This window comes from Argopecten irradians, chromosome 9 (genome assembly GCF_041381155.1).
Source record: "Argopecten irradians isolate NY chromosome 9, Ai_NY, whole genome shotgun sequence".
NCBI classification, from domain to species: domain Eukaryota; kingdom Metazoa; phylum Mollusca; class Bivalvia; order Pectinida; family Pectinidae; genus Argopecten; species Argopecten irradians.
The window spans coordinates 2,804,287-3,062,830 of NC_091142.1; the positions used below are offsets into that span (position 1 = coordinate 2,804,287).

Here is a 258,544-nt window from a genome sequence, read left to right on the forward strand (position 1 = left end):
GGAATTGCGATACCAATACTGGTAAAACCAAGTTTTTACCGTAAAAACGAAATCCAATCCCTATTTGTATCTAATTAATTTCCTATACGACTGTAGCCAAGGTTGACATTGAACCAACTTTGAAGTTAACATTGTATATTTTTGTAGGTAGTCAGATGATCATAACCGGCTACACAGGAAAAAGTGCATACGTTTTACGTACGTTATAAAACGTATGTAAAACGCATGTTAAGGACCACGCATGTAAAACATACGTACGAAACATATGTAATACATGTGTTAAACATGCGTAATACGCATGGTAAACAGACGTAAAACGTAAACGCATGTAAAACGGACGTTTCAAAACATATGTCATACATATGTTTGATCCTATTACAAAATCCACCTTTTTTGTTTTTATGTACATTTAAATTGTCTTTGAAGTTGCACCATATATTTGTCATTTTCAAAAGTAAAGTTTAATTCCATTTTATTTGTATTTTCGGTTCCTGTCCAATGACTGATATTTTTCATACATAGTATGTTGTATTTACAAAGGAGTGACTACATTGATAAATTTCATAATCTTAGGATGATTTTATTTTCCTACATCAATTTGTCCTTAACGTCACCTTATCACCTAGATTTTAAAGGCTAAAATCTTTACTGAAGTCGTGCCCACGTAATGTTCAATTGTTTTTAAATTCTGGCTCAGAGAGTCCAGAAATCAAGTAAGAAACTTCAGATGTTTACTCATGTAAAAGTACCAGTTTTCGTCACACGTGCGAGGAATTTCCCACGCGTGTACGAACACACCGTCACTGTGTAAGGTCAACCCAGGTTCGGGGGCCCGAGGTTCTGTCCGGACTTAATTTGTTAGCTTTACCAAAAAGGATACCATTGAATGACAGAAAGACTAAAGGCAATTCAAATGTGTATGACACCTATATTTATTAGACATAAATGTAACTGTGGTTATGCAGATATATAATAATGATACAATACCTACCTACACCGCTTAGCCCCTATTCTCCAAACGACACACCTATAACAGCCCCATCTACCTATAAATAGATGTGATTAATGACCTTCTCAGTTTCATCCCCCTACACACGGCTACTACACATACGAGTTATCAATGAACCCCTAACCACCAGTACATGGGGGATACACTACACTGGGAGAAAGGGAGGGGGTCATAAATACTCACCTAACTAAAATAGACAGGTCCACACGGGAGACCTAAGGGACACAGCCAAATGGAGGCTTTTGGGAGGGGAGGTGAAGTCACAGCTAAATGGAAGCCTTAGACTCGACTAGAACTGGCTGCAGCAGGCCTTTTTATACCCCTACCTAGGGAAGCCCAACTCCTACGCAAAAAGGTACATACAATTATCCAATCACCAAGGGTTTTACTCCCTAACTTTGGTTAACCCTAAATTGAGATGCCCGTATGAGGGACAGCTTCCTGTACATGTATCTATATAATGTAAATACATGTATATATCTCTAATTCTAAAATATGGATATATTCTAATATCTAAAATCTAATTCTGTTACACTCCTCCCCCGTTAAACAAATGTTACAACAAGAAACATTTGCCAATGTTCCTATATTCCATAACAAAAAGTATTCTAATTAGACATATTCATAACAACACAAAGACAAAATTTGCCAACATATAAATTGGAGGGACTATTGTGTATAGGACTAGCTAATATCAATAATCTGACAAAGACTAGAATATAAAATCTCATAATATCAAAACAAGGAATTCTTATGAAGGAAAAGGAAAAACGTTTTTCGCACACTTTAACACTTATAGCCCAAAAGATGACTGTTCATTGCCCTCGGCTTAGTGACTTTCCAGTTAGAACAATGAACTCACGTTGTAATGCGCGTCCAGTAGTTTCCTCCTTAATTGCGCGAATGTTGCTATATATAGTATAATGAACATCTTATAAAAGTATAACGATAATGACTAAAACTAATGGTCTTACAACTTGTAACACAAACCTTGTTAACTAACAATAACAATACACAATGATTTGGAATGAAAACTATAAAACAGATATTTCCGTTCACTAATTATATAATTATATGTCAGCGAACTCGCTAAAGTCAACATCTGTTGGAACGTATGGGCGCGACTTCGAAGATTCTGGATGCCATTAATGACTCCATTGCCATTGTGATCAACGATGACCTCCTGGTCTCGGGCAACTATGGTGTTACACGCCAAGCTTCTGGTCGTGGCCGACTGAGAAGGCCCTCGTCTTCTCTCCTCAGCAGCCTTTTCCCGTTGTTCTGCCGCCTCAGTTGTTACAGCCTTTACCGGAATGGTAAAGTGTTCTGGTGGCACAAACCTATGGTTTGTAATGTTGACGCCTGCTCCTATAGCTGTTGTGGAGTCTTGATGTTTTCTTACCAGGTGGCGTTTTATCTGGTTCCTGGTAGGGTGCTGGAACGTACAGCAAGGACATTGAAACTGGATTATTTCGCTTTGGTGGATCCTCCCCCAGTGGCGTCTTAGGCCACTATAGTGCTTGAATTTTTCCACGCCTCCACACTTGGTTACTGGACAGCTCATTCCAGGTGTCCAGTATTTGATTTCATCATCCACACAGGCAACATCTTCATCATTAACTGTCAACTCCATATTTCTGCAGACAAATATATATAATCATGTAGACATCTGTCAGTACGTACTTTGATTTATGGAGAGTACATCACCAGAGATTTATTAGTGCGCCCCGCCCTGGATTTCCTAGTTGTTTCCAGTTTTGGTGTCAATATCCTCTCTCCTATCTCTGATGTTTCCATTTCTCCCTCTGATTCTGACTCATCCTCACTCAAACTTTCGGACAGCTCATCCATAGTCCACCCTTCGGGAACAGACCGTCCTCTAGTATTGTTTGAAGTGATCGACATGGACAACCTAGTATGTTTTACGAGATGCGAGGAACCGTCTGTTAGTAGTATTTGGTAGTTTGAGGTTCGAGTGAGATTTCTATGTAGAACTTTGTATGGACCCGCCCCATTCATGATCCAAGTTTGTTGGCCATTGCTGTGGATACGCAACCCGTCCAGGGACGAAGTCAATTTTACAGAAAAACTAAAGGTGTTCTTTACATAGACTTGTCGTAGAATATGTTTCCTAGTGCCGACTTGCGCGCCTCTCTTTAAAATCTGTTAGAACAAATTCCAAATGCCCCCTCTCATACGCACTGTAGGACCCCAAGCTAACGTACTCTACTGAGGGCATTCTATCTTCACGTGAGGGACATGAGCGGTAAGCCCCCAACCATCAAGTTCTAAAGGGCAACATGTTTCCTGCCCCAGCATCACAAGGTTTGGGCTAACAGGCTGTACTGCTATGTCTTGTTGCTCGGTACGCCGAATCAGTACAAAAAGGAATGTAGGATGAGGCAACATTACAGATATTGTAATCATGTTTGCATACATTTAAGTGTATTTCTCGGGACCATCCAACCACCAGTTCTACTCCCTAACCTTCGGGAAACATACAGCAGTAAACCTGGTCATACCCAATGTGCTCAGGTCTGACTTACCCATTTTCTCTACAACTAATACCCTTTTCTGGAAATATAATTGTGACCGCCTATCAGATAGCCCACCATGACAGCATACCTATTGAAATGGGAGAGAATCCCCACCCCCCGTTCACCATCAATCAAGTGTACTGGGGGGGTGGGGGGGGGGGCTTAATGTACAGAAAAGGAAGTAACCCAATCCATGGTATAAATACTGGTGAGGGATTATAAACCTTGTGGTCACAATGAGCCCCCGGAGTCCAGGGGGGGGGGGGGGGGGGGATGGGAGGGCCATCTGGGGTGTGGTGTAGGGGTCCGAGATATTTACCCTCTGTGGCCTCTCGACCACTCACCTTGGGGATTTTGGGTGACTAGTGTAAGGAGTTTTCGGGGGGACTTGAGGGGTCCAGGGGGTGGACAACTCTGGGGGGGGGGGGGGGGGGGGTAACAAATTAAGGGATCGCCCGTGGAATGAAGGTACATGAATGGAGGGCCAGGGGGGGGGGTGGGTAAAACCCCTACCTGAACCATATACTCCATACTATTGATACCCTCAAATGGGGGGGGGGTCCAGGACACATTATATCTTTGGGGTGCCACTAGGGGGGGGGGGGGGGGGGGGGGGGGGGGGGGGGGCGGGGGGGCATCAATGGTTGAAAAGGGGGGACCATAAGACCATATCTACCTATTGGAGGTTAAATGTTGGAAGTTACAGGGGGGGGGGGGGTGGGGTGAAATCAAGACCCCCCTAAGGGGGGGGGGGGTGATCCCATGTTTTTTACACGGGGGGGGGGGGGGTGGGGGGGGGGGGGGGGGGGGGGGGGGTGGGGTGGGGGGGGGGGGGAGGGGGGTGGAGGGGGGGGGGGGGGGGGGGGGCTGGGGGGGTGGAATTGGGGGGGGGGGGGGCAACGGGGGGGGGGGGGGGGGGGTGTGGGGGGTATGGATATTTCGGGGTGGGGGGGGGGGGGGGGGGTGGGGGGGGGGGTGGGGGACAGTGTAACATTGGGGGGGGGGGGGGGGGGGAACATTAGGGGGGGGGGGGGGGGGGGTGGGGGGGGGGGGGGGGGGGGGGGGGGGGGGGTGGGGGGGGATTCTACAGACTAATGTCATCAAAACACTTGGGTGAAGGGGGGGGGGGTAGACCCTCTGGGGGGGGGGGGGGTGCCATGGGGGGGGGGGATAGGCGGGGTGGAGCTGTGTCGTCCTAACCCCCAACCCCTGTTGTTTGTCGGGGGGGGGGGGGTAGTGGAAGGAGTATCGGGGGGGGGCTGCCCATCTGGGATTAAGGCCCGGGGGGGGGGGGGGTGAGCTTGGTGGGGAACACACACTATGTGGGGACCAAGGGTTGCATCATTTAATTGGTCAAAATTATGGGGGGGGGGACCTGAAGGTGGGGGGGTCCCATGGGGGATTGTATGGGGGCTCCCAGGGGGGGGGGATGTAATGGGGGGGGGGGGGGGGGGGGGGGGGTTCCAAGGGAATATGTATTGATGTTAAGTAATTTATCACTCTTAAACTGTTGAGGGGGGTCCTCCACTAATGGGGGGGGGGGGGGGGATGGTTGGGGGCACACACCATATGGGGTTCTCCCGAGACCAGTTGGGGGGGGGGTGGGGTCGGGGTAGGGCGGGTCTACAGGGGGGGTATAACGCCAAGATAGTCCTTGGCCCAAAATGGAGGGGGGGGTGGGGACCTTTCACCGCCTAACTACTAACCTTACATAGGGGTAGGTGAAATTGATTAGGGGTGGGGGGGGGGGGGGGGTAGTCTTCAAGGGGGGTGGGGGGAAACCAGGGTAGATGTAACAAAGGGGGTTGTGTCATGGACCCCAGGATCAATAGATTGGGGGGGGGATGGGGGGCCCTTCGCACTGTAGGGACCTCACCTTGGGGAATGGGAGGGGGGTGGGGGGGTGGGGGGGGGGGGGGGGGGGTGGGGGGAGGGGTATATTTTGTAAGGGGGGGATGACCTCCATGGGGGTGGGACGGAATTCGGATATAGTTGGTGGCTTGTTGGTCACCCCAATCCACACGGAGTGGGTTCCGATGGTGGGGGGGGGGGGGGGAGGGGGTGGGTGTAAACATGGGCAACTATTACACTTAGGGGGGGGAATGTCGATTGGGGGTGGGACTCAGGTGACTAGGCGGAAGTTTTACTAAGGTCTGTTTGGAGGTGGGCGTAAGGGGGAGGGGGGGGGTGAAGGGGGGGGAGTGGGGGGGGGGGTGGGTGGTGTAGACCCAACACAACCTTACCCCCCACCACCTCCTTTCCTCAACTGGGGGGGGGGGGGGGTATGGGGGGTGGGGGGGGGGTGGGGGGGCCCACCATCCACGGGGGGGGGGGGGGGGGGGGGGGGTGGGGACATGAGGGTCGGGGGGGGGGGTTGGGAGGGGGGGGTGGGGGTGGGGATAGGGGGGGGGGGGGGGGGGGGTGGGGGGGGGTGGTGGGAGGGGGTGGGGGTGGGTGGGGGGGGGGGGGGGGGGGGGGGGGGTGTCCCAACACCAGGGGGTTGGGGGGGTGGGGGGGGGGGGGGGTGGGGTGGGGCGGGGGGGGGGGGGGGGGGGGGGGTCCTGGAGGGTAAGGGGGGGGGGGGGGGGGGGGGGGGGGGGGGGGGGAGTGGGGGGGGGGGGGGGTGGGGGGGCGTGAATTGGGGGTGGGGGGGTTTAGTGTGGGGGGTGGGGGGGGGGGGTGGGGGGTGGGGGGGAGGAAGGGGTGGACGATTCACTGGGGGGGGGGGTCCAGGGGGGGGGGGGGTCGGGGGGGGTGAACAGGGGGGGGGGGGGGGGACCCGAGCCCTCAATCCGCCCGCCCATGGGGGGGGGGGGGGGTGGGGGGGGTATTGGGGGGTGGGGGGGGGGGGGGGGGGGGGGGGGGGGGTGGGGGGGGGGGGGGGGGGGGGGGGGGGTGGGGGGGGGGGGGGGGGGGGGGTGGGGGGACCTGGGGTGGGGGGGTTGGGGGGGGGGGGGGGGATGGTGGGGGGGGGGGGGGGGGGTGTGGGAGTGGGGGGGGCTGGGGGAATAACCCGAGGTGAAGGGGGGGGGGAGTATGGGGGGGGGGAGGGGGGTCCCCAGGGGGGGGGGGGGAGGATTGGGGGGGGGGGGGGGGGGGGGGGTGGGTGGGGTGGGGGGGGTAGGGGGGGGGGGGGGGGAGGGGGAGGGGGGTGGGGGGTGGGGGGGCCGGTACAAGGGGGTGGGGGGTGTGGGTGGGGGCTGGGGGGGGTGTGGGGGGGGGGGTGGGGGGGGAGTTTGGGGGGGGGACGTGGGGGGGGGCCCCCCTGGGGGGGGGGGGGGGGGGGGGGGGTGTGGGGGGGGGGGGTTGTGGGGTTGGGGGGGGGGGTGGGGGGGGGGGGGGGTGGATCATATGGGGGGTACGACCCAACTGATGGTCACTGGGGGGGTGAACGGGGGGTCCATACACACAGGGGGGGGGGGGGTGACTGCCAGGGGGGGGGGGGGGGGGGGGGGGGGGGGGGGGTGGGGGGGGGGGGGGGGGGTCAGGGGGGGGGTTATGGGGGGGGGTGAGGATCCACATTGGGGGGGGGGGGGGGGGGGGGGCGAGGGGTGGGGAACTCGGGGGGGGGGGGGGGTGGGGGGGGGGGCGGGGGGGGTGGGGGGGGGCCCCCCCACCATGGGGGGGGGGGGGGGGGGTCCCACACCCCTGGGGGGGGGGGGGTAACCCACCCCTAACTCACCCGAGGGGGGGGGGGGGGGAGGGGTGGAGTGTCAAATGCCCTGGGGGGGGGGGGGGGGGGGTGGGGGGGGGGTGTGGTGGTGGGGGGTGGAAGGGGGTGGGGGGGGGGGGGGGGGGGTGGGGGGGGGGGGGGGGGGGGGGGGGGGGGGTGGGGGGGGGGGGGGGGGGTGGGGGGTGATGAGGGGTTGTTCTATATGGGATGAATGGGGGGTGGGGGGGGGGGGGGGAGGGGGGGGGGGGGGAGGGGGGGCAAGGGTAGGGGGGGGGGGGTGGGGGGGGGGTGTATGAGGGGGGGTGGGGGGGAGGATGTGAGGGGGGGGAAGGGGGGGGGGGGTGGGGGGGGGGGGCAGGGGTGGGGGGGTGGGGGGGCGTATCCTCCCGCCCTTTTGTGGCCCCAGGGGTGGGGGGGGGGGTGTTGCTGGGGTGGGTGGTAGGTGGGTGGGGTCCAACCCAGGGTGCACTCCCTACCCGTGGGGGTGGGGGGGGGGTAGGGGCAGGTTGTGTAAAGGAAACGCCCCCCCCCCACCCTGGGGGTGTTGGGGGGTATGGAGTGGTACAGGGGGGGTGTGAGGAGAAATCGGGGGTGGGGTGGGGGGGGGGGTCCGATCATGGCGGGGGGGGGGGGGGGGGGGGGGTGGGAGGGGGTAGGTGGGGGGGGTATCTGAGGGTCCGGGGGAATGAGTGAGGGGTAATGGGGCGGGGGGGGGTATAGGCGGGGGGGGGGGCCCTGGTTCGGTTTAGGATGGGGGGGGTATGGGGGGGAGGGGGGGGGGGGGGGTCACCTTGGGGAGGGGGGTGTAAATGGGACCAGGTCTGGGGTAGGGGGGGGGGGGGGGGGTGGTGTGGGAAGGGGTAGGGGGGGGGGGTGGGGAGGTTTCTCGGGGGGGGAGGGGTGTACCTTGGGGGGGTCCCCAGGTGGGGTGGCCATGGGTTCAGGAGGGGATGGTGGGGACCCCCACCTCCCCCCCCAACTCTCCCCCCCTAGGCGGGGGTGACTATACCACCCCCCAGACGGCAAAAGACATGAAGTGGAATCCAGGAGTGAGTGCCCCCCTGGGGGACTACTGAGGAAGATCTTATGGGCGGCTGTAGGTGGACGAGGAGTCAGTACCCAGGAGTTGACGCACGGGGATTTAGTGATTTAGTTTAGAGATACCAGTACCCATATGCCCTTTACCCCGTCTTAATTCAACATCACCACATCCTCACGACCTCATTATGGGGGGTCCAACACGGGGTCCCCCGGCCTTGTGCGGCACCAATAACCCCCACTGTCCAAACCCACACTCGACACTCCCCACCACCCCGCCCCCCTCGACCACACACAACCCATTTTCTGCGCACCACAAACAACCCCCCCCTTAAATACCCAAAGTGTCACTCCGCACATATACCAACCAACCGCATCTCTAAACACACTCGTCCCCGCCCCCCAACCCTGTGTCCTTCCAAAACAATTCCGTCCCTCAACCTAATGGAAACACTCCAACCATAAACAAACATACCCCCCGACCTAACCAACGCCGCATGCCCACCCCACCCCCACGCCCAACAATAAAACGCCCAGACAACCTGCAACAACGACCTAAAAGTCGCCTGGAATACAAGTAAACAAAGCAGCCCAAATCCTAACACTACCTCACCACTACCAGAAACCTACTGCTCCTTTGTTACACAATCTGACTGAATCCACGCCGCAAGGTTTGGCCACATGTGTATAAAACAACCACAGCAATATGACACGCCACCCAATCACAAACGCACAGTGGTTAATAAAATACAACATTGTCCAAGTAACATTGGTATTCTCGAGAAAACTGACCGGACCATCAAACTCCGAGCCTAAAAACCGTCCAGAATTACAAAAAATTTCCGGTAAGTCCGAATTGTCGTGCAGGGGGGGAGGGGGGGGGGGGCACGTCCTAGTCAAAGTTTTTTGAAAATGTCAAGTACAGATGATAGCTGGGGGTGGGCCTCCTGATCAGTGATAAGGTTGTGTGTGTCAGTAGACACCAGTGATAAGGTTGTGTGTGTCAGTAGACACCAGTGATAAGGTTGTGTGTCAGTAGATCAGTGATAAGGTTGTGTGTCAGTAGACACCAGTGATAAGGTTTGTGTGTCAGTAGACACCAGTGATAAGGTTGTGTGTCAGTAGACACCAGTGATAAGGTTGTGTGTCAGTAGACACCAGTGATAAGGTTGTGTGTCAGTAGACACCAGTGATAAGGTTGTGTGTCAGTAGACATCAGTGATAAGGTTGTGTGGGAGTAGACACACCAGTGTAGGACACCAGTGATAAGGTTGTGTGTCAGTAGACACCAGTGATAAGGTTGTGTGTCAGTAGACACCAGTGATAAGGTTGTGTGTCAGTAGACACCAGTGATAAGGTTGTGTGTCAGTAGACACCAGTGTGATAAGTTTACTCAGTGACATCAGTGATTGTGTGTCAGTAGACACCAGTGATAAGGTTGTGTGTCAGTAGACACCAGTGATAAGGTTGTGTGTCAGTAGACACCAGTGATAAGGTTGTGTCAGTAGACACCAGTGATAAGGTTGTGTGTCAGTAGACACCAGTGATAAGGTTGTGTGTCAGTAGACACCAGTGATAAGGTTGTGTGTCAGTAGACACCAGTGATAAGGTTGTGTGTCAGTAGACACCAGTGATAAGGTTGTGTGTCAGTAGACACCAGTGATAAGGTTGTGTGTCAGTAGACACCAGTGATAAGGTTGTGTGTCAGTAGACACCAGTGATAAGGTTGTGTATCAGTAGACATCAGTGATAAGGTTGTGTGTCAGTAGACACACCAGTGATAAGGTTGTGTGATCAGTAGACACCAGTGATAAGGTTGTACATCAGTGATCACACCAGTGATAAGGTTGTGTGTCAGTAGACACCAGTGATAAGGTTGTGTCAGTAGACACCAGTGATAAGGTTGTGTGTCAGTAGACACCAGTGATAAGGTTGTGTGTCAGTAGACACCAGTGATAAGGTTTGTGTCAGTAGACACCAGTGATAAGGTTTGTGTCAGTAGACACCAGTGATAAGGTTGTGTGTCAGTAGACACCAGTGATAAGGTTGTGTCAGTAGACACCAGTGATAAGGTTGTGTGTCAGTAGACACCAGTGATAAGGTTGTGTGTCAGTAGACAACCAGTGATAAGGTGTGTCAGGTGATGTGATGTCACCAGTGATAAGGTTGTGTGTCAGTAGACAACAGTGATAAGGTTGTGTGTCAGTAGACACCAGTGATAAGGTTGTGTCAGTAGACACCAGTGATAAGGTTGTGTATCAGTAGACACATCAGTGATAAGGTTTATCAGTAGACACCAGTGATAAGGTTGTGTGTCAGTAGACCAGTGATAAGTTCAAACCCCTGAAGAAGGTTGTGTGTCAGTAGACAGCCAGTGAAAAAAGGTTTGTAGTGATAACCAGTGATAATGTATGTCAGTAGTGAACCAGTGATAATACATGGAGTTGGATTCAGTGATTTTATGATATAGTATATAGTTGTGAAATCGGGTGAGACACAGTCCAGTGAAGGTACTTTATAAGGTTGTGTGTCAGTAGAGACCAGTGATAAGGTTCAATGTCAGTAGAATGATCAGTGATAAGGTTTTGTTTGGTAACACCAGTGATAAAGATGCTCTGGGAGTGGGACAACCAGCATAAATGATAGTCATCAGTTGAACAATCAGTGGACACCAGTTTATCTATATAGTATATCAGTGATAACAGTTTAAAGTAATACCAGTATTTAATACTTTGTGATGCATCAGTGTTGTGTTCTTAGTGAACAGTGACAAGTTTACTCTGGGAGTCAGGGATCAGTGATAATAAGGTATAGTTGTTCTATCAGTGAAGTCAGTAGACATCAGTGATAAGGTTGTGTGTAAGTAAGTTTAAAGTGATAGAGTGTGGATCAGTGAGAAAGTTTACTGTGGGATCAGTGATGATATAATATGTGATCAGTGACACCAGTCAGTAGACACCAGTGATAAAGGTTACTGTGTCAGTAGACACCAGTGATAAGGATCATTGTATAGTTTACTCCTGGGAGTGGGATAGTGATAAAGTTTACTCTGCCCACCAGTGATATTTTATGATCAGTATAGACACCTGGGAGTGGGATCAGTGATAAGTGATTACTTGGGAGTGTGATCAGTGAACCAGTGATATGGGAGTGTTTATCAGTAGACAAGTTTACTCAGTGATAAGGTTGTGTGGGATCAGTAGACAGTTTACTCTGGGATCTGTGACCAAGGATAAGGTGTGTATATATCTGGGACACCAGTGATAATGTTACTATGTCAGTAGATCAGTACAAGGTTTACTCTGGGAGTGTGATCAAATAAGGTTTACTCAGTAGACACCAGTAAATAAGGTTATGTATAATTATATATAGACACCAGTGATTGATAAAGTTTACTCTATGGGAGTAGGATCAGTATACTATTTACCAAGTGATATGGTTGTCTATAGTAGACACCAGTGATAAGGTATTGTGGGAGTGTATCATAGTTATAAACCAGTGATAAGTGTATATTTATAAACTAGGATTAGTATATCATATGATAAAAGGATTATTGTGTGTCAGTAGGACCAAGGATTAGTGATAAGGTACGTTGTATTATGTATCAGGATATGTATATCCATGTGATAAGGTATGTTATATATAGTGGGACCAGTGATAAGGTTATATCTATATAAACCAAGGATTATGTATATCTATATAAACTATGGATTATTTATATATATATAAACCAAGGATTATGTATATCTATATAAACCATGGATTATGTATATCTATATAAACTATGGATTATTTTATATATATATAAACCAAGGATTATATATATCTATATAAACTATGGATTATTTATATATATATACAAACCAAGGATTATGTATATCTATATAAACTATGGATTATTTATATATATATATAAACCAAGGATTATGTATATCTATATAAACCAAGGATTATGTATATCTATATAAACTATGGATTATTTATATATATGTAAACCAAGGATTATGTATATCTATATATAACCAAGGAATTGTATGTATATCTATATAAACTATGGATTATTTATATATATATAAACCAAGGATTATATATATCTATATAAACTATGGATTATTTATATATATACAAACCAAGGATTATGTATATCTATATAAACCAAGGGTTATGTACATCTATATAAACCAAGGATTATGTATATCTATATAAACTATGGATTATTTTATATATATATAAACCAAGGATAATGTATATCTATATAAACCAAGGATTATGTATATCTATATAAACTATGGATTATTTATATATATATATAAACCAAGGATTATATTTATATATATATAAACAAAGGATTTTGTAAAACCAAAGATTATGTTTATCTATATATACCAAAGATTGTGTATATCTACTTAAACCAAGGATTATGTATACATACATATATAAACCAAGGATTATGTACAGTATAACTTGTCAAAACGAACCCTGTATAAACCGGAAACTTGCAATTGTCTATACCGATTAATTTGTTTGGTCCCGGCAAATATCTTAATAAACTATAGTACCCAAAACCTGCATAATCCGGAACCTGTATACTCTGAAAACCAGAACTGCCTAGGAAATGTTATATATAATTACTATACCTTTCTTTGTAAAATTAACTTGGGCAAACTGGCAACAATGTTTTCACAACATGGGACTGATCATAAGGCTCCTAAGGGGATTTACCTGTACCAGTATACTAAGGGCTAGATAGTGACAACTTGTCAATTTTCATTTGACGGTTTTGTTACATGTACATTGTATTTATGAATACTTTTCACAGACAATTCTAACAATAAAACATACACATAACTTCTGAGAGTTCAGTTGTATGTAGCGCACCGAGAGAAATGGATTGTGTCATGTAATTGTACCTCAGAAACCAAGAATACATAGGATGGAATTCTGTGTTCTACCATGTACATATGTGAGAATAAATGTTTGTGCTGTAATAAAAAAAAATCTTCTGATGATTTCCATGTGAACATATTGTGATAAGGTTCTATCCTCTATAAACCGGACACCTGTATAAACCGAACAAATCGACTGGTCCTGTTCACATCTGGTTTAGACAAGTTATACTGTATATATATATGTATATATATACAAACCAAGGATTATGTATATATTTACAAACATCAATGTGTTGACTCTATTTAAACATTATACAACGTTGTACAAGTCTATATTTAATTTATTTGAATTGTAATCTGAATGGCTTTTTGGCAGGTAACCAAGCGTGTCCAAATTAAGGCGAAGCCGAGTAATAATAAAAAGGTAAAGTGGTTGATATATAGGTGTTTTGTTCTATGTGTGGACTTTTTCCCCTCTAGCCTAAAACTGTATACAACCTCCAATCTTCCTTTTTTATTCTCTTGTTGTCTTGCACACAATCTTGTTTATTTTTGGGTATCATTTAGTTTTTCCTGATGTGGGACTATTTTCGCTTGAGTGCATTTATGCAAGTCATTTTATTTGGGGGTAATTATATATAGCAGCATAGGAACTTGGATGTCAAATCTACAGAGCTGTATAGGAACTTGGGTATCCATTCTACAGAGCAGCATAGGAACTTGGATGTCCATCCAACAGAGCAGTATAGGAACTTGGATGTCCATCCTACAGGGCAGTATAGGAACTTGGATGTCCATCCTACAGAGCCGTATAGGAACTTGGATGTCCATCCTATTTAGCAGTATAGGAACATGGGTGTCCATCCTACAGAGCAGTATAGGAAATTGGATGTCCATCCTACAGAGCAGTAAAGGAACTTGGATGTCCATCCTACAGAGCAGTATAGGAACTTTGGTATCCATTCTACAGAGCAGTATAGGAACTTTGATGTCCATCCTACAGAGCGGTATAGGTACTTGGATGTCCATCCTATTTAGCAGTATAGGAACTTGGATGTCCATCCTACAGAGCAGTATAGGAACATGGGTGTCCATCCTACAGAGCTGTATAGGAACTTGGATGTCCATCCTACAGAGCAGTATAGGAACTTGGGTATCCATTCTACAGAGCTGTATAGGAACTTGGGTATCCATTCTACAGAGCTGTATAGGAACTTGGGTATCCATTCTACAGAGCAGTATAGGAACTTGGGTATCCATTCTACAGAGCAGTATAGGAACTTGGATTTCCATTCTAGAGAGCCGTATAGGAACTTGGATGTCCATTCTACAGAGCCGTACAGGAACTTGGGTATCCATCCTACAAAGCAGTATAGGAACTTGGATGTCCATCCTACAGAGCAGTATAGGAACTTGGATGTTCATCCTACAGAGCAGTATAGGAACTTGGATGTCCATTCTACAGAGCAGTATAGGAACTTGGGTATCCATCCTACAGAGCAGTATAGGAACTTGGATGTCCATCCTACAGAGCTGTATAGGAACTTGGATGTTCATCCTACAGAGCAGTATAGGAACTTGGATTTCCATTCTACAGAGCAGTACAGGAACTTGGATGTCCATCCTACAGAGCAGTATAGGAACTTGGGTATCCATCCTACAGAGCAGTATAGGAACTTGGATGTCCATCCTACAGAGCAGTATAGGAACTTGGATGTCCATCCTACAGAGCAGTATAGGAACTTGGATGTTCATCCTATAGAGCAGTATAGGAACTTGGATGTCCATCCTACAGAGCAGTATAGGAACTTGGATGTTCATCCTAGAGAGCAGTATAGGAACTTGGATGCCCATCCTACAGAGCAGTATAGGAACTTGGATGTCCATCCTACAGGACAGTATAGGAACTTGGATGTCCATCCTACAGGACAGTATAGGAACTTGGATGTCCATCCTACAGGACAGTATAGGAACTTGGATGTCCATCCTACAGGACAGTATAGGAACTTGGATGTCCATCCTACAGAGCAGTATAGGAACTTGGATGTCCATCCTACAGAGCAGTATAGGAACTTGGATGTTCATCCTACAGAGCAGTATAGGAACTTGGATGTCCATCCTACAGAGCAGTATAGGAACTTGGATGTCCATCCTACAGAGCAGTATAGGAACTTGGATGTCCATCCTACAGAGCAGTATAGGAACTTGGATGTCCATCCTACAGAGCAGTATAGGAACTTGGATGTCCATCCTACAGAGCAGTATAGGAACTTGGATGTCCATCCTACAGAGCAGTATAGGAACTTGGATGTCCATCCTACAGAGCCGTATAGGAACTTGGATGTCCATCCTACAGAGCAGTATAGGAACTTGGATGTCCATCCTACAGAGCAGTATAGATGAATGTTTGGATGTATATCCTATAGTAACATTATGATTATCAATTTTATCAGTGGCCTTGTATTATTATGCTTTCAGTGAACCCAACCAAGAACATGTTGTGAACCCTTTGTATGCAATGATTGCTAATTCTGTTGTACATGTCTGCCTGCACTTTGTATGCAATGATTGTTAAGTCTGCCATACATGTCTGCCTGCACTTTGTATGCAATGATTGTTAAGTCTGCCATACATGTCTGCCTGCACTTTGTATGCAATGATTGTTAAGTCTGTTGTACATGTCTGCCTGCACTTTGTATGCAATGATTGTTAAGTCTGCCATACATGTCTGCCTGCACTTTGTATGCAGTGATTGTTAAGTCTGCCATACATGTCTGCCTGCACTTTGTATGCAGTGATTGTTAAGTCTGTTGTACATGTCTGCCTGCACTTTGTATGCAATGATTGTTAAGTCTGCCATACATGTCTGCCTGCACTTTGTATGCAATGATTGTTAAGTCTACCATACATGTCTGCCTGCACTTTGTATGCAATGATTGTTAAGTCTACCATACATGTTGGCCTGCACTTTGTTTGCAATGATTATTAAGTCTGTCGTACATGTCTGCCTGCACTTTGTATGCAATGATTGTTAAGTCTGTTGTACATGTCTGCCTGCACTTTGTATGCAATGATTGTTAAGTCTGGTGTACATGTCTGCCTGCAATTTGTATGCAATGATTGTTAAGTCTGTTGTACATGTCTGCCTGCACTTTGTATGCAATGATTGTTAAGTCTACCATACATGTTGGCCTGCACTTTGTTTGCAATGATTGTTAAGTCTGCCATACATGTCTGCCTGCACTTTGTATGCAATGATTGTTAAGTCTGCCATACATGTCTGCCTGCACTTTGTATGCAATGATTGTTAAGTCTGCCATACATGTCTGCCTGCACTTTGTATGCAATGATTGTTAAGTCTGCCATACATGTCTGCCTGCACTTTGTTTGCAATAATTGTTAAGTCTACCATATATGTGTGCCTGCACTTTGTATGTAATGATTGTTAAGTCTGCCATACATGTCTGCCTGCACTTTGTTTGCAATGATTGTTAAGTCTACCATATATGTCTGCTAGCACTTTGTATGCAAAGATTGTTAAGTCTGTTGTACATGTCTGCCTGCATGTTGTATGCAATAATTGTTAATTCTGTCGTACATGTGTGCCTGCACTTTGTATGCAATGATTGTTAAGTCTGCCATACATGTGTGCCTGCACTTTGTATGTAATGATTGTTAAGTCTGCCATACATGTGTGCCTGCACTTTGTATGCAATGATTGTTAAGTCTGCCATACATGTCTGCCTGCACTTTGTATGCAATGATTGTTAAGTCTGCCATACATGTCTGCCTGCACTTTGTATGCAATGATTGTTAAGTCTGTTGTACATGTCTGCCTGCACTTTGTATGCAATGATTGTTAAGTCTGCCATACATGTCTGCCTGCACTTTGTATGCAATGATTGTTAAGTCTGTTGTACATGTCTGCCTGCACTTTGTATATAATGATTGTTAAGTCTGTCATACATGTCTGCCTACACTTTGTTTTTTAATCTCTGTTTGCTTTTTCTCAAAAAGTGCTTAAAAGATCTTTCACTAATTTCATATGTATGTTTCCCTATGACCCTAGTTGTGAATATGGGATTTTGGGACTGTTTAGTGAACAAGATGGCTAAAAGGCAGCTATCTTGGATTTTGATATTTGATAACTTTGAAATGCATAGTAAGGATCCCTCTTTTCATAGTCAGACATACCTATACATTGTTTCAAGCTACAGACTAGTATATTTATTTAGCCATTTAGATTCAGAGATACATGTACCTTACTAAAGATTCATGATCGTAACATGTGTCCAGTCATGCTTATATGTCAGTATATTGCTCCTAAAACAAACCTTGAAAGTTCAAGGAATTTGAAATAGAAATTTCAAGTAATGTTTTGATTCTGTATTGATTTTATGCATTGAACATTGACTGAAAGATTTAATCATAACCCTATCCTGTCACGATATCTACTGCACATTAGGATCTGGTAGTCGGTGATCATGACCCAGGGCGAGCTAAATAGCCATGCCATGTACCTGCTTGTAGTGCTTGTTAATTTATGAAAAAAACGTGCACTCTATAAAAAAGTCATTCTTTGATGGGCACACATCTGGTATTTCTTGTATAAGTGATATGGTTACTTGGTTTAAATTTAAAATACATGTTACCCATTAGGATTTCTCCTAGAAGGATAAAGTACAATGGATGTAATCCTGTAGGAGTTATGCCCCTTTGAAGGATTAATTTGATTATTTCTTTGGCTTGCTGCTTCATGATTACATGTACATATATGGATATGAGATATTCTACAGAAATGTCTCACTTTTTGTTTTAAAAATGAATAAGAAAATATGTCACATATTTTAGGTTTTATTTACTGGCAGTGAAGCTTTTCAAATACCATATTTATGATAGTTTATATAAAGAAAACACATTTTTGAGCATTATTTGGTCATTTGTTATAGGAAATGAGTCAAATATTGTCATAATTATCTGTATGAGATGGACATTGAATCATATAAACAAATTTTCCATGACTGACCCTCAGGGACTAGAAGGGCAGGGCCAAGTGGGTTCAAATTGGCTAAAACTTCAATAATCTTCTTTTGATATATTCCGGAAATGGTAGAATCAAAAATACTCTTCATAGACGGAAAAGTCTTAGGTCCTTTACAAAAGTGTGAATTAAATGACACTGGGGTCTCACCTTCCCTCCTGGGGAGGAGGTTAAGTTTACTATAGTTATATTGGGAAAATACATTTTTGAGAATTATTCGATAATTTGTTATAGGAAATAAGTCAAATGTTGTCAGAATTATCAGTATGAGATGGCTGTTGAATTAAACCCTTGACAAAATTTCCCTGACTGACACCAAGGGGTCTGAGGAGGGAGACCCAAAGGGACCAAAAAGGTTTTACATATGTCTCTGTGTTGAGAACACTAAGAATTATTACATAAGGAGGATATCAGAGGCAAACACAGGGTGAACAAAGTCTATTTACATAGATAAATGATCTAAAATTTTAACTTTGTTTTAACTTCAAAAATCTTCTTCTAAAATTCCAGAAACGGTATAAACAAATACTCTTCACAAATAAGAAGGTCTTATAATCCTTTACAAAAATGTCAATTATATAACCCCGGGGTTCAGTGTTGGCCCCTGGGGAGGGGATTGATCTATAATTATAGTTTATGTAGTGAAAACATTTTTTAGGTGAAATGTGTATTCCTGATATAGAGGAAAGCTAATTTTTTGTTTTGTTTAACATTGGAACTGAACTTCGTGTGGATGTATATAAGCAGTACCTTACATAACAATATTAAATGTCCATGATGGTCCTGACTGCCATTATGCCATGGTAAATCAATTACCCTGCTTCAGCCCTCAGGTGATTGTCAAGGCCTCTGGGGCCTCTTGTTTCATACTAAATTTTCAAAATTATTATTAAAGTCATTTCATCTCATTGTTTTTTGTGTGCAGACTAACTTTAATACTTAAAAGAACAATTTGAATAAAAAACCCCAGATAAAACATTTACTTAATAAGATATATTTCTTCTACAACCTGAGCCACAAAATGACACATTACTATATAATGTCTCATATAATTTAATTAAGACAGCTGAGCAATAATTCAAAGTTGACATTATGTATTCTGGTTTAAATATCAGCAGATTGGGCTTTACTAGAACAAGCTATCAATAATCAATAATCAATCCTTTAATTGATTAATCGTTTATATATCTTTTGATTTAGTCTTTGATGAGGAAGCAATTATGATTCAGAATTTATAATTGCGACTAAATGATGTATGCTAACAAGATGGGATTTGCATTGTAAAATATTTAGGGTGTGACCCTTTCTGCATGCGTTTATGGGCTGAGTTACTGAGATGGACAGATGAATTTACCTTTAAAATTTACTGCCGATTCACATGTAATTTGATTGTAAAGTTTAAAACCCAATTAGAAGGCCCACAGTGCTTACAGAACATGATGATAATGTACACCGCTGTTTGGAGATTAAACTCAAAACACAATACAATCCTACAAACATTGTATTTAAAACGCTGACTGAGTAGTCGACATACTGAACTGAACGTAAATCTCTGAGAACACTAAGAGTATTAAGTAGGATATAAGAGGCACACACAGGGTTAACATAGATGAATGATCTAAAATTCATTGTTTCCTTAACACAAGGTTCATCTAGCAAATATTTTCAAATAGAATATGGGTTACTTTTTAGCTTGTGAATTGAAAATACAGTTTATTTGAAAGCACCATGAAATGTTTTAATTAAATATTCCTTTTCATTAAAGAAACATTGTGCATTTTTGTTTTCTTTGGCTCTGCTAGTTCTTCATTATTATGTCCGATGACCAAACCTATCCTTACCCTCATGTATCAAGGTCAAACCTATCCTAACCCTCATATATCTAGGTCAAACCTATCCTATGTAACCCTCATATATCTAGGTCAAACCTATCCTAACCCTCATGTTTCAAGGTCAAACCTATCCTAACCCTCATATATCTATAGGTCAAACCTATCCTATGTAACCCTCATATATCTAGGTCAAACCTATCCTAACCGTCATGTATCAAGGTCAAACCTATCCTAACCCTCATATATCTAGGTCAAACCTATCCGGACCCTCATATATCTAGGTCAAACCTATCCTATGTAATTCTCATATATCTAGGTCAAACCTATCCTATGTAACCCTCATATATCTAGGTCAAACCTATCCTAACCCTTATGTATCAAGGTCAAACCTATCCTAACCCTCATATATCTAGGTCAAACCTTTCCAGACCCTCATATATCTAGGTCAAACCTATCCGAACCCTCATATATCTAGGTCAAACCTATCCGAACCCTCATATGTCTAGGTCAAACCTATCCTAACCCTCATGCATCTAGGTCAAACCTATCCGAACCCTCATATATCTAGGTCAAACCTATCCTTACCCTCATGTATCAAGGTCAAACCTATCCTAACCCTCATGTATCAAGGTCAAACCTATCCTAACCCTCATGTATCACGGTCAAACCTATCCTTATTCTCATGTATTAAGGTCAAACCTATCCTAATCCTCATATATCAAGGTCAAACCTATCCATACCCTCATATATCAAGGTCAAATCTATCCTAACTCTCATATATCTAGGTCAAACCTATCCTATGTGACCCTCATATATCTAGGTCAAACCTATCCTAACCCTCATATATCTAGGTCAAACCTATCCTAACCCTCATATATCAAGGTCAAACCTATCCTTACCCTCATGTATCAAGTCAAACCTATCCTAACCCTCATATATCTAAGTCAAACCTATCCTATGTAACCCTCATATATCAAGGTCAAACCTATCCTTACCCTCATGTATCAAGGTCAAACCTATCCTAACCCTCATGTATCAACGTCAAACCTATCCTTACCCTCATGTATCAAGGGTCAAACCTATCCTATGTAACCCTCATATATCTAGGTCAAACCTATCCTAACCGTCATGTATCAAGGTCAAACCTATCCTAACCCTCATGTATCAAGGTCAAACCTATCCTAACCCTCATGTATCAAGGTCAAACCTATCCTAACCCTCATATATCAAGGTCAAACCTATCCTAACCCTCATATATCTAGGTCAAACCTATTCTAACCCTCATGTATCAAGGTCAAACCTATCCTAACCCTCATATATCAAGGTCAAACCTATCCTAACCCTCATATATCTAGGTCAAACCTATTCTAACCCTCATGTATCAAGGTCAAACCTATCCTAACCCTCATATATCAAGGTCAAACCTATCCTAACCCTCATGTATCAAGGTCAAACCTATCCTAACCCTCATATATCTAGGTCAAACGTATCCTAACCCTCATATATCTAGGTCAAACCTATCCTAACCCTCATGTATCAAGGTCAAACCTATCCTAACCCTCATGTATCAAGGTTAAACCTATCCTTACCCCCATGTGTCAATGTCAAACCTATCCGAACCCCCATGTGTCAAGGTCAAACCTATTTTAACTCTCATATACATGTATCAAGGTCAAACCTATCCTAATCTTCATGTGTCTTTACAATTAAATCTACAGTATTTCTGCATCATCTAGATCAGATTGATGCACACAGTGGTGTTATCAAGGTCCAATGGTGTACGTTTCTCTGTGGGTGATATTTAAACCTAATGTACTCATTGATAGAGGTTTGTCGTCTGCTTGAGTAAGCCATGTGTATTGCTGTTTGTTACTACATTTCTAATGACATTTTTTGGTATGTGATGATTTTGTCTATAAAAACTGTAGGAATAACAATCACTGTCATGTAACTGGTACTGGTCAACACACCTTAGATATATATATATATATATATATATATCTACCTGTGATATACAGTCAAACCTGTCTATAAAGACCATTTAAGTATCTGTACCTGTGATATACAGTCAAATCTGTCTATAAAGACCACCAAAGTATCTGTATCTGTGATAAACAGTCAAACCTGTCTATAAAGACCAGCCAAGTATCTGAACCTCTGATATACAGTCAAACCTGTCTATAAAGACCACCCAAGTATTTGTACCTGTGATAAACAGTCAAACCTGTCTATAAAGACCACCCAAGTATCTGTACCTGTGATAAACAGTCAAACCTGTCTATTAAGACCACTCAAGTATCTGTACCTGTGATATAATCAAACCTGTCTATAAAGACCACCCAACTATCTATACCTGTGGTATACAGTCAAACCTGTCTATAAAGACCACCCAAGTATCTGTACCTGTGGTATACAGTCAAACCTGTCTATAAAGACTACCCAAGTATCTGTACCTCTGATATACAGTCAAACCTGTCTATAAAGACCACCCAACTATCTATACCTGTGGTATACAGTCAAACCTGTCTATAAAGACCACCCAAGTATCTGTACCTCTGATATACAGTCAAACCTGTCTATAAAGACCACCCAAGTATCTGTACCTGTGGTAGACAGTCAAACCTGTCTATAAAGGCCACCCAAATATCTGTACCTGTGATATATAGTCAAACCTGTTTATAAAGTCCACCCAGGTATCTGTACCTGTGATATATAGTCAAACCTGTCTATAAAGTCCACCCAGGTATCTGTACCTGTGATATACAGTCAAACCTGTCTATAAAGACCACCCAGGTATCTATACCTGTGATATACAGTCAAACCTGTCTATAAAGACCACTCAGGTATCTATACCTATGATATACAGTCAAACCTGTCTATAAAGTCCACCCAGGTATCTGTACCTGTGATATACAGTCAAACCTGTCTATAAAGACCACCCAGGTATTTGTACCTGTGATATATAGTCAAACCTGTCTATAAAGTCCATCCAGGTATCTTTACCTGTGATATACAGTCAAACCTGTCTATAAAGACCACTCAGGTATCTATACCTGTGATATACAGTCAATCCTGTCTATAAAGACCACCCAGGTATCTGTACCTTTGATATACAGTCTAACCTGTCTATAAAGTCCACCCAGGTATCTGTACCTGTGATATATAGTCCAACCTGTCTATAAAGTCCACCCAGGTATCTGTACCTGTGATATACAGTCAAACCTGTCTATAAAGACCACCCAGGTATCTGTACCTGTGGTATACAGTCAAACCTGTCTATAAAGTCCACCCAAGTATCTGTACCTGTGGTATACAGTCAAACCTGTCTATAAAGTCCACCCAGGTATCTGTACCTGTGATATACAGTCAAACCTGTCTATAAAGACAACCCAAGTATCTGTACCTATGGTATACAGTCAAACCTGTCTATTAAGACCACCCAATTATCTGTACCTATGATATACAGTCAAACCTGTCTATTAAGACCACTCAAGTATCTATACCTGTGGTATACAGTCAAACCTGTCTATAAAGACCACCAAGATATCTGTACATGTGGTATACAGTCAAACCTGTCTATAAAGACCACCCAAGTATCTGTACCTGTGGTATATAGTCAAACCTGTCTATAAAGACCACTTAAGTATCTGTACATGTGGTATACAGTCAAACCTGTCTATAAAGACCACCAAGATATCTGTACATGTGGTATACAGTCAAACCAGTCTATAAAGACCACCCAAGTATCTGTACCTGTGGTATATAGTCAAACCTGTCTATAAAGACCACTTAAGTATCTGTACATGTGGTATACAGTCAAACCTATCTATATAGGCCAACATTGGATAAAAAACAAAATTATGATCCTGATTATTTAGTGGTCTATTAAATTATCTATTTAAATATTTTGACGTCATTATACCTGATGTACAATTCTTTTGGTCTATAGAATATAACCTAAAAGATCTAACCAATAGAAATGAGAATAAAATATGAAATTAGATATTGATGTCATAATACAATTATTTCAGTATATCTTTATGCCTAAATAAGCCTCCAACTTCTAATCAATCAAATTCAGGGTATTATATATAGAAGATCGTAGTACATGAGTGGTTGTATGAAATTTATCAAACGAGTTAAATAATTTAATACAAAGGCTCGTGGCATATCAAATTATTTGATGAGATTGATGAATTTCATATCACATGATCACAAGTGTAAGATTCTATTTATCACATAACTTTTATTTATAGAAATATAAGTGAAACTTTTAATTACATCTCTATGTATTTCTAACAGTAGAAATCCAGCTCGGATGTGATGTTTCCATCTACTGAGACAATCATGCGACGTCATTTTTAGATTATGACGTCAAAACTACGTGTGACTTCATATATGTGTTATTACACATGTGTCTTACGGTATTTATGACATGAAATTAGATTACACACATCATATTATATACAGTACACACATCATATTATATACAGTACACACATCATATTATATACATTACACACATCATATTATATGGAGTACACACATCATATTATATACAGTACACACATCATATTATATACAGTACACACATCATATTATATACAGTACACACATCATATTATATACAGCACACATCATATTATATACAGTACACACATCATATTATATATAGTACACACATCATATTATATACAGAAAACACATCATATTATATACAGTACACACATCATATTATATACAGTACACACATCATATTATATACAGTACACACATCATATTATATACAGTACACATCATATTATTATACAGTACACACATCATATTATATACAGTACACACATCATATTATATACAGCACACACATCATATTATATACAGTACACACATCATATTATATACAGTACACATCATATTATATACAGTACACACATCATATTATATACAGTACACACACATACAGTATTATATATACAGTACACACATCATATTATATACATACAGTACACACATCATATTATATACAGCACACACATCATATTATAGACAGTACACATCATATTATAACAGTACATAACATCATATTATAGACAGTACACACATCATATTATATACAGTACACACATCATATTATATACAGTACACACATCATATTATATACAGTACACACATCATATTATATACAGTACACACATCATATTATATATACACACATCATATTATATACAGTACACATCATATTATATACAGTACACACATCATATTATATACAGTACACACATCATATTATATACAGTACACACATCATATTATATACAGTACACACATCATATTATATACAGTACACATCATATTATATACAGTACACACATCATATTATATACAGTACACACATCATATTATATACAGTACACACATCATATTATATACAGTACACACATCATATTATATACAGTACACACATCATATTATATACAGTACACACATCATATTATATACAGTACACACATCATATTATATACAGTACACACACAGTACACACATCATATTATATACAGTACACACATCATATTATAGACAGTACACACATCATATTATATACAGTACACACACATCATATATATACAGTACACACATCATATTATATACAGTACACATCATATATATACAGTACACATCATATTATATACAGTACACATCATATTATATACAGTACACATCATATTATATACAGTACACACATCATATTATATACAGTAACACACATCATATTATATACAGTACACACATCATATTATATACAGTACACACATCATATTATATACAGTACACATCATATTATATACAGTACACACATCATATTATATACAGTACACACACATCATATTATATACAGTACACACATCATATTATATACAGACAGACAACATCATATTATATACAGTACACACATCATATTATATACAGTACACACATCATATATATACAGTACACACATCATATTATATACAGTACACACATCATATTATATACAGTACACACATCATATTATAATATCTACAGTACACACATCATATTATATACAGTACACACATCATATTATATACAGTACACACATCATATTATATACAGTACACACATCATATTATATACAGTACACACATCATATTATATACAGTACACACATCATATTATATACAGTACACACATCATATTATATACAGTACACACATCATATTATATAGAGTACACACATCATATTATATACAGTACACACATCATATTATATACAGTACACACATCATATTATATACAGTACACACATCATATTATATACAGTACACACATCATATTATATACAGTACACACATCATATTGTATACTCACTGTACCCAACCAGATGTGGGTAACTGTAGTTACGCTCTACAAAAATGGTGACGGTGATTAAGGTAAGATTTCACATGCCTCAGTTTACATGTATGTGGAGCAATGCTGACCATGCTGTCAATTACATGAGTTTATAAGGTAAAATAACTTAATTTTGAAGTGTAGGGCTCAACTGTAAATCTCTATAAAAGAAGAAAGTAGCCATGCAAATATGACCATTTGGAAGGTAACTGAATACATGTTATGATCTCGTCATGTATTCAGTTACCTTCCAAATGGTCATATTTGCATGGCTACTTTCAACTACAAAAAACAATTAAAATTCAGGACTTTAGATATCAGACTCCAGTTTCGGCCATTACTTAAGAGTGAAAGACACTTAAAAAAAAAAAAAAAATCCTGTCCTACCCACCCTGTTTTTTTTTGCCAATGTAACCCTAACCCTAAGCAGACATCTTATTTTTTGGCTAAATAGCGTGCTGTTATACAAATTGTAGGTCTACATAATACTTTAGAATCAATAGCAGAACAAATAGCAACTTTTTAAGTACTGAATGCCTGTGTATTGCCCACTTGCTATAGACTTTTTTTAAATCTGAAGTTCAGTATTTTAATGATATTCCAAGAAAGGATAAAGCTCAGTAAATCCTACTCGAGATGACAATGAGTGATGTTTTTTACTGTCCAACAAAAGACTATTAATCTCTGACATAATTAACATTGATATTTTGGTATGGTTGGGTGACCATACATTGTAGTTAACATTCCATTGATATTTTGGTACGGTTGGGTGACCTACATGATGGTACAGTGATAGTATCCACGTGTGGTATTATATCGATCTTGTGTTTATATAAAACCCTTCTCTTCAAAATGATGACAATAGTATCTATTATTGTGTATTGTGTGTACCCCATAGGGGCCTCACTATTAGGTGTGCAGTCAAGCATGACATGAATGCACCTACATGAAGGTGGTAGTGAGGTCTATATGTATACAAGGGACAGATCAAGCTTGCATAGTGTTATCAACTGACTCTTTACCTGTATATATGCACAGGTGTGATGATGAGACACTGTAGGACAGTTTGTATTGTTATCCATGACAATACCTGTGATTGGAGGATATAGATAACTTGACCAGGTAGGATTATGACACATCCACTGACCCGACAAAACTTTTACACTTACACATAGCCTCAAGGGAGACCACTCCACAGTTTCCAGAGTTTGATTTTACTTGGCTGTCCACTACAGCTGATATGAATGATTAGTTCATCAGTGATGGTCAGTTCATCATGGGCATTTAAATGTCCAGTTGTCTGGGTCAACATACATACTGGAAGATGTACATGTAACTGACCAATGACTTAACATAGTCATTAATCACTTACCTGCCAACTTTTTACCTGCCAGCGGAAGTCCGTGAGAAGGTGATGATATACCTGATGTGTGTTGTTATCCTAAGTGAGGAGATATACGATGGATATATACAGGAGGATTTTAAAATGTTGTGATAAGTCAGTGATACTCGGGCTACTCATGTAATACTGGATTAATTTCCCTGTGTCCGGATTACTTGACCGGTAGGTTTGTTGTTGTGTTTACACATCTCACATGTGACACCATGCAGGAATGTATGTTGGAACGACAGAGCTCCGCCCGACAGAGATATGAGGAGGAGGAACGGCCAAGCTCCGTCCGACAGAGATATGAAGAGGAGAGAGTTCCTGTATATGTGCCTTATAATCCAGGCACAGTCACACAAACACAGGTAGGCCCACATAGTACTATCAAAGTCAGGTAAACTATACACAAACATCAGTATAGGCCCACATAGTACTATCAATGTTAGGTAAACTATACACAAACATCAGTATAGGCCCACATAGTACTATCAAAGTTAGGTAAACTATACACAAACATCAGTAGGCCCACATAGTACTATCAAAGTTAGGTAAACTATACACAAACATTAGTATAGGCCAACATAGTACTATCAATGTTAGGTAAACTATACACAAACATCAGTATAGGCCCACATAGTACTATCAAAGTTAGGTAAACTATACACAAACATCAGTATAGGCCCACATAGTACTATCAAAGTTAGGTAAACTATACACAAACATCAGTATAGGCCCACATAGTACTATCAAAGTTAGGTAAACTATACACAAACATCAGTATAGACCCACATAGTACTATCAAAGTTAGGTAAACTATACACAAACATCAGTATAGGCCCACATAGTACTATCAAAGTTATGTAAACTATACATAAACATCAGTAGGCCCACATAGTACTATCAAAGTCAGGTAAACTATACACAAACATCAGTAGGCTTACATAGTACTATCAAAGTCAGGTAAACAATACACAAACATCAGTAGGCCCACATAGTACTATCAAAGTTAGGTAAACTATACACAAACATCAGTATAGGCCCACATAGTACTATCAAAGTTAGGTAAACTATACACAAACATCAGTAGGGCTACATAGTACTATCAAAATTAGGTAAACTATACACAAACATCAGTGATAGGCCCACATAGTACTATCAAAGTTAGGTAAACTATACACAAACATCAGTATAGGCCCACATAGTACTATCAAAGTTAGGTAAACTATACACAAACATCAGTAGGCCCACATAGTACTATCAAAGTTAGGTAAACTATACACAAACATCAGTATAGGCCCACATAGTACTATCAAAGTTAGGTAAACTATACACAAACATCAGTATAGGTCCACATAGTACTATCAAAGTTAGGTAAACTATACACAAACATCAGTATAGGCCCACATAGTACTATCAAAGTTAGGTAAACTATACACAAACATCAGTATAGACCCACATAGTACTATCAAAGTTAGGTAAACTATACACAAACATCAGTATAGGCCCACATAGTACTATCAAAGTTAGGTAAACTATACACAAACATCAGTAGGCCCACATAGTACTATCAAAGTTAGGTAAACTATACACAAACATCAGTAGGCCCACATAGTACTATCAAAGTTAGGTAAACTATACACAAACATCAGTATAGGCCCACATAGTACTATCAAAGTTAGGTAAACTATACACAAACATCAGTATAGGCCCACATAGTACTATCAAAGTTAGGTAAACTATACACAAACATCAGTATAGACCCACATAGTACTATCAAAGTTAGGTAAACTATACACAAACATCAGTATAGACCCACATAGTACTATCAAAGTTAGGTAAACTATACACAAACATCAGTATAGGCCCACATAGTACTATCAAAGTTAGGTAAACTATACACAAACATCAGTAGGCCCACATAGTACTATCAAAGTCAAGTAAACTATACACAAACATCAGTAGGCCCACATAGTACTATCAAAGTTAGGTAAACTATACACAAACATCAGTAGGCCCACATAGTACTATCAAAGTTAGGTAAACTATACACAAACATCAGTATAGACCCACATAGTACTATCAAAGTTAGGTAAACTATACACAAACATCAGTATAGGCCCACATAGTACTATCAAAGTTAGGTAAACTATACACAAACATCAGTATAGACCTACATAGTACTATCAAAGTTAGGTAAACTATACACAAACATCAGTATAGGCCCACATAGTACTATCAAAGTTAGGTAAACTATACACAAACATCAGTATAGGCCCACATAGTACTATCAAAGTTAGGTAAACTATACACAAACATCAGTATAGGTCCACATAGTACTATCAAAGTTAGGTAAACTATACACAAACATCAGTATAGGCCCACATAGTACTATCAAAGTTATGTAAACTATACACAAACATCAGTATAGACCCCACATAGTACTATCAAAGTTAGGTAAACTATACACAAACATCAGTATAGGCCCCTATAGTACTATCAAAGTTAGGTAAACTATACACAAACATCAGTAGGCCCACATAGTACTATCAAAGTTAGGTAAACTATACACAAACATCAGTATAGGCCCACATAGTACTATCAAAGTTAGGTAAACTATACACAAACATCAGTATAGGCCCACATAGTACTATCAAAGTTAGGTAAACTATACACAAACATCAGTATAGGCCCACATAGTACTATCAAAGTTAGGTAAACTATACACAAACATCAGTATAGACCCACATAGTACTATCAAAGTTAGGTAAACTATACACAAACATCAGTAGGCCCACATAGTACTATCAAAGTTAGGTAAACTATACACAAACATCAGTATAGGCCCATATATAGTACTATCAAAGTTAGGTAAACTATACACAAACATCAGTAGGCCCACATAGTACTATCAAAGTTAGGTAAACTATACACAAACATCAGTATAGGCCCACATAGTACTATCAAAGTTAGGTAAACTATACACAAACATCAGTATAGACCCACATAGTACTATCAAAGTTAGGTAAACTATACACAAACATCAGTATAGACCTACATAGTACTATCAAAGTTAGGTAAACTATACACAAACATTAGTATAGGCCCATATAGTACTATCAAAGTTAGGTAAACTATACACAAACATCAGTATAGGCCCACATAGTACTATCAAAGTTAGGTAAACTATACACAAACATCAGTAGGCCCACATAGTACTATCAAAGTTAGGTAAACTATACACAAACATCAGTATAGGCCCATATAGTACTATCAAAGTTAGGTAAACTATACACAAACATCAGTATAGGCCCATATAGTACTATCAAAGTTAGGTAAACTATACACAAACATCAGTATAGACCCACATAGTACTATCAAAGTTAGGTAAACTATACACAAACATCAGTATAGGCCCACATAGTACTATCAAAGTTAGGTAAACTATACACAAACATCAGTAGGCCTACATAGTACTATCAAAGTTAGGTAAACTATACACAAACATCAGTATAGGCCTACATAGTACTATCAAAGTTAGGTAAACTATACACAAACATCTGTATAAACCCACATAGTACTATCAAAATTAGGTAAACTATACACAAACATCAGTAGGCCCACATAGTACTATCAAAGTTAGGTAAACTATACACAAACATCAGTATAGGCCCACATAGTATTATCAAAGTTATGTAAACTATACACAAACATCAGTAGGGCTACATAGTACTATCAAAGTTAGGTAAACTATACACAAACATCAGTATAGGCCTATATACATAGTACTATCAAAGTTAGGTAAACTATACACAAACATCAGTATAGACCTACATAGTACTATCAAAGTTAGGTAAACTATACACAAACATCAGTATAGGCCCACATAGTACTATCAAAGTTAGGTAAACTATACACAAACATCAGTATAGGCCCATATAGTACTATCAAAGTTAGGTAAACTATACACAAACATCAGTATAGGTCCACATAGTACTATCAAAGTTAGGTAAACTATACACAAACATCAGTAGGCCCACATAGTACTATCAAAGTTAGGTAAAACTATACACAAACATCAGTATAGGTCCACATAGTACTATCAAAGTTAGGTAAACTATACACAAACATCAGTATAGGCCCATATAGTACTATCAAAGTTAGGTAAACTATACACAAACATCAGTATAGGTCCACATAGTACTATCAAAGTTAGGTAAACTATACACAAACATCAGTAGGCCCACATAGTACTATCAAAGTTAGGTAAACTATACACAAACATCAGTACAGGTCCACATAGTACTATCAAAGTTAGGTAAACTATACACAAACATCAGTATAGGTCCACATAGTACTATCAAAGTTAGGTAAACTATACACAAACATCAGTATAGGCCCACATAGTACTATCAAGTTAGGTAAACTATACACAAAATCAGTATAGGCCACATAGTACTATCAAGTTAGGTAAACTATACACAAACATTAGTAGGCCTACATAGTACTATCAAAGTTAGGTAAACTATACACAAACATCAGTAGGCCCACATAGTACTATCAAAGTTAGGTAAACTATACACAAACATCAGTATAGACCCACATTGTACTATCAAAGTTAGTTAAACTATACACAAACATCAGTATAGGCCTACATAGTACTATCAAAGTTAGGTAAACTATACACAAACATCAGTATAGGCCCACATAGTACTATCAAAGTTAGGTAAACTATACACAAACATCAGTATAGACCCACATAGTACTATCAAAGTTAGGTAAACTATACACAAACATCAGTATAGGCCCACATAGTACTATCAAAGTTAGGTAAACTATACACAAACATCAGTAGCCCACATAGTACTATCAAAGTTAGGTAAACTATACACAAACATCAGTATAGACCCACATAGTACTATCAAAGTTAGGTAAACTATACACAAACATCAGTATAGGCCCATATAGTACTATCAAAGTTAGGTAAACTATACACAAACATCAGTATAGGCCCACATAGTACTATCAAAGTTAGGTAAACTATACACAAACATCAGTATAGGCCCACATAGTACTATCAAAGTTAGGTAAACTATACACAAACATCAGTATAGACCCACATAGTACTATCAAAGTTAGGTAAACTATACACAAACATCAGTATAGGCCCATATAGTACTATCAAAGTTAGGTAAACTATACACAAACATCAGTATAGGTCCACATAGTACTATCAAAGTTAGGTAAACTATACACAAACATCAGTATAGGCCCACATAGTACTATCAAAGTTAGGTAAACTATACACAAACATCAGTATAGACCTACATAGTACTATCAAAGTTAGGTAAACTATACACAAACATCAGTATAGGCCCGTATAGTACTATCAAAGTTAGGTAAACTATACACAAACATTAGTATAGGCCCATATAGTACTATCAAAGTTAGGTAAACTATACACAAACATCAGTATAGACCCACATAGTACTATCAAAGTTAGGTAAACTATACACAAACATCAGTATAGACCCACATAGTACTATCAAAGTTAGGTAAACTATACACAAACATCAGTATAGGCCCACACAGTACTATCAAAGTTAGGTAAACTATACACAAACATCAGTATAGACCCACATAGTACTATCAAAGTTAGGTAAACTATACACAAACATCAGTATAGGCCTACATAGTACTATCAAAGTTAGGTAAACTATACACAAACATCAGTAGGCCCACATAGTACTATCAAAGTTAGGTAAACTATACACAAACATCAGTAGGCCCACATAGTACTATCAAAGTTAGGTAAACTATACACCAAACATCAGTATAGACCCACATAGTACTATCAAAGTTAGGTAAACTATACACAAACATCAGTATAGACCCACATAGTACTATCAAAGTTAGGTAAACTATACACAAACATCAGTATAGACCCACATAGTACTATCAAAGTTAGGTAAACTATACACAAACATCAGTATAGACCTAAATAGTACTATCAAAGTTAGGTAAACTATACACAAACATCAGTATAGGCCCACATAGTACTATCAAAGTATATATATTTGGACTGAAAGGAAGAAGGAAAATTGATTGATTGCATGAAGATGGCCGCCATCTTGAAAACACATTTTGAACTTCTTCTCAAGTTCTACCAGTGTGATTTGGCTGAGACCATATTGTATCACTATGTATATCGCAGAAATGGATTTGATTTAGTTAAATTAAGTCCTATTATGTTTTAGTAATATCTTTGATAGTAAGAAAATTACCAAATTTCGCCAAATGATAGAGTTGATATTCTTATGGCGATATTTCTTAATGTCGTAGTTAAGTTAATATAAATTCATAAGGATCATCAATGTTTAGTTTGTAGAGCATTCATTAAGACATGACGAGACTTTATAACAATGCAATCAAATTCAATGCTGGAACATTACATTTTTCTATAACATCATTTATTCAAGGATTCAAATTTGTCGCTAGCAGCTTTCTTGTTCATCAGAAATTCAGACTCACTAACCATTCGACTGTTTTTTTTTCGCCTATACTTTACGGTTTTGCGGTAGGATATTAATCTCAGAGTCGGTATGCATCAGTATACCAACTAGGGCACCTCTTGGGAGCTTGGTATTCACAACCTGAAAGTGCCCTGGTTGGTATACCAATGTATACCGACTCTGAGGTTACTCCCATTACATACTAAGTACCGGTATCCTGAACCCCTATCCAGCTAGTGTATATTTGTGACTCTAGGGAAAAAAAGGCCCATCCAACATGGTATTGTTTAGGTAGGAAGATGATATATTGAGGAAGATAATAGAAAGCTAAAAATAGACTGTACAATGTGTACATCAGGAATTTGTCTGTGTTAAGACCATCTCTCATCAACCTACCTGTATACAGGTATAATACCTGTAATAAAATACCTGTAATTAGTGTGCAGATGTGACAAGGTTATTCCATCTATAACCATCAACCTACCTGTATACAGGTATAATACCTGTAATAAAATACCTGTAATTAGTGTGCAGATGTGACAAGGCTTATTCCATCTATAACCATCAACCTACCTGTATACAGGTATAATACCTGTAATAAAATACCTGTAATTAGTGTGCAGATTTGACAAGGCTTATTCTATCTATAACCATCAACCTACCTGTATACAGGTATAATACCTGTAATAAAATACCTGTAATTAGTGTGCAGATGTGACAAGGCTTATTCCATCTATAACCATCAACCTACCTGTATACAGGTATAATACCTGTAATAAAATACCTGTAATTAGTGTGCAGATTTGACAAGGCTTATTCTATCTATAACCATCAACCTACCTGCATACCCCCTCCCCCATATGGCCCTAATATCTAAATTCCAAGTAGACCACTTCTACCACTAGCCCTGACATTCTACCACTAGTCTTCCACCTCTTGGTCACAGTGGCTGAGTGGTTAAGGTGTCTGACATTCTACCACTAGACCTCCACCTCTTGGTCACAGTGGCTGAGTGGTTAAGGTGTCTGACATTCTACCACTAGACCTCCACCTCTTGGTCACAGTGGCTGAGTGGTTAAGGTGTCTGACATTCTACCACTAGTCTTCCACCTCTTGGTCACAGTGGCTGAGTGGTTAAGGTGTCTGACATTCTACCACTAGTCTTCCACCTCTTGGTCACAGTGGCTGAGTGGTTAAGGTGTCTGACATTCTACCACTAGACCTCCACCTCTTGGTCACAGTGGCTGAGTGGTTAAGGTGTCTGACATTCTACCACTAGCCCTCCACCTCTTGGTCACAGTGGCTGAGTGGTTAAGGTGTCTGACATTCTACCACTAGTCTTCCACCTCTTGGTCACAGTGGCTGAGTGGTTAAGGTGTCTGACATTCTACCACTAGACCTCCACCTCTTGGTCACAGTGGCTGAGTGGTTAAGGTGTCTGACATTCTACCACTAGTCTTCCACCTCTTGGTCACAGTGGCTGAGTGGTTAAGGTGTCTGACATTCTACCACTAGTCTTCCACCTCTTGGTCACAGTGGCTGAGTGGTTAAGGTGTCTGACATTCTACCACTAGACCTCCACCTCTTGGTTACAGTGGCTGAGTGGTTAAGGTGTCTGACATTCTACCACTAGTCTTCCACCTCTTGGTCACAGTGGCTGAGTGGTTAAGGTGTCTGACATTCTACCACTAGACCTCCACCTCTTGGTCACAGTGGCTGAGTGGTTAAGGTGTCTGACATTCTACCACTAGTCTTCCACCTCTTGGTCACAGTGGCTGAGTGGTTAAGGTGTCTGACATTCTACCACTAGTCTTCCACCTCTTAGTCACAGTGGCTGAGTGGTTAAGGTGTCTGACATTCTACCACTAGACCTCCACCTCTTGGTCACAGTGGCTGAGTGGTTAAGGTGTCTGACATTCTACCACTAGACCTCCACCTCTTGGTCACAGTGGCTGAGTGGTTAAGGTGTCTGACATTCTACCACTAGACCTCCACCTCTTGGTCACAGTGGCTGAGTGGTTAAGGTGTCTGACATTCTACCACTAGCCCTCCACCTCTTGGTTACAGTGGCTGAGTGGTTAAGGTGTAGCATTCTACCACTAGACCTCCACCTCTTGGTCACAGTGGCTGAGTGGTTAAGGTGTCTGACATTCTACCACTAGACCTCCACCTCTTGGTCACAGTGGCTGAGTGGTTAAGGTGTCTGACATTCTACCACTAGCCCTCCACCTCTTGGTTACAGTGGTTGAGTTGGAAGTTATAGAGAGTATGCTGGCCTTTGCAAAGGACTAAGTGTGGACCAGCACCAATATAGACTGTAAACTTGTGTAATAAATACTAAAAGAGGAAAGCTCCTGTGTTTGGTTACCAACAATGAACACTTCACCAAGTGTTCATGAACCAAAAAGGGAAGTTTCAGAAGGGTGTGACTTATGTGCTATAACGTTAATTACCTAAACTAAATAGTCGCCATCCTGATGGACCTCCCAACTATATAAATGGGAAAAATACACGTAGCTCTAGCTACCACTTGGTGCATGATACATTTATTCCATTATGATCGGATTGAAAATTAGGAAAAAACCTGACATTCATATTGATTTAATTAAATAAGTTTGAGTGCCAACTAGTGACAAATGAAATTGATCTACCCATAGTATTTACAAAACTTGTCATTGTGTGCCGGCTGTTCTAATAGGATTACAGTAGCATTCCTATGTGTGTATTGATTCCCAGGTACACTGGCCAATAGGTTTATATATATACTACAGTGGTTTTTAAAATTCTGAATAGGTATATATATATATATATATATTGGAAATATTATATCATATTTTTAATACATTCAATCCGTTTGTGTACAACAAAAGAGAGTATTATTTAGGAGTACCCAGTACACCATGGAACACTAATTACTATCCACGATATACCACTGTTATGTGAACCTCGCTAGATTTTTAGATTGAGCGGTAAATTAATGGAGAAACACCATTTATAGAGAGCAGGATATGATGTCATATATGTATAACGGTGGATCTTTTGTGAAGTTGTATTTTGTATCATTTAAATATGGAGAATATTGGGAAATATAAAACATTTGAAAGAGAATGACTTTTGGTTTGGTGCGTCGGTTGTTTACTGTCAGGACTTCCACATCTCTCATCATAATACATCTACATGTCACTACGATCATGGAGTAATTTTGTGGCCATCAATGAGTTAGAAGTATTTTTCTAATTTTACATTTAGGGAAATACCCGATAGTGTAACAGGTTTCAGTATTGATCCCAATATATGGCTGTGTTATCGACTGAAATTTTATAAGCTGGTTGAACTGTCACATATGTGTGTTTACAAAAGTGTAAGTGAAGAATGGGACCGGACAAGGGAGAGCAAACAGGCAAGGTATTGATATACACCTGTATCTCGTTAAAGCTACATCTGTATACCTGTCGGAAGTTCTAATTGCTCAGACGACGTCAGCCAATGTTTACAGAATTCTATCTTGGGTCCGTTAAACATGAAGTTATCTGTACATAGAAGGAAGACCTACAGTTCTAAATGGACAACATAGAAATTTGGTAACATTTGGAAACAGTGAAAATGGCCACAAAATCAGCACGGAACAGATCATTATGAATTGTAATGTAACATGACAGGTCATATACCAGGATTCACAGTGATTTGATGATAAAAGATGGTATTCAGCGGCAGCCAACATGTGTGAGGATTTCCGATTTGTGTACCTGCCCACAAACTGAAGTAGCTTCAAGTTTTACAATGGGTATATATACTTGATTGGAATCTGCATGTCATGGCTATTATTTAACTATTGTGTTCACTGAGTCAGCAGAGAGACTCTTGAGCCATCTATTACCTATCCTAATACATATTCTTACATCTTGTAACTTGTCAATTCTGTTGAAGTGCGAACATTAAAATAGAGTTCTGGATTTATAAAAAATCATCGAGAACTGAAAATGACATCTTAAGCTTGGAGAAATGTTAGAAATCATATGATTGTGTTATCAAAGCAATAAATACAAATTGTAACTTCTATGTGTTGATGAGGATTATTTCATTAGATACTTCAGTAATGGATGGTGGACCTTCAGTGGAATGTTAATGAGTGGTCAATCATGGATAACAACTTTTCATTGTAATTGGCTGAAATAACTGTATTTCTGGATATATACAAGTTCATAATGTTGGATTAAAACGTCAAGGCCTACGGAGACATTTTACTAATTTCCCCAAAGGAATAGCACTAAACTTTGTAACAAAATTACAAATTTATGTTGGTTTTTCAAAACCTGGAAGGATGCATGAAGCTTATTGAACTTCAAATTGATATTAAATATAGTTGATGACTATATAAACGTTATCTCAAAAGTACAAGGTGAAGTGAAATTTACATCAATCTGTCATCTAGATAGTGGACTATTGATGTGTTACACCAAGTGTGGACAAGAGAACAGAATTATTGACAGTCATTTTTAGGACCAAGACAGTTTATAAGTAAGATGATCATTTGACAAAATCCATTCCATTTGAAGCATTATGATGCTTATTGACAGTGCATGGTTCTACTAGATTGGAACCAACCACAAATAATTAGGATGTGTTTTACTCCACTGATTGGTTTTAAAAATGCCTGCAAGTGTTGGACCACTAATGAGGAGCTCAGGCGTGGCCCCCAAACCCCTACAGCGATACTCGTACCATCCGGCCAATCACAATAGTAAACCTTACATCAGTGTTTGTTACGCTGAAGTGATTCGGGAACATGTAAGTGTGTTTCACTCAGGTGTGATAAGGGAACAGGTAAGTGTGTGTCACTCAGGTGTGATTAGGGAACATGTAAGTGTGTGTCACCCAGGTGTGATTAGTGATCATGTAAGTGTGTGTCACTCAGGTGTGATTAGGGAACAGGTAAGTATGTGTCACTCAGGTGTGATTGGGGAACATGTAAGTGTGTGTCACTCAGGTATGATATGGGAACATGTAATTATGTGTCACACAGGTGTGATAAGGAAACATGTAAGTGTATGTCACTCAGGTGTGATATGGGAACATGTAATTATGTGTCACACAGGTGTGATAAAGGAAACATGTAAGTGTATGTCACTCAGGTGTGATATGGGAACATGTAAGTATTTGTCACACAGGTGTAATAAGGGAACATATGAGTGTATGTCACTCATGTGTGATTAGGGACATATGAATGTATGTCACTCAGGTGTGATTAGGGAACATGTAAGTGTGTGTCACTCAGGTGTGATTAAGGAACATGTAAGTGTGTGTCACTCAGGTGTGATTTGGGAACATATGAGTGTGTGTCACTCAGGTGTGATTAGGGAACATGTAAGAGTGTGTCACTCAGGTGTGATTAGGGAACATATAAGTGTGTGTCACTCAGGTGTGATAAGGGAACATGTAAGTGTTTGTCACTCAGGTGTGATAAGGGAACATGTATGTGTGTGTCACTTAGGGTTTTTATTAAGGAACATATAAGTGTGTGTCACTCAGGTGTGATTCGGGAATATGTAAGTGTGTGTCACTCAGGTGTGATTAGGGAAAATGTGAGTGTGTGTCACTCAGGTGTGATTAGGGAACATGTAAGAGTGTGTCACTCAGGTGTGATTAGGGAACATGTAAGAGTGTGTCACTCAGGTGTGATTAGGGAACATATAAGTGTGTGTCACTCAGGTGTGATAAGGGAACATGTAAGTGTTTGTCACTCAGGTGTGATTAAGGAACATGTAAGTGTGTGTCACTCAGGTGTGATTAAGGAACATGTAAGTGTGTGTCACTCAGGTGTGATTAAGGAACATGTAAGTGTGTGTCACTCAGGTGTGATTTGGGAACATATGAGTGTGTGTCACTCAGGTGTGATTAGGGAACATGTAAGAGTGTGTCACTCAGGTGTGATTAGGGAACATATAAGTGTGTGTCACTCAGGTGTGATTAAGGAACATGTAAGTGTGTGTCACTCAGGTGTGATTTGGGAACATATGAGTGTGTGTCACTCAGGTGTGATTAGGGAACATGTAAGAGTGTGTCACTCAGGTGTGATTAGGGAACATATAAGTGTGTGTCACTCAGGTGTGATAAGGGAACATGTAAGTGTGTGTCACTCAGGTGTGATTGGGAAACATGTATGTGTGTGTCACTTAGGGTTTTTATTAAGGAACATATAAGTGTGTGTCACTCAGGTGTGATTCGGGAATATGTAAGTGTGTGTCACTCAGGTGTGATTAGGGAAAATGTGAGTGTGAGTCACAAAATCTTACAGGGTCAGCTGCATATTCTATGATATTCAGAATATCTAATTTTTTCTGCACTCATGATAATTTCAGAGGTCAAAGGTCAAAGGTCAAAGGGTGAAAATTCACATTTTCATTGTTTAAGTCCTAATTAATTAAATATTAGAATAGAGATAACATTTTTTGCAGATTTTGCCTGTAAATATTGGGTTTGTGAAGTTCAGTTCAGAAAACTGCTGAAAAAGTTCAAAAAGTAGATCACAGTGACCTAGTTAACCATTTATTTTATTTTAGCATTACCAACTTTAATATTTTTGCTGAAAACTAAGATTATTCACCGATTTGATAGCTTGAAATTGATGTTTAGTACTGCATACGGATCTTGACATGACCTGCTTAAGATGATTACATCCTAGGGTCACATTGGCTAGGTCACTTGCATAAATTAGGTCAAATACAATGAATGGTATCATCTGTCCACAAAGCATATGCTGTTACCCAATGTTTTTTAAAGCAGGATTTACAATTATTTAGACTTGTTTTATGAGCTTAATTTCAAACAACACCTTCACTGAGGTAGGATGTTAGAATTATCCCTGCTATCCCACTGCATGATCATGAAAGGCGACTCAATTTGGAATCTTAATATCACGATTAATGAGATGAAAATATTTGAATTTTTCAACCATTTCAAAGTTTTAGAGTAATGAGGAGAGATCTGAAGCTAATGAGCTACAATATTACAATTAAAGGTATGATGTTGTGGATGTACTTGGACTGTCTTAAGTGACTCCCTGTCCTTTTTGTAATGGTCCCTTGGAAAGTCATACAATTACAATCCTCACTACCGTTATAATTCAGAAATATGTTTATTTTGATGTCAGGGAAATTTTCACATTTTGTATCAAAATAGACTGGTTTGACAATTTCCTCAGTGGTCATATCAGCATATCGAACCCTATCACTTCGTCATAGAAAAGTCGTTTTATGGGGACGTGGATGTGGCACGGTAGTAGAAGGCGCAGGTATGTTTGGCTAGGCGATTGGGTGCCGTAGATTGTGAGTTTGAGGCCCTGATAGGGCACGAGTCAATAAATTGTCATGCTTTGTTAAATTGTGTTTCTTTGATATGTCCTAATTACTAAACACCATGTATCATATGCACTATGTGTTGTTGATCCAAAGGTTTAATTTGACAATTTCCACAGTGATCATGTCAGCATATCGAACCGTCTATCACTTCGTCATTGAAACGTCCTTTTTCAATGAGGTGGATGTGGCGCAGTCATCCTTTGTTAAATTGTTGATTCTTTGATATACCAGCTTATATAATTATATTATATAAAATATCTGGGTCAATACCAGCTTATAGGTATAACATATTATAATATCTGGGTCAATACCAGCTTATAGGTATATTATATATAATATCTGGGTCAATACCAGTCTATCGGTATATTATATATAATATCTGGGTCAATTCCAGCCTATAGGTATATTATATATAATATCTGGGTCAATACCAGCTTATATAATTATAATATATAAAATATCTGGGTCAATACCAGCTTATATAATTATATTATATAAAATATCTGGGTCAATACCAGTCTATCGGTATATTATATATAATATCTGGGTCAATACCAGCTTATAGGTATATTATATATAATATCTGGGTCAATACCAGCTTATATAATTATAATATATAAAATATCTGGGTCAATACCAGTCTATCGGTATATTATATAAAATATCTGGGTCATAACCAGTCTATCGGTATATTATATATAATATCTGGGTCAATACCAGCTTATAGGTATATTATATATAATATCTGGGTCAATACCAGTCTATAGATATATTATATATAATATCTGGGTCAATACCAGCTTATAGGTATATTATATATAATATCTGGGTCAATACCAGTCTATAGGTATATTATATATAATATCTGGGTCAATACCAGTCTATAAGTATATTATATATAATATCTGGGTCAATACCAGCTTATAGGTATATTATATATAATATCTGGGTCAATACCAGTCTATCGGTATATTATATATAATATCTGGGTCAATACCAGCTTATAGGTATATTATATATAATATCTGGGTCAATACCAGTCTATAGGTATATTATATATAATATCTGGGTCAATACCAGCTTATAGGTATATTATATATAATATCTGGGTCAATACCAGTCTATCGGTATATTATATATAATATCTGGGTCAATACCAGTGATTTGGTATATTATATATAATATCTGGGTCAATACCAGTGATTTGGTATATTATATATAATATCTGGGTCAATACCAGCTTATAGGTATATTATATATAATATCTGGGTCAATACCAGTCTATCGGTATATTATATATAATATCTGGGTCAATACCAGTCTATCGGTATATTATATATAATATCTGGGTCAATACCAGTCTATCGGTATATTATATATAATATCTGGGTCAAAACTAGTCTATCGGTATACTATATATAATATCTGGGTCAATACTAGCCTATAGGAGGTATACATATTAAAGTTATATGTGCCGTATTTTTCATACTCACGAATCAAGATGAGCTTTTAATATGTTATTAATCACCAAAAATTACCAACTTTTTGAAAATTACAGTACTTTCAATGCATAGGTTTTAATTCTACATGTACAAATAAGAGCTGAAAATGATTTTTGGCAGTACTGCCAAAAATCATTTATTTACATCAATAGTGAAGTGAAATGAGTACATACGGTGAGACCATGAAGCCAAATTGTGGTCTACAATTTCATTACACATTTTTACAATGTTTTTAGTAATTGTAAAGTGATTTCTGCAGGTATGTTTCCATGTAAACATATTTAGGCATAAAAACAACAATTTTACAGTACAAAATTTCTGTGTTATAACTAACGTTTATGAGTCATCTGAAGCCATTTGAATGATTTTTACAGATTTATTCATCAAACCTTATGGTTTTGAATAGATTAACGATGAAAAAATAGAATGTCAAAATTTTCGCCAAGTTACGTTACATACAACTTTAACATTAATAGCAGTTAATTACGATGTTAATTTGTGATGTTTCAAATTTTAAGATGTTGATGTTTTGATGATTTTGCAGAATCGTCGTTTATCTGAGGATAAAGACAAACAGTTGCAGCGGAAAGTTTCTGAGCTCCAGACCCAAACACAGCGACTGGAACGCAAGATAGCTCTGCTCAAAACGGAAAATGATCTTTTGGTGAGTTTCGGGGTGTATAAAGTTAAGGATGGTTATGCTGGAATGCTGGAATTGGGTTGTCCGTCAGTCTGTCTGTAGACACAACTTTGTCCGCCAAACTCCTCCTAAACTACTATACAGAGTTTGATAATAGGACTACTGTCAACCAACTTTTATTCAAGTGTGATTTACTTTGCTGATTTCACGATCGACTTAAATTCGCGAAAGTTAATCTCTGCGAATTATGATCGATATGACTTAGTATGATAGTGTATCATACTATATGTAGTGTGTTCCACAAAAAGTTAATCTTTGTGAATTTATTTTGAAACGGAATTCGTGAAATTTAATAGCCCCGAAGAAAAGTTGCTTTACAGTATGTATGGTTTGCGCGCTTTTTGGCCTCCAAATCCATCAAATTTTCAAACGTCTTATTTAGTGGTAATTACATTGTTGAATATCAAATATTGAGAACATCTTTGATAGAATAGATATGATTGTTATGTATCATTGTAGCTGTAGTTACTATGCTTACCATAAAAAATATGCAAAAATTATGAAAATGTGGAAATTTAGTCAATTTTGATCACTTTTTAGGTCATTTGACCTCTTGTCATCATGCATCATCCGTCATCATGTGCCGTGCTTAAACTTTTAGTTCTAGAGACCAGATATAGGCCTTTGACATCCTGGGATGAAGGGCTACCAAGTTTGTTCAAATGAATGACCTTGATCTTTATTTAAGGTAACAGGGTTGAATAGGCTAAAATCTTTACACAACTTCTTGTAAATAACTATGAGATCTGATATTTGAATTGTAGCATAGTGGGGATCAAGTACACCATGTTTATTAAAATGAATGACCTTGACCTTCATTCAAGGTCAAATTCATCAAATATGTCAGAGCCTGAACTTCTTCTATTAAAAGAGTTCTTTTGTATTGACTTTAATTTTCTACTATATTCTTTGAGGTGTTGTATTTTGTCAAGTCAGATGACCATTAAGGCCCATGGGCCTCTTGTTCAGCACAATATTCAAATATGAAAAGATATTGAACTAGTATTAAACACTATTGTTTGCTTTATCTACAGAAAAAGAAACAAGATGATCAGCGACCTCTGGAAGAAAAGATTAAAGCGTTGAAGAAGAGAAATGCAGAACTTGCTGCCATTGCCCGGCGATTAGAGGAGAAAGCTAAACATCTACAGCAAGAAAACATGAAGGTATTAGGCTGATGGCGTTAAAAATCTAAAAATAGTCAATACTTGGATCAGTGTTTTAAGTAGGTTACCTGTCCTTTACACAGATCAGAGTATTTGCTAGGGGAGTTGTCTCCTCTTAGTTTAGGTTAGAGTGTTACTATAAATAAGTATTGGTGAGCCAGTGTTATAAGTATAGAGGAGTTCTCTCCCTTTAGTTTAGGTTAAAGTGTTACTATAAATAAGTATTGGTGAACCAGTGTTTTATATATATATATTTACACTTGCTAGGCTTGTTCACTATACGCAAGTACTAGCCGATTTTGTTTACCATAACTGCATGGTAACATTGAACTTTGAACTTGCGTATGAAAATGTTCTATGCAACGTAAAGGGGCTACTTTTTTTTTAAAGAAACACATGGCTTTGTTTACATTTTGACGCAACATTACGTGTATATTGTTGTTTTTCATAGAAATTTGGAAAAATATGAACAATACATATATGTTTTATATTTATACATGATACAAACATTTTTTAAATTAACAATTGTATAAAGAAACGGGAAAAATATCCCGACACCGGGTCGACGTGCAGTGCTTTCACTTTTGTTACAAATGATGGATGTCAAATGTAAACATTACCTCTGTGTCTGTGTTCGTCCTACGATCAAGTCTTTGGGGTGGACGGGCGTGGGACCCTCTGACAGAGGTCAGTTATAAACATATCCTCTTGTCTCTGTTCTTTGAGAATTTAATCGTGTGTATTATAAAACATGCACCGCTAGTAATCCACGTGTTGACAGTTACGCGTCAACACAGCTACATTGTATCCATCGAACACAAGTGAAGTTATTAAATCTATCGATGGCGATGGATCTAAGCGTAGATTATAATATAATCACATGGCTCCCAAGGATGTAATATCGTCAAGTCAGACGACAATCTCAAACACATTGAGCTACTTGAAAACCGTTTTTTGTCAACTTCTGCAAACTCCAGTGTGTAAGTGTGCGTCAGCTTCGCCTCGCTTCACAACGGTCACCGAGTTCACACATGTGGCCGAGTACAAATACTTTATGTTATTACGCTATATATTAACTTTTAGCAAAATTGAATATATATTTAAAAATCTGATCTGATTAAATAAAATTATCTCATAAATTTACTTTGTTTGTCATGTTTATTTAACACTAAAATATTGAACTTTTTTGTCGTCGCGGATGAATAATTCTATCTTACGTGAAGCGTCATAATTCGCTGTTCATTTGAGTAAGCTCCTCCCACTTTTGACCGACTTTTATTGAATAATTACGTCACTTTCAAATGACAATTTTATTGCGTAAAGTATAAATAAAAAGTCGTGTGAGTGTAAATATAGGGATTGGATTGCGCTTTTATGTTAACCATGCTTGTATGGAGCAATTCCTCTAAGAATATATTCAATATGGGGCGCTAACGCGCCCCATAGAATATATTCCTAGAGGAATTGCTCCATACAAGCATGGTTAACATAAAAGCGCAATCCAATCCCTATATAGAGGAATTGTCTCCCCTTAGTTTAGGTTAGAGAGTTACTAAATAAATAATGTATTAGGTGAGCAATGTTATAAGTATAGAGGAGTTTCTCCCCTTAGTTTAGGTTAGATTGTTACTATAAATAAGTATTGGTGAGCCAGTGTTATAAGTATAGAGGAGTTGTCTCCCCCTAGTTTAGGTTAGATTGTTACTATAAATAAGTATTGGTGAGCCAGTGTTATAAGTATAGAGGAGTTGTCTCCCCTTAGTTTAGGTTAGATGTTACTATAAATAAGTATTGGTGAGCCAGTGTTATAAGTATAGAGGAGTTGTCTCCCCTTAGTTTAGGTTAAAAGTTACTATAAATAAGTATTGGTGAGCCAGTGTTATAAGTATAGAGGAGTTGTCTCCCCTTAGTTTAGGTTAGAATGTTACTATAAATAAGTATTGGTGAGCCAGTGTTATAAGTATAGAGGAGTTGTCTCCCCTTAGTTTAGGTTAGAGTGTTACTATAAATAAGTATTGGTGAGCCAGTGTTATAAGTATAGAGGAGTTGTCTCCCCTTAGTTTAGGTTAGAGTGTTACTATAAATAAGTATTGGTGAGCCAGTGTTATAAGTATAGAGGAGTTGTCTCCCCTTAGTTTAGGTTAGAGTGTTACTATAAATAAGTATTGGTGAGCCAGTGTTATAAGTATAGAGGAGTTGTCTCCCCTTAGTTTAGGTTAGATTGTTACTATAAATAAGTATTGGTGAGCCAGTGTTATAAGTATAGAGGAGTTGTCTCCCCTTAGTTTAGGTTAGAGTGTTACTATAAATAAGTATTGGTGAGCCAGTGTTATAAGTATAGAGGAGTTGTCTCCCCTTAGTTTAGGTTAGATTGTTACTATAAATAAGTATTGGTGAGCCAGTGTTATAAGTATAGAGGAGTTGTCTCCCCTTAGTTTAGGTTAGAGTGTTACTATAAATAAGTATTGGTGAGCCAGTGTTATAAGTATAGAGGAGTTGTCTCCCCTTAGTTTAGGTTAAGAGTTACTATAAATAAGTATTGGTGAGCCAGTGTTATAAGTATAGAGGAGTTGTCTCCCCTTAGTTTAGGTTAGATTGTTACTATAAATAAGTATTGGTGAGCCAGTGTTATAAGTATAGAGGATTGTCTCCCCTTAGTTTAGGTTAGTGTTACTATAAATAAGTATTGGTGAGCCAGTGTTATTATATATATAGAGGATTGTCTCCCTTAGTTTAGGTTAAGTGTTACTATAAATAAGTATTGGTGAGCCAGTGTTATAAGTATAGAGGAGTTTGTCTCCCCTTAGTTTAGGTTAAAGTGTTACTATAAATAAGTATTGGTGAGCCAGTGTTATAAGTATAGAGGAGTTGTCTCCCCTTAGTTTAGGTTAGATTGTTACTATAAATAAGTATTGGTGAGCCAGTGTTATATATATATATAGATAGAGAGGAGTTGTCTTCCCTTGGTTTAGGTTAGATTGTTACTATAAATAAGTATTGGTGAGCCAGTGTTATAAGTATAGAGGAGTTGTCTCCCCTTAGTTTAGGTTAAAGTGTTACTATAAATAAGTATTGGTGAGCCAGTGTTATAAGTATAGAGGAGTTGTCTCCCCTTAGTTTAGGTTAAATTGTTACTATAAATAAGTATTGGTGAGCCAGTGTTATAAGTATAGAGGAGTTGTCTCCCCTTAGTTTAGGTTAGATTGTTACTATAAATAAGTATTGGTGAGCCAGTGTTATAAGTATAGAGGAGTTGTCTCCCCTTAGTTTAGGTTAGATTGTTACTATAAATAAGTATTGGTGAGCCAGTGTTATAAGTATAGAGGAGTTGTCTCCCCTTAGTTTAGGTTAAAGTGTTACTATAAATAGGTATTGGTGAGCCAGTGTTATAAGTATAGAGGAGTTGTCTCCCCTTAGTTTAGGTTAAAGTGTTACTATAAATAAGTACAGTGTATTGGTGAGCCAGTGTTATATAGTATAGAGGAGTTGTCTTCCCTTGGTTTAGGTTAGAGTGTTACTATAAATAAGTATTGGTGAGCCAGTGTATATATATATATAGAGGAGTTGTCTTCCCTTGGTTTAGGTTAAAGTGTTACTATAAATAAGTATTGGTTAGTTATAAGTATAGAGGAGTTGTCTTCCCTTGGTTTAGGTTAAAGTGTTACTATAAATAAGTATTGGTGAGCCAGTGTTATAAGTATAGAGGAGTTGTCTCCCCTTAGTTTAGGTTAGAGTGTTACTATAAATAAGTATTGGTGAGCCAGTGTTATAAGTATAGAGGAATTGTCTCCCCTTAGTTTAGGTTAAAGTGTTACTATAAATAAGTATTGGTGAGCCAGTGTTATAAGTATAGAGGAATTGTCTCCCCTTAGTTTAGGTTAAAGTGTTACTATAAATAAGTATTGGTGAGCCAGTGTTATAAGTATAGAGGATTGTCTCCCCTTAGTTTAGGTTAAAGTGTTACTATAAATAAGTATTGGTGAGCCAGTGTTATAAGTATATAGAGGAATTGTCTCCCCTTAGTTTAGGTTAAAGTGTTACTATAAATAAGTATTGGTGAGCCAGTGTTATAAGTATAGAGGAGTTGTCTCCCCTTAGTTTAGGTTAAAGTGTTACTATAAATAAGTATTGGTGAGCCAGTGTTATAAGTATAGAGGAATTGTCTCCCCTTAGTTTAGGTTAAAGTGTTACTATAAATAAGTATTGGTGAGCCAGTGTTATAAGTATAGAGGAGTTGTTTCCCTTGGTTTAGGTTAAAGTGTTACTATAAATAAGTATTGGTGAGCCAGTGTGTTATAAGTATAGAGGAGTTGTCTCCCCTTAGTTTAGGTTAGAGTGTTACTATAAATAAGTATTGGTGAGCCAGTGTTATAAGTATAGAGGAGTTGTCTCCCCTTAGTTTAGGTTAAAGTGTTACTATAAATAAGTATTGGTGAGCCAGTGTTATAAGTATAGAGGAATTGTCTCCCCTTAGTTTAGGTTAGAGAGTTACTATAAATAAGTATTGGTGAGCCAGTGTTATAAGTATAGAGGAATTGTCTCCCCTTAGTTTAGGTTAAAGTGTTACTATAAATAAGTATTGGTGAGCCAGTGTTATAAGTATAGAGGAGTTGTCTCCCCTTAGTTTAGGTTAGAGAGTTACTATAAATAAGTATTGGTGAGCCAGTGTTATAATATATATATAGAGGAGTTGTCTCCCCTTAGTTTAGGTTAAAGTGTTACTATAAATAAGTATTGGTGAGCCAGTGTTATAAGTATAGAGGAATTGTCTCCCCTTAGTTTAGGTTAAAGTGTTACTATAAATAAGTATTGGTGAGCCAGTGTTATAAGTATAGAGGAGTTGTCTCCCCTTAGTTTAGGTTAAAGTGTTACTATAAATAAGTATTGGTGAGCCAGTGTTATAAGTATAGAGGAATTGTCTCCCCTTAGTTTAGGTTAGAGTGTTACTATAAATAAGTATTGGTGAGCCAGTGTTATAAGTATAGAGGAATTGTCTCCCCTTAGTTTAGGTTAAAGTGTTACTATAAATAAGTATTGGTGAGCCAGTGTTATAAGTATAGAGGAGTTGTCTCCCCTTAGTTTAGGTTAGAGTGTTACTATAAATAAGTATTGGTGAGCCAGTGTTATAAGTATAGAGGATTGTCTCCCCTTAGTTTAGGTTAAAGTGTTACTATAAATAAGTATTGGTGAGCCAGTGTTATAAGTATAGAGGAATTGTCTCCCCTTAGTTTAGGTTAAAGTGTTACTATAAATAAGTATTGGTGAGCCAGTGTTATAAGTATAGAGGAATTGTCTCCCCTTAGTTTAGGTTAAAGTGTTACTATAAATAAGTATTGGTGAGCCAGTGTTATAAGTATAGAGGAATTGTCTCCTTTTAGTTTAGACTAGAGAGTTACTATAAATAAGTATTGGTGAGCCAGTGTTATAAGTATAGAGGAATTGTCTCCCCTTAGTTTAGGTTAAAGTGTTACTATAAATAAGTATTGGTGAGCCAGTGTTATAAGTATAGAGGAATTGTCTCCCCTTAGTTTAGGTTAAAGTGTTACTATAAATAAGTATTGGTGAGCCAGTGTTATAAGTATAGAGGAGTTGTCTTCCCTTGGTTTAGGTTAGAGTGTTACTATAAATAAGTATTGGTGAGCCAGTGTTATAAGTATAGAGGAGTTGTCTCCCCTTGGTTTAGGTTAGAGAGTTACTATAAATAAGTATTGGTGAGCCAGTGTTATAAGTATAGAGGAGTTGTCTCCCCTTAGTTTAGGTTAAAGTGTTACTATAAATAAGTATTGGTGAGCCAGTGTTATAAGTATAGAGGAATTGTCTCCCCTTAGTTTAGGTTAAAGTGTTACTATAAATAAGTATTGGTGAGCCAGTGTTATAAGTATAGAGGAATTGTCTCCCCTTAGTTTAGGTTAAAGTGTTACTATAAATAAGTATTGGTGAGCCAGTGTTATAAGTATAGAGGGATTGTCTCCCCTTAGTTTAGGTTAAAGTGTTACTATAAATAAGTATTGGTGAGCCAGTGTTATAAGTATAGAGGAATTGTCTCCCCTTAGTTTAGGTTAGAGAGTTACTATAAATAAGTATTGGTGAGCCAGTGTTATAAGTATAGAGGAGTTGTCTCCCCTTAGTTTAGGTTAGAGTGTTACTATAAATAAGTATTGGTGAGCCAGTGTTATAAGTATAGAGGAATTGTCTCCCCTTAGTTTAGGTTAACAGTGTTACTATAAATAAGTATTGGTGAGGTGGTGTTATATAAGTATAGAGGAGTTGTCTCCCTTTAGTTGAGTTGGTTGAGGTTAGAGTGTTACTATAAATAAGTATTGGTGAGCCAGTGTTATAAGTATAGAGGAATTGTCTCCCCTTAGTTTAGGTTGAAGTGTTTACTATAAATAAGTATTGGTGAGCCAGTATTATAAGTATAGAGCTGGCAATGAAGGGCTTCCAATATCTTTTGATATTTATGGTGAGGTGTTTGCATTATCTGAGCCGGTTTGATGATATTTGATGTCATAGAATCTTTATGATATTCTTTGTTTTGATGCAAGATAGGTTCAGAAGTTCTATTGTTTTTATGTCATAATTTCAGCAGATTTTTATCTTAAAATCAGTTTGACAACCGTTTTTCATAAAATAAACCGAGTTTTCATTAGATTTTCATGAAATAACTTCATCATCATTTATGACTTGAAGCAATTCTAGTTGACTGCAAAGTGTCAGATTAAAGAAAAGATGACTTTAAAGCAAAATAAAAATTATTTCACCTTATGCTTTGTGTTTTAGAAAGTGCGGAATGAGATCGGTGAGCATGACTCGGAGTATCTTAAGAAGATGTTTGCCAGACAGCGAGCTAAGGACTTAGCGGAGCATGCCAAGGCTATGTTGTCTAAGGACCGCGAGATAGAGAACCTACGCAAGAAATGTCAAGAACTGGCAGACACTCTGAGTAACACGGACATCCTTGGCCCCGAAGTATGAAAAGTTTTACCTTGGAAAAATGATTACAATGTTTTTTTTATAAATACCTAACTATTTGAATAATTTTGAATGAGACTATGTTGTGTTACCTTTTAGCATGACCACCAAATGATCTAATGGTACCAAATCACAAGTTATCATATTGTTTGTAGTCAAACTTGATAATACATAGTTATACAAATTACAGTACTTTGTATGGCAAAAAACTCCAAATAACAAAATAACTCATTCACTTGTGGCTTGAATTGTATAGTATTAAAAGAACTATTATCATTACTGACCATGATGAACTCACTCAATTGTAAAACAGCTTTTGCCAAATACCCTGAAAAACCCTATTTATTGTTTTTTTTGCGTATTGTCAGTGAAAGAATTCAGGTGTAGCAAACACTCATATTCTCAATTTAATGTGTACCAGTCCTTGTGTACATGTGTTTTAGAATTCCCAAATGTATGAAGAAAAAGAAGAACTTGTCAGCATTATCAAACAAGCAGCCAAAGAGCGATTACAGATGGAAAAGCAGCTAGCCAAATGTAAACCTACAACAGTAAGTGTGTATCTACATTATAACCAGCTAGCCAAATGTAAACCTACAACAGTAAGTGTGTATCTACATTATAACCAGCTAGCCAAATGTAAACCTACAACAGTAAGTGTGTATCTACATTATAACCAGCTAGCCAAATGTAAACCTACAACAGTAAGTGTGTATCTACATTATAACCAGCTAGCCAAATGTAAACCTCAAACAGTAAGTGTGTATCTACATTATAACCAGCTAGCCAATGTAAACCTACAACAGTAAGTGTGTATCTACATTATAACCAGCTAGCCAAATGTAAACCTCCAACAGTAAGTGTGAATCTACATTATAACCAACTAGTGAAATGTAAACCTACAACAGTAAGTGTGTATCTACATTATAACCAGCTAGTGAAATGTAAACCTACAACAGTAAGTGTGTATCTACATTATAACCAGCTAGTGAAATGTAAACCTACAACAGTAAGTGTGTGTCTACATTATAACCAGCTAGTGAAATGTAAACCTACAACAGTAAGTGTGTATCTACATTATAACCAGCTAGTCAAATGTAAACCTACAACAGTAAGTGTGTATCTACATTATAACCAGCTAGTGAAATGTAAACCTACAACAGTAAGTGTGTATCTACATTATAACCAGCTAGCCAAATGTAAACCTACAACAGTAAGTGTGTATCTACATTATAACCAGCTAGCCAAATGTAAACCTACAACAGTAAGTGTGTATCTACATTATAACCAGCAAGCCAAATATAAACCTACAACAGTAAGTGTGTATCTACATTATAACCAGCTAGCCAAATGTAAACCTTCAACAGTAAGTGTGTATCTACATTATAACCAGCTAGCCAAATGTAAACCTACAACAGTAAGTGTGTATCTACATTATAACCAGCTAGCCAAATGTAAACCTCCAACAGTAAGTGTGTATCTACATTATAACCAGCTAGTGAAATGTAAACCTACAACAGTAAGTGTGTATCTACATTATAACCAGCTAGGGAAATGTAAACCTACAACAGTAAGTGTGTGTATCTACATTATAACCAGCTAGCCAAATGTAAACCTACAACAGTAAGTGTGTATCTACATTATAACCAGCTAGTGAAATGTAAACCTACAACAGTAAGTGTGTATCTACATTATAACCAGCTAGCCAAATGTAAACCTACAACAGTAAGTGTGTATCTACATTATAACCAGTTAGCCAAATGTAAACCTCAAACAGTAAGTGTGTATCTACATTATAACCAACTAGCCAAATGTAAACCTCCAACAGTAAGTGTGTATCTACATTGTAACCAGCTAGCCAAATGTAAACCTCAAACAGTAAGTGTGTATCTACATTATAACTAGCTAGCCAAATGTAAACCTACAACAGTAAGTGTGTATCTACATTATAACCAGCTAGTGAAATGTAAACCTACAACAGTAAGTGTGTATCTACATTATAACCAGTTAGCCAAATGTAAACCTACAACAGTAAGTGTGTATCTACATTATAACCAGCTTACCTGTTATTCAGATGTATGATCTTACCTGTAATTCAGATATACAGTCAAACCTCGATGTATCCAAGTTCAAGGGACCGTCAGAAAAACTTTGAAACATCGAGACTTCGAATTATTCGTGGTTGAAATTAGACCGATGTCTTTTTTTTTACCATGACCAACTGTGGTAGTTGTGTACATGCCGTCTCCGTTCCGTAAACTTTATAATCATTGTATTTACCACAAGCAAAACAAAATAAAAACGAAGTATGCAATTAATCACATGTATTGCTATCGTTAGCAATACATACGTATATTATAAACAAGACTTACGTGTACTAGGCCTAACCCATGTACAAGTGTTCGTTTGGTGACTATTTAAGCGATGGTTGATATTACGGAATGAATATAAAAACGAAAACACGTTGTAAAAACGAAACTAAAAAGGAGGAACCGAAAGCGCTACACCACCTACAAAATAGTTCAATTTAGAATGATCGATTTGCTCCAGTATTTATGCCAAAGTTGTGCAATGTATCAGTTTTGGGTATGAGTTACTAATAATGTGGCTCGCTGTTTACCGTACGTTCCGTAGATTCTACAAACAGCTACCAATGGCGGCGGCAAACATCAAAAACGACTAACTGTATCTTTGCCGTACTAATGATTTAATAACGCAGCTTGTAAAAACAAAGCACTGGGTATCAGTCTGATTAGTGATATTAATTATCTTGATGATATCAAGCTAGCAACACAAGCTGTCATAATCCCTATTATCCGGCGAAGGGACGTCGCGAGACAGCTAGGTGTGACAGCATGCCGCGGGGTATCGGCGAACACCTGATCTGTACAGGTAAATTTTTATTCGAATCATCGAGTGTCAGTTACCTATGATTCTATAATAAATGGTCCATGAAAAAAGTTCGATACATCGAGAACTTCGATTCATAAAACTTCGATTCATACATGGGTTAGTTAGTAATGTTATATAGTGAAGTAATTCGGGACCAGACAAAAAGTTCGATACAGCGAGAAATTCGATTCATCGAAGTTCGAATCATCGAGGTTGACTGAATCATCGAGGTTTCAGATGTATTATCTTACCTGTAATTCAGATGTATTATCTTACCTGTAATTCAGATGTATGATCTTACCTGTTATTCAGATGTATGATCTTACCTGTAATTCAGATATATTATCTTACCTGTAATTCAGATGTATGATCTTACCTGTGATTCAGATGTATGATCTTACCTGTAATTCAGATGTATGATCTTACCTGTAATTCAGATGTATGATCTTACCTGTTATTCAGATGTATGATCTTACCTGTAATTCAGATGTATGATCTTACCTGTAATTCAGATGTATGATCTTACCTGTAATTCAGATGTATGATCTTACCTGTAATTCAGATGTATGATCTTACCTGTAATTCAGATGTATGATCTTACCTGTAATTCAGATGTATGATCTTACCTGTTATTCAGATGTATGATCTTACCTGTAATTCAGATGTATTATCTTACCTGTAATTCAGATGTATGATCTTACCTGTAATTCAGATGTATGATCTTACCTGTAATTCAGATGTATGATCTTACCTGTAATTCAGATATATGATCTTACCTGTAATTCAGATGTATGATCAGCGAACACTGAAAATTGTATGACCATTAACTGGGATTATAAAGCATTACTCTATCTACATGTGTAATGAGAAAACAATTAACAATTTAATGGAACATTTGAAATCAGATTCGTCTCTATGACTTTAATCAAATTTAAAGAAGAAGAATAACAGGTGTAGGTATTTTGTGTGTGTTGTAGTGACAGCTGTCTCTACCACAGTATTCACCATTTAGTTGTTAACCTTTATACACACACCTGTTCTAAAGTTATGTAACATCCTAGTGTTAATTTGTTGTACTGCTGTCATGGCGATAATTGTGTCCTGTTGCTATACTGGTATCTGTCAAAGTGTCGTTACATTATCACAATGAGATTCACACCAAGTTCTCATCGAAGATAGCTTTATTAATATTTAGTCCTATGTTTCTTTGGAAATGTTAGATTATCAATATTAGTCCTTTGAATTCATATTAGTCTTGTTTTTGTGGAAATGTTAGAATTATCAATATTAGTCCTTTGTTTTTGTGGAAATGTTAGAATTATCAATATTAGTCCTTTGTTTTTGTGGAAATGTTAGAATTATCAATATTAGTCCTTTGTTTTTGTGGAAAATGTTAGAATTATCAATATTAGTCCTTTGTTTTTGTGGAAATGTTAGAATTATCAATATTAGTCCTTTGTTTCTGTGGAAATGTTAGATTATCAATATTAGTCCTTTTTTTTCTGTTTAAATTATTAGATATTAGTCCTTTTGTTTCAATTATCAATATTAGTCCTTTGTTTCTGTGGAAATGTTAGAATTATCAATATTAGTCCTTTGTTTCTGTGGAAATGTTAGAATTATCAATATTAGTCCTTTGTTTCTGTGGAAATGTTAGAATTATCAATATTAGTCCTTTGTTTTTGTGGAAATGTTAGAATTATCAATATTAGTCCTTTGTTTTTGTGGAAATGTTAGAATTATCAATATTAGTCCTTTGTTTTTGTGGAAATGTTAGAATTATCAATATTAGTCCTTTGTTTCTGTGGAAATGTTAGAATTATCAATATTAGTCCTTTGTTTCTGTGGAAATGTTAGAATTATCAATATTAGTCCTTTGTTTTGTGGAAATGTTAGAATTATCAATATTAGTCCTTTGTTTTTGTGGAAATGTTAGAATTATCAATATTAGTCCTTTGTTTCTGTGGAAATGTTAGAATTATCAATATTAGTCCTTTGTTTTCTGTGGAAATGTTAGAATTATCAATATTAGTCCTTTGTTTCTGTGGAAATGTTAGAATTATCAATATTAGTCCTTTGTTTTTGTGGAAATGTTAGAATTATCAATATTAGTCCTTTGTTTTCTGTGGAAATGTTAGAATTATCAATATTAGTCCTTTTTTTTGTGGAAATGTTAGAATTATCAATATTAGTCCTTTGTTTCTGTAGAAATGTTAGAATTATCAATATTAGTCCTTTGTTTCTGTGGAAATGTTAGAATTATCAATATTAGTCCTTTGTTTTTGTGGAAATGTTAGAATTATCAATATTAGTCCTTTGTTTCTGTGGAAATGTTTAGAATTATCAATATTAGTCCTTTGTTTTCTGTGGAAATGTTAGAATTATCAATATTAGTCCTTTGTTTCTGTGGAAATGTTAGAATTATCAATATTAGTCCTTTGTTTTCTGTGGAAATGTTAGAATTATCAATATTAGTCCTTTGTTTTTGTGGAAATGTTAGAATTATCAATATTAGTCCTTTGTTTCTGTGGAAATGTTAGAATTATCAATATTAGTCCTTTGTTTCTGTGGAAATGTTAGAATTATCAATATTAGTCCTTTGTTTCTGTGGAAATGTTAGAATTATCAATATTAGTCCTTTGTTTCTGTGGAAATGTTAGAATTATCAATATTAGTCTTTTGTTTTTGTGGAAATGTTAGAATTATCAATATTAGTCCTTTGTTTCTGTGGAAATGTTTAGAATTATCAATATTAATCCTTTGTTTTTGTGTGGAAATGTTAGAATTATCAATATTAGTCCTTTGTTTCTGTGGAAATGTTAGAATTATCAATATTAGTCCTTTGTTTCTGTGGAAATGTTAGAATTATCAATATTAGTCCTTTGTTTCTGTGGAAATGTTAGAATTATCAATATTAGTCCTTTGTTTCTGTGGAAATGTTAGAATTATCAATATTAGTCCTTTGTTTTTGTGGAAATGTTAGAATTATCAATATTAGTCCTTTGTTTCTGTGGAAATGTTAGAATTATCAATATTAATCCTTTGTTTCTGTGGAAATGTTAGAATTATCAATATTAGTCCTTTGTTTCTGTGGAAATGTTAGAATTATCAATATTAGTCCTTTGTTTTTGTGGAAATGTTAGAATTATCAATATTAGTCCTTTGTTTCTGTGGAAATGTTAGAATTATCAATATTAGTCCTTTGTTTTTGTGGAAATGTTAGAATTATCAATATTAGTCCTTTGTTTTTGTGGAAATGTTAGAATTATCAATATTAGTCCTTTGTTTCTGTGGAAATGTTAGAATTATCAATATTAATCCTTTGTTTCTGTGGAAATGTTAGAATTATCAAGATTAATCCTTTGTTTCTGTGGAAATGTTAGAATTATCAATATTAATCCTTTGTTTCTGTGGAAATGTTAGAATTATCAATATTAATCCTTTGTTTTTGTGGAAATGTTAGAATTATCAATATTAATCCTTTGTTTCTGTGGAAATGTTAGAATTATCAATATTATCCTTTGTTTTTGTGGAAATGTTAGAATTATCAATATTAATCCTTTGTTTCTGTGGAAATGTTAGAATTATCAATATTAATCCTTTGTTTTGTGGAAATAGAATTTAAGAATTTGTTAAATTAATTCAATATTAATCCTTTGTTTTTGTGGAAATGTTAGAATTATCAATATTAATCCTTTGTTTCTGTGGAAATGTTAGAATTATCAATATTAGTCCTTTGTTTCTGTGGAAATGTTAGAATTATCAATATTAGTCCTTTGTTTCTGTGGAAATGTTAGAATTATCAATATTAGTCCTTTGTTTCTGTGGAAATGTTAGAATTATCAATATTAATCCTTTGTTTCTGTGGAAATGTTAGAATTATCAATATTAATCCTTTGTTTCTGTGGAAATGTTAGAATTATCAATATTAGTCCTTTGTTTTTGTGGAAATGTTAGAATTATCAATATTAGTCCTTTGTTTCTGTGGAAATGTTAGAATTATCAATATTAGTCCTTTGTTTTGTGTGGAAATGTTAGCATTATCAATATTAGTCCTTTGTTTTCTGTGGAAATGTTAGAATTATCAATATTAGTCCTTTGTTTCTGTGGAAATGTTAGAATTATCAATATTAGTCCTTTGTTGTTGTGGAAATGTTAGAATTATCAATATTAGTCCTTTGTTTCTGTGGAAATGTTAGAATTATCAATATTAGTCCTTTGTTTCTGTGGAAATGTTAGAATTATCAATATTAGTCCTTTGTTTCTGTGGAAATGTTAGAATTATCAATATTAGTCCTTTGTTTCTGTGGAAATGTTAGAATTATCAATATTAGTCCTTTGTTTTTGTGGAAATGTTAGAATTATCAATATTAATCCTTTGTTTCTGTGGAAATGTTAGAATTATCAATATTAGTCCTTTGTTTCTGTGGAAATGTTAGAATTATCAATATTAGTCCTTTGTTTTTGTGGAAATGTTAGAATTATCAATATTAGTCCTTTGTTTCTGTGGAAATGTTAGAATTATCAATATTAGTCCTTTGTTTCTGTGGAAATGTTAGAATTATCAATATTAGTCCTTTGTTTCTGTGGAAATGTTAGAATTATCAATATTAGTCCTTTGTTTTTGTGGAAATGTTAGAATTATCAATATTAATCCTTTGTTTCTGTGGAAATGTTAGAATTATCAATATTAGTCCTTTGTTTCTGTGGAAATGTTAGAATTATCAATATTAGTCCTTTGTTTCTGTGGAAATGTTAGAATTATCAATATTAGTCCTTTGTTTCTGTGGAAATGTTAGAATTATCAATATTAGTCCTTTGTTTCTGTGGAAATGTTAGAATTATCAATATTAGTCCTTTGTTTTTGTGGAAATGTTAGAATTATCAATATTAAGTCCTTTGTTTTTGTGGAAAATGTTAGAATTATCAATATTAGTCCTTTGTTTCTGTGGAAATGTTAGAATTATCAATATTTAAGTCCTTTGTTTTCTGTGGAAATGTTAGAATTATCAATATTAGTCCTTTGTTTCTGTGGAAATGTTAGAATTATCAATATTAGTCCTTTGTTTTTGTGGAAATGTTAGAATTATCAATATTAGTCCTTTGTTTTTGTGGAAATGTTAGAATTATCAATATTAATCCCTTTGTTTTCTGTGGAAATGTTAGATTTATCAATATTAGTCCCTTTGTTTCTGTGGAAATGTTAGAATTATCAATATTAGTCCTCTGTTTCTGTGGAAATGTTAGAATTATCAATATTAGTCCTTTGTTTTCTGTGGAAATGTTAGAATTATCAATATTAGTCCTTTGTTTTGTGGAAATGTTAGAATTATCAATATTAGTCCTTTGTTTTTGTGGAAATGTTAGAATTATCAATATTAGTCCTTTGTTTCTGTGGAAATGTTAGAATTATCAATATTAGTCCTTTGTTTTCTGTGGAAATGTTAGAATTATCAATATTAGTCCTTTGTTTTTGTGGAAATGTTAGAATTATCAATATATTAGTCCTTTGTTTTTGTGGAAATGTTAGAATTATCAATATTAGTCTTTGTTTCTGTGGAAATGTTAGAATTATCAATATTAGTCCTTTGTTTCTGTGGAAATGTTAGAATTATCAATATTAGTCCTTTGTTTCTGTGGAAATGTTAGAATTATCAATATTAGTCCTTTGTTTCTGTGGAAATGTTAGAATTATCAATATTAGTCCTTTGTTTCTGTGGAAATGTTAGAATTATCAATATTAGTCCTTTGTTTCTGTGGAAATGTTAGAATTATCAATATTAGTCCTTTGTTTCTGTGGAAATGTTAGAATTATCAATATTAGTCCTTTGTTTCTGTGGAAATGTTAGAATTATCAATATTAGTCCTTTGTTTCTGTGGAAATGTTAGAATTATCAATATTAGTCCTTTGTTTCTGTGGAAATGTTAGAATTATCAATATTAGTCCTTTGTTTCTGTGGAAATGTTAGAATTATCAATATTAGTCCTTTGTTTTTGTGGAAATGTTAGAATTATCAATATTAGTCCTTTGTTTCTGTGGAAATGTTAGAATTATCAATATTAGTCCTTTGTTTTTGTGGAAATGTTAGAATTATCAATATTAGTCCTTTGTTTCTGTGGAAATGTTAGAATTATCAATATTAGTCCTTTGTTTTTGTGGAAATGTTAGAATTATCAATATTAGTCCTTTGTTTTTGTGGAAATGTTAGAATTATCAATATTAGTCCTTTGTTTTTGTGGAAATGTTAGAATTATCAATATTAGTCCTTTGTTTCTGTGGAAATGTTAGAATTATCAATATTAGTCCTTTGTTTCTGTGGAAATGTTAGAATTATCAATATTAGTCTTTTGTTTTTGTGGAAATGTTAGAATTATCAATATTAGTCCTTTGTTTCTGTGGAAATGTTAGAATTATCAATATTAGTCCTTTGTTTCTGTGGAAATGTTAGAATTATCAATATTAGTCCTTTGTTTTTGTGGAAATGTTAGAATTATCAATATTAGTCCTTTGTTTCTGTGGAAATGTTAGAATTATCAATATTAGTCCTTTGTTTCTGTGGAAATGTTAGAATTATCAATATGTTAGTCCTTTGTTTCTGTGGAAATGTTAGAATTATCAATATTAGTCCTTTGTTTCTGTGGAAATGTTAGAATTATCAATATTAGTCCTTTGTTTCTGTGGAAATGTTAGAATTATCAATATTAGTCCCTTGGAAATGTTAGATTTATCAATATTAGTTTCTGTGGAAATGTTAGAATTATCAATATTGTCCTTTGTTTCTGTGGAAATGTTAGAATTATCAATATTAGTCCTTTGTTTCTGTGGAAATGTTAGAATTATCAATATTAGTCCTTTGTTTCTGTGGAAATGTTAGAAAATCAATATTAGTCCTTTGTTTTCTGTGGAAATGTTAGAATTATCAATATTAGTCCTTTGTTTCTGTGGAAATGTTAGAATTATCAATATTAGTCCTTTGTCCTTTGTTTCTGTGGAAATGTTAGAATTATCAATATTAGTCCTTTGTTTCTGTGGTTAAAATCTTAGTGTTGTCGGTCGGTAGATAACTGTAAGAACCTCTATCTTAGTGTTGTGGTTGGTAGATACAGTAAGAACCTCTATTTAGTGTTGTGTGTGTGTTAGTAGGCATATATTCTTAGTGTTGTGGTTGGGTAGATACGTAACGTACCTCTTATCTTAGTGTTGTGGTTGGTATTAGTGTTGTACAGGTAGAACCTCTATCTTAGTGTTGTGTTGGGTTAGATACAGTAAGAACCTCTATCTTAGTGTTGTGGTCGCGTTGATCTGTTTAAGAAACCTGTATACTTAGTGTTGTGGTCGGTAGATACAGTAAGGAACATCTATCTAGGATTTTAGTGTTTGTGGTCGGTATAGATCGGGTATGAACCTCTATCTTAGTGTTGTGGTCGGTAGATACAGTAAGAACCTCTATCTTAGTGTTGTGTGGTCGGTAGATACAGTAAGAACCTCATATCTTAGTGCTTGTGGTCGGTAGATACAGTAAGAATCTCTATTCTTTGTGTTGTGGTTCGGTAGATACAGTAAGAATCCTCTATCTTAGGTGTTGTGGTCGGTAGATACGGTAAGAAACTCTATCTTAGTGTTAGTGGTGGTAGATACAGTAAGAACTCTATCTTAGTGTTTGTGGTCGGTAGATACGCGTAAGAACCCTCTATCTTTGTGTTGTGGTTGGTAGATACAGTAAAGAACTCTATCTTAGTGTTGTGGTCGGTAGATACAGTAAGAAACCTCTATCTTAGTGTTGTGGTTGGTAGATACAGTAAGAATACTCTATCTTAGTGTTGTGGTCGGGTAGATAGATACGAGTAAGAACCTCTATTCTTAGTGTTGTGGTCGGTAGATACTGTAAGAACCTCTATCTTAGTGTTGTGGTCGGTAGATAGATACTGTAAGAAACCTCTATCTTAGTGTTGTGGTCGGTAAGATTACAGTAAGGAACCTCTATCCTTAAGTGTTGTGGTTGGTAGATACAGTAAGAACCTCTATCTTAGTGTTGTGGTCGGTAGTTACAGTAAGAACCTCTATCTTAGTGTTGTGGTATGGTAGATACAGTAAGAACCTCTATCTTAGTGTTGTGGTTGGTAGATGACAGTAAGAATGAATCCCCTCTATCTTAGTGTTGTGGTCGGTAGATACAGTAAGAACCTCTTATCTTAGTGTTTGTGGTCGGTAGATACAGTAAGAACCTCTATCTTAGTGTTGTGGTCAGGTAGATACAGTATGAAACTCTATCTTAGTGTTGTGGTAGGTAGATATACAGTTAAGAACCTCTATCTTAGTGTTGTGGTCAGGTAGATACAGTAAGAACCTTATCTTAGTGTTTTGGTGGTAGACGGTAGATCGGTAAGAACCTCTATCTTAGTGTTGTGGTTGGTTAGATACAGTAAGAACCTCTATCTTAGTGTTGTGGTCGGTAGATACAGTAAGAACCTCTATCTTAGTGTTGTGGTCGGTAGATACGGTAAGAACCTTTATCTTAGTGTTGTGGTCGGTAGATACAGTAAGAACCTCTATCTTAGTGTTGTGGTCGGTAGATACAGTAAGAACCTCTATCTTAGTGTTGTGGTCGGTAGATACAGTAAGAACCTCTATCTTAGTGTTGTGGTCGGTAGATACAGTAAGAACCTCTATCTTAGTGTTGTGGTTGGTAGATACAGTAAGAACCTCTATCTTAGTGTTGGTGGTTTCGGTAGCTACAGTAAGAACTCTCTATCTTAGTGTTGTCGGTAGTTGGTAGAACCTTAACTTACGGTAGTAAGAAACCTCTATCTTAGTGGTTGTGGTCGGTAGATACAGTAAGAACCTCTATCTTAGTGTTGTGGTTCGGTAGATACAGTAAGAATCTTCTATCTTAGGGTTGTTGTCGGTAGGTTCAGTATGAACCGTCTATTCTTAGTGTTGTGGTTGGTTGATACTGTAAGAACCTCTACCTTAGTGTTGTGGTTGGTAGATACAGTAAGAACCTCTATCTTAGTGTTGTGGTGTAGATACAGTAAGAACCTCTATCTTAGTGTTGTGGTCGGTAGATACAGTAAGAACCTCTATCTTAGTGTTGTGGTCGGTAGAATCTCTATCTTAGTGTTGTGGTTGGTAGATACAGTAAGAACCTCTATCTTAGTGTTGTGGTCGGTAGATACAGTAAGAACCTCTATCTTAGTGTTGTGGTCGGTAGATACAGTAAGAACCTCTATCTTAGTGTTGTGGTCGGTAGATACAGTAAGAACCTCTATCTTAGTGTTGTGGTCGGTAGATACAGTAAGAACCTCTATCTTAGTGTTGTGGTCGGTAGATACAGTAAGAACCTCTATCTTAGTGTTGTGGTCGGTAGATACAGTAAGAACCTCTATCTTAGTGTTGTGGTCGGTAGATACAGTAAGAACCTCTATCTTAGTGTTGTGGTTGGTAGATACAGTAAGAACCTCTATCTTAGTGTTGTGGTTGGTAGATACAGTAAGAACCTCTATCTTAGTGTTGTGGTTGGTAGATACAGTAAGAACCTCTATCTTAGTGTTGTGGTTGGTAGATACAGTAAGAACCTCTATCTTAGTGTTGTGGTCGGTAGATACAGTAAGAACCTCTATCTTAGTGTTGTGGTTGGTAGATACAGTAAGAACCTCTATCTTAGTGTTGTGGTTGGTAGATACAGTAAGAACCTCTATCTTAGTGTTGTGGTTGGTAGATACAGTAAGAACCTCTATCTTAGTGTTGTGGTTGGTAGAAACCTCTATCTTAGTGTTGTGGTAAGAACCTCTATCTTAGTGTTGTGGTTGGTAGATACAGTAAGACCTCTATCTTATGTGTTGTGGTTGGTAGATACAGTAAGAACCTCTATCTTAGTGTTGTGGTTGGTAGAACCTCTATCTTAGTGTTGTGGTTGGTAGATACAGTAAGAACCTCTATCTTAGTGTTGTGGTTGGTAGATACAGTAAGAACCTCTACCTTAGTGTTGTGGTCGGTAGATACGTAAGAACCTCTTATCTTGTGTTGTGGTACGGTAGATACAGTAAGAACCTCTATCTTAGTGTTGTGGTCGGTAGATACAGTAAGAACCTCTATCTTAGTGTTGTGGTCGGTAGATACAGTAAGAACCTCTATCTTATTTTGTGTTGTGGTTCGGTAGATACAGTAAGAACCTCTATCTTAGTGTTGTGGTCGGTAGATACAGTAAGAACCTCTATCTTAGTGTTGTGGTCGGTAGAACCTCTATCTTAGTGTTGTGGTTGGTAGATACAGTAAGAACCTCTATCTTAGTGTTGTGGTTGGTAGATACAGTAAGAACCTCTATCTTAGTGTTGTGGTTGGTAGATACAGTAAGAACCTCTATCTTAGTGTTGTGGTTGGTAGATACAGTAAGAACCTCTATCTTAGTGTTGTGGTTGGTAGATACAGTAAGAACCTCTATCTTAGTGTTGTGGTCGGTAGATACAGTAAGAACCTCTATCTTAGTGTTGTGGTCGGTAGAACCTCTATCTTAGTGTTGTGGTTGGGTAGATACAGTAAGAACCTCTATCTTAGTGTTGTGGTTGTAGATACAGTAAGAACCTCTATCTTGTGTGTGGTTGGTAGATACAGTAAGAACCTCTATCTTAGTGTTGTGGTCGGTAGATACAGTAAGAACCTCTATCTTAGTGTTGTGGTCGGTAGATACAGTAAGAACCTCTATCTTAGTGTTGTGGTTGGTAGATACAGTAAGAACCTCTATCTTAGTGTTGTGGTTGGTAGATACAGTAAGAACCTCTATCTTAGTGTTGTGGTTGGTAGATACAGTAAGAACCTCTATCTTAGTGTTGTGGTTGGTAGATACAGTAAGAACCTCTATCTTAGTGTTGTGGTTGGTAGGTAGAACCTCTATCTTAGTGTTGTGGTTGGTAGATACAGTAAGAACCTCTATCTTAGTGTTGTGGTTGGTAGATACAGTAAGAACCTCTATCTTAGTGTTGTGGTTGGTAGATACAGTAAGAACCTCTATCTTAGTGTTGTGGTTGGTAGATACAGTAAGAACCTCTATCTTAGTGTTGTGGTTGGTAGATACAGTAAGAACCTCTATCTTAGTGTTGTGGTTGGTAGAACCTCTATCTTAGTGTTGTGGTTGGTAGATACAGTAAGAACCTCTATCTTAGTGTTGTGGTTGGTAGATACAGTAAGAACCTCTATCTTAGTGTTGTGGTCGGTAGATACAGTAAGAACCTCTATCTTAGTGTTGTGGTTGGTAGAACCTCTATCTTAGTGTTGTGGTTGGTAGATACAGTAAGAACCTCTATCTTAGTGTTGTGGTCGGTAGAACCTCTATCTTAGTGTTGTGGTCGGTAGATACAGTAAGAACCTCTATCTTAGTGTTGTGGTCGGTAGATACAGTAAGAACCTCTATCTTAGTGTTGTGGTTGGTAGATACAGTAAGAACCTCTATCTTAGTGTTGTGGTCGGTAGATACAGTAAGAACCTCTATCTTAGTGTTGTGGTCGGTAGATACAGTAAGAACCTCTATCTTAGTGTTGTGGTCGGTAGATACAGTAAGAACCTCTATCTTAGTGTTGTGGTTGGTAGATACAGTAAGAACCTCTATCTTAGTGTTGTGGTCGGTAGATACAGTAAGAACCTCTATCTTAGTGTTGTGGTCGGTAGATACAGTAAGAACCTCTATCTTAGTGTTGTGGTTGGTAGATACAGTAAGAACCTCTATCTTAGTGTTGTGGTTGGTAGATACGGTAAGAACCTCTATCTTAGTGTTGTGGTCGGTAGATACAGTAAGAACCTCTATCTTAGTGTTGTGGTTGGTAGATTACAGTAAGAACCTCTATCTTAGTGTTGTCGGTGGTAAGAACCTCTATTGTGTTGTGGTGGATACAGTAAGAACCTCTATCTTAGTGTTGTGGTTGGTAGATAGTGTTGTGGTTGGTAGTAAGTAAGAACCTCTATCTTAGTGTTGTGGTTGGTAGATAGTAAGAACCTCTATCTTAGTGTTGTGGTTGGTAGATACAGTAAGAACCTCTATCTTAGTGTTGTGGTTGGTAGATACAGTAAGAACCTCTATCTTAGTGTTGTGGTTGGTAGATACAGTAAGAACCTCTATCTTAGTGTTGTGGTTGGTACAGTAAGAACCTCTATCTTAGTGTTGTGGTTGGTAGATACAGTAAGAACCTCTATCTTAGTGTTGTGGTCGGTAGATACAGTAAGAACCTCTATCTTAGTGTTGTGGTCGGTAGATACAGTAAGAACCTCTATCTTAGTGTTGTGTGGTGGTAGATACAGTAAGAACCTCTATCTTAGTGTGTGGTCGGTAGATACCTCTAAGACTCTAGTGTTGTGGTTGGTAGATACAGTAAGAACCTCTATCTTAGTGTTGTGGTCGGTAGATACAGTAAGAACCTCTATCTTGTGTTGTGGTCGGTAGATACAGTAAAGAACCTCTATCTTAGTGTTGTGGTCGGTAGATACAGTAAGAATCTTAGTGTTGTGGTTGGTAGATACAGTAAGAACCTCTATCTTAGTGTTGTGGTCGGTAGATACAGTAAGAACCTCTATCTTAGTGTTGTGGTTGGTAGATACAGTAAGAACCTCTATCTTAGTGTTGTGGTCGGTAGATACAGTAAGAACCTCTATCTTAGTGTTGTGGTTGGTAGATACAGTAAGAACCTCTATCTTAGTGTTGTGGTTGGTAGATACAGTAAGAACCTCTATCTTAGTGTTGTGGTTGGTAGATACAGTAAGAACCTCTATCTTAGTGTTGTGGTTGGTAGATACAGTAAGAACCTCTATCTTAGTGTTGTGGTCGGTAGATACAGTAAGAACCTCTATCTTAGTGTTGTGGTTGGTAGATACAGTAAGAACCTCTATCTTAGTGTTGTGGTTCGGTAGATACAGTAAGAACCTCTATCTTAGTGTTGTGGTTGGTAGAACCTCTATCTTAGTGTTGTGGTTGGTAGATACAGTAAGAACCTCTATCTTAGTGTTGTGGTTGGTAGATACAGTAAGAACCTCTATCTTAGTGTTGTGGTTGGTAGATACAGTAAGAACCTCTATCTTAGTGTTGTGTGTTGTGGTCGGTAGATACAGTAAGAACCTCTATCTTAGTGTTGTGGTGGTAGATACAGTAAGAACCTCTATCTTAGTGTTGTGGTCGGTAGATACAGTAAGAACCTCTATCTTAGTGTTGTGGTTGGTAGATACAGTAAGAACCTCTATCTTAGTGTTGTGGTGGTAGATACAGTAAGAACCTCTATCTTAGTGTTGTGGTTGGGTAGATACAGTAAGAACCTCTATCTTAGTGTTGTGGTTGGTAGATACAGTAAGAACCTCTATCTTAGTGTTGTGGTTGGTAGATACAGTAAGAACCTCTATCTTAGTGTTGTGGTCGGTAGATACAGTAAGAACCTCTATCTTAGTGTTGTGGTCGGTAGATACAGTAAGAACCTCTATCTTAGTGTTGTGGTTGGTAGAGATACAGTAAGAACCTCTATCTTAGTGTTGTGGTTGGTAGATACAGTAAGAACCTCTATCTTAGTGTTGTGGTTGGTAGATAGTAAGAACCTCTATCTTAGTGTTGTGGTCGGTAGATACAGTAAGAACCTCTATCTTAGTGTTGTGGTCGGTAGATACAGTAAGAACCTCTATCTTAGTGTTGTGGTTGGTAGATACAGTAAGAACCTCTATTTAGTGTTGTGGTTGTAGAACCTCTATCTTAGTGTTGTGGTTGGTAGATACAGTAAGAACCTCTATCTTAGTGTTGTGGTTGGTAGATACAGTAAGAACCTCTATCTTAGTGTTGTGGTTGGTAGAATACGTAAGAACCTCTATCTTAGTGTTGTGGTGGTAGATACAGTAAGAACCTCTATCTTAGTGTTGTGGTGGTAGATACAGTAAGAACCTCTATCTTAGTGTTTGTGGTCGGTAGATACAGTAAGAACCTCTATCTTAGTGTTGTGGTTTGATACAGTAAAACCTCTATCTTAGTGTTGTGGTTGGTAGATACAGTAAGAACCTCTATCTTAGTGTTGTGGTTGGTAGATACAGTAAGAACCTCTATCTTAGTGTTGTGGTCGGTTGATACAGTAAGAACCTCTATCTTAGTGTTGTGGTTGGTAGATACAGTAGAACCTCTATCTTAGTGTTGTGGTTGGTAGATACAGTAAGAACCTCTATCTTAGTGTTGTGGTTGGTAGATCAGTAAGAACCTCTATCTTAGTGTTGTGGTTGGTAGAACAGTAAGAACCTCTATCTTAGTGTTGTGGTTGGTAGTAGAACCTCTATCTTAGTGTTGTGGTTGGTAGATACAGTAAGAACCTCTATCTTAGTGTTGTGGTTGGTAGATACAGTAAACCTCTATCTTAGTGTTGTGGTTGGTAGATACAGTAAGAGCCTCTATCTTAGTGTTGTGGTTGGTAGATACAGTAAGAACCTCTACTCTTAGTGTTGTGGTTGGTAGAGAACCTCTACTTAGTGTTGTGGTTGGTAGATACACCTCTATCTTAGTGTTGTGGTTGGTAGATACAGTAAGAACCTCTATCTTAGAACCTCTATCTTAGTGTTGTGGTTGGTAGATACAGTAAGAACCTCTATCTTAGTGTTGTGGTTGGTAGATACAGTAAGAACCTCTATCTTAGTGTTGTGGTCGGTAGGTACAGTAAGAACCTCTATCTTAGTGTTGTGGTCGGTAGATATGGTAAGAACCTCTATCATAGTGTTGTGGTCGGTAGATACAGTAAGAACCTCTATCTTAGTGTTGTGGTCGAAGGTAGAATCTCTATCTTAGTGTTGTGGTTGGTAGATACAGTAAGAACCTCTATCTTAGTGTTGTGGTTGGTAGAGAAACCTCTATCTTAGTGTTGTGGTTGGTAGATACAGTAAGAACCTCTACCTTAGTGTTGTGGTTGGTAGATACAGTAAGAACCTCTATCTTAGTGTTGTGGTCGGTGGTACAGTAAGAACCTCTATCTTAGTGTTGTGGTCGGTAGATATGGTAAGAACCTCTATCACATAGTGTTGTGGTCGGTAGATACAGTAAGAACCTCTATCTTAGTGTTTTGTGGTCGGTAGAATCTCTATCTTAGTGTTGTGGTTGGTAGATACAGTAAGAACCTCTACCTTAGTGTTGTGGTTGGTAGATACAGTAAGAACCTCTCTCTCAATGCATACATCTCATTGGATGTGATATCTGTCATCACATTGGATGTGATATCTATCATCTCATTGGATGAGATATCATGTCATCTTATTGGAAAGTGATATCTGTCATCTTATTGGATGTGATATCTGTCATCTCATTGGATGTGATATCTATCATCTCATTGGATGTGATATCTGTCATCACATTGGATGTGATATCTATCATCTCATTGGATGAGATATCTGTCATCTCATTGGATGTGATATCTGTCATCTCATTGGATGTGATATCTGTCATCACATTGGATGTGATATCTATCATCTCATTGGATGAGATATCTGTCATCTCATTGGATGTGATATCTATCATCTCATTGGATGAGATATCTATCATCTTATTGGATGTGATATCTATCATCTCATTGGATGTGATATCTGTCATTTCATTGGATGTGATATCTATCATCTCATTGGATGAGATATCTGTCATCTCATTGGATGTGATATCTGTCATCTCATTGGATGAGATATCTGTCATCTCATTGGATGTGATATCTGTCATCTCATTGGATGTGATATCTGTCATCTTATTGGATGTGATATCTATCATCTCATTGGATGAGATATCTGTCATCTCATTGGATGTGATATCTATCATCTCATTGGATGTGATATCTGTCATCTCATTGGATGTGATATCTATCATCTCATTGGATGAGATATCTGTCATCTCATTGGATGTGATATCTATCATCTCATTGGATGTGATATCTGTCATTTCATTGGATGTGATATCTATCATCTCATTGGATGTGATATCTGTCATCTCATTGGATGTGATATCTGTCATCTCATTGGATGTGATATCTGTCATCTCATTGGATGTGATATCTATCATCTCATTGGATGTGATATCTATCATCTCATTGGATGTGATATCTATCATCTCATTGGATGAGATATCTGTCATTTCATTGGATGTGATATCTATCATCTTATTGGATGTGATATCTATCATCTCATTGGATGAGATATCTGTCATCTCATTGGATGAGATATCTGTCATCTCATTGGATGTGATATCTATCATCTTATTGGATGTGATATCTATCATCTCATTGGATGAGATATCTATCATTTCATTGGATGTGATATCTATCATCTCTGGATGATATCTGTCATCTCATTGGATGTGATATCTATCATCTCATTGGATGTGATATCTGTCATCTCATTGGATGTGATATCTGTCATCTCATTGGATGTGATATCTATCATCTCATTGGATGTGATATCTGTCATCTCATTGGATGTGATATCTATCATCTCATTGGATGTGATATCTGTCATCTCATTGGATGTGATATCTGTCATCTCATTGGATGTGATATCTGTCATCTCATTGGATGTGATATCTGTCATCTCATTGGATGTGATATCTATCATCTCATTGGATGTGATATCTGTCATTTCATTGGATGTGATATCTATCATCTCATTGGATGTGATATCTATCATCTCATTGGATGTGATATCTGTCATCTCATTGGATTTGATATCTATCATCTCATTGGATGTGATATCTGTCATCTCATTGGATGTGATATCTGTCATCTCATTGGATGTGATATCTGTCATCTCATTGGATGTGATATCTGTCATCTCATTGGATGTGATATCTGTCATCTCATTGGATGTGATATCTGTCATTTCATTGGATGTGATATCTGTCATCTCATTGGATGATATGATATCTGTCATCTCATTGGATGTGATATCTGTCATCTCATTGGATATGATATCTGTCATCTCATTGGATATGATATCTGTGATCTCATTGGATGTGATATCAGTGTCACCCAATCTCTGTGTTATTTCAGGTTTGGAAGACTATTGATCTGATGCTAAATAAGAAGTTTGAAATAAAATCGGTTTGATTATCGATCAGTAATTTGTTTCCCCGCTTGAATAGTCTCGTTTGTTGAGGGGTCTCTTTAAATGGCTGCTCACATGTACACTGGATTAGCTGTTGTGTTTCTGTGAGGCCTTGCTAACATTAGGTTTGGTTATTGATTATAGCTTACATACAGATTTATATTCCCATTGTTAATGGATGGTAGGGTCATCACTGCATCTAATGGTAGGGTCATCACTGCATCAAATGGTAGGGTCATCACTGCATCTAATGGTAGGGTTATCAATCATCTAATTGGTATCTAATGGTAGGGTCATCACTTCATCTAATGGTAGGGTCATCACTGCATCTAATGGTAGGGTTATAGGGTCTCATTCATCTAATGGTAGGGTCATCACATCTAATGGTAGGTCATCATTTAATGGTAGGGTCATCACTTCATCTAATGGTGGGGTCATTACTTCATCTAATGGTAGGGTCATCACTTCATCTAATGGTAGGGTCATCACTTCATCTAATGGTAGGGTCATCACTTCATCTAATGGTAGGGTCATCACTTCATCTAATGGTAGGGTCATCACTTCATCTAATGGTAGGGTCATCACTTCATCTAATGGTAGGGTCATCACTTCATCTAATGGTAGGGTCATCACTTCATCTAATGGTAGGGTCATCACTTCATCTAATGGTAGGGTCATTACTTCATCTAATGGTGGGGTCATTACTTCATCTAATGGTGGGGTCATTACTGCATCTAATGGTAGGGTCATCACTTCATCTAATGGTAGGGTCATCACTTCATCTAATGGTAGGGTCATCACTGCATCTAATGGTAGGGTCATCACTTCATCTAATGGTAGGGTCATCACTTCATCTAATGGTAGGGTCATCACTTCATCTAATGGTAGGGTCATCACTTCATCTAATGGTAGGGTCATCACTTCATCTAATGGTAGGGTCATCACTTCATCTAATGGTAGGGTCATCACTTCATCTAATGGTAGGGTCATCACTTCATCTAATGGTAGGGTCATCACTTCATCTAATGGTAGGGTCATCACTTCATCTAATGGTAGGGTCATCACTTCATCTAATGGTAGGGTCATCACTGCATCTAATGGTAGGGTCATCACTTCATCTAATGGTAGGGTCATCACTTCATCTAATGGTAGGGTCATCACTTCATCTAATGGTAGGGTCATCACTGCATCTAATGGTAGGGTCATCACTCCATCTAATGGTAGGGTCATCACTTCATCTAATGGTAGGGTCATCACTCATGTAATGGTAGGGTCATCACTCCATCTAATGGTAGGGTCATCACTTCATCTAATGGTAGGGTCATCACTTCATCTAATGGTAGGGTCATCACTCCATCTAATGGTAGGGTCATCACTCCATCTAATGGTAGGGTTATCACTCATCTAATGGTAGGGTCATCACTGCATCTAATGGTAGGGTCATCACTGCATCTAATGGTAGGGTCATCACTGCATCTAATGGTAGGGTCATCACTGCATCTAATGGTAGGGTCATCACTGCATCTAATGGTAGGGTCATCACTCCATCTAATGGTAGGGTCATCACTCCATCTAATGGTAGGGTCATCACTCCATCTAATGGTAGTTGCTTGATAATGGTCTGCTTGTAAGATAAATTTCAGGGAATGTCTAACTACATGGAATTCTATTTTGAAACTTCAAAGACAAGTTTTAAAGAGATAATCTGATTCATAGTAGCACCAAACCTGTCAGCCCGACTGAAAAAATGTCATGATATCCCAGACGTGACTGGATTTCTGACGACAAATTATACCGAAATTGATGTTGTAGAATAATTTACATATTGATATCTGTTTTTTAGCTGATGGAATTTTCAGGATTCTTGTTTTAAAATGCCTACTGAAATACCACCCTGACAAACCTGAAATATTCCAGCTAAATTAGCATTGTTGTTGAATTCCAGTGGAGTCTTAAAGGTCTCCAAATCTAAAATCAGTGAGGACAAAAATAAAATAATCAATTTAAATAACCTGAAGCTGAATCTTTGTTTGGATTGTGTTTGAAAGGTGAGGTTGTCTAGATGGAACTTGTGAATGGTGACCATGGCAGCTGTGTTTAAAATATGTCATGGAAAATAAAAAGGGATTTTCCAGTCAAATTAGACAATATATTGATTAACCTTGTGGGAGCATTTCTCATTCCTTTCATTGAATGTCTGGAGAGATCACTAACATTAGTTTATTTTCTGAACGTTAACCAGTTTGGGAAGGTGCAGTTTTACGTTTCGTATGCTACGACTTGCACTGTGGCTATACACTGCTGATGTTGACATTATAACGTATTGATTTTCCTTATTTACAGGGTGCTGAGGCAAAGAAGCTAAAGGAACTGCAGGTAACAAACGAAGCTTTGGAGAAAGAGATAACTCGACTGGAAAAGGCCAAATCCGAGACGGAACGTTTAGTAAGAATGTCATGGCTACGTCTGTTTTGTTAGCAGTCTGTAAGGTGTTGACCAAGAGAATGTTATTTATAGACCTCAAGGTCATAATCTCTCACTATATGTCCATTTATTTTGTACTTAGATTTTCACACAATTACTTTACATGACAGTGCTTAACACATTCGTTTTGTGTAAACTCTTGCATTAGTCATGACATTCTAAGCATTTGATTAACTTTGGAATCTTCCAGAACAATACAATGCAAATCGGGTTTATATATATAGTCAAAAAAGAAATACCTAGATAGAGGACACTAGATGAAGGACACTTATTTACCTGACACTAGATGAAGGACACTTATTTACCTGACACTAGATGAAGGACACTTATTTACCTGACACTAGATGAAGGACACTTATTTACCTGACACTAGATAAAGGACACTTATTTACCTGACACTAGATAAAGGACACTTATTTACCTGAGACTAGATAAAAGACACTTATTTACCTGACACTAGATAAAGGACACTTATTTACCTGACACTAGATAAAAGACACTAATTTACCTGAGACTAGATAAAGGACACTTATTTACCTGAGACTAGATAAAGGACACTTATTTACCTCACCTAGATAAAGGACACTTAGTATGTACTTGACACTAGATAAAGGACACTTATTTACCTGTAACTGATAAAGGACACTTATTTACCTGTAACTGATAAAGGAAACTTATTTACCTGTAACTGATAAAGGACACTTATTTACCTGTAACTGATAAAGGACACTTATTTACCTGTAACTGATAAAGGCCACTTATTTACCTGTAACTGATAAAGGACACTTATTTACCTGTAACTGATAAAGGACACTTATTTACCTGAGACTAGATAAAGGACACTTATTTACCTGTAACTGATAAAGGACACTTATTTAGCTGACACTAGATAAAGGACACTTATTTACCTGACACTAGATGAAGGACACTTATTTACCTGTAACTGATAAAGGACACTTATTTACCTGAGACTAGATAAAGGACACTTATTTACCTGACACTAGATAAAGGACACTTATTTACCTGACACTAGATAAAGGACACTTATTTACCTGTAACTGATAAAGGACACTTATTTACCTGTAACTGATAAAGGACACTTATTTACCTGTAACTGATAAAGGACACTTATTTACCTGTAACTGATAAAGGACACTTATTTACCTGAGACTAGATAAAGGACACTTATTTACCTGAGACTAGATAAAGAACACTCATTTATCTGAGACTAGATAAAGGACACTTATTTACCTGACACTAGATAAAGGACACTTATTTACCTGACACTAGATAAAGGACACTTATTTACCTGAGACTAGATAAAGGACACTTATTTACCTGAGACTAGATAAAGGACACTCATTTACCTGAGACTAGATAAAGGACACTTATTTACCTGAGACTAAATAAAGGACACTTATTTACCTGAGACTAGATAAAGGACACTTATTTACCTGAGACTAGATAAAGGACACTTATTTACCTGTAACTGATCAAGGACACTTATTTACCTGTAACTGATAAAGGACACTTATTTACCTGTAACTGATAAAGGACACTTATTTACCTGAGACTAGATAAAGGACACTTATTTACCTGAGACTAGATAAAGAACACTCATTTACCTGAGACTAGATAAAGGACACTTATTTACCTGTAACTGATAAAGGACACTTATTTACCTGAGACTAGATAAAGGACACTTATTTACCTGAGACTAGATAAAGAACACTCATTTATCTGAGACTAGATAAAGGACACTTATTTATCTGACACTAGATAAAGGACACTTATTTACCTGACACTAGATAAAGGACACTTATTTACCTGAGACTAGATAAAGGACACTTATTTACCTGACACTAGATAAAGGACACTTATTTACCTGACACTAGATAAAGGACACTTATTTACCTGAGACTAAATAAAGGACACTTATTTACCTGAGACTAGATAAAGGACACTTATTTACCTGAGACTAGATAAAGGACACTTATTTACCTGTAACTGATAAAGGACACTTATTTACCTGTAACTGATAAAGGACACTTATTTACCTGAGACTAGATAAAGGACACTTATTTACCTGAGACTAGATAAAGAACACTCATTTACCTGAGACTAGATAAAGGACACTTATTTACCTGACACTAGATAAAGGACACTTATTTACCTGACACTAGATAAAGGACACTTATTTACCTGAGACTAGATAAAGGACACTTATTTACCTGAGACTAGATAAAGGACACTTATTTACCTGACACTAGATAAAGGACACTTATTTACCTGAGACTAGATAAAGGACACTCATTTACCTGAGACTAGATAAAGGACACTTATTTACCTGACACTAGATAAAGGACACTTATTTACCTGACACTAGATAAAGGACACTTATTTACCTGAGACTAGATAAAGGACACTTATTTACCTGACACTAGATAAAGGACACTTATTTACCTGACACTAGATAAAGGACACTTATTTACCTGTAACTGATAAAGGACACTTATTTACCTGTAACTGATAAAGGACACTTATTTACCTGAGACTAGATAAAGGACACTTATTTACCTGAGACTAGATAAAGAACACTCATTTACCTGAGACTAGATAAAGGACACTTATTTACCTGACACTAGATAAAGGACACTTATTTACCTGAGACTAGATAAAGGACACTTATTTACCTGAGACTAGATAAAGGACACTTATTTACCTGAGACTAGATAAAGAACACTCATTTATCTGAGACAAGATAAAGGACACTTATTTACCTGACACTAGATAAAGGACACTTATTTACCTGACACTAGATAAAGGACACTTATTTACCTGAGACTAGATAAAGGACACTTATTTACCTGAGACTAGATAAAGGACACTTATTTACCTGACACTAGATAAAGGACACTTATTTACCTGACACTAGATAAAGGACACTTATTTACCTGACACTAGATAAAGGACACTTATTTACCTGACACTAGATAAAGGACACTTATTTACCTGACACTAGATAAAGGACACTTATTTACCTGTAACTGATAAAGGACACTTATTTACCTGTAACTGATAAAGGACACTTATTTACCTGAGACTAGATAAAGGACACTTATTTACCTGAGACTAGATAAAGAACACTCATTTACCTGAGACTAGATAAAGGACACTTATTTACCTGACACTAGATAAAGGACACTTATTTACCTGAGACTAGATGAAGGACACTTATTTACCTGAGACTAGATAAAGGACACTTATTTACCTGAGACTAGATAAAGGACACTTATTTACCTGAGACTAGATAAAGGACACTTATTTACCTGACACTAGATAAAGGACACTTATTTACCTGACACTAGATAAAGGACACTTATTTACCTGACACTAGATAAAGGACACTTATTTACCTGACACTAGATAAAGGACACTTATTTACCTGTAACTGATAAAGGACACTTATTTACGTGAGACTAGATAAAGAACACTCATTTACCTGACACTAGATAAAGAACACTTATTTACCTGAGACTAGATAAAGGACACTTATTTACCTGAGACTAGATAAAGGACACTTATTTACCTGAGACTAGATAAAGGACACTTATTTACCTGACACTAGATAAAGGACACTTATTTACCTGAGACTAGATAAAGGACACTTATTTACCTGACACTAGATAAAGGACACTTATTTACCTGACACTAGATAAAGGACACTTATTTACCTGACACTAGATAAAGGACACTTATTTACCTGACACTAGATAAAGGACACTTATTTACTTACACTAGATAAAAGACACTTATTTACCTGACACTAGATAAAGGACACTTATTTACCTGACACTAGATAAAGGACACTTATTTACTTACATGCTACTAGTAAGTATATGTGAGTACAAGATGTGGCTATAAACTAACTTGACAATAGTAATTGTTGAATTTACTATTCTTTACTTTATATATGACATACAAATTATACCTTAATGTATCATTAAATGTAATGTAGATTAGCATAAGTTTGTTCATTTTCCATTTAATAACAATAATGAACACATCTAATATCAGACTTTGACACTTGTAACATTTTCAAGATGTTTTTCTTTTTACAGGAAGTAGAGCTAGCTCAAAAGACAATAGAGTGTGAGACATTAGCAGAGGAAGTAAGACAGGAGAAGCTTAAATCTCATCGATTGGTGAGTGTTGTCCAGAAAATTGTTATAACTAATATGGGGGCGTATGAATATTTCATAAACTTTTATTGTGATTAGTTTCAAGGATAGCCACTATGGAAATTAAGCTGTAGGGAGAAAGCTTGGTTTCCATCCAAGTATATACAACTGGCATTGATCTGGTCCATGTACACTAATTGTGTTTGTTATACTTCTAAAACATGGATGTACAGAACATATTCAAAATCCTTTTTATCTCAGATATTTGTTTCAGATCAAAATAAATTAGCTCACCACATCATCATCAGATAATTGCTGGGCTATTTTAGTCCACCACCACCATCAGATAATGGCCAGGCTATTTAAGTCCACCACCACCATCATTATCAGATAATTGCCAGGCTATTTTAGTCCACCACCACCACCATCAAATAATGGGCAGGCTATTTTAGTCCACCACCACCACCATCAGATAATGGCCAGGCTATTTTAGTCCACCACCACCACCACCATCATCATCAGATAATGGCCAGGCTATTTTAGTCCACCACCACCACCATCAGATAATGGCCAGGCTATTTTAGTCCACCACCACCACCACCCACCATCATCATCAGATAATGGCCAGGCTATTTTAGTCCACCACCACCATCAGATAATGGCCAGGCTATTTAAGTCCACCACCACCATCATTATCAGATAATTGCCAGGCTATTTTAGTCCACCACCACATCATCATCAGATAATTGCCAGACTATTTTAGCCCACCACCACCACCACCATCACATAATGGCCAGGCTATTTTAGTCCACCACCACCATCAGATAATGGCCAGGCTATTTTAGTCCACCATCACCACCACCACCATCAGATAATGGCCAGGCTATTTTAGTCCACCACCACCACCATCAAATAATGGGCAGGCTATTTTAGTCCACCACCACCACCATCAGGTAATGGCCAGGCTATTTTAGTCCACCACCACCACCACCATCATCATCAGATAATGGCCAGGCTATTTTAGTCCACCACCACCACCATCAGATAATGGCCAGGCTATTTTAGTCCACCACCACCACCACCATCATCATCAGATAATGGCCAGGCTATTTTAGTCCACCATCACCACCACCACCATCAGATAATGGCCAGGCTATTTTAGTCCACCACCACCACCATCAAATGATGGGCAGGCTATTTTAGTCCACCACCACCACCATCAGATAATGGCCAGGCTATTTTAGTACACCACCACCACCACCACCACCACCATCATTATCAGATAATGGCCAGGCTATTTTAGTCCACCACCACCACCATCAGATAATGGGCAGGCTATTTTAGTCCACCACCACCACCATCAAATAATGGCCAGGCTATTTTAGTCCACCACCACCACCACCACCACCATCAAATAATGGCCAGGCTATTTTAGTCCACCACCACCACCATCAGATAATGGCCAGGCTATTTTAGTCCACCACCACCACCATCAAATAATGGCCAGGCTATTTTAGTCCACCACCACCACCATCAGATAATGGCCAAGCTATTTTAGCCCACCACCACCATCATCATCATCAGATAATGGCCAGGCTATTTTAGCCCACCACCACCACCATCAGATAATGGCCAGGCTATTTTAGTCCACCACCACCACCATCAGATAATGGCCAGGCTATTTTAGTCCACCATCACCACCATCAGATAATGGCCAGGCTATTTTACCCACCACCACCATCATCATCATCAGATAATGGCCAGGCTATTTTAGCCCACCACCACCACCATCAGATAATGGCCAGGCTATTTTAGTCCACCACCACCACCATCAGATAATGGCCAGGCTATTTTAGTCCACCATCACCACCATCACCACCATCAGATAATGGCCAGGCTATTTTAGTCCACCACCACCACCATCAAATAATGGCTGGGCTATTTTAGTCCACCACCACCACCATCAGATAATGGGCAGGCTATTTTAGCCCACCACCACCATCATCATCATCAGATAATGGCCTGGCTATTATAGTCCACCATCACCATCATCATCAGATAATGGCCAGGCTATTTTAGCTCACCACCACCACCACCACCACCACCACCACCACCACCACCACCACCACCACCACCACCACCACCACACCACCACCACCACCACCACCACCACCACCACCACCACCACCACCACCACCATCAGATAATGGCCAGGCTATTTTAGCTCACCACCACCACCACCACCACCACCACCACCATCAGATAATGGCCTGGCTATTTAAGTCCACCACCACCATCATCATGAGATAATGGCCAGGCTATTTTAGCCCACCACCACCACCACCACCACCACCACCATCATATAATGGCCAGGCTATTTTAGTCCACCACCACCATCATCATCAGATAATGGCCAGGCTATTTTAGCCCACCAAAACCATCATCAGATAATGGCCAGGCTATTAACCCACCACCACCACCATCATCATCAGATAATGGCCAGGCTATTTTAGCCCACCACCACCATCATCATGAGATAATGGCCATGCTATTTTAGCCCACCAAAACCATCATCAGATAATGGCCAGGCTATTTTAGCCCACCACCACCACCATCATCAGATAATGGCCAGGCTATTTTAGCCCACCACCACCATCATCATGAGATAATGGCCATGCCATTTAAGCCCTCCACCATCATCATCAGATAATGGCCAGGCTATTTTAGCCCACCACCAACACCATCATCAGATAATGGCCTGGCTATTTTAGTCCACCACCACCACCATCATCAGACAATGGCCAGGCTATTTAAGCCCACCACCACCATCATCATCAGATAATGGCCAGGCTATTTTAGCCCAACAACATCATCATCAGATAATGGCCAGGCTATTTAAGCCCACCACCATCATCATCATCAGATAATGGCCAAGCTATTTTAGCCCAACAACATCATCATCAGATAATGGCCAGGCTATTTTAGCCCAACAACATCATCATCAGATAATGGCTGGGCTATTTTAGTCCACCACCAACATCATCATCAGATAATGGCCAGGCTATTTAAGCCCACCACCATCATCATCATCAGATAATGGCCAAGCTATTTTAGCCCAACAACATCATCATCAGATAATGGCCAGGCTATTTTAGCCCAACAACATCATCATCAGATAATGGCTGGGCTATTTTAGTCCACCACCACCATCATCATCAGAAAATGGCCACACTATTTTAGTCCACCACCACCATCATCATCAGATAATGGCCGGGCTATTTTAGTCCACCACCACCATCATCATCAGATAATGGCCGGGCTATTTTGGTCTACCAACATCACATCATCAGATAATTAATGGCCAGGTTATTTTAGCCCACCACCAACACCATCATCAGATAATGGCCTGGCTATTTTTGTCCACAACCTCATTGATATCACTTATATGGGGGCGTATGAATATTTCATAAACTTTTATTGTGATTAGTTTCAAGGATACACTGCCACCACCACCATCATTAGATAATGGCCTGGCTATTTTAGTCCACTGCCACCACGACCATCATGAGATAATGGCCAGGCTATTTTAGTCTACCAACACCACATCATCAGATAATGGCCGGGCTATTTTAGTCTACCAACACCACATCATCAGATAATTAATGGCCAGGTTATTTTAGCCCACCACCAACACCATCATCAGATAATGGCCAAGCTATTTTAGCCCAACAACATCATCATCAGATAATGGCTGGGCTATTTTAGTCTACCAACATCATCATCATCAGATAATGGCCAGGCTATTTTAGTCCACCACCACCATCATCATCAGATAATGGCCGGGCTATTTTGGTCTATCAACACCACATCATCAGATAATTAATGGCCAGGTTATCTTAGCCCACCACCAACACCATCATCAGATAATGGCCTGGCTATTTTAGCCCACCACCAACACCATCATCAGATAATGGCCTGGCTATTTTTGTCCACAACCTCATTGTTATCACTTATATGGGGGCGTATGAATATTTAATAAACTTTTATTGTGATTAGTTTCAAGGATACACTGCCACCACCAACATCATTAGATAATGGCCAGGCTATTTTAGTCTACCAACACCATATCATCAGATAATTAATGGCCAGGTTTTTTTAGCCCACCACCAACATCATCATCAGATAATGGCCTGGCTATTTTAGTCCACTGCCTCCACCACCACCACCACCATCATCAGATAATGGCCTGACTATTTTAGTCCACTGCCACCACCACCATCATCAGATAATGGCCTGACTATTTTAGTCCACTGCCACCACCACCATCATCAGATAATGGCCAGGCTATTTTAGTCTACCAACACCACATCATCAGATAATTAATGGCCAGGTTATTTTAGCCCACCACCATCATCATCATCAGATAATGGCCAAGCTATTTTAGCCCAACAACATCATCATCAGATAATGGCCAGGCTATTTTAGCCCACCCACACCATCATCATCAGAAAATGGCCAGGCTATTTTAGTCCACCACCACCATCATCATCAGATAATGGCCGGGCTATTTTGGTCTACCAACACCACATCATCAGATAATTAATGGCCAGGTTATTTTAGCCCACCACAAACACCATCATCAGATAATGGCCTGGCTATTTTAGTCCACAGCCTCATTGATATCACTTATATGGGGGCTTATAAATATTTCATAAACTTTTATTGTGATTAGTTTCAAGGATAGCCACTATGGAAATTAAGCTGTAGGGAGAAAGCTTGGTTTTCATCCAAGTATATACAACTGGCATTGATCTGGTCCATGTACACTAATTGTGTTTGTTATACTTCTAAAACATGGATGTACAGAACATATTCAAAATCCTTTTTATCTCAGATATTTGTTTCAGATCAAAATAAATTAGCTCACCACATCATCATCAAATAATGGCTGGGCTATTTTAGTCCACCACCACCATCAGATAATGGCCAGGCTATTTTAGTCCACCACCACCATCATTATCAGATAATTGCCAGGCTATTTTAGTCCACCACCACCATCATTATCAGATAATGGCCAGACTATTTTAGCCCACCACCACCACCATCACATAATGGCCAGGCTATTTTAGTCCACCATCACCATCATCAGATAATGGCCAGGCTATTTTAGTCCACCACCACCATAATCAGATAATGGCCAGGCTATTTTAGTCCGCCACCACCACCATCAGATAATGGCCAGGCTATTTTAGTCCACCACCACCACCATCAGATAATAGCTGGGCTATTTTAGTCCACCACCACCATCATCAGATAATGGCCAGGCTATTTTAGTCCACCAACACCATCATCAGATAATGGCCAGGCTATTTTAGCCCACCACCACCATCATCATCAGATAATGGCCAGGCTATTTTAGTCCATTACCACCACCATCAGATAATGGCCAGGCTATTTTAGTCCACCACCACCACCATCACCATCATCATCAGATAATGGCTGGGCTATTTTCGTCCACCACCACCATCACCACCACCATCAGATATTGGCTGAGCTATTTTAGTCCACCACCACCACCATCAGATAATGGCCAGGCTATTTTAGTCCACCAACACCACCATCAGATAATGGCCAGGCTATTTTAGTCCACCAACACCATCATCATATAATGGCCAGGCTATTTTAGTCCACCACCACCACCACCATCAGATAATAGCCAGGCTATTTTAGTCCACCACCACCACCATCAGATAATAGCCAGGCTATTTTAGTCCACCACCACCACCATCAGATAATGGCTGGGCTATTTTAGTCCACCACCACCACCATCACCACCATCAGATAATGCCCAGGCTATTAACCCACCACCACCACCAACATCATCATCAGATAATGGCCAGGCTATTTTAGTCCACCAGCAACATCATCATTAGATAATGGCCAGGCTATTTTAATCCACCACCAACATCATCATCAGATAATGGCCAGGCTATTTTAGTCCACCACCACCATCATCATCAGATACATGCGATCAGGGGTACACTGGTCAGCTGTGTGGTAGGGAGGAGGGGTACACTGGTCAGCTGTGTGGTAGGGAGGAGGGGTACACTGGTCAGCTGTGTGGTAGGGAGGAGGGGTACACTGGTCAGCTGTGTGGTAGGGAGGAGGGGTACACTGGTCAGCTGTGTGGTAGGGAGGAAGGGTACACTGGTCAGTTGTGTGTTAGAGATGGAGGGGTACACTGGTCAGTTGTGTGGTAGGGAGGAAGGGTACACTGGTCAGCTGTGTGGTAGGGAGGAGGGGTACACTGGTCAGCTGTGTGGTAGGGAGGAGGGGTACACTGGTCAGCTGTGTGGTAGAGATGGAGGGGTACACTGGTCAGTTGTGTGGTAGGGAGGAAGGGTACACTGGTCAGTTGTGTGGTAGGGAGGAGGGGTACACTGGTCAGTTGTGTGGTAGGGAGGAGGGGTACACTGGTCAGCTGTGTGGTAGGGAGGAAGGGTACACTGGTCAGTTGTGTGTTAGAGATGGAGGGGTACACTGGTCAGTTGTGTGGTAGGGAGGAAGGGTACACTGGTCAGTTGTGTGGTAGGGAGGAGGGGTACACTGGTCAGTATGTGTGGTGGTGAGGAAAGGGTACACTGGTCAGTTGTGTGTTAGAGATGGAGGGGTACACTGGTCAGTTGTGTGTGGTAGGGAGGAAGGGTACACTGGTCAGTTTGTGTGTTAGGATGGAGGGGTACACTGGTCAGCTGTGTGGTAGGGAGGAGGGGTACACTGATCAGCTGTATGGTAGGGAGGAGGGGTACACTGGTCAGTGTGTGGAGAGGAGGTACACTGGTCAGTTGTGTGTTAGGAGGAGGGTACACTGGTCAGTTGTGTGTGGTAGGGAGGAAGGGTACACTGGTCAGTTGTGTGTTAGAGATGGAGGGGTACACTGGTCAGTGTGTGTGGTAGGTAGTGGAGGAGGGGTACACTGGTCAGCTGTGTGGTAGGGAGGGAGGGGTGGTACAGGGGTACACAGTTGTGTGGTAGGGAGGAGGGGTACACTGGTCAGCTGTGTGGTAGGGAGGAGGGGTACACTGGTCAGTGTTGTGTGTTAGAGATGGAGGGGTACACTGGTCAGCTGTGTGTTAGATACACTGGTCAGTTTGTGTGTTAGATACACTGGTCAGTTGTGTGTTAGATACACTGGTCAGCTGTGTGTTAGATACACTGGTCAGCTGTGTGGTAGTTACACTGGTCAGCTGTGTGGTAGATATACTGGTCAGCTGTGTGTTAGATACACTGGTCAGCTGTGTGTTAGATACACCGGTCAGCTGTGTGTTAGATACACTGGTCAGTTGTGTGTTAGATACACTGGTCAGCTGTGTGATAGGGAGGAGGGGTACACTGGTCAGTTGTGTGTTAAAGATGGAGGGGTATACTGGTCAGTTGTGTGTTAGAGATGGAGGGGTACACTTGTCAGTTGTGTGTTAGATACACTGGCCAGCTGTGTGTTAGATACACTGGTCAGCTGTGTGTTAGATACACTGGTCAGCTGTGTGATAGGGAGGAGAGATACACTGGTCAGTTGTGTGTTAGATACACTGGTCAGCTGTGTGGTAGGAAGGAGGGGTATAGTGGTCAGTTGTGTGTTAGAGATGGAGGGGTACACTGGTCAGCTGTGTGGTAGTGAGAAAGGGAACACTGGTCCATAATCTTTTGGTGTAGATATGAAACTATAATTATATGGGATATTAATTGTCTCAGATGAGTTTTCCTAATTTGTTTAAACTGGTACTGAAATACTTATATTGATATGTTTCAGGAAACTTCAGTAGAAGAGACAGCGAGTAAGAATATCCAGCTAACCAGCCAAGTATCTGACTTACAGAAACGGCTTCAGCAACTTGAAAAGGTAGGCACTTATAGCGTGGAATAATGATATATATACATGGAACTATGATCAGGTGTGCAGCGAAGGATTGGTCATAATCCTAAAGAATAGTTTTGGTAGTTATAAAAATATATATAGAATGAATTTTATAAAAAGCATACACAATTTGTGGATATAGTTTTGGAGATAAATTAATAAGCTATGTATATAAATGTCATTTCTAATTTGATGATTTTAGTCCCTCAATGTTCAGTCACAACACTTTATTTTTATAAAGGTAAATGTTTTAAGGTTTTGTTACAGATATGGTAGCCAATGTTTCATTGGCAGGTTTTGATTCAGATATGGTAGCCAATGTTTCATTGGTGGGTTTTGATACAGATATGGTAGCCAATGTTTCATTGGCGGGTTTTAATAGAGATATGGGAGCCAATGTTTCATTGACGGGTTTTGATACAGATTTAGTAGCCAATGTTTCATAGGCGGGTTTTAATACAGATATTACATTGATATTGGGTAGCCAATGTTTCATTGGCGGGTTTTGATACAGATATGGTAGCCAATGTTTCATTGGCGGGTTTTAATACAGAAATTGGTAGTCAATGTTTCATCGGTGGGTTTTGATACAAATATGGTAGCCAATGTTTCATTGGCGGGTTTTAATACAGATATTGGTAGTCAATGTTTCATCGGTGGGTTTTGATACAAATATGGTAGCCAATGTTTCATTGGTGGGTTTTGATACAGATATGGTAGCCAATGTTTCATTGGCGGGTTTTAATACAGATATGTTAGCCAATGTTTCATTGGCGGGTTTTGATACAAATATGTTATCCAATGTTTCATTGGCAGGTTATAATACAGATATGTTATCCAATGTTTCATTGGCAGGTTTTAATACAAATATGTTATCCAATGTTTCATTGGCAGGTTTTGATACAGATATGTTAGCCAATGTTTCATTGGCAGGTTTTAATACAGATATGTTAGCCAATGTTTCATTGGTGGGTTTTGATACAGATATGGTAGCCAATGTTTCATTGGTGGGTTTTGATACAGATATGTTAGCCAATGTTTCATTGGTGGGTTTTGATACAGATATGGTTGCCAATGTTTCATTGGCGGGTTTTGATACAAATATGGTAGCTAATGTATCATTGGCAGGTTTTGACACAGATTTATAGATATTTATAGTGATGCAAAGGTCTTTATTAAGAAGGCAGGAGTTGTCTTTCTTTGTTCAAACTGTTGGAAATGGAACTCTTTCATATAAATTCATTCAAAGGGAGACAATTTGGTTGTTCTTAAAGATACATCCATGGCCTGTCCAAGTTTGTTATAAATGCCAACCACCTACTCTATAATAATAAAGTGATCTAGGCTAAGAACTATAGCCATGGGCTACATTTTAGGGTTGAAAGTTTAGTAGTAGCATGGCATATCAAAAAGGTAGTCTGAGTGCAGAACTTTCATTTTTTGTCAAAAGCACCCAATGCATTTGATGAAAATGCCAGTGACATGTACCCTGCTTTATATAGTCAAAAAAATAATATGATAATGTATTTTGTTTTGTTTGTGCTAATAACAATCTGGATTTCTAGGTACAATTTATTAGTGATAACTTAATTAAAAAACTAAAGAGTTTACATAGATAAACAATCACTTTACTTATAGTCAGGTAATAAACAAAGTAAAGAGTTTACATAGATAAACAATCACTTTACTTATAGTCAGGTAATAAACAAAGTAAAGAGTTTACATAGATAAACAATCACTTTACTTATAGTCAGGTAATAAACAAAGTAAAGAGTTTACATAGATAAACAATCACTTTACTTATAGTCAGGTAATTAACAAAGTAAAGAGTTTACATAGATAAACAATCACTTTACTTATAGTGGTAATAAACAAAGTAAAGAGTTTACATAGATAAACAATCACTTTACTTATAGTCAGGTAATAAACAAAGTAAAGAGTTTACATAGATAAACAATCACTTTACTTATAGTCAGGTAATAAACAAAGTAAAGAGTTTACATAGATAAACAATCACTTTACTTATAGTCAGGTAATAAACAAAGTAAAGAGTTTACATAGATAAACAATCACTTTACTTATAGTGGTAATAAACAAAGTAAAGAGTTTACATAGATAAACAATCACTTTACTTATAGTCAGGTAATAAACAAAGTAAAGAGTTTACATAGATAAACAATCACTATACTTATAGTCAGGTAATAAACAAAGTAAAGAGTTTACATAGATAAACAATCACTTTACTTATAGTCAGGTAATAAACAAAGTAAAGAGTTTACATAGATAAACAATCACTTTACTTATAGTCAGGTAATAAACAAAGTAAAGAGTTTACATAGATAAACAATCACTTTACTTATAGTCAGGTAATAAACAAAGTAAAGAGTTTACATAGATAAACAATCACTTTACTTATAGTGGTAATAAACAAAGTAAAGAGTTTACATAGATAAACAATCACTGTACTTATAGTCAGGTAATAAACAAAATAAAGAGTTTACATAGATAAACAATCACTTTACTTATAGTGGTAATAAACAAAATAAAGAGTTTACATAGATAAACAATCACTTTACTTATAGTGGTAATAAACAAAATAAAGAGTTTACATAGATAAACAATCACTTTACTTATAGTCAGGTAATAAACAAAGTAAAGAGTTTACATAGATAAACAATCACTTTACTTATAGTCAGGTAATAAACAAAGTAAAGAGTTTACATAGATAAACAATCACTTTACTTATAGTGGTAATAAACAAAATAAAGAGTTTACATAGATAAACAATCACTTTACTTATAGTCAGGTAATAAACAAAATAAAGAGTTTACATAGATAAACAATCACTTTACTTATAGTCAGTGGTAATAAACAAAGTAAAGAGTTTACATAGATAAACAATCACTTTACTTATAGTCAGGTAATAAACAAAGTAAAGAGTTTACATAGATAAACAATCACTTTACTTATAGTCAGGTAATAAACAAAGTAAAGAGTTTACATAGATAAACAATCACTTTACTTATAGTGGTAATAAACAAAGTAAAGAGTTTACATAGATAAACAATCACTTTACTTATAGTGGTAATAAACAAAGTAAAGAGTTTACATAGATAAACAATCACTTTACTTATAGTCAGGTAATAAACAAAGTAAAGAGTTTACATAGATAAACAATCACTTTACTTATAGTCAGGTAATAAACAAAGTAAAGAGTTTACATAGATAAACAATCACTTTACTTATAGTCAGGTAATAAAGAAAATAAAGAGTTTACATAGATAAACAATCACTTTACTTATAGTCAGGTAATAAACAAAGTAAAGAGTTTACATAGATAAACAATCACTTTACTTATAGTCAGGTAATAAACAAAGTAAAGAGTTTACATAGATAAACAATCACTTTACTTATAGTCAGGTAATAAACAAAGTAAAGAGTTTACATAGATAAACAATCACTTTACTTATAGTGGTAATAAACAAAGTAAAGAGTTTACATAGATAAACAATCACTTTACTTATAGTCAGGTAATAAACAAAGTAAAGAGTTTACATAGATAAACAATCACTTTACTTATAGTGGTAATAAACAAAGTAAAGAGTTTACATAGATAAACAATCACTTTACTTATAGTCAGGTAATAAACAAAAATAAAGAGTTTACATAGATAAACAATCACTTTACTTATAGTCAGGTAATAAACAAAGTAAAGAGTTTACATAGATAAACAATCACTTTACTTATAGTCAGGTAATAAACAAAGTAAAGAGTTTACATAGATAAACAATCACTTTACTTATAGTGGTAATAAACAAAGTAAAGAGTTTACATAGATAAACAATCACTTTACTTATAGTCAGGTAATAAACAAAGTAAAGAGTTTACATAGATAAACAATCACTTTACTTATAGTGGTAATAAACAAAGTAAAGAGTTTACATAGATAAACAATCACTTTACTTATAGTCAGGTAATAAACAAAGTAAAGAGTTTACATAGATAAACAATCACTTTACTTATAGTCAGGTAATAAACAAAGTAAAGAGTTTACATAGATAAACAATCACTTTACTTAAAGTCAGGTAAAAAACAAAGTAAAGAGTTTACATAGATAAACAATCACTATACTTATAGTGGTAATAAACAAAGTAAAGAGTTTACATAGATAAACAATCACTTTACTTATAATGGTAATAAACAAAGTAAAGAGTTTACATAGATAAACAATCACTTTACTTATAGTCAGGTAATAAACAAAAATAAGAGTTTACATAGATAAACAATCACTTTACTTATAGTCAGGTAATAAAGAAAATAAAGAGTTTACATAGATAAACAATCACTTTACTTATAGTCAGGTAATAAACAAAGTAAAGAGTTTACATAGATAAACAATCACTTTACTTATAGTCAGGTAATAAACAAAGTAAAGAGTTTACATAGATAAACAATCACTTTACTTATAGTCAGGTAATAAACAAAGTAAAGAGTTTACATAGATAAACAATCACTTTACTTATAGTCAGGTAATAAACAAAGTAAAGAGTTTACATAGATAAACAATCACTTTACTTATAGTCAGGTAATAAACAAAGTAAAGAGTTTACATAGATAAACAATCACTTTACTTATAGTCAGGTAATAAACAAAGTAAAGAGTTTACATAGATAAACAATCACTTTACTTATAGTCAGGTAATAAACAAAATAAAGAGTTTACATAGATAAACAATCACTTTACTTATAGTAGGTAATAAACAAAGTAAAGAGTTTACATAGATAAACAATCACTTTACTTATAGTGGTAATAAACAAAGTAAAGAGTTTACATAGATAAACAATCACTTTACTTATAGTCAGGTAATAAACAAAGTAAAGAGTTTACATAGATAAACAATCACTTTACTTATAGTCAGGTAATAAACAAAGTAAAGAGTTTACATAGATAAACAATCACTTTACTTATAGTCAGGTAATAAACAAAGTAAAGAGTTTACATAGATAAACAATCACTTTACTTATAATCAGGTAATAAACAAAGTAAAGAGTTTACATAGATAAACAATCACTTTACTTATAATGGTAATAAACAAAGTAAAGAGTTTACATAGATAAACAATCACTTTACTTATAGTGGTAATAAACAAAGTAAAGAGTTTACATAGATAAACAATCACTTAACTTATAGTCAGGTAATAAACAAAGTAAAGAGTTTACATAGATAAACATCACTTTACTTAAAGTGGTAATAAACAAAATAAAGAGTTTACATAGATAAACAATCACTATACTTGTAGTCAGGTAATAAACAAAGTAAAGAGTTTACATAGATAAACAATCACTTTACTTATAGTCAGGTAAAAAACAAAGTAAAGAGTTTACATAGATAAACAATCACTATACTTATAGTCAGGTAATAAACAAAGTAAAGAGTTTACATAGATAAACAATCACTTTACTTATAGTCAGGTAATAAACAAAGTAAAGAGTTTACATAGATAAACAATCACTTTACTTATAGTGGTAATAAACAAAGTAAAGAGTTTACATAGATAAACAATCACTTTACTTATAGTGGTAATAAACAAAGTAAAGAGTTTACATAGATAAACAATCACTATACTTATAGTCAGGTAATTAACAAAGTAAAGAGTTTACATAGATAAACAATCACTTTACTTATAGTCAGGTAATAAACAAAGTAAAGAGTTTACATAGATAAACAATCACTATACTTGTAGTCAGGTAATAAACAAAGTAAAGAGTTTACATAGATAAACAATCACTCACTATACTTATAGTCAGGTAATAAAAAAATAAAGAGTTTACATAGATAAACAATCACTTTACTTATAGTGGTAATAAACAAAGTAAAGAGTTTACATAGATAAACAATCACTATACTTATAGTCAGGTAAAAAACAAAGTAAAGAGTTTACATAGATAAACAATCACTTTACTTATAGTCAGGTAAAACAATAAGATTTACATAATAACATACTTAAGTATAAACAAATAAAGTTTACATAGATAAACAATCAGTATACTTATAGTCAGGTAATAAACAAAATAAAGAGAATTTACATAGATAAACAATCACTTTACTTATAGTCAGGTAATAAACAAAATAAAGAGTTTACATAGATAAACAATCACTTTACTTATAGTCAGGTAATAAACAAAATAAAGAGTTTACATAGATAAACAATCACTTTACTTATAGTCAGGTAATAAACAAAATAAAGAGTTTACATAGATAAACAATCACTATACTTATAGTCAGGTAATAAACAAAGTAAAGAGTTTACATAGATAAACAATCACTATACTTATAGTGGTAATAAACAAAGTAAAGAGTTTACATAGATAAACAATCACTTTACTTATAGTGGTAATAAACAAAATAAAGAGTTTACATAGATAAACAATCACTTTACTTATAGTCAGGTAATAAACAAAAATAAAGAGTTTACATAGATAAACAATCACTTTACTTATAGTCAGGTAATAAACAAAATAAAGAGTTTACATAGATAAACAATCACTTTACTTATAGTCAGGTAATAAACAAAGTAAAGAGTTTACATAGATAAACAATCACTTTACTTATAGTCAGGTAATAAACAAAGTAAAGAGTTTACATAGATAAACAATCACTTTACTTATAGTCAGGTAATAAACAAAGTAAAGAGTTTACATAGATAAACAATCACTTTACTTATAGTCAGGTAATAAACAAAGTAAAGAGTTTACATAGATAAACAATCACTATACTTATAGTCAGGTAATAAACAAAGTAAAGAGTTTACATAGATAAACAATCACTTTACTTATAGTGGTAATAAACAAAGTAAAGAGTTTACATAGATAAACAATCACTTTACTTATAGTCAGGTAATAAACAAAGTAAAGAGTTTACATAGATAAACAATCACTTTACTTATAGTCAGGTAATAAACAAAGTAAAGAGTTTACATAGATAAACAATCACTTTACTTATAGTCAGGTAATAAACAAAGTAAAGAGTTTACATAGATAAACAATCACTTTACTTATAGTCAGGTAATAAACAAAGTAAAGAGTTTACATAGATAAACAATCACTTTACTTATAGTCAGGTAATAAACAAAGTAAAGAGTTTACATAGATAAACAATCACTATACTTATAGTGGTAATAAACAAAATAAAGAGTTTACATAGATAAACAATCACTTTACTTATAGTCAGGTAATAAACAAAGTAAAGAGTTTACATAGATAAACAATCACTTTACTTATAATGGTAATAAACAAAATAAAGAGTTTACATAGATAAACAATCACTTTACTTATAGTCAGGTAATAAACAAAATAAAGAGTTTACATAGATAAACAATCACTTTACTTATAGTCAGGTAATAAACAAAGTAAAGAGTTTACATAGATAAACAATCACTATACTTATAGTGGTAATAAACAAAGTAAAGAGTTTACATAGATAAACAATCACTATACTTATAGTCAGGTAATAAACAAAGTAAAGAGTTTACATAGATAAACAATCACTTTACTTATAGTCAGGTAATAAACAAATTAAAGAGTTTACAAAGATAAACAATCACTTTACTTATAGTCAGGTAAAAAACAAAGTAAAGAGTTTACATAGATAAACAATCACTATACTTATAGTGGTAATAAACAAAGTAAAGAGTTTACATAGATAAACAATCACTATACTTATAGTCAGGTAATTAACAAAGTAAAGAGTTTACATAGATAAACAATCACTTTACTTATAGTCAGGTAATAAACAAAGTAAAGAGTTTACATAGATAAACAATCACTATACTTATAGTCAGGTAATAAACAAAGTAAAGAGTTTACATAGATAAACAATCACTATACTTATAGTCAGGTAATAAAGAAAATAAAGAGTTTACATAGATAAACAATCACTTTACTTATAGTGGTAATAAACAAAGTAAAGAGTTTACATAGATAAACAATCACTATACTTATAGTCAGGTAAAAAACAAAGTAAAGAGTTTACATAGATAAACAATCACTTTACTTACAATGGTTATAAACAAAGTAAAGAGTTTACATAGATAAACAATCAGTATACTTATAGTCAGGTAATAAACAAAATAAAGAATTTACATAGATAAACAATCACTTTACTTATAATCAGGTAATAAACAAAATAAAGAGTTTACATAGATAAACAATCACTTTACTTATAGTCAGGTAATAAACAAAATAAAGAGTTTACATAGATAAACAATCACTTTACTTATAGTCAGGTAATAAACAAAGTAAAGAGTTTACATAGATAAACAATCACTATACTTATAGTCAGGTAATAAACAAAGTAAAGAGTTTACATAGATAAACAATCACTTTACTTATAGTGGTAATAAACAAAGTAAAGAGTTTACATAGATAAACAATCACTTTACTTATAGTGGTAATAAACAAAGTAAAGAGTTTACATAGATAAACAATCACTTTACTTATAGTCAGGTAATAAACAAAGTAAAGAGTTTACATAGATAAACAATCACTATACTTATAGTCAGGTAATAAACAAAGTAAAGAGTTTACATAGATAAACAATCACTTTACTTATAGTCAGGTAATAAACAAAGTAAAGAGTTTACATAGATAAACAATCACTTTACTTATAGTGGTAATAAACAAAGTAAAGAGTTTACATAGATAAACAATCACTTTACTTATAGTCAGGTAATAAACAAAGTAAAGAGTTTACATAGATAAACAATCACTTTACTTATAGTGGTAATAAACAAAATAAAGAGTTTACATAGATAAACAATCACTATACTTATAGTCAGGCAATAAACAAAGTAAAGAGTTTACATAGATAAACAATCACTATACTTATAGTGGTAATAAACAAAGTAAAGAGTTTACATAGATAAACAATCACTTTACTTATAGTCAGGTAATAAACAAAGTAAAGAGTTTACATAGATAAACAATCACTTTACTTATAGTCAGGCAATAAACAAAGTAAAGAGTTTACATAGATAAACAATCACTATACTTATAGTCAGGTAATAAACAAAGTAAAGAGTTTACATAGATAAACAATCACTTTACTTATAGTCAGGTAATAAACAAAGTAAAGAGTTTACATAGATAAACAATCACTATACTTATAGTGGTAATAAACAAAGTAAAGAGTTTACATAGATAAACAATCACTTTACTTATAGTCAGGTAATAAACAAAGTAAAGAGTTTACATAGATAAACAATCACTATACTTATAGTGGTAATAAACAAAGTAAAGAGTTTACATAGATAAACAATCACTATACTTATAGTCAGGTAATAAACAAAGTAAAGAGTTTACATAGATAAACAATCACTTTACTTATAGTCAGGTAATAAACAAAGTAAAGAGTTTACATAGATAAACAATCACTATACTTATAGTCAGGTAATAAACAAAGTAAAGAGTTTACATAGATAAACAATCACTATACTTATAGTCAGGTAATAAACAAAGTAAAGAGTTTACATAGATAAACAATCACTTTACTTATAGTCAGGTAATAAACAAATTAAAGAGTTTACAAAGATAAACAATCACTTTACTTATAGTCAGGTAATAAACAAAGTAAAGAGTTTACATAGATAAACAATCACTTTACTTATAGTGGTAATAAACAAAGTAAAGAGTTTACATAGATAAACAATCACTTTACTTATAGTCAGGTAATAAACAAAGTAAAGAGTTTACATAGATAAACAAACAATCACTTTACTTATAGTGGTAATAAACAAAGTAAAGAGTTTACATAGATAAACAATCACTTTACTTATAGTGGTAATAAACAAAATAAAGAGTTTACATAGATAAACAATCACTTTACTTATAGTGGTAATAAACAAAATAAAGAGTTTACATAGATAAACAATCACTTTAGGTATAATGGTAATGAAAAAACTAGAGTATACATAGATAAACATACTAATTGACAGTGACAAGAGAGAGTTTTTATCAATGTGTGCAGCAAATTCTAAAATTAATCTGAATGCCTCAGTGCATGGATGTTTACAAATACAAGTCCATGTAACTTGAGTTTCATTGTTGTTTATATACACAGCAGAAAGTGAGCACTAAAAGTAATGTTTAATTAAGCCAGTCATTGTTTATTGGATGTCGAGACACCATCAATAAATGTAGAGGCCTTTCCTTTGGATCAATCAGTGCCATTGAGATTTAAATCTCATTACGTAAATGGGTTTTATTTTTAGCCATTTCATTGATTTTTTCAAAATAAAGATGATTTCAAGTTTCAAGTTTCTTTATTAGTTCTCTTTGACAAATACATTGTATAGAGAAACATAATATATAAATATCAATTTCAAAAATTTGACAAGTAGAAAATATGTACATATAAGGAAGGACAAATCATAAATTCTTTTTGAAAATAACCTTGATAAATTTACATAAATTTCTTAATGTTTTAATATTAACAGAATTCATAAGTAGTGAGAATTTTAGAATATTTGGTTGCGTATAGTAGTACTTGTTCATATATAACCTTCTTTCCAGCGTAAAAAATGGACATTTTAGTAAATAATGAAATTCATCACCAATATCGTTTGAATCACAAAAAGGACAAATTCTGTTTTGATATTCTATATTATTCCACCTACCAGTTTCAACAATAAATTTATGGTTTCTTGTTCTTAATTTACACATTAATAATCTTTCGTTATCATTCAATAATTCAAGATATTTTTCAAAATTACACTCTTTTTTTATATATTCTATAGCATACTGACATTGAAGAATGAAAAATGTCATGATTCCATTTCTGTAAAAATTGGTCGTATAATATTTGTTTCACTTGCACTTTTATCCATTGTGGATTCAAGTTATTTTGCTGCAAGTTCTATATATATATATATAAGACCACACTCATTTAAAATGTTTTGTATAAAAATTAAGTATGGAACTGCTCTGTTTTCATTTGTAAATACATGGTAAAGCATATGATTCAATATAACATTCATTTTACTTTCTTTAGATATCATCATAGTCAACCAGTAGTTAATCATCTTTATTTTTATATCAATTATAAGTGGTCTTGTACCCAATTCTCCATAAACCATGTAGTTTGGTGTACTTTTCTTCAAACCAAGAAGTAGTTTACAACATTTTAAATAAAATTGTTCAATAGATTGCATATTTGAAAAACCCCATATCTCACAACCATATAACAGAATTGGTTTCACTATTTTTTCAAATAAATCAAAATTACACTTAGTCGATAGATTTAACTTTCTACCTTTTTTCAAAACATCATACATAGCAATTGATGCTTTTTTAATATTCTGATTGATAGCGTCTTTAAACGAGGCTGTTCTTGAAAAAACAGTACCTAAATACGTGAAATTATTCACACATTCAATAATATCATTTTCGAATTTAAAGACATGTCTATTTACAAATCTTCCTTTAGAAAACACCATACACTTTGTTTTGTCACTATTTACTCTTAATTTCCATCGATTACAAAATTCACTAAATATATCAAGCTGGTTTTGTAAATCAGTTTGGCTATCAGAGAACAAAATTGTGTCATCTGCGTATAACAAAATAAAAAGCTCTATATATATACGAAGTTCCGTTTCAAACTTATTGCTGAGACATTCAATTCCTTTAATATTGTTTAAGGATAAAAAATTTTCTACGTCATTGAGATATAGACTAAAGAGAAAAGGCGATAGATTTTCACCTTGTCTCAAACCAATATCACAAGGAAAAAAATTTGAATTTTGACCATTTATGTTAATTTTAGACTTAATTCCTTGATACATATTATATATAATATTGTACATTTTACCATTTACATTATTAATTAATAACTTATTCCACAAACCTGTTCTCCAAACTTTATCAAAGGCTTTCTCGAAGTCAATAAATACACAGTAGAGTTTTTAGCTCACCTGGCCCGAAGGGCCGGTGAGCTTATGTCATGGCGCGGCGTCCGTTGTCCGTCCGTCCGTCCGTCCGTCGTCCGTCCGTCCGTCCGTCCGTCCGTCCGTCGTCCGTCCGTCCGTCCGTCCGTCCGTCCGTCAACATTTCCTTTAAATCGCTACTAGTCATAGAGTTCTGCATGGATTGTAACCAAATTTGGCCACAAACATCCTTGGGGGAGGGGGAACAGAACTTGTATAAATTTTGGCTCTGTCCCCCCGGGGGCAGGAGGGGCGGGGCCCAATAGGGGAAATAGAGGTAAATCCTATAAATCGCTACTTGTCCTAGAGTTCTGCATGGATTGTAACCAAATTTGACCACAAACATCCTTGGGGGAGGGGAAACAGAACTTGTATAAATTTTGGCTCTGACCCCCCGGGGGCAGGAGGGGCGGGGCCCAATAGGGGTAATAAAGGTAAATCCTTTAAATCGCTTCTCGTCATAGAGCTCTGAATGGAATGTAACCAAATTTGGCCACAAACATTCTTTGGGGAAGGGGAACAGAACTTGTTTAAATTTTGGCTCTGGTCCTCCGGGGGCAGGAGGAGCGGGGCCCAATAGGGGAAATAGAGGTAAATCCTTTAAATCGCTACTAGTCATAGAGTTCTGAATGGAATGTAACCAAATTTGGCCACAAACATCCTTGGGGTAAGGGGAACAGAACTTGTATAAATTTTGGCTCTGGTCCCCTGGGGCCAGGAGGGGCGGGGCCCAATAGGGGAAATAGAGGTAAATCCTTTAAATCACTACTAGTCATAGAGTTCTGCATGGATTGTAACCAAATTTGGCCACAAACATCCTTGGGGGAAGGGGAACAGAACTTGTATAAATTTTGACTCTGGCCCCCCGAGGGCAGGACGGATGGGGCCCAATAGGGGAAATAGAGGTAAATCCTATAAATCACTTCTTGTCCTAGAGTTTTGCTTGGATTGTGACCAAATTTGGCCATAAACATCCTTGGGGGAAGGGGAACAGAACTTGTATAAATTTTGGCTCTGACCCCCTGGGGGCGGGAGGGGTGGGGCCCAATAGGGGATTTAGAGGTTAATATTAAAATTCCTTCAGAGAGGAAACAATGAACCTGTATTCAGAACATTACTTGGCATTACAAACCAGGTGAGCGATACAGGCCCTCTGGGCCTCTTGTTTCTTTAACATGTTTGTAAGGGAGATTAATGAGTAAAAAACAAAAATGTTATCTAGTGTTGAATAGTTATTTCGGAACCCAGCTTGGTTTTCAGATATGATATTGTATTTTTCGGAGTACCTTTGGAGTCTTTCATTTAATATACAAAGACAACTAACTATCGTAATGGGTCTATAGGTTTTTGGATTATCAACTGGACCTTTATTTTTATAAATTGGTATTATAGTACCCTCTAACCACTTTTTCGGCATCTTTCCGCTATTAGAAATGAAATTAAACAGTTTAATTGACACTCCACTTGTGTATGATGAGTACATAGATAATGTATGATGAGTACATAGATAATGTATGATGAGTACATAGATAATGTATGATGAGTACATAGATAATGTATGATGAGTACATAGATAATGTATGATGAGTACATAGATAATGTATGATGAGTACATAGATAATGTATGATGAGTACATAGATAATGTATGATGAGTACATAGATAATGTATGATGAGTACATAGATAATGTATGATGAGTACATAGATAATGTATGATGAGTACATAGATAATGTATGATGAGTACATAGATAATGTATGATGAGTACATAGATAATGTATGATGAGTACATAGATAATGTATGATGAGTACATAGATAATGTATGATGAGTACATAGATAATGTATGATGAGTACATAGATAATGTATGATGAGTACATAGATAATGTATGATGAGTACATAGATAATGTATGATGAGTACATAGATAATGTATGATGAGTACATAGATAATGTATGATGAGTACATAGATAATGTATGATGAGTACATAGATAATGTATGATGAGTACATAGATAATGTATGACGAGTACATAGATAATGTATGATGAGTACATAGATAATGTATGATGAGTACATAGATAATGTATGATGAGTATGACATAGATAATGTATGATGAGTACATAGATAATGTATGATGAGTACATAGATAATGTATGATGAGTACATAGATAATGTATGACGAGTACATAGATAATGTATGATGAGTACATAGATAATGTGTACATAGATAATGTATGATGAGTACATAGATAATGTATGATGAGTACATAGATAATGTATGATGAGTACATAGATAATGTATGATGAGTACATAGATAATGTATGACGAGTACATAGATAATGTATGATGAGTACATAGATAATGTATGACGAGTACATAGATAATGTATGATGAGTACATAGATGATGTATGATGAGTACATAGATAATGTATGATGAGTACATAGATAATGTATACTAGAAACCAAGTACTATTTATCTTTATTATTTTATCAAAGTTTAAAATTGTTTTTAATTGTGTTATTGGGTAACAAACAATGCTCCAATGGAATTGTCAATGTTTACTTTGTCACATGTATGACTGGAATTGTCAATGTTCACTGTGTCACATGTATGACTGGAATTGTCAATGTTTACTTTGTCACATGTATGGCTGGAATTGTCAATGTTCACTGTGTCACATGTATGACTGGAATTGTCATGTTCACTTTATGTTTACTTTGTCACATGTATGGCTGGAATTGTCAATGTTCACTGTGTCAGTGTGGGGATGAAGCCATATAGTATCTGTCTTTGATGTTTGAACATTGCCAATGATTTCATGCTTGGTAGATTTTTATTGACAGGTGGTTGATGAGATATACGTGTCACCAGAGAAAGTATTCTCTGCTGTATATAGCCATTACAAACACTGATTTATCAACGTAGGATTGTGAGGTTGTATCAATGTAGGATTGTGAGGTTGTATCAACGTAGGATTGTGAGGTTGTATCAACGTAGGATTGTGAGGTTGTATCAACGTAGGATTGTGAGGTTGTATCAACGTAGGATTGTGAGGTTGTATTGGGGGTGCTTATGGTCACAAATGTTGATAACTGTCATCATGCATGCAAGTGATATCTCTGTTTTGTTTGCAGTGAATGTTTGGGTTTGGGACAAGGGGATTGGGTCCTCGGGGAACAAAGGGAGCATGTCCTAGGGGTGGGGTAGGGACAAAGGGATCACTGGTCCTGGGGGTGGGGTAGGATCAAAGGGATCACTGGTCCTGGGGGTGGGGTAGGGACAAAGTGATCAGGTCCTGGGGGGGGGGGTAGGGACAAAGGGATCAGGTCCTGGGGGAAGGGACAAAAGGACATTCAACATTTTAAATTCATAGCTACAAATACTGTTGCGAATAACATAGAACAAATGGAGTTTTTCATTCTTGTAGCTGGCAAGTACACACAAAAATTCGCATTACGTCATTACATCATGATGTCGGTCAGAACGACGTCACAAAACATTTTCTATACCGACGGGAGTTATATTGATCTCTTCTATTGCCTTTTTGTATGGAAAAACTATAAAGTGTCAGTCCCGAGCAAATGGAAATGTTGTGATATAATGTCTCTATCTGGGTTAGAAACGCCGTATCAACAAAGTCATAATAAATTTATATTCTATTATTATTTTCATAATCTATTGACTCACCAGCTTCATGCATTTCAAAAACGTCATACTGTCATTATGGAATTGTCAATAAAACCAGTTGCTATGATACTGTAGTTACCATGGAAACATAACCCTCTTGTTAATCAAATTGCATCAGGACTGTTTAAGGTCTTAAAGGCCCACTTCCTTTCCAAAACGGCTTTTAATTAGGAAACTAGGAATGTAAAACTAGATTGGTAATTTTGTAAAGTCATAAAAGTTATAAGTTTACCGTTAATACAACACTTATCCTCACTTTCTGAACAAGTGAACAAGGTTAAATTAAATGCTAATTTTCATAACGCGGGTCGTCTTATGTTCCTCACCGTCGTCCTTATAACCCCGCGTTATTTGATCGGCACTGCGCAAGATGGCAAAACAACAAAATGAATCTTTACTGTCAACATAGATTACGAAGGGATTCTTACATTTAATTGGTGTTGTAACCTCATCTTAGGCCAACAATAGACATTTTCTTATGTTGATATTGTTGTAAAAAAGTTTATTTTTCTTGTTTTGGAAAGGTAGTGGGCTGCGAATCAAATATTTTTGATAACTGTTTAGATTTCATTAAAGTACTGCCTGATACAGAAAGAGTTAGGACAGAGTTCAAATGTCTAAGGTCACTAGGTTGAGGACTGATATAGAAACTTAGGACAGAGTTCAAATGTCTAAGGTCACTAGGTTGAGGACTGATATAGAAACTTAGGACAGAGTTCAAATGTCTAAGGTCACTAGGTTGAGGACTGATGTAGAAACTTACATTTTGTAGGACAGAGTTCAAATGTCTAAGGTCACTAGGTTGAGGACTGATATAGAAACTTAGGACAGAGTTCAAATGTCTAAGGTCACTAGGTTGAGGACTGATATAGAAACTTAGGACAGAGTTCAAATGTCTAAGGTCACTAGGTTGAGGACTGATGTAGAAACTTACATTTTGTAGGACAGAGTTCAAATGTCTAAGGTCACTAGGTTGAGGACTGATATAGAAACTTAGGACAGAGTTCAAATGTCTAAGGTCACTAGGTTGAGGATTGATATAGAAACTTAGGACAGAGTTCAAATGTCTAAGGTCACTAGGTTGAGGATTGATATAGAAACTTAGGACAGAGTTCAAATGTCTAAGGTCACTAGGTTGAGGACTGATATAGAAACTTAGGACAGAGTTCAAATGTCTAAGGAGCACATTAGGACACTAGTCATACTAGGTTGTTGATTGATATAGAAACTAACATTTTTTAGGACAGAGTTCAAATGTCTAAGGTCACTAGGTTGAGGACTGATATAGAAACTTAGGACAGAGTTCAAATGTCTAAGGTCACTAGGTTGAGGATTGATATAGAAACTTAGGACAGAGTTCAAATGTCTAAGGTCACTAGGTTGAGGATTGATATAGAAACTTAGGACAGAGTTCAAATATAGAAACTTAGGACAGAGTTCAAATGTCTAAGGTCACTAGGTTGAGGATTGATATAGAAACTTAGGACAGAGTTCAAATGTCTAAGGTCACTAGGTTGTTGATTGATATAGAAACATTTTTAGGACAGAGTTCAAATGTCTAAGGTCACTAGGTTGAGGATTGATATAGAAACTTAGGACAGAGTTCAAATGTCTAAGGTCACTAGGTTGAGGATTGATATAGGAACTTAGGACAGAGTTCAAATGTCTAAGGTCACTAGGTTGTTGATTGATATAGAAACTAACAGTACTCATTATATATAAATTGCTGATGACTTTACAATGAACTCAGAAAGAAAATATCAAATGTCATTAACTGCAGAAAATAGATGTAAATACTCTTAACTTATCTCAACATTTTCCCTTCAATTTTTGGTCTGTATTTTGTTATATCTTTTTTAATTAGATGGTGTTTAGTTGCCCACAAATTAACATCAGACATCACCATATAAGTTAAGGCTGCTGTTCTTATCTAACATATAACCACAATATTTACATAACACATCTGGGAACACAGATAGAATCATTGGTTTGACCTACTATTTCCTGGAAATTCATGGGAATTCATGGTCCCAGAAATGATATTACTTCTAGAGGCACTGTGTTTATCTGGTGGCCTAGAGAAGCACTGTGTTTATCTGGAGGCCTAGAGAGGGACTGTGTTTATCTGGAGGCCTAGAGAGGCACTGGGTTTATCTGGTGGCCTAGAGAGGCACTGTGTTTATCTGGAGGCCTAGAGAGGCACTGTGTTTATCTGGAGGCCTAGAGAGGCAATGTGTTTATCTGGAGGCCTAGAGAGGCAATGTGTTTATCTGGAGGCCTAGAGAGGCACTGTGTTTATCTGGAGGCCTAGAGAGGCACTCGGTTTATCTGGTGGCCTAGAGAGGCAATGCGTTTATCTGGAGGCCTAGAGAGGCAATGTGTTTATCTGGAGGCCTAGAGAGGCAATGTGTTTATCTGGAAGCCTAGAGAGGCACTGTGTTTATCTGGAGACCTAGAGAGGCAATGTGTTTATCTGGAGGCCTAGAGAGGCACTGTGTTTATCTGGAGACCTAGAGTGTCCAGGTAAATAAAAACATTAATAGCTGAACTGCCTGGATATAAGGTGAATATTATGATTAACATTTATAGTTTGATTTATTTGTATACAGCTTGTCAGTGATAAAGAAAATAAGACCTTGTCTATATGGAAAGTAAGGAAATCCGCAGAAAACTTGCGTTCATAGGTAGGAGTTCCAAGTTTAACTGAGAAACAGTGTAGAACTAATAAAGTAAACATGATCTCTGGACTGACTACCTTTGTCCCTGAGCGAGGATCAATACTGGGATCATAGACCAATATATACATGTGCTGTCGATGTTCATCGCCTCTCCATTCCACTACTGTCACACCGCTCGCCTACAATTAACCATGATTGTATAATGCTCAACAGCTTGCTTGTGTATCTGAGATTGATCAGTTTCTCCTCTAGTATGTGTTATGAGAAATGGGGCCGAGGACATTCTCCACATGGAATAGGATACAAACTTTGATGTCAAACATTCTTCCAAACCTTCAATCAAAGACAATGAGTGATGGACATTCACTAAAGGATGATTGATGTGACAGCGTGTCATCCGTACGGTGGCTATAATGTCAATTAGCATGATTAACGTGTAATATTATAGAAAATAATGAGAACTCGGTCTTTATCTATATAATTGTTAAAAGATGAGGATTTCCGTGCTAATTTTTTTGTTATTATAAGACAAAGTCCTACTCATTAAACAATAAGGAATTTAATGTAGTGTTATTGTGAGACAAGGTCTTAAACGATGAGGATTTTAATGCAGTGTTATCATAAGACAAAATCCTAAGCGATAAGGATTTTAATGCAGTGTTATCATAAGACAAAATCCTAAGCGATGAGGATTTTAATGCAGTGTTATTGTGAGACAAGGTCTTAAACGATGAGGATTTTAATGCAGTGTTATCATAAGACAAAATCCTAAGCGATGAGGATTTTAATGCAGTGTTATCATAAGACAAAATCCTAAGCGATGAGGATTTTAATGCAGTGTTATCATAAGACAAAATCCTAAGCGATGAGGATTTTAATGCAGTGTTATCATAAGACAAAATCCTAAGCGATGAGGATTTTAATGCAGTGTTATCATAAGACAAAATCCTAAGCGATGAGGATTATAATGCAGTGTTATCATAAGACAAAATCCTAAGCGATGAGGATTTTAATGCAGTGTTATCATAAGACAAAATCTTAAGCGATGAGGATTTTAATGCAGTGTTATCATAAGACAAGGTCCTAAGCGATGAGGATTTTAATGTAGTGTTATCATAAGACAAAATCCTAAGCGATGAGGATTTTAATGCAGTGTTATCATAAGACAAAATCTTAAGCGATGAGGATTTTAATGCAGTGTTATCATAAGACAAGGTCCTAAGCGATGAGGATTTTAATGTAGTGTTATCATAAGACAAAATCCTAAGCGATGAGGATTTTAATGCAGTGTTATCATAAGACAAAATCTTAAGCGATGAGGATTTTAATGCAGTGTTATCATAAGACAAAATCTTAAGCGATGAGGATTTTAATGCAGTGTTATTATAAGACAAGGTCCTAAGCGATGAGGATTTTAATGTTAATAGGGTAACAGTGTTGTCAGGAATCTTGGAATTTCAATACCTGTGATTCTGTTGTTGTTATTCAGTGGATTATGCTGGGATAGTTATCATCAAATCAAGTGATCAGGGCTTGATTACTTGCAGTGTACAATTTTCTGTATATAAATATGTGAGTGGGAACTATAGACTTTTTAATGAAAACAGTATAGAATGATGGTCTTAGAAAGATGTGGTCTCGTGGATATGTTTTCTTTGTATCACAGGAGTGTTTTAATAATATTGAGTCCCGAGTTAAAAATGAGAATTCTACCAGTGTGGATGGGAGGGTAAGATGAATTCTACCATTGTGGATGTGTTTTCGATGGATGCTGGTCGCCATTTATTTTTTCTTCACCTTCATGTCGAAATGTTAAAGATAATCAACATCGTATGGTGCCGCTTCCAGGATTTCAAGATTAAGGTAAATTGAGAATTTGATAACTGATTTTTAATTACTAGATGATCCTGTTGTGGTTTGTGTGTATGTTATCAGATTACTGGTATTTTGTTAGTTGTGTCCATTTATCGCTTAAACGTATGTGAGAGTTATTTCCCCTTTCCAAGAGTAATGTCAATACTTCCTGACTCTAGGGTGAGTTACTTCCCTTTATCACTGGCTTAGCCAGTTCTTTCCATTATGTTTTCATCTTCAGATGTCAAGGCAAGATAATCCATTACAATCCTTACTGGCTTTGACAGAATTGGCCGCTTTTACGGTGCTTTATTACTGCTGCCAGATGATGGCAAACATTTTAACTACAGTTCCCTTACTGTTAGATGACATAAATTCTGACCAATCAGAGCGCTTGTTTATTTCTTGAAGGTTGCTAATTTTAGCGCTACTTTCACTTTAAGACAGCCATACTATTGATTTGTAACGGATGCTGTGATTGTGCTTTCAATTCTCACTGCAGCCAATCAGTGCGCGTGTTTCCTAGGCACTGGAAAAGCGGGTCAAGAGGCTAAATTAAGGGATCATCGACGTATGTCGGTATTGCTTGGTAGGCGAAGGTTTTGTGTTTCAGGGTGTTAAGTTTGATTAGTTTAACATTTTTTAAACAGCCAGGGTCAAGGACGTGCTAGGTTTGGTAGTGGAGGAAAGCCGGAGTACCTGGAGAAAAACCACAGACTCAAGGCCAGTACCTGGCATTAACTGACCCACATGGGATTCAAAGTCGCGACCCAGAGGTGGATGACTTGTGGTAATATGTCGAGATATCTTAACCACTTGGCCACCGCTGCCCCATTGTGTAAAGAGTTTAGTTTCAATTAAAGAAGATGACATTTTAGTTATGCCCCTTGATCCTAGGTTTTCTCAACGGAAGCCTACTTTGGTATTAATAAAGATGCTCCACCGCCGACAGAGCATAAATGATATACATCATTTGAACAATAATTGGTGTATAATCGTGTATATATATGTCTAATTAACACAAAAAATAATATAAAATAATTTGTTTTGCCTTTGGTGCATGTGCAATCAATAATTCATTCCATATAGAATATAGTGCCACAGATTTTTTCGGGATGCAATTAATTATTTTTCATATTTTTAACTTGAAGTAAAATTAGAAGCTCAATCTTTTCAATGGTGGTAATGGTTTAAAGTAAATAACTTTTGTAACTGGCGAAAAATACTACATCGGCTACTCCGGGCCTGCTTTTGATAGTGAAAGAATACCATTTGTCAGCGGTGGAGCATCTTTAATGATATTCATCAAGTTCAAACACAGTATAGTTTAGTCAGCATTTATTGACTCTGTTCATTACTGTGAAAGCTTGGAATCATGTGTTTGTCCTCCTTACCTTTGTACATTCATTTAAATAAGACAATGTTAACAGCTCTGGAAATGTCAGACCAGTTACTCAGGTTATGGAGCTATCCCCATAAGACCATCTGGACCCCTGACCTTTGGAAAGTGTCGGGTGCACTTTCATTGGCTCATCATTTATGTTAAATACTACCGGTATAAGTGTACAGCCTTATTTTATCTTACAGGGGGTGGGGGGGTATAAGTGTACAGCCTTATTTTATCTTACACGGGGTGGGGGGGGGGGGTATAAGTGTACAGCCTTATTTTATCTTACACGGGGTGGGGGGGGGGTATAAGTGTACAGCCTTATTTTATCTTACACGGGGTGGGGGGGGGGGGGGTATAAGTGTACAGCCTTATTTTATCTTACACGGGGTGGGGGGGGGGGGGTATAAGTGTACAGCCTTATTTTATCTTACACGGGGGGGGGGGGGGTATAAGTGTACAGCCTTATTTTATCTTACACGGGGTGGGGGGGGGTATAAGTGTACAGCCTTATTTTATCTTACACTGTATTAACAACAGCATGTTTTTGTCTGGAAATTTTGGCAGTTTAAGGTGGTAATGGTATAAGGTTTTTGTGTATTTAGTTGTACAGATATATGACCTCAGGAAACACTCTGTCACAAAGATGACATGAAAATTAAAAGAGGTCATTGATAGTGATGTATTTCACGTTTTGTTGATTTGAGGAAAACCTGTCTATTTTAATACCCTAAACCTTCCCCTCCCTTTGTTTATTTCAATCCTCTAAACCTTCCCCTCCCCTTGTCTATTTCAATCCTCTAAATCTGCCACTCCCCTTGTCTATTTCCCTTCCTCTAAATCTGCCACTCCCCTTGTTTATTTCAATCCTCTAAATCTGCCACTCCCCTTGTCTATTTCAATCCTCTAAATCTGCCACTCCCCTTGTTTATTTCAATCCTCTAAATCTGCCACTCCCCTTGTCTATTTCAATCCTCTAAATCTGCCACTCCCCTTGTCTATTTCAATCCTCTAAATCTGCCACTCCCCTTGTCTATTTCAATCCTCTAAATCTGCCACTCCCCTTGTCTATTTCAATCCTCTAAATCTGCCACTCCCCTTGTCTATTTCAATCCTCTAAATCTGCCACTCCCCTTGTCTATTTCATCCTCTAAATCTCCACTCCCCTTGTCTATTTCAATCCTCTAAATCTGCCACTCCCCTTGTTATTTCAATCCTCTAAATCTGCCACTCCCCTTGTCTATTTCAATCCTCTAAATCTGCCACTCCCTTTTATTTCAATCCTCTAAATCTGCCACTCCCCTTGTCTATTTCAATCCTCTAAATCTGCCACTCCCCTTGTCTATTTCAATCCTCTAAATCTGCCACTCCCCTTGTCTATTTCAATCCTCTAAATCTGCCACTCCCCTTGTCTATTTCAATCCTCTAAAATCCCCTTGTCTATTTCAATCCCTAAATCTGCCACTCCCCTTGTCTATTTCAATCCTCTAAATCTGCCACTCCCTTGTTATTTCAATCCTCTAAATCTGCCACTCCCCTTGTCTTTATTTCAATCCTCTAAATCTGCCACTCCCCTTGTCTATTTCAATCCTCTAAATCTGCCACTCCCCTTGTTATTTCAATCCTCTAAATCTGCCATCCCCTTGTCTATTTCAATCCTCTAAATCTGCCACTCCCCTTGTCTATTTCAATCCTCTAAATCTGCCACTCCCCTTGTCTATTTCAATCCTCTAAATCTGCCACTCCCCTTGTCTATTTCAATCCTCTAAATCTGCCACTCCCCTTGTCTATTTCAATCCTCTAAATCTGCCACTCCCTTGTCTATTTCAATCCTCTAAATCTGCCACTCCCCTTGTCTATTTCAATCCTCTAAATCTGCCACTCCCCTTGTCTATTTCAATCCTCTAAATCTGCCACTCCCCTTGTCTATTTCAATCCTCTAAATCTGCCACTCCCCTTGTCTATTTCAATCCTCTAAATCTGCCACTCCCCTTGTCTATTTCAATCCTCTAAATCTGCCACTCCCCTTGTCTATTTCAATCCTCTAAATCTGCCACTCCCCTTGTTTTCTATTTCAATCCTCTAAATCTGCCACTCCCCTTGTCTATTTCAATCCTCTAAATCTGCCACTCCCCTTGTCTATTTCAATCCTCTAAATCTGCCACTCCCCTTGTCTATTTCAATCCTCTAAATCTGCCACTCCCCTTGTCTATTTCAATCCTCTAAATCTGCCACTCCCCTTGTTATTTCAATCTCTAATCTGCCACTCCCTTGTTATTTCAATCCTCTAAATCTGCCACTCCCCTTGTCTATTTCAATCCTCTAAATCTGCCACTCCCCTTGTCTATTTCAATCCTCTAAATCTGCCACTCCCCTTGTCTATTTCAATCCTCTAAATCTGCCACTCCCCTTGTCTATTTCAATCCTCTAAATCTGCCACTCCCCTTGTTTATTTCAATCCTCTAAATCTGCCACTCCCCTTGTCTATTTCAATCCTCTAAAATCCTGTTTTTCCTCTAAATCTGCCTCCCCTTGTCTATTTCAATCCTCTAAATCTGCCACTCCCCTTGTCTATTTCAATCCTCTAAATCTGCCACTCCCCTTGTCTATTTCAATCCTCTAAATCTGCCACTCCCCTTGTCTATTTCAATCCTCTAAATCTGCCACTCCCCTTGTCTATTTCAATCCTCTAAATCTGCCACTCCCCTTGTCTATTTCAATCCTCTAAATCTGCCACCTCCCCTTGTCTATTTCAATCCTCTAAATCTGCCACTCCCCTTGTCTATTTCAATCCTCTAAATCTGCCACTCCCCTTGTCTATTTCAATCCTCTAAATCTGCCACTCCCCTTGTCTATTTCAATCCTCTAAATCTGCCACTCCCCTTGTCTATTTCAATCCTCTAAATCTCTAAATCTGCCACTCCCCTTGTCTATTTCAATCCTCTAAATCTGCCACTCCCCTTGTTTATTTCAATCCTCTAAATCTGCCACTCCCCTTGTCTATTTCAATCCTCTAAATCTGCCACTCCCCTTGTCTATTTCAATCCTCTAAATCTGCCACTCCCCTTGTCTATTTCAATCCTCTAAATCTGCCACTCCCCTTGTCTATTTCAATCCTCTAAATCTGCCACTCCCCTTGTCTATTTCCCTTCCTCTAAATCTGCCACTCCCCTTGTCTATTTCAATCCTCTAAATCTGCCACTCCCCTTGTCTATTTCAATCCTCTAAATCTGCCACTCCCCTTGTTTATTTCAATCCTCTAAAATCTGTTATTTCAATCCCACTCCACCCCTTGTCTATTTCAATCCTCTAAATCTGCCACTCCCCTTGTCTATTTCAATCCTCTAAATCTGCCACTCCCCTTGTTTATTTCAATCCTCTAAATCTGCCACTCCCCTTGTCTATTTCAATCCTCTAAATCTGCCACTCCCCTTGTCTATTTCAATCCTCTAAATCTGCCACTCCCCTTGTCTATTTCAATCCTCTAAATCTGCCACTCCCCTTGTCTATTTCAATCCTCTAAATCTGCCACTCCCCTTGTCTATTTCAATCCTCTAAATCTGCCACTCCCCTTGTCTATTTCAATCCTCTAAATCTGCCACTCCCTTGTCTATTTCAATCCTCTAAATCTGCCACTCCCCTTGTCTATTTCAATCCTCTAAATCTGCCACTCCCCTTGTCTATTTCAATCCTCTAAATCTGCCACTCCCCTTGTCTATTTCCCTTTCTCTATCCCCTGGATTACTCACATCCAAATGTCACCCAAACAGAGGAAGGGACACTTCCACTCTGTCATCCGAACACTTGTGACAATAATCAGGAGATGTAATGACGGCAGTAAATTCCTATAAATCTCTAGTTGACAGATTTCATCATACCTAGAAAAGACAGATCTTGTGTGTGCTATTTCATTATAGGAGATAATAGTTTATAGAAAATCGCCTCAATGAACATACACTTGCCTTTTCTACTGTAAAACAGATTTGTCATTAAATGTCACCAGCAATTGTCATATTTCACACCAAGAATTACACTGACAGCCTGTGTAAAGATATTCAACAGCAAGTTAGCCCAGATTATTGATAAAATGTTTGAGATTTGAAGATCTGCCAAAATCTTGAAACAAGTTCTTGTAAAGTCCATAAAACTTTGATATGTAATATTAGGCCTGTAGCTTGCTAATATGAAATGCTACTGAGTTTTTTATATGAATTATTATCCCTGCTTTCACCGAAACTGGGGATATTAATTTGGGTCTCTCTGTCTGTCTATCTGTCTGTCCGTCTGTCCTTCCGTCCGTCTGTTAACAATTCTTGTTACCGCTATTTCTCAGAAAGCACTGAAGGGATTTTTTTCAAATTACATATGTAGGTTCCCCTAGGGCTCCAGTTGTGCATATTGCATTTTGGGACCAATCGGGTCAACATGGCTGACTGGACATCATCTTGGATTTTGATAGTTAAAATTTGAAAAGCAGAGAAAAGATCCTTCTGTCATTTGTCAGACATAGATCATTCTTTGGTGGGCGCCAAGATCCCTCTGGGATCTCCTGTTTAAATGTTTGAATGGGGCTTTCAAATGCAATTGGAAATTTCTATCAACTCGTATTTTAATTGATAGAAGAATTTTTCTGCTATGAACATAATCATTACCTAATTACTGACTTCACATGGCCTAAAATTATCTATGCAAATTTCAGATAATGTAATTTTTACAACACATTTTCTCTGGCAAGTCGTATGTAATGTTGCTGTACCATGAAAGATCGATATGGGGGCGTTTTCTCACAATATATAGCTTCAAATCTATTAAAATCACAATGAAGGTGCATATTTTAACTTTCAGTAGCATTTCTGCCGGGAGATGGGATCCTGTTTTATGGATTGAGTACTCGAGATCAGACTCTAATCGTAAAGAACATAAATCTATAATTTGAAATAGGTAAAGTACTGGACATTTCTTAGTAATATAACAATGCTAAATATTGACAATGAATAATAGAACACATTAAATTAATTGGCATGTTTTATTTTGCCTACCATATCATCCGAGTTGTGGCTTCTTTTCATACAAATGGCGCTCGCGACCCAACATAATTTCAGTCTTGGATAGGCATAAATGGTTTTAAAACCTCCATCCTTAAGTCAGCATCAAAATCTGTATCTCAAATTGTTATGACCGCTAGATTATAAACCATGCAGTCCTGTATAACAATTTATAGCTTGGCCTTTGCTACTGGCTGCCATTTGCTTACTAAAAGGAGTTAATTACCAAAAGAACTATGGTCAAAGGGACGCTAATCAAAAAGTCGATCTCAGCTACTGGTTCTTTGAGAGGGTTGAAATGACCGGTCGTTAGCCATATTAGACAGGTCGTTATTATACACAGTGTCATTATATAGTAAAAATGCAAGGGGAGTTGAAAAATCGGTTGTTACCCTTGTGTAAATATTCAAGAACAATTCTAGAACTCTTCTAGAATTGTTTTGGGGCAGGTGTTCTAGAACTGTCCATCACAGCTTCTGGAACAGCTTAAGTTCAAGAGCCAATCCAGAAATGTTAAGTGAGATTTTGAACAGTTCTAGAACCATTCTGGAACTGATACTTAGAACTATTCTATAACAGTTGTAGAATAGATATTCCAGACTAGTTCTAGAACTATTCCATAATTCAAGTGGTAAATTTCTATGGAGTTTTCTATCAAACGAATGGAAATTCTAATGGAATACTGCTATTATGATATATTCAGTATATGATGAAACAAATTCTTATTGCAATAGGTATTCTCCATATATCATATATATAACAGTAACAGAAAAGTTTAATCAAAATTTTACTTTGTTCATTATGTGTTCATACTGCCATAGAAGTGCTAATAAATCTGTTATACATTCCCAGTTAATTAGTATTTGTCCATAATAAACCTACAGTTGAACAGTATGATAGTTATATGAACAATATAATTTAATTCCTTAGTGAAAAAGCAGTGGAATTCCAGTGAAATAAGAAAAAAAAAATCCACTGGAATTCCACCTGAATTTTTTAAGTCCAACGGCAGTCCACTGGTATTCCAGTATACAAAATTGTTTCCATTGGAATTCCAGTGGATTTCAATGAAACTTCACAACACACAATATTTCTTATTAAGTATTTGAATTTAACATCAAAACGATAAAAATTGATGAGAAAACCTTTGATATAAATGTATTTGCTTAAGTTTTAAATTATCCAAGGTTTTACATGCTTTATAGCCCACAGATCATTTCCCATATCTTCCTGCTTCTAAGTTTAAGTCACATGACCCCATGAGTCACATGACTTATATATGTCTCCCACCAAAAACAGTCACCATCCAAAATGGCTGCTGTGTCTGCTGGAGTGTGGAAGGGGAAACTTTTTTTTTTATCTTAAATGGAAGTTTTGCCAAATTAGTGAAAGGACTATCTCTTTCTTGAATTTCTTTAGGCACAGATGAACACTTTCAGTAAGTTTTGATTTGTCTGCAATTCTTTTTCAACATGAAATTGTTGCACACTAATGTTGTGTTTGTCAATTAATTGTTATTGAATTATATTGTCTATATAAACTATCATATTTTACAACTATAGGTTTATTTTCGACTAATACTTCTTGGAATGTATTATAAAATTAATTGCTGCATACCCCTGAAAACAGATTTTCTTAGCACTCTGTATCTGTGGCAATTTTTAGAACATAAGGAACACAGTTAACTATTGCCATAAGAATTTGTTTCATCAAAATTTCATATATTGAATTGGGTAAGGATTTCAGGATTCCAATAAAATTTCCATTGGGTTGGTAGACAATTTCATAAAATATTACCACTTGAATTCTATTAGAAATATCATTGGAAACACCAGTTGAAATATCAATGGAATCCAGTGAAATTCCCATGAAATTTTCTGTAGGGTAACACTGGAATACCACTGGATTCCACAAGATTTTACCACTGGTATTCCACTGAAATACCATTGGAATGCCACTGAAATACCACTGGAATACCACTGGAATACCACTGGAATGCCACTGGAATACCACTGGAATGCCACTGGAATACCACTGGAATACCACTGGAATGCCACTGGTTTTTTCACTAGGGTATATATATAACAATTGACAAAAGCACAAACCAATATCTAAGCATAGGAACACTATTGCAACATCAGTGTGTAACAATTTCATGTTGATAAAGAGTTGCAGATAAATAAAAACTTGCTGAAAGTGTTCATTTGTGCTTAAAGAAATTCAGGAGTGAGATAATCCATTAAAAATTTTGCCGAAACTTCCATTTTAAGACAAATTATGTTTCCCCTTCCACTCTGCTGGAAATATATAAAAACCGTGTGACTCATGCAGCATAACATTAGTTCTGAAACTGTTCTACAAATATGTACCTAAAACAATTCAAGAACTTTTGAAGAACATATCAAGTTATGAAACTGACACAGAACATATAGAGAACAAATGATGTTTTGAAATAGTTCTAGAACTGTTCCACAAACTGTTCTAGAACATTTGTAGAACTAGAGTTCTGGAATTTCCAATTGGAACAGTTACAGAACAGTTCTAGAACTATTTTAGACTCCAGAACGAAGTTTCAAAGGCATGTAGACAGGCGGTTGTTATAGACAGGCAGTTGTTATATTCAGGCAGTTGTTATAGACAGGCGGTTGTTATAGACAGGCAGTTGTTATAGACAGGCAGTTGTTATAGACAGGCAGTTGTTATAGACAGGCAGTTGTTATAGACAGGCAGTTGTTATAGACAGGCAGTTGTTATAGACAGGCAGTTGTTATAGACAGGCAGTTGTTATAGACAGGCAGTTGTTATAGACAGGCGGTTGTTATAGACAGGCAGTTGTTATAGACAGGCAGTTGTTATAGACAGGCAGTTGTTATAGACAGGCGGTTGTTATAGACAGGCAGTTGTTATAGACAGGCAGTTGTTATAGACAGGCAGTTGTTATAGACAGGCAGTTGTTATAGACAGGTTTGGTTGTTATTGCTATGTTATAGACAGGCAGTTGTTATAGACATGCGGTTGTTATATTCAGGCAGTCGTTAGAGCAGGTTTGACTGTATACCAGTATATGATCATACAACATGATACTAAACTACAGTGTATGGTCATACAATATGACACTAAACTACAGTGTATGGTGATACAACATGACACTAAACTACAGTGTATGGTCATACAACATGACACTAAACTACAGTGTATGGTCATACAACATGACACTAAACTACAGTGTATGGTCATACAACATGACACTAAACTACAGTGTATGGTGATACAACATGACACTAAACTACAGTGTATGATCATACAACATGACACTAAACTACAGTGTATGATCATACAACATGACACTAAACTACAGTGTATGATCATACAACATGACACTAAACTACAGTGTATGGTCATACAACATGACACTAAACTACAGTGTATGGTCATACAACATGACACTAAACTACAGTGTATGGTCATACAACATGACACTAAACTACAGTGTATGGTCATACAACATGACACTAAACTACAGTGTATGATCATACAACATGACACTAAACTACAGTGTATGGTCATACAACATGACACTAAACTACAGTGTATGGTCATACAACATGACACTAAACTACAGTGTATGGTCATACAACATGACACTAAACTACAGTGTATGATCATACAACATGACACTAAACTACAGTGTATGATCATACAACATGACACATAAACTACAGTGTATGATCATACAACATGACACTAAACTACAGTGTATGGTCATACAACATGACACTAAACTACAGTGTATGATCATACAACATGACACTAAACTACAGTGTATGATCATACAACATGACACTAAACTACAGTGTATGATCATACAACATGACACTAAACTACAGTGTATGATCATACAACATGACACTAAACTACAGTGTATGGTCATACAACATGACACTAAACTACAGTGTATGATCATACAACATGACACTAAACTACAGTGTATGATCATACAACATGACACTAAACTACAGTGTATGATCATACAACATGACACTAAACTACAGTGTATGGTCATACAACATGACACTAAACTACAGTGTATGGTCATACAACATGACACTAAACTACAGTGTATGATCATACAACATGACACTAAACTACAGTGTATGGTCATACAACATGACACTAAACTACAGTGTATGATCATACAACATGACACTAAACTACAGTGTACATCATAAACATACAGTAACTAGTGATCATACAACATGACACTAAACTACAGTGTATGGTCATACAACATGACACTAAACTACAGTGTATGATCATACAACATGACACTAAACTACAGTGTATGGTCATACAACATGACACTAAACTACAGTGTATGGTCATACAACATGACACTAAACTACAGTGTATGATCATACAACATGACACTAAACTACAGTGTATGATCATACAACATGACACTAAACTACAGTGTATGGTCATACAACATGACACTAAACTACAGTGTATGGTCATACAACATGACACTAAACTACAGTGTATGGTCATACAACATGACACTAAACTACAGTGTCATACAACATGAAAATCAGTGATATCATACAACATGACACTAAACTACAGTGTATGATCATACAACATGACACTAAACTACAGTGTATGATCATACAACATGACACTAAACTACAGTGTATGTATACAACATGACACTAAACTACAGTGTATGATCATACAACATGACACTAAACTACAGTGTATGGTCATACAACATGACACTAAACTACAGTGTATGGTCATACAACATGACACTAAACTACAGTGTATGGTCATACAACATGACACTAAACTACAGTGTATGGTCATACAACATGACACTAAACTACAGTGTATGATCATACAACATGACACTAAACTACAGTGTATGTCATACAACATGACACTAAACTACAGTGTATGGTCATACAACATGACACTAAACTACAGTGTATGGTCATACAACATGACACTAAACTACAGTGTATGGTCATACAACATGACACTAAACTACAGTGTATGGTCATACAACATGACACTAAACTACAGTGTATGGTCATACAACATGACACTAAACTACAGTGTATGGTCATACAACATGACACTAAACTACAGTGTATGGTCATACAACATGACACTAAACTACAGTGTATGTATACAACATGATACTAAACTACATACAACTGACACTAAACTACAGTGTATGGTCATACAACATGACACTAAACTACAGTGTATGGTCATACAACATGACACTAAACTACAGTGTATGATCATACAACATGACACTAAACTACAGTGTATGATCATACAACATGACACTAAACTACAGTGTATGGTCATACAACATGACACTAAACTACAGTGTATGGTCATACAACATGACACTAAACTACAGTGTATGGTCATACAACAATGACACTAAACTACAGTGTATGATCATACAACATGACACTAAACTACAGTGTATGGTCATACAACATGACACTAAACTACAGTGTATGGTCATACAACATGACACTAAACTACAGTGTATGGTCATACAACATGACACTAAACTACAGTGTATGGTCATACAACATGACACTAAACTACAGTGTATGTCATACAACATGACACTAAACTACAGTGTATGATCATACAACATGACACTAAACTACAGTGTATGGGATACAACATACTAAACATGACACTAAACTACAGTGTATGTCATACAACATGACACTAAACTACAGTGTATGGTCATACAACATGACACTAAACTACAGTGTATGGTCATACAACATGACACTAAACTACAGTGTATGATCATACAACATGACACTAAACTACAGTGTATGGTCATACAACATGACACTAAACTACAGTGTATGGTCATACAACATGACACTAAACTACAGTGTATGATCATACAACATGACACTAAACTACAGTGTATGATCATACAACATGACACTAAACTACAGTGTATGGTCATACAACATGACACTAAACTACAGTGTATGGTCATACAACATGACACTAAACTACAGTGTATGGTCATACAACATGACACTAAACTACAGTGTATGTCATACAACATGACACTAAACTACAGTGTATGTCATACAACATGACACTAAACTACAGTGTATGGTCATACAACATGACACTAAACTACAGTGTATGGTCATACAACATGACACTAAACTACAGTGTATGGTCATACAACATGACACTAAACTACAGTGTATGATCATACAACATGACACTAACTACTAAACATACAGTGTATGATCATACAACATGACACTAAAAACTACAGTGTATGGTCATACAACATGACACTAAACTACAGTGTATGGTCATACAACATGACACTAAACTACAGTGTATGGTCATACAACATGACACTAAACTACAGTGTATGGTCATACAACATGACACTAAACTACAGTGTATGGTCATACAACATGACACTAAACTACAGTGTATGGTCATACAACATGACACTAAACTACAGTGTATGGTCATACAACATGACACTAAACTACAGTGTATGGTCATACAACATGACACTAAACTACAGTGTATGGTCATACAACATGACACTAAACTACAGTGTATGGTCATACAACATGACACTAAACTACAGTGTATGGTCATACAACATGACACTAAACTACAGTGTATGGTCATACAACATGACACTAAACTACAGTGTATGATCATACAACATGACACTAAACTACAGTGTATGGTCATACAACATGACACTAAACTACAGTGTATGATCATACAACATGACACTAAACTACAGTGTATGATCATACAACATGACACTAAACTACAGTGTATGGTCATACAACATGACACTAAACTACAGTGTATGATCATACAACATGACACTAAACTACAGTGTATGATCATACAACATGACACTAAACTACAGTGTATGATCATACAACATGACACTAAACTACAGTGTATGGTCATACAACATGACACTAAACTACAGTGTATGGTCATACAACATGACACTAAACTACAGTGTATGGTCATACAACATGACACTAAACTACAGTGTATGGTCATACAACATGACACTAAACTACAGTGTATGGATCATACAACATGACACTAAACTACAGTGTATGGTCATACAACATGACACTAAACTACAGTGTATGATCATACAACATGACACTAAACTACAGTGTATGATCATACAACATGACACTAAACTACAGTGTATGATCATACAACATGACACTAAACTACAGTGTATGATCATACAACATGACACTAAACTACAGTGTATGATCATACAACATGACACTAAACTACAGTGTATGATCATACAACATGACACTAAACTACAGTGTATGGTCATACAACATGACACTAAACTACAGTGTATGGTCATACAACATGACACTAAACTACAGTGTATGATCATACAACATGACACTAAACTACAGTGTATGGTCATACAACATGACACTAAACTACAGTGTATGATCATACAACATGACACTAAACTACAGTGTATGGTCATACAACATGACACTAAACTACAGTGTATGGTCATACAACATGACACTAAACTACAGTGTATGATCATACAACATGACACTAAACTACAGTGTATGGTCATACAACATGACACTAAACTACAGTGTATGGTCATACAACATGACACTAAACTACAGTGTATGATCATACAACATGACACTAAACTACAGTGTATGATCATACAACATGACACTAAACTACAGTGTATGGTCATACAACATGACACTAAACTACAGTGTATGGTCATACAACATGACACTAAACTACAGTGTATGTCATACAACATGACACTAAACTACAGTTATGTCTACACATACACAACTACAGTGTATGATCATACAACATGACACTAAACTACAGTGTATGGTCATACAACATGACACTAAACTACAGTGTATGGTCATACAACATGACACTAAACTACAGTGTATGGTCATACAACATGACACTAAACTACAGTGTATGGTCATACAACATGACACTAAACTACAGTGTATGGTCATACAACATGACACTAAACTACAGTGTATGGTCATACAACATGACACTAAACTACAGTGTATGATCATACAACATGACACTAAACTACAGTGTATGATCATACAACATGACACTAAACTACAGTGTATGGTCATACAACATGACACTAAACTACAGTGTATGATCATACAACATGACACTAAACTACAGTGTATGGTGATACAACATGACACTAAACTACAGTGTATGATCATACAACATGACACTAAACTACAGTGTATGGTCATACAACATGACACTAAACTACAGTGTATGGTCATACAACATGACACTAAACTACAGTGTATGGTCATACAACATGACACTAAACTACAGTGTATGGTCATACAACATGACACTAAACTACAGTGTATGGTCATACAACATGACACTAAACTACAGTGTATGGTCATACAACATGACACTAAACTACAGTGTATGGTCATACAACATGACACTAAACTACAGTGTATGGTCATACAACATGACACTAAACTACAGTGTATGGTCATACAACATGACACTAAACTACAGTGTATGATCATACAACATGACACTAAACTACAGTGTATGATCATACAACATGACACTAAACTACAGTGTATGGTCATACAACATGACACTAAACTACAGTGTATGGTCATACAACATGACACTAAACTACAGTGTATGGTCATACAACATGACACTAAACTACAGTGTATGATCATACAACATGACACTAAACTACAGTGTATGATCATACAACATGACACTAAACTACAGTGTATGATCATACAACATGACACTAAACTACAGTGTATGATCATACAACATGACACTAAACTACAGTGTATGGTCATACAACATGACACTAAACTACAGTGTATGGTCATACAACATGACACTAAACTACAGTGTATGGTCATACAACATGACACTAAACTACAGTGTATGGTGATACAACATGACACTAAACTACAGTGTATGGTCATACAACATGACACTAAACTACAGTGTATGGTCATACAACATGACACTAAACTACAGTGTATGTCATACAACATGACACTAAACTACAGTGTATGTCATACAACATGACACTAAACTACAGTGTATGATCATACAACATGACACTAAACTACAGTGTATGGTCATACAACATGACACTAAACTACAGTGTATGATCATACAACATGACACTAAACTACAGTGTATGATCATACAACATGACACTAAACTACAGTGTATGATCATACAACATGACACTAAACTACAGTGTATGATCATACAACATGACACTAAACTACAGTGTATGATCATACAACATGACACTAAACTACAGTGTATGATCATACAACATGACACTAAACTACAGTGTATGATCATACAACATGACACTAAACTACAGTGTATGGTCATACAACATGACACTAAACTACAGTGTATGGTCATACAACATGACACTAAACTACAGTGTATGGTCATACAACATGACACTAAACTACAGTGTATGGTCATACAACATGACACTAAACTACTATATTGTATGGTCATACAACATGACACTAAACTACAGTGTATGGTCATACAACATGACACTAAACTACAGTGTATGGTCATACAACATGACACTAAACTACAGTGTATGGTGATACAACATGACACTAAACTACAGTGTATGGTCATACAACATGACACTAAACTACAGTGTATGGTCATACAACATGACACTAAACTACAGTGTATGATCATACAACATGACACTAAACTACAGTGTATGATCATACAACATGACACTAAACTACAGTGTATGGTCATACAACATGACACTAAACTACAGTGTATGGTCATACAACATGACACTAAACTACAGTGTATGATCATACAACATGACACTAAACTACAGTGTATGATCATACAACATGACACTAAACTACAGTGTATGGTCATACAACATGACACTAAACTACAGTGTATGGTCATACAACATGACACTAAACTACAGTGTATGGTCATACAACATGACACTAAACTACAGTGTATGATCATACAACATGACACTAAACTACAGTGTATGGTCATACAACATGACACTAAACTACAGTGTATGGTCATACAACATGACACTAAACTACAGTGTATGGTCATACAACATGACACTAAACTACAGTGTATGGTCATACAACATGACACTAAACTACAGTGTATGGTCATACAACATGACACTAAACTACAGTGTATGGTCATACAACATGACACTAAACTACAGTGTATGATCATACAACATGACACTAAACTACAGTGTATGATCATACAACATGACACTAAACTACAGTGTATGGTCATACAACATGACACTAAACTACAGTGTATGATCATACAACATGACACTAAACTACAGTGTATGGTCATACAACATGACACTAAACTACAGTGTATGATCATACAACATGACACTAAACTACAGTGTATGGTCATACAACATGACACTAAACTACAGTGTATGGTCATCATACAACATGACACTAAACTACAGTGTATGATCATACAACATGACACTAAACTACAGTGTATGATCATACAACATGACACTAAACTACAGTGTATGGTCATACAACATGACACTAAACTACAGTGTATGGTCATACAACATGACACTAAACTACAGTGTATGGTCATACAACATGACACTAAACTACAGTGTATGATCATACAACATGACACTAAACTACAGTGTATGATCATACAACATGACACTAAACTACAGTGTATGGTCATACAACATGACACTAAACTACAGACCTGTATGGTATACAACATGACACTAAACTACAGTGTATGATCATACAACATGACACTAAACTACAGTGTATGGTCATACAACATGACACTAAACTACAGTGTATGTCATACAACATGACACTAAACTACAGTGTATGGTCATACAACATGACACTAAACTACAGTGTATGGTCATACAACATGACACTAAACTACAGTGTATGGTCATACAACATGACACTAAACTACAGTGTATGGTCATACAACATGACACTAAACTACAGTGTATGGTCATACAACATGACACTAAACTACAGTGTATGGTGATACAACATGACACTAAACTACAGTGTATGGTCATACAACATGACACTAAACTACAGTGTATGGTCATACAACATGACACTAAACTACAGTGTATGGTCATACAACATGACACTAAACTACAGTGTATGGTCATACAACATGACACTAAACTACAGTGTATGGTGATACAACATGACACTAAACTACAGTATATGATCATACAACATGACACTAAACTACAGTGTATGGTCATACAACATGACACTAAACTACAGTGTATGGTCATACAACATGACACTAAACTACAGTGTATGGTCATACAACATGACACTAAACTACAGTGTATGGTCATACAACATGACACTAAACTACAGTGTATGGTCATACAACATGACACTAAACTACAGTGTATGGTCATACAACATGACACTAAACTACAGTGTATGGTCATACAACATGACACTAAACTACAGTGTATGGTCATACAACATGACACTAAACTACAGTGTATGGTCATACAACATGACACTAAACTACAGTGTATGGTCATACAACATGACACTAAACTACAGTGTATGGTCATACAACATGACACTAAACTACAGTGTATGGTCATACAACATGACACTAAACTACAGTTATGGACATAAACTGGTCATACAACATGACACTAAACTACAGTGTATGGATCATACAACATGACACTAAACTACAGTGTATGGTCATACAACATGACACTAAACTACAGTGTATGGTCATACAACATGACACTAAACTACAGTGTATGGTCATACAACATGACACTAAACTACAGTGTATGTCATACAACATACACTAAACTACAGTATGATCATACAACATGACACTAAACTACAGTGTATGGTCATACAACATGACACTAAACTACAGTGTATGGTCATACAACATGACACTAAACTACAGTGTATGGTCATACAACATGACACTAAACTACAGTGTATGGTCATACAACATGACACTAAACTACAGTGTATGGTCATACAACATGACACTAAACTACAGTGTATGGTCATACAACATGACACTAAACTACAGTGTATGATCATACAACATGACACTAAACTACAGTGCATGGTCATACAACATGACACTAAACTACAGTGCATGATCATACAACATGACACTAAACTACAGTGTATGATCATACAACATGACACTAAACTACAGTGCATGGTCATACAACATGACACTAAACTACAGTGCATGATCATACAACATGACACTAAACTACAGTGTATGATCATACAACATGACACTAAACTACAGTGTATGGTCATACAACATGACACTAAACTACAGTGCATGATCATACAACATGACACTAAACTACAGTGTATGATCATACAACATGACACTAAACTACAGTGTATGATCATACAACATGACACTAAACTACAGTGTATGATCATACAACATGACACTAAACTACAGTGCATGGTCATACAACATGACACTAAACTACAGTGCATGATCATACAACATGACACTAAACTACAGTGTATGATCATACAACATGACACTAAACTACAGTGTATGATCATACAACATGACACTAAACTACAGTGTATGATCATACAACATGACACTAAACTACAGTGTATGATCATACAACATGACACTAAACTACAGTGTATGATCATACAACATGACACTAAACTACAGTGTATGATCATACAACTATACATTTAACTACACTCTATCTTGTCTTGTAGCAATCGATCATGAAATGCCACTGTATAGGCATATTTGTGAACAATAAAATGATAGACATATATTTATCTTGACAAAAAGTATCAATATTTGATAGTGATACAGTCAATTGAACCCTAGAGGGATATATTGTTTCATCGGAACCAATCAAAAATTAGCAATCTACAAATTCCACTATTGATGCCTGTATTAATTAAGAAGATCAGGGAAATGAAGGGATGTTAGCAGCTCTGTAATATTGTGGACAGTAATGAATGGATGTTAGCAACTATGTTGTATTGTGGACAGTAATGAAGGGATGTTGTATTGTGGACAGTAATGAAGGGATGTTGTATTGTGGACAGTAATGAATGGATGTTAGCAACTATGTTGTATTGTGGACAGTAATGAAGGGATGTTGTATTGTGGACAGTAATGAAGGGATGTTGTATTGTGGACAGTAATGAAGGGATGTTGTATTGTGGACAGTAATGAAGGGATGTTGTATTGTGGACAGTAATAACAGGATGTTGTATTGTGGACAGTAATGAAGGGATGTTGTATTGTGGACAGTAATGAAGGGATGTTGTATTGTGGACAGTAATGAAGGGATGTTGTATTGTGGACAGTAATGAAGGGATGTTGTATTGTGGACAGTAATGAAGGGATGTTGTATTGTGGACAGTAATGAAGGGATGTTGTAATGTAGACAGTAATGAAGGGATGCTGTATTGTGGACAGTAATGAAGGGATGTTGTATTGTGGACAGTAATGAAGGGATGTTGTATTGTGGACAGTAATGAAGGGATGTTGTATTGTGGACAGTAATGAAGGGATGTTGTATTGTGGACAGTAATGAAGGGATGTTGTATTGTGGACAGTAATGAAAGGATGTTGTATTGTGGACAGTAATGAATGGATGTTAGCAACTATGTTGTATTGTGGACAATAATGAAGGGATGTTGTATTGTGGACAGTAATGAATGCATGTTAGCAACTATGTTGTATTGTGGACAATAATGAAGGGATGTTGTATTCTGGACAGTAATGAAGGGATGTTGTATTGTGGACAGTAATGAAGGGATGTAGTATTGTGGACAGTAATGAAGGGATGTAGTATTGTGGACAGTAATGAAGGGATGTTGTATTGTGGACAATAATGAAGGGATGTTGTATTGTGGACAGTAATGAATGGATGTTAGCAACTATGTTGTATTGTGGACAATAATGAAGGGATGTTATATTCTGGACAGTAATGAAGGGATGTTGTATTGTGGACAGTAATGAAGGGATGTAGTATTGTGGACAGTAATGAAGGGATGTTGTATTCTGGACAGTAATGAAGGGATGCTGTATTGTGGACAGTAATGAAGGGATGTTGTATTGTGGACAGTAATGAAGGGATGTTGTATTGTGGACAGTAATGAAGGGATGTTGTATTGTGGACAGTAATGAAGGGATGCTGTATTGTGGACAGTAATGAAGGGATGTTAGCAACTCTGTTGTATTGTGGACAGTAATGAAGGGATGTTGTATTGTGGACAGTAATGAAGAGATGTTAGCAACTCTGTTGTATTGTGGACAGTAATGAAGGGATGTTGTATTGTGGACAGTAATGAAGGGATGCTGTATTGTGGACAGTAATGAAGGGATGTTGTATTGTGGACAGTAATAACAGGATGTTGTATTGTGGACAGTAATGAAGGGATGTTGTATTGTGGACAGTAATAACAGGATGTTGTATTGTGGACAGTAATGAAGGGATGTTGTATTGTGGACAGTAATAACAGGATGTTGTATTGTGGACAGTAATGAAGGGATGTTGTATTGTGGACAGTAATGAAGGGATGTTGTATTGTGGACAGTAATGAAGGGATGTTGTATTGTGGACAGTAATGAAGGGATGTTGTATTGTGGACAGTAATGAAGGGATGTTGTATTGTGGACAGTAATGAAGGGATGTTGTATTGTGGACAGTAATGAAGGGATGTTGTATTGTGGACAGTAATGAAGGGATGTTGTATTGTGGACAGTAATGAAGGAATGTTGTATTGTGGACAGTAATAACATGATGTTGTATTGTGGACAGTAATGAAGGGATGTTGTATTGTGGACAGTAATGAAGGGATGTTGTATTGTGGACAGTAATGAAGGGATGTTGTATTGTGGACAGTAATGAAGGGATGTTGTATTGTGGACAGTAATGAAGGGATGTTGTATTGTGGACAGTAATGAAGGGATGTTGTATTGTGGACAGTAATAACATGATGTTGTATTGTGGACAGTAATGAAGGGATGTTGTATTGTGGACAGTAATGAAGGGATGTTGTATTGTGGACAGTAATGAAGGGATGTTGTATTGTGGACAGTAATGAAGGGATGTTGTATTGTGGACAGTAATGAAGGGATGTTGTATTGTGGACAGTAATAACATGATGTTGTATTGTGGACAGTAATGAAGGGATGTTGTATTGTGGACAGTAATGAAGGGATGTTGTATTGTGGACAGTAATGAAGGGATGTTGTATTGTGGACAGTAATAACATGATGTTGTATTGTGGACAGTAATGAAGGGATGTTGTATTGTGGACAGTAATGAAGGGATGTTGTATTGTGGACACTAATAACAGGATGTTGTATTGTGGACAGTAATGAAGGGATGTTGTATTGTGGACAGTAATAACAGGATGTTGTATTGTGGACAGTAATGAAGGGATGTTGTATTGTGGACAGTAATGAAGGGATGTTATATTGTGGACAGTAATGAAGGGATGCTGTATTGTGGACAGTAATGAAGGGATGTTGTATTGGGGACAGTAATGAAGGGATGTTGTATTGTGGACAGTAATGAAGGGATGTTGTATTGTAGACAGTAATAACAGGATGTTGTATTGTGGACACTAATAACAGGATGTTGTATTGTGGACAGTAATAACAGGATGTTGTATTGTGGACAGTAATAACAGGATGTTGTATTGTGGACAGTAATAACAGGATGTTGTATTGTGGACAGTAATGAAGGGATGTTGTATTGTGGACAGTAATGAAGGGATGTTGTATTGTGGACAGTAATGAAGGGATGTTGTATTGTGGACAGTAATGAAGGGATGCTGTATTGTGGACAGTAATGAAGGGATGTTGTATTGTGGACAGTAATAACAGGATGTTGTATTGTGGACAGTAATGAAGGGATGTTGTATTGTGGACAGTAATGAAGGGATGTTGTATTGTGGACAGTAATGAAGGGATGTTGTATTGCGGACAGTAATGAAGGGATGTTGTATTGTGGACAGTAATGAAGGGATGTTGTATTGTGGACAGTAATGAAGGGATGTTGTATTGTGGACAGTAATGAAGGGATGTTGTATTGTGGACAGTAATGAAGGGATGTTGTATTGTGGACAGTAATGAAGGAATGTTGTATTGTAGACAGTAATGAAGGGATGTTGTATTGTGGACAGTAATGAAGGGATGTTGTATTGTGGACAGTAATGAAGGGATGTTGTATTGTGGACAGTAATGAAGGGATGTTGTATTGTGGACAGTAATGAAGGGATGTTGTATTGTGGACAGTAATGAAGGGATGTTGTATTGTGGACAGTAATGAAGGGATGTTGTATTGTGGACAGTAATAACAGGATGTTGTATTGTGGACAGCATTGTCTTATGACAAACATAGTGAAGACAGAAAGAAGACAGGAACACTTCCACTATATCCCCCAAACAGAGGAAAGGGACACTTCCACTATGTCCCCCAAACAGAGGACAGGGACACTTCCATTATGTCCCCCAGACAGAGGACAGGGACACTTCCACTATGTCCCACAGACAGAGGACAGGGTCACTTCCACTATGTCCCCAAACAGATGGCAAGGGCACTTCCATTATGTCCACCCTTAAACAGAGGACAGGGACACGTCCACTATGTCCCTCAGACAGAGGACAGGGACAAGTCCACTATGTCCCCCAGACAGAGGACAGGGTCACTTCCACTATGTCCCCAAACAGATGGCAAGGGCACTTCCACTGTGTCCCTCACACAGAGGACAGGGACACTTCCACTATGTCCCTCAGACAGAGGACAGGAACACTTCCACTATGTCCCTCAGACAGAGAACAGGGTCACGTCAACTATGTCCCCCATAAACAGAGGACAGGGACACTTTCACTATGTCCCCAAACAGAGGACAAGGGCTCTTCCATTATGTCCCCCATAAACAGAGGACAGGAACACTTCCACTATGTCCCCCAGACAGAGGACAGGGACAAGTCCACTATGTCCCCCAGACAGAGGACAAGGGCACTTCCACTATGTCCCCCAGACTGAGGACAGGGTCACTTCCATTATGTCCCCCATAAACAGAGGACAGGGACACTTCCACTATGTCCCCTAGACAGAGGACAGGGACAAGTCTACTATGTCCCCCAGACAGAGGACAAGGGCACTTCCACTATGCCCCCCAGACTGAGGACAGGGTCACTTCCACTATGTCCCCAAACAGAGGACAAGGGCACTTCCATTATGTCCCCCATAAACAGAGGACAGGGACACTTCCACTATGTCCCCCAGACAGAGGACAGGGACAAGTCCACTATGTCTCCCAGACAGAGGACAAGGTCACTTCAACTATGTCCCCCAGACTGAGGACAGGTTCACTTCCACTATGTCCCCAAATAGAGGACAAGGGCACTTCCACTATGTCCCCCATAAACAGAGGACAGGGACACTTCCACTATGTCCCCCAGAGGACAGGGACAAGTCCACTATGTCCCCCAAACAGAGGACAGAGACACTTCCACTATGTCCCCCAAACAGAGGACAGGGACACTTCCACTATGTCCCCCAAACAGAGTGCCTTGAGTACTTTCACTGTCTTCCATATTTGAATTTTCAAATTTTGATTTTTTTCCCCTGTTATTTTAGGGACTTTAAAGAAACATCTGTTTTATTGACTATTTTTACTTCTTTAAATGAAAACATATCTTAATCCATAGCATTTAGAATTTATACTACAGATATTTATGGAGGACACAATTAATCAATAGGTTTTCAGACACTGACTATAATTGACCACAGTTGACTGATGACCAGAGATTCGTCCGGAATTTGTCCGGATGTTGTAATTATGATGGACTTGTGGGAAACTGGAAAATCAATGAATATTGTTCTCTGAAATTAGAATATTCAATGTTAGCACTTCCTCTATGGTAAGAATGCTATTGGAACATGAAAAATTGGTTACATGCCACGCTTTAGTTAAGTTGTTATAACTATAATAAGTATGAATGTCATATAATAACCTTTAATTATTACATGTGATGTATATTATTACACGTGATGTATATTATTACATGTGATGTATATTATTACACGTGATGTATAATATTACACGTGATGTATATTATTACACGTGATGTATATTATTACATGTGATGTATATTATTACACGTGATGTATATTATTACACGTGATGTATATTATTACATGTGATGTATATTATTACATGTGATGTATATTATTACACGTGATGTATATTATTACATGAGATGTATATTATTACATGTGATGTATATTATTACATGTGATGTATATTACTACATGTGATGTATATTATTACATGTGATGTATATTATTACATGTGATGTATATTATTACAAGTGATGTATATTATTACATGTGATGTATATTATTACATGTGATGTATATTATTACACGTGATGTATATTATTACACGTGATGTATATTATTACATGTGATGTATATTATTGCACGTGATGTATATTATTACATGTGATGTATATTATTACATGAGATGTTTATTATTACACGTGATGTATATTATTACAAGTGATGTATATTATTACATGTGATTATATTATTACATGAGATGTATATTATTACACGTGATGTATATTATTACACGTGATGTATATTATTACACGTGATGTATATTATTACATGTGATGTATATTATTACATGTGATGTATATTATTACATGTGATGTATATTATTATATGTGATGTATATTATTACATGTGATGTATATTATTACATGTGATGTATATTATTATATGTGATGTATATTATTACACGTGATGTATATTATTACATGTGATGTATATTATTACATGTGAGGTATATTATTACACGTGATGTATATTATTACATGTGATGTAAATTTTTATATGCAATGTATATTATTACATGTGATGTATATTATTACATGTGATGTATATTATTACATGTGATGTATATTATTATATGTGATGTATATTATTACATGTGATGTATATTATTACATGTGATGTATATTATTACATGTGATGTATATTATTATATGTGATGTATATTATTACACGTGATGTATATTATTACATGTGATGTATATTATTACATGTGATGTATATTATTACACGTGATGTATATTATTACATGTGATGTATATTATTACACGTGATGTATATTATTACACGTGATGTATATTATTACACGTGATGTATATTATTATATGTGATGTATATTATTACATGTGATGTAAATTTTTATATGCAATGTATATTATTACATGTGATGTATATTATTACATGTGATGTATATTATTACATGTGATGTATATTATTACATGTGATGTATATTATTACATGTGATGTATATTATTACATGTGATGTATATTATTACATGTGATGTATATTATTACATGTAATGTATATTATTACACGTGATGTATATCATTACATGTGATCATATTATAACATGTGATGTATATTATTACATGTAATGTATATTATTACACGTGATGTATATTATTACATGTGATGTAAATTATTACATACAATGTATATTATTACATGTGATTATATTATTACATGAGATGTATATTATTACATACATGAGATGTATATTATTATATGTGATGTATATTATTACACGTGATGTATATTATTATATGTGATGTATATTATTACACGTGATGTATATTATTACATGTGATGTATATTATTATATGTGATGTATATTATTACATGTGATGTATATTATTACATGTGATGTATATTACTACATGTGATGTATATTATTACATGTGATGTATATTATTACACGTGATGTATATTATTACATGAGATGTTTATTATTACACGTGATGTATATTATTACATGTGATGTATATTATTACATGTGATGTATATTATTACATGTGATGTATATTATAACATGTGATGTATATTATAACACGTGATGTATATTACTACACGTGATGTATATTATTACACGTGATGTATATTATTACATGTGATGTATATTATTACATGTAATGTAAATTTTTATATGCAATGTATATTATTACATGTGATTATATTATTACATGTGATGTAAATTATTACATACAATGTATATTATTACATGTGATTATATTATTACATGAGATGTATATTATTACATACATGAGATGTATATTATTACATGTGATGTATATTATTACATGTGATGTATATTATTACATGATATGTATATTATTACATGATATGTATATTACTACAAATGATGTATATTATTACATGTGATGTATATTATTACATGTGATGTTTATTATTACATGAGATGTATATTATTACATATGATGTATAGTATTACACGTGATGTATAATATTACAGATGTATATTATTACACGTGATGTATATTATTACATGTGATGTATATTACTACATGTGATGTACATTATTACATGTAATATATATTATTACATGTGATGTATATTATTACATGTGATGTATATTATTACACGTGATGTATATTATTACACGTGATGTATATTATTACACGTGATGTATATTATTACATGTGATGTATATTATTACATGTGATGTATATTATTACATGTGATGTATATTATTACACGTGATGTATATTATTACATGTGATGTATATTATTACATGTGATGTATATTACTACATGTGATGTATATTACTACATGTGATGTACATTATTACATGTAATATATATTATTACATGTGATGTATATTATTACATGAGATGTATATTATTACATGTGATGTATATTACTACATGTGATGTATATTACTACATGTGATGTATATCATTACATGTAATATATATTATTACATGTGATGTATATTATTACATGTGATGTATATTATTTCTGTGAATTTATTATTAACTTGGTGTGGTGATTGTGTTAATGCTAGTAAATGATTACACAATAATTTGTATCTGTTGTTGGTCAGTGCCCAGTAGCCCATTAGTGTGGGATTAGACCGACTTGACCATCTGCTCATCTGAGCTTTGTATAGAAGCTGTTAGGATTTACCATCGAATTGAAGAGGATTCGGTAACAACTTAGAGAAAATTGTCAAAATAAGTGCCACAAATGGTTTTATTGAGTAAATCATGACAATAAACCATGAAGTATAGGGTATTTTGGACGCTGGGCTTGGCCAGCTGTTTTACATGTCTCTAGATTAGGATCAATTCATCTATCCTACACATTTCAACTCTATGAATTATGAGGCTAGAACAGTTCATTTTCATATGTCGGGGGTGAATTATGAAGCTGGAACAGTTCATTTTCAAATGTCAAGGGTGAATTATGAAGCTGGAACAGTTCATTTTCAAATGTCAAGGATGAATTATGAAGCTGGAACAGTTCATTTTCAAATGTCAGGGGTGAATTATGAGGCTTGAACAGTTCATTTTCGAATGTCAGAGGTGAATTATGAAGTTGTAACAGTTCATTTTTAAATGTCAGAGGTGAATTATGAAGTTAAAACAGTTCATTTTCAAATGTCAGGGGTGAATTATGAAGTTGGAACAGTTCATTTTCAAATGTCAGGGGTGAATTATGAAGCTGGAACAGTTCATTTTCAAATGACAGGAGTGAATTAGTTAATTTGTGTGGGTCAGTACATGTATAAATCACATTTTTAGAAACATATTTTGAAATATGTTACCTTTGCTATAGTTACTGTTTACACCTGAATCAAAAGATAAAATTTAAAAAAAACTTGTAGAAACCTTGTAATAAACTGCTGAATTTTGTATGTCATTTTGAAAAATAATAATCTACAGACATCTATATATGTAAGGTGTGAATATTGAGGCCTGATATATCTCCTATTTATTACACCTGGTGCTATAGGTATCAACATTAGAAGACTCATCAAGTGTATATTGTGTAAATGTATTTATTGACTGTATCAATGGTCACACTGTGTTAATTGGATCCTCGTCTGCTTTTACCTGGAAAGCAATCTGCTAACCACTTGGTCGTTATAGGCGCCAATCACAATAGGCATAGATGGTTGACTGTAACAAGATAATCAATATGTGAACATCTGAAAACTTGTTGACATATGCCAACCCAGATACACAGGGGAAGCCTTGGTGGTACTATATGGTAACCGACTTTATGTTACTAAAATATGGTATTTGAATTTATGTTACTATAAATGGTATATGACTTAATGTGACTAAATATGGTAACAAACGAAGTTATGTTACTAAAATATGGTATTTGACTTTGTACGTGTTACTAATATAAATGGTGTCTGTATTATTGGAACAAAAACATGGGACAGTGTTCTAGTCGCTTCTCAAAGAGAAAGCTAAAGAGAAACAAGATTCAGGAATTTTATAGTAACCGTCTGAAAAAACATGTAAGTATTTACAAATGAAAGTTTTGAATAATGTGTATTCTGTTGGATTTTATGAGTCTTTTGATTGTATATATGTTTGTGGATGTAGATGTGGTTGAAATAAAACTAGCTAGATCACATACATGACACTCTGATCTGTGAACAATGTTACTGTAGATTGATCAAATATCACAACCAGCAAAAACGTTCTAAAATACTTTGTATTTAAAAAGCAGACCATTTTTAATTCAGTCAATTTACAGAAATACTAAATGGATTAATTAAAATTAATTAAATTGAAATAAAACTGCAAATCTAATGTGTGATTTTTTTCAGTTTTCTGCAAACACAATTAATGTATAAATGCCAGTCTCTTCAAGACTATTTAAATGTTAAAAGCATTGTTTTAGTCAAGAAAGGATCCCTATTACAACGGAAAGATTATACAAGAAAAAACATAATAAATATATTATTACTCTAACAGTTACATTAATTAAACATAGTCAATGTACAAAGAACGAAAAGATTATAAGACTCAGGAGATTTTTATAAGCATTTTTGAAGTTTAAAATTCATTAAACGTGACAAGTTTGAACATGGGCAATAGGCAAGATTTGGTATCTACATGTACTATTTTAAACGCAATTAAAATTTGTATTTAAGAATGTGCATACTATATACAAGTATACTTACATGTAGAACACATGTACAGAACTGTGCAGGTATGACTTCACACATACTGTCCATGTGTCAAATCAGAAACAGATACATCTGTATCTGTTTCTGATCATATCAATAAAAACTGGACAATCACCTTCTCACATGTGTTAGTTGTTATTTGTACCTGGAATCTCCTCCATCATGTACATGCATTATACATGTACATGTAATAGGTCAGGACATATGTTACCCTGTGTCGACCCCTTGTTGCTAGTCACGGGCGGAGTTCATCTGTAATTAACACCTTCTTGGGAGGGAGTACATTTATACTAAACATGTATACACACCCTAGCAATATAATTTATTATGAAGAAGACAGAAGAAAATATTTCAAGAATACATTTTCCATGGTAGATGAAAGAGTCTTTAGACGTTAAAAGAAACTGGAACATATAATTGATGAGAAACACTGTAAAACTTATTACAATTATTAAGTTATTATGAGTATCAATCATCAAGCTTAAAGGCATAAAATTGAATTACCGTATTCGACCCAATAAGCGCCCAGGGCGTTTAAAAAATTGAAAAAATGCAAAGGTCTATACTGTTTTATGTAATTTTGGTCCTTATTTATGCCTGGGTGATTGAAATTGAGGCCTCAGAAAGGGGGAGGGACACTTATAGGGACATGGGCTCTTATTTGATCGAATACAGTAACTGTATTTTAAATATGTATGTGTGAAAATCTTTTATTCATCATTTCATTACCATGTTACGGGTATACGCTTAATCACTTACTGCTGATATTATAACATTGTGGCGGTTAAGCCAAAGAGTTCTGCATGGAATTTAACCAAATTTGGCCAGAAACATTCTGGAAGAAGGGGAACAGAGTTTGTATAAATCTGACCCTCCTGGCAGAGGGGTCGGATCAAATGAGGGAAATTAGAAGTAAATTTTTAAAATTGTTGAGGAAAAAAAACCAGGTGAGCAATACAGGCCCTCTCAGCCTCTTGTTGGGTTTTGTAAAACTGACCACATTGTTTATTTGTTCGTGTTTTGTAGGTTAACAATTTTTTTTTGTGTGTTTTGTAGGTTAACGAGGAATGCAATATACTGCGTTTGAACCTTACAGAAGCACAACATGAATGTGATATTGCCAAAAACGAACGAAATACCCTCCAAACCAAAGTTCATGACCTTGAAAGTATCGTAAAGGTGAGGTTTACAACAGATTTCTAGTTATTGTTAAGATGAGGTTTACAACAGATCTCAAAGTATTGTTAGGTAAGGTTGACAACAGATCTCTAGGTATTGTTAAGGTGAGGTTTACAACAGATCTCTAGGTATTGTTAAGGTGAGGTTTACAACAGATATCTATGTATTGTTAAGGTGAGGTTTACAACAGATCTCTAGGTATTGTTAAGATGAGGTTTACAGCAGATCTCTAGGTATTGTTAAGAAGAGGTTAACAACAGATCTCTAGGTATTGTTAAGGTGAGGTTTACAACAGATCTCTAGGTATTGTTATATTAAGGTAAGGTTGACAACAGATCTCTAGGTATTGTTAAGTTGAGGTTGACAACTGATCTCTAGGTATTGTTAAGGTGAGGTTTACAACAGATCTCTAGGTATTGTTAAGGTGAGGTTGACAACGGATCTCTAGGTATTGTTAAGGTGAGGTTGACAACGGATCTCTAGGTATTGTTAAGGTGAGGTTTACAACAGATCTCTAGGTATTGTTAAGAAGAGGTTTACAACAGATCTCTAGGTATTGTTAAGGTGAGGTTTACAACAGATCTCTAGGTATTGTTAAGGTGAGGTTTACAACAGATCTCTAGGTATTGTTAAGATGAGGTTTACAACAGATCTCTAGGTATTGTTAAGGTGAGGTTTACAACAGATCTCTAGGTATTGTTAAGGTGAGGTTTACAACAGATCTCTAGGTATTGTTAAGGTAAGGTTGACAACAGATCTCTTGGTATTTTTAAGATGAGGTTTACAACAGATCTCGAGGTATTGTTAACTAGGGTGAGGTTTACAACAGATCTCTAGGTATTGTTAAGGTAAGGTTTACAACAGATCTCTAGGTATTGTAAAGTGAGGTTGACAACAGATCTCTAGGTATTGTTAAAGTGAGGTTGACAACAGATCTCTAGGTATTGTTAAGATGAGGTTTACAACAGATCTCTAGGTATTGTAAAGTGAGGTTGACAACAGATCTCTAGGTATTGTTAAGATGAGGTTTACAACAGATCTCTAGGTATTGTTAAGGTGAGGTTTACAACAGATCTCTAGGTATTGTTAAGATGAGGTTGACAACAGATCTCTAGGTATTGTTAAGATGAGGTATACAACAGATCTCTAGTTATTGTTAAGGTGAGGTTGACAACAGATCTCTAGGTATTGTTAAAGTAAGGTTTGACAACAGATCTCTAGGTATTGTTAAGATGAGGTTGACAACAGATCTCTAGGTATTGTTAAGATGAGGTATACAACAGATCTCTAGTTATTGTTAAGGTGAGGTTGACAACAGATCTCTAGGTATTGTTAAAGTAAGGTTGACAACAGATCTCTAGGTATTGTTAAGGTGAGGTTTACAACAGATCTCTAGGTATTGTTAAGATGAGGTATACAACAGATCTCTAGTATTGTTAAGAAGGTTGACAACAGATCTCTAGGTATTGTTAAGATGAGGTTTACAACAGATCTCTAGGTATTGTTAAGATGAGGTTTACAACAGATCTCTAGGTATTGTTAAGATGAGGTTTACAACAGATCTCTAGGTATTGTTAAGATGAGGTTTACAACAGATCTCTAGGTATTGTTAAGGTGAGGTTTACAACAGATCTCTAGGTATTGTTAAGGTGAGGTTTACAACAGATCTCTAGGTATTGTTAAGGTGAGGTTTACAACAGATCTCTAGGTATTGTTAAGGTGAGGTTTACAACAGATCTCTAGGTATTGTTAAGGTGAGGTTTACAACAGATCTCTAGGTATTGTTAAGGTGAGGTTTACAACAGATCTCTAGGTATTGTTAAGGTAAGGTTGACAACAGATCTCTAGGTATTGTTAAGGATGAGGTTTACAACAGATCTCTAGGTATTGTTATATGAGGTTTACAACAGATCTCTAGGTATTGTTAAGATGAGGTTGACAACAGATCTCTAGGTATTGTTAAGGTGAGGTTTACAACAGATCTCTAGGTATTGTTAAGGTGAGGTTGACAACAGATCTCTAGGTATTGTTAAGGTGAGGTTTACAACAGATCTCTAGGTATTGTTAAGGTGAGGTTTACAACAGATCTCTAGGTATTGTTAAGGTGAGGTTTACAACAGATCTCTAGGTATTGTTAAGATGAGGTTTACAACAGATCTCTAGGTATTGTTAAGGTGAGGTTTACAACAGATCTCTAGGTATTGTTAAGGTGAGGTTTACAACAGATCTCTAGGTATTGTTAAAGTGAGGTTTACAACAAATCTCTAGGTATTGTTAAGGTGAGGTTTACAACAGATCTCTAGGTATTGTTAAGATGAGGTTTACAACAGATCTCTAGGTATTGTTAAGATAAGGTTTACAACAGATCTCTAGGTATTGTTAAGTAGTTATCTCTAGGTATTGTTAAGATGAGGTTTACAACAGATCTCTAGGTATTGTTAAGATAAGGTTTACAACAGATCTCTAGGTATTGTTAAGATGAGGTTTACAACAGATCTCTAGGTATTGTTAAGATGAGGTTTACATCAGATCTCTAGGTATTGTTAAGGTGAGGTTTACAACAGATCTCTAGGTATTGTTAAGATAAGGTTTACAACAGATCTCTTGGTATTGTTAAGATGAGGTTTACAACAGATCTCTAGGTATTGTTAAGATGAGGTTTACAACAGATCTCTAGGTATTGTTAAGGTGAGGTTTACAACAGATCTCTAGGTATTGTTAAGATGAGGTTTACAACAGATCTCTAGGTATTGTTAACTAGGGTGAGGTTTACAACAGATCTCTAGGAATCGTTAAGGTGAGGTTTACAACGGATCTCTAGGTATTGTTAAGGTAAGGTTTACAACAGATCTCTAGGTATTGTTAAGGTGAGGTTTACAACAGATCTCTAGGTATTGTTAAGAAGAGGTTTACAACAGATCTCTAGGTATTGTTAAGTGAAGGTTTACAACAGATCTCTAGGTATTGTTAAGGTGAAGTTTACAACAGATCTCTAGGTATTGTTAAGGTGAGGTTTACAACAGATCTCTAGGTATTGTTAAGGTGAGGTTTACAACAGATCTCTAGGTATTGTTAAGGTAAGGTTGACAACAGATCTCTAGGTATTGTTAAGGTGAGGTTTACAACAGATCTCTAGGTATTGTTAAGGTGAGGTTTACAACAGATCTCTAGGTATTGTTAAGATGAGGTTTACAACAGATCTCTAGGTATTGTTAAGATGAGGTTTACAACAGATCTCTAGGTATTGTTAAGATGAGGTTTACAACAGATCTCTAGGTATTGTTAAGATGAGGTTTACAACAGATCTCTAGGTATTGTTAAGATGAGGTTTACAACAGATCTCTAGGTATTGTTAAGATGAGGTTTACAACAGATCTCTAGGTATTGTTAAGATGAGGTTTACAACAGATCTCTAGGTATTGTTAAGGTGAGGTTTACAACAGATCTCTAGGTATTGTTAAGGTGAGGTTTACAACAGATCTCTAGGTATTGTTAAGGTGAGGTTTACAACAGATCTCTAGGTATTGTTAAGGTGAGGTTTACAACAGATCTCTAGGTATTGTTAAGGTGAGGTTTACAACAGATCTCTAGGTATTGTTAAGGTGAGGTTTACAACAGATCTCTAGGTATTGTTAAGGTGAGGTTTACAACAGATCTCTAGGTATTGTTAAGGTGAGGTTTACAACAGATCTCTAGGTATTGTTAAGATGAGGTTTACAACAGATCTCTAGGTATTGTTAACTAGGGTGAGGTTTACAACAGCTCCCATCAAAATATACATGTCTTATTAAACTGTGCTAGCTTTTACAGCACCCATCCAAATATACATTGTCTGATTAGACTGTGCTAGCTTTTACAGCACCCATCCAAATATATATTGTCTGATTAGACTGTGCTAGCTGTTACAGCACCCACCCAAATATACATTGTCTGATTAGACTGTGCTAGCTGTTACAGCATCCATCCAAATATACATTGTCTGCTTAGACTGTGCTAGCTTTACAGCACCCACCCAAATATACATTGTCTGCTTAGACTGTGCTAGCTGTTACAGCACCCATCCAAATATACATTGTCTGATTAGACTGTGCTAGCTGTTACAGCATCCATCCAAATATACATTGTCTGATTAGACTGTGCTAGCTTTTACAGCACCCACCCAAATATACATTGTCTGATTAGACTGTGCTAGCTTTTACAGCACCCATCCAAATATACATTGTCTGATAAGACTGTGCTAGCTTTTACAGCACCCATCCAAATATACATTGTCTAGTTCATTAAAATAGTGCTGTCGGAAATTAGGTATTGATTATGAGAAACTGAGGGGAAATCGTGGGAATGCAGTCTGTAAATATACCATTTTACCATCAAGTCTTGAGTAGTTAGCCCACCTCCAAGTTTACTGAGTTGATATTTCTTAATTACCATAACATATATAAATTACTCTCAGTAATATAGATGGTCAAATGGAGATTGACATTTTGAATATTGACTGCCATCCATTTCTAAACACATTGAGTCAGTATTACAATTGTTATATCACATTTGTGGAGATCTATGGTAATTAGTATTTCTGTAATATTATTTCAATTAACATTTGTTTTTGCTTATCAATATAAATACCAAAATTAAGAAGGTTTGATTCGGGTAATACTACCGATTATGTTGAGAGAATGTACATCCCAAGTCATTATTTGATTTTAAGTAGCTAAAAGGCATTATGATACAGACATCTTTGGAATGTCATGGCAATGACACTAAAGAATTACAGCACCTTACAATTTTCTTTACATTTAGTTATTTTATTTTCAGACTTTACAAGAATCTGCTGACAAATTAACAACCCTAGAGAATGACTACCAAACAACAAAACAAAAACTCCATGAAAAACAGACGCAAATCCTCTCTCTTCAGAAGGTAAGATAGACTCCTTTCTTTCTCTGCAAATTTATAAAACAATAATTGGCTCATCCGTCAACATTTCCTTTAAAATACTTCGATATTAATATCTACAGTTGTGATAAGAATTTAACCAATTAGGACAAGGTGCATTATGGGAGGTTTTTGGCCCACTCTCTTCAGAATCTAAGATAGACTCCTTTCTTTCTCTACAAAATCAAACAATAGTTGGCTCATCCATCAAAATTTTTTTTTAAATTACTACTCTAATAATCTAGCTAATATTGTGATCAGAATTGAACCATAGGACAAGGTGGATTAAAGGAGATTTTTGGCCCACTAGGATCTTTTTTTAATTTTCATACCATGGTAATCTGATCGAGTATATGAGATTAATGAAAATACTATATCAAGTTATTCTGACATTGTGTCGTTTAGCAATGTTTTTGTTTTCCTATTTTATATGGTTTATGATCAGCATTTTGCTAAAATTAGATTTTAAGTCATCTGACCGAAGGTAACGGAATGACCTATTGTCTTTTCTCGATCCTTAACCTTAAGTGGATTACAACCATATTTGATGTGAAACATCATTTGGGGAGGATAATCATATTTTAAATAAATGAGCCATGTTTGATCCCTAGGTACAAAGGGGCGGGGCTCCAAAGGGGAACTTTGCTGAATTTTTGCCTTCAAATCCTACTTCTCCTTAACCCTTCAGACAACCATATTTGGTGTGAAACATCAATTGGGGAGGACAATCATATTTTGTAAATATGAACAAGTTTCGAACCATAGGGAAAAAGGGGCGGGGCTCAAAAAGGGGAACTTTGATGAATATATATAATAGGACAACAAATTATGCAATTTAGCATATTAAAACCTTAAAAAAAAACCTATAAATTCATCAATTTATAATGAAAAAATAAGTTAAAGACTTGATAAAATCCGTGAATTATATTTGATTCAGGATTTACTCTATGCTGATTATATCATGTACCTTTTCGAATGCAGATTCTCATGAGCAAATATAGTGTTTTTATGCATGTGGCCTATGTTAAAAAAAAAGAAAAAGATATCGTGCAAATTGGCCAAATTCTTAAAAAATGTTAATTTTGTTTACCCTGAGCATTTTAACAACTGTCTGGGAGTTAATTTCACAATTTTCTTCAGGAAACTATTATATGGATAGGGGTTCTTTTTGCTTTCTTATAACATTCATGTAAAATACAAAAGTCTATTAATTACCTCGCTTCAAATCCTGTTGGACCTTATAGATTCTTACCGACGGTGTATGATTGTAAAATCTGAATATATATCATGTTTTGGGGTCTGTATGGCACATCGCACAGTTTGGGCCACGTTGTGGGGATGATGTACGCACACAGTTTTTGAATGTTGTACAATACTGTCACTTCAACTCCTTCACTAGAAGAGGAGCACTAATTGTGGAGAACACAGTATATAAAATCATTGCTGGGCATCGCAAGTGAGGTTAGCAATACAGACCCTCTGGGCCTCTTGTTACATAACATTTTTAACAGATGTTGAGAATCACTTTCTGTTATATTATCGTAAGGACATTATGTGCTGTATCTGGAAGGATTCCGCCAGCTAACCAAGAATTGGTGTACAGCATGCAAACATGGAGTTCCTAGAACAAAAATGTCAATAAAACCTAATAATATGTTATAGTCTGGAGATACATCCTGCTGAATTAGCTGTTAGATGTAAGCTCTCTGATTTTATCGCTTTTGGAAAACATGTTGAAGATATGGCGAGATACAGGTGGGCGAACACCATGCTAAGATTGCAAGGAGACTTTTGCATGTTCATGTGTCATATGAGAAATACAGGTAGTCATGTGGGGTCATAAAAATCACAGAAAACGGCTCAAGTAATGAATCACATCTTGAGGCATGTGCTGATTAAATGTCATAGACATCAGGTCAAAGTCTTCTACTGACAAATGTGATCAGATATTCACAGGTTGTCAATGGTAACATACATTACTCTATATTTAGTGTTCTGTTTGTTTGGTTTAACGTCTATCACATATTAACAGCCAGGCATTAACGAACATTAAATATACTAATTGACATCAATTGATCACTTGCTTTTCAATTAATCATCCCTACTTCTAGCGTTCTGCCGAACAGCATGGATACATTTTGGTAGATCTAGCCTTCGGCTGCCACTTGCCGAAGGGTAAATTGCACTCCATTGTTCTGTATAGTTAAATATTTGTCTACTTTGTCCTGCATTACTGTTCGTATCCTATTATGTAATAGTGTTCGTTTTTTATGTCTTGATAAAGGGGCAGATCGCCTCGAAAATTTGACAATTTTTTTTTGTCCACACGGTTGGAATTACTTCCTTGTTACATATCAACAGCCATTTAAATACTTAAGCCTTTTTGTCCTGTTTGTCTACTTTAACAAGTATGGGGCTGCGGTGGCCATGTAGTTAAGATGTCCCGACATACTACCACAAGCCCTCCACCCTCCACCTCTGGGATGCGGGTTCAAATCCCATGTGGGACAGTTGCTAGGTACTGACCGCTGGTCGGTGATTTTCACGGAGTACTCTGGCTTTCCTCCACCAACAAACCTGGCATGTCCTTACATGAGCCTGGCTGTTAATAGGTTGTTAAACGAATGAAATCAAATTTTAACAAGTTTTTGCCCTCTTTGTTTGTCAACTTTAACATTAAGTGTTTGTCCTGTTTTGTCATATTGTCTATACGATTTTAACATTAAGTGTTTGTCCTGTTTTGTCATATTGTCTATACGATTTTAACATTAAGTGTGTGTCCTGTTTTGTCATATTGTCTATACGATTTTAACATTAAGTGTGTGTCCTGTTTTGTCATATTGTCTATAAGATTTTAACATTAAGTGTTTGTCCTGTTTTGTCATATTGTCTATACGATTTTAACATTAAGTGTTTGTCCTGTTTTGTCATATTGTCTATACGATTTTAACATTAAGTGTTTGTCCTGTTTTGTCATATTGTCTATACGATTTTAACATTAAGTGTTTGTCCTGTTTTGTCATATTGTCTATACGATTTTAACATTAAGTGTTTGTCCTGTTTTGTCATATTGTCTATACGATTTTAACATTAAGTGTTTGTCCTGTTTTGTCATATTGTCTATACGATTTTAACATTAAGTGTTTGTCCTGTTTTGTCATATTGTCTATACGATTTTAACATTAAGTGTTTGTCCTGTTTTGTCATATTGTCTATACGATTTTAACATTAAGTGTTTGTCCTGTTTTGTCATATTGTCTATACGATTTTAACATTAAGTGTTTGTCCTGTTTTGTCATATTGTCTATACGATTTTAACATTAAGTGTTTGTCCTGTTTTGTCATATTGTCTATACGATTTTAACATTAAGTGTTTGTCCTGTTTTGTCATATTGTCTATACGATTTTAACATTAAGTGTTTGTCCTGTTTTGTCATATTGTCTATACGATTTTAACATTAAGTGTTTGTCCTGTTTTGTCATATTGTCTATACGATTTTAACATTAAGTGTTTGTCCTGTTTTGTCATATTGTCTATACGATTTTAACATTAAGTGTTTGTCCTGTTTTGTCATATTGTCTATACGATTTTAACATTATAAGTAAGTGGGATATTCAAAACAAATAATTCTGTGTAATTATGTTTATCAGGAACAGGACTCTAAATCCAAAGATCATGAAGAGGTTGTGACAGTGTTACATGTAAGTCATATTAACCTTCTGAAGACTATGTACTTTTGCTGATACATATTTGCTTATTCTCAAAGAGCTGAGATATCCCAGACCATGAAATGTCCATTTTAAGTTCACCTGCGACGAAGTTTTAAGTGACCTATTCTAATCGCCTTTTGTCCGTGGTCATATGGCGAAAAACAATTAGACATGTTAGACTTCTTCAAAACCACAGAACCAAATTCGTGAAAATTTTGCAGAAACCTTTCATGGCCAATGGTCAACCAACATAGTTAATTATATGGTCCCAGCCCCCAGGGGCCTGAGGGATGGGGCCAATTAAAAGGCTCAAATAAGCTAAAACTTCAAAAATCTTCTTCTGAAATTCTAGAAATGGTAGAATCAAAGACACTTCATTGATTTAAAGGTCTTAAGGTCCTTTGCAAATATTGTGAATTCTATGATACTGGGGTCTCAAGTTTCCCCCTGGGGAGGGGTCAAGTTTACTATAAATTGTATAGGGAAAACACATGTATGAGCATTGTTTGCTCAATTTTCAAAACTTTGTTAGAATTGTTAGCCTGAGATAGCACTTAACATCAAATCCATATTGGTCCTGACCGACCCACAGGGGCCAGAGGGGCAGGGCCAAAAGGGGTAAAACTGGCTAAAATTTCAAAAATCTTCTTCTGAATTCACAGATTTAATGGAACCAGATACTCTTCATAGATTAATAGGTCATGAAGCCGTTTACAAAAATTGTGAATTTGATAACCCTGGGATCTCAGATTTTTTTCCTGCAGAGGGGGGTAAATTTTACTATATCTTATATACTAGGAAAAACACACTTATGAGCATTATTTGCTCCAATTTCATAGGAAACATGTCAAGCTTGGTTAGAATTATTACCCTGAGATAAAACGTTTTAATACATTCATAACGGTCCTAGCTGACCCCCAGAGATTATTATTCTCTGTTATTGATATGATTTCAGAATAAGATAGAAGAGCTGAAGGAAAGCTGCCGTAAACAAGAACAGCAACACAAACAAGTTACAGAGGAATTGAAAACATTACAGGCAGCCGCCAATCAACACCCTCTACAGGACAATTGGGCATCAGGGGGGCGTAACTCAGGAAAGAAACATAATGTTAATCCTCCTAACACTTCACCGAGTCAGGGTGAGTACTTTAATTTTGAACCATTGAATGGCAGTTACACTTCAGAGGTCAATCAGCTGAATTTTCATTATAGGGAGCACACTGAACCTTGTGATAAGGTCCCAATTTATTGTGGATCTCAATAGTAACAGATTTACAAGAGGTCCTAGATATAAAACGAATATATTTGTTTGTTAGCTCACCTGGCCCGAAGGGCCGGTGAGCTTATGTCATGGCGCGGCGTCCGTCGTCCGTCCGTCGTCCGTCCGTCCGTCGTCCGTCCGTCCGTCCGTCTGTCCGTCAACATTTCCTTTAAATCGCTACTAGTCATAGAGTTCTGCATGGATTGTAACCAAATTTGGCCACAAACATCCTTGGGGGAGGGGGAACAGAACTTGTATAAATTTTGGCTCTGACACCCCGGGGGCAGGAGGGGCGGGGCCCAATAGGGGAAATATAGGTAAATCCTTTAAATCGCTACTTGTCATAGAGTTCTACATGGATTGTAACCAAATTTGGCCACAAACATCCTTGGGAGAAGGGAACAGAACTTGTATAAATTTTGGCTCTGACCCCCCGGGGACAGGAGGGGCGGGGCCCAATAGGGGAAATAGAGGTAAATCCTTTAAATCGCTACTTGTCATAGAGTTCTACATGGATTGTAACAAAATTTGGCCACAAACATCCTTGGGGGAAGGGGAACAGAACTTGTATAAATTTTGGCTCTGACCCCCCGGGGGCAGGAGGAGCGGGGCCCAATAGGGGAAATAGAGGTAAATCCTTTAAATCGCTACTAGTCATAGAGTTCTACATGGATTGTAACTAAATTTTGCCACAAACATCCTTGGGGGAAGGGGAACAGAACTTGTATAAATATTTGCTCTGACCCCCCCGGGGGCAGGAGGGGCGGGGCCCAATAGGGGAAATATAGGTAAATCCTTTAAATCGCTACTTGTCATAGAGTTCTGAATGGAATGTAACAAAATTTGGCCACAAACATCTTTGGGGGAAGGGGAACAGAACTTGTATAAATTTTGGCTCTGACCCCCCGGGGGCAGGAGGGGCGGGGCCCAATAGGGGAAATAGAGGTAAATCCTTTAAATCGCTACTAGTCATAGAGTTCTACATGGATTGTAACTAAATTTTGCCACAAACATCCTTGGGAGAAGGGAACAGAACTTGTATAAATTTTGGCTCTGACCCCCCGGGGACAGGAGGGGCGGGGCCCAATAGGGGAAATAGAGGTAAATCCTTTAAATTGCTACTTGTCATAGAGTTCTACATGGATTGTAACAAAATTTGGCCACAAACATCCTTGGGGGAAGGGGAACAGAACTTGTATAAATTTTGGCTCTGACCCCCCGGGGGCAGGAGGAGCGGGGCCCAATAGGGGAAATAGAGGTAAATCCTTTAAATCGCTACTTGTCATAGAGTTCTACATGGATTGTAACAAAATTTGGCCACAAACATCCTTGGGGGAAGGGGAACAGAACTTGTATAAATTTTGGCTCTGACACCCCGGGGGCAGGAGGGGCGGGGCCCAATAGGGAAAATATAGGTAAATCCTTTAAATCGCTACTTGTCATAGAGTTCTGAATGGAATGTAACAAAATTTGGCCACAAACATCTTTGGGGGAAGGGGAACAGAACTTGTATAAATTTTGGCTCTGACCCCCCGGGGGCAGGAGGGGCGGGGCCCAATAGGGGAAATAGAGGTAAATCCTTTAAATCGCTACTAGTCATAGAGTTCTACATGGATTGTAACTAAATTTTGCCACAAACATCCTTGGGAGAAGGGGAACAGAACTTGTATAAATTTTGGCTCTGACCCCCCGGGGGCAGGAGGGGCGGGGCCCAATAGGGGAAATAGAGGTAAATCCTTTAAATCGCTACTAGTCATAGAGTTCTACATGGATTGTAACAAAATTTGGCCACAAACATCCTTGGGGGAAGGGGAACAGAACTTGTATAAATTTTGGCTCTGACCCCCCCGGGGGCAGGAGGAGCGGGGCCCAATAGGGGAAATAGAGGTAAATCCTTTAAATCGCTACTAGTCATAGAGTTCTACATGGATTGTAACTAAATTTTGCCACAAACATCCTTGGGGGAAGGGGAACAGAACTTGTATAAATATTTGCTCTGACCCCCCCGGGGGCAGGAGGGGCGGGGCCCAATAGGGGAAATATAGGTAAATCCTTTAAATCGCTACTTGTCATAGAGTTCTACATGGATTGTAACTAACTTTTGCCACAAACATCCTTGGGGGAAGGGGAACAGAACTTGTATAAATTTTGGCTCTGACCCCCCCGGGGGCAGGAGGGGCGGGGCCCAATAGGGGAAATAGAGGTAAATCCTTTAATTCGCCACTAGTCATAGAGTTCTGCATGGAATGTAACCAAATTTGGCCAGAAATATCCTTGGGAGAATAAGAACTGAGTTTGTATAAATTTTGGCTCTGGTCCCCGGGGCAGGAGGGGCGGGGCCCAATAGGGGAATTATAGGTAAATTCTATAAATTGCTACTTAATTGTCCTAGAGTTTTGTATGGATTGTAACTAAATTTGGCCACAAACATCCTTGGGGGTAGGAGAACAGAACTTGTATAAATTTTGGCTCTGACCCTCAGGGGGCAGGAGGGGCGGGGCCCAATAGGGGAAATAGAGGTAAATTCTATCAATCGCTACTTGTCCTAGAGTTCTGCATGGATTGTAACCAAATTTGGCCACAAACATCCTTGGGGGAAGAGGAACAGAACTTGTATAAATTTTGGCTCTGATCCCCTGGGGGTAGGAGAGGTGGGGCCCAATAGGGGAAATAGAGGTAAATCCTTTAAATCGCTACTTCTCATAGAGTTCTGCATGGATTGTAACCAAATTTGGCCAGAAACATCCTTTGTGGAAGGGGAACAGAACTTGTATAAATTTCTGCTCTGACCCCCAGGGGGCAGGAGGGGTGGGGCCCAATAGTGGATTTAGAGGTTTATATTAAAATTCCTTCAGAAAAGAAACAATGAACCTGTATTCAGAAAATTATTTGGCATTACAAACCAGGTGAGCGATACAGGCCCTCTGGGCCTCTTGTTTTTGTTTTGTTTTTAGGTCACCTGACCATAGGTCATGGTGACCTATTGCGATAGTCTTTTGTCCGTCATTGTGCACGTTCATTTCCGTCGCCCTTTGTATGTATACTAACATTGGAAAGACCTTGGATGAGTTCGAAAATCACCATGATTCATCTGTAATTTATGGAGTAATTGCCCTTTGCACTAATAATTATTATTGGACCATGTGAAGGCCATAACTTGAGTAAATATAAACCGTGAAACTTTGCATGTAGACTAACATCGGAAAGATCCCTGATGAGTTAGAAAATTACCATGATTTGAATGTAATTACGGACTTATTGCCCTTTGCAGTAATAATTATTATTGGACATTGTGAACACAATAACTTAAGTAAATATCACCTGAGCTTAATGAAACTTTGTATGTAAACTAACATTGGAAAGACCTCTAATGACTTCGAAAATCAGCTTAATTCAAAGGTAATTTACGGAGTTATTGCCCTTTGCACTTATAATTATTATTGGACCTTGTGAACATAATAACTTGAGTAAATATGAATCGAGCTTAATAAAACTTTGTATGTAAACTAACATTGGAAATATCTTGGAATTAAAGTTTGAAAATCAGCTTGATTTGAAAGTAATTTACGGAGTTATTGCCCATTGCACTAATAATTATTATTGGACCTTGTGAACACGATAACTTAATTGAGAAAATATAAACCGAGCTTAATGAAACTTTGTATGTAGACTAATATTGGAAAGATCTTGGACAAGTTTGAAAATCAGCGTGATTTGATTGTAACTTATAGAGTTCTTGCCCTTTGCACTGATAATTATTATTGGATATTGTGAAACTAGACTAAATATGAACCGAGCTTAATAAAACTATATGTAGACTAACATTTGAAATACCTTGGATGAGTTTGAAAATCAGCTTGATTCGAAGTTCGAGTTATTGTCCTTTGCGATAATAATTATTGAACCTTGTGAACACGATAATGTGAGTTGATATGCACCAATCTTAATGAAACTTTGTATGTATACCAATTAGATCTATGTTCCTATTTCATGAACAAAAGACATCTGTTGGCTAGCAAATGAAATCACTAATTTGTATCAAATATTAGGTGACCGTTATAGCCAATGGGCCTCTTGTTTGAATAGCAGCTAATTTGTGAAGGATACCATGGACAAACCTAATAATAGCAGATGCTGATTTATTCGTTGTCATTTAATGTTAGATTATTTAACCCAGTGCAGGTACTTGGAGAGAACCCGTATAGGCTTAGCCTGTTGTTTGATCCCTTTTCATATTTTTTATAACATAAAATTTGCTGAAATTGAAGAAAAATAGAGCAGCAACTCTGTGGTGTTTCATCTTCACCCTGGTGTTTCATCTTCATTCTGTGGTGTTTCATCTTCACCCTGGTGTTTCATCTTCACTCTGTGGTGTTTCATCTTCACCCTGGTGTTTCATCTTCACCCTGGTGTTTCATCTTCATTCTGTGGTGTTTCATCTTCACTCTGTGGTGTTTCATCTTCACTCTGTGGTGTTTCATCTTCACTCTGTGGTGTTTCATCTTTACTCTGTGGTGTTTCATCTTCACTCTGTGGTGTTTCATCTTCATTCTGTGGTGTTTCATCTTTATTCTGTGGTGTTTCATCTTCATTCTGTGGTGTTTCATCTTCATTCTGTGGTGTTTCATCTTTATTCTGTGGTGTTTCATCTTCACTCCATCGTGTTTCATCTTCATTCTTTGGTGTTTCACATTCACTCTGTGGTGTTTCATCTCCATTCTGTGGTGTTTCATCTTCATTCTGTGGTGTTTCATCTTCACTCTGTGGTGTTTCATCTCCATTCTGTGGTGTTTCATCTTCATTCTGTGGTGTTTCATCTTCACTCTGTGGTGTTTCATCTTCACTCTGTGGTGTTTCATCTTCATTCTGTGGTGTTTCATCTTCATTCTGTGGTGTTTCATCTTCACTCTGTGGTGTTATGCCTTCAGTTTGTGGTGTTTCATCTTTACTCTATGGTTTTTCATCTTCACTCTGTGGTTTTTCATCTTTACACCATAGTGTTTCATCTTCATTCTGTGGTGTTTCATCTTCATTCTGTGGTTTTTAATTTTCACTCTGTGGTGTTTCATCTTCACTCTGTGGTGTTTCATCTTCATTCTGTGGTTTTTCATTTTTACTCTGTGATGTTTCATCTTTACACCATAGTGTTTCATCTTCACTCTGTGGTGTTTCATCTTCATTCTGTGGTGTTTCATCTCCATTCTGTGGTGTTTCATCTTCATTCTGTGGTGTTTCATCTTCACTCCATCGTGTTTCATCTTCATTCTTTGGTGTTTCACATTCACTCTGTGGTGTTTCATCTTCATTCTGTGGTGTTATGCCTTCAGTTTGTGGTGTTTCATCTTTACTCTATGGTTTTTCATTTTCACTCTGTGGTGTTTCATCTTCACTCTGTGGTGTTTCATCTTCACTCTGTGGTTTTTCATCTTTACACCATAGTGTTTCATCTTCATTCTGTGGTGTTTCATCTTCATTCTGTGGTGTTTCATCTTCATTCTGTGGTGTTTCATCTTCATTCTGTGGTGTTTCATCTTCATTCTGTGGTTTTTCATCTTCACCCTGTGGTTTTTCATCTTAACTCCATGGTGTTTCATCTTCACTCCGTGATGTTTCATCTTTACTCCATTGTGTTATGCCTACAGTCTGTGGTGTTTCATCTTCATTCTGTGGTGTTTCATCTTCATTCTGTGTTTCATCTTCATTCTGGTGTTTCATCTTCACTCTATTTTCTTTCTTTTTTATCAGAAAACTACCAGCCTACCAACATAAATTCTCAAGAATCTTTACCAGGGAAACTAGTCAATGGAAGTGATAACCCCCAAGTGGATTCTACGAAATCCCTTGATACAGGTAAGGGGACGGACATAATTAAATATTACAGAAAAGGGATTTAAGGGCATGATCCAATATTACAGGTCAGAGGTTAAAGGTGCATGATCCAATATTACAGGTCAGAGGTTAAAGGTGCATGATCCAATATTACAAGTCAGAGGTTAAAGGGGCATGATCTAATATTACAGGTCAGAGGTTTAAGGGGCATGATCTAATATCACATATAACTGTGTAATGTAGTTTTGATTAAGGTTTTGCTGTGGATACGTAAATCAACTCATTGTTACAATTAACAAATTCATTTTGATATTTTACACATGATTAAATCTTATAAAAATCAAATATCCCTAATGATATGAAATGTACATGGTTATACTGCATGAGCCCAAACAAAGTTTGTAGAATTCTATCATTGTGAAAAAGTTTTGACTAGAAGTAAATTAAAACATTTTAATTATAAATTACAAAATTAATATCAATGTGAAAAAAGGCACAAAATCATAAAGCTAATAAAATCATAGTAAAAATGAGTACTGTGCAGTGAATTTATTTAACAGAATAGATATTTGAGGTTCTGGTAAGAACAGAAAGTACTTTCAATGCTAAAATAACTATCAAATCGACTTTAGAATCTGTGTTTCTGTCTCATTCACTGAACGAGTTTAATATGGTCAGTTCTTTCATCCCCCCCAGCTGACCCATCACATGATCTACATTATATTACATGTTCACCCATATTAGAATTAACAAACCCTTTTACGATACTATTTAAAAAAAAACAACTATATAATTCATGTAATAAATCTCTTCATTATCTCAGACTGATATCTCTCAAGTCTTGTTTACAATACCACGGTAGTTTCCTTTTGCATCAACATATCCCATTGCTTCATCAATTGCTAGGTACTGACCGTAGGCCAGTGGTCCTGTCTGGGCCCTTTGTAGGACAGTTGCTAGGTACTGACTGTAGGCCAATGGTCCTGTCTGGGGCCCTATGTAGGACAGTTACTAGGTACTGACTGTAGGCCAATGGTCCTGTCTGGGACCCTATGTAGGATAGTTGCTAGGTACTGACTGTAGGCCAGTGGTCCTGTCTGGGGCCCTATGTAGGACATTTGTTAGGTACTGACTGTTGGCCAATGGTCCTGTCTGGGGCCCTATGTAGGACAGTTGCTAGGTACTGACCGTAGGCCTATGGTTCTGTGTGGGACCTTATGTAGGACAGTTGTTAGGTACTGACTGTAGGCCGATGGTCCTGTCTGGGACCCTATGTAGGACAGTTGTTAGGTACTGACTGTAGGCCGATGGTCCTGTCTGGGGCCCTATGTAGGATAGTTGCTAGGTACTGACAGTAGGCCGATGGTCCTGTCTGGGGCCCTATGTAGGACAGTTGCTAGGTACTGACCGTAGGCCGATGGTCCTGTCTGGGGCCCTATGTAGGATAGTTGCTAGGTACTGACCGTAGGCCGATGGTCCTGTGTGGGACCCTATGTAGGATAGTTGCTAGGTACTGACCGTAGGCCGATGGTCCTGTGTGGGGCCCTATGTAGGATAGTTGCTAGGTACTGACAGTAGGCCGATGGTCCTGTCTTGGGCCCTATGTAGGACAGTTGCTAGGTACTGACCGTAGGCCGATGGTCCTGTCTGGGGCCCTATGTAGGATAGTTGCTAGGTACTGACCGTAGGCCGATGGTCCTGTGTGGGACCCTATGTAGGACAGTTGTTAAGTACTGACTGTAGGCTGATGGTCCTGTCTGGGGCCCTATGTAGGACAGTTGCTAGGTACTGACTGTAGGCCAGTGGTCCTGTGTGGGGCCCTATGTAGGACAGTTGTTAGGTACTGACTGTAGGCTGATGGTCCTGTCTGGGGCCCTATGTAGGACATGTACAGTTGCTAGGTACTGACCGTAGGCCGATGGTCCTGTCTGGGGCCCTATGTAGGATAGTTGCTAGGTACTGACTGTAAGCCAGTGGTCCTGTCTGGGGCCCTATGTAGGACAGTTGCTAGGTACTGACCGTAGGCCAGTGGTCCTGTCTGGGGCCCTATTCAGGACAATTGTATTTACTGACTGTAGGCCGATGGTCCTGTCGGAGGCCCTGTTCAGGACAATTGTATTACTGACTGTAGGCTGGCTGTCCTGTTGGAGACCCTATGCTGGACAGTTGCTGGGTACTCCTGGCCATAAGCCAGTGATCCTCTCTTATGAAATCTTCATCTACCCTGGCCTATAAATCAATTAAGTTGTGGATCTAGACTTGGAACAAGTAACATATATATATACTTTGAGAAGTGTACCATTTAAAGGGTGTTATGATTGGTCACCTTATATCCAATATTCCAAAATCTGGAAGCATTATAGGATACAAATATAGAGATGTAAACTATTGGTAGATACTGAGTCAACGTACCTCACATCGAGAACACAGTGCCCATTTTAGGCTGATGTATTTAGGAAGCATGTCAGTATAGACAGGAAGAAGGGTGGTAGTGGATTGTCTATATATAGCATGCCTGTATTTATTTTTGGTCTCAGGGTTTGCTGACGACGATACAGTTGAATTAGAAGTCTCCAATGAGCCAGGCCGGGCCCCTCCCTATGAGGACCCTGAACTTTACGAAATAGGTAAAAAACTTACAGAACTGGAGGCTGCTGAATTGGAAGAGGAAAATTTGCCCAGCGAAGGTGATACAGCTGATACAATTAAAGTGTGTGTGTGGGAATAGTATCTTTAATAAGTCTTAAATATCGTTTGAGGAATTCAGGAGGTGGTGGGGTGGTGGTTCTAAACTTTAAAATCCTTTGAGCGTGATAGGTCACTTAACACCTTTCTTAGACCCCTTCATGGCATTCCATGGGGTTGCTTACGAATTTTTAGTAACCGCAGTGACAGAGATTACAGTACGACCTCGGCTAATCAGAAGAATTCTATAGGATGTTGATATTTGTATTAGACATCTGTATTCTCATATTGTTTCTTCTGACCCGTGCATGATTTATTTTTCAAGTAAAGACACTAATAAATGAACTTCAGCAAAATATGAACTAGTCATATACTGTATTATATGGAAGCTGAATATATTTCGTCAGAAAAAAATATCACTAAATTTTTGGTTTTTGAAGAATTGAATTGAAGAATTAAATTTGGACAATTCATGTACAGTAGAATTAAATGACAAGCAAATATGAATATGTATACTGGTAATTAAGCAATGGTATTAAATGTGCATTAAGTCACAAAACACAATGTCAGACATAATGCCATTAGTAGATATATTTGTAAATGTACAAGTTGTGTTTCGAATCTAATAATTGGTATAAGCAGAGCTAATGAAAAGTAAGAATTTTGAGTTTGGCCAGGAGACATCAGACGACCCATCAGTCGTGTTTTGGACATTACATATATAGGGGGATCTCAAGGGGTGAGGTGAGGGAGGGAGGGGGAAGGGGGACTATATATGTCTAGTGGTCGGTATACTTGACTGCAGACATATATAGAGGTCGATATACTTGACTATAGACAAATATAGTGGTCGGTATACTTGACTGTAGACATATATATTGTTTGGTATACTTGACTGCAGACATATATAGTGGTCAGTATACTTGACTGTAGACATATATAGTGGTTGATATACTTGACTGTAGACATATATAGTGGTCGGTATACTTGACTGTAGACATATATAGAGGTCGGTATACTTGACTGTAGACATATATAGTGGTCAGTATACTTGACTGTAGACATATATAGTGGTCAGTATACTTGACTGTAGACATATATAGTGGTCGGTATACTTGACTGTAGACATATATAGTGGTCGGTATACTTGACTGTAGACATATATAGTGGTCGGTATACTTGACTGTAGACATATATAGTGGTCGGTATACTTGACTGTAGACATATATAGTGGTCAGTATACTTGACTGTAGACATATATAGTGGTCGGTATACTTGACTGTATACATATATAGTGGTCAGTATACTTGACTGTAGACATATATAGTGGTCGGTATACTTGACTGTAGACATATATAGTGGTCAGTATACTTGACTGTAGACATATATAGTGGTCGGTATACTTGACTGTAGACATATATAGTGGTCGGTATACTTGACTGTAGACATATATAGTGGTCAGTATACTTGACTGTAGACATATATAGTGGTCGGTATACTTGACTTGTATACATATATAGTGGTCAGTATACTTGACTGTAGACATATATAGTGGTCGGTATACTTGACTGTAGACATATATAGTGGTCAGTATACTTGACTGTAGACATATATAGTGGTCAGTATACTTGACTGTAGACATATATAGTGGTCGGTATACTTGACTGTAGACATATATAGTGGTCGGTATACTTGACTGTAGACATATATAGTGGTCGGTATACTTGACTGTAGACATATATAGTGGTCATACAGTATACTTGACTGTAGACATATATAGTTGTCAGTATACTTGACTGTAGACATATATAGTGGTCGGTATACTTGACTGTAGACATATATAGTGGTCGGTATACTTGCCTGTAGACATATATAGTGGTCGGTATACTTGACTGTAGACATATATAGTGGTCGGTATACTTGACTGTAGACATATATAGTGGTCAGTATACTTGACTGTAGACATATATAGTGGTCAGTATACTTGACTGTAGACATATATAGTGGTCAGTATACTTGACTGTAGACATATATAGTGGTCAGTATACTTGACTGTAGACATATATAGTGGTCAGTATACTTGACTGTAGACATATATAGTGGTCGGTATACTTGACTGTAGACATATATAGTGGTCGGTATACTTGACTGTAGACATATATAGTGGTCGGTATACTTGACTGTAGACATATATAGTGGTCGGTATACTTGACTGTAGACATATATAGTGGTCAGTATACTTGACTGTAGACATATATAGTGGTCAGTATACTTGACTGTAGACATATATAGTGGTCAGTATACTTGACTGTAGACATATATAGTGGTCAGTATACTTGACTGTAGACATATATAGTGGTCGGTATACTTGACTGTAGACATATATAGTGGTCGGTATACTTGACTGTAGACATATATAGTGGTCGGTATACTTGACTGTAGACATATATAGTGGTCGGTATACTTGACTGTAGACATATATAGTGGTCGGTATACTTGACTGTAGACATATATAGTGGTCGGTATACTTGCCTGTAGACATATATAGTGGTCAGTATACTTGACTGTAGACATATATAGTGGTCGGTATACTTGACTGTAGACATATATAGTGGTCGGTATACTTGACTGTAGACATATATAGTGGTCAGTATACTTGACTGTAGACATATATAGTGGTCGATGTACTTGACTGTAGACAAGATGAGAAGATATATCAAATCATTCTTGGCGATGTTGTCTATTTTCAGAGAAGGAAGACGACTCCGGTATGGAAAGTAATCGAGATCTGAAGGTAAGGTTTAGCCTCATTTATGTTAGGTGAGAAATTGTTGAATAAGTTATTTACCAAAATAATTATTAACTGTGAATTATGAAAATTCTGAAAACTGTAAGATTCTGTTCTTTGAACAAAATGTATTCATATCCCATGATTTATACAGGCTAAGTTTTTACATTCTACCTCACACATGTCCTCTATATCTTGGCCATGTTGTCTGAGTGGTTTAGGTGTCTGACATTCAACCTTACATGTTCTCTATATCTTGGCCATGATGGCTGAGTGGTTTAGGTGTCTGACATTCAACCTTACATGTTCTCTATATCTTGGCCATGATGGCTGAGTGGTTAGGGTGTCTGACATTCTACCACACATGTCCTCTATATCTTGGCCATGTTGGCTGAGTGGTTTAGGTGTCTGACATTCAACCTTACATGTTCTCTATATCTTGGCCATGATGGCTGAGTGGTTAGGGTGTCTGACATTCTACCACACATGTCCTCTATATCTTAGCCAATTTGTTGGCTGAGTGGTTTAAGTGTCTGACATTTTACTATCATTTTGTTTGTATTGTTATAGAGCTGGAAGTGGTATAGTCATTATAGCTATTCTAGTTTAGTATAAACAAATTTTAGTTTGGTTTTATACAAAGTTTACAAAATATCATGTAGACAAACTTTTGTCCGTACAAAACAGTATGCCTACGACAAATATACGGGGCAAAGAAGTCATTCCAACTGTGTGGACAAAATGTTTTGACCACATGGTTAGAAGTCACTTCTTTGCCCCATATTTGTACTTCAAGTAATTTGTACCTGGAACACAACATTGATAAGGATCCAATGTTATGACTTTGCTGCATGAACAGAGCAGCAAGGTGCAGTCAAAGATAAAAGTAGATTGATTCTGATCAAAGATTAGGTAAACCCTATGAAAAGTAAATAGTTTGACTCTTTGACTCTGTAAGCCATAGAGAAGCAGTACAACTCATAGGAAGTAGAGAAGCCATGGTGAAAGACTGCCAGCATCTGTGAGAAACCACTTGACTGACAGATTAGTCTCTATACTTAAAGCAATGGTTTGACTCCAGATTGCCCAGGGTATAAAAATTCACTTGACACTGCATAACTAACACAATACTATTAAATGTATGAATAGTTAATGAATGACGATAAGGAGGAAAAATTCCCCAGAATTGAAAGTTTGAATTAACGAATGATTTGTATGAGTGAGTACCCCAAAGCCATATATCAACGTACATGCATCTACATCTCCACCTCGAAACATTTATCATTGTATGTAGTCAAACAACAATTATGAATATGATGCAAGCAATATATCATGTGAAATACAAAAATTCAAAACTGTTAATATCATCAACATTATTTTCTTGTAGGTAAAGCCGATGGAGAACGGACATGTTAGTGAGAACAGGGTTTCTGGGCCTGGTAAGAATGGGCCACTACAGGTGTACATAGCAAAGTATACTTACGATCCGTACCAACACTCGCCCAACGAAAACCCAGACGCTGAACTTGCCATCAACACAGGAGATTATTTACTTGTCTATGGTGAAATGGATGAGGTAAGCAAGACTTAAATGGGTTAACTCACCCGTCAAACAAAAAGCAGAATTATTCTCACATAATCTGTACTATACATCCCGGCAAAATCTATATACATTGTATACTATAAGACTCTTTCATACCTGGATATGAAGGGTAGGGATATTCTACCCGAGGGTCACAAAATGTAGTAAAACCCGAGGCTTGCCGAGGATTTTGCAACATTTTGTGATCCTGAGGGTAGAACATCCCTATCCTTCATATCCACTTATGAAAGAGTATTTTTCTTTCATACCTCGACGTTTTACTGCAATTTTACAATTTAACTACTATATTCCGCCATTTTGAAATAAATTCGAAGAAATCCACGGGGGAAGTCAATTTTTCATACATAAAAAATTACGTGATATTTTAAACAAAAAATTCTGTCGTTTGCATCTTTTATAGTAAAACCAGTCAAGTTTAAGAAAAAGATGTTAAAATTTTACTGAGGAAATAGAAATTATGTTTACGCCGTGACGTCACGAGGTTTTATTGCATGGGTAGCCATGCAATACAGCCTCAGGTGACATGAGTGTATTGCCCTAGACCAGCCAGTATTACATACGTAGGTATGAAAGAAAATTGATTCCATCCATGAATCTAAGATACCATGTAAACACCAGATTTAAGAATTTCTTTTACATTGTTGTAGGATGCCTTTTATGACGGGGAACTAATAGATGGTAGGAGAGGACTAGTACCATCCAACTTTGTAGAAAAAGTCAAAGGTCGGTTTCTTATTATGTCAGAATATATCTCACAGTGCTCCTCTTAGGGAAAGGTCAAAGGTCGGTTTCTTATTATGTCAGGATATATATCTCACAATGATCCTCTAGTTCCCAGGGAAAAGTCAAAGGAAAAAACAATAATGTGACATCACCTAGGCATGCAGCATATATTAGCCATATATTGACAATACCATGTTGATAACACATTTTCAATTTTGAAACTTCAACTCTATCAGATCCATGATGTGAAGCAGCAAAACTGTTGCTTAACATTGATAGCATTCTTTTCATTTCAATCTGAGATAAAAATAATGAAACAATGATCAGATAGTCAGATAGTTTGTCAACCTTCTGCTGCCTATAAAGTCAAGTAGCTTGTCGACCTTCTGCAGCCTAGTCAGATAGTTTGTCAACAAGTTCTGTTGTCTAGTCAGATAGTTTGTCAACCTTCTGCTGCCAGGCCAGATAGCTTGTCAACCTTCTGCTGCCTAGCCAGATAGCTTGTCAACCTTCTGTTGTCAGGCCAGATAGCTTTTCAACCTTCTGTTGCCAGGCCAGATAGCTTGTCAACCTTCTGTTGTCAGGCCAGATAGTTTGTCAACCTTCTGTTGCCAGGCCAGATAGCTTGTCAACCTTCTGTTGTCAGGCCAGATAGCTTTTCAACCTCCTGTTGCCAGGCCAGATAGCTTGTCAACCTTCTGCTGCCTGGTCAGATTGCTTGTCAACTTTCTGCTGCCGGGCCAGATGGCTTTTCAGCCTTCTGTTGCCAGGTCAGATAGTTTGTCAACCTTCTGTTGCCAGGCCAAATAGCTTGTCAACCTTCTGCTGTTTAGCCAGATAGCTTGTCAACCTTCTGCTGCCAGGCCAGATAGCTTGTCAACCTTCTGTTGCCAGACCAGATAGCTTGTCAACCTTCTGCTGCCTGGCCAGATAGCTTGTCAACCTTCTGTTGCCAGGTCAGATAGCTTGTCAACCTTCTGTTGTCAGGCCAGATAGTTTGTCAACCTTCTGTTGCCAGGCCAGATAGCTTGTCAACCTTCTGTTGTCAGGCCAGATAGCTTTTCAACCTCCTGTTGCCAGGCCAGATAGCTTGTCAACCTTCTGCTGCCTGGTCAGATTGCTTGTCAACCTTCTGCTGCCGGGCCAGATGGCTTTTCAGCCTTCTGTTGCCAGGTCAGATAGTTTGTCAACCTTCTGTTGCCAGGCCAAATAGCTTGTCAACCTTCTGCTGTTTAGCCAGATAGCTTGTCAACCTTCTGTTGCCAGGCCAGATAGCTTGTCAACCTTCTGTTGCCAGGCCAGATAGCTTGTCAACCTTCTGCTGCCTGGCCAGATAGCTTGTCAACCTTCTGTTGCCAGGTCAGATAGCTTGTCAACCTTCTGTTGCCAGGCCAGATAGCTTGTCAACCTTCTGCTGCCAGGTCAGATAGCTTGTCAACCTTCTGTTGCCAGGCCAGATAGCTTGTCAACCTTGTACTGCCTAGCCAGATAGTTTATCAACCTTCTGTTGCCAGGCCAGATAGCTTGTCAACCTTCTGTTGCCAGGCCAGATAGCTTGTCAACCTTCTGTTGCCAGGCCAGATAGCTTGTCAACCTTGTACTGCCTAGCCAGATAGTTTATCAACCTTCTGTTGCCAGGCCAGATAGCTTGTCAACCTTCTGTTGCCAGGCCAGATAGCTTGTCAACCTTGTACTGCCTAGTCAGATAGCTTGTCAACCTTCTGTTGCCAGGCCAGATAGCTTGTCAACCTTCTGCTGCCTGGCCAGATAGCTTGTCAACCTTCTGTTGCCAGGCCAGATAGCTTGTCAACCTTCTGTTGCCAGGCCAGATAGCTTGTCAACCTTCTGTTGCCAGGCCAGATAGCTTGTCAACCTTCTGTTGCCAGGCCAGATAACTTGTCAACCTTCTGTTGCCAGGTCAGATAACTTGTCAACCTTCTGCTGCCTGGCCAGATAGCTTGTCAACCTTGTGCTGTCTAGTCAGATAGCTTGTCAACCTTGTGCTGCCTGGCCAGGTAGCTTGTCAACCTTCTGCTGCCTGGTCAGATAGTTTGTCAACCTTCTGCTGCCTAGTCAGGTAGCTTGTCAACTTTCTGCTGCCTGGCCAGGTAGCTTGTCAACTTTCTGCTGCCTGGCCAGATAGCTTGTCAACCTTCTGCTGTCTAGTCAGATAGCTTGTCAACCTTTTGCTGCCTGGCCAGGTAGCTTGTCAACCTTCTGCTGTTTAGCCAGATAGCTTGTCAACCTTCTGTTACCAGGCCAGATAGCTTGTCAACCTTCTGCTGCCAGGTAGCTTGTCAACCTTCCGCTGCCTGGCGAGGTAGCTTGTCAACTTTCTGCTGCCTGGCCAGATAGCTTGTCAACTTTCTGCTGCCTGGCCAGATAGCTTGTCAACCTTCTGCTGCCTGGCCAGATAGCTTGTCAACTTTCTGCTGCCTGGCCAGATAGCTTGTCAACCTTCTGTTGCCAGGCCAGATAGCTTGTCAACCTTGTGCTGCCTGGCCAGATAGCTTGTCAACCTTGTGCTGCCTAGTCAGGTAGCTTGTCAACCTTCTGTTGCCTGGCCAAATAGCTTGTCAACCTTGTGCTGCCTGGCCAGATAGCTTGTCAACTTTCTGCTGCCTGGCCAAATAGCTTGTCAACCTTGTGCTGCCTGGCCAGGTAGCTTGTCAACCTTCTGCCGTCAGGATGAATAGTGTCACTGTTGGCCCATTGACCCTCCATACATATTGGTATTTACTGTTAAGCAATAATCTGCTTTAGACAATAAACACTATAAATACATTACAGATGAAGATCTGGCTGTATTCCATGCTGCCATGGCTGGGTTTAATCAAGAGGACAATCCAGGCAATATACAGCAGGACCTTGATTTTGATAGCAGTGAGGAAACCTATGAAAAACCCATATCTGTCAAAAAAGGTAAAATATGATCACATGACTATTATGTGTGTGTGTGTATGTGTGTGGAGTATTGACTGTCATGTGTGAAGGTTAAGTGTTTTCAAATGTTACATTCTGGAATATATATATATATATATTCTTACTCATCTTTGATAAATATAGTACCCAAACAAGCAGTAGAAATTAAGTCAAAATTCTCTCAATTTTCCCCAAAGCTTGCAAATTTTAGAATAAAAACTATTTTGAAATTTCATATGAAATGAGCACTCATTAAAGTTCCTTAATGAATGTATTTCACAGCTCTGGGCGATCCAAATCACACTAATGCACCACTGTCACAAACTGAAAAATACCTTGAGGAAATTGAATCGGAAATTTCGACTCCGGTTCAGACGTCTGTCACTAAACTTGAGTCACCGGAGGCTAAACCTGGTAAGATTTGTTTGTTTTACACTGCACGGCTGCTCCTGTGTGATCTCTAATATACTCCCATAACACTGAATTATTGTAGACGCTAAGTCATCAAAGATGTAGCCAGTTTACTATCATTAATTAAAAAATAAAGAAAAAATATTTCCAATATGTTAAAACTTATCAATAGATAGCAGTATAATTGTGTACCTTCACTGACCACATGGTGTGATTGTTGTTGCGATATTTCAGGTTTTTCCTGCCCATGTAAACTCACCCTTGACCGTCAGTTGACCAGTAGTATACTAATCAGTTGGCAACCTCCAACAGAAGACACTATCGTCCAATCCTATCGTGTTTATGTTGACGGAGAACTTAAAGCAATCGTCAAGAGTAACGAGCGGACGAAAGCTCTCATGGAGAACGTTGATTCAAGAAATGTCCATCGTGTGAGCGTCCAGTGCTTGACCAATGTTGGACAATCCACTGACCGCCAGTGTACAATACTCATAGGAAAAGGTTAGGATTACAAATCAAATATAGACCTTTACTGAGGTCCATATGGTGTTATAATGTAGGATTATAGGATGATATAGCACTGTATACAAATATACCATTGTATACAAACACATTGTTATAGATCTAGGTTAGGATTACAGGTAAATATAACACTGTATACAAACACATTGTTATAGATCTAGGTTAGGATTAGACAGGTAAATATAACACTGTATACAAACACATTGTTATAGATCTAGGTTAGGATTACAGGTAAATATAACACTGTATACAAACACATTGTTATAGATCTAAGTTAGGATTAGACAGGTAAATATAACACTGTATACAAACACATTGTTATAGATCTAGGTTAGGATTACAGGTAAATATAACACTGTATACAAACACATTGTTATAGATCTAGGTTAGGATTAGACAGGTAAATATAACACTGTATACAAACACATTGTTATAGATCTAGGTTAGGATTAGACAGGTAAATATAACACTGTATACAAACGCATTGTTATATATCTAGGTTAGGATTACAGGTAAATATAACACTGTATACAAACACATTGTTATAGATCTAGGTTAGGATTACAGGTAAATATAACACTGTATACAAACACATTGTTATAGATCTAGGTTAGGATTAGACAGGTAAATATAACACTGTATACAAACACATTGTTATAGATCTAGGTTAGGATTACAGGTAAATATAACACTGTATACAAACACATTGTTATAGATCTAGGTTAGGATTACAGGTAAATATAACACTGTATACAAACACATTGTTATAGATTTAGGTTAGGATTAGACAGGTAAATATAACACTGTATACAAACACATTGTTATAGATCTAGGTTAGGATTAGACAGGTAAATATAACACTGTATACAAACACATTGTTATAGATTTAGGTTAGGATTAGACAGGTAAATATAACACTGTATACAAACACATTGTTATAGATCTAGGTTAGGATTACAGGTAAATATAACACTGTATACAAACACATTGTTATAGATCTAGGTTAGGATTAGACAGGTAAATATAACACTGTATACAAACACATTGTTATAGATCTAGGTTAGGATTACAGGTAAATATAACACTGTATACAAACACATTGTTATAGATCTAGGTTAGGATTACAGGTAAATATAACACTGTATACAAACACATTGTTATAGATCTAGGTTAGGATTAGACAGGTAAATATAACACTGTATACAAACACATTGTTATAGATCTAGGTTAGGATTACAGGTAAATATAACACTGTATACAAACACATTGTTATAGATTTAGTTAGGATTGACAGTAAATATAACACTGTATACAAACACATTGTTATAGATCTAGGTTAGGATTACAGGTAAATATAACACTGTATACAAACACATTGTTATAGATCTAGGTTAGGATTAGACAGGTAAATATAACACTGTATACAAACACATTGTTATAGATCTAGGTTAGGATTACAGGTAAATATAACACTGTATACAAACACATTGTTATAGATCTAGGTTAGGATTACAGGTAAATATAACACTGTATACAAACACATTGTTATAGATCTAGGTTAGGATTAGACAGGTAAATATAACACTGTATACAAACGCATTGTTATATATCTAGGTTAGGATTACAGGTAAATATAACACTGTATACAAACACATTGTTATAGATCTAGGTTAGGATTACAGGTAAATATAACACTGTATACAAACACATTGTTATAGATCTAGGTTAGGATTAGACAGGTAAATATAACACTGTATACAAACACATTGTTATAGATCTAGGTTAGGATTACAGGTAAATATAACACTGTATACAAACACATTGTTATAGATCTAGGTTAGGATTACAGGTAAATATAACACTGTATACAAACACATTGTTATAGATTAGGTTTAGGTTAGGATTAGACAGGTAAATATAACACTGTATACAAACACATAGTTATAGATCTAGGTTAGGATTAGACAGGTAAATATAACACTGTATACAAACACATTGTTATAGATTTAGGTTAGGATTAGACAGATAAATATAACACTGTATACAAACACATTGTTATAGATCTAGGTTAGGATTACAGGTAAATATAACACTGTATACAAACACATTGTTATAGATCTAGGTTAGGATTAGACAGGTAAATATAACACTGTATACAAACACATTGTTATAGATCTAGGTTAGGATTACAGGTAAATATAACACTGTATACAAAACACATTGTTATAGATCTAGGTTAGGATTACAGGTAAATATAACACTGTATACAAACACATAGTTATAGATTTAGGTTAGGATTAGACAGGTAAATATAACACTGTATACAAACACATTGTTATAGATTTAGGTTAGGATTAGACAGGTAAATATAACACTGTATACAAACACATTGTTATAGATCTAGGTAAAGGTTAAGGTAAATATAACACTGTATACAAAACACATTGTTATAGATCTAGGTTAGGATTACAGGTAAATATAACACTGTATACAAAACATTGTTATAGATCTAGGTTAGGATTACAGGTAAATATAACACTGTATACAAACACATTGTTATAGATCTAGGTTAGTATTACAGGCAAATATAACACTGTATACAAACACATTGTTATAGATCTAGGTTAGGATTACAGGTAAATATAACACTGTATACAAACACATTGTTATAGATCTAGGTTAGGATTAGACAGGTAAATATAACACTGTATACAAACACATTGTTTTAGATCTAGGTTAGGATTACAGGTAAATAAAAAATTAACACTGTATACAAACACATTGTTATAGATCTAGGTTAGGATTACAGGTAAATATAACACTGTATACAAACACATTGTTATATATCTAGGTTAGGATTACAGGTAAATATAACACTGTATACAAACACATTGTTATAGATCTAGGTTAGGATTACAGGTAAATATAACACTGTATACAAACACATTGTTATATATCTAGGTTAGGATTACAGGTAAATATAACACTGTATACAAACACATTGTTATAGATCTAGGTTAGGATTAGACAGGTAAATATAACACTGTATACAAACACATTGTTATAGATCTAGGTTAGGATTACAGGTAAATATAACACTGTATACAAACACATTGTTATAGATCTAGGTTAGGATTACAGGTAAATATAACACTGTATACAAACACATTGTTATAGATCTAGGTTAGGATTAGACAGGTAAATATAACACTGTATACAAACACATTGTTATAGATCTAGGTTAGGATTAGACAGGTAAATATAACACTGTATACAAACACATTGTTATAGATCTAGGTTAGGATTAGACAGGTAAATATAACACTGTATACAAACACATTGTTATAGATCTAGGTTAGGATTACAGGTAAATATAACACTGTATACAAACACATTGTTATAGATCTAGGTTAGGATTACAGGTAAATATAACACTGTATACAAACACATTGTTATAGATCTAGGTTAGGATTAGACAGGTAAATATAACACTGTATACAAACACATTGTTATAGATCTAGGTTAGGATTACAGGTAAATATAACACTGTATACAAACACATTGTTATAGATCTAGGTTAGGATTAGACAGGTAAATATAACACTGTATACAAACACATTGTTATAGATCTAGGTTAGGATTACAGGTAAATATAACACTGTATACAAACACATAGTTATAGATTTAGGTTAGGATTAGACAGGTAAATATAACACTGTATACAAACACATTGTTATAGATTTAGGTTAGGATTAGACAGGTAAATATAACACTGTATACAAACACATTGTTATAGATCTAGGTTAGGATTACAGGTAAATATACCACTGTATACAAACACATAGTTATAGATTTAGGTTAGGATTAGACAGGTAAATATAACACTGTATACAAACACATTGTTATAGATCTAGGTTAGGATTACAGGTAAATATAACACTGTATACAAACACATAGTTATAGATTTAGGTTAGGATTAGACAGGTAAATATAACACTGTATACAAACACATTGTTATAGATTTAGGTTAGGATTAGACAGGTAAATATAACACTGTATACAAACACATTGTTATAGATCTAGGTTAGGATTACAGGTAAATATAACACTGTATACAAACACATTGTTATAGATTTAGGTTAGGATTACAGGTAAATATAACACTGTATACAAACACATTGTTATAGATCTAGGTTAGGATTAGACAGGTAAATATAACACTGTATACAGACACATTGTTATAGATCTAGGTTAGGATTACAGGTTAATATAACACTGTATACAAACACATTGTTATAGATCTAGGTTAGGATTAGACAGGTAAATATAACACTGTATACAAACACATAGTTATAGATCTAGGTTAGGATTAGACAGGTAAATATAACACTGTATAACATGTAACAAACACATTGTTATAGATCTAGGTTAGGATTACAGGTAAATATAACACTGTATACAAACACATTGTTATAGATCTAGGTTAGGATTAGACAGGTAAATATAACACTGTATACAAACACATTGTTATAGATCTAGGTTAGGATTACAGGTAAAGTATATAACACTGTATAACAATAAACACATTGTTATAGATCTAGGTTAGGATTACAGGTAAATATACCATTGTATACAAACACATTGTTATAGATCTAGGTTAGGATTACAGGTAAATATAACACTGTATACAAACACATTGTTATAGATCTAGGTTAGGATTAGACAGGTAAATATAACACTGTATACAAACACATTGTTATAGATCTAGGTTAGGATTACAGGTAAATATAACACTGTATACAAACACATTGTTATAGATCTAGGTTAGGATTACAGGCAAATATAACACTGTATACAAACACATTGTTATAGATCTAGGTTAGGATTACAGGTAAATATAACACTGTATACAAACACATTGTTATAGATCTAGGTTAGGATTACAGGTAAATATAACACTGTATACAAACACATTGTTATAGATTTAGGTTAGGATTAGACAGGTAAATATAACACTGTATACAAACACATTGTTATAGACAGGTAAACATACAGTAAAACATACTTACAACAAATCCATTGTTTTATCATTATAGTAATTTTCATTCCCAATCAAGTTTGCCATGATATATCTGCATTATCTGTAAAATGAACTTTGCTTATAACGTAGTGATTTTGTTGGTCCCTGAAGGTTTGTTCTAACAGTGTTTTCTACTCTATACAAACACATTGTGAAACATCTGCATCACATGACGTCAGGTGGCCCCCTAATTTTTACCTTTATCAATGTGTAACTGTGACAAAAGTGGTGCAAACGACCTGTCCGTCTTGATGGTAAAGATTAAAATCTACTAAAAACTACTACCAGGAACTTAGGGATCTTTAAAGATGCTCCACTGCTGACAGAGCACAAGCAATACTCATCATTTGAACAATAATTGGTGTTTAGTCGTGTATAGATATGTCTGGTCACAAAAAAAAATAATAGATAAATTATCTTGATTTTGGTGCATGCGCATTTTGTACTATATTCATAGTGCCACGGAATTTTTTTCGGTATGCAATTAATTATTTTTGATAATTTCATCTTGAAGTAAAAAAGCAAAAGAAGATCAATTTTTCAATGATCAGGTAATGGTGTAACGTAAGTCACTTTTGTAAATGAAGAAAAATACTCCGCAACTGTTTTTGAAAGCGAGAAAAATACCATTTGTCAACAGTGGAGCATCTCTAATAGTTTGATGTCCACGTGGAGAGCACACCAGTATTTATGTGGAACTTTGACAATTATGTTATATTATTATCAATGAATATATAAACTGTCATAGATTGCCTAAATTGCTATAGAGTAAATGTGGAAATTTATGTAAGGGGGAAATTCATGTTAATTACGCAAAGTTCACTCGAACGCGAACATTTCCCCCACAAGTAATATTTTGTTAAATTCACCTGTCACTAAAATGAAATCCTGACGGTTGATTAGTCACACATTCAAATTTTTTTTTCTTAATCAAGCACTTAAGCAAATTAATGACAGGTAGAAACAAAGTTTAGCTTTGAAAGAATGATTTACCCATTTGGTGTGCAAGTGTTTCAATTGATAAAACAATTGTTTATGTAATCTAGCTGATATGCAATGATTTTATGTTAACATCCGAACAAGAGCACTACAATAAGAGATTGTAGGAAAACACGCATTAGCAAACATACCACAGATGTATACAGATAATACCTTGATTTGTTTTAACAAAAGACTGATATTTATACCTTCCCAACTTTCTAGTTGTCCTTGGTCCCTGCACGGTGGATATGTATAAAGCACGGGTCACATTGGTCGGACTAAAGGGAAATTAACTTTATGAACTGTATGATATAATGATATGTACTTAGATATTACATTCATACAGATCACAGTCCGTAAGAATATAACATCAAATAGAAATCAAGGGAGGCAACTAACAGATTTTCATAATTTATGCGAATATCATTAGATCGTGAAAATAACCTCCACACTTAAATTTACTGAAGGAAATCGCGAAATTAACTGCATGTATCATAGTATGTAATTATATATCGGAATATTGTATACTTTATGCTAGGACCTTTAGATTTATATATAATCATATGCCATTTATACTTTTATCCACATTTATATGCAGTAAATTCTTTAATTTTCTTAATCACAGTTAAGAACGTTCAAATGATAAAATTGTAATATTTAGGTATCTAGGGTAAGGATGACCTAAAGTCATTAGGCTTTGTCAATCATCGTGTGTCATCCACTGTGCGTAAAATTTTCATTCAAATGACTTCTTCTTCTCAATAACCAAAATGCCCATGGTACTGATATTTGGCCTGTAACAGACCAACAAGTTTTTTTCAAATGAATGACCTTGAACTTCATTCAAGTTCACAAGGGGTCAAAAAGGCTAAAACCATCAAACAACTTCTAGTGAATAACTAAGAGGCCTTAAGCGACCTGATATTAGCTGGCCTGTAGCATGCTGGTATGATTGCTTGTCATGGCTGCTTGGTCATTATCCTTGTGTAACCCCACATTATGGTATGATTGCTTGTCATGGCTGCTTGGTCATTATCCTTGTGTAACCCCACATTATGGTATGATTGCTTGTCATGGCTGCTTGGTCATTATCCTTGGGTAACCCCACTTTATGATTATGCATCGTTGTCTTTAAAACATAACGTCCAGTCTGGATTTCCATTTCCTCCAATTTATTCCTTAACAGTATTCCTTAATGTCTCACAATTCACAAATCACACTCCATGTATTCAGGCCTTTCTCTAACTCACTAACTAAATTTTGGATTCTAAGACACTACTATACATGTTTCCCTCACCCCCCTCCCTAATCAGGATCTCTAGGTTTTGCCAGACAGGTCTTAAGTCTGCATTTCTTACACAACTTTAATTTATTCTACCAAAGAAACAACATCCCAAGCAAGAATTCAAAATTCCAGCAATGTTTGACAGTCACAACCTAGAGTCGGTACTCGACCAGTGTACAGTCACAACCTAGAGTCGGTACTCGACCACTATACAGTCACAACCTAGAGTTGGTACTCGACCAGTGTACAGTCACAACCTAGAATTGGTACTCGAACAGTGTACAGTCACAACCAAGAATCGGTACTCGATCAGTGTACAGTCACAACCTAGAGTCCGTACGTGACCAGTGTACAGTCACAACCTAGAGTTGGTACTCGACCAGTGTACAGTCACAACCTAGAGTCGGTACTTAACCAGTGTACAGTCACAACCTAGAGTCTGTACTCCATCAGTGTACAGTCACAACCTAGAGTCCGTCTTCGATCAGAGTACAGTCAAAACCTAGAGTTGGTACTTGATCAGTGTACAGTCACAACCTAGAGTCGGTACTCGACCAGTGTACAGTCACAACCTAGAGTTGGTACTCGACCAGTGTACAGTCACAACCTAGAGTCGGTACTCGATCAGTGTACAGTCACAACCTAGAGTCAGTACTCGACCAGTGTACAGTCACAACCTAGAGTCGGTACTCGATCAGTGTGCAGTCACAACCTAGAGCTGGTATTCAATCAGTGTAGAGTCACAACCTAGAGTTGGTACTCGACCAGTGTACAGTCAAAACCTAAAGTTGGTACTCGACCAGTGTACAGTCACAACCTAGAGTCAGTACTCGACCAGTGTACAGTCACAACCTAGAGTCGGTACTCGACCAGTGTACAGTCACAACCTAGAGTCGGTACTCGACCAGTGTACAGTCACAACCTAGAGTCGGTACTCGATCAGTGTACAGTCACAACCTAGAGTCGGTACTCGATCAGTCTACAGTCACAACCTAGAGTCGGAATTCGAACTTGACCAGTGTACAGTTACAACCTAAAGTTGGTACTCGACCAGTGTACAGTCACAACCTAGAATTGGTACTCGAACAGTGTACAGTCACAACCTAGAGTCGGTACTCAACCAGTGTACAGTCACAACCTAGAATTGGTACTCGACAGTGTACAGTCATGACCTAGAGTTGGTACTCGACTGGTGTACAGTCACAACCTAGAGTTGGTACTCGACCAGTGTACAGTCAAAACCTAGAGTTGGTACTCGACCAGTGTACAGTCACAACCTAGAGTCGGTACTCGATCAGTGTACAGTCACAACCTAGAGTCAGTACTCCACCAGTGTACAGTCACAACCTAGAGTCGGTACTCGATCAGTGTGCAGTCACAACCTAGAGTCCGTACGTGACCAGTGTACAGTCACAACCTAGAGTTGGTACTCGACCAGTGTACAGTCACAACCTAGAGTCGGTACTCAACCAGTGTACAGTCACAACCTAGAGTCCGTACTCCATCAGTGTACAGTCACAACCTAGAGTCCGTCTTCGATCAGAGTACAGTCAAAACCTAGAGTTGGTACTTGATCAGTGTACAGTCACAACCTAGAGTCGGTACTCGACCAGTGTACAGTCAAAACCTAGAGTTGGTACTGGACCAGTGTACAGTCACAACCTAGAGTCGGTACTCGATCAGTGTGCAGTCACAACCTAGAGCTGGTATTCAATCAGTGTAGAGTCAAAACCTAGAGTCGGTACTCGACCAGTGTACAGTCACAACCTAGAGTCGGTACTCGACCAGTGTACAGTCACAACCTAGAGTCGGTACTCGACCAGTGTACAGTCACAACCTAGAGTCGGTACTCGACCAGTGTACAGTCACAACCTAGAGTCCGTACTCGATCAGTGTACAGTCACAACCTAGAGTCGGTACTCGATCAGTGTACAGTCACAACCTAGAGTCGGAATTCGAACTTGACCAGTGTACAGTTACAACCTAAAATTGGTACTCGACCAGTGTACAGTCACAACCTAGAATTGGTACTCGAACAGTGTACAGTCACAACCTAGAGTCGGTACTCGACCAGTGTACAGTCACAACCTAGAATTGGTACTCGACAGTGTACAGTCACGACCTAGAGTTGGTACTCGACCGGTGTACAGTCACAACCTAGAGTCGGTACTCGACAAGAGTGCAGTCACAACCTAGAGTCGGTACTCGATCAGTGTACAGTCAAAACCTAGAGTTGGTACTTGTCCAGTGTACAGTCACAACCTAGAGTTGGTACTCGACCAGTGTACCATCAAAACCTAGAGTCGGTACTCGACCAGTGTACAGTCACAACCTAGAGTCGGTACTCGATCAGTGTACAGTCACAACCTAGAGTCAGTACTGCACCAGTGTACAGTCACAACCTAGAGTTGGTACTCAACCAGTGTACAGTCACAACCTAGAGTCGGTACTCGACCAGTGTACAGTCACAACCTAAAGTCGGTACTTGATCAGTGAACAGTCACAACCTAGAGTCGGTACTCCGCCAGTGTACAGTCACAACCTAGAGTCGTTACTCCACCAGTGTACAGTCACAACCTAGAGTCGGTACTCGATCAGTGTACAGTCAAAACCTAGAGTTGGTACTCGACCAGTGTACAGTCACAACCTAGAGTCGGTACTCGCCCAATGAACAGTCATAACCTAGAGTCGGAACTCAACCAGTGTACAGTCACAACCTAGAGTCGGTACTCGACCAGTGTACAGGCCAAACCTAGAGTCTGTACTCGACCAGTGTACAGCCACAACCTAGAGTCGGTACTCGACAAGTGTACAGTCACAACCTAGAGTCGGTACTCGACCAATGAACAGTCATAACCTAGAGTCGGAACTCCATCAGTGTACAGTCACAACCTAGAGTCGGTACTCTAACAGTGTACAGTCACAACCTAGAGTCCGTACTTGACCTGTGTACAATTACAACCTAGAGTCGGTACTCGACCAGTGTACAGTCACAACCTAAAGTTGGTACTCGACCAGTGTACAGTCACAACCTAGAATTGGTACTCGAACAGTGTACAGTCACAACCTAGAGTCGGTACTCGACCAGTGTACAGTCACAACCTAGATTTGGTACTCCACCAGAGCTGTCACAACCTAGAGTCCGTACTTGACCAGTGAACAGTCAAATCCTAGAGTCGGTACTCCACCAGTGTACAGTCACAACCTAGAGTCGGTACTCGACCAGTGTACAGTCACAACCTAGAGTCGGTACTCGACCAGTGTACAGTCACAACCTAGAGTTGGTACTCCACCAGAGCTGTCACAACCTAGAGTCCGTACTTGACCAGTGAACAGTCAAATCCTAGAGTCGGTACTCCACCAGTGTACAGTCACAACCTAGAGTCGGTACTCGACCAGTGTACAGTCACAACCTAGAGTCGGTACTCGACCAGTGTACAGTCACAACCTAGAGTCGGTACTCGACCAGTGTACAGTCACAACCTAGAGTCAGTACTCGACCAGTGTACAGTCACAACCTAGAGTCGGTACTCGATCAGTGTACAGTCACAACCTAGAGTCGGTACTCGATCAGTGTACAGTCACAACCTAGAGTTGGTACTCCACCAGAGCTGTCACAACCTAGAGTCCGTACTTGACCAGTGAACAGTCAAATCCTAGAGTCGGTACTCCACCAGTGTACAGTCACAACCTAGAGTCGGTACTCGACCAGTGTACAGTCACAACCTAGAGTCGGTACTCGACCAGTGTACAGTCACAACCTAGAGTCGGTACTCGACCAGTGTACATGCAGTCACAACCTAGAGTCAGTACTCGACCAGTGTACAGTCACAACCTAGAGTCGGTACTCGATCAGTGTACAGTCACAACCTAGAGTCGGTACTCGATCAGTGTACAGTCACAACCTAGAGTCGGAATTCGAACTTGACCAGTGTACAGTTACAACCTAAAGTTGGTACTCGACCAGTGTACAGTCACAACCTAGAATTGGTACTCGAACAGTGTACAGTCACAACCTAGAGTCGGTACTCGACCAGTGTACAGTCACAACCTAGAATTGGTACTCGACAGTGTACAGTCACGACCTAGAGTTGATACTCGACCGGTGTACAGTCACAACCTAGAGTCGGTACTCGACAAGAGTGCAGTCACAACCTAGAGTCGGTACTCGATCAGTGTACAGTCAAAACCTAGAGTTGGTACTTGTCCAGTGTACAGTCACAACCTAGAGTTGGTACTCGACCAGTGTACCATCAAAACCTAGAGTCAGTACTCGACCAGTGTACAGTCACAACCTAGAGTCGGTACTCGATCAGTGTACAGTCACAACCTAGAGTCAGTACTGCACCAGTGTACAGTAACAACCTAGAGTTGGTACTCGACCAGTGTACAGTCACAACCTAAAGTCGGTACTTGATCAGTGAACAGTCACAACCTAGAGTCGGTACTCCGCCAGTGTACAGTCACAACCTAGAGTCGTTACTCCACCAGTGTACAGTCACAACCTAGAGTCGGTACTCGATCAGTGTACAGTCAAAACCTAGAGTTGGTACTCGACCAGTGTACAGTCACAACCTAGAGTTGGTACTCGCCCAATGAACAGTCATAACCTAGAGTCGGTACTCGACCAATGAACAGTCATAACCTAGAGTCGGAACTCAACCAGTGTACAGTCACAACCTAGAGTTGGTACTCGACCAGTGTACAGTCACAACCTAGAGTCGGTACTCAACCAGTGTACAGGCCAAACCTAGAGTCTGTACTCGACCAGTGTACAGCCACAACCTAGAGTCAGTACTCGACAAGTGTACAGTCACAACCTAGAGTCGGTACTCGACCAATGAACAGTCATAACCTAGAGTCGGAACTCCATCAGTGTACAGTCACAACCTAGAGTCGGTACTCTAACAGTGTACAGTCACAACCTAGAGTCCGTACTTGACCTGTGTACAATTACAACCTAGAGTCGGTACTCGACCAGTGTACAGTCACAACCTAAAGTTGGTACTCGACCAGTGTACAGTCACAACCTAGAATTGGTACTCGAACAGTGTACAGTCACAACCTAGAGTCGGTACTCGACCAGTGTACAGTCACAACCTAGAGTTGGTACTCCACCAGAGCTGTCACAACCTAGAGTCCGTACTTGACCAGTGAACAGTCAAATCCTAGAGTCGGTACTCCACCAGTGTACAGTCACAACCTAGAGTCGGTACTCGACCAGTGTACAGTCACAACCTAGAGTCGGTACTCGACCAGTGTACAGTCACAACCTAGAGTTGGTACTCCACCAGAGCTGTCACAACCTAGAGTCCGTACTTGACCAGTGAACAGTCAAATCCTAGAGTCGGTACTCCACCAGTGTACAGTCACAACCTAGAGTTGGTACTCGACCAGTGTACAGTCACAACCTAGAGTCGGTACTTGACCAGTGTACAGTCACAACCTAGAGTCGGTACTCGATCAGTGTACAGTCAAAACCTAGAGTCGGTACTTGACCAGTGTACAGTCACAACCTAGAGTTGGTACTCGACCAGTGTACAGTCACAACCTAGAGTTGGTACTCGACCAGTGTACAGTCACAACCTAGAGTCCGTACTCGATCAGTGTACAGTCACAACCTAGAGTCAGTACTGCACCAGTGTACAGTCACAACCTAGAGTTGGTACTCGACCAGTGTACAGTCACAACCTAGAGTCGGTACTTGACCAGTGTACAGTCACAACCTAGAGTCGGTACTCGATCAGTGTACAGTCACAACCTAGAGTTGGTACTCCACCAGTGGACAGTCAAAACCTAGAGTTGGTACTCGATCAGTGTACAGTCACAACCTAGAGTTGGTACTCAACCAGTGTACAGTCACAACCTAGAGTCGGTTCTCGACCAGTGTACAGTCACAACCTAAAGTCGGTACTTGATCAGTGAACAGTCACAACCTAGAGTCGGTACTCGATCAGTGTACAGTCAAAACCTAGAGTCGGTACTTGACCAGTGTACAGTCACAACCTAGAGTTGGTACTCGACCAGTGTACCATCAAAACCTAGAGTCGGTACTCGACCAGTGTACAGTCACAACCTAGAGTCCGTACTTGATCAGTGTACAGTCACAACCTAGAGTCCGTACTGCACCAGTGTACAGTCACAACCTAGAGTTGGTACTCAGCCAGTGTACAGTCACAACCTAGAGTCGGTACTTGACCAGTGTACAGTCAAAACCTAGAGTCGGTACTCGATCAGTATACAGTCACAACCTAGAGTTGGTACTCCACCAGTGTACAGTCACAATCTAGAGTTGGTACTCGATCAGTGTACAGTCACAACCTAGAGTTGGTACTCAACCAGTGTACAGTCACAACCTAGAGTCAGTACTCGATCAGTGTACAGTCACAACCTTATTAGAAACCTATTAGAAATTAAGTTATATTGGGTTAGTTGGCAAGTTGTTAGGTAGTGTATAGTGGAAATTAATGTAAATAAAGTTATGTGCTGTATCTTCAATTTGATGTTATGAACATTTTTATAAGCTGTTGTTTCCCTGTTTTCATGAACTGTGTTAACAAACCCTTTGAAAAGCATTGCCATTTAATTTACCAGTAGAGGGCGCTACATAAATAACCCGTTTTTCTATCTAACAGATGCCGTGCCGAAGCCTACTGAGTTGAACGTGAGTGGCATCACCCCTAATTCTGCCACAATCTCCTGGTTGCCAGGCAACAGTAACTACCAACATACTCTTTCTATAAATGGTGGTGATGTGCTCGTGGTGAAGGCCGGTGTTGCTACATACACTGTCACAGGTAAAGTATGGTGTTACTTATCAACACATTTTAAATCATCTTTTAGTCATCATATGTGTCGGCCTTGTGTCGCCTGTCATGCATAAACTTTTCACATTTTGAACTTCTTTAGTTCTACCAGTACAATTTGGCTGAAACTTGCCTGCAATGATCCTGGGTATGTTCCTAACAAATTATTCGGCTACAGCTGCCATCTTGAAAAACACATTTTGAACTTCTTCCTAAGTTCTACTGGTGTGATTTGGCCGAAATGATCCTGACACGGCCCTGAAAAAGTGTTGTTATTTTTTGGGTCAATTGGAAATCCTGGCCCCACAACCACCTTCTTGATATCACATTTTGAACTATGACTCAAGTTGTACTGGTGCGGTTTGGCTGAACCTTGCCTGAAATGATTCTGATGTGGTCCTGGCCAAGTGTTGTTACATTTCAGGTTGATCCCAAATGCAAGGTGGCCAGAATAACACCATATATCTAATTAATTAGTCCCCTGCTGGTGAAATCGGAATAGTGTTTGTTTGTTATAGATTGTTTCACAAGTTTCCTTGAGAACACATCAATGGAATTTGTTCAAACTTCATAAAGTGATAGCATATGAGACAAAAGAGCTTGGGATTGAATTTGGGGTCAAAAGATCAACTAGATTGTTACACAAATTTTAGTTTCCGGACAATAACTTTAGAACACATCAACAGAATTTGTTCTGACTTTATACAATGATATCATAACTAAGCAATAATAACTGTCATAGATAGGAGAATCTAATTGACGGCAAGAGTTGTGTGTTGCTTGTAACACTTACTGTAAGCTTGATTCCTATACAAGGTAGTGAGATGACCGTTAGGTCCCTTGGCCCTCTTGTTATGTATGTATCATAAACATTGTATTTTCAACAATTCTTATTCACATAACAAGAAATTAACTATTTATCAATAAAAAATTACTTTAATCACAGAAGTAATTCATGTCACAGAAAATTGACCAATCGCCAGACACAATGTAGTCACACTGTTGTTTGCAAATATGTGTACCTATTCAATGTGGTACGTAGCAAATACAATAGCTAGCATACAAAATACAAAACGCAAAGTCACATGGGCTATACTGTTTTAGTTGACATTCATATTGTTTATGAATGCCAACTGAAAGACGTTAAATGCTTTGAATTACATTAGGTGACAATTTTATGATGAAATCTCAAAGGATTTTGCATATAAAATGAATTAATCATTTGTTATCGTCATAGGTGGAACAGCCATTTGAACAGCCATTTTCCATGATTGCTGTCACGACAATTGTGACGACTCACAATGATAATGACATCGTAATAAGCACTTGAAGTTCATAGACTATATGAATGCAAACTGGGCTTGGTAACTAGATAACAAAGTATCTTGCCTCCATTGTAAATTCCTTACTGAGGTCATTGCTGTTACAGGTTTAGTGTCAGACACGGATCACAATGTCATCGTCTCAGCCGTATGTCAGACAGAAGAGAACAAGGGAGATGATCTATCTGCCAGTATAGACTTCAGAACACCCGCTGGAGGTAAGAATTTATTGTCACTGACGGGATATGCATACAGACACTACTCTTGTCACTGCGATTATTTATTGAAACCAAATGGAATTTAAATATTTTTGTGTTTATTTTTGAACAATTGTCCTGCACTATTTACATTATTTGTGCTTATTGATCAGATTATTGTCTTTGTGTTGATAGGACTGCCAGAACCCCCTATCAATATCCAAGTTGAGGTTGGCCCTCAGGAGGGAACTCTCCTATTGACATGGTTACCAGTGACCATCGATCCTTCAGGAATATCAAATGGTTCATTTGTAAAAGGCTACGTCGTGTATGCTGATGGACGACGGACAAAGGAAGCCTTAGGTCCAACAAGTAAGCAATGGAAGAATTCACAATCAAAAAGTTTATATTAGACTTTAATTTGTAATCTTGATTTTAGAGGATGTGTTCAGTTAAATATATTGCAATCGTTATTACATTTACATTATATTTACAGAGTGAAATAAACAATAAACCTCTATGATTCAAACTCCAATTAATCAAATTTGTCACTGCATCAAATTTTTCGCTCTGTCCCTAATGTTTTCGCTATATAACATTAGTAACAAACCCATATATGAATCAAGTTTTAAGAAACAAAGTTTTCAATGTATCAAACTTTTTTGTGGTCCCTTTATTAGAATCATACATAATTGACACTTGATGAATAAAATGAATAAAAATTTTATCTGTACATATCACAAGCAGCTGTTCGCTGATGCCCAACTGCATCCTGTCACCTCTGTCCCGCGACAACCCTTCGTCAGACAATAGGATTAACCCCATCCTAGCGTTAGTGACTCCACATCATATACTATAATGCCATTTTCCTGACAAGGTCAAAAAGGACTTGATGTGTATATGCCTATGTAAGGTCGAATTTGATCAAACCAGCGCTCCTACTACATGCTATAAACACTAGTAAACATAATGGCATGGCGATTTGGTGACAGAAATGTGTACTGAACCCTGTGGACTTGCAAAACTTAAATGTACTTTTTTTTGCATATTTTGCCAAAATTTACAAACATTTAACACACCAATCTACGAGTCAACAGTAATATCTAAGGTTAGAACGGATGCATATACACATTATATCAACTAAGATATGTTCAAGTACACATGAGAAGTGATATATAAGCATACAAAAAATCTCTAGTTTAAACGGGGTTTTAGAAACAAAACTGTTTATACAGTGGTATCACATAATGGGAGTTGTTATCGCACAAATACCAAACAAAACTATACAAGTTTCCACTCCAAGTTTCTGTAGTTTGCTGAGAAAAAAGGTAAAATGTCATATAAATAAAATCATAATTTATTCATGTAAACAGACAGTTGATCTAATCAAAATGCAAACAAATGCATATGGAAATTAACCGCAAAGTTAAATTACCTAATTCGCATCATGAAATATACAAAATGTAAATTTAATTTAAACTGATTTACTGCACATGAATAAGCTTTTCATTTCAACCTTAATTTAAACTAAAATATGATTAAGGCTAGCAAGCGACAGGATTGACATTGAAGACTGATAACATCACGAAGTAGGGAACACTTGTCAAGGCAGTCCACATTTTGTATTTACGCAAATAGACAACTTCCGGTACGATAGAAACATAATTTTAATGCATTTTCTTAATTACCTGCAGGCCTATGCCAGTAAAATTATCAATTGAACTGGCAGTCATGTAGGTATAGGTGTTGCTTTTAGGGTTAATCTGTTTATGATACCAAAGGGCTTAACACTACACCTGTATAAACATGGACAGTTGTCTACATTCGGTCGCTGCAGTTGTTTTGTGACACATATAACAAAATCGAGGGCCGAGCACCTGTTCGACAAATAGATGGTTTCTACTAGGTATTTGACGGGAAGAGGATATATCTCTGTTCGGGGTATTCTACAAGTTTAAGCTATCTGGGGTTTTGTTACATAGGTTATGTAGGGGCACGGTCAGTAAGAGGTGATCAGTTCGATGAATTGGGAATATTCGATTAATGCGAGTTAAATATTGTATATTATTGAGATTTTTTCCATGTTACAGATGACCACATCATACTTAGTGCTGATGATTTCCTTGGGTTTATCCCTAAACAACTGTTAGTAAGGACAGTCACCAGAGACGGCCAAGAATCCGCCGAATCACAGTTAATCCGTCTCCCTCAGACTCTGATCAGGGAAATCACTGCGGGAGCTGCAAAGTCTATCGCTACCGAGGCTTTGATCAAAGTCACTGATAGTCAGGTATTGTCACCAATATCTTCATGTCATTGTATTCATATCAAAGGAAATATTTGATACACCATATGTTCTTATGAGCTGACAATTTCCTGTTGTTGATAATGTATAAACCATATCAGATACAAATTATGTCTGTATAAAACTTATGTGTAATATGTACTTATATAAGTATTATCTTAGTCTAATTGACATACAGCTAGGTCAGAGGTCAGCAATTAAGTAACTTAAGCTAGCTGATTCAACTTCCTGTTAAAAGGGAAATAATACACTTTTTTAAACGAAAATAATTGCCCAGTTCCTTTTATGTCACTAAAAGTGACCTCGTAACATACTAATTACCTCAAGGTCAGACCATTATAAGGGGGTATACATGGGTTAATGTTAGCACGTTATAAGGGGGTATTCAAGGGTCAAGGTCAGACCATTATAAGGGGGTATACATGGGTTAAGTTGTACAAAGGGGGTATTATAAGGGGGTATACAAGGGTTAAGGTCAGACCATTATAAGGGGATATACAAGGGTAAAGGTCAGACCATTATAAGGGGATATACAAGGGTTAAGGTCAGACCATTATAAGGGGATATACAAGGGTTAAGGTCAGACCATTATAAGGGGATATACAAGGGTTAAGGTCAGACCATTATAAGGGGATATACAAGGGTTAAGGTCAGACCATTATAAGGGGGTATACAAGGGTTAAGGTCAGACCATTATAAGGGGGTATACAAGGGTTAAGGTCAGACCATTATAAGGGGATATACAAAGGTTAAGGTCAGACCATTATAAGGGGATATACAAGGGTTAAGGTCAGACCATTATAAGGGGGTATACAAGGGTTAAGGTCAGACCATTATAAGGGGGTATACAAGGGTTAAGGTCAGACCATTATAAGGGGGATATACAAGGGTTAAGGTCAGACCATTATAAGGGGATATACAAGGGTTAAGGTCAGACCATTATAAGGGGGTATACAAGGGTTAAGGTCAGACCATTATAAGGGGGTATACAAGGGTTAAGGTCAGACCATTATAAGGGGGTATACAAGGGTTAAGGTCAGACCATTATAAGGGGGTATACAAGGGTTAAGGTCAGACCATTATAAGGGGGTATACAAGGGTTAAGGTCAGACCATTATAAGGGGGTATACAAGGGTTAAGGTCAGACCATTATAAGGGGTATACAAGGTTAAGGTCAGACCATTATAAGGGGATATACAAGGGTTAAGGTCAGACCATTATAAGGGGTATACAAGGGTTAAGGTCAGACCATTATAAGGGGATATACAAGGGTTAAGGTCAGACCATTATAAGGGGGTATACAAGGGTTAAGGTCAGACCATTATAAGGGGTATACAAGGGTTAAGGTCAGACCATTATAAGGGGGTATACAAGGGTTAAGGTCAGACCATTATAAGGGGGTATACAAGGGTTAAGGTCAGACCATTATAGGGGGATATACAAGGGTTAAGGTTCAGACCATTATAAGGGGATATACAAGGGTTAAGGTCAGACCATTATAGAGGGATATACAAGGGTTAAGGTCAGACCATTATAAGGGGATATACAAGGGTTAAGGTCAGACCATTATAAGGGGATATACAAGGGTTAAGGTCAGACCATTATAAGGGGGTATACAAGGGTTAAGGTCAGACCATTATAAGGGGGATATACAAGGGTTAAGGTCAGACCATTATAAGGGGGTATACAAGGGTTAAGGTCAGACCATTATAAGGGGTATACAAGGGTTAAGGTCAGACCATTATAAGGGGATATACAAGGGTTAAGGTCAGACCATTATAAGGGGGTATACACAGGGTTAAGGTCAGACCATTATAAGGGGGTATACAAGGGTTAAGGTCAGACCATTATAAGGGGGTATACAAGGGTTAAGGTCAGACCATTATATAAGGGGTGATACAAGGGTTCAAGGTCAGACCATTATAAGGGGGTATACAAGGGTTAAGGTCAGACCATTATAAGGGGGTATACAAGGGTTAAGGTCAGACCATTATAAGGGGATATACAAGGGTTAAGGTCAGACCATTATAAGGGGGTATACAAGGGTTAAGGTCAGACCATTATAAGGGGTATACAAGGGTTAAGGTCAGACCATTATAAGGGGGATACAAGGGTTAAGGTCAGACCATTATAAGGGGATATACAAGGGTTAAGGTCAGACCATTATAAGGGGGTATACAAGGGTTAAGGTCAGACCATTATAAGGGGATATACAAGGGTTAAGGTCAGACCATTATAAGGGGATATACAAGGGTTAAGGTCAGACCATTATAAGGGGATATACAAGGGTTAAGGTCAGACCATTATAAGGGGATATACAAGGGTTAAGGTCAGACCATTATAAGGGGGTATACAAGGGTTAAGGTCAGACCATTATAAAGGGATATACAAGGGTTAAGGTCAGATCATTATAAGGGGGTATACAAGGGTTAAAGTCAGACCATTATAAGGGGGTATACAAGGGTTAAAGTCAGACCATTATAGGGGGATATACAAGGGTTAAGGTCAGACCATTATAAGGGGGTATACAAGGGTTAAGGTCAGACCATTATAAGGGGGTATACAAGGGTTAAGGTCAGACCATTATAAGGGGGTATACAAGGGTTAAGGTCAGACCATTATAAGGGGGTATACAAGGGTTAAGGTCAGACCATTATAAGGGGGATATACAAGGGTTAAGGTCAGACCATTATAAGGGGGTATACAAGGGTTAAGGTCAGACCATTATAAGGGGATATACAAGGGTTAAGGTCAGACCATTATAAGGGGATATACAAGGTTAAGGTCAGACCATTATAAGGGGTATACAAGGGTTAAGGTCAGACATTATAAGGGGGTATACAAGGGTTAAGGTCAGACCATTATAAGGGGTATACAAGGGTTAAGGTCAGACCATTATAAGGGATATACAAGGGTTAAGGTCAGACCATTATAAGGGGGTATACAAGGGTTAAGGTCAGACCATTATAAGGGGGTATACAAGGGTTAAGGTCAGACCATTTATACAGGGGGACCATTATATACAAGGGTTAAGGTCAGACCATTATAAGGGGATATACAAGGGTTAAGGTCAGATTATTATAAGGGGGTATACAAGGGTTAAGGTCAGACCATTATAAGGGGGTATACAAGGGTTAAGGTCAGACCATTATAAGGGGATATACAAGGGTTAAGGTCAGACCATTATAAGGGGGTATACAAGGGTTAAGGTCAGACCATTATAAGGGGATATACAAGGGTTAAGGTCAGACCATTATAAGGGGATATACAAGGGTTAAGGTCAGACCATTATAAGGGGATATACACTTACAGACTTAATAAGATCTTACCTTATGTGGCACGTAATACGAATGTTCGAAGGACCACATACGACACTTACAGACATCTGTAACCTTATGTGGCACGTAATACGAATGTTCGAAGGATCACATACGACACTTACAGACATCTGTAACCTTATGTTAATACGAATGTTCGAAGGACCACATACGACACTTACATCTGTAACTTATGTGGCACGTAATACGAATGTTCGAAGGACCACATACGACACTTACAGACATCTGTAACCTTATGTGGCACGTAATACGAATGTTCGAAGGACCACATACGACACTTACAGACATCTGTAACCTTATGTGGCACGTAATACGAATGTTCGAAGGACCACATACGACACTTACAGACATCTGTAACCTTATGTGGCACGTAATACGAATGTTCGAAGGACCACATACGACACTTACAGACATCTGTAACCTTATGTGGCACGTAATACGAATGTTCGAAGGACCACATACGACACTTACAGACATCTGTAACCTTATGTGGCACGTAATACGAATGTTCGAAGGACCACATACGACACTTACAGACATCTGTAACCTTATGTGGCACGTAATACGAATGTTCGAAGGACCACATACGACACTTACAGACATCTGTAACCTTATAGTGGCACGTAATACGAATGTTCGAAGGACCACATACGACACTTACAGACATCTGTAACCTTATGTGGCACGTACTACGAATGTTCGAAGGACGACACTTCAGACATCTGACCACATACGACACATACGACACTTAGACATCTGTAACCTTATGTGGCACGTAATACGAATGTTCGAAGGATCACATACGACACTTACAGACATCTGTAACCTTATGTGGCACGTACTACGAATGTTCGAAGAATCACATACGACACTTACACACATCTGTAACCTTATGTGGCACGTAATACGAATGTTCGAAGGACCACATACGACACTTACAGACATCTGTAACCTTATGTGGCACGTAATACGAATGTTCGAAGGACCACATACGACACTTACAGACATCTGTAACCTTATGTGGCACGTAATACGAATGTTCGAAGGATCACATACGACACTTACAGACATCTGTAACCTTATGTGGCACGTAATACGAATGTTCGAAGGACCACATACGACACTTACAGACATCTGTAACCTTATGTGGCACGTAATACGAATGTTCGAAGGACCACATACGACACTTACAGACATCTGTAACCTTATGTGGCACGTAATACGAATGTTCGAAGGACCACATACGACACTTAGACATCTGTAACCTTATGTGGCACGTAATACGAATGTTCGAAGGATCACATACGACACTTACAGACATCTGTAACCTTATGTGGCACGTACTACGAATGTTCGAAGAATCACATACGACACTTACACACATCTGTAACCTTATGTGGCACGTAATACGAATGTTCGAAGGACCACATACGACACTTACAGACATCTGTAACCTTATGTGGCACGTAATACGAATGTTCGAAGGACCACATACGACACTTACAGACATCTGTAACCTTATGTGGCACGTAATACGAATGTTCGAAGGATCACATACGACACTTACAGACATCTGTAACCTTATGTGGCACGTAATACGAATGTTCGAAGGACCACATACGACACTTACAGACATCTGTAACCTTATGTGGCACGTAATACGAATGTTCGAAGGACCACATACGACACTTACAGACATCTGTAACCTTATGTGGCACGTAATACGAATGTTCGAAGGATCACATACGACACTTACAGACATCTGTAACCTTATGTGGCACGTAATACGAATGTTCGAAGGACCACATACGACACTTACAGACATCTGTAACCTTATGTGGCACGTAATACGAATGTTCGAAGGACCACATACGACACTTACAGACATCTGTAACCTTATGTGGCACGTAATACGAATGTTCGAAGGACCACATACGACACTTACAGACATCTGTAACCTTATGTGGCACGTAATACGAATGTTCGAAGGACCACATACGACACTTACAGACATCTGTAACCTTATGTGGCACGTAATACGAATGTTCGAAGGACCACATACGACACTTACAGACATCTGTAACCTTATGTGGCACGTAATACGAATGTTCGAAGGACCACATACGACACTTACAGACATCTGTAACCTTATGTGGCACGTAATACGAATGTTCGAAGGACCACATACGACACTTACAGAAGTCTGTGTTGCTGTTGTTTAGGCTGATTTATACATGTTATATCTGTTTTATATATACATGTTTCGTATATGCTATAATCCCCTGCTTGCTTTTAGTTTTGTTTGTAATTTTATTGAGAAACAGTGTCTGTATTTACAAGGTGAGTCGACCCTGCATGATACCAGCAATGTGATGTATAACTGTATTATAATCTTTGGAAGAGTTTCAAAAATAAGCCAGACAAAATCACTAGAAATCAGGTATGCTCTACATGTACTCAACAACAACGAAACATTCTGGATTTGAACAAATATAAATCCATGCATTCGATCACCCAACAGAAATAAAACTTTAAAAACAAAAATTTTAACAGTTAGATAATATACAGTGTACACTTTCTGGTGTTGTCAGGGTCGTACCCTGCAGATTTTGTTGTGGAAATGTTTTTGTTTTTGTTTACCTAATATTTACTCTACAGACTCAGATGCTAAACTCCGCTCATGCGGATCGTCACCATGACAATTTTAACGATTCAAGCAGCAGTTCAGAACTTTCTGACATACTAGAGGTGGAAGAAGAAGATACAACCAGTCATGCCTCAGTTCACATTGGTCGAATTCCTTCCTTGGATGATCGGTTAAGGTCACCTGTCAAGGTCAGCTTGTCATTTGATCCTTAGGGTGATGGTTCAATGTATATAATATACCTATTATCTAACTTAACCTGGTATTTAATTATTTACCTGGTATGTAATTATTTACCTGGTATGTAATTATTTACTTGCACTTTAACAATGATAGAAATACAAAATTCCTTTCATATTACTTTGTTTTCATTCTTTCTACCTGTCCTACAGTCTGTACACTCTACCTGTACAATCTCACCTGTCCTGCAATGTGTACACTCTACCTGTACATTCTAAACTGAACTACAGTCTGTACACTCTACCTGTACATTTACACCTGTCCTACTGTCTGTAGACTCTACCTGTACATTCTCACCTGTCCTACAGTCTGTACACTCTACCTGTACATTCTCACCTGTCCTACAGTCTGTACACTCTACCTGTGCAATCTCACCTGTCCTACAGTCTGTACACTCTACCTGTACTAACTCACCTGTACTACAGTCTGTACACTCTACCTTTATAATCTCACCTGTCCTACAGTCTGTACACTCTACCTTTACATTCTCACCTGTCCTACAGTCTGTACACTCTACCTTTACATTCTCACCTGTCCTACAGTCTGTACACTCTACCTGTACATTTACACCTGTCCTACAGTCTGTACACTCTACCTGTACATTCTCACCTGTCCTACAGTCTGTACACTCTACCTGTACATTTACACCTGTCCTACAGTCTGTACACTCTACCTGTACAATCTCACCTGTACTACAGTCTGTACACTCTACCTGTACTTTCTCACCTGTACTACAGCCTGTACACTCTACCTGTACTTTCTCACCTGTACTACAGTCTGTACACTCTACCTGTACTTTCTCACCTGTACTACAGTCTGTACACTCTACCTGTACTTTCTCACCTGTACTACAGTCTGTACACTCTACCTGTACTTTCTCACCTGTCCTACAGTCTGTACACTCTACCTGTACATTCTCACTTGTACTACAGTCTGTACACTCTACCTGTACATTCTCACTTGTACTACAGTCTGTACACTCTACCTGTACTTTCTCACCTGTACTACAGTCTGTACACTCTACCTGTACTTTCTCACCTGTACTACAGTCTGTACACTCTACCTGTACTTTCTCACCTGTCCTACAGTCTGTACACTCTACCTGTACATTCTCACCTGTCCTACAGTCTGTACACTCTACCTGTACAATCTCACCTGTCCTACAGTCTGTACACTCTACCTGTACATTCTCACCTGTCCTACAGTCTGTACACTCTACCTGTACATTCTCACCTGTACTACAGTCTGTACACTCTACCTGTACCTGTACATTTACACCTGTACTACAGTCTGTACACTCTACCTGTACATTTACACCTGTACTACAGTCTGTACACTCTACCTGTACATTCTCACCTGTCCTACAGTCTGTACACTCTACCTGTACATTCTCACCTGTCCTACAGTCTGTACACTCTACCTGTACATTCTCACCTGTACTACAGTCTGTACACTCTACCTGTACTTTCTCACCTGTACTACAGTCTGTACACTCTACCTGTACATTCTCACATGTACTACAGTCTATACACTCTACCTGTACAATCTCACTTGTCCTACAGTCTGTACACTCTACCTGTACTTTCTCACCTGTACTACAGTCTGTACACTCTACCTGTACATTCTCACCTGTCCTACAGTCTGTACACTCTACCTGTACTTTCTCACCTGTACTACAGTCTATACACTCTACCTGTACTCTCACCTGTATTACAGTTTGTACATTTCACCTGAACATTCTCACCTGTACTAAACTGTACACTCTACCTGTACAATCTAACCTGTCCTACAGTCTGTACACTCTACCTGTACTTTCTCACCTGTACTACATTGTGTACACTCTACCTGTGCAATCTCACCTGTCCTTCAGTTTGAACATTCTAACTGTACAATCTCACCTGTACTACAGTCTGTACACTCTACCTGTACAATCTCATCTGTCCTACAGTCTGTACACTCTACCTGTACAATCTCACCTGTCTTACAGTCTGTACACTCTACCTGTACAATCTCACCTGTCCTACAGTCTGTACACTCTACCTGTACTTCTCACCTGTACTACAGTTTGTAACTCTACCTGTACATTCTCTGATGATTTATATAATTTAAATTTCATGTTGGACTTTTTGAAATGAATTTCTTACCTTTACTTGTACCATTAGATAGTAAGCTTAGTAAAAATGTCTTAATGATAATTGACCTTTGTTTAAGCATTACAGAAATCCACTAAGATAAGCATTAGATATGAGTTCCTTTTAAGTGTATATAATTAGTTTTTCTTTGTTTTCATACCAAATCTGGCTTTCTTATTGGCCAATATTTTTTTTGCATACCACTATGAAAAAGAAATCCGAGAATGGTGCGAAACCCCGATGTTATCGTGACATCACTACAGAGACATTGACGTTGCGTATTGATTTGGAAAAAAGAATCCCTTGAAAAACCACTATAATGTTACATTTACACATACTTCATTTCATCAAATGGAGTATAAAATTAATTATAAGTATTGATGTCACTATTTTTTAATTTTATCGGGTTATGAAAAAAAAATTTGTTTGCAAACTTTTGTGAGAATCTTCTACGCGGATTCACACAGTTTGCAAACAAATTTTTTTTCATACCCCGATAAAATTTAAAAAAATAGTGACATCAATGCTTAAAAAGATAGTCCAATTTAAGTTGGAAATAAATTGATGGTCATGGATCTCTGATACACTCTCCTTATAAATTGATATTTCTGTTTTAGAAATTATCTTTGTTTGCTGTCATCTTTGTCACAAACTATACATTTAGTGGAATGACTATATTTCTTAGCTGCATGAAGATCTATTTTCAGTGCCTATCAAGAAGCAATGTTGTCCTTCACTTTGTCTGTTGTGTTGTAAATTCACTGACTTAAAGCAGTCACAATTTGTCATTTTAGATTTGTCCTCTTTATCGCTTTCTGTATTAATTACAATGTAGCTCAAAGACAATGACAATTTTAATTAGCTATGGTGTTAATTAGGATAGTCACTTGTTAGCTCACCTGGCTCAAAGGACAAAGGTGAGCTAGGTTATGCCCTACTGTGCTGTCCACCATCTGTTTTCCATAATCAGGCAACAATTCACCAAATCAACCTGACGTCTTGGAAATTACTCCTCAGAATTTGACTAAATATTTGGTTGGTAGCATCCTTATGGGGTGGGGATTCAAATTTTTGCAAATTATTGGTTGAGTGCATGGTTGAGCTGGCCTCATGGGGGTCTGTCATAATGATTGTATCATATGACTTTTTACAATGGTAATGGTTAACACTGTTATAAACTTGTTATCCCAGTATCCATAATAACCAAGTTAGTATACACAAAGCATAAGAATCATACCATATTCGACATAATTAGTGCCCTGGGCACTTAAATAATTGCAACATGAACCAAAATGCAAGTTGTGGACAAAAAATCAGCCATATTTCAAAATTTTTAATTACAGAGACGCTTTATTATGTCATGATTCATATGTAAAAGACTGGCAAGTTCATGTAATATGGGATACAATGCTGATGTTAGAGGCATCACATGTTATAAAACATTGCTAAATCCATGGGATGGAGGCATTTATGCAACCTCAACTCTTCTCTACAAAAGGGAAGGTGCGCTTATAGGGGGAGGGGCGCTAATTACAGCGAATAAGGATTTTGACACAGGATGTATATTATAATATATTGGAACCTACAGCTACTGGTACAGTGTAAATATTTGTAAACGTAACAAATAATTATGGTGTTAAATTATTCATATCGCCATACAATTTGGTCATGAAATTCATTGTTGTAAAATATGAATGTCTATAATTTGACATATCACATAACAGTTACCATGGAAACATAATGGCAGAGGATTTGGTTGCCATATAATGGCCTTGCATAGTGGGAGTATTAGTTAGCCATCTTGTTTTCAGTTCTAGTATTTGCAATTTTTAGGCTACTACCTTGAGATTGTGGGCTTTTTGTCCATGTTCCGTTCGCAATGATGCGGCCGTCAAAATATATCTGTTGTCCATCTGTTAACATTTCCCGCTATTTCTCAGAAAGTACTGAGGGAATCTTTCTCAAACTTCATGTATAGGTACCGGGCCTAGTTGTGCATATTGCATTTTAGGACCGATCGGTGACCAAGATGATCGACAGGACGCCATCTTGGATTTTGATTGTTGAAGTTTGTTATCGCTTTTTCTCAGAAAGTGCTAAAGAGATCTGTCTCCAATTTTATATGTAAGTTTCCCTAGAGCCGTATTTTGCGTCTGATCAAGCAACAAGATGGTCAATAAACAGCCATCTTTGATTTTGATAGTGAAGTTTATTACTATTTCTTAGAAATTACTGACAGGAATTGTCTCAAATTTCTTGTGTAGGCTAGCTTCCCTAGGGCGTTTGTTATGCATATTGCATTTTGGGACCAATCTGTCATCAAGATGGCCGATTGGACGCCATCTTGGATTTTGATAATTAAAATTTGATACTGCTATTTCTAAGAAAGTACTGAATGAATCTGTCTCATATTTCATATGTAGGTTCCCTTAGGGCACCAGTTGTGCATATTGTATTTTTGACTGATCGGTCAACAAGATGGCCAACAGACTGCCATCTTCTATTTTGATAGTTAAAGTTTGTTACCATTATATATCAGAAAGTCAGAAAGGGTCATTCTCAAATTTCATATGTATAGGCTCCACATATGTCCTAGTTTTGCATAATGGATTTTGGGACCGATCGGCCAACAAGATACATGGCAGCCTAACCGATCAGATTTTGAAGTTTGAAAAGCAGAGAAAAGATCCCTCTTTCCAATTGTCAGACATAGATCATTCTTTGTGGTGCCAAGTACCACTCAGGAACTTTGTAACGTTACGGTATTAGGTTAATATACGGTTGTCTGATAACAGCTGTTTTTAAGATTATAACTATTCTATCACCAGGTTACAGACATTACTACAACATCGCCATCTGGTGGACATAAATCTCTGACAAAGAAACAGGAGGAGACAACTGATGTAATACCTCCTGTACAAAGAATAGTTCCTGCTATAGGTAATGTGTATAGAGTAACATGTCCAGTCATATTCTTAGACTGTGAAATTCTGTGTAAAAGTAACTTGTTGAACACATCTATTCCATCCCTAATAAGTGACCATCACAAATAGTCAGTTTATTATACCCTGAAAGCCTATAAGACTCTTTCATATGTGGATATGAAGGATAGGGATATTCTACCCGAGGGTCACAAAATGTAGTAAAACCCGAGGCTTGCCGAGGGTTTTGCAACATTTTGTGATCCCGAGGGTAGAATATCCCTATCCTTCATATCCACTTTTGAAAGAGTATTTTTCTTTCATACCTCGACGTTTTATTGAAATTTTACAACTATAATATCCAGCCATTTTGAAATAAATTCGAAGAAATCCACGACTGGAAATCAATTTTCCATATATCAAATTTTATGTGATATTTCCAACACAAATTTCATCGTGTGCATATTTTATAGTAAAACCAGTCATATTTGTGAAAAAAAACGTTTAAATTTTACCGAGGAAATAGAGATTTTGTTGACGCCGTGACGTCACGAGGCTTTATTGCATGGGTAGACATGCAATACAGCCGCAGGCGACATGAGTGTATTGCCCTGGACCAGCCAGTATTACACCTGTAGGTATGAAAGAAAAATATATCTATTCCAACCTTACTCTTGATTGAAGGTCAGGATATTAAGTATGTGATATTAAACAGGCATATGAACTTAACCATTCTAACTATAAATTCTTGAGTCTGGGGTTGAGGAACTATAACATTATTCTATTATGGCCCTTTCCACAGGGAACTGTTCTCCTATATTGTTGTCTGGTGAGGTAGAGTACTAGGCCTTAATTGCCAGACAACACTATAGGAGAACTGTTCCCGAGGGAAAGGGCCATAATAGAATTAGTACATCACATGACATTCATTATGATGTCATATATTTGGTCGCGTGCTCATTCCCTGGGACTATACTTTAGTATAGTTCCCGTAGTCAGGTATAGTCTCCCGTAGTCAAGAAGGACAGGGAACTGCCACAAAATAGACCATGGCTGTTATCCAATCGCATTCCTAGTAATTATCATGTGATGTACTAACATCTAACAAAAGTAACAGACTTTATATATATATATATATATATATAATTTTGTCGTCATTGCAGAGATAACCAGGGACAGTAGTAGTGACAGAGGAAATTCATTATCCGAGGATGAAGCTACATCCCCGACCAAATTCAGTAGGAACAGTGCTGTACAAAGGGATTCCCCAGTTTCTCGTTCTCTTCCATCTCCGAATTCTACAAATAGAAATCGAGTTTCTGGACCGACAGAAGATTCAGACAGACAGGAGAAGGGTAAAGTGAAACAGCAGGTAGCATTGTTTAATAAACTCCAGAATGACCCTACAGAAGAAAGTGGTGGAGGAGTGAAAAATGACTTACCAAATGATTCCATAAATAATCGGACTAGTCCACAGGATGTGTTGAACAGCCCAGTGGCCCTTGTTAATGGCAAACCTTTCACTGATCAAGACTCCAATGCTAATGACCTAATGCCTTCAGGGCGTCGGCATCCTGAGGTTCCGCCTCTGGATTTAAATGTGGATGAGAGTGTTGAGGTGGACTCTATCAGTGGTGAGATTAATCCACCTGTGGATGATACACGGATTCGCTTGTTTGTGGCATTGTTTGATTATGATCCCATCAGTATGTCTCCGAACGTGGATTGTATAGACGAGGAGCTTCCGTTTAAGGAAGGACAAATTATAAAGGTATTCTACTATAAAACAGGGATTACCTCCCCTTGTATCATTCTTTGCATGTTGATTGGCTAGCTGCATGACCTTTACCAACGTGTTAAACACTGTTGTATTTATCAGACTGTTCAACTGATTCATCAACATTTTGGAAAAAAGAAAAGAAACTTAATAAGTTAAAGGAAATAGATTGAAGCATTTAATTGTTTCTCAAAATTTCAGTTGAAAATGTTATTGGAAAACCTATTTTTAATGTAATTTTTAAGCTTTGAAAATGACAGGTTTGAATTTAATTTGAACTTAAACCTTTTCATTTTATTTTTCAGCTGAGAGTTGTAATTTGTCTTTTTTCAAAAAATCATATTCAAATCATTTATCTTTGATAATAATGTTATTTCAATCAATTATCATTGACAATTAATGCTATTTAAATCATAAATCATAAACATGGAGAATTACTGTCAATGTCTAATTACTGTCAATGTCTAATTACTGTCCATGCCTAATTACTCTGCCTAATTATGCCTAATTACTCTCCATGCCTAATTACTCTCCATGCCTAATTACTCTCCATGCTTATAGTCTAACAGTGTAATAGCTGAACTTGTATCATAATTGCTTAAGGAAACAAGCTGCTATTTTAATATTCCTGTTTATATAACAATATATAGATAGGAATTATTCATATATATATATATATGTGTGTATTTGTAGTTTGATCCTGGTCAGGTAGTATATGGTAGATATACCTTAGTGATAGATTTTTTTAGGTCAGGATGACCTATTGTCATCATGTTTCGTCCATTGTCGTGCACCATGCATTGTACGTAAGACTCATACAAAATCCTACTCCTCCTTAACCCTTGAGTGGATTACAACCATATTTGATGTAAAACATCATTAGGGGAAGGCAATCATATCTTATATAAATGACCCATGTCTGATGATCCCTGGGACAGGGGCCGGGCCTTGAGTCACATGTCCTTGGTCCATGTCCTTGACTCTAATTGTAATGTCCTTGTTCCATGACATTGACTCACATTGTAATGTCCTTGTTCCATGACCTTGAGTCTAATTGAAATGGCCTTGGTTCATGACCTTGATTCACATTGTAATGTACTTGGTCCATGACCTTGATTCACATCGTAATGACCTTGGTCCATGACCTTGACTCACATTGTAATGTCCTTGGTCCATGACCTTTAGTCTAATTGAAATGGCCTTGGTTCATGACCTTTGATTCACATTGTAATGTCCTTGGTCCATGACCTTGACTCACATTATAATGACCTTTGTCCATGACCTTGACTCACATTGTAATGACCTTGGTCCATGACCTTTAGTCACATTGTAATGACGTAGGTCCATGACCTTGACTCACATTGTAATGACCTTGGTCCATGACCTTGACTCACATTGTAATGACCTTAGATCATAACCTTGAGTCACATTGTAATGTCCTTGGTCCATAACCTTGATCCATGACCTTGACTCACATTGTAATGTCTTTGGTACATAACCTTGGTCCATGACCTTGACTCGCATTGTAATGACCTTGATCCATGACCTTGACTCACATTGTAATGACCTTGACTCACATGTCCTTTGCTATCAGTGTATTATCATCAGCCTGATATGGACTCCTGTGATGAACAGTAACATTCTACTTTATGGACGACAAAAAAAGATTTCAGAAAATTAAATAGTCCAAAATTTGTCTCTGTGGCAGGGGAATGATACAATATAAATAACATGTATAAAACCTGAGAGATTTTCTCAATAATTTCTCTAATCTTGTATTTGCCAGATATATGGTGACAAAGACCAGGATGGGTTTTATCGTGGAGAATGTAACAATAGAGTGGGCTTTGTACCCTGTAACATGGTGTCTGAGATCCAAGTCGATGATGCTGATCTGGCAGAACAGCTTCTAAAGGAGAGCCAGGAAGCCTTCAGCATGCACACTCAACTATCTGGTATGTATTCTCCCATTTATCTGGTATGTATCCTCCCATCTATCTGGTATGTATCCTCCCATCTATCTGGTGTGTATCTCCCCATTTATCTGGTATGTATCCTCCCATCTATCTGGTATGTATCCTCCCATCTATCTGGTATGTATCTCCCCATTTATCTGGTATGTATCTCCCCATTTATCTGGTATGTATCCTCCCATCTATCTGGTATGTATCCTCCCATCTATCTGGTATGTATCCTCCCATCTATCTGGTATGTATCCCCCATCTATCTGGTATGTATCCCCCATCTATCTGGTATGTATCTCCCCATCTATCTGGTATGTATCTGGTATGTATCCTCCCATCTATCTGGTATGTATCCTCCCATCTATCTGGTATGTATCCTCCCATCTATCTGGTGTGTATCCTCCCATCTATCTGGTATGTATCCCCCATCTATCTGGTATGTATCCCCCATCTATCTGGTATGTATCTCCCCATCTATCTGGTATGTATCTCCCCATCTATCTGGTATGTATCCCCCATCTATCTGGTATGTATCCTCCCATCTATCTGGTATGTATCTCCCATCTATCTGGTATGTATCCTCCCATCTATCTGGTGTGTATCTCCCCATCTATCTGGTATGTATCTCCCCATCTATCTGGTATGTATCTCCCCATCTATCTGGTATGTATCTCCCCATCTATCTGGTATGTATCTCCCCATCTATCTGGTATGTATCCTCCCATCTATCTGGTATGTATCTCCCCATCTATCTGGTATGTATCTCCCCATCTATCTGGTATGTATCTCCCCATCTATCTGGTATGTATCTCCCCATCTATCTGGTATGTATCTCCCCATCTATCTGGTATGTATCTCCCCATCTATCTGGTATGTATCTCCCCATCTATCTGGTATGTATCTCCCCATCTATCTGGTATGTATCCTCCCATCTATCTGGTATGTATCCTCCCATCTATCTGGTATGTATCCCCCATCTATCTGGTATGTATCCTCCCATCTATCTGGTATGTATCCTCCCATCTATCTGGTATGTATCCCCCATCTATCTGGTATGTATCTCCCCATCTATCTGGTATGTATCTCCCCATCTATCTGGTATGTATCCCCCATCTATCTGGTATGTATCCTCCCATCTATCTGGTATGTATCTCCCCATCTATCTGGTATGTATCTCCCCATCTATCTGGTATGTATCCTCCCATCTATCTGGTATGTATCTCCCCATCTATCTGGTATGTATCTCCCCATCTATCTGGTATGTATCTCCCCATCTATCTGGTATGTATCCTCCCATCTATCTGGTATGTATCTCCCCATCTATCTGGTATGTATCCTCCCATCTATCTGGTATGTATCCTCCCATCTATCTGGTATGTATCCTCCCATCTATCTGGTATGTATCTCCCCATCTATCTGGTATGTATCCTCCCATTATCTGGTATGTATCTCCCCATCTATCTGGTATGTATCCTCCCATCTATCTGGTATGTATCTCCCCATCTATCTGGTATGTATCCTCCCATCTATCTGGTATGTATCTCCCCATCTATCTGGTATGTATCTCCCCATCTATCTGGTATGTATCCTCCCATCTATCTGGTATGTATCTCCCCATCTATCTGGTATGTATCTCCCCATCTATCTGGTATATCCTCCCATCTATCTGGTATGCATCTCCTCATCTATCTGGTGTGTATCTCCCCATCTATCTGGTATGTATCTCCCATCTATCTGGTATGTATCTCCCCATCTATCTGGTATGTATCCCCCATCTATCTGGTATGTATCTCTCCATCTATCTGGTATGTATCCCCCATCTATCTGGTATGTATCCTCCCATCTATCTGGTATGTATCCCCCATCTATCTGGTATGTATCTCCCATCTATCTGGTATGTATCTCCCCATCTATCTGGTATGTATCTCCCCATCTATCTGGTATGTATCCTCCCATCTATCTGGTATGTATCTCCCCATCTATCTGGTATGTATCCTCCCATCTATCTGGTATGTATCTCCCCATATCTTATGTGTATCCTCTTGTTCTGATAGCAGACTTTATGAAAGGTTTAATGGTTTCGTTGTAGTGGGGCCTGACGCCCAGACTTTCGAGAAGTCTATAGAAAGTTTGGACACACTTGAACAGAATGGACTGGCGTTGTCACCCACGACCACGAGTAGACGTATGGTGGCCCTCTATGACTACGATCCACAGGAACTCTCCCCTAACGTTGATAGTGAGGTAGGAATCTTCCTTTGATGTATTTCTATGATCCTTTACTAAACACCTAGACAATAGCAAAGACAAATATTTCTATATGTTTTATATGGATATTTCTAATACAGTACGAAATGAATAGAATCTGAAATAATATATGCATATTTAACCACTAGGTGGAGCTGGCTTTTCGTATCGGTGATATTCTATATATATATGGAGATATGGACGATGACGGATTCTTCATGGCTGAACTGAATGGACATCGTGGACTTGTACCGTCCAACTTTCTTCAAGATGCACCTATCCAGGAGGATGAGCCCCAAGAGGCCACGAGCATCGTGTCCCCTGCCAGGTCAGGCGAAAGTCTCAACCACATATCACTGCAGTCTGGACAAGACAAAGTAGGTGACTGTGACTTAGGCTGCATGCATGTCCCCCAGAACCTTTGACATCATGGTGTAATGGATGGGTACTTTTGGTCAGTGTCAAATTTGGCTTTTGTAATTTCACAAATCAAAATGTGTGTTTCTTTTTTTTTGTTATTGACCTTTTTTTGCTTTTATTTGTTTGACTAAATCTAAAACGGTGAGGATCTTTTTTTGTGCATGAGATGGGAGAAGGAGTTTGATTTCTTCAGGAAGTAGTACACTTACTTGATGGTTATAGGGTAGAAGGGTCCACTGTATGATAGCCTAACATTAACTGGTTGTAAAGTTGATCTTATTTCATCCACCTACAGATAAAGCATATAAGACCAATGATGACTTTACTAGGTTGTTGTAAGTACGAATAAAATTTTCTCCCATACCTGACAGGGTTATCCTGCGGTTGCTAGGGAAAAGATAACTCTATTTTTTACCAGGGTAGGGAAAAGACAGCTTACACACGCTACACAATGATGTCATCAATACATGCGGAGATTATTGTCGGGGACATCATTAATTGTCAACACTATAAAAATAATTCCTAATCTGATCTACTTTTTAAAATTAGAAGAAAAATAATCTTACATGGGTCTGTCAACCCTTGGCAAGCCTCGGGTTGACATGCCAAAATCTTTCACTCGGGACAAGATATCCCTGTCCACTTGACAGACCCATGTAAGATTAATAGAATCTTTCACCCCCTTTGGAGCTAGACAGGAGAATCTCAACCCGAGGGGTAAGATTCTTCAGTTGACAAATGGCTTTGCCGAGTGTTTGACAGCTTAAGAATCTTATCCCGAGGGTTGAGATCTCCTGTCTCACCCCAAAGAAGGTGAATGATTCTTTTTCTCTTACCCTGTGCACCACTTTGTGTCTCTAATAAACGTGTCACGTATGCAAGCGAGGATGACACGACCTCAATGAGTAGCCGTCTTTGTGACGTCATTTCATTGTTGTCGTGACGTTATAATACTATTACCGCGACGTCATGATCCTGTTGTTGTGACGTCATACCATTGTTGAGCGCGTGCAAAGATCTTGTGTAGCTTGTCTTTACCCTAGGGTGAGATAGAAAAATCTCACACCGGTAAAACTGTGGATATCCCTGCCTGGGGTAAGAGAATATATAAATGTTGCATACACACTCAGTCTGATAGAAATGATCATCCATATGATATTTTCTCTTAAATTTCATGCATGTTGATTTATTCAATTTGAGATTTAAAGATGTAAAAAAAGGTTTCATAAAAAAGCTAAATTCAAGTCTTGAAAATGTTTGTTGTAAAAGGCGACACAAACACAGGAATTAATTAATACAAAAATAGTCCATAGTTAATTAGCTAGTCAGGTCTTGATGGAATTAAGACAAAAATAGTCCTTAGTTAATGAAATAGCGAGTCAGGTCTTGGTGAAATTAATACAAAAATAGTTCTTAGTTAATGAAAAAGCGAGTCAGGTCTTGGTGGAATTAATACAAAAATAGTCCTTAGTTAATGAAATAACGAGTCAGGTCTTGGTGGAATTAATACAAAAATAGTCTTTAGTTAAAGAAATAGCTAGTCAGATCTTGGTGGAATTAATACAAAAATAGCCCTTAGTTAAAGAAATAGCTTGTCAGATCTTGGTGGAATTAATACAAAAATAGCCCTTAAATAGTTAATGAAATAGCTAGTCAGGTCATGGTAGAATAAAAACAAAAATAGTCCTTAGTTATTGAAATAGCTAGTCAGATCTTGGTGGAATTAATACAAAAATAGCCCTTAGTTAATGAAAAAGCTAGTCAGGTCTTGGTGGAATTAATACAAAAAATAGTCCTTACTTAATGAAATAGCTAGTCAGATCTTGGTGGAATTAATAAAAAAAATAGCCCTTAGTTAATGAAATAGCGAGTCATGTCTTGGTGGAATTAATACAAAAAAAGTCTTTAGTTAATGAAATAGCTAGTCAGGTCTTGGTGGAATACAAAAATAGTCTTTAGTTAATGAAATAGCTAGTCAGGTCTTGTTGGAATTAATAAAACAAAAAATAGTCTTTAGTTAATGAAATAGCTAGTCATGTCTGGTGGAATTAATACAAAAAAAGTTTTAGTTAATGAAATAGCTAGTCAGGTCTTGGTGGAATACAAAAATAGTCTTTAGTTAATGAAATAGCTAGTCAGGTCTTGAGGATTTAATACAAAAATAGTCCTTAGTTATGAAATAGCTAGTCAGATCTTGGTGGAATTAATACAAAAATAGCCTTAGTTAATGAAAAAGCTAGTCAGGTCTTGGTGAATTAATACAAAAATAGTCCTTACTTAATGAAATAGCTAGTCAGATCTTGGTGGAATTAATAAAAAAAAATAGCTTTAGTTAATGTACCCTATAGCGAGTCATTTTGTCTTGGTCGAATACTAATACAGTCTTTAGTTCTGTCTGTCAGCTGTACCTAGTGTCTCAGTCATTTGTGTCTGTAGCTGTACCCTAGTGCTCTCAGTCATTTGTGTACTGTCTGTAGCTGTACCCTAGTGCTCTCAGTCATTTGTGTCTGTCTGTAGCTGTACCCTAGTGCTCTAGTCATTGATGTCTAGTCTTAGTGTCTGTCTGTATGACTGTACCCTAGTGCTCTCAGTCATTGTGTCTGTCTGTAGCTGTATGCTCTACATGTAGAGTCTTTGTGTCTGTCTGTAGCTGTACCCTAGTGCTCTCAGTCATTTGTGTCTGTCTGTAGCTGTACCCTAGTGCTCTCAGTCATTTGTGTCTGTCTGTAGCTGTACCCTAGTGCTCTCAGTCATTTGTGTCTGTCTGTAGCTGTACCCTAGTGCTCCAGTCATTTGTGTCTGTCTGTAGCTGTACCCTAGTGCTCTCAGTCATTTGTGTCTGTCTGTAGCTGTACCCTAGTGCTCTCAGTCATTTGTGTCTGTCTGTAGCTGTACCCTAGTGCTCTCAGTCATTTGTGTCTGTCTGTAGCTGTACCCTAGTGCTCTCAGTCATTTGTGTCTGTCTGTAGCTGTACCCTAGTGCTCTCAGTCATTTGTGTCTGTCTGTAGCTGTACCCTAGTGCTCTCAGTCATTTGTGTCTGTCTGTAGCTGTACCCTAGTGCTCTCAGTCATTTGTGTCTGTCTGTAGCTGTACCCTAGTGCTCTCAGTCATTTGTGTCTGTCTGTAGCTGTACCCTAGTGCTCTCAGTCATTTGTGTCTGTCTGTAGCTGTACCCTAGTGCTCTCAGTCATTTGTGTCTGTCTGTAGCTGTACCCTAGTGCTCTCAGTCATTTGTGTCTGTCTGTAGCTGTACCCTAGTGCTCTCAGTCATTTGTGTCTGTCTGTAGCTGTACCCTAGTGCTCTCAGTCATTTGTGTCTGTCTGTAGCTGTACCCTAGTGCTCTCAGTCATTTGTGTCTGTCTGTAGCTGTACCCTAGTGCTCTCAGTCATTTGTGTCTGTCTGTAGCTGTACCCTAGTGCTCTCAGTCATTTGTGTCTGTCTGTAGCTGTACCCTAGTGCTCTCAGTCATTTGTGTCTGTCTGTACTGTACCCTAGTGCTCTCAGTCATTTGTGTCTGTCTGTAGCTGTACCCTAGTGCTCTCAGTCATTTGTGTCTGTCTGTAGCTGTACCCTAGTGCTCTCAGTCATTTGTGTCTGTCTGTAGCTGTACCCTAGTGCTCTCAGTCATTTGTGTCTGTCTGTAGCTGTACCCTAGTGCTCTCAGTCATTTGTGTCTGTCTGTCTACTGTACCCTAGTGCTCTCAGTCATTTGTGTCTGTCTGTAGCTGTACCCTAGTGCTCTCAGTCATTTGTGTCTGTCTGTAGCTGTACCCTAGTGCTCTCAGTCATTTGTGTCTGTCTGTAGCTGTACCCTAGTGCTCTCAGTCATTTGTGTCTGTCTGTAGCTGTACCCTAGTGCTCTCAGTCATTTGTGTCTGTCTGTAGCTGTACCCTAGTGCTCTCAGTCATTTGTGTCTGTCTGTAGCTGTACCCTAGTGCTCTCAGTCATTTGTGTCTGTCTGTAGCTGTACCCTAGTGCTCTCAGTCATTTGTGTCTGTCTGTAGCTGTACCCTAGTGCTCTCAGTCATTTGTGTCTGTCTGTAGCTGTACCCTAGTGCTCTCAGTCATTTGTGTCTGTCTGTAGCTGTACCCTAGTGCTCTCAGTCATTTGTGTCTGTCTGTAGCTGTACCCTAGTGCTCTCAGTCATTTGTGTCTGTCTGTAGCTGTACCCTAGTGCTCTCAGTCATTTGTGTCTGTCTGTAGCTGTACCCTAGTGCTCTCAGTCATTTGTGTCTGTCTGTAGCTGTACCCTAGTGCTCTCAGTCATTTGTGTCTGTCTGTAGCTGTACCCTAGTGCTCTCAGTCATTTGTGTCTGTCTGTAGCTGTACCCTAGTGCTCTCAGTCATTTGTGTCTGTCTGTAGCTGTACCCTAGTGCTCTCAGTCATTTGTGTCTGTCTGTAGCTGTACCCTAGTGCTCTCAGTCATTTGTGTCTGTCTGTAGCTGTACCCTAGTGCTCTCAGTCATTTGTGTCTGTCTGTAGCTGTACCCTAGTGCTCTCAGTCATTTGTGTCTGTCTGTAGCTGTACCCTAGTGCTCTCAGTCATTTGTGTCTGTCTGTAGCTGTACCCTAGTGCTCTCAGTCATTTGTGTCTGTCTGTAGCTGTACCCTAGTGCTCTCAGTCATTTGTGTCTGTCTGTAGCTGTACCCTAGTGCTCTCAGTCATTTGTGTCTGTCTGTAGCTGTACCCTAGTGCACTCAGTCATTTGTGTCTGTCTGTAGCTGTACCCTAGTGCTCTCAGTCATTTGTGTCTGTCTGTCAGTCACTGTACCCTAGTGCTCTCAGTCATTTGTGTCTGTCTGTAGCTGTACCCTAGTGCTCTCAGTCATTTGTGTCTGTCTGTAGCTGTACCCTAGTGCTGCTCTCAGTCATTTGTGTCTGTCTGTAGCTGTACCCTAGTGCTCTCAGTCATTTGTGTCTGTCTGTAGCTGTACCCTAGTGCTCTCAGTCATTTGTGTCTGTCTGTAGCTGTACCCTAGTGCTCTCAGTCATTTGTGTCTGTCTGTAGCTGTACCCTAGTGCTCTCAGTCATTTGTGTCTGTCTGTAGCTGTACCCTAGTGCTCTCAGTCATTTGTGTCTGTCTGTAGCTGTACCCTAGTGCTCTCAGTCATTTGTGTCTGTCTGTAGCTGTACCCTAGTGCTCTCAGTCATTTGTGTCTGTCTGTAGCTGTACCCTAGTCTCTCAGTCATTTGTGTCTGTCTGTAGCTGTACCCTAGTGCTCTCAGTCATTTGTGTCTGTCTGTAGCTGTACCCTAGTGCTCTCAGTCATTTGTGTCTGTCTGTAGCTGTACCCTAGTGCTCTCAGTCATTTGTGTCTGTCTGTAGCTGTACCCTAGTGCTCTCAGTCATTTGTGTCTGTCTGTAGCTGTACCCTAGTGCTCTCAGTCATTTGTGTCTGTCTGTAGCTGTACCCTAGTGCTCTCAGTCATTTGTGTCTGTCCGTCACTGTACCCTAGTGCTCTCAGTCATTTGTGTCTGTCCGTCACTGTACCCTAGTGCTCTCAGTCATTTGTGTCTGTCTGTAGCTGTACCCTAGTGCTCTCAGTCATTTGTGTCTGTCTGTAGCTGTACCCTAGTGCTCTCAGTCATTTGTGTCTGTCTGTAGCTGTACCCTAGTGCTCTCAGTCATTTGTGTCTGTCCGTCACTGTACCCTAGTGCTCTCAGTCATTTGTGTCTGTCTGTAGCTGTACCCTAGTGCTCTCAGTCATTTGTGTCTGTCTGTAGCTGTACCCTAGTGCTCTCAGTCATTTGTGTCTGTCTGTAGCTGTACCCTAGTGCTCTCAGTCATTTGTGTCTGTCTGTAGCTGTACCCTAGTGCTCTCAGTCATTTGTGTCTGTCTGTAGCTGTACCCTAGTGCTCTCAGTCATTTGTGTCTGTCTGTCACTGTACCCTAGTGCTCTCAGTCATTTGTGTCTGTCTGTAGCTGTACCCTAGTGCTCTCAGTCATTTGTGTCTGTCTGTAGCTGTACCCTAGTGCTCTCAGTCATTTGTGTCTGTCTGTAGCTGTACCCTAGTGCTCTCAGTCATTTGTGTCTGTCTGTAGCTGTACCCTAGTGCTCTCAGTCATTTGTGTCTGTCTGTAGCTGTACCCTAGTGCCTCAGTCATTTGTGTCTGTCTGTAGCTGTACCCTAGTGCTCTCAGTCATTTGTGTCTGTCTGTAGCTGTACCCTAGTGTCAGTCATTTGTGTCTGTCTGTAGCTGTTGTGCTCTCGTATGTTCTTCTGTATACTAGTGCTCTCAGTCATTTGTGTCTGTCTGTAGCTGTACCCTAGTGCTCTCAGTCATTTGTGTCTGTCGTCACTGTACCCTAGTGCTCTCAGTCATTTGTGTCTGTCTGTAGCTGTACCCTAGTGCTCTCAGTCATTTGTGTCTGTCCGTCACTGTACCCTAGTGTGCTCAGTCATTTGTGTCTGTCTGTAGCTGTACCCTAGTGCTCTCAGTCATTTGTGTCTGTCCGTCCATGTACCCAAGTGCGCTCAGTCATTTGTGTCTTTCTGTAGCTGTACCCTAGTGCTCTTAGTCATTTGTGTCTGTCTGTAGCTGTACCCTAGTGCTCTCAGTCATTTGTGTCTGTCTGTAGCTGTACCCTAGTGCTCTCAGTCATTTGTGTCTGTCTGTAGCTGTACCCTTGTACGCTCAGTCATTTGTGTCTGTCTGTAGCTGTACCCTAGTGCTCTCAGTCATTTGTGTCTGTCTGTAGCTGTACCCTAGTGCGCTCAGTCATTTGTGTCTGTCCGTAGCTATACCCTAGTGCTCTCAGTCATTTTTGTCTGTCTGTAGCTGTACCCTAGTGCTCTCAGTCATTTGTGTCTGTCTGTAGCTGTACCCTAGTGCTCTAAGTCATTTGTGTCTGTGCGTTGCTGTACCCTAGTGCTCTCAGTCATTTGTGTCTGTCCATCGCTGTACCCTAGTGCTCTCAGTCATTTGTGTCTGTCCGTAGCTGTACTCTAGTGCTCTCAGTCATTTGTGTCTGTCTGTCGCTGTACCTAGGACCCGAAGGAACGCGATGACCTACATGTATAGTCAGCATGCTTTGTCCATGTTCATGCGTCGTCCTCTTTTCGCCGTTGTAAATGTTTTGTTCAAACAACTTCTTCTCAATAACCAAAAGGCCCAGGATACTGACATTAGGTCTGTAGCATGATGGCATGAGGGTTTTTTCAAATGAATAACCTTGACCTTCAAGGTAACAAGGGTCAAATAGACTAAACATTTTAAACGACTTACCGATATTGTGAATAACTAAGAGGCCTACAGACCGGATATCGTGCATGTCGCATGTTGAGATGAAGGCTACCATGTTTGTTCAAATGAATGACCTCGATTTGTCTTCAGCTTTTGTATGCCTTAATATGATACATTAAAGTAGGAATCGGACGTAAAACTTATAAAAGGTGGCGCTGTAGTCGCAAGATTAATCTTTTCATTGAATAAGCACTGCTCCAATAACTATGCATTATGCGCCGATTGATGCATATTCTATACACAGATTTATACATAAATTGTGATGTAATAATGGAACTAAATTATCAAAAAGTGTTAGTTAAGGTTCTTCACCTTGTTATTATAATATGCAAACATCTGTCTTTTCATCACAACATGAAATATTGATGTTTTATTTACAGGCATGTAAAACAAGGTACTATAGTTTTAAACCATTAAGTCACGTTTTTATTTACTGTGCAGATTTCCCCAAAATCAGTTTTACAGATGATGTCATATTTGCATTATTTACATTTCTTTGCACACCTATTTGAGCACATGGCACTGCTTAGAAAAAACACCATATAGCATATTTTTTGTATAAGCCATGGCAAACACGACATCCACGACAATCGACAACTAGGCGACTGTACGATCACACGACAAATCGACAATTAGGCGACTGTACCATCACACGACAAATCGACAATTAGGCGACTGTACGATCACATGACAAATCGACAATTAGGCGACTGTACGATCGTACACATAAGGTTTGTATAACCATTCTATTATACATTATAGGATATTTAATTTTGAAAAGTATTTGAAGATAACTAGTTCAAAAGCTTGATAAAAACAAATATTGATCATAAGTATTTGAAGATAACTAGTTCAAAAGCTTGATAAAAACAAATATTGATCATACAAACACATGTCACAATTTTACACTCAGGATTTCAAATCGCTTTTTGTCAGTGGTCTGTTGTTCAATCATTGACAACTTCATTCGTTGCACAATGGCGGTTGGTGCATTAAGTGTTAATCGATCTCTAATATGTATGCATTTGTTGTTGGCCGATTAAACTGTAAAATTGTGGGAATTCAGAACAAAAAGACTCCTATTATGGCGTCTTCTGGAATTTTATTTTGAATTTATTGTATTAGTAAAAAAACAACGTAGCTTTAAATTGGAAAAAATTAAATTTGGTGATAAGCCATTTGTAAAAAACATTTACAATGTAGTTGATGAATTTGACTGGGAAGTTTCAAAATTCATGATTATTTATTACAATACCTGAACTTAACAATTTTTATTCTTATTATTACAAGACCTGAACTTAACAATTTTTATTCTTATTATTACAATACCTGAACTTAACAATATTTGAATATTAAGATGTACAAATGTAGGAATATGTTTGAAATGGTGTGTATTTTTTGTTCCAGACGTCAAACGTGGGACAGAGCCCGACAATGGAATCCGTACCAGCACAGGATTGGGTAGATAGCCAAACACCTGTCCATTCACGCTCAGTCACACCTGACGATAGTCACCAAAAGAAAAAGTCCAGCCCTGCAGGAATTCTTTCAAAAGGCAAAAACATTTTCAAAAAGCTTACACGATAAGTGAGTCAACAGAAGTTATTTGTGAAGTAATGAAGATATCCTTACTTATATATTAGTGACATTAAATAAATCTCGTCAAATTTTGAGAGAAAAAAATCCAGAATACTTCTGTAGCTAATGTGGAAGCTGTTCTGTTGCAATTTACAAATACAACTTGCCAAAAGAGCATACAGATCATCCTATTAAAGAATCCAGAATGAGTGCTAGTACACAACTAGGGAAGCATATCATTGAAACAGTCAACATGACGATTTCATAGTTAACAGTACAGTGCTTCCAACACATCATTTAACAATTGTATTACTATTTCAATCATTCCAAGAACAATTTTATACCAATATTAATAATGTATTAGATGGCTTCATCATCAAGTAAAGTCCACCCACTTAGGTTTCTGGTAAGTTTTGAAAATTAAAATACACACACAGTCATTCAAATATGATTAGTATTGTGATAGGATCAAAGTGTGTTGATTGTATCTAAATATAGATATTGACTGTGACTTCACAATTAGGATCCATGTTCGTGATAGACCACTGAAGAATCTCTTGCCCTCAAGACTGTTAATTGTCTCCTTATTTTAAGGTCTGTGATAGAAAATCGTTGTGACTTGAAATTTTAGATTTTTCCTCACTCCCAGATTATTACTGAGAGGTGAATATTTAGTACAAGTCAGTTACAATTATGTGTCCTGCATTTCTATTGATTTCATGTATAAAATCTTGTCACGTTGACATGACACGACTAAAGTATTAAATTTTGATAAATTTCAATAATGATAACGTTGATATCGTTATGGAATAAGAAAATATAGTTATTATTATTTGTATGTTAAATAATATAATGTATAGAAAGCATATGCCTGTATCAAAAGAACATATATGAAGTTTGTATATAAGATATTAAAAGCAATATAATTAATTGTTACTTGGAGATCAAAATTACATTCCATTAATATTGTTCTTGTTTTCCTATATTCATTGTCAGCATTATTGATGTGTTGGTTATAGAGACAACGATAAGGTTGACTGATCTGACTTTTAACTTCATAATGACATTCATTTACATCTACTGTAAACATGATATTGTGGATTTGGTTTACTTCAGTTTTAGCACATGAAAAAATTGTATTATAATTTTAAGCATAAAGATGTTCATTTTTCCTGATAAATTATTATTGTCAGTTAGAATTATTATTAGTGCCATGTGGAATCGATATTAAAATTATTTACATTATTACAACATAGACATTTCTTTTCTGATGATATTAATAATTTATTCAATATTTGAGGCTTTGGTCACTTCTAAATCAGGTAAAAAATTGTGATCATGTGAGGAATACATGTTTGCTAATGAGCTCATGTGACGATCATGTGTTCGGTGATCATGTGATAGTTATATTTTGAATTTCTTTGTGACCATGTGTCTATCACATGATGTTTCAGCATCTTGCCATCAGGTTCCATTTTATTCCCTGTAAGATATTGAATTGTGCTCTGTCCATCTAGCCCATCTGTTCGAGACCTTTGAAACTTTCTGTATACGAAAGTCAACTACAAAGGTCACTGTTACTAAAAATAGATTATTTTAAAAAATTAGTTTCCGGACAATAACTTGAGAAAACACATCAACATGAATTAGTTAAAACTTCATGTGTTAGATGCGATATCTACTGCGATATCTACTATGTGTAGTCTTTGACTATAATGCACACATGGTACACTCCATGATAATGACGCTACCAGGAAATTAGTTTGATGAGATCATCCGCTCAACTACTTTTGGTTTATTTATATCACAAGAACTACATAGAACTAAGGGCATTTTTCGGCATTCTAAAACAACTTTTGAAGTTCAGTCACGTTTGATTTACCTCTGTGGCGTCTGTGACAGACTTAGGAGGTTTTTTTTAATTTAGTGACTTGATGCAATACATATCAATTATAGCATGTTCAGTGGACAGTACACCAGAATACCACGATGAGTGTGCTGAATTTATTTTATCAGGAATAGAACAACAGTTTATGGTATACAGTATAAGTTATATACTGGGAGGCGACCCTGTATCGTGATGGACCTATTATGATTTTGAATTACGTGATATATAAAACGCGATCTTAATTATATATTTTTTTTTAATTTTGTGTATAGGAAGATGACAATTATCAGAACATTTGTGTAAAAAAGATAGAGTCACAGTGACGAACTCTCCATCAGAACATTTGTGTAAATGAGATGATGTCACAGTGACGAACTCTCCATCAGAACATTTGTGTAAATAAGATGGAGTCACAGTGACGAACTCTCCATCAGAACATTTGTGTAAATGAGATGGTGTCACAGTGACGAACTCTCCATCAGAACATTTGTGTAAATAAGATGGAGTCACAGTGATGAACTCTCCATCAGAACATTTGTGTAAATGAGATGGTGTCACAGTGACGAACTCTCCATCAGAACATTTGTGTAAATCAGATGGAGTCACAGTGACGAACTCTCCATCAGAACATTTGTGTAAATGAGATGGTGTCACAGTGACGAACTCTCCATCAGAACATTTGTGTAAATGAGATGGTGTCACAGTGACGAACTCTCCATCAGAACATTTGTGTAAATGAGATGGTGTCACAGTGACGAACTCTCCATCAGAACATTTGTGTAAATGAGATGTCACAGTGACGAACTCTCCATCAGAACATTTGTGTAAAAGATGGTGTCACAGTGACGAACTCTCCATCAGAACATTTGTGTAAAAAAGATGGAGTCACAGTGACGAACTCTCCATCAGAACATTTGTGTAAATGAGATGGTGTCACAGTGACGAACTCTCCATCAGAACATTTGTGTTAATCAGATGGTGTCACAGTGACGAACTCTCCATCAGAACATTTGTGTAAATCAGATGGTGTCACAGTGACGAACTCTCCATCAGAACATTTGTGTAAATCAGATGGTGTCACAGTGACGAACTCTCCATCAGAACATTTGTGTAAATCAGATGGAGTCACAGTGACGAACTCTCTATCAGAACATTTGTGTAAATCAGATGGTGTCACAGTGACGAACTCTCCATCAGAACATTTGTGTAAATGAGATGGTGTCACAGTGACGAACTCTCCATCAGAACATTTGTGTAAATAAGATGGTGTCACAGTGACGAACTCTCCATCAGAACATTTGTGTAAATAAGATGGTGTCACAGTGACGAACTCTCCATCAGAACATTTGTGTAAATCAGATGGTGTCACAGTGACGAACTCTCCATCAGAACATTTGTGTAAATAAGATGGTGTCACAGTGACGAACTCTCCATCAGAACATTTGTGTAAATAAGATGGTGTCACAGTGACGAACTCTCCATCAGAACATTTGTGTAAATGAGATGGTGTCACAGTGACGACCTCTCCATCAGAACATTTGTGTAAATGAGATGGTGTCACAGTGACGAACTCTCCATCAGAACATTTGTGTAAATAAGATGGTGTCACAGTGATGAACTCTCCATCAGAACATTTGTGTAAATAAGATGGTGTCACAGTGACGAACTCTCCATCAGAACATTTGTGTAAATAAGATGGTGTCACAGTGACGAACTCTCCATCAGAACATTTGTGTAAATAAGATGGTGTCACAGTGACGAACTCTCCATCAGAACATTTGTGTAAATAAGATGGTGTCACAGTGACGAACTCTCCATCAGAACATTTGTGTAAATAAGATGGTGTCACAGTGACGAACTCTCCATCAGAACATTTGTGTAAATAAGATGGTGTCACAGTGACGAACTCTCCATCAGAACATTTGTGTAAATAAGATGGTGTCACAGTGACGAACTCTCCATCAGAACATTTGTGTAAATAAGATGGTGTCACAGTGACGAACTCTCCATCAGAACATTTGTGTAAATAAGATGGAGTCACAGTGACGAACTCTCCATCAGAACATTTGTGTAAATAAGATGGTGTCACAGTGACGAACTCTCCATCAGAACATTTGTGTAAATAAGATGGTGTCACAGTGACGAACTCTCCATCAGAACATTTCAGAACATTTGTGTAAATAAGATGGTGTCACAGTGACGAACTCTCCATCAGAACCATCACAGAACACTGCCCATCAGAACATTGGTGTCACAGTGACGAACTCTCCATCAGAACATTTGTGTAAATAAGATGGTGTCACAGTGACGAACTCCTCCATCAGAACATTTTGTGTAAATAAGATGGTGTCACAGTGACGACATTCTCCTATCAGAAAACTCAGGCATGGTGTCACAGTGACGAAAACTCTCCATCATGGTGTCACAGTGACGAACTCTCCATCAGAACATTTGTGTACATCAGATGGAGTCACAGTGACGAACTCTCCATCAGAACATTTGTGTAAATAATGGTGTCACAGTGACTCAAACTCTCCATCAGAACATTTGTGTTAAATCAGAATGGGAGTCACAGTGACGAACTCTCCATCAGAACATTATGTGTAAAATCAGATGGAGTCACAGTGACGAACTGCTCCATCCGAACATTTGTGTAAATGAAGATGGTGTCACAGTGACGAACTCTCCATCAGAACATTTGTGTAAATCGATGGATGTGAGTCACAGTGACGAACTCTCCTTCAGAACATTTGTGTATATAAGATGGTGTCACAGTGACGAACTCTCCATTCATAAAACATTTGTGTAAATGAGATGGAGTCACAGTGACGAACTCTCCATTCAGAACATTTGTGTAAATAAGATGGTGTCACAGTGACGAACTACTCCATCAGAACATTTGTTGTAAATATGGTGTCCACAGTGGGACAGAACTCTCCATAAGTAAGGGATGGTGTCACAGTGACGAACTCTCCATCAGAAACATTTGTGTAAATAAGATGGTGTCATTAGCAGTGACGAACTCTCATCAGAACATTTGTTGTAAATAAGATGGTGTCACAGTGACGAACTCTCCATCAGAACATTTGTGTAAATAAGATGAAGTGTCACAGTGACGTTTCGGCTCTCCATCAGAACATTTGTGTAAATAAGATGGAGTCTCAGTGACGAACTCTCCCCCCCATCAGAACATTTGTGTAAATCACATTGTGTCACAATGACGAACTCTCCATCAAACAATGTGTAAAAAAGATGGTGTCACAGTGGACGAACTCTCTCCATCAGAACATTTGTGTAAATTTTTTAAGATGGTGTCACAGTGATTTGAATATCTCCATCTGAACATTTGTGTAAATGAGATGGTGTCACAGTGACGAACTCTCCATCAGAACATTTGTGTAAATAAGATGGAGTCACAGTGATCCGAACTCTCCATAGGAACGATATGTGTTAATCATATGGTGTCAATATAATTGTGGGTTGGTTTAAGTGACGCACTCCTCCATCTTCTAGAACATTGTGTAATGAGATGGTGTCACAGTGACGTAACTCCTAGCCATCGACAGAACATGGTTGATGGTGATAATCAGGCTGAGATGTGTGTCACAGTGACGACCTCGGCTCCGTTTATCAGAACATTTGTGTAAAGGGTTGGAAGATGGTGCTGGGTGTCACAGTGACGACTGCTCTCCTTCAGAACATTTGTGTAAATCAGATTAAATGGATGTCACAGTGACGAACTCTCCATCAGAACATTTGTGTAAATCAGATGGTGTCACAGTGACGAACTCTCGCCATCAGAACATTTGTGTAAAATAATGAATGGTGTCACAGTGACGAAGCTCTCCATCAAGAACATTTGTGTAAAATTAAGATGGTGTCACAGTGATCGAAACGTCTCCATCTAGAACATTTGTGTAAATCAGATAGGCATGTCTCACATAGTGACGAACGCCACCAGTTCAGAATACAATTTGTGTGTAAAATAAGATGGTGTCACAGTGAAGAACACTCCTTCAGAACATTTGTGTTAATAAAAGATAGTGTCACAGTGGACGAACTCTCCATCAGAACTTTTGCTGTAAATAAAGATTGTGTCACAGTGACGAAACACTCCATCAGAAAGATGGAACGTCCACAGTGACGAACTCTCCATCAGAACATTATGTGTAAATCAGATGGTGTCACACAGTGACGGAACTCTCCATCAGAACATTTGTGTAAATAAGATGGTGTCACAGTGACGAACATTCTCCATCAGAACAATTTGTGTAAATAAGATGGAGTCACAGTGACGAAGCTCCTCCATCAGAACATTTGTGTAAATGAGATGGGTGTCACCAGTGACGAACTCTCCATCAGAAAATTTGTGTTTAAAGAGATGGTGTACACAGTGACGAAACTCTCCAACAGAAAACAGTTGTGTAAAATAAGATTGTAGTGTCACAGGTGTACGAACTACACCATCAGATACATTTTGTGTAAATAAGATGGTGTCACAGTGACGAGAACACTCCATCAGAACATTTTGTAGTAAATGAGATTGTGAAGTCACATGTGACGAACTCTCCATCAAAACATTTGTTGTAAATAAGATGGTATGTTCACAGTGAACGAATTTTTATTTCCCCCCCCCCCCCCCCGCCCCCCCCCCCCCCCCCCCTCCCCCCCCCCCTTTTTTCACCCCTCCATCAGAACATATGTGTAAATGAGATGGTGTCACAGTGACGACACTCCAACAGAACATTTGTGTAAAATGAGATGGTGTGTCACAGTGACGAACTCTCCATCAGACATTTGTGTAAAATAAGATGGTGTGTCACAGTGATGAACTCTCCATCAGAACATTTGTGTAAATCAGTATGGTTGGTGTCACAGTGACGAACTCTCCATCAGAACATTTGTGTAAATAAGATGGTGGTCACAGTGAAGAACTCTCCATCAGGAAAATGAGATGGTGTCACGAGTGACGAACTCTCCATCAGAACATTTGTGTAAATAGAAAAAAAAGATGGAGTCACAGTGACGAACTCTCCATCAGAATCCATTTGTGTTAAAAAAGATGGTGTCACAGTGACGAACTGTCTCCATCAGAAACATTTGTGTAAATAGAGATTGGTGTCACAGTGACGAACTCTCCATCAGAAACATTTGTGTAAATGAGATGGTGTCACATGTGACGACTACTCCATCAGAGACATTTTTGTAAAATAATATGGTGTCACAGTGACGAACTCTCCATCAGAACATTTGTGTAAATCAGATGGTGTCACAGTGACGACCTCTCCATCAGAACATTTGTGGTTAATAAGATGGTGTCACAGTGACGAACTCTCCATCAGAACATTTTGTGTAATAAGATGGTGTCACAGTGACGAACTCTCCATCAGGAACATTTTGTAGTAAATAAGATAGGTGTCACAGTGACGAAACTACTTCCATCAGAACATTTGTGTAAATCAGATGGAGTCACAGTGACGAACTCTCCATCAGAACATTTGTGTAAATAATGATGGTGTCACAGTGACGAACTCTCCATCAGAACATTTGTGTAAATAAGATGGTGTCACAGTGACCGAACTCTCCATCAGAACATTTGTGTAAATAAGATGGAGTCACAGTGACGAACTCTCCATCAGAACATTTGTGTAAAAAGATGGAGTCACAGTGACGAACTCTCCATCAGAACATTTGTGTAAATAAGATGGAGTCACAGTGACGAACTCTCCATCAGAAACATTTGTGTAAATAAAGATGGTGTCACAGTGACGAACTCTCCATCAGAACATTTGTGTTAAAAAAGATGGTGTCACAGTGACGAAACTCTCATCAGAACATATGTGTAAATAAAGATGGAGTCACAGTGACGAACTCTCCATCAGAACATTTGTGTAAAATGCAAGATGGTGTCACAGTGACGAACTCTCCATCAGAACTATTTGTGTAAACATGGTGTCACAGTGACGAACTCTCCATCAGAACATTTGTGTAAAAAAGATGGTGTCACAGTGACGAACTCTCCATCAGAACATTTGTGTAAATGAGATGGAGTCACAGTGACGAACTCTCCATCAGAACATTTGTGTAAATCAGATGGTGTCACAGTGACGAACTCTCCATCAGAACATTTGTGTAAATAAGATGGTGTCACAGTGACGAACTCTCCATCAGAACATTTGTGTGTAAATAAGATGGCAAGTCACAGTGACGAACTCTCCATCAGAACATTTGTGTAAATGAGATGGTGTCACAGTGACGAACTCTCCATCAGAACATTTGTGTAAATCAGATGGTTGTCACAGTGACGAACTCTCCATCAGAACATTTGTGTAAATAAGATGGAGTCACAGTGACGAACTCTCCATCAGAACATTTGTGTAAATAAGATGGTGTCACAGTGACGAACTCTCCATCAGAACATTTGTGTAAATAAGATGGAGTCACAGTGACGAACTCTCCATCAGAACATTTGTGTGTAAATGAGATGGTGTCACAGTGACGAACTCTCCATCAGAACATTTTGTGTAAATAAGATGGTGTCACAGTGACGAACTCTCCATCAGAACATTTGTGTAAATGAGATGGTGTCACAGTGACGAACTCTCCATCAGAACATTTGTGTAAATGAGATGGTGTCACAGTGACGAACTCTCCATCAGAACATTTGTGTAAATAGATGGTGTCACAGTGACGAACTCTCCATCAGAACATTTGTGTAAATGAGATGGTGTCACAGTGACGAACTCTCCATCAGAACATTTGTGTAAATGAGATGGTGTCACAGTGACGAACTCTCCATCAGAACATTTGTGTAAATGAGATGGTGTCACAGTGACGAACTCTCTCCATCAGAACATTTGTGTAAATGAGATGGTGTCACAGTGACGACCTCTCCATCAGAACATTTGTGTAAATGAGATGGTGTCACAGTGACGAACCTCCATCAGAACATTTGTGTAAATGAGATGGTGTCACAGTGACGAAACTCTCCATCAGAACATTTGTGTAAATGAGATGGTGTCACAGTGACGACCTCTCCATCAGAACATTTGTGTAAATGAGATGGTGTCACAGTGACGAACTCTCCATCAGAACATTTGTGTAAATAGATGGTGTGGTGTCACAGTGAACTTTGAAAAACTCTCCATCAGACTCTCCTCAACATTTGTGTAAATGAGATGGTGTCACAGTGACGAACTCTCCATCAGAACATTTGTGTAAATGAGATGGTGTCACAGTGACATTGTGAATGAACACTGAGAACCTCCATCAGAACATTTGTGTAAATGAGATGGTGTCACAGTGACGAACTCTCCATCAGAACATTTTGTGTAAATGAGATGGTGTCACAGTGACGAACTCTCCATCAGAACATTTGTGTAAATGAGATGGTGTCACAGTGACGAACTCTCCATCAGAACATTTGTGTAAATGAGATGGTGTCACAGTGACAACTCTCCATCAGAACATTTGTTAAATGAGATGGTGTCACAGTGACGAACTCTCCATCAGAACATTTGTGTAAATAAAATGGAGTCACAATGACGAACTCTCCATCAGAACATTTGTGTAAATAAGATGGTGTCAAAGTGAAGAACTCTCCATCAGAACATTTGTGTAAATAAGATGGTGTCACAGTGAAGAACACTCCATCAGAACATTTGTGTAAATTAGATGGAGTCACCTAGCACACTGACGACCTCTCCACCTGAACATTTGGGAACACTACCAGTATCGTTCCATTTTCCGGATCATTTTAATGTAGATCTGCTGAGCGTCATTGTCCCAGTATTCTGTAGTTATTGTGAAGTGCCCTTGTTGTATTGTGAATGGTGCTATCATTATTATCCTTACTTAAATTCTCATGAGAGTGGATAATAGGCCCTGTGAATGTATACATGCTCCTGTTATAACATTATATGCCAGTTTTAACAATATTGAAATGTAGATAGACTTTGTCAGCAAATGCATAAAAGTATTGAAAGCAAATACATCTTTTGCGATTATGTTTTTCACATTATAATCTTGGTAAAATACCACGATACATTAAGGACATGTGGACGGTTTGTTTGTATTGTGTACCATGTTGCTAGGCGCATTCCCTTTGTGTATCCTGAATGGATTATTAGTAATGTTTGACGGTGAAAGGATATGTAAAGGACACAAAAGTAAAATTATTTTCAGAACATAATTTCCATGTTTTTGTTGTTTTTTTGCTACAGTGGACATGTTGGCTAGACAACGCCTCTTAAGAATCTGCTCTGGTGTGATTTCAGTCTCGTTGGAAGCCTCGTTTCAACATCGATCAAAGAGTTTTTGTGATTTTCAAAAACAAAATTGTCTCAAGTCATAACAAGTTGCCATATAGAAAATGTATATAAAAATTGAGACTTTTTTATGCACAAACTTTAAGAAATAGCCAATTTGGCAGCCACTTTGCAGGAGAGGTGAAATTTCACACTTTTTTCACTTCAACATTTTGGCTTAATTCGCCAGTAATAACATTTTAACTTAATTCTCCGATGTAACATTTTTAGCCATATATCAGTTATTTTTTGCTGTAAACATTTTGGGCTCACTGAGATGAAAATGCATGATAAGCAAATAAGGTTGGAATCATAACCTATTGGGTTAATATTGTTAAGTTTTGATGACGATAAAATGATTTGCATTTTTAGCTCACCTGGTCCCCCGGGGGCAGGAGAGGCGGGGCCCAATAGGGGAAATAGAGGTAAATCCTTTAAATCGCTACTAGTCATAGAGTTCTGCATGGATTGTAACCAAATTTGGCCACAAATATCCTTGGGGGAGGGAGAACAGAACTTGTATAAATTTTGGCTCTGGTCCCCCGGGGGCAGGAGGGGCGGGGCCCAATAGGGGAAATAGAGGTAAATCCTTTAAATCGCTACTAGTCATAGAGTTCTGCATGGATTGTAACCAAATTTGGCCACAAACATCCTTGGGGGAGGGGGAACAGAACTTGTATAAATTTTGGCTCTGGTCCCCCGGGGGCAGGAGGGGCGGGGCCCAATAGGGGAAATAGAGGTTAATTCTTTAAATCGCTACTAGTCATAGAGTTCTGCATGGATTGTAACCGAATTTGGCCACAAACATCCTTTGGGGAGGGGGAACAGAACTTGTATAAATTTTGGCTCTGATCCCCCGGGGGCAGGAGGGGCGGGGCCCAATAGGGGAAATAGAGGTAAATCCTTTAAATTGCTACTAGTCATAGAGTTCTGCATGGATTGTAACCAAATTTGGCCACAAACATCCTTGGGGGAGGGGGAACAGAACTTGTATAAATTTTGGCTCTGACCCTCCGGAGGCAGGAGGAGGGGGGCCTAATAGGGGAAATAGAGGCAAATTCTATAAATCGCTACTTGTCCTAGAGTTCTGCATGGATTGTAACCAAATTTGGCCACAACCATCCTTTGGGGAATGGGAACAGAACTTGTATAAATTTTTGCTCTGATCCCCCCCGGGGCAGGAGGGGCGGGGCCCAATAGGGGAAATAAAGGTAAATCCTTTAAATCGCTAGTAGTCATAGAGTTCTGCATGGATTGTAACCAAATTTGGCCACAAGCATCCTTGGGGAAAGGGGAACAGAACTTGTATAAATTTTGGCTCTGACACCCCGGGGGCAGGAGAGGTGGGGCCCAATAGAGGAAATAGAGGTAAATCCTTTAAATCGCTACTTGTCCTAGAGTTTTGCTTGGATTGTGACCAAATTTGGCCATAAACACCCTTGGGGGAAGGGGAATAGAACTTGTATAAATTTTGGCTCTGACCCCCTGGGCGCAGGAGGGGTGGGGCCCAATAGGGGATATAGAGGTTAATATTAAACTTCCTTCAGAAAAGAAACAATGAACCTGTATTCATAACATTACTTGGCATTACAAACCAGGTGAGCGATACAGGCCCTCTGGGCCTTTTGTTAGCAGAATATGCTGAAAAATAACAAATTTTGTACAGGGACAAAAATTAAGCAGACTGACTCCCTATTTTTATAATGGTTTCAGAAACAACAACTTGTTTTCTTTTGAACTGCATAATTTTAGAAAAGGTTAGTCATATTAGAACTTTCCTGTGAAGCGTCGAATCCGCCAAAACGAGGTATTGTCATGGGTTTAGCCAGAGGCATCCCGATACGTTTTAATATTCAAATTTTCCGCGAAAGCAAACGTATCGGGATATCTCTGACTAAATTAGATTGCAGGGGAAGTCACTCTAATCGCTCTTCACTAGGACGTTGCTTTCGATGTCACAAGTCGGAAAACGCCGGTAATTTTGGATTAAAATATTGCGTTCGACTATAGAGACATCGTTTATATGTTTTTGCATGATATGTGTGTGATTATGGATGATCGGAGGACTGATGCGTGACTATGACTCTAGGGAAAACGGTATTCTAATGTGAAAAATGGCGGCTGTCGTCACTTTCTCTGTTTTATAGTAAATATCCCGATTTTAAAAATAATTTTTCAAATCTCGTATTTTTTTTTAAATCACATGACTGTCATAAATACTCATCAGTCCATCCACCAAATACAAAAAAATGTATGACAACATCCATTTTCATTCAGTTGGCCCCCTGTGAGTAATCTCCATGGTTGGACGACTGGTTCGCCCGTTGTCAGTACAATGTGACCGTGTGTGTTGCCTGGTGTCTTCGACAGCATGCCTCAGTGATATAAAGCACTATAAAAAGGGCAAGAGTTCCACTATACAAGAAGACGAAATACGAATATACCGCAGTCTCCCAAAACACACCACGCCCTTCACACACACAACATACCGCATACATGTGAGGCCGTCCTTAGATGACCCTGGCTCTTAATAAGAGGACTATATAGGACAAACATTGATTATATACTGTACTTGTTCGGATACATCTAATATTGCTTAAATGATCAAGTTATGACCGATTCGTCTTCTCAACAAATCTCTAGTCCTATATGGTTGAAAAATAAACACCAGTTCCCTCTAATTAATCCCTGCACCATTTTCTTTCCTACCCAAGCTCCCGAGCGCAAACACTTTATAGTAAATATAAACAGCACTGTCAAACTGTTTATGTCATGTATATAAGTACATTGTACTTGTTTCCCGAATTCAACCTTTCATGATATGCATGTTGTACTGTATCCCTATCCAATAAAATAAGTATTGTTTCAACTAAACAAATGTAAGATTCCCTGCGTAGTCTGTTTTAATAATGCAGATTCATTTCGGTATTTTGTCGCGTAATGATAGTCAAAAATGAAGTATACAGAAATCAAAATTTTATGTCGTTTTTTTCAGGACTACGAAAATGCCAAACTAGATAGTATACGAGAATGTAATGAGGAATGTAACAAAATTGACATGAAAGTGCAGATTATGTTGGCACAGGATGCTAAACGCCAAGGTCTACCTGGAACCGAGAACATTAAACCCATGTCCACACGCCAGGCTATTATGTTAATCAAATCTCTTGCGGATGACCTCTCTAGGTTAACAGCCGGGGTAGACTACGGAGTTATTTCCCTTTGTTTCACCCGTCAGTACTGACGGAATAGGACTATAGGACGTAACTCTGATTGACCAGAACTTTACATTATTTAATTTTATAGCAACTAATGTGATTCTTATACGTTGATGCCAGGTGCTAGTAATATATTGGTATGTGTGTTATACATGTACATGTATACCGCTATAAGAGAATGCAGCATTAACAATGAAAATATTATTTAAATGTTATGTCATTAGTTTGTGCACACAAAATACGTCATATTTGTGTGTAGAAATATGACGTTATGCTCACAACAAGAGATCCCATAGGGATCTTGGCACCCACCAAAGAATGATCTATGTCTGACAAAGGAAAGAGGGATCTTTTCTCTGCTTTTCAAACTTTACTACATATTACTAAATATGAAATTTGAGAATGATCCTTTGAGTACTTTCTGAGATATATATCATTAACAAACTTCAATTATCAAAATCAAAATTTTAGACAGATCATTTCAGTAATTTCTGAGAAAAAATGGTCACAATTTTAAATTAAGCTTCAACTATCGAAATCCAAGATGGCGGCCTGTCGGCCATATCGTTCACCTTTCTGTCCGAAAATGCGATATGCACAACTAGACCCCAAGGAGAACCTGCCCATGCAATTTGACACAGATCCCTTCCGTACTTTCTGAGAAATAGCAGTAACAAAATTCAATTGTCAAAATCCAAAATGGCGTCCTGTCGGCCATCTTGTTCACCGATAAGTACCAATATGCAATATGCATAACTAGGGACTTAGGGGACCATGCACATGAAATATGAGACAGATCCCTTCAGTGCTTTTTGAGAAATAGCGGTATCAAACTTCAATTGTCAAAATCCAAGATGGCGGCCTGTCGACCATCTTGTAATTCGATCAGTCCCAAAATGTAATATGCACAACTACGAACCTAGGTATATATGTGTAATTTGAGAAGAATCCCTTCAGCACTTTTCGAGAAATAGCGGTAACAAACTTTAATTGTCAAAATCCAAGATGGCGGACTGTCAGCCATTTTGTTGACTGATTGGTCCCAAAATACAACATGCACAACTAGGGCCCTAGGGAAACCTACATGTGAAATTTGAGAAGAATCCCTTCAGCACTTTCTGAGAAATAGCGGTAACAAACTTTAATTGTCAAAATCCAAGATGGCTGCCTGGCAGCCATTTTGTTGACTGATTGGTCCCAAAATACAACATGCACAACTAGGGCCCTAGGGAAACCTACATGTGAAATTTGAGAAGAATCCCTTCAGCACTTTCTGAGAAATAGCGGTAACAAACTTTAATTGTCAAAATCCAAGATGGCTGCCTGGCGGCCATTTTGAAGACTGATTGGGACCAAAATGCAATATGCACAACTAGGGTCCTAGGGAAATCTACATATGAAATTTGAGAAAGATTCCTTCAGTCCTTTCTGAGAAATAGCGGTAACAAGAATTGTTAACGGACGGAAGGACGGACCACGGACCACGGACGAAAAGCGATTTGAATAGCCCACCATCTGATGATGGTGGGCTAACAATATGACGTAATAATTGCAAGGGCAAATAACTCTGTAAATTCGCATACGTGATAATTATCAAAGTTTCTACCTCACTCGATGAAATATAACTGGTATTCATCAAGAAACAAGGAATATCCTCTATCTCAGAATGAATGTCGTCTGTCTGTCCTCCATAGATCTTGTCCAGAAAACTCCTCTTATACTCCCGGACAAATTCCATTAAAACTTCATAGTAATATGAGGAACTACGTGTAGAGGTGCAAGGAAGGCTTTATTTTTCCTAGAATTTGGGTTGTCATGGTAACCATATGTCACTATACACAGGTTTTGTAAAATGACCAATAACTTATGGGCCTTTGGATCGATTTTGTTCAAATGATTTAACTTATGGATGTCTAGTATTTCACACATCATATGGTTTGATAATGGTTACCATGGAAGCATAACAGACTGGTCAAAATTTAGATATTGTCTGATTTAACTGAAATACGTTGTTTTAAAGGATGACAGTTACAATTCGTATATATAATACTATTTTCATTTGGTTGCCATAGGGATAGCTGGTATGGGGTTATTAGTTAGTTATAAACCTGTAGTTCTACTCAAACTTGAGTTTTGGCTAAATAAAACTATTGTATTTATGAAAATGCGTATTGCTCGATTTATCCAATATTAAACTTACCTCAGGTTTTCGGAAATTTGTTTTAATAATTTTTTTATTTTTATTTTTTAATTACAAGCTAACCGATACTTACATTATATATATTATTGGCTTCTTGGGTAAAATATATGTTTTCGTTTAAATATCACATACAGTGTACATAACAATAATGACAATAAAAACAGCAAACCGAGTTTTATAATTTGCGTGCCCCTGTGTTTTGGTTGAGATGACCAAGATTGTATTTTACGGTCTCGGAATAGCAGTTCAGACTGCTTGTTTTACACATGTTCATAGAAATTTAACTGTTGAAAACAGATATATCTACATTTAATATCCCATAAAAAGTTACATAATATAAGACCACGATCGAGAGCATCGTGGGTAGCGATAGGCCAAGGAAATCTCCTTGCAGGCGGTGTATGGGATTTGCAAATTATTTAGTCTAGATGAAATAAATGTTTATTCTTATTACTGGTTTATGTAAATAATGAATGTTCTTGCAATATTTCAAACGTTGGACATTTTTATTTTGCTAAAATTAATATCGATGCTGCTATCGTTTATGCGAGGAGATGAGATGAAGAGGTTTTGCCGAGTCATCTCGGTTTTCCCTGTCGACACCAAAATAAAACTTGTATTGTAAGATAGTGACTGTGCATTCTGTTTATCCTGCAATTTTTTCATTATATATACAGAAGATAGTATTCAAAACGAAAGCAAATTGCCTGTTATTTACACGATTTCACTCAAAGCGAAACGCTTCTTTGATGATCAAGAAAAGATGCATTCACTAAACCGAAAGAGTGTGTACTCCTTTTGACTACCGTGGGAAATATGTAAGTGACGTCATTCCGGTGATTGTGACGTCACTGTTTGGCGGGACTGACTGCCGTTTCATTCACTCCTACTAAAAGGGACGTCACTGGAATGTTCGGGATCAAGTCATCAAATTTAGAAATTGAATCAAACGAAAGAAATTAAACATTTATTTACTGACATCGTAAGATTTTCCTATTGCATATATTACAAGAAATTCTTATAATCCGGTGTCGAGTTCGGTGCCCGACTTATGTCGATATTAGTGCTGAAAATGCATTGTTTCTTGATATTGTTCCGCTTCTTTTGTTGACTTTAAATTCGTAAAATGAACTTAACCCGCGAAGGGCGTCAGAACGCTTGTTAATTCCGTAGTGATAAAGACCTTCCAAGTGTGGCAAAAGTGAATATCTGGATCGGGGAAATAGGGACACAAAAAGTCGATTTTCTCCAAAAGTAAGTAAGTCACACTACATTAATTTTGCTGGTACACTTAAAAAATCGTTCTGATTTCAGAACAATTGGAATTATGAAGAAACCTCTTACAGTCTTTTTATTATTATTATTATATATAATGTAAGTTAATTATTTCTCTTTATATGCCAGAAATGATCTAATTCTAATTTTCCACTATTCTCATTGGCTAATACATGGTCACATGGCGTTCGATATATATAGCAAATCGACTCGATGTTTCCAGTTTTAGAAACACCGAGTTAATATTCCTATGTGAACTTCATTGTCCAAACGCGGAGCTCTTCAGGGTGACGTCCTATGGCCATCATTTTTCTTCTGATTATCTTTTAATAAAAATTTATGACTTTGATTCGATGTTATATACCTCCCTGGTATAATCTAAAATGATGAACTCGAGCATCGCCCTGGTCATTATTTAACGCTACTAGGACTCTATAACACCATTGATGAATGTCAAGTGCTAGTGCTTCTAAAACTAGAAACACCGAGTTGATGAGCTATACAAAATATATACAGTATCGGATCTCACGTGATCATGTACGTACATGTACATTTATACATGGATTAGCCAATGAGAATAGTGGAAATTCAGAGCATATCTAATATTGGCATATACATATATATGTACAATGTACATGTATAGTTGATTGCACGTGAATGAATGAGTGGGTCAGTTTTAATACGTTGTTGAAAAGTTTCATTTGTTTGACTATATATTGACCTACTTGTGGCTATCATATAAAGACATTACCCCTTATTCTGAACAAATGCATTCCTACAGATGACTCCAGACTACACAATTACTTTCATATAATTTTCATTACCGCGTAAGTATTCTCGAAATGTATCTTATATGATGTATGTATTTCTATAATAAAACATGACGTTCACAGTATCAGTGTTTTTATGAGTTTACATGCTGTATACCAGTTGATTATTCTTTACTTTCATGAACAATATTTTTGATTTTACTCTTAATTTTGCATCTTACAGTTTGATAAATATAAAAATGAAGAATGTTTACGAAGAATAAAACTTGAGAGTAAATACGCGGAAACCTATCTTTAATGTTGATTGCCTGCACAAAAAATGGAACCTTTTTTATTTGAAAAATACATTTTACTGAATATTTCACGTCATAAATAATACATTCTCCCTTCAAAGAAGGTTTATCATACTAATTTCCGTATTTAGTTATCATCAAGAAAAGAAACCTCCTTAAGACAGAAGCCCTGAACACAAATAAAATAGGCAATATTTTTCTAAGGAGTTGATAAATTGTAAGAACTTTGCCTAAATGTTTTGTTTTAACAATAAAATATGTTTAAGAGTATGCTGCATAGTTATCGGGTATTCTAAAGTTTATCAAAGTCTGCGTTATATTTGTTGTTATACACGTGCGATCCTCTTGCAAAACACCCCCACTCCCGAACTCCCCCTCCAGAAAAGTACATTAATAATAATCATAATAATAAAAACACACACACACAACATTGTGTGCTAATATATTAACATGCAAATTTACGGGAAATAGTATACCAAAATAGGAACGGCAATCGTATAGAAATCAATGCTTTGTTTAGCATTTGTTGTAATGTCGATGTTAGTGTACAGCACTGCATATATCTAGTGAATTCTATTACGGCCACATATCACATATACTAATAGAAGCATTGATATTTATCTGACCAAATCAATGGACAGAAGTGTTTCTTGAGGCTACTTGAAGCAAACGTTCATATGGACATGATCGGGCTGGAGGCTACATGGCCGATATTGAAATGTCGCCGAATACAAGCTAAATGGTAGCCCAATACAACAGAAGTCAGTGTCATATCGACTAGAAATATCCTGTATGTTGTAAGAAATCATACAAAAGACTCTTGTCTTTCATTTCTGTGTTAACGATGTCGACAACAGAAAACAAATACTTCACCTATATTATCACGGTAAGCGACGTGATTCGAGAAGATATTCTGTAAAATGATTATTTTCATCAATAGTCAACTTTGTTGTTCTCATCTCAGCTGTACTGTCTAAACAACCATTGAGTAGTTCTGAAGAGAGGAGAGATAGCCACGGATTTCTTCAAGTTTATGTTTAAAACAATGAAGATGGAGATTGTCATAAACAGGTACGTGTTTTACGTTAAAACCTCTAGATAACCCAACAATCTTACAGTAATGTCGAACCTCGATAACTCGACGGGACCATGGGACACTTTGAGTTATCAGAGTATTCAAGCAAAGTGTGCTTGAATATGTATTACTTTTTGTCGGGACCAATACAACCGTTCGAGTTAAACATATCTGTGTGTGATAGGGTTCGAGTTAAAAAGATCTTTAGGTGATAGGGTTCAAGTTAAAAACATCTTTTAGTGGTAGGGTTCGAGTTATCAACTGTATTGTAACATTTTTTATTGAGTTTGCTACTGTATGTCATTTCTATTTCGTATGATTTATTTTCTTTGTGTTTTGTCATGCAGACAACACTTGAATGCACAATTTTCTATACACTGGCAACGGTTATTAAATGAAAATTTTGCGGAGTTCGAGATATATATATATACAATGTAAACACACACGTTATACTAGCATTTTGTTCTTACGTAATATCGATATATTGGAATACTATTTCGTTCCCGAACAATGATATTGTACAGCCGTCTAACATTATATGTTTTTATGGTAACAATCATAGTAACTTTTCGCTCACTTGTCCTTTCCGAAGGGCAATTGTGCATATACTGTGGTGGAGTATCCGTCGACCGTCTGTTCTCCATCCGTCGTCTGTCCTTCCGTCCGGCGTCAACTTTTCCCTTTAAACAACTTCTTCTCCAAAAGGAAGATATCTTGAGTCCTTAAATTTGACTTATAGCATGCTGGGATGAAGGGCTACCAAGTTTGTTCAAATTAATTACCTTGATCTCCATTCAAGGTCCAAAATATCAAATAGACTAAAATCTTTAAACGACTTCTTGCCATTAACTAAGAGGCCTATATACCAAATACTACCTGGGTTATACACAGTTCTTATTTAAGGATTAACCTCTTACTTTGCTTAGTTTATGAGATGATAAACCCAATGGAGCACTCGGTAAATTATACGTGCGTTTACGCAATTTACCTCGTGCTCCATTGGGTTTATCATCTCATAAACTGAGCAAAGTAAGATATTAATACTTATATATGCAATATTTTCTTTAAACAATAAAGTCAACCAGAACGTCAGATAAAATCATTTACCCGTGTTATTCGCCGTCAAAATTATACGGCTTTCATGTTGATCCAAACATAACAGCCATTCAAAAAAGCGCGCCGTTGACTACCAGCTTAATCCTGCCCTTTTTTTCCATGACATCACCAAAATAGTTCTCAAATTTCAGTTATCTTATTCATGTAAAATAGCAATTATGCATTCAAAAACTAAATGCGTTTTATTGTATGTCTCCGATTGTCTCGTACATGTGTTATTTGTAAACGTTGACACGTGATTCTGTGGAATGTCAAAAAAAGTCCACCAATGTTTACAGGTATTCACACGCACCGAATCGGGTCAGTTATTCACTCAAGTTATTGGGAAATAAACACTCTGCCCCAACATAGTTTATGGATACAGAAACAGTGGCAATTGTAAATATAAGTTTTATTGACTCTCTTATGTTTTAAGTATGTAGCATTATTACAAAATATATAGCAGCTGAGCGATTCGAGCCCATTAAGCTATTGTTAGAATTTTAGGTCTGTCATCGTAAGAGTTTGCCTACTACTGTTGAAGTTCAGTTTTATTTTGTTCCATTTTAGATCTGTCATTGTTGAAGTTTGCATACTACTGTTGACTTTTAGTTTTTTTTCTGTTCCATTTTAGGTCTGTCGTTGTTATACATGTAGTTTGTCTACTTCTGTTGTCCCTGATCATCTTGGTACATTATTCCACTGGTGTATAAAGACATCGTCAACATCTTCCCGTACAGACCCACCAGGACAAGCACGAAAGCCTCCCTTACGCTAACATCACTGCCACATCAGACGAGATTCCAACGACGACCCCAATGGTATCTTCATCAGACCCGCCACACAAGAAGGTGTTTTCAGTGAAGAGTCCAGTTCGCCATGTGGCCTTCGTAAAGGTCCACAAGGCCGCCAGTACAAGTATTCAGAACATTTTTTATCGGTATGGGTATAACCACGACCTGGCTGTAGTCCAGCCTAGGGGTAGGACCGGCCTTCCGTGGCAGCGGGAAGTGACACGAGACAGGTTCTATCCCCCACCGCCAGGTAAAGCCAAATTCGACATCATGTGCGTGTATGCTACGTATTCAAGGAAGGCATTTGACCAGCTTCTTCCAAGGGATTCTGTATATGTAGCAATTGTACGAGAACCGTTTAAGCAGTTTGCGTCCAGTTTAAATTACTATCATCGCCTAAAAGTAAGTGCAATTCCGGGACCCAACCCCGTGCGATCATTTCTAGAAAATGCCCAAAAAAGTTCCATGGCAAAACCTACTGCATTCAACACTCAATCACGTGACCTTGGATTCCCGGCCAATCTACTGTCGTCTTCATACGACAAAGTCAGATTTATCGACTATCTTCACCAACTGGATAACGAGATCGACCTGGTGATGGTGGTCGAGCGGTTTGACGAATCTTTGATCCTCATGAGAAGACTTCTCAATTGGGATTTGAAGGACATCGTCACAGGCAACCTAAACAGCAGGGCAATGCCATCGCGCTTCCACTTTAGTCCCACGGAGGAGCAGATTTTCAAGAAAATAGTTCACTATGATTATGCTTTGTATGATTTCTTTAATAAGAAACTGGAGGAAAATATAGCACAAGCCCCTGATTTTCACGAGGAACTAATCTATTTCAGACAGTTAAAGAGGAAATATTGCAGCTTCTGTTTGATGAATCAGCGTAATGAAAAGGATGTGTTATGGATTGAAAAAAGTCGATGGAATGAGAAATTTAGTGTAACAAATACAGACTGTGAATTATTGTTTATTAATGAACGCAGTTTTTCTTTGCTGTTGAAAGCTAAAATGGGCCATAATGAAGGAATCAGTAGGAGCTAGGGTCATTTCAGAAAAAAAGTGGTAAATTTTTATGGTTTTTTTTCAGATTTTTTTAAGGAAATCCGTTAAAGCACTAGTTTTTTTGCCTATTATCTGTAGACATTTCATTTTCCGACGCAAACGGTGAGTCAAAACGGCGTGATTTTTTTTTTGAAAATAGTTTATTTAACCGGGACGTGTGATGTTGTGTCATTCCCGTAATGCTACAAAATCTCTGAATTGATTAACAAGAATGTAATTATACAGTGTATTGGTGTTATTTCTGTAGAGACAATTAAGAAAACAATATTGATTTTTTTATGTTAACAAATAAAAATAGCTATGACACGAGCATTTGTAGAAACATCAATCGAATCGTTCAATCGTCTTATTAATACATAGTCTAGATATTATTCTACCTTTAATAAATTATAATATACGTGTACACATTACTTCCAATATAGCGACAACATTCTGGGAATCTATCAAAGGAAAATGACGATATTTAAGCGTTAAAAATTATCCAAAATCATCAAAATCTAGAAAGGATTTCAGTTACTAACTTCCTTTTTCTGTAAAATGTCCATTCCGGTTGGAAATCAGGGTCAAAGTTCAAAGACAAATTTTGTTTATTTTATAAAATATTATTTTATCTAAAATAATTGTCAAGTTCTGAAAGGCCCAGAGACTTGATATTGGACCTGTAGCATGGTGAGATAAAGGGCTACCAAGTTTGTTATGATGTATGACCTTGACCGTAATTCCTTGTTGGTGAAAAGCCGTCAAATTGGTTGATGTCCGAAGTCTTTATTTAATATCTGGTGTGTATAAAACACTACTTTTTATATTTTTGACTTGATTTATATATTTTGACTTGATTTATATTTTTTAATGCTGAAAGACACAAATGGGTAGATTTTACATACGATTTTTGGAATGACACACGACGTTTGTACATTAACGCAGCTAAAATGAGATCCATAAAATTACATTTTCACTCTAACAAACTGTTGTAAACATACTATGTGTGAAAATGGATGCAATATGATGATACTTCAGATCCATAAAAGCACCAACATACCATTTAGATAAAGGTAAGAAATACCATGCATTTTAAAACACGAGCTGCATCACGTGACAAACATAGTCGATACTCGTAGGAACATAGCGGAGAATTTTGAGCTATTTTAAACGTGTACACGAAAAAAGTAATATATAATATACTGATATATTAAATAATTTTGTGTTTGAATATGGAATATTTAAGTTTAGATAGGCAGAGGAAACTATTTAGAACATTTTAAATACCTTTTCTATGACAAAAAGAGAGTAAGTCATAGAACACATAACAAACAGTTAAAGTGAACAGTCGGGCAAGGAAAGTTAAAGTTTGTAAAAATGGAGTGAATGTATCCGGCATAATTTCTTATGGAATAGAAAAATAAAATCCCCCGTCAAAACCTCTCTGCATGCGAAGAAATTAATTTATAGTTTAGGAATCCTAAAATGTCCTTCCGACTGACTATGTCCGTGGTTACATTTCCACGCAGCCTCGCTTTCAAAGAGTTATTTCAATGGTCAGAACTGGGCAACGTAAGCTGAACTTGACCGTCGTTTTAATATGTGAGAACATTTGGAAGGCCAATGAACGCACTTAGACCGGTTTTCTTTGCCCGACTATTCACTTTAATAATGTATTTTTGATTATCTAACCATCAGGGATCAGTAGTTCAAAAGATTATTAGGCCAATTACATTTTAAATCAAGATAAAATAATAAAAAAGGTAAAGATAATTTATTATATTACCAAACAAACTTGACACAAAGGACCTGTTACAGCTACCATTGTCCACGAACCAATATAACAAAACCCAGATGCATTTCATATTACTGTGACACAAAACCTGTAACATTCCTTTAAACAATTCAAAAGGCCCCGGGGGGCTGTACTAGGGTTGATGCTTTCCCGAGGTGAACACTTAGTATCAAAGATAACGTACCAACCTGGAATAATATTTTAAAACCAATTCATTTCCTATAACATCACGAGACTAACAATATTTGATATACCCTACAGATGTATCAGCATGACTCATTTGGTATTAACTATTTTGCATAATGGTAGATCACGCAAAAACTGCCATTTATACTATAACATTGCATCACTGCAGGCAAATTGATATATTAGAATTCTGAACAATTTTTACCTAGAAAAGGAGCTCGTTTGAAAGTGTACAATCAACTTACATAAATAGTGGACATTACGTCACACAAATCTGAGTCATATCCGAAAATATCGGCTAGTCTTCAATCTTCGAGTGATATCCTAAAATATCGGCTAGTCTTCAATCTGCGAGTGATATCCTAAGGCTAGTCTTCAATCTTCGAGTGATATCCTAAAATATCGGCTAGTCTTCAATCTGCGAGTGATATCCTAAGGCTAGTCTTCAATCTTCGAGTGATATCCTAAAATATCGGCTAGTCTTCAATCTGCGATTGATATCCTAAAATATCGGCTAGTCTTCAATCTGATAGATTCCTGCCTTGCATTAATACTTTTCGGAAACGACGAAGCCCTGGAAAAAACAGAGATAAATAACATATTTGACACAGATATGTGTCGCCGAGGTATTTAGATTCAATTCCGTTTATGTAGTTGTCTTTATGAAACTAAATGTTCAGTTTGATATCAGGAGTACGGTTTTGGTGGCACCACTGCTGGTAGATACTCTGTCAGAGGTCTTGGTACAAACAAACAAATACACACCTTGCGTCATGTTGGAATATCTGTTACATGCAAATAGTTGTTTAAATATGGATAATTATTGAACATAAGATTTAATCGAAAATAAGGCTTATCTAAATCTAATAAATTAATGATATGGTTTTTTTCCAATAAGAACAATGTATTATCTATAACTCCCCACAGACATGCACTGTTCATAGATTAAGTGGTCAAACCTTCGTTTTGTCAAATATGACACCACTGGTAATAACAGCACAATGACGAAGCAAACGTTTTTTTGTGATATCAATTAATAATGAGTCGTCAGGTTCATTACGAACAATGAATTTAAATCAAATTACTGTAAAGGGGCAAGAAAGGCCCACTACATTTTGGAGCAACATTTAAAGGTTTTTTAAAAACATCGAATGACATAAGAAAATACATAACGATGGCTTAATATGAAGTTATAACCCCAAACATAAGCAAGATTTCCTGCGTAATATATGATAACAGTGCAGATTCATTTCGCTGTTTTGCCTTCTAGCGCAGTGATAGACAACTAATGCGCGGTATTTAGGACGACGGCGGGAAACATAAGACGACCCGCGTGATGAAAATGAACATTTTATTTATTTTAGCTAAATTTTTCAAGAGATGATGATGAGTGTAGGATTAACGGTAAGTTAATAACTTTTGCGACTCTGCAAAATTATCGACCTCATTTTACATTCCCATTTTAAAAATTAAAATCCGTTCCGGAAAGGTAGTGGGCCTTTAAATGGTAGCATAATGGACAATATTTCTAAAAGGTTGAGATATGTAATATTAACCTTCCCGGATTTCTTGTTCAGGCAAAGTGTAAGTAAGACGAAACCAGCCTGGAAACTGGCTAAACATCTCCATACCGGGTATTATGAAAAGACCAGCTTCCATAAATCGGTTAAACAGTTTAATTTCTTCTTCCTTCGATGGTTCTTTTAGAAACTGAAATGTAATTGAAAGCATGTCATACATTGTGATATGAGGTCGGACAATGGGAAAGCATTGGCAAAGAACACAGCAAAATACCGAGTACAAGATATGGAACATAGCGATAGTAACTGGAGTACCCGTGTATGGTGGTACTATAATATATATACTTTTGAAAGGTCCATCCATATAAAAATGGCGTTACTTCCGCTGCAGGGTGTTGGGATATTCAACTCGTCCAAAACTTCTTTCACCAGTGTATGCATTGCTTTCGCTTTGTTGTAATATGCTGGGAAATATACGCTGTCAATCCATGCTAGAACAAGAGATGCAATATATACAATTCACATCTCCAGACAAGTCAGGTTCAAAACATACATGTACGTGTTAAAGGCCCGCTACCTTTCTGGAGCAAAATTTAAAGGTTTCTTAAAAACATCAATGACATAAAAAATACATATCGATGGCCTAATATGAGGTAACAACACCAAACATATGCAAGATTTTCTGGATAATATATGATAATAGTGGAAATTCATTTCGCTGTTTTGCCGTCTAGACAATGATAATCAACTACCGGGCGGTATCTAGGACGACGACGGGAAACATAACACGACCCGCGTTATGAAAATTAACATGATCTATTTTAATTGAATTTTTCATAAGATGATGATAAGTGAAGTATTAACTTTTGCGTCTATACAAAATTATTGATCTCATTTTACATTCCCATTTTAATAATAATCAAAAACTGTTTCGGAAAGATAGTGGGCCTTTAAGTTATTGTTTTTATAGCTTTTATTTCAAAGGTTTTATCCCTCAGTATGTTGTCCATCGTTTACTATGTAGATGGCGTACAGGTTTTAGGGCACCGATAAAGAAACCATTTCGTTATAATTATATATATATATAAATATATAAGATACCACTGACACCTTAAAAGAAGAAAAGAAGACCTTTTCAGTGTAAATCATCAGAGAGAACAGAAAATAAAAAATGAGGACTTGTATAAGTATTACAGGTAAGCCATTATGTCTACCTTATAATATCTGTTAAATGACGACTTGTATAAGTATTATAGGTAAGCCATTATGTCTAACTTATAATATCTGTTAAATGAGGACTTGTATAAGTATTACAGGTAAGCCATTATGTCTAACTTATAATATCTGTTAAATGACGACTTGTATAAGTATTATAGGTAAGCCATTATGTCTACCTTATAATATCTGTTAAATGAGGACTTGTATAAGTATTATGGGTAAGCCATTAAGTCTACCTTATAATATCTGTTAAATGAGGACTTGTATAAGTATTACAGGTAAGCCATTATGTCTATCTTATAATATATGTTAAATGAGGACTTGTATAAGTATTATAGGTAAGCCATTATGTCTACCTTATAATATTGTTAAATGAGGACTTGTATAAGTATACAGGTAAGCCATTATGTCTACCTTATAATATCTGTTAAATGAGGACTTGTATAAGTATTATAGGTAAGCCATTATGTCTACCTATATAATATCTGATAAATGAGGACTTTATAAGTATTACAGGTAAGCCATTATGTCTACCTTATAATATCTGTTAAATGACGACTTGTATAAGTATTATAGGTAAGCCATTATGTCTACCTTATAATATCTGTTAAATGACGACTTGTATAAGTATTATAGGTAAGCCATTATGTCTACCTTATAATATCTGTTAAATGAGGACTTGTATAAGTACTACAGGTAAGCCATTATGTCTAACTTATAATATCTGTTAAATGACGACTTGTATAAGTATTATAGGTAAGCCATTATGTCTACCTTATAATATCTGTTAAATGAGGACTTGTATAAGTATTACAGGTAAGCCATTATGTCTACCTTATAATATCTGTTAAATGAGGACTTGTATAAGTATTATAGGTAAGCCATTATGTCTACCTTATAATATCTGTTAAATGAGGACTTGTATAAGTATTACAGGTAAGCCATTATGTCTACCTTATAATATCTGTTAAATGAGGACTTGTATAAGTATTATAGGTAAGCCATTATGTCTACCTTATAATATCTGTTAAATGAGGACTTGTATAAGTATTACAGGTAAGCCATTATGTCTACCTTATAATATCTGTTAAATGAGGACTTGTATAAGTATTATAGGTAAGCCATTATGTCTACCTTATAATATATCTGTTAAATGACGACTTGTATAAGTATTATAGGTAAGCCATTATGTCTACCTTATAATATCTGTTAAATGAGGACTTGTATAAGTATTATAGGTAAGCCATTATGTCTACCTTATAATATCTGTTAAATGAGGACTTTTATAAGTATTATAGGTAAGCCATTATGTCTACCTTATAATATCTGTTAAATGAGGACTTGTATAAGTATTATAGGTAAGCCATTATGTCTACCTTATAATATCTGTTAAATGAGGACTTGTATAAGTATTACAGGTAAGCCATTATGTCTACCTTATAATATCTGTTAAATGACGACTTGTATAAGTATTATAGGTAAGCCATTATGTCTACCTTATAATATCTGTTAAATGACGACTTGTATAAGTATTATAGGTAAGCCATTATGTCTAACTTATAATATCTGTTAAATGACGACTTGTATAAGTATTATAGGTAAGCCATTATGTCTACCTTATAATATCTGTTAAATGACGACTTGTATAAGTATTATAGGTAAGCCATTATGTCTACCTTATAATATCTGTTAAATGAGGACTTGTATAAGTATTACAGGTAAGCCATTATGTCTACCTTATAATATCTGTTAAATGACGACTTGTATAAGTATTATAGGTAAGCCATTATGTCTACCTTATAATATCTGTTAAATGAGGACTTGTATAAGTATTACAGGTAAGCCATTATGTCTACCTTATAATATCTGTTAAATGAGGACTTGTATAAGTATTATAGGTAAGCCATTATGTCTACCTTATAATATCTGTTAAATGAGGACTTGTATAAGTATTATAGGTAAGCCATTATGTCTACCTTATAATATCTGTTAAATGAGGACTTGTATAAGTATTACAGGTAAGCCATTATGTCTACCTTATAATATCTGTTAAATGACGACTTGTATAAGTATTATAGGTAAGCCATTATGTCTACCTTATAATATCTGTTAAATGAGGACTTGTATAAGTATTACAGGTAAGCCATTATGTCTAACCTTATAATATCTGTTAAATGAGGACTTGTATAAGTATTATAGGTAAGCCATTATGTCTACCTTATAATATCTGTTAAATGAGGACTTGTATAAGTATTACAGGTAAGCCATTATGTCTACCTTATAATATCTGTTAAATGAGGACTTGTATAAGTATTACAGGTAAGCCATTATGTCTACCTTATAATATCTGTTAAATGAGGACTTGTATAAGTATTACAGGTAAGCCATTATGTCTACCTTATAATATCTGTTAAATGAGGACTTGTATAAGTATTATAGGTAAGCCATTATGTCTATCTTATAATATATGTTAAATGAGGACTTGTATAAGTATTACAGGTAAGCCATTATGTCTACCTTATAATATCTGTTAAATGAGGACTTGTATAAGTATTACAGGTAAGCCATTATGTCTACCTTATAATAATATCTGTTAAATGAGGACTTGTATAAGTATTACAGGTAAGCCATTATGTCTACCTTATAATATCTGTTTAAATGAGGACTTGTATAAGTATTACAGGTAAGCCATTATGTCTACCTTATAATATCTGTTAAATGAGGACTTGTATAAGTATTACAGGTAAGCCATTATGTCTACCTTATAATATCTGTTAAATGAGGACTTGTATAAGTATTACAGGTAAGCCATTATGTCTACCTTATAATATCTGTTAAATGAGGACTTGTATAAGTATTTACAGGTAAGCCATTATGTCTACCTTATAATATCTGTTAAATGAGGACTTGTATAAGTATTATAGGTAAGCCATTATGTCTACCTTATAATATCTGTTAAATGAGGACTTGTATAAGTATTATAGGTAAGCCATTATGTCTATCTTATAATATATGTTAAATGAGGACTTGTATAAGTATTATGGGTAAGCCATTAAGTCTACCTTATAATATATGTTAAATGAGGACTTGTATAAGTATTACAGGTAAGCCATTATGTCTACCTTATAATATCTGTTAAATGAGGACTTGTATAAGTATTATAGGTAAGCCATTATGTCTACCTTATAATATCTGTTAAATGAGGACTTGTATAAGTATTACAGGTAAGCCATTATGTCTACCTTATAATATCTGTTAAAAATGAGGACTTGTATAAGTATTACAGGTAAGCCATTATGTCTACCTTATAATATCTGTTAAATGAGGACTTGTATAAGTATTACAGGTAAGCCATTATGTCTACCTTATAATATCTGTTAAATGACGACTTGTATAAGTATTACAGGTAAGCCATTATGTCTACCTTATAATATCTGTTAAATGAGGACTTGTATAAGTATTACAGGTAAGCCATTATGTCTACCTATATATATTTATCTTGTATAAGTATTAAAGGTAGACATTATGTCTACTTATATATCTGTTAAATGAGACTTGTATAAGTATTATAGGTAAGCCATTATGTCTACCTTATAATATCTGTTAAATGAGGACTTGTATATAAGTATACAGGTAAGCCATTATGTCTACCTTATAATATCTGTTAAATGAGGACTTGTATAAGTATTATAGGTAAGCCATTATGTCTACCTTATAATATCTGTTAAATGAGGACTTGTATAAGTATTATAGGTAAGCCATTATGTCTACCTTATAATATCTGTTAAATGACGACTTGTATAAGTATTATAGGTAAGCCATTATGTCTACCTTATAATATCTGTTAAATGACGACTTGTATAAGTATTACAGGTAAGCCATTATGTCTATCTTATAATATCTGTTAAATGAGGACTTGTATAAGTATTACAGGTAAGCCATTATGTCTACTTATAATAATGTTAAATGAGGACTTGTATAAGTATTATAGGTAAGCCATTATGTCTACCTTATAATATCTGTTAAATGAGGACTTGTATAAGTATTACAGGTAAGCCATTATGTCTACCTTATAATATCTGTTAAATGAGGACTTGTATAAGTATTACAGGTAAGCCATTATGTCTACCTTATAATATCTGTTAAATGAGGACTTGTATAAGTATTACAGGTAAGCCATTATGTATACCTTATAATATCTGATAAATGACGACTTGTATAAGTATTATAGGTAAGCCATTATGTCTATCTTATAATATCTGTTAAATGAGGACTTGTATAAGTATTACAGGTAAGCCATTATGTCTACCTTATAATATCTGTTAAATGAGGACTTGTATAAGTATTACAGGTAAGCCATTATGTCTACCTTATAATATCTGTTAAATGAGGACTTGTATAAGTATTACAGGTAAGCCATTATGTCTACCTTATAATATCTGTTAAATGAGGACTTGTATAAGTATTACAGGTAAGCCATTATGTCTACCTTATAATATCTGTTAAATGAGGACTTGTATAAGTATTACAGGTAAGCCATTATGTCTACCTTATAATATCTGTTAAATGACGACTTGTATAAGTATTACAGGTAAGCCATTATGTCTACCTTATAATATCTGTTAAATGAGGACTTGTATAAGTATTATAGGTAAGCCATTATGTCTACCTTATAATATCTGTTAAATGAGGACTTGTATAAGTATTACAGGTAAGCCATTATGTCTACCTTATAATATCTGTTAAATGAGGACTTGTATAAGTATTATAGGTAAGCCATTATGTCTACCTTATAATATCTGTTAAATGAAGGACTTGTATAAGTATTATAGGTAAGCCATTATGTCTACCTTATAATATCTGTTAAATGACGACTTGTATAAGTATTATAGGTAAGCCATTATGTCTACCTTATAATATCTGTTAAATGAGGACTTGTATAAGTATTATAGGTAAGCCATTATGTCTACCTTATAATATCTGTTAAATGAGGACTTGTATAAGTATTACAGGTAAGCCATTATGTCTACCTTATAATATCTGTTAAATGAGGACTTGTATAAGTATTACAGGTAAGCCATTATGTCTACCTTATAATATCTGTTAAATGAGGACTTGTATAAGTATTATAGGTAAGCCATTATGTCTACCTTATAATATCTGTTAAATGAGGACTTGTATAAGTATTACAGGTAAGCCATTATGTCTAACTTATAATATCTGTTAAATGACGACTTGTATAAGTATTAAGGTAAGCCATTATGTCTACTTATAATATCTGTTAAATGAGGACTTGTATAAGTATACAGGTAAGCCATTATGTCTAACTTATAATATCTGTTAAATGACGACTTGTATAAGTATTATAGGTAAGCCATTATGTCTATCTTATAATATATGTTAAATGAGGACTTGTATAAGTATTACAGGTAAGCCATTATGTCTACCTTATAATATCTGTTAAATAAAAATTGAAAATTAATAACCTAAATGTACCTGAATCAGATAAAATGCCATTGATCAGTTTTTGGGTTGGTGACGGGACCGCCTGAAAAAGAGCCACTTGTTTAAGTCGATTGACGATCTCTATGTCCTGGGAATACACAACACCACAGCGGAATCCAGAAAGTCCTAAATCCTGTGAAAAAGAAACTGGTCAGTTATAGTAAAGTAAAATAATGGAAATGTCACTCTTAATGTGTTAAAGACTTTCAATGACGTCATTTGTTTTTTATTCTGAGATCAATTAAATAATAAATAAGCACCATTTTTCTTGAAGTTCACAGATGAGATTGATTTTCTATGATTAACGTTAATCATTCTGTAAAAGGTAAATTTTAACTGGCCCGTCCAGCCAAGTCATGCGGCCATGTCAAAAATATCGTTTGACAAATGTGTAATAACACTATTGTGACGTCACAGGTATTTGTCTAGGCTGACGGAAAAGTCAAACCCGAGTCTGATTTCGCGTCTCACAAATAAAAACGGAATTGAAAGGTTTGTATATATTTCCATAAACGAGCAATTATATTGCTAGCTTGTCTGTCGTTCGGACGTTACTATCACAAATTTATAAGTTGTATTGTTTACCTTGCTCAGTCCCCAGACAAAGTGGGTTCTTTTTGGATCCAGTATGTCCATCGACAACACACTGTTAAAGCCGCCCTGACCCTGTGTCGACAGGGCGTATATCTCATCGAATATGACATGCAGTGACTCTCTGTGAATAGATGTAGGTCATATCAGTAAGGGAGAATAATTAAAAATGTGACTACATTACCTGGTACTTTTATCTTTATACAGTGTTTACCTTTTGCAGAATATCATGATCTGCTGTAATTCGGTGGACGTATAAACTTTTCCTGTTGGATTGTTTGGATTAATCAGGAGTAAGCCACGGACATTCAACCCCTGTAATATATGAGTACGCATTACAAATAATCATATTTGTAACCGAAAGCATGTTATCAATTGTTAATATTATCAAATATATTTACATATATGTCTCAGCGATAGTTCAATGCATAAGTTTCGACAATCTAGACTAACAAATAAACCAAATATATGCTTTGTTATGAATTGCTGCAATTTAAGTGGGACCTTACTGGACCCTTGCATGATCCTAAAAGGCTTCTAAACTTGGAATCTTGCTTTCTTCTGATATTTTCCTAACACATTACGACTTTCCTATAGTTCAGTATTTGACCTCATGGAGACGTTTCTGAAGTCTGACAAACTTTAGTCTATAACAGAGATAGTTTCTACTACTAGTTGGAGTTCGACATAATGGGGGTGGGGACAACGGCTTCCTTTAGCTGAACGCTTGTCCCTCTGAGGAGTGCTCTGGGTTTTATACCCTGGCCGAGACAAACTAAAGTCTATAATTACATAAAAGGAGACACAAAACGAATATACCGCAGCCTCCCAAAACATATTCACACACCTCAACACATGGGAGGCCATGACACTGGTGATAGGATTTTGAAGTAATCAACTAATCAATGCTTAGCGCTCAGTATAGAAAGAGTGGGAAAACTGGTTTACTCGTTCTCAGTATAGTTTTACCGCATAGGGAGAGAGTATTATAAATGGGCACCACATTACATGATACAACACGAATATACCGCAGCTTACCTCCAAATCGTTCTTAAATGAACTTAGATCCGAGTGAATTTTTACAAAATTAAATCACATGAACTATTTTGATGTATTTGACATATGATCCATTTTACATGGATTCCGAGAATTTGACTATCTAGAAAACCGCGAAATATTGACCACGCGAATTTAAAATCACAGCACTGTCAACTCACATCCTTCTTGGCCTTTTGTAGGTATGACTCCAGAATGTCAATTCTCATCCTGAATGGGTCATCACTTGAAGAAACCTTAAAGAAACAGTTTATCACATTAATCATGTTCACAAGTTAGATGATAAGTGATACGTCCAAAGTATTCCTAGAATTTAATTTCCTCTATTATTTTTATTTTTCAAATGTTTTACTTCATTTTCTGTCACCTTTCGAAGATTTTTTTCTATTGTCAATTCTCTAACTGCAGTGTACTTATTCTAAGTTTGTCTACGTTACAAATGTGGCCCGTTGATTAAGGATATAAGCAGTTTATGTAACTACACAAATAAGTCATAGACTGTTCAATATCTATGGTTCTTAGTAACCTCTATTAGCTTACTTTTTTAATAATTTAAGCTCATCTGGGCTGAAACATTAGTTTGGGTAAGTGAACATGATTCTGACCGACCACTTTCCCTTCAAATATGATTGAAAATAGATACTTACATCAAACATGGGTACAGGATAAATATCTACACCTCCAACGTCTAGGAAGTAATTTCTGATACGTGTGAACACAGGCGTCGGACACAGAAACACATCTATAATCCATATTATAAAACATACACACAAAAACAACATATCAACACATATGTTACATATGTGTTCTATGTTAAAATAAATAAATATTTAATCAATATTATAATAGTGGTCATGTTGATGATAACATTTACCTTTATTACCAAATATTCTTGTTTATTTACCTTATTATAAACTATGTCGTTAATATTTGTTTGGTTTGAAGGAGCCTTATTCTAATGTCCAAGTTATATATGTCCACAATCGTTATAGATTTATGGTAAATTGCATTTAACAATTAATAACTTGGCCCAGTTTCATGAACTTTCCTTAAATCTAAGGATTCCTTAACTTAAAATTCTCCATAGGAAAGCATTCCAGATTTTAAGGAAGGCTCCTTAACTTAGAGGAATTTCTTAAAGTTAAGGAATGTTCGATAAACTGGGCCAAGAAAGTAGATGAACTTAACTGAGATATTATACGATAACATTTTGATGGGTTTACCTCCGGGGTCAGCCAAGGTCATTGCGAGTCCATTCAAAATTGCCGCCACGCCATCCATAAAGACTAGCTAGAGGTAATTACCATTGTCAAAATTATCAATCAATTATGTACCTTGGTTGACATCAATATTGTCAAAATTATCAATCAATTATGTACCTTGGTTGACATCAATATTGTCAAAATTATTAATCAATTATGTACCTTGGTTGACATCAATATTGTCAAAATTATTAATCAATTATGTACCTTGGTTGACATCAATATTGTCAAAAATTATTAATCAATTATGTACCTTGGTTGACATCAATATTGTCAAAAATTATTAATCAATTATGTACCTTGGTTGACATCAATATTGTCAAAAATTATTAATCAATTATGTACCTTGGTTGAGGTCAATATAGTGTTACACCACATAGCCTAACATTAACCCTGTTGTAACTTCCAAATAATTGTGTGACCATATATATAACAAATATCAATAGTGGAAAATCAGAGCATATCTAAAATCTATACAAGATGTTGGGAACAAATGGTTAATGACATATAATGATACAAGTAAGTTTCTGGTAAATTAGAATTATATGTAAAGAACCGGGCAATTGTACATTAATCCTGACATATTGCAGTCGCATTCACAATATACAATGTAAATCAAACCAAAGGAGAGCTTACAAGGCTACAACTATAGCATAATACTAATGTCAACCATACGGAACGTCAACTATTTAATTCCTGCTGAAATGTCTTTGTCAGTAAAGTAGTCAGTAATTATGTAAAACCTTTGTAATGTGATAATAGAAATACGCACCTTATCCTGCTGGATCTGTTCGATGCTCCCGAACCGTGTTTCAATAAATCTGCTCATTGTTTCTGTGAGTCTAATAACAAATAAATGAATTAAAGTCATACGAAACATAATGACAAAGCTCCATTGGATAAAACTAATGATTGAAAGAATTTAAGTTATTTTCCGATTAAACAATGTTTATGTTTGTCCAATATGCGCTTATGGCTATAACATTTAAATTCTGCGCTGACTTTTAAATTCTAACATTTTGCTGATATGAGTATATCTGTGTACATTATAATTATATGACATGTCTATTGTAAAGTATTTCTAGGTATGAATATGATATCCACTGTACTCACTCTGGTGTTCCGTGAAACTGGTAGTAGTAGAGTAAATCCGGGCTAACGAAGTTGGGTGACCTAGATATTTCTGTAATCTAAAATATCAACTACTGAAAGTATTAAACTCCATCCAAACCACGATTTGAATGTAACTGGATGGAATACATTGTGATGTACAAACGATAAGTAATTCTAGAACCAGTGACAATAATGATGACAAACGTGGACAAGAGACCTAAATGATAAACATTGACTTGATTACCAAATAAATCAGAAAACATTTCCATACTATGTTCATTTATTAAATTTTCTATATAATAATAAACATCTATAGTAGTGTAAATGATAAATAAATTTACCTTTTTAATCCAGATGTCCTCACACAACCTGTTTTCGGCAATTCCCAGATTGATATAACCCTTAATTATAAGAACATATTCTTATTGTTGCATTTTTATCAATAAATCAGAATTTTGCATCTGTTATCATTTTGTCTATATATAACCACTATTATATTTTTGCATTCGTTCATATCATCATGATTATAACTGTTAAATCGTCATATCCTATCCATCATCTCTAAAACACCTAAAACAATTAGTAATCAAACAGAAAAGTATAAACATATATAAACGGAATGGCAAAGCATTTGTGTCAACATCACCATGCATTATCTAAACATGTCGAGTTATTTAGAAAAGCCTTACCTGTGAGTTAGTAATGGAGTCATATTTGTTCAACCCTATTTTTAGATAATTCTTTGAAAGAAAATCTGGGTTTCGATTTACCCTCGACCTTTTGGAGAGAAGTTCTGAAATGTATTGAGAAATTTACAATGAAACAACAGGAACATTATTACTTATTCAAGGCAAATGATTTCTTCTTTTGCGTAAATAAATTTCAATAAATTAATGACATCGTCTTTGCGCCCCAGAACAATTGTTTACTGTGCTAGTTTGAACCAGTTATAATCATGACGTTATATACCAATCAATCTGTCTGTTAAGCACCCATGGTAGGAAAATCTCAACCTCATTATTTTTTTTATACTTTGTATTAAAATAAACGTTAAGGGTATCATGTCCGTAAAATGAATCACTAGTGCATCAATTCATTATATGTGCTCTTAAATAATAGTAATGTGATACACACAGGTTTTATTTACCTTCGTTTTTGACCTGGTTGCTGACAAGTAGGGCCATCTTGATTATAAAATGTATATATAGTGTACCTGTGGATCACAATATAAAAATATCCGCCATTTGTGATGTTAACAATTATTAGAAGAGGAGGTGCAATAATAATGACATCATCGTTTCGGCTGTTTTCAGACATACATGTAGTACGATCTCGACATGTCAGTATTATATATGGTACTATTATAAATGTCACAATTACCAATATAACAATAATGACATCATCGTTTCGGCTGTTTTCAGACATACATGTGTACGATCTCGACATGTCAGTATTTATATATGGTACTATTATAAATGTCACAATTACCAATAAAAATAATGACATCATCGTTTCGGCTGTTTTCAGACATACATGTAGTACGATCTCGACATGTCAGTATTATATATGGTACTATTATAAATGTCACAATACCAAACAATTATCGACATACATTCACAATATAACAATAATGACATCATCGTTTCGGCTGTTTTCAGACATACATGTAGTACGATCTCGACATGTCAGTATTATATATGGTACTATTATAAATGTCACAATTACCAATATAACAATAATGACATCATCGTTTCGGCTGTTTTCAGACATACATGTAGTACGATCTCGACATGTCAGTATTATATATGGTACTATTATAAATGTCACAATTACCAATATAACAATAATGACATCATCGTTTCGGCTGTTTTCAGACATACATGTAGTACGATCTCGACATGTCAGTATTATATATGGTACTATTATAAATGTCACAATTACCAATATAACAATAATCAGTGTTTAGTCAAAACTACTTATCACACACTGATACTAAATGTATACTTATATTTATTTGAAGCATAAAGCAATTTCTCTCCTCTCTTAAACAATGAACTTTCTACTCTCTCATCTCAGAACGTGTCGTATTCACACCAAAAAGCGCATTCTGACCAATCATGATTATCAGCTCAATTATGCCATTATCAACAACACAAACACACACAAACATCTCGACATATCATTAGGCCAAAAAAATAATATGTCTGTTTAGGATTACATTGGCAAAAAATAGGGTCGGTAGGCCGGGAAGATTTCTTTTAGTGTCTTTCACTCTAAAATAATGGCCGGAAACGAAGTCTGAGAACGAAATCCCGACTTTTTTGTAGAAACGTGGGAAAAATTAGGGTCGGGGGTAAAAAATTAGGTTTTGTCGGGTAACCCTAAACAGACATATCATTTTTTGGCCTTATCAGATAAGTTAAGCTGATAGGTGCATATATCTAATATCATAGTATACAGTTAAAGTATGGGGTTGAGAGATATAGCAAGTTTCTGATTTTCCGAGACTTTCTATTTTCCCGAGGCTTCGAGGGAAACCAGATATATATATAGCGTATACATGGTATTATGATAAAGGTTCAATCGCATAGTTCTGTAAACGTTTATAGCTATTGCTATCTGGTATTTCGTTAGTTGTCTACATTAAAAAGGCAATGTTTTTCTCCAAGTAATGGTCGGTTTATATCTCACAAACATTTGTTTATATGGGACTCAATGTAAGACATCGTAATTAAACCGTTGTATAGCCCAGACACAAATCTCTACTTACCGATATGACTTGAAAAGTTCAGACAACGTATTAAAACACTGCTAACGCGACTGTTGTCCTCGAACAATTTTTTGACTGACTTGTCAGGTTTGAGTAAGACTTACTGGTTTACCCATACACAATACTTTTGACCTTCAAAGGAACGAGACAAAAAATGAGCATAATAACTTGAATCGTACACCGACCGTTGTGCTAATTATATAACAGTCAAAAATTGTTGGACCGACACATTTACGTGTATAGGCACATTTAGGTCTTTAAATATCTTTCATCGCGTTGTTGTGTTTGGGTGAATATTACGTAATTTCTGTAAACTATGAGTAGACAGTCGATTAAGTTCACTGTTGTCTTTATTCTGTCACTGAGAGAAGTCATCATACATTATTGTCAGTTAAAAATAATGGGCAAGGACATGATGAAAATTATTTGAGCATTTACAATTGTAGAATTGAAATAAATGAATTAACTGTATGCACAATAGAATTTATTCAATATAGTAGTTAATGTACACTGTATAAGGGCCTAGGCTTTTGCTGTGAACAAAGGGGAATAATAGGAAGGCCAACAAGAGCCTGGCAAAATGATGTGAAAAAACTGTAACGCTTTTTATCATGGTACAGTTTTTTTCACATCAAATGGTACAAAAACATATGAAAGCATGGTACACAAAGATGTGAAAGCAGCATTTATGTGAGCAATCACTTTTATATCTTTCTGTACCAAAACAGCGGCCGAAAACAGCCACGATACAGAAAAAATGTAAAAGGCGAGAGACTCAAAGTTTACCCAGTTTGAACAATGACTTCCTGCTAAAGTTGCCAACATTTAGATTGTATACAACTTCACGGGAAAACACCATAAAACAATTAAACAAATACTATAATGTTGGAAACCATGTTTCATTTATTTATCTATATAAGAAGAATGACCACGTCATACAGGTTTTATTTAACAATCGTAGGCCCTAAGTTACACCCGAAAATTTGTTTCTGTTTGTCCTCAGATGTGCTTAACTATATTTTACGCTTGTTGTGACGCCCTAATCAAACTGCTGCTATTCGGGGTCACATTTTTTGTACCATCAGAGTTACACAAACATGTGAAAAGAAATTAGCTTTCACACCTTTTTGCTGGCTCATTTCGGCTATTGGTACATAAACATGTGAATGTAATCTGAATTTTCCCGAGATGTTTATAATCTTTCTGTACCGCACTTTCACATGTTTTTGTACCATATCGTGGTACAAAAAGATGTAAAAAAACTGTACCATGATAAAAAGCGTTACAGTTTTTTTCATATCTTTTTGTCAGGCTCTTGTCGGCCATCGTAGAATAACCAATATATTTAAATAGGGGAAATTGGATGCGGTAGAGTTCACTTGCTCTGAGGGGTATTTACAAAAATTAGAATTGTAAATATATTTTGAATTACACAAAACAGAATCATTGTCTAATTTTTTGACTCATTGATGTTAACGATAAATGCTTGTTTAAATTGGAATAAATTACCTTTGAATGTGCTTACGTCTGAATTAACAAAATGTTTCTAGCTCATAAAATATTCCAAAATAAAGCGGAAATGGCGGAATATTATAGTTGTAAAATTGCAATAAAATGTTGAGGTATGAAAGAAAAATACTCTTTCATAAGTGGATATGAAGGATAGGGATATTCTACCATCGGGATCACAAAATGTTGCAAAACCCTCGGAAAGCCTCAGGTTTACTACATTTTGTGACCCTCGGATAGAATATTCTATCACATATGAAAGAGTCTTATATTACTACATAGATGCTAGAATGAAACTGGGTCAATCTAACGTTAGTTATTTTTAAAATACATGTACCTAAAACAGTGTCAATGTAATTATCAAGGAAAATCAACTGTCTTACAGATATCCAAGTAGATTTCTCAGGTGTAGGAACTCTGTACCAAATCGCACATTACCATAAGTCTAAGAAAACCCTAAAAACTCTCTATGGGGCTCAAATATGTCAACATAATGAAAGGCCGAGTGAATATCAAACTTGAAACAAAACGCATCTTTCTTAATAAACTGCATTGCAACTCTAATATCTTCAAACTTAACATTACTTTTCCATAAATGACAGTGTACATGCCTTAAATCTGAAATATGACTTTTCTGTCCACTGCTTTGTACGGAAACGGTTAATGGATTAACAACATAAGGCCTCACTTTGCACACTTCTACTAATTATCTAGCTACAAAATCTGAAATAGCTTCACCATCAAAAGTTTATGTTCCTTCGCTGAACGATTATTCCGTAAAACTATGGACACAGGTGTAGAATAAAAAGGTATTTTATAACCCTCCCTAATAGTATTAAGGATAAATTCACTACAACCAATACGCTCCCAAAGAACAATACATTCACGTAACCTGCCCCATACCCTGATATTTGCCTGATCCTGCTCATATTCACAATAATCACCAATAAGTACAAAGTCGGTATACTCATCTTTTAAAAAGTCATTCTGGGATAGATTTTTCTTGGTTCGGGCACTAATTTCTCCAGTATCGGAAGGATCCGCAACTGTGACAAGCGCCTGCTGTGCGTGTGTGACATCTGAATGATCTTGTCCTGTCGCTGATTGGAGCTGAACCATGGCTATCGGGGCCCACGAAAGGGCTGTTGATAAGAAGGAAAAGCCCCACGAACACCGCCGACACCGTTGTAAGATTTGAATCCTGCTGATTTCTTTGCCTGCAGTTTTTCTTTTTAACAGCACTGTTGTCGGCTCTGTTGATCCTTCCTTCATCGTCAGAGTCACTGGCTATCGGATTGTTTTCGTACTGACGAACTGTCTCCCAGCCGCCCACACTCGAATCTGCAATTTTCATGTGTTTGGTGTGGACTGGTACGAATTTTCAACTTTCAACTTCTTGACTTGAGTCGCCACGTTGGCAGCTGACCCTTTTGACCTCCACCTTCAATTGTATTATCTCTTGACGCATATTGTTATGAATTCCGCTAATATTGGTCTCTTGCGCCTTCACCGCATTCCAAATGACTGTCAAGCTAATTTGCTCGATAGTGGACTCAATTGATAAATTAATGGTGATGATGGTGTAAAGCTTGTAACTTTTGTATTTGAAGAAAACTACTTATTCCTCAGCTCGTGTTTTAGATAGAGATTGATTGTCTCTTTGTTATGTTCGATTTTACCAACAGTCTGAATACTGTCATAATTCATCAGATTTCTTTTTAGAATAGCGTAGATTTGATAACTTGAATAAAAGCTTGTGATTAGCGGCTGATTACATGGGTTTAAGAATAGAATACCAGTATTTATCTTACCATATCGGTTGCAACTATTAAAGTAAAAACCACTGAATGCGTTTTGACCAATTTTGCAATTTTCTAAAGTAAACTGAAATTTAAAAAAAATAGGGAGTAGGGATAACATACACAGCTGTTCTAAGCAAAAATAGTGGGTAGTAACTGTCGAGTGAATGCTAAAAACAGTGAAATTCCGGTAAAATCACAATTCACGTCAAACAGCTATCTTTGATTCATAATAGCTCAAAATCAAGCACACCAACATATTTTTTATTGCATTTTGACGTTTGGTATGAATTCTTATTACCAAAAATCTATATTAAAACAAAAGTTTTCACCAGAGCAGATTCTTAAATCTCACCTCGCTTTTGCGATAGCTATTTACGGAATTCATACAGTTTGAATTCGACAACTGAGACTCTGAATTCACGGCTTCTCTTGAAAATAATCAAAGTTATTCCAGGTAAATCTGTGTTGTTGGTTTTTGTTGTGTTTGGGAGCCATGTGTGACATTGTGTATCGTCCTATCCATCACGATGTCCAACATGGGGACAATGGTAATGTCATGGGTATCCAGTGTCAAAGTGCCACGGACACTCACGACATTTAAACCTAATTCGTCAGAAATTATTTCGTTGATTAAGATCAAAAATCAAAACCCGGGATATTTTACAGTACAAATAACTAGGATGATGAGTCGTCGACGCTGCTAGTTTTGGCACATTCTCGTGTAGATTTGTTTGTTTGATTAATTAACGTTCTATTAACAGCTATGGTTATGTAAGGACGGCCTCCCATGTATGCGGTGTGTAGCGTGTATGGCGTGTGAGGTGCGTGTTTTAGGGGAGCAGGATCTACCACTTAGGCCAGGGGACAGAACCCAGAGCCTATCTCACAGAAGTAAGGCGGTGTCAAGGGAGACATTAGAAAAAAGAAAGTTAAGTTGGAAGAAGAGAAAATATATGGTCCTAAAGTTAATCGCCTTTTACGACCATGCAATAGTGGCTGCTGGTACAATTCAAACGCCCTACCTACAGGGCTGCTTGACATGTAAATGATCACGTGCTGCTAACAAACCAACATCAATCGTCTGCTACATAATTGGATTTAAGAAATGATAACAGAGTATTGCCCTATAATTTAGCTATAATTAATCAAATACGTATGTATTACATAAGCATAGCACAGACATTTGGTTTTGTAAAGTTATGATATACGTATATTACGAGACAATGCGTTGTCAGCAGGCACTTTTAATGTCGAATTATGTTGTTTTGCAGACTTCTTGAAATTAGTCTTCATTTAGCAACCTTTATAAATTTCGTATAGTCTGGTGTTTCAACTGATTTGATTAATTTAAATGTCGTAAAGTTGAAATGCAATTCTTATTGCTCTTATAAATAGATACATCTAAGTAAAACCAATTTTGTTTCCACGATCATTGCAATTGTAGTAAATGTCTGTCCATCGATGTTAAAATCACTTCACTTTACTAGCATCAGCTGTCAACCATGCCACTGAAGCAAATGTTATTGTATACAAATAAAATATACAATAATAATATATCTTATATTGCTAATGAAGAACATGACATGTGCGTTGTCCATAACGAGTAAAAATGTAAGAGACGTGACAAGCATTACGTTGATACGCTATATACATAACCATGACTCATGTTGACCCTATAGTGTATCCAGTACAATACTCTCGCCGGAACCCTTGGCGGATCTCACGTCAAAATTGAAGTTCCTGCTTTCAAAATCTGATTAAATGCGGCTAGGTTCAGTCCAATAATGAAAACGCACTTTCTATAAGTCTACAAAACATAACCGAATTGATGGCCGTGATCAATGAGTTATTTGAGGTTTACAATATCTTCCAGCGAAATCAATGATAAATTTACTAGTTAGTCTATTATGAAACGTTATAGACCAGCTAAATGAAGTAATTGTACTTGGTAACGATGCAGCAACAATTTGATTTGCAAAGGTCACTAGAACGTGACCCCTAATTTGATGTTGTTAGATTCTCTTACCAAACGTAGTAATAATTTAATCAGATTGAAGTAAAGATGTCAATCAATGATGGACAATACTTAACTCACGTGTTTCTGTGCGCACTGGAATCACGAGAGTTATATATTGCACACCACCGATTCTCTTACTAAAACCTCAATTTCAGAAGAAATCACTGTTGAAATCGATAACGTAGTCGATGTTCCTATACGTTTTTTCTTTGTATCGAACAGACCTCAAAATTCGATTGTTACATTTTGCATTAGTTTTGGGAAATTGCGTCGATGGCGTCTGTAAATTGTATGTAAAATGTAGGAAACAAGGCCGAACACTTGTTACCAAGGATCCTTTGTCCCTTGGGACAACTTGAGGCCATAAAAACGCCTTTCTTTTTATTCACCCCATCCAGTTGTCCGTATTTACATTTTATGTAACTGCTTCGCAAGAAGTCTTGTCAATGAATGTTAGCTGCTCTTTTGCCTGTTTAAGCGACGTTTTAGTGAAATTCTTTGCATTGTAGCTACAATCGTCATGGGATTCACATAACGAATCACACTGACAAAACATTCTTGTCTTTCCACTGAAACAAGAATGATATTCCTTGTGACATCTGTCAAGTATGTCAATACCATGTTAATACCATCACTCATTCGAGATCCCGTGAAAAGTTCGAACAATTGATATAGAGTAAAACACCCTGACAACTTCATGTTGATGTGGTAAGAATTACAAATCGAACCCCGACGGCACTGTTTAATATGTGTGCATCCGCCTACGCACAATATAAGCCATCTCTTTTTAACACGTTTTCATTTCATTTTGCATCTTTAAACATTGATAGACATTAAACACGCAGTGGCAATAAGTTCTGGCATTACAATATGATATTAAATTAAAATTTTGATATTTAAGATGTGTCTGATTATATAAAAAAATAATCAGTTTCAACTGGATATTGCTGGTAAATAGCAGATGAAAAGAAACTAAATATCTAATGCGGACTTTCAAAACCAACATCCATACTAATATCATTGATAATTGGTGTCGAAAATTAGTCTAAATGATTATTCAGGCCTTGTTGCATGTAATAATATTATCATGAACATAACCTTTTAGAAAGCTCACTCAAGATTCTGATATAATCAGATATATTCTTTAGGCAATTGTTATGGTTTTTTTTTTTTTAGGTGGAAAAAAAAATTTATTGGCCAGACTATTCTATCATAGAAACTGCCAGGGTTGGGGCCCTGGGGTCAGCCTCCTTACAAACAAATGTCCCCACACACGAGGGCTCTCAATCATCACACACACATTCATTCCCACCTAAACACATAAACAACTCTCAACCCTTTCATTCTCAAGTACATAACTTACATATTCAACTTCAACAAAACATTTATCCTGGCTCTCACTCCATCTGTTTCACGCTATCATTCTTTCATACATGTATTTTTACACAAACCAAAAAACATAAAGAGTAGATAAACAAAAAATAGGAATAAGTATGAAAATAACTGAATGATAAATTCATAAAAATAAATAGGTTAATAAATAAATAAAATAAGTAAATTCATAAATGAAAAACAAATAAATAAATAAGTAGTTATAATAATAATAATAATAAATTAAAAAAAAAAAAAAAAAAATAAATAAATAATAACAATAATTGCCATGGTTGATATAATTATATATAAATTAATTATAATTGGATTGATTGTAGATGGTTCAGACCCTCTCTGGTACAGATAACATGCATATATATATTATAACAGAAGAAAAAATATTATGTTTGCGCCGATTATGTGCACTGTATCTTGTATATATCACAAGTATAACATAATATAAATGACTGTTTATTACAGATGTATATCAGTTCTTAGACATAAATACAGATTCATATAATTCCACTAATATTGAAGAAGGTTAAAAATTATTCAGAAATCATCAAAACATAGTCATTTTATCATACATAACAGGCGCACAGTGTTATTCAGGTATTAATTTTAATTTACAAACATAAGGGGAAAGCACTCTGACATGGATAATTCATAAACTAGCTATATATATAGGTACTTAAATTAAAGCAAATGGCCCCCATTTTTCCAGAAAAACTTGCTCAGTCTGTTGCTTTTTAGAAATGTACTTTTCTAATTTGATGACTTCTGTGAATGACAATTTACATAACTGAAAGAGAGGAAGTAGGTTTTTACATTTGCGTGTATAAATATGGTATTTTATCAGTAACAAAAAGTGGTTTAGTCTGGTTTTAAAATTAGCATTTCCAAATATGACATCAGATTCACTTAAAATTAAAAAATGTTCAACTTCATCATTTTCACAGTACCATGCATTAAATTCCTGTATAAGTTCATTAGAGAAATAGCAGTTGAAGAGGATGTGTTCCAATGATTCTTCTTCTCTACTACAGAATGAACATAGATTATCGTCTTCCAACTTTATTTTAAAAAGAAATGATTTTGTTGGTAGTATTCTATGGTGAATCTTATACTGGAAAGCTTGTAACTTTGTTTCTTGTGTGTATTGAAATACAGATATATATGTATCCATGTTGAAAGTATCCCTTAAATTTAATTTAATTCTCCACTTTTCTTGACTCTTCATTGGTTTTATAAATATAAGTTTTACAAGTTTTTCATAAATAATTTCAAATTGACATTGAACTTTATTTTATGTATAGTGCTTTTACTAGTTCTATGAGCTTCTACATTTTCTCCTTGTGTAACTCTTCTTACATATTCATCCTTCCATACTGGATTAATTTTATTGATTAGTGCATAAAACTGTATAAAAAACCTAATCCTTGAATATCGTGTACATCATGTCAGTTTTTTTTAAATACCATTTTCAAAAAGATCTACAACCTTATTAAGACCGAAATGCTTCCATCCAATACCCTGGCGGATTTCATTATAAGGAAGAAAATTTAAAACATCCTCATTAAGATATTCTTCTAAAGTTTCTGAACTATCCTGGACCTCCGATAATGCTAAAACAACATCTTGCCAGAACTTATTTTTTATATGTTTTCCTACCATTTTCAATGTGTCTGCATTTAACTGGACAGCAATATTTGGATCTAATGGAAAAATATTTGGCACTAATGATTTCCAGGGTGCATCCGTATTGTCCAGTAATCTGTTCAACCATTTTAATTTCAAATATTTTATAAAAGAATTTGTATGAATCATTTTAAGCCCTCCATCCTCTTTTAAACCAACCAAGGTGTCTCTTTTTACTTTTTCAACTTTATAATTCCAGATGAATTTGTAAAATATACTATTAAGCTTATTAATAGTGTTAGCAGATGGATTTGGAAGAGAACTAAATAAATGAACATATTTTGGAATAATAATAGATTTTATCACTGTTATTCTACCAATTAATGAGAGATCTCTTTTAGACCAAAATTTAAGATTCCGTTCAGTGTCTCTTAATTTGCCTGTGTAATTAAGTCTTTCCATGTCATCCAAATTTAATGAGAATGTGATTCCTAATAGTTTAAAGTTTTGTGTGGACCAAGACAAATTCAAATCTTGGCAAATTCTGTCTGCTGAATATTTTTTACTACCTAGCCAATAGATATTAGACTTCATCGTATTTATTTTTAACCCTGATAATATTGAGAATAACTTTAGTATTTCAACAGTGGCATATAAAGATTGGCTGGAACCATCTAATAACATATAAGCGTCATCCGCGTACTGGCCTAAAAGGAACGTTTTATTCAAAATTCTCAGTGGTTTTACATCTGGGTTTGCTTTAAGAGATAAAGAAAGAATTTCAACACCTATAATAAAAATATAAGGAGAGAGTGGATCGCCTTGACGACAACCACGATGAAGACTGAAAAATTCTGACATAAATCCATTATTTATAATACAACTCTTTGAATTGTTATATAAAACTTTAAACCATCTTCTAATTGAATCCCCAAAATTAAAGCTTTCCATGGCTTTATCTATGAAATCCCACTGTATAGAGTCAAACGCTTTCTCAAAATCGATCATGTATAATAAACCTGGTTTGTTTTTTTCTTCTAATAGGTGCATGATATCATAAAGCTGTCTAGTGTTTTCCCCTATAAACCTACCCTTAATAAATCCTGTTTGTGTATTGCTAATTATATGAGGTAATATTGGCTTCATTCTATTTGCAATGGCTGCTGCTGCTATTTTGTAGTCTATGTTTAATAATGATATGGGTCTCCAATTTTTAATAAACCTTCTATCCTTTCCTGGAAAATGAAACATCTTCAGGTTTCTGTATGTACATCTGTTTCTGTAAGGTGTTATTACATCTTTTGGCAAACATGTAATAACACCTTGACATTGAAAGTCTGAGAGTTTTCCATTTTCATATGCATAATTAACAGATTTACAAAGCAGTGTTCCTAAGTCCTTCCAAAAAAATTTATAAAATTCTGCCCCAAAACCATCTGACCCAGGACTTTTCCCATTTTTCATATTTTTCAAAGATAGAGATAATTCCCTTAGATTCAAAAAACCCTCACAACTTTCTTTTTCTTCTTCACTTAGTTTCACTGCATGATTAAAAAATTCTGAGTTCTCAATGCCGTGTGTCTCCCTATTATTTGATTGATACAAATTATTAAAAAAGTTTGCTTCTTCTTTTAGAATTTCACCCATATCTTCAAGCAAATCTCCAGATTCTGATATCAATTCACAAATTGTTTTAT

At 37.1% G+C, this 258,544-nt stretch overlaps 5 protein-coding genes across 5 annotated transcripts; 4 read left to right on the top strand and 1 right to left on the bottom strand.

The window, feature by feature from the left end:
- The first annotated feature begins 13,804 nt into the window (after window positions 1–13,804).
- On the top strand, window positions 13,805–14,908 carry LOC138331176 (uncharacterized). Its single transcript, XM_069278652.1, has one exon. The coding sequence runs from the start codon at window positions 13,805–13,807 to the stop codon at window positions 14,906–14,908; it is 1,104 nt and encodes a 367-aa protein (XP_069134753.1).
- A 12,455-nt stretch (window positions 14,909–27,363) lies between these two features.
- On the top strand, window positions 27,364–212,203 carry LOC138331182 (RIMS-binding protein 2-like). Its single transcript, XM_069278661.1, has 32 exons — window positions 27,364–28,179; window positions 43,728–43,847; window positions 44,918–45,049; window positions 51,830–52,018; window positions 52,465–52,572; window positions 74,334–74,435; window positions 78,596–78,679; window positions 86,466–86,555; window positions 137,520–137,642; window positions 142,458–142,562; window positions 146,229–146,279; window positions 147,244–147,430; window positions 153,298–153,402; window positions 155,919–156,068; window positions 158,817–158,860; window positions 160,242–160,430; window positions 161,105–161,180; window positions 163,971–164,102; window positions 164,385–164,516; window positions 164,748–165,014; window positions 179,017–179,178; window positions 180,617–180,727; window positions 180,902–181,078; window positions 182,797–182,996; window positions 187,585–188,508; window positions 188,903–189,184; window positions 194,194–194,305; window positions 195,450–196,057; window positions 197,850–198,018; window positions 200,117–200,271; window positions 200,424–200,651; window positions 209,360–212,203. The coding sequence occupies exons 1-32, from the start codon at window positions 28,033–28,035 to the stop codon at window positions 209,537–209,539; spliced, it is 5,841 nt and encodes a 1,946-aa protein (XP_069134762.1). The 5' UTR covers window positions 27,364–28,032; the 3' UTR covers window positions 209,540–212,203.
- On the top strand, window positions 189,323–194,187 carry LOC138331006 (uncharacterized). Its single transcript, XM_069278466.1, has 2 exons — window positions 189,323–189,388; window positions 190,166–194,187. The coding sequence occupies exons 1-2, from the start codon at window positions 189,323–189,325 to the stop codon at window positions 191,366–191,368; spliced, it is 1,269 nt and encodes a 422-aa protein (XP_069134567.1). The 3' UTR covers window positions 191,369–194,187.
- A 16,121-nt stretch (window positions 212,204–228,324) lies between the features above and the next one.
- LOC138331184 (galactose-3-O-sulfotransferase 2-like) lies at window positions 228,325–231,494 on the top strand. Its single transcript, XM_069278662.1, has 2 exons — window positions 228,325–228,366; window positions 230,391–231,494. The coding sequence occupies exons 1-2, from the start codon at window positions 228,325–228,327 to the stop codon at window positions 231,492–231,494; spliced, it is 1,146 nt and encodes a 381-aa protein (XP_069134763.1).
- A 1,785-nt stretch (window positions 231,495–233,279) lies between these two features.
- On the bottom strand, window positions 233,280–248,866 carry LOC138331096 (1-aminocyclopropane-1-carboxylate synthase-like protein 1). The gene is made up of 15 exons (XM_069278554.1): window positions 248,511–248,866; window positions 246,888–246,953; window positions 246,430–246,533; window positions 246,082–246,141; window positions 245,741–245,817; window positions 245,400–245,469; window positions 244,589–244,655; window positions 244,013–244,107; window positions 243,527–243,601; window positions 242,524–242,624; window positions 242,304–242,433; window positions 241,710–241,851; window positions 235,341–235,486; window positions 235,032–235,185; window positions 233,280–234,049 (listed from the first exon to the last, which is right to left on the bottom strand). Exons 2-15 carry the CDS (start codon window positions 246,922–246,924, stop codon window positions 233,997–233,999), a joined length of 1,311 nt encoding a protein of 436 aa, XP_069134655.1. The 5' UTR covers window positions 246,925–246,953; window positions 248,511–248,866; the 3' UTR covers window positions 233,280–233,996.
- Window positions 248,867–258,544: the final 9,678 nt, after the last annotated feature.

Coding starts and splice junctions, on each gene's coding strand:
- LOC138331182 (XM_069278661.1), top strand. CDS start 28,033: ATGCAGGAATGTATGTTGGAACGACAGAGCTCCGCCCGACAGAGATAT. Junction 160,431..161,104: donor TCTATGGTGAAATGGATGAG/GTAAGCAAGACT, acceptor ACATTGTTGTAG/GATGCCTTTTATGACGGGGA. Junction 200,652..209,359: donor TGCAGTCTGGACAAGACAAA/GTAGGTGACTGT, acceptor TTTTTGTTCCAG/ACGTCAAACGTGGGACAGAG.
- LOC138331176 (XM_069278652.1), top strand. CDS start 13,805: ATGTCAAATCTACAGAGCTGTATAGGAACTTGGGTATCCATTCTACAG.
- LOC138331006 (XM_069278466.1), top strand. CDS start 189,323: ATGATAGAAATACAAAATTCCTTTCATATTACTTTGTTTTCATTCTTT. Junction 189,389..190,165: donor TTCTACCTGTCCTACAGTCT/GTACACTCTACC, acceptor CTTGTACTACAG/TCTGTACACTCTACCTGTAC.
- LOC138331184 (XM_069278662.1), top strand. CDS start 228,325: ATGTCGACAACAGAAAACAAATACTTCACCTATATTATCACG. Junction 228,367..230,390: donor ACTTCACCTATATTATCACG/GTAAGCGACGTG, acceptor CTTCCCGTACAG/ACCCACCAGGACAAGCACGA.
- LOC138331096 (XM_069278554.1), bottom strand. CDS start 246,924: ATGGCCCTACTTGTCAGCAACCAGGTCAAAAACGAAG. Junction 245,818..246,081: donor AGGACATCTGGATTAAAAAG/GTAAATTTATTT, acceptor TTGATATTTTAG/ATTACAGAAATATCTAGGTC. Junction 243,602..244,012: donor ATCCTGTACCCATGTTTGAT/GTAAGTATCTAT, acceptor TGTTTCTTTAAG/GTTTCTTCAAGTGATGACCC.